Source organism: Rhinocladiella mackenziei (assembly GCF_000835555.1).
Source record: "Rhinocladiella mackenziei CBS 650.93 unplaced genomic scaffold supercont1.7, whole genome shotgun sequence".
NCBI lineage: Eukaryota > Fungi > Ascomycota > Eurotiomycetes > Chaetothyriales > Herpotrichiellaceae > Rhinocladiella > Rhinocladiella mackenziei.
Window position 1 is genome coordinate 725,056 of NW_013550598.1, and position 269,159 is coordinate 994,214.

Genomic DNA, 269,159 nt, shown 5'->3' on the forward strand with positions numbered 1-269,159 from the left:
CGGCCCCCGGACTTCGTCTCAAGATCAACCATGTCGATCGGGGTTACATGATTTTCCATGGGGATGCATACAATCTGGACGGGTCCCTGCATCCAGCTGCTCTGGGTGTTCCGCTCGACAGCAACGTTCTCTACGATCTTCCTCACAAGTATGGCGGTCAGGATGGAAGCTTCATGTTCCAGAAGGTGAATGGGGATTGCAAAGGACTCATTACTCTGGCCAACGGTTCTGATGTCCCTACAAATGACGAGGGAGATCTGGCCTGGTACTTCCCTTGTACAGCTTTCAACCAGGATGGTTCCTCGCCCGTCAACCTTACCGTGCCGTATTATTTGGGGTATGCGTGCCATACCACGGCCAAAGCGCGAAACACCTTCTACAATTTGAGAAAGGCCGGAGAAGTCTTTTTCACCTGGGACGACGTCAAAAACCAAAGTCGAAACCTGGTTGTCTACTCAGGTTCGGTGGTCGATTTGGATCTTTTGAGATGGTTCAATGACAGTCAAGTCGCGTGGCCCAAGCAATTTGACGATTTACGGACGAATGATCAAATTCGGGGCATGGACATCACACATGTGCTGCAGTCATCCACCGACAAGAAGGTTGGCCAATGTCTCACCCAAATCGCCAAAGTCGGCTCCATTGATACCGAGACTGTCGGGTGCATCGCCTCCAAGGTCGTCCTATACGTCTCGTTGGCCTTCATTCTCGCCATCGTGTTTGCCAAATTTTTCCTCGCATTGGCTTTCCAATGGTTTCTGGCACGCAAATTCGCCGCTGCCACAACTTCCCAAACCTCGGATCCAAAGAAGAGGGCCAAACAGATTGAAGATTGGACCGACGATATTTACAAGCCGGCTCCAAAGATAACAGATCCCGCGAGCACCGTCTCAGGCTCGGATGGACGTACCAGCAAGCGGGGAAGCATGTTGTTCCCACAAACGTCTCGTTTTACCAGTCCCTACGCGGTCGAACGTGTGCCCAAGGGTAATCGAGCTCCACCGACCACGATGACCAGTCAATCATCCAGCGCCAAGCTGATCCAACCAGGAAGTGGCTTATACAAGACCGGTTACAATGGCAGTCAGAATACCTTGGACCTCCCCTCCCGCATGAGCGTTGGTGCGAGCAGGGCCAGTCTCCTCCTTTCTGGTCAGGACACGCGCTACTCAGCGGTCCTAGATGGTATGGAACCTAATGGCCCTGTCGGGTTCATTCACGAAAATGTTGTTCCTCAACCACCGCCTGAATGGCAACCATTCGGATACCCCCTCGCACATGTTATTTGCTTGGTTACGGCCTACTCCGAAGGCGAAGATGGTATTCGTACGACGTTGGACTCGATCGCTACAACCGACTACCCCAACAGTCACAAGGCAATTCTTGTCATTTGTGATGGATTGATCAAAGGAAAAGGCGAGAATATGTCCACTCCCGACATCGTTCTCGGGATGATGGGAGATTTTGTCGTCCTTCCCGAAGATGTTCAGGCCTTTTCTTATGTGGCTGTATCCAGCGGCTCCAAGCGACACAACATGGCCAAAGTCTATGCCGGTTTCTATGATTATGGCCCCAAGTCGAGAATTGATCCGACCAAGCAACAGCGAGTCCCAATGATGGTGGTGGTCAAATGCGGAACGCCGGATGAAGCCACCAAGGCCAAACCTGGAAATCGAGGCAAACGTGACAGTCAGATCGTTCTCATGTCCTTCCTGCAAAAGGTCATGTTCGACGAAAGAATGACCGAACTGGAATATGAAATGTTCAACGGCCTGTGGAAAGTCACCGGCATGTCCCCCGACTTTTACGAAATGGTTCTCATGGTGGACGCCGATACCAAAGTCTTCCCGGACAGCTTGACGCATATGATTTCGGCCATGGTGAAAGATCCCGAAATCATGGGTCTTTGCGGTGAAACCAAGATCGCAAACAAGAATCAATCTTGGGTGTCACGGATTCAAGTGTTCGAATACTTCATCTCCCACCATCTGTCCAAGTCTTTCGAATCGGTCTTTGGCGGTGTGACTTGTCTTCCGGGATGTTTCTGCATGTACCGGATCAAATCACCTAAAGGTAGTCAAAACTACTGGGTCCCGATCTTGGCCAATCCGGACATTGTCGAACATTACTCCGAAAATGTGGTGGACACTCTTCACAAGAAAAACCTCTTGCTGCTTGGTGAGGACCGATATCTATCGACACTGATGTTGAAAACCTTTCCGAAACGAAAGCAAGTCTTTGTGCCCCAGGCCGTTTGCAAAACTACGGTACCCGATGAATTCAAAGTCTTGCTCTCACAACGTCGACGATGGATTAACAGTACCGTCCACAATCTTATGGAACTGGTCCTAGTTCGAGATCTTTGTGGCACATTCTGCTTCAGTATGCAGTTTGTGGTTTTTATCGAACTTATCGGTACACTCGTCCTCCCGGCCGCTATTGCTTTCACCTTTTACCTGATCATCATCTCAATTGTGAAGAAGCCAGTTCCAGTCATTCCGCTCATTCTCTTGGCTCTCATTCTAGGTCTCCCTGGGGTCCTTATCGTCTTGACCGCTCACCGTTTGTCATATATCCTGTGGATGTTGATCTACCTCCTTTCATTGCCCATTTGGAATTTCGTCCTACCAACATATGCATATTGGAAGTTCGACGATTTCAGTTGGGGTGAGACCAGGAAAACGGCTGGCGAAAAGACCAAGAAGGCTGGTCTCGAATATGAAGGAGAATTTGACAGCACTAAGATCACCATGAAACGGTGGGGTGATTTTGAAAGAGGTAAGCATGATTCATGGCTTCGGCATATTCCTCAACGAGTGCTTACTCATATCTAAACAGAGCGACGAGCGCAAGCCAATGGAAGTAGTTGGGCACAACATTTCACCAGACCTCCGAGTGGTTATGCTTCGACCCAAAACTTCGATCCATATCATGACTATTGATTTTGATTGAAGAAATGTTTCTTGTTCACGCCTGACGACATCATACTAGACAATAATGTTGCATTGATTTTTGCTCTTTTCCGAAAAAAAATAAAAATAAAAAAAAAAAAAAAAAAAGAAAAGAAGGAGGGGGGAGGGGGGAAGGGAATATGCCTAGCATTACGGGATGCGGGATTCAAATTACACTGGGAGCTATCGTGCTGTATAAGTGTGGATAGGTTTGTTAACTGATGGAACTGGGAATGGTGGCAAGTCACGGCACGGCATGGAATGGAATATCACACGGGAGGTATGCTCTTGGATCTTTTGTTTGGTAACCATCATCAACCCTAATTGTGCTATCGTACCATCGCCTTATTCATCTGGAGTGTTATGGTGCCAGTACCGGTGTATAGCATTTGGACGGAAGTCGAGGGGTATGGTATGACACGGACGTCACCGCGTGTGGAATCGGTATGGGCCTCAAAAGTAGCCGCCTTGGCAAATTAGCTGTCCTGCTACAAGAATAGAGTTTAATGATGTCGTTGTCGGCATTTACCTCAGTGGAAGCATGCCATATGTGAGAAAAATTGATAGAAAGGAGCTAAATGGGGACACAGCCTGACACGTGACCGACCGGCTCCACGGTTTGCCGAACGAAAAGCACGTAGATTAGGAGTGTGTGGTTGATTGCTGACGAACGACCAATTCTTCCGACTCTGACTGTGGCTCTATTGTGAGCGACTCAGAGTGTTGGACTCGGCCTGGGGTGTGATGCGTGACAGATACGTGACAATATATTACAGTTCTCGTAGGCAGGTGGCCACCACATCTGGGGACAGAAGGGCGTAAGCTTCGGAAAATACATCGCGGCAAGCTGGTGGAAGCTTAACGGAGTCCAACAGAATTTTGATCGTTGTCTTTGAAGCTTTTGGTGACCAGATTGTCAATATCATCGACGTCCACTAATTCTTTCTCAACTTCTTTCAATTTCAATAGAGTCATTTTGGTTAATTCGCGTTGGTTGGGCTGTTGATAATACTGTACGCAAATGTTTCTTGTCAAATGAACTGGGTAATGCCGGTGCAGTGCTCTCACGTGGCGTTGACAACTTATGGAATTTCCTGCGGCGTGGGGTCTTTGTGGTCAAGGAATCGTGTCGACTGGTGGATCCACATTATAGAATTCCAGAGGGATGTTTTTCGAGCTTCTCTCTCTGCAACTGACCCAGGCCGAAAGCCGGAGTCTGGTGTTCAGTGTGGTCGTGCCCCGGAACCAGATTGTGGACAAAATCTTCCATGTCTTCAACATCTTTGGTTCGGTGAGCAGAATTTGTTCACCACGATAAATGGTGGGACCCATCATAACACAAAGGCTCTCTCAGATCTAGAAGTATAACGTGGGGATTGCCGAAAGCGACCATTTACTTCATGCCTAGCTTGCCGCCATGCACCTCAACATCGCTATGATAGCACCTAGGATGACTGCCGGGCAGGATGCGCACAAACATTTTGGGGACCGCCATTTCCACGTTGAGTCAGTACTTGTCTCAACCAAATTGCCATGCTGGTTTGTCCTGATCAAATGCGATTTGATTCCGGCGTCGATGGTAGTAAAGGAGTACCCTTGAGAATGTGCTATGGGAAGACTGACATTCATATAGATATCTTATGACGAGATCGAAAGTCTCGACTCTCATCACTGGAATACGCGGCGATGACTTGAACCACTTCAAAGACGATTCAGTGCTGACGGATCTGGCGTCTGGCTGTATCGAATTCTTCAACTGAGATTTGCTGGCCATTCTTCCTGCATGAACTGACGATAGGGAGACGGGATTCTGGGCACTGGAGGATGAAGGACCGGTTTGGCGTGTATCCACGTCGAATGATCGTCTGATATACCCTTCGATACTTCCAGATTCTTCGAGGGAAATGGTTGCCCGCCTTCCGGAGGGGGTTTGGGCTCTCATATACTCATCGAAATTGGTCTCGACACCATCAAACTTCTTGAGAGGGGGTCAACGGTCAAGAGATGCAGAAGCAGCCGAGCCAGACGTCTCCTCGATTCAGAAAGTTCCCAGAAGCCTGGTCATGCGTGGCCGACCCGCACCTGATCTTTGAGAAGCTCTTGAGTCTCACACTCCTTTTTACTACATCGTCGCTCTCTTTCCCCTCCTCGCCTCTGATTGGAAGATATGCAAGCGTATATTGCATCTAGGAAGATCTTGACTAGAGAGTTGGCACGGCACTTGGCGAGTTCGGAAGAGATGGACTGTGTCGTCTGAATATGGGTTCTCATTATGGACTCCTGGCGACCGAAGAGTAGAAAGTTAAGACCAGCAGGTTGGATCCCGTTGGACTGCTGGGAACTTCGTTTCTAGACCTTCATAACTGGAACGAAGTGCGGTACATTATAACAACATTCTTCTGGAGTGAAAGGCGGAACGAGAGCTGCTGTAATTACTGGCAGAATAGCTATCCTGAGGTTCTTTGAAGGGTGGGTCATGAATGGGCCAGAAAGCCATGGGGCCGACTAGTCTTGAAATGCAGCAAGTGTTCGGAAACCAGGCTGTGGACTGGCAGGCCATATTCAAATCGATGCAATGGTTGAATCGCGCACGTTCACATGCAACCGACTTTTCGGCAGAATCGGCCAGGTCTTGATGCCGAACATTTTCATGAGATTTCCTGCTGTACTGGTTTCGGCGCGACGGGAGACCATGGAGCTGCACCGTGCAAGTCTTGTGTGGCCGCCTCTGTCCCGGCCCCCTCTCTGGCATTGATAAATTTAGCAGAACGAGTGTTGAGGCATGAAAGACGCAAATCCAGAGTGTGCGAGTATTGTCAGTTCTTGTATTCATCGTCTGTCTCCATGCTGAATATAGCCAGAACATTTTCATGTTCTCTCAGTCCGTTCCTGTCCAGTGGGCTCCCGCCACCATGTGTCCCATCACCTCGAATCTGTAGAAATGTAGAATAAGACCAAGAATTCCAGTCTATGCAGGAGGAATGCCCTGGGCCTCCTTAGCAAGCTTCTCAGCCTCCTCCTTTTCGCCCAGCTCTTCACGGCCGTCGGCAAAGACTTTGTCGAAGTCGTACTCGCCCCATCTGATGTCAGGGTTGAGGCCGGCAAATTTCCACACCCCATCGACCTTCTTGTACCAGTGCATGTTGTAGCTGTGGGCGTGTCCCTTGACCAGGATTTTGGTGCGGGTGGCGTCCGCGTACCTCTGGTGAGGCACACGCAGTTGGTGGTGGCCAATAATCTCGGTATCAGAGACCTTCTCCCACTTGGAAGCGCCACAGAAGTGTTGGGTCATAAGGAGGGGGTCACCGAGGACTTTGGGGTCGGAGATCATGGCAATGAAATCGTCGGCTGGCATGGCTTCCCAGAGCTTGTTCAAAAAGGAGCGGTAGTCAATGCGGACGGTGGGAGCGACGATTTTGCGCAGACGAGCCCAGTCCTGGAGAGAGAAGGGAGTCAGCATGTATTTCGAAAGCGAGAACAGCTGAGCAAAACCTTGGAATCATAGCTTTCGGCCCATTCAAAGTAGGCAGTGAGGCAGCCTTGGTAGTCTATTCAATGGTGGATATGCAGTCAGTTCAATTGTCCGGTCAATTGAGGGGTAAGCCCCCGGGGGAAGAAGAAAGGAAGGGGGGGGGGAGGGACTCACCTTCCCAAGAAATCAACTTGTCCGTGGACGCCATCACGGAAGACAGAGACAGTACAGCAAGTGAAATAGCAAGAGAAAGAAAAGAGGAAGATATGAAGAAAAAAGAGGGGGAAGAGCAGTCAATCTAAATAATTCGACGCCGTGTTTGTGGCACACCGCCATCTGGTTTCTATCCAAAGGGTCCCTCCGTACTATGGCATTGGCACAGCGTCCTACTATTCGCGGAGTATGCACATTGAAACTAGTACCTGGTCCGGTTCCTTAGCGACATGCAAAGACACGGGCGCTAAAGCGGGATACGCGATGCGCGGGGGGTCTGACTCCCTGGATCAGCAGCAGCCCGCACACCATCTCGGGGGTATTTTTGGGATATTTTGGGAATTGACACTTCCGGGTCCAAAAAAATCACTGCCGAATAAGATAACAACGATTGTGGAGGGTACAAATAATACTGCCCCTCTCTTGCGATACTAACAAAACCCCCAGGCCCCAAAACCAAATAATGGCACCCCCTATTTTGCAAGGCTGAGATTCACCTTGGGCTTGAACTATTAACGAGGTTGTGCTTACGCCTTTGCGTGTCTCGTTTGTTAGTTCTCCGGTAACGATCAAATTCCAGATTGACGTCTCACTCGGACTCTGACTGCCGCCTTCATTGTCCTCGGTATGCTCTTGATATTAGTCATGGGCCTCATGAAACCACTGGCAAGACCAGTCCGTGGATCTCTCTGCAGGCTCCCACATCTCAAATGTCCGTTTCTGTCCGCTGGCAATTGACTGAGACTCTGTACTACTCGCCAGTAGTTGCCGAAAAATGCATGCATTCGAACATCGTTTTGGTCTCCGATCACTCCATGGCCCAAAGTCACAGCAGTCTGTCCGCCAATTTCAATCGCGTGCCCGTCGGGATGTCGGTAAGGCCCCAGCATGACGGAGTAGACGGGGCCTTCGAAGTCCGCGATGTCTTCTGCAATGTGCCTCGGGAAAACCCAACATCCTTGGTGCTTAATGGGATGCCACGGCGTCACCCAAAGCTTCCCGACACGACAAAGTTGCCCCGTGTGACCCATCATCCGGGTCTTCACCACTGCTACCACGGGGCGAGGTCCCACGGGAGTCCAAATCGACACACCGGCCTTGAGCGCCTTGATGGGGATTCTAGATCCGTCAGCCATGGTGATCTTGGAATTTCCCCCAAAGCACGGGGCGCTGGATGAGTTGTAACGGCTCATCCGCACTCGGGGCGGCGAAATCACTCGGGTGCCAGTCACTTCTCCCTTTGAGCCATAGGTAGTCACCACCTTGGGAGGAAGACTGGGCTTGGGCGCTGGAAGATTGTCGAATGCTGCATCCAGTTCGTCTCGGCATTTGATGAAAAGAGGACTCTCTTTGCCGTACAACAACGGCCCAGGATCCTTAAACGTGTTACACATTTGACGTTGATGAGCATGAAGCAGGCTGGGGAGGTAGTGGCGACCCCATTTCAACCAATAATTTTGCTTCTCGGACCAAAGCAATGCCTTGGAGATTTGCCCTGCCGGTTCTTCCCCGGCCAAGTCTTCAGCGAGTGACTTCACATACGCGGCGTCCTTGCAGGGGGAGGATTGGATGGCCGTGATGACAGCATCCAGACGTGTTCGTGCCTGATCCACAGCGGCTTTGTCGGAGATCGCAGCGTGTTCACCGTTGTCCTTCGTGGGGAAGAGGGATGACAGGAAATCACATATCGCCGCACGGTATTGGTGATATTCAGCTATGGCAGGGCTCCACGTTGTTTTCTCCGAATACACCATGCGGCCCTGAGAGCCTTGTGATTCGCCATTCGCCAATCGGTATTTGAGAATCGCCGTAATTACGGCATTGGGCGGCATGCCTGGACACTTGACAAGAATATCCCGAGATTGACCAAATAGAATATTGCCCAAATTCAGACTGAGCCGTTTTCCACTCTCGTTAGCGCACATCATTCCTGCGCTGAGATTCATTGTAGTCCCCTTCGAATCGCTCAGTTCGAGGATCGCCGATGTCCCCATCGTGGTATACAAATTGGCGACCGCGTGGACGAACACCGTCCCGATCATGCCAGCGTCCGGGATAAAGGAGTAGTTGCCGTTACCCACCTCCGCGATGGACTGCATCAATTCCGATCGGATGTGGTAACCGAACCCAAACGTATGAATCGTGGGGAGAGAAGCTCGTGGGTGCGCTGCCTCCACGAGCATGGGCCTGAGTTTGGCGACGTATCCTTGTTGCGGACACATGTGATTGGGCATCCCGTCCGTCAAAATATACATGCCTGCCACGTTGCCGATCAGACGGGCTTCCTCGAACAGATTTAAGCCGGATCGGATACCCGCCCAGAGATTCGTGCAGGACTCCGTGCGGAGTTGGTCCACTCGCTGCCACGTTGCTTTCTTCTCTTCATTAGTCATGCGGGTGAGCTTTTGCACGACCTGCCGTACAACCCGTTAGTGCACGATCCAATGTCTCCCGGATCTGCCCACCATCTTACCTTGGCATCATCTGAGAAGGTGACAATTCCAAGTCGGTCATTTTCACCGAGGGTCTCGAGTATGGTTCGGGCCGCATGTTTCGTCAGGTCAAGAACACTGAGACCAGCGGCCTCCTTGTCATTACAATCTTCCACATCGGGGAGTGGTGCAGCCGCGTTCATGCTTCCAGAAACATCAATCACCAGCACAATGTCACACGAGGCTCGCTTGAGGCCATCTTCCGGAACTTTGGGCGGTCGAACCGAGACAATGAAAGCATCGTCATTTTGAAGCGGATGAAGCTCGACACGTAGGTGTTGTTTCTCGGGATTTGTTGAGCGCGGCCGCAGGGGAAGATCGTGAGATCCATCCACCATGACGAAGTCTTCTGGCGAGGTATCGAACCGAGTGGTTCCGCTATCGGCCATGGTGATGGAGGAGCAGGGTGTTTAGAGCGGCGAATAATTGAAATGGAAAGCGCGGGACCGTTTGTATGGCACCGTCTTTGTATCAAGCACCTGCCGAGAGGAATTTGGACTCTATGCTTTTGTATTTCTCCTCCAGAGATAGATCTCTTCCTCTTGTTGCTCCGTACGTTGACTACCTCCTAGGCTAGTATATTGTCGCTATTGGGACGTGTTTGATTGCTATTTGGGAAGAGAAATTTAGTATCGTGTGGGCACAAAGAAGGGGAATTCGAAAATGAATGTCACCACGTGCGAGAAGATGTTAGATTTGATCGGGAAGCACTCATCTTCAAATAGTCCGCTAATGAGGCAGTGACTCTTTCTGCAGTGACTCTTTCGGCAATGACTCTTTCGTCGTGTCTGCCTGTTCGCAGAAGATTCGAGCTGGGAAGATCCCGACCTCCCCTTCAGATGGAGTATTGGCCCAATGCACAAATGCATAAAGGCTACTCTGCCCACTTTGGCGAAGTAACTAGGTCCCTGTGATTTCCCTGCTCACAGCCTTATACCCCATTGCTCCAGAAGATGCCCTTCCAGGCAGTGACAGTATTTCTCTGAAAATCCTTTTCGGCACAGTGTTGTCAAGACGCCTGAGGCAGTCATAGAGCGGGCTTGGTTGGAGGCGTTGATGTAAACAATAGCAGCGAAGGCGGAATCTAGAGTTCGGTAATGCTCCCATTTCCTTGCTGAGAAGGGTGAATTATGAGCCTTCGAGCTTCCTGTCTGCCTTGAAAATGCCATGACTAGCGAACGGAAATTGACGCCCAGTGTGTCAGCCTGATCGGGTTGATAATTTCCTGCCCCACAGATGGGGGGCCAGAACTTCGGTCCCGTTGGTTGAGAGGAGCCAACTTGAAGAGCATTTAGAGGGAAGAGAGATGTGCTAACTACAAAGACTTGCAAACCAGCTTCCTCCCCAAAGACATTTACAAAATTTCTCTGTCCTGGAGAGGAGCACCGCCGGATCCACTTCTCACCAAAATCGAATCAAGTCTGGTCAGGTCGCGGCCAAGGTTGCAAGCCTTGCTTGTCCTGACAAAACCTTCCCTTGCAGAGATTTGGGCAGTTTGTACTGTAATATGTCCCTATGACTGCAACGCATCCGTCGTGTGAGTGCGATTGCGAAGGCAGAATTTTTCCGAAGCCTAAGAAGTCGCCAGTCAGGCCAGGGCATATAATTCTGCTGAAAAACATACATTGGATCTCCCGACTTTCGAGCGCAGCCCACGACTTGCGGCAGTCAATGCCAAAACTTCGTTTCATGCGCAGGCGCGGTCCACTGCAGGCGCATTATCACAAGAAATTAGCTGTTCCTGCTTGAAAGCTGACAGAGGAGAAGTTCCGTGCCTTCGGTTTGATAGGATGATTTGATGGCACCCTCGAGCCGTTCACAACGTTCGTGAGACGAACAAAGAACTTTCTGGAGTCCAACCAACGCTCGTTGGCACATCTTCATCGCTTCTTCTAGTCCGTCCAAAAGAATCTGCAGCCGACCAAGATTCTCACCGGTGTTGAGTATTGGAACATACGCGCTCATCAGGTTCGGCCCAAGAGCATTCCCACAGCCTTGTAGAGCCCGCCGATACATCTCTCCGCCTTGTCCAGCTTCCCTTGATTGGCATAGAGGAGGCGCGATTGTTGACCGCATTCTCTCGAATAGCGTCTACAACATCGCCTCAGGCCATAGAATTGATCACACTGGTAAGATCATCTCATCAGCCGTGCCTTTAGCATTTGGGTTGGTATCCGTCTCACGCAACAGTTGCGTTATCTTTTTCAAACCTTACCGTGACGCTGGTAGCGCATTGGGAACTGCAATATGTTGGAGCAATGCCTGGGCAATGGTGTACCGTTTCCTGAGACATGCCACTTGCAGGAATGTACCATATTTTCCACGTTGTGTATTCACATCTTACGCAGTAAGATGTGCTCTATCTTCTCATGGCCATACCTGGATGCCGCTAGAAGAGCAGTGCCATATTTCCCACCTTGTATATTCACATCCGCTCCTCTGTCTAGCAGCATCTGCACCACCTCCGAGTGGCCATCAAACGATGCTGCCTGCAGGGCATTGCCATAGTGTCCGCCCTGAGCATTCATATCCGCTCCCCTATCTAGTAGCATCTCCACCACCTCCGAGTGTCCTTCGACTGATGCTACCTGTAGGGCATTGTCAAACCCTCCACCCTCAGCATTCACATCCGCTCCTCTGTCTAGCAGCATCTTCACCACCTCCGGGTGACCTCTGGATGATGCTGCCTGTAGGGCATTCCCAAAGTATTCAACTGGCTCATTGATTCCAGTATAGAGGTTTGACTCCCTACAAGCGGTCAATTGATTGCTATGGCCAGAACTGAGAGACTCAAGTACTTGTTCCACAACTCGAACGAGACCGAACGTACTTGCAATAACCAAACATGTCGCCGGGGGTCGCTCGTGCCACATTTCCGAATACCAATAAATAGGAAACCATGTCTGGCAATAGGTCCGTTGGACATCACAAATCGACAACACAAGGCCGATTTCTTCATCCTTACTCAGATGCTGTGACATTTGATAATGTTCGGCCCACCTTGTGGATGCATATTGCAAAAAAGGATATTTGGATATGAGACGTCCATACCCCCTTTCCCAGTCGAATCGTGTTCCATAAAAATCTGCCCAGGGCGCATTACCCTTAAAAAAGTGGAACAGGAGCAGTGTAATGCAGACCTGGGCTACCGTGTGCTCGGCGTCCACGATATCTAATGAATGATACCACCTCATGCTGGAACCCAGTGCCGCGCCATCCTTGTCTTTGTCTCCCGTCGATCGGAGAAGAAATTCGCGTGCTGTCTGGTGTATCAGGGATACCTTTGATTTATTGATGCTGATAAAGAATCCGCAGATATTTCGAAGGCTAGATTCGCGAACCTTCTCGGGCTCGAGATCAAGTTCTTGGTATGATCGTGGCTCCTTCGTCCTTGTTATGGCTATCGCAACGGTCATCTCTTCGACCGTTAGATCACGCTTCGCGGCGATGATGATCTTCAAAATAGTGCGGGCGACCTGCTGATCAGAGCTCTGATTGAGAATAGTTTCGTATGCTTTAGTGACAGAGGTTGGCAACTGCCCAATCAAAGTCTCAATTTTCCTCACTGTTGCATGACTTGGGAATTTGCGCTGAATCTCCTGTAGCACAAGATACAGCCACAGATAAGTCCGATGTTCCATCGGTTTCAAATATCCTGCGATGAGTGAATGAGATGCTTTGTCAAGTCTGGGGACCACTTCTGGTATCCGCTAGTCAATGACAAGGTTGATCTCCTGGCTGATAAGAGGGGAGCTATCGTCACCAGCAAATTCAATAAAGTTGACGGTAGCATCCAAACGACGGAACTTGCTGTCGATATCGTCGTTAGGACGACTTGTGATGAGAAATTTGATACGTGGCCCTGCAGGGCCAACCACATTTGCATTACTATAAAACTCTGCGAGCTGATCCAATAGCTGCTCTCTGGCATCGGGCTGACATTCGTCCAATGCGTCCAGAAGACAGATAATCTCTCCCGCAGCTTGATGTCGTGAAGTTGTCATGAGTAGCTCCCAGAGCGGATAGAACATAGAGCGGAGACTTTGCCCATTAGTCTTGAAAGGTTGATACGCATGGGAAATCAAGTTAGAAGCCAAATTCCGAGAATATATCTGATGAAGAATAGCGCTGAGGGCATCCTCCCCTCGCTGTCGTCGCTCGAGGCCATCCTTGAAAAAGAAATAGCAAACGTTCGCTGTCATCATTCGGGAGCTGAGAAGTCTTTCATCAATCAAGGTCCGGGACAAGACCGACTTGCCACAACCAGGGCCAGTTGAGAGCCACAGCACGCCAGATGTCGTAGAATCTCGCCACTTATGGAACCGGTCATCATCAAGGAACCATCGACAGGTATTCGGTACACGTTTGGGGTTAAAGTTTTTCTGTCCGGAATAATCAGCAGCAAGACACTGAAGAATTTCTGTTCGAAGATCGTCTTCTCTGTCAGCGGCGCGAGTGGTAAGAACATGGCGTAGAGCGTCGAGGATTTGTTCCTGGGTCTCATTAGCTTGCTCTATTTGCTTCGTTTGCCGCTCCCACTGCTCTTGTTCTGCCTGTTTGTCTATTAGTGCTTCATGCTCCTGGCAATATTGATCCGCCTCGTCAATCGTCTGTACCATGGTTTTCCACTGGCCAGATCGACTAATACTGTGGATACCACGTATCACCGAATTGTCAGAGAGATGACAAGCCATCCGCGCTTGATATTCGAGAACGTGAGAATAAAGCTCGACAATAGCGCTGCGATATCCATCACTCGTGTTGCCATGGCATAGTGTAGTTCGAATGTCGTACAATCTTAATAATGCAGCGATATGATCAAGGCCTTGTATCATGGCATCACTCTCTTGACTAGGGTTCAAGGCCAACTATACAAGTTAGTGAGGCACAATAATGGCACACCACTTACCGGTAATTGCATTGTGATACCCGACCATGCCAGCACCATATGCGGCTGGCTACTGAGGGCACTTGACACAAGATCCTTGCTCCACAATACAAATTTGATCAGACGTTCTCCACTTTCCCGAATCTTGACAGGTTGGGCAGCAAGTGTGATAATCCACTGACGTTCATCTCGCATGTCTAGTCGTGCTTTCACCAGAGACTTTATCTGTTCTTGTGAGATAAAGCTGGCGCCTGAGACGATTTCAAATGATTGTACTAAATCAGGCTCTTTCTGTTTTAATTTCTCGTATGTGTTGTTCCACAAAGCCTGCGGCGACCAAGGAGGAGCAGAAGGACTCGACGAAGGAGCAGCAGTCGATGTAGAGGGGATGGGTGCAGGAGGATCGGCTTTTGGTGTTCTGCCACTCTGGCTAGAGGCAACAGCACCCACACTCTGCTGGGCTTGTCTCGAGGGATCATTCTGCGACTATGTTCTGAGAAGAAGCACTTTCGAGTTTGTTAGTGTACTTACTTGGAGAGAGGGGGAGATTGCGGCGCTGACAGTAGGGCTGTTCTCTTTCCTAGTCTTCCCTCTCCGCCTCTTTAGCAGACCCGTCAACTTCATAGTTTCGTCGACGAATCCATCAAAGGTAGAGAGGGCTCTGGGCGACCCCAAGAGTCAACAAAGAGAAGAAGACGGACCGTAGACACACGTATTATGAAAGTTCTGGCCAGGCCCGGTCAGATGAATTCCTCCTTCTCATTTGCCTTCCTGCGCGCGCAAGACCTCTTCCCCGCTTACCTAGGCTTCAGTGGCAACGTCCTCCGCAGAGACAGAGTCTGAGAGATCTGAGGCAACAGCGACAGCGTTCTGCTTCGCCAGTAAGAGAAGGGCCAGGCTCTACAAGGGGCACAACAGGCGCAGGAAGAGGTGGAAGAGCTCTACAACAGGCGCAAGAAGAGGAGGCATTCCAGGCACGTTTACGTGGCAATTATGACACCAGAAGACGCCAGGAGGGCATTTATATCGACAAATACCACGGCGACGATGTCAGAGGCATTTATTGGGTGCCAAACCTAAATGTGGCCGCTCGCTTTGTCAGGCGCTGTCACGTGGCTGAACCTCCTGTACCGATACAGCAGATCGGCTAACTTGCCTGTTTCATTCATCTCCGGTACACGTACAGGGGCCGGAGACGGCGAAGGCTCTGGCTCTTCCAATGAGTGCAGGATAGAGCCCATCTATATACCTTAGTGTTGTTGCCTGTGCTTGCGGCCTAGCAGGCAGCCATCTCATAGGTAAACAGCTCGGCCCACTTCCTGCAATATTATTGGCCCACATATGCCTTAACCACGTGATTACACAAGCTCTAATCACGTGATTAGCCACCGAAAATTAAGGTTTATTCTTTATTCGGCCAAATTTCCCCTCAACTTTGACACCAAATCGTGGTTGACCTATCAAGGACGAAACTAGGGAACAGTCCATGTTTCAGTCGAACCGATAGAATTGAGGGACCTCATTAGTGTTCGATCATAGGTGAGGCAAGAGGGTTGTCCGGCCTAGTTTCTAGGTGCCCGAGATGGGTAAACGTAATGCTCCAGCCAGTGATTGTCGATGTCGCACTTGATCTCTGTGGGAGGTGATTCTCTTCTGGTTGAACTGCTCTGACTGAAAACTTTCGCTGGCTGTGGCGCCCCATCTATAAGTGAGTTATACACTGGCTATAGGAGGGGTGTTGCGTTTCTTTTTGTTTTTTGGATTTTTGCCAAGTCCAAATCACACACTTAATGCGCCAAGCCAAGCTTTTGCGCCAAGTCGTGCGGTCCGCCACTCCTCCATTAGTATCCCGCGGTTCTCACAGTTAACCCCCTCGTCAACGGGCTTGCCTTGCTTCCCATCACGGCCTGAACGTGAAGTCCTCCCTACCCCTGCTTCGAATCTCGTCTCCACCGATTGGCAATACCATGTAGTATGGACAAGAAGAGAGATTTTCAAGAAGAGAAAGATCGGGTCGCGACTCCTGGGACGGTTGGTCCGATGAAGAGAATGAGGGCGAGGTAAATTCGGACATACAAGAGGACATGGATTTAGACGAAGAGGACAACGAGATGGACTCGAACCTGCAAGAAGATGTGGATTTACACGAAGACATCCTGGAGAATTCTGACAATACTAAACCCGGGAGATGAAAACCGCGCACGGTTGAGGAGAAATGCGCAGCGATCCTACACAATATGACCCGGGCACATGAAATCACATTATCAACATTCTTGGAATACATCCTCGATCACCGCAAAGAGGAGGCAGTAATGGGACAGTTTGGTCAACTCGAGAAATTTATTGCTAGGCTCGCGAGCCGATGTACGAACCAAGAGCTCGAGCTGGATCAGGAGCTTTTAACAACCAAGGAGTGGAAGACCATATTTGAATCTGGTTTGTGGAAGGCGGCACATATACTTCTACACCAGGAGATTCTTCGGATTGCCAAACTTGATGAGCTCTCGGGTGATGTTGAGGTGACAGATAATACGAATTCGACGCTGAGCGACCCGGTTATCCCGACGAGTGCCATTCAAGAACGGGCGCCACAGACGGTACAATTACTACGTGAGATTTGCTAGCCGAAGGAACGTCCGCAACGAAGAAGATCGGTCCCGCTTCTTCGAATATCATATACTCTCGCACACATCTGTCAATTACAACAAAACGGGGCCTGTGAGACTGCCGCGGTAGCAATGGGCTGCTTTCTCCAGGCCAATGGGTTATCCCGCAAGGGGATAGACATCTTGAGTCGGTTTGGGTCACCTGCTCGTATCAACGAGTGTGGAAGGCACGCAAGGCCCAAATGCGTCGAACACGGGCAGAGATTCGTAATTGAAAGGACGATCCAACCCTTAATATCACCATCGATAACTGTGATATGGCAGACGGTGTGAACGACGAAAGAATGGGCGACCATAAATCCCATATCTCCGCGGCGACAGACTTGATAAGCTATGGCATCGACATGCCGGTGGGCGGCCTCATGCAAATATAGATCCCTCTCTCCCACTCGATTTCACAGATCCACATACGAAGGATCTGCAAAGCCCGATAGCCAGGACGGATATTAACATACCCACTAGCTATGGCGCTTCTACACCTTCTCCGCGATACACGAGACGTTTCACGACGCCGCTGCGAAGATACTGCCTCGACAGAGGACATGCCTCGACACCGGCAAGGTATTTTATACTCGTCCAGCTAAACAGTCAATCCCACTCGATATCGAACGTCGCGACGACCAATTTCCTCGCAGATCTACCCCACTTGAACCTGTCATGATCAACGAGTCTACCAACGAATGGATGTTTCAGACCCTAAACGAGATCATTACCAAAGAGCTCGGGCACGATGAAGACAGTAGAAGCTGCCAGCGTCTTCGTGCGGATGATTCGTGGCCATATGACTCTACGGAATGGTTCCTCCCTTGCCTTGGATAGTGGCATACAAAGTTCAACTGGTCCATGAGGCTCACTGGCCGCCAACAACCTCTCAGGATGACTCCATCCTTCAAGCCAACGCGGCATTCTGGGGCCGGAAGAATCTTCACGAACCGAAATCATGTCGTGCATTGGAGGTTTCATAGCTTTCAAGCTAGAATCGCCGCATTATTTATGCGGAATATGCTGGAGGGAGATCTACGACCACGGACGGCCGAAGACGCGCCGTGAAATAACATCGGAAGGGGGCTTTCCCATCCAGTCGATCTGATGCTGCCTATCGGGAACCGATTCAGTGGCCCTTTGTGCGTATCCCCGTCGTTTCTGCCCCTATCCTGTCTTTCCCGCCTCGGTTGCTTCCTGTTCTGTATTCTGTTGCGCTCTCTTCTGTAATTCCCCTTTGCGCGTTCTTGTCTGCTTTCTCCTTCTCTGCCTTCTCTTGGGCTTCCTGGTACTTGGCCCAGAGTTCCCTGTTGAGATCACCAAAATTGACAACACACTCTTTGTGTGCAGGCCGTCCACGTTGTTGATAATCGTTTCCCAGAATACCGGCTGCAATACTCAATACGAAGATCTTTTATTATCTTTTCAATAAGCTTCCTTCTCTGACGGGTATGCTCTGGTCTTTTTGCTGGCGGAACAAAGGATGGATCGTTGTAGCTAGCAGCGCTGTCGGTGTCATAGTCGTGGTCGTAATCGTTCTCTTCTTTATCGTCGTCATCAGCGCGGTCTTTTTGTTTTTGTGCCTGATATCTTCTTTTCGACGGCTTGCTAGTGGGTGATTCCGGTGCGACAGATTCATCATCCCTCTTCCTCTTGTCCTTTGGAGATAGAGTGGCCGTCCTCAGGACTTCGTCCCGATAACGCGTAAGCGTTAGACTGGGTCCGGGGAGGATGCCACACTCTTTACGGAAGAAATCGTAACTGGTGTCCAAAAAGACTTCACCGCAGATCCCCGCGCCGTCGAAGCTATTCAGGTCGTCACCTTGGAAGATGAGGGAATTTCTTTGCTGGATCCACTGAAGCACCGTTTGCCTATCCCACATTTTCATCTCCTCGACAATGGGGATTTCAGGTAGGACCTGAGTCCTCGGCCTAGTTCGCCGAAATTTCGGTGAGATGGGCATCGCGGCTGGCAGGCGAAGTGTCAAATGAATCGATGAAGGGAAGAAGATGTAATGCGACGATCTAGCCGCGTAAGGACGTGGAAGAGCTTTGAAGTGATCGTAACGAATGCGTGAAAACTCTTATGGAACAATCTTTAACCTCAAGGGGACTTGTGGCCAATAATGGAATGGAATAGGAGAAGGTGGCTGTCGAACTACTGCCTAATATCTATGACTCCATGAACAAGCATATATAGATACCAGTTAGCAGACTCTTACGAGGAGACAGAGGAATCAATGGAACAATCAACGTAATGTCAAACTTCTTGTGCAACTTGAGATGAAGGAGCGCTCTGATTACTTATCTACTTGTCGAGGTCCTGAGGCTCCTTTTATAGGCATGCGAATGCTACATCGTTGCACAGAGCAACCATCTGTAACGTCGTCGTCTGTGGAAACCTCTCGTCTAATACAAAAAGCTACATTTTTACCCCTCCGTGGAATGTCGTATCTGTGACTATAGGTGGCCCACGTGACCCTTTCGAAGGTCTGCCAAGGTTTGTAATGACCAGGGGTCTTCGAAGCACGCTAGTAACCCTCAGATACTATATAGTCAGACGGTCCCTCGGACCTCTTCGAATGCCAACTAAGTCCTCCGTGAAATCACATCTGGTAGCAACGCTCTGGACAGCCCTCTACCGTGGGCTGAGGCCTGCAAAGGCCTCTGTCTGGCCTCAAAGGAGGAGCAGACAGTCCTCGATCCAACTGATTGACCCTCGACAATCAATTCGAAGTACGCACTACGAGAAACCTCTCTACAACATCTCGACAACGACAAAGAGAGTCTTCCCCTGCAAGACGACCTCACCTTCTACGATGAGAGAGTCTCCTATCTCTCTTCGGAGGTCTACGAAGGCAGGCGAGCCATCTGAACGGTGCGTGGCAAAGAAGACCCCCTTTGAGAAATTCCCTCGTGTCGACGCCACATACCCCTGAACCCCGAAGCCTAGCCAAGACCTTCGTGAGTCGCAAACTTTCGTATCCTGCGTGATTGAACGCCATCACCACGGGATGAAAGTCTTACGAGCAAGAGTCTATCACCTCCCACGGTTTCAAGGAGGTTCAGGAGGCCGTCGTCGACCCGTCTAGAACGCAACAGACCCCTTTATTGGGCCCCTGAGGCGATTTCGAACCATCGAAGGATGCATTTCGGCGTCCGAGGAATTCTCAGGAGGTGTTGATGGAGGAAGGAAAAGGAGTCGAGGAGGGTCGGAAAAGATGGCATGGCCACTCAGTAAGGTTCTGTTCGAATTAGTGGGGTCCCCCTGAGCGTACGAAGGGGTGGACTGTCCAAGAAGCGCCCTCGCTGGACGAGGTAGACAGCTCCTATAAGAAGACATTACCCTCGAGGTCGTCCTTTCCCTCTCCAAATCGTTTCTTTTATCCTATTCTCTATCGTGTTTGTACTTCGAAACCAACCAAAAGAACTTCGTTCATCTTGCTTTACCCCATGTATAATGTCAGACAACGTACCGCATCTTCCTGCCCCCGAGGGCAGCCACCATCGCACCACCAGCCCACAGCGAGGTGCCAGCCCGCACCGTCGGGCTACCGGCGAGGAAGTCGAAAGAGCCATTACCGACCTCCTCCAACGGACCCAAGTTTTGGAGGCGCGTGCCCAGGAAACTGCTTCGACCCCTTCCTACAGTACCGGGGACCCTTCTACTGCCAGTACTTTACCCTTTGGACTCAAGGAATACCCCCTTGGTGGTCTCAAGGACCCCCCTCGCTATGGTGGGCAGCGCGAAGGCGATGCGGCCCGTGTCTGGCTCATCCAAATGGAGCGCTGGTTGACAGCCAAGGCTGTCCTAGTCCATCGAACCGTCACGGACGAAGAACGGATCGTCCTGGCCACTTCGTATCTGGAAAAGGCAGCCGGAAGCTGGTGGAACCTCACGTACCAGTCCCTCTACCTCCAATCCGAAGAGGTCCGCATCGACAAGCATTGGAAACTATGGAAGGCCGCCCTCCTTGCCCAGTTCGGCGACGTGAGAACCCAAGAGCAACGTCGGGACGAATTCGACTCGCTCAGGCAAACCGACACGGTCCAAGCCTTTCGCCAGGCCATCGACGCCCGACGCCTCTACCTCGACCCGCTTCCGTCTGATGCCGATTGTCTCCTCACGTTCAAGCGAGGTCTGAAAGGACATATCCGGCAAAGAGTCGAGCTGGTACCGGACGCCCTCATCCCGAACACCTATGAGGCGTATGTCCTCTTCGCCGACAAATGCGAACGAGAGCTTAACAGCACCCGGAACCGCAAGGATTTCTTCGCTGGCCGCCATCGAACCAAGATTACTCCTTCGGCTTTCACCCCCGCTTCTCGCCCTAGCCAAAGCAAACCTAAGAAGGATGCCGATGGGGACGTCGAGATGGGTTTGTTTGCCTTCGACGCGAAGCGGAAGGGCCGAGGAGAAGGACGACCCTTCGATCCTTCTTCCAAGCCTCCCTCCGACCGAAAGGGGTTTATGGCCAATGCAAAGGAAAAGAATCTCTGTTATGGATGCGGCAAGGAAGGCCATCATAAGCGAGATTGTCCCAACCTAAAGCAGCCCGAGAGGCGAGGCTGGCGGGGAAAAGGGAACCGTCGCTAGACGTCGAGGAGTCTAGCGACGAAGACATAGAAGAGGCCTCGAAGGAAGACGAAGAGCCAGGCCCCGCTCCAGCGATACCGCCACATCCCTTCGACGTATCGCTCAATGCCACTTCGACTTCAAGCGAGGAGTTCCAACCATCCGGTGGATACAATCTCACCAACGGAACGATAGGGTGGACCCAAAATCCCCTCCCTATCACGGTCCTTATCGACACCGGATCCGACCTCTCCTATGTATCCAGGAAGGCGTTTGGACGTCTTCAAGGGGATTCAAAGGTTCAAGAGACCAACCCCGTGCGGGTACGCCTCGCAAATGGCGACGTATCTCGCACTACGCAACAATTGGTGACAGGTTTGACGCTGGGAGAGTTTCGAGCACGCTCGGTCTTGCGCATCCTCGATTGGGATGCATATGATGTGATCCTCGGGATGGATTGGCTAGAGCGTCATGAAGCCCGCTGGGACTTCCGACTAGCCCGGTTGGTAGTCAGGAATGGGAGTGGCAAGACCTCGCCAATAGCCATCAGACCCTTTCGAACTATCGATCATAGTGGAATTCAGGAAGCTGGGTTGAACCTCCTTGGATACCGCAAGGCTGCGAAAGATATCCAAAAGTCCCGAACGCACGACAAAGACGACATTCGACCAACACTTATGATCCTTCGTGACAAAGACCCCGAGGCTCGAACTTCTTCCCCTATGCCTCCCTGTACCAACAAACGGTTCCTACCTATTCTCCAACGGAATGCTTCGGTCTTTCGAGATGAGATCGTACCCAAGGAGCCGCGCAAAAGAGACATCAAGCACGACATCGACACTGGCGACGCTAAACCCATCAACCTTCCGTATTATCCTCTTTCGAAAGAACATCGAGACGAACAAGATAGGCAAATCCGTGAGCTCCTTGAGAAGGACCTCATCAGACCGTCCTCGAGTCCTTGGGGCTTCCCTGTCCTCTTTGTACCTAAGCCGGGGGGGAAGTGGAGGATGTGCATTGACTATCGCCTTCTGAACAACGTTACTAAGAAGGATGCATACCCTCTGCCTCGGATCCAAGACTGCTTAGACACCATCGGAGATGCTCGATGCCTTTCGAAGGTCGACCTGACTTCGGGCTACTACCAAATCGAGATGGGAGAATTATCCATTCCCAAGACAGCCTTTAACACTCGATCTGGCAAGTATGAATTCATTGCGATGCCCTTCGGGTTGACTAATGCTCCTTCGACATTCCAACGCATCATGAATGACGCTTTGAGGGAATTCATTGGCAAGTTCGTCATCGTGTACCTCGATGATATTGTCATCTTCTCGAACTCGGAGGAGGAGCACGAAGGACACCTGCAACAGGTCCTTGAGACCTTGAAGAGGAATGAACTGTATGCGAAACCGTCCAAGTGCACTATCGGAATGCCAGAACTGGAGTTTTGTGGGCATATTGTCGGCAGTGGACAGTGCAAGCCTACCCCTGCCAAGGTCCAAGCTATCACTGAATGGCCTCAGCCTCGAAATGTCCACGAAGTTCGCCAGTTTTTGGGACTTACCTCGTACTATCGGCGATATGTACGGGACTTCGCGAAGATCGCTGCTCCTCTCTCGGACCTACTTATCGAAGCTGATGAAGACCTTCGAAGGAAGAAGTTCCGACCAATTCGGTGGAATGCTCGATGCGAACATGCGTTCCGAATGCTGAAGCAAGCCCTTGCGTCGGAGCCAGTGCTGCAGCAAGTGGACGAAGCTCAACCCTTTCGAGTTGAAACGGACTGCTCGGAATGGGCATTAGGGGCCGTGTTGCTGCAGCTGGGGAAGGATGGGAAATGGCATCCCGTGGCCTATGATGGACGCAAGCTTCGAGGGGCAGAGCTCAACTATCCGATACATGAAAAGGAGCTCCTAGCCATCAAGCATGCTCTTCGAACTTGGATCGCATACATCCAGAACGGCCATCGAACCACGGTCGTCACCGACCACGAGAGCCTAAAGTATCTCTCAACCACCCGAACACCCTCGAAGAGGTTGGCTCGGTGGATCGATGAATTCTCGGAATTCAAGCTGGACATTCGATACCGTAGAGGGTCGGAGGCGGTGGTTCCAGATGCCATCTCGCGCCGCCCAGACTTCCTCGGAACGGGCGCAGCCAACCAGGCTTGGGTTCCAACCCCAGACGAGGCTTTGGTCGCCCTGAATGTTCACGCCAGTGCCGAAGAAAGCCCACAGATGCTCGATGAGGGGCACAAATGGGAGCAAACCCTCATCGACCGCCTCTCAAGTCCCGCAGGCACGAACTTAACTGAGGAACAAATCGAGATCCTAAAGTCAGTGCCCGACCTAGACAAATTCATGGCTGAAGATGGGCGTTTGTACCGCCGAATCGATCAGTACTACGTCCCCTTCATCGCCGCTCCCTTTCGAAAGGATTTCATCGAGTACTATCACCGCCACTATGGACACTATAGTGCTCCGGCGCTCGATGGAGTCGTCAAGATGAGAGGTTGGTGGCCAAATATGCACCGCGATATGATGGCTTTTGCAAAGCAGTGCTCGCAATGCCAACTCTCTCAACGCCCCAAAACTCGCAGAGAAGAGCCGTACACGCAGGTTCGACTGGCCTCGAGGCCGTTCGAGAAATGGGCCATCGACTTCGTTGGGCCCTTGCCAATGACCCCGAACGGTAACCAGTGGATCCTTACGGCCATCGACTTCTCAACGGGATGGCCCATCGCGAAAGCCGTTCCGGAAGCGACAGATGAGATTGTCGCAGACTTCCTCTTCGAGATCTATTGTCAATATGGGGCTTTCCACGAGCTCCTTTCGGATAACGGCGCCAACCTGAACTCGAAGATCGTCGAATACTATCTGCGCCGGGTCAAAGTCAAGCATCGAACCACTACCCCCTATCACCCACAGACTAATGGGAAGGTCGAAAGGTTCAACGGAATGCTCGGGGAGATCCTTACCAAGCAGTTGATCAACGAACACATCATCCTTTGGGACGAATATCTCACCTCGGCCCTCTTCGCTTGCCGTGTTCGAGCCCATTCAGTCACCGGAATGAGCCCCTACAAACTTGTCTACGGTATCGAACCAAGGCTGACGGGTGATCAAAAGGATTTCGACCTGAAAAACTTCGATGCCGACTTTGCCATCCGAATGGAGAACCTACACACGGCCCGCCACGAGGCCAATAAGCTTCTTGTCGAACGTGGGGTATATGCCAAACACTTACGGTCCACGAGGCTATCCCAGTCCGACATGACGCTGAAGGAAGGAGATTTAGTACTCCTGAGGAATGAAACACGTCAAAAGTTCGAAGCAACGTACTTCGGACCGTTTCGAATCTTGAAAAAGCTCTGGTTTGGAGCTTATATCCTCGAAGCAAGCGGAGAGCGAGTGCTTCGAAAGCCTGTGAATGGCTCCAGGCTGCAGAAATACGTCTCAGCAGACACCAATGAGGAGCTGCACACGATAATGACACAAGCGTGGCAAGCTCAGATGAGGAAGGCCAAGGAAAGCATGCTCAACCCTTCGGCAGAAATCCTCGAGGTGCTGGAAAAGGAAGAAGCACCTCCAACCTACCACGAACTCTCTATGTTGACGAAGCAGGAATGGCTTCAGCGAGAGCGATCCGGGGATCGTTCAGTCAAGATAGGGGAGGGGCTAGGTGCGCAGAAAACGCTTTCGAAGCGGCGACAACGCGCAAGAAAGGGGAATAAGACGGAAGGCGAGCCACGAGCGGCCGCGAGGCCGGCTGCTGACGCCCATCCACCCCTTCAGGAGCGACAAGAAGCTCCGCCCACTGCAATGGAAGACGGTATCCGAGAGAAGGCGGAACCTAGACCACGGCAGGAGGCCCTAACTGCAGGAAACCCAACCACCATGAATACGGCTTTTGAGGGTTTCCAGAATGCATACCCAGGTTCCCCAGCGCCCATCGAAGGACCATCGATGGCGTGCGAACCATCAACAGCACACCATAAACCTGCATATGAGGGCAACGGACCAACATCGAAGGCTAACGGAACTGTAAGAAGCCCCTCGAATAGGGTTCGCGCTAGTGAGGATAAGGTTCGCGTTAATGAACCTTATCCGCAATCGCCCCTGATTGGCCCCTCCGAGATGCTTCCCCACCGCACTGAGAGCATCTCGAACCCCCTGCGATCCCCTCGCGTTTCCTCGAAGACCTTTATGGCTCCCGCTCTGCTCCCTCCTGTTTCCTACGAAACCGCAGAGAAGGGAACGGTGCCCTTGCTTAGGCCCGACCACACTAGGGAAATCGAGAAGGATGCGGCGGAGCTGCAGACACCACAGTACGCAGCCACCAAAGGCCAACCAGGTGAGCAAAACCCCGAGATAAAGGTGCGGGGACCGACCAAGCGGGCCGCAAGGCCTAAACCGCGGGCTGCGCAGACTCTGAATCATGGTCCAGCACCTTCGCAATCGCCTGAGGAAGAGCTTGCGAGACCCATCGCAAGGGATCGACAGGCAGGAGGACGTTCACTGAGGCCAAATCCTAGGCCAAAGAGGAATCAATGGTAATCTAACAGCTTTGTGGATTTTCTATCTACCCGATCTGTTTTGGGAGATTTCGTGCGCAAAAGTCACCTTCGAGACGCGTTGGGAGGCTCACCCCTCAACTCCAAGCTTCATCGAGGTGTCCTGTTCCGCGTGCTGCGGTTCGTGTGAACGCCAAAACGCCAAATTCCAGAAGCACAAGTCATCCCATGTCCTCCCATATCTCGTCGAGTCCCCAAATCCTCCAACCATCATCCCGAGAGCAGAAGAAAGACCATCGAAACCATCCACCCATTAACGACCACCTTTCGACCGCTTCGACGCGCCCGATTTACGCGAAGGCGCCGACCGACGAGACCTCGAAGAATGCTGAGTGTGCTGTGAGGATTGCAAGTTCTCGTCCTCATCATCTTCCCTCGCAACATCGTCACCAACGTCTATGCCGAGGTCGAGTCCATCATCTGCGAATTCATCCTCGATAGACTGCAACGCGCCACGTCCACCCTGCGAACCACGTCGACTGGTTTGCCCGAATCCTCCGAGCTGCGGTGGAAGCCCTGCGCTGGACTCTCGAGACGCGGAACGACGAACCAAAGACCGATGTCGATTCCCTGACACCGAGGGAGGTAGGCCAGTGCTCGAGCCCCCGGGACTACCCTCGTGCTCGACGCCCTTCATGCTGACATTCGAAACCGACCGAGGCATCTGCGCCGCCGGTGGAACACGGCCGGACTGGCTTCGAGGCGGTGGCACATCGTACGGATACGCCGTGGGCGTCGCAGGAGTCGGCTCGTAGTTAGGATCATGCCAGACGGTATACCCAGCCTGCAGAGCAAGCTCTTGCGCTCGGATCGCCTGCTGTGGACGAGCGGCACCTTGGCGAAAGACCCCACGAGGGTCGGAGACAGATTGGGGTGCACGCGAAGGAGTCGATGGTGGAACTTCGTGCCTGACACGCGAAGCGTGAGGAGCCGCTGCGGAACGCGATCGAGGTGGACTGATTCGACGGTACTGGATCTGGCCGGGCGTGTAGTCAGGATCATTGAGCGCTCGAGCAGCCTCCGCAACCACACGCGCATAGAATTGGGTGCGCTCATCGTTGGTTCGAAAGGCTGGGGCACGAAATTCGAGCCGCTCCCCCTCCACATCACCGGCAAAAGCCAACACGCCAGGACCTGATGTTTGACCTTGACGGTCAGGTGTGAACAAGGCAGAGGTGTCTTCACCCTGGACGGTTCGACGAATCTGGATGGCACCTCGAGCATCATCATCGGGCGACACAGCCGGCGACATGACACGCTTTCTCTGCGAGCGACGCTGTGGTGTGGGAGCCGAAGCAGGCTGGACATTAGGATTGGGTGACGAGATCGGCTCATCATACCCTCGACGACCAGCTGAAAGACTGCATGTTGTGCCCTTCAAGTAACAAGTGGCACAACCACCTCGAAGCAAGAATTCAGGATTCGGCTCATCTCGATCAGGATATCGAAGGGCAGAAACACACTCGGGAAACACCGGTTCCTTCTGCGAAGTCATGTTGGCCGAATCGCGACAATGGTCACACGGCTTGTCCTCGATGTAGCCAGTGGTGTATCCCATCGCGCCCCCGAGATGATTGTGATTGTTTTTGAAGTTTCGATCACCCCAATACTCGAGTTCGCGAGCAATTGGACGGCTGAGGAGAGATCGGACTTGACGGTCACGATACGAGGTTGGTGTCTCTCGATACAATCTACGCCATTGTTTGGCCGAGAGGGGAGGATCACTCTGCTGAGGAGTGTGTGACCAACGAGTCTTCGAAGTGTCAGTTTCATATCAACACGAAGTCCATATGGGCTTCAACTCACTGTCGAACATGGCTTGCCAGGCTTCGACTGGGTCAATTCTTTCATCTTCTCCAGCAACTTCTGGTGAAGAGTGGTCGTGGGCACATAGTGCTCGTTGGGCGGATTCCAAGGGTTGCGTGGATCGTTGGGATCATTCGGAGGCTTCCCACCCATGCCCGAGCCGGTCATTGCTCCAGGCGGGACAGGTTGAAAGGTTCCCATCGTCGCAGCACCGCGTCCCTTTGACATCCTGACAACAAGGAAGAAGGAGAGAGAAGTAGAGACGGTTGAAGAAAGACTTCGGAAGCGTGTTGAAGTTGTTAAACAAGTTTCGAAGCGAAGGCAAGAGGTGCGGGGAGAAGTGATTGTTGGAATGAGAGAGAGAACAGACGCGAAGAGGTAAACAAGGCCTTCTTTTGTTGATGAGAGACTTCACTGCCATCTGTCACTCCGCCGACGTTCACCCGATTCTCCCGACAGCGACGTCACGCGGATCGATCACGACAAAAATCCCATGCGTGCGGTGAATACCCTCGCCGTTACGTCACGCTCTCTCTCGACGTTCAAGTGAGGCGGCAACGAGGTCGTCTGGCTCTCGCGGACAACGTCCGGGAGCCCTCTCCAACATCAGTCTGTCTACTCTACTTCCTCTGAAGGCATTCGAAGGGTTTCTGAAGGCCTGAACTTGTGGATCGAAGGAGGGCCTTCGAATCTAGATAGGGGAGGCTGTGACTATAGGTGGCCCACGTGACCCTTTCGAAGGTCTGCCAAGGTTTGTAATGACCAGGGGTCTTCGAAGCACGCTAGTAACCCTCAGATACTATATAGTCAGACGGTCCCTCGGACCTCTTCGAATGCCAACTAAGTCCTCCGTGAAATCACATATCTGCGGCCCGGTTATCACGTGAGGAAGTTGGCTTGGCAATGTCGCAACTTGCACCCTTTTCCATTTTATTCAGTCTTGCCTAACAAAGCTTTTCTTCTCTCCACACCTCGAAGTCGTGACCCTAATATCGTCCATTTGTTGGCCGTTGAATCTTTTATCTTTCTGCCTCCACTCCTACGCCTCCTTCCTAAGCCTGCGGCTGCTCGTTTCACTCCGCTTGATACGCCGTCCTACCAACCGCCATGGACGACCCCAAGCAAGCCAGCCACAGCAAGCTCGCAATCGACGAGATAAACGAATGGGATGCAGACGACCTACTCAAATGGATCGACCAAGAGCGACCGGGACTGCTCAAAGGCGAAGGTCTTGAGAGATTTAAAACCGCAAATATCAACAAGAATATCTTTGTTAATTCTGCTGGCGACATGGGGTTCTTTAGAAATGAATGCGAGCTGTCAGTTGGGATTAGCAAGAGTCTCGCGATGCTGGCGAGCGAGGTCGCGAAAGGGAAGACTACTGGTATGTCCACTGACCACGCCTCTTTACCGTTCTCTTTACACTAATCCATCTCCCATCTCATTGCAGGCCCCGAGACGAGGAAGAGAAAGCATACGCCCGAGATGGCTCCTTCGCCAAAGAGAACCCGAGTTGACAATGGTAGCCTAATAATCAACGGCGAACTAGAGTACTTCCGATCCGGAGCAAAGGATTTTCCCAATCTTCTACAGAGAGAGGGCCAGGCTTACTTCGATCGTACCGGCTACATCTCCAAGTTGGGCAAACTCGACGAGTTCATGCTTTTCTGCCGCCCACGTCGGTTCGGCAAAACACTAACAATAAGGATGCTGGAACATTTCCACGGCCTTCAGTATGCAGATGAACATCGATGGATGTACAAGGTACGCAACTGTATCCTTAATTACCTTGATGTGAGAAATTACATCTTTTTCCAATCATTCTAGGGTCTCGATGTGCAAAAAGACATCGATGAAAGAAAAGTGAGCCCCGGAAAGTACTTCGTCTTGACATTCGACTTTTCCAGAATTAACGCCAGCCCGGACCTTACGGAGGCGAATAAGGCACTCGTAAACTTCTTGAACGATGCTATCGAGAACTTCTATAGACGATATGCTGCATACTTGGGCGGAAACTTTACTGCTCTGTGTCAACATATTAACAGTGAAGCACCTAACACCAGTCTTGTGAGATGTGCCAAGGTAGTTGGAGATGCGATTGAGCAGGACGACCGACTTGCCGGTATTGAAAGGATCTACGTGCTCGTTGATGAGTACGATGCTTTTCCCAACAACTACATCAAACCACCCAAGACCGTCCGAGAACCCGGGGTCGATTGGGATGATACAAAAGTCGGACATACTTTCAAATCTTTCTGGTCTACGATGAAGTCATTGTGCGCAGAGGGGGACATCCGAAGGATTTTCATCACAGGGATCTCACCGCTCTCCTTATCCAGTCTGGGCAGTGCGTTCAATGTGACAAATAATGTGTCATTCAATAAGAACCTGGCCGGGCTTTGTGGTTTGACATCTTCGGACTTGAAAGACGCACTAGGGGAAATCTACAAAGACCGTGAAGATCACAGCGGTTTTCTTTCGGAAATGACCGAATTTTTCAACGGATATCATTTCTGTCAGGATAAAGAGGTCGAAACCGTTTACAACACGGAGACGTGTTTGTCATATCTTCAGAGTCGTATCGAAGGAGAGACACCCAGAACTCGAGACCCGCAAAACTCCGAAATATCTGAACAGTTTCTTAGGTTATCCGCTGGCTCAGCGTCAGTGATAAAAGATTTGCAAAACGCGCTAAAATGTGACGAAGAAGGGAACTTTACGCCTCTCAAATACCTCAATTTCAAACTCGAATTCACGCTTCGAAACTTGGTAAGCCAATATCTTAGCCCAGTTTTCCTTTATACTAACTTACATCTCTTTTAGAGTGAGGTTGGAGATGGTTCCTCATGGCGTTCACTACTTGTCTATTTCGGCGGCCTTACGTTTCACCCTGAAAATCCGACAACGCAGCTCAAGATACCGAATAGAGTCGCGGCGGATCGTATCGCTCTCGCGATTCTCGAAAAGTATGATCTGCGCAACTCTCTCGAAGAAGCACTGCTGCACCTCGTTGAACACGGAGAACTTGAACCAACGTTGGGTTGTTATCGAGAGTTGATGATGCAACGGAACATCACCGCCGATGATCTTACCAAAAAGACTGAAGAACACCATCGGGATAGCATCTACTTCTGCCTCCTAAGAAACCGTTTTCTTGTTCCATGGCCAGAGTTCAAAGTGACAAAGGTAAATTCATTACTCACTCCTAGCTAGACAATATCTAACGTCTCGTGTAGCAAGACGGAACAAACGGCCGTATCGATCTTCTCGTTCAGGTTCCCGGACGGCTGATAGTTACCGAATGGAAATTCTATCGAATCAACTACCTGAATGTAACAGGTTGCGACAGCATCGCTAAAGCAAAAGAGCTTCGCCAGTACAAGCTCAACAGAATCCTTGCGCTTGAATTCATGCATTGGGACAAGCACCACCACGGAACGACTAAGTCTCAGGTTACGGAAAAGGACGGCCCGCAGCTAAGGGGTTATATTAAGAGCGCTGACGTGCGGCGACGGGTGAATGAAGAAAGCCTTGAGTTGCAGGCACACCTTGTCATCGTTGTCGGGTCACGTCATATCTTGTTGTGGGATATGGACAAGGATGGAAACTTGGCTGCCGAGCCTCGTCTCGTACATATGCCTAGCAGATCGAAGGTGTAGGATGGTCGATGGCCGCGGGCGGTGATGAGGGGAGAGAGGAGTCGCGGCAGGTGGGAGTGGAATGGAGACGGACCTGGGGAGCGTGTGAAGGGGGTCTCGATTAAGCGGTGCGAGAAAGACGGGAGGAGGAGTTGGAAATAAAACAGGTGGGAGTGGAAAGGTCTCTGAATGGGAGGTCAAGCCGAGGCGGAAAACCCATCGAAGGGGTTGATGGGCCAATGAGAGCGGGAGGAGATTACTCAAGAGGGCAACGGCTGGAAACTGAGGTTCAGTTGCCGTTGGAATTTTTACCCGATATCGATGTCGATATTTAAATCCCGATCCCCCTGCACGTGTCCCCTCCGTGGGCGAAAAATAAATCACGTGCTTTCCTGGTAGAACCTCGGACGACGCGTTGGCCCCCGCGCGCGTTGTTTTGACCTAGAATGGCCTCGAAATGTTGCTCGAGGTGCGCTCGTACATTTCCTCTCTCTTCCTTCCTTACAGATCCCTCTCATCTAGCGAGCAGAACTCTTTCGAGCTGTATTAAATGCCGCACTAGAGATAGTGCGAGGAGGAAGAAGAGGAGGGCTCTCGCGCTCCTCGACCTCCAATTAGCCGTCCCAAGCTTACGGAGGCTCCTTCGAGCCCTCCTCTATATGTACGGCCCGAAATCCGCCCGGAATCATCTATACGCCCTCTCCCTCTGGAACTCTTACGAACACAGATTGCAAATGACCTGTCCCCCACGGAGGTGAAGGAGATGAATGGGAAGAAGCTGTCCGGTGTCGGTCAGCCCGTGAAGAAGGTTCTAGCCTGGCATAAGGGCCGAAATGCCGCCAAGGCATCGGAGGGGAGGGCCGACAACCTCTGCCCGGAACTTCAGCTTTGTATTCAGGCCCTTGGAAATCAAACTGACGATTAATAGGAAAGATCGGGACGACTCCTGGGTCACATTGGGGGAAATTGGTGCCGGTATAACTGTCAAACTTGACGAGTAAGAATGGGATCGAAGAAAGATCCTGGCCTTCCTGCCAGGCAATATCTTGGATGCAACCCATCGATCCATTCACCAGTCCTAATTCGGTCCAGAGATTTGTCGTGAGCATCACGCGGGATACCATGCTCCCGTACTCAGCTTCCCGTCTGGTTATCCTATGCGATGACGGTTCATAAAAGCCAGGGCCTAACCCTACCGAGGGTAGTTCTAGACTTAAGTCAAACAGAGCACTGCCTGGGCCTGTCGTATGTAGCGGTATCACGGGTGAAGACCTTAGACAGGTTGTTGTTTGAGGGGCCTTTTGATTTGGATCACTTCAAGAGGGCAAATACTGTTATGTCCCAAGACCGAGACTTAGACTATATATGGAGAACGAATCAGTCTTTATAGCAGATACCGATCTCATCGCCGATGTCTAAGCCCCATGTATCGATATTTGCTAGATATATCGCCGATATCGTTGTCGGCTAATTGGGTATACCGACGTCTACTTCATGGTCCATGGACTGGATCCGATGGAGGATGTCGTACGGCACAGGACACCGTGATCAATATCGTCTATATATGATCCATGGACTGGATCCGATCAGGGGGTCTGGCAGACAAAGGCCCCCATTCCTAGGTGGCCGTGGATTGGATCCGATGGGGGCAGCCAGCTAGAGCACGTGATTGGATGTCGGATTATAGATTTTCCGGACTACGGCGGCATCCCACCCCCTCCTGGATGGTGCCGGCCAATCAGAGCGCAGGATTACGTAATACTCGTATTATAGATTTTCCGGATCCCGCGAGGCGCCAATCACATGAATCGTGGTAGGGCCGCATGTGTGCGCCGCCAAGAATCGCCAAGACCACCGTGGCCGGCTCAATCACGTGATGTCTCGAGTGCAGCGAGCCTGGGGACTTGCCCCAAAATACAAAAGCTACGGTGTTACATTCCCTTGCCGCGTCACGAGAGTACTTCTCTTACGGTGCCACCCTATACCTTAACAGAGACCCTTCTCAATTCGAGCAATATACCAACAACGTAGAAGGACTCACGAAAGACTTGCTCAATTTCAATGCGAATGCTACGATGGTGGTCGGTAACACCATAATCTGGAATGGCAGACGGTTAGCGTTCTTGGCATCTCGGGAAAAACGCCTCCAAAAGCGGCGGCATCGGGCGCCAAATTCAGCGGGAAATTTCCCTGCAACTTGCGTTGAGCCGGAGAGACGAAACTACGCAACATGACAGATGCATGGCTTTTACCAAGGAACTCAATGAGTATTGCAACATTTCAACTTGGACACTAATCGCTGCTGCAAGGTCGCCAAATAAATCATGCGAGAGAGTGGTATGGAGGAAGCAGCAGCGTGGAGAGGGCAGGATCATACTCGGTGTCTTGAGCTTGTGCTGCACCGTCTCAATTATTGTTTACCATATGCCACAGCAGCGCCTGCCAATTAGCAGTGCAGTCAACACTCTTTGAAATCACGTATTGACCAGAGATATGTTGTGATTTGTGATTTTTCGTATTTGGTACTATGGAGCCAATTTCTGCAAGAGGCCGTGATGGTACTGTACAGTCCGCGATCGGAGTTTTTACGATGGCGTGAAAAAAGGTCAGGACAGCGGGAGTGTGTAATGGCTCATAGTCTGAGACGTGGCGCACAAGCATGATTGGTCATTTGAGCGGCCGTTGCTTAGCTGGGTTTGCAGCTCTCTGTTCAGTCTGGTGAAGAGTCGACGACATTGTGGGAACCTTTACATGTTTCTTAGCCCCATCGCCGGCACATGGCATATACGAGTCGTGGGCTTTAGAACTGATGGATTCTGAGCCGTGGAGTTTTGTTCAACGTTGGCATCGAGAATGAGTTGTTTGATGTAAGGTGATCGTGTCTCATCACCGATGGTAGAGTCATCCGATACACTGATTCGTATTCCTGAGTAAGCCGCAAGTTTGACTTTTATTCTATTCCGCCGTCGCTCATGTCGGGGAATGGGCGAAGGCTGTTTTCATGCACGCTGACAACAGGTAACGGTTATATAATTGCAGAATGGTTGCGGCCATGATAGCCGTGTCTGGGCGTTAGTCATCGAAAATTTTGGAGATGAATACGGGCCTTGGCTCCGTGAGGATTTCTGGTGAGGCGCCAGTTCCTGGATTTTTGCTCTTTCTAACCCCTTTTAGAAATGGTTGTATATAAATTATCTGGGGGATCAATGTTGGACATCCCCTAGCTTGATGGGCAGATTGAATACACAACGCTTCTGCAAGAACTTGCGAGCTGCGAAAAGCTGTTTCTTCTTGTGGAGTCCGGTTGCAATATAAGTCTTCCATCTTCCTATTGCATCTCATCAGCCGTTCGATCAAACATCAAAACTTACTGGATAATTGCAGAGAAAGTCCCTCTTCTCGTTCAGCTCTTGATCAATTGCCAAATTGGTATTTTCTTTCAACATGGGACTACCACCTCCAACGGAACAAACCCTCCTCCTCACCGGTGTCTCTGGCTTCGTGGCTTCACACATTACTCGCGCTTTTCTGGAGGCAGGCTACAAAATCCGGGGAACTGTTCGATCGGAAAAATCAATTCCCGGGATCCAGAAAGCCCATGCGCCGCATGTCGATCAACTTTCGTTTGTCGTTGTACCCGACATGGCGGCTCCCCAGGCTCTCCATGATGCGGCACAAGGTGTCACGGGCGTTATCCACACAGCGAATCCCTTCATCCTCCAGCCAAAAGACAATGAGAGTGAGCTCTTGAAGCCTTCTATTGGAGGTGTCTTGAACGCACTTGAAGCCGCTGCAGCTCAGGGTTCGGAGATCCGCCGTGTTGTGCTGACAGCGTAAAGACCTCCGCCCCGGGTACACCTATACGGAAGCCGATTGGAACCCGGCCACGTATGAAGAAGCCAAAAATTCGTCGAATGGCGCCTTTTCTTACTGTGCAGCAAAAGCTCTCGCCGAGAAGGCTGCATGGGAATGGATGGAGTCCCATAAACCATCCTTTAATTTGACCAGCATCTGTCCGCCTTGGATTTTTGGCCCATCCATCAACGGAATCAAGTCTCTTGATCATCTAAACGAGTCCACCGAAACAATCTGGCCCCTGGTTGATGGGTCGAGGAAAGAGGTCCCCCCGGTGGAATTTGGAGGCTTTGCAGATGTGAGGGATGTCGCGCTGGCTCACTTAAGAGCATACGAGAGCGAGGAAGCTGGCGGACAAAGATTCCTGGTGGGTAATCACTTTGACTATCAGACCGCTGTCGATTTGCTCAGAGTTGATTTCCCCGAAATCCTGGATCGCATTCCCGAAGGTACTCCAGGGCTTGGGTTGAAGACACCGATGTATGAGGTGAACGGTAGCAAGGCGCGCAAGGTCTTGGGTATTGAATATACGCCACTCAATACGACCCTCAAGGACACCGTCGCGGATCTTCTGATGGCAGAGAAGATATTGAAAGTATAGGGAGACGTGAGGAACTCCCACAAAAAAAAGGGTCGAGACCACGTATTTTGTCCTTTTAGGCGAAGTTCTGAACCCATGGCTAACTGCAAAACGAGGATCCAAGGGTGATCTGTGCATGACGTGCTTCGATCTCTTCCAAAGTTTCGTGGTGGTGAAACTATTAAGTCACGGAGAGATCAGAAGTAAATGCTCTATTGTTTGCGCGGCCAAATTGATGAAACGGCCAATCCAGGCCGATGATAGAGAGCATCCTTCCTCGATGTCGTTTCATAGTACCAGACCAAATTATATACGTAGGACAATGCCTATCTCGGGATATCGAGCCGTCCAATTCTACGTATTGGTCAGGACATGTTGGTGGACACGATTCAGATGCTGTGCTGCTCGTGTTTGGGCGTCATGGAAACCCCCAAGAGCGTGGGGATGTTGGAGCAAAGTTATCCGAGCATGTTCGGATAGGCTGGTGGGTTGACGGATGCCGGGAGATGTCAAGCCAAAAGTGTTTGGCTGTGGGGAGAAGTCGCCCTGTTGATCTTGATTCACTTTGTGTTGAACGTCGACTTGGTGGATGTGTCAGTTTGAGTAAGAATTGAACAGTACAGCGATATGGCGTTCCAACCGTGCCTAGAGACATTATTCCTGTAGATGACGGTGACCCTTAAAAAGCACGACAAAGCTGCCGCTGCCACGTTTCGACCAACCTTGCGGGCAATGGCTAGCTCTGGTTTGATGGTGATGGACGCTATGAACTTTGAGGCACAGGCCACGACGAGGGAAAATTGTCTTGGTGCTCGTGTTTTCGACGTCATTGATGGCGCACGGTCCCATGGTGCCCACCCAAGCAAAGTTGGGGTTGAATTGATCAGAACTGAAAACCAATTGTTGTGAACGAGATTTTGGAAAGATATCTTTCTCTGCAATCTCTCAGGTCGGTCAGGTGTCGACCGTGGAGGGCATTTAACAATGCGCCAGGTCTGGTCCTCTCCCTTCCTAGCAAAAGCAAGTGATGTTGATAGTTGCCACATACAGAGAAACCTTGGGTTTGTAAAAGGCAAAGATCATCGTCAGGGAGAGAAATCAGGCGCGGTCGTACAGAGTCGCAGGGAACTCTTGGACGACGCCATCAATAGCTTCGCCGCGGGCACAGCCTAGCAAATCTTGGGCAGACAAAGAACCAGGATTCCCTAGCACATGGCTAGGCCGGCCTAACGAGCTTTGGTCCTTGGCCGTTCAGGGGGTGGCCGTTCAAAGTCTGAGATGGGTCACCACCCAGATGTGTAGGGAATACCAGAAGAGATGCATCCTAGGTATGTTCTGATCCCTTCTGAGAAACGAGAATGGCTGAATTTGCCGTAAAGTTCCTCGGGATGTTCTACAGGAAGCAGAATGATCAACCGATGGCAAATCGCACACGAGGTTGCCACGAGTCAAATCGAGTTGAGGGTCGAGGATCAGCAGGGTGTTTGATTCATTGACTATCACGGCCCGCCGCAATGCAATACGCGCACGTGGGTGGCACGGCACTGCAGTAACTAGTGTTTCTTCGGATGCTCAGTCACGACATACGGACGAGATGGCAGGTTGTCAGAGAAGATGGTTGAGGATGCCGAAAACCGTGAATGTAGGTAAAAGGTGCTCCGGTATGTATGGCACAGTTGTTGATACGGGCCACCAGCATCAACACCAGATGTCCAATAAGTTCTCTGGGCTCGGGACTCATCCCTCCGTATTTCACGCTCTCCTCTCTGCTGTTGTACAAGTATCAATTCGGAGTCGTGGCCGGTGACTGGCAAATTTACGTACATACATCCAGTTGGGAAGTCAATTGAATCGCCAGGTATCCCTAGTCTGCCACCGGAAGCTCCCCTGCTCTGGTCCTTGAACCTTGGAAGTTGATGGGGATGCTTCTCTTTCAATCACAGTCCATCATCTGCCGGGGATCTCGCTGGCGTGCGCCTGGGGCTGGATTTGAGGCTTGAGGCTTGTGGAAAGGCCAAAACTGGAGACGGTCATCCCCTATAAGCCCCTGGACTCTGGAGACTTTGAGGCCTCAATGGACTTGCCTATCTGCCCTTTGAACTGAAAAACCTTCTTTTTCAATTCGATTTGAGCTGGTGAAGCTATATCCATTCGCACTGGCCAATCCAGCCACCCAGCCATCCCATCCGTTCATCCATTCACTTGCGCACTCCCCATCTGCATACATCTCCATCTTCGTTCTCCATCTTTCATCCTCGTCTCGGTCGGATTGATTGATTGACTGACAGCTTGAGCGAGTCTCAATCCCCTCCTCTTTTCTCTTTTGTCAAACCATTTTTTATTTTGTCTTTCGTCGTTCGTCGTTCCTTTCTTCCCCCCCCTGCGATCTACCTTTTCTTTTTCCAGAGTGCATCCTTTGCTGGAAAGGTCCTTTGAAAAACAAGATCCCAATAACTCGAGAACTTTCCTGGGGTCCCACCCTCTTACGTCCTTCTCCCCTGCGCTTCACGTTTTCTCCATCCCTTACTCTCAAATCGATATACTCAACCTTTTCCCGCCGCGCCGCCCTGGCTCGAACACCCCATACCGAACCAACTTTCTCTCAATCACTGCAACCCGTTGGGCAACGACAGAGTCGCCCAACCTCTTTCGCGCATTTTCCAGACCTCGTTGAGACGGACCTGACCGTGGCTAGGTCAAATCCTTTCCCTGCGTTCTACCGCACCTGCGTATGACAACTGACTCGTACCCTTCAAATCCTCGAAAAATTTGCTCGACGCCCTGGCAAGCTGCATTGCCTCGATCTTTGGTCCACAGCATCTCCCGCGCCACGTTTTCCAGGGTCATCCCAGCAGCTGTGGAAAGAGAACGAAGCGACCCTAAGATCTGCTTGGAAAGTAGCCCCTCCGCATTGGAACATTCTTCCTGGCTACTTTTTGAATGTTGGACGGAGAACCTTTGACATCTTGCCCCATTGCTGCTCCATTAAGGATATCCTTGGAAGGGCAAAATCAGACACTTCTCGGCTTGGTTTTATTTTTCCTTGACCGCGGCAGGGCATTGCGCTGAACATCCCTCACTCTGCGTTCGGACTCCGTACCTCTCCTTCCAAGAGATTGTATCACTGATCGCTGCTGTGCCAGCCTCCTTGGATCACCTCTTTCTCTTTACGTATCATTTTCCTAGTTCGTGCTGGCCAATACATTTGGACATTGCGGGCTCGTCAAGCGACGAGCCAGGGACATTACAAAGCTTGTTGGAGAGCCGTATGCGCAACAACGACAACTCTGGTCGCTGTCTGAGCTAGTCATATTCGACAGGGCCAGCGACCACAAGTCGACAGGTATATTTACAAGATGGAGACGACAAGCCACCGCCCCTGGGAGACCAACCCTCCACCGTCTCTCCCGCAAACGACGCAGACTTTACCTTCGATAGCTTCTTTGACGGCGAAGCTCCCAGCTCAGCCCATTGATAGGGCTCCTTCAGATCTTTCCATTCACCCACCTCAGAGGGACTCCGGAAGCTGGATGACTCCTGGAGCTCGTGAGTCCTCTGCGCCCCCCGGCAGGTCATGACTGCTGACCGTCGCTAACCAAGTCTCAGGTTCTTCCGCCCATTCGGCCAATTCTATGCCATATTTGAATTCTGCTCATTCTCCGACTGGACCGGGACCGTCGCCTTACACTCCTGAAAACACCTCTGCCCCCCCGGCGCCCTTCAATGGTGGATTGCAGCACACCCCCAACGGTTTGCCTGCGCCCACGTCCGACCCGAATCCGAACAGAGGAAGTGGCGATTTTGATGATTCCAGGAGGAGCAGTGTGTCAAACAGCATTCACTCCGGCATGAATAATCTCGGTTTGGGGCCTACCTCCCCGTATACCAGCAACAATGCCTCCCAAACCTCGCTGGTGTCCGGTCTCCAAAGGGAAAGAGGAATCCAGACAAATGGCTACTCAGGAAGTCGATACTCAACCATGAGTGGACCCATCTCGTCCTTCGGGTCCAACCGTGGTGGACGAGGAGGATTTGCTGCTGGACGAGTAGCTCCTCCAATATTGGAAAACCCCAAACAAGAAGTCTACAGCGCCGAAGCTCCCACTCGAGGTCAAGCCTACGCCTTTCCCGATCCCGATGCCCCTCGACCACAAGGCGCACCACACTCGACGTTTTCGCGAAGAAACAGCTTTGCCGAGTCATTCACCAGCAGCATCCTGACGACGGAATCCTCCCGGTTGCCATTAGGCCAACAAGGTCAGTTTAAGAAGTCCCTGTTTTTGGTCTTGACCAATCTGACAGCTATAGAACTTCCGGAAGCTCATCACCACAGTCTACAACATAAACAAATCGATAGCCTTCGGAGTGACCCGGACTCACCCAACGGAACCACACCCTATAGCCGCACACCGGAACTCCGAATAACACACAAGCTCGCTGAACGCAAGAGACGAAGCGAGATGAAAGATTGTTTCGAACAGCTGCGAACCAGGTTGCCGGCAAGTCAAAATAATAAATCCAGCAAATGGGAAACCTTGTCACGAGGTACGTTCACCTTGCAACGTTCCATCTGCGATGAGGCATTGCAAGAGCACTGGCTGATAACTTCTAGCCATCGATTATATCTCGCAGCTCGAAAATCAAAACAAGGCACAACGGGTTGAATTCGAAAGCCAACGCCTTAAAATGGCTGAACTAGAAGCAAAACTACACGAAATGAGCCAACAGATGCGGGCCTTACAGCAGCCCCAAGGTTCATTTCCTCCTCCACCCACAGCCATGCCACAGAGTCCACTCGGGTATGGATCGCATTTCAATAACCACATAGATGGCCCAACTGAGCCAGCAAGGACACTTCCGCCGATAATGAACAGCGGGTCTATGCAAGGGATACAATATTCCTCAGAAGACCGGCGGTAATGTCGAATTCCTCGAAGGAGGAGAACTGTGTGTCCCGTGTCTGGTAATATTTTCTGAGTTGCTTTGTTATCATTTGAACTTCAAGGCTGACATATTGTCGTCTTTGGTTTTGGATCTCCCTTTTGTCGGTCCAAAAAGCCAGGCACAGTGAATGGCTTCCAGGCGTGGAAGTTTGGGTGGGGTGATCATCTTTTTTTTTTTTTTTTTTCATGATACCATGGTCACACGGGTGGATGGATTTATGAGCAGGACGGGAGTGAACAGTATCGGAGCATCCTCGTTCTGTTTGATGATTGCGGGAAAGCCGTTGAAGCTAGAGTCTGCTTCTGAAATTAGGAGAAGATGGACCATGCCCAAGTCACGATGGCTCCGAATTGTACATGGAATCTCTAAATTAATTATGGAGAACTGCTTTCCCCAGCCTTGTGAAACAACTTGTCGGATAATCTCACGTGACCTGACTCTCGTTGGCGGCGAGCTTTCCAACGTTAAAACACCCTCCGCGCGTATCTTCGCTACCTTTCTTGTTTCCTCCAATCGTTTTCTTCGTTCTCCAGCTGAAAGGTCGTCTTTGAGGACTAGCATTACCGCTGGCCCGGATACGCGCGAGGCTCTGGCGTGCAAGCTATGTTTGGAAATCCTTCCCAGCCGCAATGTTGAGCTCACAGAAGCGCGCTGCAGCTTCAAACAACAAACGCCAGGACTCTGGTGTAGGTGGACAGACCTTGTCTGAGACTGCTGGAACAACTCCATGGCTTGGTCAAACCATGTTTCTCAAATGTTATCAGCTCCCGGGTTGCCGCAATATTTCTACCGCACTCTCTCTATCCATGGCAATGATATTCCTTGACTAATGAATGAGCAGAAATTCTCACTATTTCCTATTGTTTCCTCGTTCGATCCCAATCCTTCTGTTCTCGAGTTATTGTTATTGGTACCTAATTCATCAAAAGACAGTTTGGAAAAACATTACGTTTCGGCAGGCTCACAACTGCCTGGACGTCCCTCATATACGCCTCTGATTTAATTGCAGATATTGAATACTCTCCGTCACATCTGATCCCATCGCAGCCAGTCAATTTGCAACCACAGCATACACGGCTATGCCACTCTCTGTGAAGCCAGCCTCAGCCTACAAGGGACGATCCACTGTTTCCACCTCGAAATAATGGTCACCAGTTTTGAGCCCTCGGGGATTAGGGCTCTTACACCAAGAGAGCTGGACCTGCAACATGGCCAAGCAAATCGAGCTCCTGCTTTTCCATTGTCATCTCCTCCGGCTGAAACTCTCACGAGCTTCAAGCCTGGTAATGGCACGGCAGCGCTCGCCACGAATAATCCCTTTTTGTCTTCAGATCCATTCACCTCCAGCCCTTCTGATGATGACAGTGGATCATCCAGCGGGCAAGATGAGTTTCATCTAGAAAGATACAGCCAGGACACAGACGGAATGGCCCAGATCTCGAAATCGAACCGCAACAAAGCTGTTCGGCGACCTCAGCAGAATACATCGATGCCTAAACCTGAAAAAAAGTCACGACCCGGTTTGAACATTGTTACCGACTTCTCCAAACAAACAAAACGATCCCAAACTGATGACCTAGTGATTGAGCAAGTGCAGTCACGAAAACCTCGATTAGGCCAAAGACACGCCACGTCGATCGCGTCTGCAAGGGCTGAACATGTGGTCCCCTCCCTGGCATATGGGATCTCAGAAGATCAATCCGCCTTTGGCCATGGCCAAAAATATGCAATCGCTGGCGACGGATTACAGAGCGTGGAAAGATCAAAGAGGAGGATCGGTCGAGAAGTATTGTCGAGGCTCCAGGAGTTACGGGCTGCTCGAATGAAAGCAGGGGATTCTGATAACAGACAAGAAAACATGAATCCTCCTGGACAAAGTCATACTTTCACCAATCAGTCCCGGCCTCATAACAAGTCTGCTAGGACAAATGGATATTCTCCCGGTGATCGGTCAATCGTCATTGGACTCAGTGTGCCCGAAAATGAAGCAGAAGCCCACAGACCGACTAGTGGAGGAGACAGTGCGTTGTCGTTGCATACACCCGACACACCGGCGATCGTGGTGACACCAGCTGAAGAAACAGGTTCCTGGGAGCCTCCATTCTCTGGCAGAGCACGACCTGTGTCGAGCATCTATTCTGCACTTCCATGGAATGAGAAGCAGTTTCAGCACAATGACACTCCACCGGTGCCGAAGATTCCACCGGCCCATACCGGTCACGAGAGAAGTGGTGCGCCAGCTGTGGGTGCGAGCATTATTCGAGAAAGTCCAGATGATCCCCGACTATACGCGAAGGATCTGGAAATTGACGACGGGAATGAAATTGATGATGCGGAAAACGCACGGAGAGCATCGTCCGAGAGTCAGGAACAAATCTTAACATCGGAAACTGAGACCCGTCGACACAAATCTCAAGGCTGGTGGAATCTTGTGCTCTCGCCTACGTTGTCAAGAAAGGGCACTCTGGCAGACAAATCCGGTACCAAGAGCACGGAAACACCTCTTCTACCGTCAGTTCCACCAGTGGCGGATCCTTCAATGACCAAATTAACTTCCCCAGAACTGGGAAAGTCTCCGGGAACCTTACGGCGATTTGGTTTAGCTAGTGCTAGAGCTAGCGTTTGGTCTCGATGGACTTTATGGGAAAAGGACCGGGACGAGAATTCTCCACCAAACCAGAGGGATGACTCTTCTCCCGATCCGAAAGAGGAAGAGAAAGCCTTCAAGGATTCGAACGGAACGTCGTTTGCCTCTTCAGACAGTCATCTCGGGAATGGTCTCGCAGCAGAATACTATCATGCCTGCGCCGTGGAACAACTGAGGGGCAGCAAATATTTTGAGTGCCAGAACCATTCTTGCGCCGAAAGACTACCACAGTTACATTCTATTTTTGACTCTAAGTCATTGACCGAGCCTTTCGCAGAGCCGAGGAACGTCAACCGACCTGTCGAGACGGTTCTTCGCGAGAGTAATATCCTTCGACCACCGGGCCGGCAAGTCCAAAGTGGTGTCACGATCCAATCTGAACCAGAAGAACTTTCCCCGAATGTTCGACAGGCGGACACCGCAACGGTGGTGAAGGCGAGATCGATTGATACCCCAGAACCAGCGGAAGAGACACGGCGAGGAGCGACAGTCGAAGTGCCAGCAACATCTCAAACTAATTTAGATCAGCTCTCCTCTAAAGTAGAGCCCCCTCCTGCCGATCGTCAACATCCTAATATTGCGACGGGAGTCCCATCGCATCGTGTTCAGCCGGCCGTACTCTCACCAGGTCCTGTTTCGCCAGCAATGCAACGAGTAATGACATCCCAGGGTGCCGTTCCCATGGCCGAAATGAGCCAGCCACCGAGTCAAGTTCGTTCGTTAGACCAAACACATATGCAGAGTCAGTTACCAGCCCGGTATCAAGCGCAGCCGTCCTCGATCACAGTACATAATCAACCGCTATACTCCGGCAGTGCCGCGTTTGGTAGCGTTCCTGTGACGAAAGAAGCACGGAAGGAGACTGTGCAATCCCAGTCCCAACCCATGAATAGCACCCGAGATGCCAGTCAAGCACCATCATCAAGAGAGGAGATGGCCAAAGGAAAGGATCTCGAAGACGGAAAGAAGCAGGGGTTCCTTTCAAAAGTGAAAGGCCTTCTCAGCAAGATCAAATCCAAGAAAAATGAAGAACCCCAAACCATAACCCGTCGATGGACGTTCATTATCAGCATGGTCTTGCTCCTAATGGTGATCGCATGCATTCTGCTGGCGACTCTGATTACTCGCACCGGAGATGGAACACCGGTTCAAAGCCAGTGGCTCAATCTGACTGGCTACCCTCCCATTCCTACAGGAATTTCCACGATTGCAAGGCCAGATGCTGTCAAACAAGAATCCCAATGTGTGGCGCCTACTACTCTCTGGAGTTGTGCACTCCCCAAAGAAAGTCAGGCCGAAATTGCACCCAACAATCCAAACCAACCAAACTTCCGGTTTGAAATCACGTTTCGAAATGGTACCGTGCCGGCAAACATGACGATACCGGTAGACACGTTGTCCAGAAGGTCAACAATTCTCAAGGAGCGCGCGAATGACCCATTTACCAATGATCTCTTCGAGCCCAACCCGGACCCTCCCAGCCGAGGAGATCAGATATTCATGGGAAACACCACCGACAATATCACGCAACCATTTGAGGGAGAGCAAACCCCTTTCTTCATCACCTTCATCCCTGTCTTCCCGGTTGATCCTTCAAGTATCACCGAGTCCGAGTCAAACGCTTCAGCTCTGGTCAGGCGACAAGCCACGAACTCTTCGGACGTGATACCTGCCCCAGACGTTCTCGCCGATGGCAGCGCTGCTCCAGCGAATCTTCTGCCAACGGCGCCGTACCCGACCTCACAGCCCATCAAGCTGTACAACCGAGGTCAGGTAGATGAACATTATGGGTTCTACATGTATTACGATAAGGCTATCTTCCTTCATTCGACGGCGCCCATCAATACGTCGGAGTTCTCCAACAATGCCGGAATAGATCCAGAAGACGAGAACGGTGGATCGACCCGAGACGAGTCCAGATTGCGATGCACTTTCAGTCAAACCCGGTTTCTGGTGAGAATGTGGACGAATTCGGCATTTGGAGCGACGCTTCTCGCTCCCACCGGTGATGTCAACAGCACGAGTTCAGATCCCAATTCGGCAACAGACTTCAACCGACCGGGATCATTCCCATATCCTACTACACTTAGCCTGGATCGACATGGTGGGAACATCAACAAGAAGGCAGTGTACTGTTATGGGGTGGATGATTTGCAAGTGATTCAAGAAGACGTGAAAAGTATTGTCCCCGAGGCTCGGGGATTGGGTGGACAATTGATAAATCCTGCGCCTCCGTTGGTGAATGGATCTTTCGACAGTGGCAGTGACAGTTTTGAGCAAGATGCTGGAGGAATTGACGGCGGCACTGGGGGCTGCGAGTGTGCATGGCAAAATTGGAATTGATAACGGGATTTGCAGGCCGACCCAAAGTACAAGTTATTTGCGTTATGGAGCATTTAGGGTCGGATCTTCAAGAAGGGAGTTGAAATTGAATGCATATTGATATTTCGCTTGTAACAAGAATCAAGGCCCACCACTTGCCCGTGAAACTGACGAGGTTTGTTCGTGACGTAGGTATGTCGCCAGAGTTTTCAAGTGACATAGCGACTACGTATATCCGACCATTACGCAAAGCCCCCATAAAAAGTTCACATATCCGACATTCCTCCACTTGATGGTTCGACTAGCTACTCCTTTGCTCGTAAGACATCTCCCCAGGATGAAACACGAGGCCAACATTCCGGCCGATCACCATTTCCATAGGTCGGTCCTCCACCTCGGTTGGTTCCAACTACAAATATCCGGCTGACTTTGAGACGACAGAATCGGCGAATGGCTGCCACACGACCACCGAGCTCACCAAGACTGGCTGGTCGGTGTCATCAATCACGTCGACCAAAATCGCAAAGATCTCCACCCGGTGCTAAGAGAGTTTCAGGACCTCATCGAGCAGAATACTCGAATATGGCTGCTCTTCGAGTCCATGTTTCAGCAGATCCCGGACAAATACAAAACCGACCCTCGAGGTAGCGGGCACCCCCAAGTTCGCAATCATGTCCACATGCTTCAAGTCATCAACCATTTGTTGACCACCGCTCCGTCCTGGAACGATAAGTCGGAGCGTGTTGGATTGGTAGGGTTGCCCTTCAATGCCCTCTTTGACTGGCCGATGGGGACGCAGAGCGGGTTTGCCGTGTTTCTCGATCCCGACGTGAACGCCATGTTGAAAAAAGTTCTCAACGCGTGGGGTGATTTCCTTCGCTCTCCCGAGTCGGCCAGGGTGCTGGAAAAGAATGCCCACGGAAGCTGGTTCAGTCCTCATGGTCGTGACGAGCTCACCTTCACGGCAAATGTGGGGAGGTCGAATTACACCTTCGAGGAGATGTACCAATGTGATCCTTCGGCCCCGCATTACGGGTACAAGTCATGGGATGATTTCTTCACGCGTCTGTTCAAAGAAGGCGTCAGACCTGTGGCAAGTCCGGATGATGATTCCGTGATCGCCAATGCATGCGAGTCCAAGACCTTCAAGGTCGCCCACAACGTCAACGCGCGAGATCATTTCTGGCTCAAGGGCCAGCCGTACTCGGTGATTGACATGTTGGCTCAAGATGCGTTCGCAGAGCCATTTGTAGGAGGGACTGTATACCAGGCATTTTTGAACGCACTCAGTTATCACAGATGGCACGCGCCCGTGTCAGGAACACTGGTTAAAGCGTACGTGGTGGATGGATCGTATTATTCGGAACCTCCATTTGAGGAGTTCACGGCCCAACATGCGGCGGATCCGGCGGGCCCGGTCAACAGCCAGGGCTACTTGACGGCCACATCGACGAGAGCTATTATGTTCTTCCACGCAGACCATCCCGCGATTGGACTCATGGCGTTCTTGGGCATTGGGATGTGTGAAGTGTCAACTTGCGAGATCACGGTGAAGGAAGGCCAGCATGTCAGGAAAGGCGATGAGATTGGGATGTTCCATTTCGGCGGTTCAACTCATTGTCTCATGTTCAGAAAAGGAGTGGAAATGGAAGGATTTCCTGAGCCGCAGACAGAGCATAATATTCCAGTGAGAAGTGAATTGGCGAGAGTGAAGTCGAGATAATGAAGGAGCAAGGCTCTGGGAATCACCGAGACAACGATGAATGAGACCGACGAGGGTTCTTCCCGGTAACGAAGATTTCATAACTGGCGACGAACCGAAGAGGATGAGAAAATCAGAGGCGCCTCGGCCGGAAAATCTCGAAATCCGGACCAATCACAGACAAACGAACCGAATTACAGTAGTCACGTGCTCGATGCACATCACCACATTCTGTACACCGGCTACAACACCCCACAGAACGCCACGAACACTGCGTAAAAGACTCGTATTTTTGCTCTATCGTGTGTATAAATGCTCATCTAGTAAGCCAACCTCTTTTCAGCTTTCAAAATCGCTCATATATGCTTGCAGAGTGGAGGTAAAATAAGTGCTATTCTGGCGTAATGGTCCACCCTTTTGGAATTTGTACGTCGTACCATTTAGCTCACGAAACGCAACTTTTCTCCAACACTCTACTTACACATACGAAGACGTAGAAAAGCTCGAAGTTTTTTGGTTGATCCAATTTTAAAGGCTCATAGCAGCTATATTAAGAGTTACAGTATTCTTGGAGCACTCGTTGTGGAGATTTTGGCGATTCAAATGTTGCGAAAAGAGTGTACAGAAGATCACGTGGTTTATGTCACGTGCATTTGGTGCATGTGATGTGGAAATATTTGTTTTCACTATGGCACGTTTTTCTTATTCGAATTTGCAAAAGCCACCGGACGACTGCAAACGAAACTCATGAAAGAGATGGCTGCCCCAAAGGAGAGAGCGAGAGCCGGCACCGGTAATTGCTGCACCGTTGAATGACCAGTAACACTCAGGAAAGCGCTCTTGATGACCGGGTTGATGGCTCGAAAGGGGCAACAGTCTAACAGCCGGGGCTTAAAATGAACCGGTGGATAACGGAGGTAGCGCGTAGCAATTACCTAGTCCCCTATGGGCTTAGCCCGTACAGGGTGTATGAATATCGTATCCTATCGTATCGTTTTTCTTACTCACAGAACGCCACCGTCAGGGCCTCATCGACCAAATCCGGAATCCGTCGCCCACTGCTTCTCCTAATGACGACCAGAATCGCACCGGCCTCAACGTCCAATTCCTGCCTATAACGTGCCTTGTTATTCAGCAGCTTGAACCCTTTTATACCTAGGTGATAGACTGTGGAGTCTAGAGAAGGAATGTGTTGTAGAGAGCAAGACGAAAAGAAGGAAGGGTTCAAGTTGCCAAGCCAAACATCCTCACGTGATGTTGCCAAGGCAACGCGTCACGTGACTGGCCAACACTAGAAGTCTCGACCGGACCAAAAGAGAAACACCAACTATTGTTCAACACCGAGTCTTCTTGTACCACGGATTTGAGTCTCCACCCGCGCCGCTTTTTCACTCCGAGCCCCCAGTCCAATGATCTCACAAATAGTCTCTATGCCGTTTCTGTCCTCTCCCCCCGGATTTGCCTATAGCTTCTTTTCGGAAAAGGCATGGTACCTGGATCGGACCATTTTTCTTTGCTACATCTATTCCCCGCTGGCCACTCACTGCATTTCTCTCGCGTAACTCGTCTGCTTGTTATTTGCACAAAACGATGGCCTCGGTCCGGAGAATTCTGTCACCAAACTCGTGCTTCGTCTAGCAAGGTGGGTACGCGTCTGCCTTGCTGCTTTTCCATGACTTTTTCTATGGCAGATTCGAGATGCAGCGGAGATGTCTGGATGCCTCAGTACAATATTACGGCATAGTTTCTCAACGGCTGCTACCTTGCCCTTGATTTACGTTCTCGATCCCTGACCTCTGAATTGGACTATGACTGGGCTTCAACCTAGACGTCCCGATCGAAACTTTACTTGTACTTTTCTTGCCGCAGTTTCACATCTTTTTCTCTTATTTTCAAACTGGCAACCGCACAGGTCAAATGGCCAAATCACTTAACCGAATCCGTTTGAGTTGAATACTTTATTCGTCCTGGACTTCTATAATTTTGATTTCTTCATTCAGCCGTTTGGATGTGGTGGTGTCCTTCCAAGCTCAACCAAGTCGAATTTTACCAAGTCAGCCTCGCCTCATGTCACCACAACCACCCAATCATGGTACTAAACTTGAAGCTCAACCCCTACCCAAACCACCTTTTGATATCGACATCTATCTCAATCCTTTCATCCCCCACAATCCTATGCAACACCTGCCCTTATGGATATCACACTTCTTCGGCTATCGTCCACCACGCAAACTCTTTTCATCACCCCATCCTTACCATCGATTTCACACATTAACAATCTACATCTCCGTCCTGATCGGCTCTTTCTGCGGCGTCGCCATCATTGAAAATGTCTTCCGCGCTCTACCCACTCTGTCAGGTCAGAAGGTGCCTCTCGTCATTGCTTCCTTTGGTGCCGCTGCCATCCTCGAATACAACGCCATTGAATCACCCCTCGCACAACCGAGAAATCTTATCTGTGGTCACTTTCTCTCAGCTGCCGTCGGTGTAGGCATCACCAAGCTCTTCGAACGTCTCCCACCCGACCGCTTCAACGATCTGCAATGGCTCGCGGGAGCTCTCTCTGTCGGCGCCGCAAGCGTCATCATGAGCTTCACCAAAAGCGTCCATCCTCCCGCCGGTGCCACGGCTTTGTTAGCAGCAACGGCCCTCGAGATCCAGCTGCTCGGCTGGTGGCTCTTGCCTCTGGTCTTGCTTGCATCAATGCTCATGCTCGCCAGCGCCTTGTTGTTGAATAACATTGCGGGCCGCCGCTTCCCTGTCTATTGGTGGACACCCGTCGATTTAAAGGCCCTCAGGGAAGAAAGACGAAGGAAGAGGAAAGCCAGACGCGGCGGCGCAGGCGTGGGGGAGGGTACGATTCCTGACGAAACACAAAAAGAAAAAGACGCCGATATCATCTCCGACGACGAAGCGGAGACCGACTCACAATTCCCCGACCTTCGCACGTCCCTTGCTCGATCCCTCCGTCTCGCGCGATCTGTCTCGTACTCGTCAGCTAGCAGAATTCCCCACCCCTTGCCTCCAGCGGAGGAAGCCGAGCTGCAAAACCAGTTGAGTCTACACGAAACGTTACGCGGCACTACCACTACACCGACGCGCGGTGGCCACCAAATACAAACACAAACGGGCCCGGTGGAGGCACATACAGAGGAGAAAATCATCATTTCCAGACACAGTATTGTCGTCCCGGAGTGGTTGCAGCTGAGTGATTGGGAGGACGAGGTGCTGAGAATTCTCATGGAGAGATTAAGGGATGGATAAGCTTGTATCTTATGTTTTCTCCTCTTCATCCATCAATTCGGCGTTCGTGCATGTGTGACTGGTTTGGCTGGGTCTGCTACTTGCACTTCAAGCCTCGCGATTGGACAAACGGCCATGATAGGACATACGACTCACACTACAATTCTTTCGCAATTCTTTCACAAGCAGGGATTAGTATCAATCATGTTATCCCCCATCCATTTGGAATGGGGCGGGGTGGATAGCCTTTGACTCATTGCTACTTGATCTCAAAGGCTTGTTTACCAAGGGATCCCAAACTCATCAAGCTCCATGCTTCGAATGGTCGCAAGCAGGCTCGACACTAACGGCACCGGTGACCTGCCTAGTGGCGGCTCTTCCCTCCAGTCGGATCTCCACATGGATGGAAACGTTGTACATTGGGATAACCCCGAGAAATTGGTCGGACGCTTTAACACATCTACATCTGAGCCCCGTCCGTGCTACAAACTCACAGCTGCTCAATCCAATAAGAAGAACTTGGAAATCTATCAGGGCATCCAGTATGGGCCCGTTTGTTCCACGCGCGGATCCCTCTCCGCTATCCTAGAGGCTTTGGATGAGAGCCAAAGTTTGTCAGTTTCTTGTCTAAATCATGACCGCCGGATAATCGTTGGCGTCCAACGTCGCAAAGACAATGGCATGATATCACAGGGCAGAGGTCTTGCTCAAGTCGGTCACAGAACATACCATTATCTTACGACAACTTCCCAATGGATCCAATGTTCCATTCAGGTCCATTGGCTCTGATGTCCTTGATTAGGTCACTGAACGGACCACAGGGAATCGTGTACAATAGCCGCTACGAGGCGCCGGAATATCAGCTGTTGAAAGAACATAAGGAGCTGATCGAGCTCTATCCTGGGAGTCGTAATATGACAATGGGTCTTTGGTTAGATGCCCTTTGGTCTCTCTGAATCCGTCCTACAAGGAGGCAGCCTGCTTGAGGCCGTCTGCCTGAAGCTGACCTCCAGTGATCTTCCAGGACCCATTCAAGATCTTCCCGCCTGCCCCGAAGTTGCTAGCATCACAGCCGACTGCTGGAGTCAAGATCCAATGTTACAACCGACCGCTACAGCCATTGCAGAGAAACTCCTCAGCTGCTCCGTCAAGTTCATCGTGCGAATCCAACAGAATACGGACGCCGGGTTTCCACCTGATACTTCGAATCCACAATTATCGAGCTTGGCAAGTATTAAAGATGCCACCGTCAGCACTGTCTAAGAGGTACGGAGATTAAACAGGATATCCGCCTTCAATAAGCAGTCATCCAGACGCCTTGGGGACGGCGACTTCAAGACCCTTCCGGATCGAGACGCAAATTTCAATCCCGTTGACTCATTCTTCCTTGGTGGCGTGTTACTCTGGAATCTCATGGATGTGAGCAGCGCCGGAGGCGGAGGCACAGCTCAGCCCAAACACAGAGGTCTCCTCTGCGATGATGAAGGTGAGTGCAACCTAGAGATATATATGTATGAGATCCCCTCCGGCACTGAGGAGACCTACGAAGACTCAAGGTGATGCTAATCAATACGGAATAGAAGAGAGAATTCTCGAAGCCATGTCTCACCTCGAGCATGCCGTGAGAGGCGGATACCTCGACGCTTATCACGAACTATACAACGCCCATGCGACGCTGGCGCGGAAGCACATCGCGAAAGCTAATAACCCTCCACGACGTAATGTGGATTGATCATTGATACCCCCTGAGCGCTACACGAGTCAGCATAGTCAGCGAAGCAACTTCAGCCAGGGCCTCGATTAGGATGTTGACCAATCTAGTCATCACGCATTCTAGCGCGGAAGACTACCGAAATGGGCGAGTGCAATATCTGGAACTCGCTTTTATTGGGCGACTAATCACATCGCAACTGTGGATTTTTGGAATCATCGAGCGCCAAATGTTCTCTGCTCCGTCTCCCAGGGAATGCCCCTGCGATCCGAGCAAGTCGAGTTCAAAGTTAACAAAGACGTCAACCGGACCAATTTTGATCTCAAGTTTCACCTCAGCCCTCACCACCTTCTGATTTACTTCGTTCCAAACAAATCCTTTGCCACCAAAGCCCGACAAATCGGATGATAAAAGTCTTTATTCTTCTCAAACGTCTGCACAGCCAGTTCATAGTCAAGTTTCATCAACCCCCTAAACAGTGGCCGTACGAACTTCATCCTCCCCACCTCGCCTAGCAACTTGGTCACGAAGCCCTTGATGGAGAAGTCCCCACTCTGCATCGCGACCTGGTAGTAGCGCGACGAGACTTCGACGTTCCGCGTTTCTTTCAGGTCATAAATAAAACCCATGTAATTCACATGCGGGACGGGGAGGGGTCTCTCGAACGCGAGCAAACACTCGAGAAATACGACCAGTTGATTCGCGGTCCAGCCATCCACGTCGAATTTGGAAGGCCCAAAGTCCGGATTTGGATTTCGCGTGAATTTCTCCCATTGTTCAGCGAGTTTGTACGCGACGTCGACCAGGCTGGTGTCAAAGTCTGGCTTGGGCGGGTGTCCAGGCTTGTAGAACCACGTGTCCCAGTCAATTTCGGCCAACTTGGTTGAAACTTTGTCGTCGTCCTTGAAGAAATTCAGAAGAGTCGCTTTGAATTCGTAGCTATCGAGGGATTTTCCACGCCATGTCTCGAAGTAATGGGGGATGAACTTGTCGAATTCTTCTTTGGAAATGAGTTTCTCGATGTAATAGAGGAAATTAAACCCCTTTTCGTACGGGATGCTGGAGAATGCGTCGTCGGGATCTTTGCCTTTGAGGTCGATAACGAGTTTGGTAAATTCGTGGTCGGGCCCGTATTGCTCGATCGAGTCCGACATGGCTTTCCAGCCGATGATGGCGGAGAAATCGCGCCATCGATCGCCGCCATGCACGATGGATTGGATGCGCCGTTCGAGGTATGTGGTCCAGCCTTCATTGAGCCAGAAGTGTTCCCAGGAGGCATTAGTGACGAGGTTGCCGGACCAGGAATGCGAGAGTTCATGTGCGATCACGTCGACGTTTTGCCGGTCGCCGGAGATCATGGTCGGCGTGGCGAAGGTGTAGATCGGGTTTTCCATGCCGCCATAGGGGAAGGAGGGAGGGAGGACAAGCACGTCATATTCGCCCCATACGTAGGGAAAGACGAGGGATTCTGCGGCTTTCAGAAATTTCTCCGTGTCTTTTTCGAGTTCCCATTGGCAGTCGTGAAGTTCTTCGGGCCCAGTGGCGACGATGCTTCGAGGGCCGATTTTGGCGGTGGCGATGTCGCCGCTGGCAAGGGCGAAGAGATACGAGGGAATGGGGACTCCTTGATGGAATTTGAACAGTTGTGCTGAACCGTCTGACGAAGGCGAGGTTGGGTTGTCTTTGGCGCCAACACCAGACGCGATGACGGGGAGGGGGGATCTGATTTCAAAGTCGAATGTTGCTTTGACATCTGGTGTGTCTTGACAGGGGAAAATGGATCGGGCGTGAATGGCTTCACATTGGGAAAACATGTATGGGTGTTTCTTGTTCGAAGTCTGAGCTGGTGTCAGCCATTGTAGAGCAGTACAGGAGGGAGTTGTTTCCAGATCGATTTCAATGTTGACTCTCTCGTCCAGTCCGACTTTTCGGTTGAGTTGAATTTTCAACGGACTACCATATGGTTCTGCTCGAGGGAGGAATTCCCATTTGACTGCTTTGCCATCAGCTTTGACGTTGTGGATTTGTACATGGCTTGAATCAAGTAGAATCTCGTCAGTTTCGCCACCCGTGATTGATTTAATGCTGTGGATGACACTGCCTTGTAGCTTCTGCTGGTCAAACACGATCTCAAACTTGGTGAAGGTATGAACTGTGCGCCAATAGTTATAGTTTGCAAGAGTGTTAGGGTCACGAGGGGTGTTGATCTTGGTGGCCATGGTGCGGAAATAGGTACCACAAGATAGCCTTCCGAAAAATATGTTGGAGCTCCGATGGGATGCCGGAGACGATAAAGCTCTGAATGCTTCTCGGGTAGTTGAGATAACAGAAAAGACCGGGCTGTTCACCATGCAGCTGTGGGGTGATCGATGATCTTCCTTTTCCCACCCCCTTGTTTGCTTTCGAATATATATTGACCTGATATGATCAGGTGTGACGACTCAATGAATGACAGGAGGAACTTGAACGTCTAGCCGTCCGTTGTCGTTGTCAAATGTCGATATCGACGGTTGAGGTCCCAGTGCGGTGAAGAACACGTCTTGGCATCGGTACCGGAATTACTTTCCACCGGTACCGGCACCAGGCATCTGATGGTGACCTTCGACATCCAACCATCATACTTCCAGTCTTCAGTGAAGGAACCTCCTCTACTGAAGATTCCATTGCGAGCCTAGACAGATCTTCCAAGATCGAGACGGCTTGTATCAACCCTTGTATCTGCCCTTCGGAACTATTTCCATGGGAGGTCGGCTAGAAGGGTAGACCCTGTTCTCGGCCCACCGTCCAACCCCAGTAACAAACAACGAGCACGCCACTACCGAGTCAGCTCGTTGGGATCTTTTGAGTTAAGTTAAGGGGCCCTGTTTCATCTGTGGTAAGTTGAGCCAAAGCCCAGTGGGCACTCCGTCGGGGCCCCCTGAGCTTTCGGACGAGGGGAAATTTGGGAGCCCAAACCTTACCTGCTCTGGGGGACTCCACGACCCATTGGGGTTGTCTGTTGTGACTAGGATGCTCGAAGACCCAAAAAAGGACAGAGTCGTGTCACCGTCACCACTGGTCGTTAATAGTTAAGAAGGCTATACAACATACTATTGACCTACAGAAGGCTAGAACAAAGTCAAAACGTCCCTGATTTTTCCGGTGTCGCTTCTCACCGTCTTTTACGTGCCAGTTGCACAGCCTTGTCCGACAACTTCGGGATTGGAGCTATTCCCGGGCCCCCGTTGATCCCCTGCAAAGCTAGTCTGACGGAAAATCATGCCTCGAGAAAGAATTCTGTCCGTGGTCGCACAGTCAAGAGAAACAATTGTCGCATTCGATGATTAGAGGGATATTTTTCCAAGAGCAATTGTGACAAACAACAGCTAGCCAAGCATGACTATGGCAATGCTGGAATAACACCCGCACCGGCGGCTGCGCTGTGAGGTGCTCCTAATATCCGCAACTCTTTTGTCCATTCCACTCCATCCTCATCCTCTCACATAACACTTTTGATCTCGTTTCGTTGTCTTACAAACTTCGCAAGCAAATCCCACCATCTCATCTCTCCCACGCCGCCTTGACCACCGAAACCTCTTGCCACTTATTCGCCCTTGGCTCTCTCACTGGCACCCTTGATGAATCGGCTCAAATCACCAACAGGAAGGTTGAGAGGGAAGTCCACTGCTGCCAGCAATTGCACAAAGAAGAGATACCATCCCAACAGACAAGTCACAAAGGTGATGCCTCCGGCAGCGTGCTGAAGTCCGGTATTGGCAACGCCTTCACCGACTTGGAAGAAGAATGCAGCGAGAACACCAAAAGCAGCGACCAGAGTGGCGAAAATGAGGACGAAAATGATGTTGGTGCGGATCGCCACCACCATGTAGATGAAGCACAACACGGCCATGTAGACATGGAAGTAGGCAAATGTAGCGGCGAAGACGGGATCTGATGATGACTGAGCGGGATGCGCGGGATCATAGGCGATCGATGCGTTGAAATAAGGAGTCAAGGTCGCTCCAAACGACAGCCAGAAGGCACCGAATGAGCCAAACACAACGAATGGGAAAGTGTTGCCTAAAATGAATTCGAGAAGCCCGCCCAGCACCATGAGAAGACCGCCGAAAAAGTAGTAAACACCACTAGAGAAAGGCATCAGCGTCGAACTCGTCGGTAGGTTGTCTTGATTTCACTCACACTTCGGCTGCACCGAGGCCTCCAGCACCTCGCCATCCGAGCAGGATATTGGAAAGAGGAGTCAAAGAGAGTAGAAAACCGACAAGCGCACTGTTTTGGATCAGTAGAAGAAACCTGGGGATGCTTGGGGTCGACATACAGAGGAGTGGGATTCCCAAAGGTGGATCGAATGTTGTTGGAAACCTGATTCTTGGGGGAAAGGTAAATCTTCTCAAAGAGCTCCGGAGTGATAGAGATGCTTCCGGCCGTCCGGATTCTCTTGAGGGCAGTGTCATTGTCGTGATGATCATGATGAAGGTCATATCGACCATTGACCGAATCGCTGCCGGCATGGTCCTTCTCAACATCGGGCACATTCGACATCTTTGCAGTTGCAGAGGTGTTGATGGCAAGTCTTTCAAGGTATAGAACAAAGTATCAGGTTACCAAGAGAAAGCAATATGCAAACCCAAAAACGTGAGGCAAGGTGACAATGAACACCGGGGCTTGGAAGAACGAGGTGAGGAACACCAAAACACAAGCACAGCCAACTCACTAAGGGATGACTGGGGAGACAACGTAAAATAAATATATTCGACAGCAGCTTTTCATGGGCAGATCGACTGATTTTCTCCTCTCGGTGGAGGGGAGACCCCCTAACCCGCTCAGCCGAATGACCATACCCGGCTATTCTGGGTGGAGACCCAAGCAAGCCGCAAAATTGGTTGATTGTTGGACAGCAGGGGAAAGGTTTGGGTCCAGGGATGGAAATTGGCCAGTTGAGGCTGCAGACAGAGTCCACCACGGCAGGAGAGCCCTTCATCCATTGATTCAGTCAAAGCTCAAAATGCATCTCAAGCGATCGGTCTTCTGACCAATGGTCAGTGGCGACGTGGGCTCAAGCTCCAAGCTAACATGGGAACTAAAAAGCACACATTACAATCTGGCTGCGGGGAAATACTGGGGTACGAAAAAGTCAGAGAGGTTAATTGTGGTGATATCCTCTCGTTTCGAGCGAAACTTGCAATATGATCTTTGGGGCCAACTCATTGACACTGGTTTTGCAATATCATGCTTTTCCAATGTCCTCATCCCCAGAGATCTGAATCTTCTGTCGTTGACACTAGACTGGGGAAATGTGTCCAAGTCTCGATCTCCAGGACCTGGCGGTCTTGACGATTCCTCAACTTGGGTTTGGCATACGCAAACACTTTTTGGTTGCGGCCTTCTCGGAAGGGCTATGTTTGCGGGGTTGGCGCCAATACAATTTGCTGACTCGATCTCGGGACATGAGTCTTTACATTGGCACTCACGATGTCCGGTTGTTGGGTATGCCGATCGACCCATTTACGTCCCATCGAGGCCAGGGGAGATGCAGAGCATGTTACCAGTATTGGGAGGAGGCAGACGGCAAACGATCAATCACCACCCCTTGTGACTTTGGGTTGTTCCTTTTTGGATCCTACTTTGGGCAGCTTGGCCCGGATTTTGTCCGGGGGGACTGTCGTTTGTTCTCATTAGTGACCAGCATTGCTTTGGAGGGGGGAGCGATCCAAAAGCCTGAAGGGTGCTGGAGTCTTTGATGCTCGAACGGGGGTTTGCGGCCTGCAACAGTGACTTAGAAGCGATGCTTTGAGGACGAATAGTATTGATTGATCTGCATTCCTAGGTGGCCATCGTCATCGACAAGTGCCACCAGTGGTCCAAGTAGAAGCTGGAATTTCTACGCCTTTGTCACAACCCTAGGCGTTGATTTTCCGGAACCCCGGTTTGTTTGGTCGATAAGATCCCCAGGGACAAGCAGGGAGGAATGTGGAGGTGACCTAACCTTGTGGTATCTGATATATCCCATTTTGTAGCATTCTGTTGAGCATCAGGGCGGTCGATAGGTGAGAATTCTTGGGGCGATGGCTAGAAGCGACCGGACAGATGGGAATTGCGGTTCCGCTGGCCCAGGGTCGGGAATTGGTACCTGGAGCTGTCCGTTTCCTAAATAGCGCCGGAGAATACGTGGACCTCACGTGATTGGTTTTCAGACTGCGATCCACCAAATGCCCTTGCACAGCTGTCCAGCATTTGCAAACTAATGCAACCCAGTCATAATTCAAAGCCAGAAAGGTATGTGCCGATATCGTTCACTAGTTGACGACGACGGTTTTCGGAACAATTCTTTTGCGAAGATGCCTCACAAATCCTGGCCGTTATTCCCGTGGGGATGACATGGATTTTTGCTACTCATGATTGTGCTCTAACGATCTTTCCGTAAGAAGGTTCGAGGGCACAATTAATTCCTTCATATGAAATTTGTCCATGGGGAAAGAATATACGGGAAAAAATGCGTGAGTCTTGACAAACTCCGGGTTCTCCAAAAGATATCCAGCTGGGAGAACCACGATGGCACTCGTCGCCGGTCGTCAATGCAAGAGCCTTTATTGAACACTCGGAGCTGTGAATGAAAGACACCTGATTCTCCGATCAATCTATCTCTCGCCTCTATCTGTTCGCTGTAGATCCGACACTGGTACAGTCAATCAGAATCGAAACGAGAATATCCCATCCTCGCATTGCATGTCAAATTGATCATGATTTTACAGGCACAATCTGCCACATAGGTGTATGTACAAGCTGGTTATGGGTTGTCCATTTCTCTTTTTTTTTTTTTTTTTTTTCCCTCTTTTCGCTCAATCACAGCACAGCGCCATCATTGAGACCAAACCGCTGGGTATCAATTCAGATGAATGCCATGTCTACTGTATCCATCTCCGTTGATGCTGTGTCCTGCGCTTTCTCGATAAGATTCGGAATTATCTTCGCTGGCTCATTCTTCAACTCTCAGCCGAAAGCTTTGTCAGGTATGCCTCGAGATCGAAATTTTTATCTTCAGGATCCGTTATGACTACCATCCATGTCAGTCTTGTGCCTTGAGCATTTTCGCAGCGAATGCCGTCGCATCACATACTGTCACCACTTGCTGTCTTCGACTGGGGGGGTAACGTCTTCTTAGCCCATTCCAGTTTGGCCTTTTGTATTAAATCAAGCTTGTGTTGGTATTCCGCTTGGGCATGGGCAGCTGCGTTACTTGCCGTGATCGCCCTTTGGTGTGTGAATCCGTAAAATATGCCAGCGATAAGAGCTGAATACCGGAGTACCTGCCAATAGTCAATTCCAAGCTTCAGATGTTAAACTGCAAAACATCGGAAAGGGACCGAGGTGACGGCGTTCATACATTGACACCCTGAGACGTGGACATTGTGAATGAACGGCGCACGCGAAGGGCAGATGTTCGCACGCGAGGGGAAGAGGCTGTTGTGAGAGGCTGGTCGTTGTAAAAGCTCGAAACGAGAACATTTTTGGTTTCTTTCCGGAGCTCATCCCTGCCCCCCCCCCAGCCAACCACGTGACCTCGCGAATTCCACCGTCACATTTCGCGAACCGACTTGCGAGGCCGTCGTGTTTTTCTCAGATGCATTCAATTTTCCAGGCCAATCACCATTGGCAGTTCCGATCATGTCGTCACGGAAAGACGAGCTTTTGGCCAAAAAGGCTCGCCTTGAGGAGCTTAAGCGACAGAGAGTACTACGCCAGGAGCAGTACGCCTCCAGCAGACAGAGTATTGGAGAGGTAGGACCGTCAGCATTTTGTCCAACGAGAAGTCATGCTGACTTTGGCAAGACCCCTTCGCCGGGGAAGACAGCGGAGGAGCGAAGATCTGAAATTGACAACCTCGTTTCCAGCCTAATCGATCGCCAGAGAGACTCCACGGCGTCCCCGAGCAGAAGAGGAAGCAGACCGAATTCAATTCAAGGCACCGGACAAATCACTCCTCAAAATGACGCTGAACCATCTCCGAAAAGGCTCATGCAATCGACGTCGACGCAGACTGAGATTGCCGCTACGTCGCTCCCCGTTTACGAAGGCGCTGTTGCTCACGAACCGGCAGCGCACAAAAAGGAGTACATCACATACAGCAAAGGCGTACAAACCGAGCCATACACCGAAGAGGCCACCCCCACACAAGACCATTCTGACGATGAATTATCATTGGGCTCGAGACGACGGCTTTCCAGGCGCGATCAAGAAAGAGATGAAGAGATTCGACAGAGTCTCCGAAAAGAGATCGAAGAGGAGGTCAGGGCCACCCTGAATCGGGACTCAATTGCATCAATGTCCACAAATTCCCAACAGCGCTTTCCTTTAAGGACCCTCACCGCCAATGAGCTGAATGCTGTTGTCGCTTCTTCTGAATTTGTGTCTTTTGTTGAGCGATCTTCCAAGGTCATTGAGCGTGCCCTCGACATGGACGATAATTACGACCTGCTTGCAGATTATACTCGAGCTTCCACATTCGACGACGACGACGACGACACGCCTTATCCACGGACCAGCAAAAAGTCCCATTCTTTACGCGAGTCTCTTCAATTGTTTTCTGATCGATATACCAGAAGACGTATTGTCTCCGACATTCAATTCTCACCGCACTTTAATGAACTGCTTTTGTCTTCCTACACCAAAAATCCCTCCGCCCCTCATGAACCCGCCGGGCTGGTCCTTCTCTGGAACTCTCATGCCCCATCCCGGCCGGAATACACTTTTATGGCGTCGTCAGACGTCCTTTCCGCCCGGTTCTCTCCGTTCCATCCCAATCTTGTAATCGGTGGCTGCTACTCCGGGCAGGTCTGTCTCTGGGACACACGAACTTCCGGACGGACCGGTCAACCAGTCCAGAAAACACCACAGTCTGGGTCTCATCTCGGTCATACTCATCCCGTCTACAGCATCAGTGTGGTAGGCACACCGAATGCGCACAACATTCTCACCGCTTCCATGGACGGCGTTGTCTGTTCCTGGTCTGTCGATATGCTTACTCAAGCACAGGAGTATTTGGTTCTCAACACTCCAGCTCCAGCCAAGATAGATGACCTAGCCCCTACGAGCATGAGTTTCCCGGCATCCGATCCGACATTTTTCCTGGTCGGTACCGAAGAAGGCAGTATCTATCCTTGCCATCGATACGACCGTGCCGGTGCGCAAGCGGGAGTCGACACTCGCCTCGCATATCGTGGTCATACCGCACCGGTCATGAGCTCTCAATTTCATCCCGCCCGAGGCCCAGTGGATCTAGGCGATCTCCTTCTCAGCTCTAGCTCCGACTGGTCGGTAAAGTTATGGCGCATCCGGCCAGCGGCAAGCTCCGGCTCAGCCGTCGCAATGACGACCTCGGCAACTGGGCCAGCGCCGACAGTTGTCAGTCCCGTTCTCAATCTTGCTCGCGAAGATCTCGTCTATGACGCAAAGTGGGCGCCTCATAAACCATCAGTATTCGCCTGTGTCACAGGTTCTGGTGACCTGGAGGTGTTTGACTTGAGTTATGATTTGGAGGTGCCCATCACCAAAGCCAGTCCGACAAGAGGCCGGAATGGAATCGTTCCATTCAAAGGTTTGAATAAGCTGGCCTGGGAAGAAAGACGTGGCAGTCATATTGCTGTGGGCGGATTGGACGGCGTGGTCACCGTCTTTGATGTCGGAAAGGGATTACAGTGTGGTAATGGTGAGGCAGGTATGGATGAGTGGGTGGCCATGAAGAGACTGGTCACTAAACTTGAAGGTGGAAAATCGTAGGTTGAGTCGATTTCCCTTTGGGCTGACTCAGGGGCATGAACCTCTGTATGAGCTAGTCTTGATTTGGCTTGTCGTTGGCCATTTGCGCTTTGAATATGATACCCCCTTCCGCATATGGGCGTGGACCAGGCGTTTGCCCCCTCCCCGAAAAGTGTTGCGAACCTAAACATGGGATTCGGCTCGAGAACAGACGACGGAATGTCATTTGATTCTCATGTCAACCGACCACCATGTGTTTGCTCCGGACCTTTTACGCAGATTGATCTTTACAACTTCGCTTTTAATTCCCAACCAAGCGTCCCTATATCCACGCCCAACGCGTTGTCACCCAGCAACACTTCTTGACAATCATCGTCCGGCACGCCATTGGCAAACTGCGTCACCACAAAATCCACCCTCCGCTGACCCACTACGACCATCGGTGCATGCCACATGCCCGGTCCATACGTGACTGCCTGATCGCCTCGCGCCACAAATGCCTTTAATTGCGAGAGATCTGGGGGATTGGATATCCCAACGGTCCGGCCCGTAGCCGTTGTCGCTGTGGCCGGGGAGGAGAGTGACGGGGCCACGATGATGAGAAATGCCGTCGACCTATCTGAGGCGGAGAGGCCCAGCGGACTAAATGTCTGCGTGGTATACGGGTGCCGTTCGAGAATTGAGACCTTGAACACCATCTTTCCGGTGTCGGTCCTCTCGATCCCCACGCCGCTGATATTCCGGGGAAAGCAAGAAAACATGCTCATCTGGGGGGTTGAGGCCGCATGATCACCTGGTTTGGCCGGCGGGTAATTGTTGGCGAACTGCGAGATCGGCGAGGTTTTCAGGGCGGAATTTTGGTTCGCGAAAACCGCGGTGGGTTGATGTGGTGAGTGTATTGGCTGCGGAATCGACTTGGGTACGTTGTTCAATGAGGCGGAGAATGGGGCGGAGATGGCGGTGCCGAAGGCGGAGAAAGATGACGGTGTCAGGGGCCCAGGTGAGATGAGCTGGGGATTTTGAGAGGATGAGGACCGGGATGGTGTGAGAGTAGGCGGTGTCATTTTGAAGGACTTGGGAAGAGGTCTTTAGCAACGTGGGACAGGTATTCTATCATTTGCCGGGTTGATTTTAACCAAGATGATTAATCTCCAGTTCTTCTTTGATCCAGAGAATGTATCTTAGATGAGTGAATAATTAGTGGAGCGTACCCAACGTTCGAAGACTCTACTGATCTTGATGAATCCTGGGTAGAGCATCTGGCAGGGTTCATCCGGACGTCTCTGATACGGCTGTAACTTCGTCTCGACAGTGGGCCACGTACTTTGTGAAGGAAACGTTTCAGTTCAGCGTAGCAACTAGATAAGACTCTCCAATCATCGAACTTCGAGGACAAATCAAGCGCTCCACCGTCGATAGAGTCGAAATCCTGTTCCAAGATGAGCATTTGCAGTTGGATCGGACAGTTGAGCAAACAAACAAACTGGTGTGGCGTCAGGATAGGGTATTCTTGGCTTCCGGGTGGTTAGATCCATTAGAGTTTTACGCTAATTAGTTAGTCCCAATGTCATGTCGGCGAAGCATCCGAACAGTTCACAACGCGACCATCTTCTATCAACATCGCGTCGACGCGTCGAAAATCAACCTCGGAACCTCACGAAACACCAAATATCACAGCCACAGTACGTGAGAGGGAGTTGCGCCATCTCATATACGCCCCACGATGGAAAACGGATTTGGGTGCTCCGTTTTCTTGCCCGACAACAGTTTACGGTATTGGAAATTGACAAGTACGCGATGGAGAGGCGAAAGAGAAGGGAAGGATATGGTCACATCGGTGCCTCGAATCCTATGCAGACATACAGAACCAGAGAAGGGCTCGGAACGGCCTAACAAATACTTGCACAGACAAGAGTCACAGGACAGATATTTCATGTATTTGAGGATGCATATTGGTATACAGAAGCAGAGGAGGGCCAGGAAAGGCCTGACAAGTGCACAGATACAGAAAAGACATAAGATCTATAAATGCAGGAGCCATAAGGAAGCGGCTGGGACAGTCTATGAATTCCATCCACCCATCCAAGCCCCCAGTTCGATACCACCCTCATCAAAGTTGTAAAATAGAGCAGTGGAAGTGTGTGTTTTTTTTTTTTTTTTTTGATTCATCTATTCTAAGGGCAGAGACGAGATGCATATACTTTCGATTCCATCTAATTACCAAGCAACAGAATATTTCCATGATTGATTTATCAGCCAGGCTCTCATGTCACAACAATCAAAACCAACATTCGTAATCACCAACTGAATGCCCCCGCCGTCACCGCGCGACTCCTTTGAGGATGATATGACAGAGCGGTTGCGCCGCTTTAACTCGTCAACTCCGCGGGTTGCTCTTTGCAGAAATATTCCCGCGATTTCTATGGGGAGCGAATATGTAATTTCCCTTGCCGGTTTAACATGTTAAGTCAGCTTCGACATGCGGGGAAAGTGGGGGGGTGTCGACCCACGTATGGAAATTCCCTAGATCGTAGCTACGCACCTCGTACAACGACATGGATATATTTCCCAATGTCCAGCTGCTCTCAAAGTTCTTCGTCTCAGTTGTCAGTATCAAGCGGTCAACTCGAACTCAAGAACCAAAATGGAAACTTACCTCCAATACCGCCGGATAGGGCGTGAACTTCAAAGACAACTTGAATCCGACGTTGTGGCTGTTCGAAAACTGCCATGCCTATCTCGCCAAGAGACCCGTGTCGTCAATGGGCGGCCAATCCTTGTCGTCGAATGGGACGGACCCGACGATGATTTGAACCCGCGCAATTGGCCGTTCTTCAAACGTTTTTACGCGACAATAATCATATCACTCATTGCATTTATGGTGGGCGCCGCCGCACCCATCGATAGTGCGGTGCTACCTCAAGCCGCCAAAGATCTGGGGGTCAGCGACATTGTCGAAACACTGGCAGTTGGAATATTCTTGGTCGGCTTTGGATTCGGAGCATTGATTTGCGGCCCGTTCAGCGAGGTCATCGGGAGAAACATGACATATATAGGGTCTCTTGCCTTCATGTGCATCTGGTTGATGGCGTCGGCTCTGGCCCCAAATATCGGTGCTCAACTGGTCTTTCGATTCCTTGCCGGCTTCAGCGGTGCTTCCCCTCTCGTCTGTGCCGGAGGTTCCATTTCTGACATGTTTACACCTCTCGAGAAAACATACATGTTTCCGCTCTTCTCGTTTCCGGGCTTTCTGGGCCCTGCCTTGGGCCCGGTGATGGGAGCGTGGATTCCAGAATCACCATATCTCCATACCTGGCGCTGGGCGGAATGGGTTGCTCTTCTGACTGCTGGCGTCGTATTCTTCTTGACGTTCTTCTTCCAGCCAGAGACATATTCACCCTTGCTGTTAAGCTGGAAGGCAACACAATTGCGGAAGATCACCGGAGACGATCGATACTACGCCGAACACGAGATTGAGCGCATCCCGCTATCGACACGTTTGAGGATCGCCCTGCCTCGTCCCTTCATCATGGCCTTTTACGAACCTGTCATCTTCTTGATCACTCTTTACATGTCCGTCCTCTACGTCGTTCTATTCACCTTCTTTGATGGTTACGAGTACATCTTCCGCCGGACATACAATCTCTCACAGGGCTTGTCCAACACAATCTTTGTCGGCATCGCCGTCGGTGTTTGTTTGGGAAGCGTAGTGATCCCGTGGATCTACCAAAGAACATTGCGAGCACAGCAAAGGGCGGAAGCCCAGGGCAAAAAGCAATTCGATCCTGAAGTCCGACTGTGGTTTGCCATGCTGGGTGGCGCCCCTGCCATCCCCATTTCCCTCCTGTGGATGGGTTGGACTGCATATCCAAACGTGTCCATCTGGTCGCCCATCCTGGCGTCCGTGTTGTTCGGTTATGGCGTGATCACCATCTTCATCAGCTCATACATGTATCTGATCGACAGCTACGAGACATACGCTGCGAGTGCCCTCACTTTCGCAACACTCGTCCGATACTGCTGTGCCGGCGGCATGACCGTTGTTGGAATTCCATTCTACCAGAATATTGGTCACCATTGGACGCTCACAATTCTGGCATGCATAAGCGCTCTGCTGGCACCAATTCCGTATGTGTTCTACAGATACGGCTACATTATCAGGAGGAAGAGTCAATTCGCCGTCTCGAGGTCCGTTGAGGATGCCACACCCTCGAATTCTGTGGAATCAGGGTCTTCGGGCTCTTCGTCCTTGAGTATTCCAATTGAGCAAGGGAAAACGGAAGAAGGGGAGGAGCAACCGGAACAACGAAGGGACTCATGATCCACAGATGCGACGCTTTTGGAGGACGCAAACAGGCAATTACACTGTTTTTTATTTTGTCTCCTGATGCAAGCAGGCGTTTATAGATAGGGACTGGTCACGGAAGAGTGGGCCTGAGACTATGGGACCCAGATCCGAGCGAGACAGCCCAATGAAGATGCTGCGCCATTGACGGTGGCCAGATACGTCGGCGAGGGCGATGTATTTGTTATCCTGTGAGAAAAAAGAAATTAGAACAGCATCAAGTCTAGTTCGAAGCGGTTGTTGGGGAGGACGCCTCACACTATTGCCGAGCAAGTCGTCCTTGGTCCGTTGACAAGTGCGCAAATCTAGAGATCCAAGACACAGCAGCGATGCTTAAATAAGGAGAAGGTAACGCAGTAGCGAATGGTATGAGAATATAAACGTAGATCGTAGCCAATAGTGCCATGCGGAAACTTTGCAGAAGGGCCCATTGCTCAATGATATTGGGGACGACGAGTATTTGGGCAGCGATAGCTGCAACGGCTTGCGAGAGGAGCATGTTGCTGGTGCCTTGGGTCTGAGGCCGAGTCCACCGGCCATCTGGAGAGAACGGGTGGACTATCTGCCTACCAATGGGTTCGATGGCATTCCTAGGAAGATAGGCACAGTCGTGAGAGTGGCGATTTTGACGTATCCCTGTATTGGTGATGAAAAGAATCTGTAGACAGTCCTAACTGGTGAAGATATGCCGGCTAGCGTGGTGCGGTTCGTCTTTTGGCCGATATCCCACTCGCTCTCGTCCGCGTCGGTGACGATGTCGTCAAGTTCGGTGGTATTTCAGGCGTGTTGATCAACACGTACGTCCCTTTGTCTTGGTTCTTCCTGCCGCCCCATGCTTTGTCTTTCAGGAGGTTTCCAATGCCCATCGATATCCGACGGCCTATATCAGTCCGACTTCGTAGTTCGACGTGCACTTCCTCCAGGAGCAAAAAGCAGAGAATACGGCTGGTCGTGAGAAACATGACCACCACGAAATTTAACGACAGACGCGAGAACCTATCCCATCCTAAATTCGGACGGAACAGAAAAGGGTAGGTTTTGACTTATTCTGTAAGGTATCCCCCAATGATCGGGCCCCCAACTTTTCTGTAACCCAGAAGGCGTCAACCCATTACTGGCTTGTTTTCAAAAGGGAGAAGTACTTACCCGAGCCCTCGTAGGAAAGGAATGACAGAGAAACATTTCACTGGTCCCCGGGTAATTTTTGATATCATGAATATCTCGGACACTTTACTTTGGTGCTCCTTCTCTACTAGCTCCCACGAATATCTGCACAACACCCAAATTAGGATTTACCAGACCTGCCAATGACCTCGCAGCTACAGGGACAAGGAGTTTGAAAAGCCAATGGCAGTCGCAGAAATGATGGCACTTGGCGATCCGATAAGAAGAGTCAGCTTTCTTCCAATTCGATCACTTGTGTGCGCCCAATGATGCGCCATGATGAATTCTCCAAATGTGAAGACGGAGACCATGAGACCGGCGTGTATTGTCGTATTTGCGTCGGTCGTTTTTCTCGGTGCCGATGAATCAGAACTGGATGAGGATGGGAAGTGAATGATTCGACCATGTGGTAAATGTATGGAAATATGCTCGCTGAGTGGAAACAAGCCCGGTCCTGTGCTTAACTAATGGAGTTGAATCATTGCTTCCAGGGCTTACCGAGCACAAGGAGTTAATTGCGTGCTTGCGAATATGGTCGATGTTGTGTGATGGATCCGATGTCATCATCAAGAGCGCCTCCGTATCACCGTCGTCGTGGTCAACTTCCTGTAAAGACATGCTGAAGACTTCCAGACATCCGGCAATGAATTCTCAATCGAAAGTCTTAGACAAGTGCCTATTGGGCGAGTAGTGATCCAGCTCTCAGGTGATACTTCAATGGACGTCTCTGATGCAATCGTGGACTGTCGAATAAGCCAACGTCACCTGTTCAGAAAACTCAATAACGAAGCGCAATCGTATGAGAAGCCGAGGAACGACTTGGACCTTGGTGAGGTACTCGATGTGTTCAAATTCTGGCCATGGTTCACTCTTTTCACTATCAAGATCCAGTAGATGCCCAGCAATCGCCAATATTTCTTCCCACGCATCATTCTGCCTGTCGTTACGCTGTAGAATTGGGCCAGCCATGGTATTCATGCGAAAGCCGAGCTCACCGCTGGGCTAGACAGAGTTTCAGCAAAGCTTCTCGCCAGGCTGCCACGTATGCTGTAGGGTGGTTGTATTCTAGGCTACAACACCATTGACAGGCTGCAGCACAGACAACAACGTTGACAGACACTACTTAGATAGGTATGTAGATGGGCTCTATCCTGCATTCATTAGAGCACTCTTTCAATTCAGGTTGCATAAGAAGTTTTGACAGCATGTATAAGGTGTTCAACCTACCAGATACGTCTATACGTCACACTCCTTTACCACTTCCATCGATAGTAACTTCGTATTCAGCGATGTTTATAACCTGCTCTATACATACGCGTAGAGAATATATTACCTGGTCAATACTAGCAACTTATTCCCTATCTGCTTGCTGACCGTGACATAGACAACGGTATTTCTGTGTCCTGTGCTTTTGACCCTGTCAAAGTCTCATTCCAAATTTTTTATCCACTGAGCGAGAGCACGGACTGGATGTCCTAAGAATGACACGAACAACTTGGAGTCCCCTCCTTAATAGTGAGCCACTCTGTCAGCCTTAGGATCAAGGACAACGCGAGGGTCTTTGAAATCCACCCATCCCAGCATCGGCTGCATTTCCCACGTAAGCAACAGGTCACGACCACGGATTGGGAAAGTAAATCCAATACTCACATCACTAATGGCGTAGCCCATCAATTTTTGAATCCTCAACGGCAGTGTCTTAGCCACTTGGAGCGGGACGGCCAGGTACTGATTTTCCTCTTGACGCAACCATCCTCTGGTCATGAAACAGCTGAAGACAAGGCGTTCTTCGTCTTTGGTTGTGTTCTTGCTGCCGCCGTGGTAGCAGCTAGACAACATGATGAAGCCATCTCCGGGGTTCAACTCGGCATAGACGGCGTCTGCCTCATTGGGAGGCTGCGTGGTGTCCTCCAGGTGGCTTCCAGGAATGAATCTTGTCGCTCCGTTGGCGCGTGTCGTTTTGGTACCGGCGACAAAGAATCCAATGCCATATTCGCGCGAGTTGGGCGGCTCAGGATACGACTCGATCCGAGACCGGTTCGGGTAGTGGATGTCATCATCTCGGTGGAGAGGCTGGTCGAAGCTGTTTCCCGGGCGGACAGAGAAGACGATGGTATTATTGACTTGAGGCGGGGAGACGGTCAGTTTATCGCGGTCTCCATACTGCGGGTACGCCTTGGTGGTAAGGAATTTGTCGCAGACGCTCTGGTAAAGCTCGTTGCCGATGAGCTCGAGGGCGGCAGTCCTCGATTTGCCGATCAATCCAAAAGCACGTCGAGTTGACGGCGGGAAGAAATCATTGCTGGCTTCCCATGGAGTGTCGGCCTCCAGGTAAGGTCTCATGTCCTTCTCCATCTGGGCGATGGCCTCCTGCGAGACGATGCCGCGCACAATAACACCCCCCACGCGCTTCAATCCTTCCACAACATCATTAGGATTGGCTTCTGTGCTGTACTCTGGTACCTCGTAGCGCCGGCGAGGGGGCCAGTTCTTGGTGTGGGAATCTATAATCTTCTCATAGGATATGTAAACATCATTGTGTTTGACGGTAGGCGGCTTCATCACATGATTTTTATTAGCCGGGGGGGCTACCTTCCGAGTCGTGGTGACGGTATTGGCGCTAGGACTCATGTTCTCAGCCGTAAATCAAATTCAGCTACCAGCTGCGGGCGAGTCTGAGGAAATTCAGCGCGTAGATAAGAACCGGTGAACCTTGATATACTAAAGTTGGGCGCGGGAAAGGGAGAGTAGTTGACCTGGTCCGAATATCAATATCGAGCCAAGCACTCTTGACGAGGAGCCGGAGGCATATTCATCAAATAGCCCCCCAGCTTGCCTTGCATTTTGCTTGTCTCTCCTTGATATCGCCGTTGAAGGTCCGGAGTGGGGACTGCGATGCCACTCAGTGTTCCGTATGCGGATAGGTCTATCTTGAGGAAAAGATCTATCGTGCGCCCATCACCGCTCCGACGCCGCGATGTCGCCGAGGAAGTCTCCACAAATTCGCGAGTTCTGGGTCCATACACACACCGGTCGAGGCTATTCAGTTAGAATATAAGAGTTCAGCAGAGTCTTTACCAAAGACGAAGGGAGAAAAGGAGCCCACCCCCAAACGGTTACCACATCGACCCCGAAAAGATCTTACGATGAATGTTCAACAGACTCCCATCGACATCAAGGTACCAGCGTCAGAGGATGTGGTCAGTGAGCCAGGGCCCCCCTCAGGCGTCGCAGATCAACACGATGTTATTCAGGACGACGACTTGGACTTGATGGAGCTTACAGGCCACAAGCCTGTTCTGCAGCGGAACTACAGTCGTTTCGCCCTGCTAGCCTTTTCCTTCATGATTGTGGACTCCTGGTCAGGTATCATTGGATCTCTTGCAACTGGGATTTCTAGCGGTGGAACAGTCAGTCGTCCTCCCTTCTTATGATGAGAGAATAAATAACTAATGACGTTTTACAGGTGATGCTCATCTACGGCTCGATTGCGGTGACCATATTCACCATGGCAGTGGCTCTTTCGCTGGCCGAAATCGCCAGCGCGTATCCCACATCGGGTGGCCAATATCATGTAAGTGGCAGCCTGCCTCTGACGTGGCTCTCTTCTTTCTTTTCTTTTTGGGTTCTTGTACTGACACTAGTCATAGTGGACGGCCGTGCTCTCACCCAAGAAGTACAGCGCCATCCTCAGTTGGTTCTGTGGCTATTTCAATGCGGTGGGGTGGTGTGTCGTATGTGCTTCGATCACAGTTATCCTAGGCCAGTTTTTCATGGCCATGATCATTCTGACGCACCCTGACATCACGTACCATCGATGGCAAGGGTTCGTCGTTTACCAGGCCTTCAACCTGCTGTGCTCCGTGGTCAACGCGTATGGACGAAAGGCTCTCCCCTACATCCACGGAACCGGATTCTATATCTGTTTGACGGCTTTCTTCCTTGTCAACATGACCATGCTCGGGACCGCGTTCCCGAAAAACTCGGCCAAATTCGTGTTTGGAACCTTCACCAACAACACGGGCTGGAAGTCCAACGGAATTGCCTTTATTGTTGGCCTCACGAATCCTGCCTTTTCATACGGGGGCTTGGATAGTGCCGTTCACATGGCCGAGGAGATGAAAGGTTAGCATTCTAATCTCCCAACAGAACAATCTTCTGTTGCACAGGATAAAATGAAGGAGAAAGACGGAAAAGCCTAACATTATTGTCTATCCAGATGCAAGAAAAAATCTGCCCTTTGTCCTCATCAGCACCGTCTGTATTGGTTTCGTCACCTTGATCGTCACCGCCATCACAATCTGCTTCTGCATGATTGATCTGGATAAGATCCTCGCCACCAGTACTGGTGTGCCCATCCTTGAGATCTTCTACCAAGCTACTGAGAGTAAAGGCGCTTCAATCTTCTTACTGTCCGTCCTGTTCTATTTGACGACTGCTGCCATCCTGGGCTCGCAGCAAACGGCAAGCCGTCTGATATGGGCTTTTGCGCGCGATGAGGCTCTGCCCTTCAGCAAACAGTACGTCAACAATTTTTCTTCTTCTCGTTCTTTAACGTGGAAGCGATTTGTTGGAATTTTTCCCCCCTCCTGGCTTGTCTTCTTAGCCCACTAACTTGCGCCACCAGGCTGAGCACGATCGATACCCGCCAAAAGGTGCCTGTGAACTCTACAATCTTGTGCTGGGCGATTGTCGCCGTTCTTGGGTGCGTTTATCTGGGGAGTTCTACCGCGTTCAACGCCCTTGTCGGCTGCAACGTACTGCTAGCCAATATTTCCTTCGCGTTCCCTATCGGTCTTCTGCTCTTCGGTCGTCGAAAGTATCTGGAACATGCCACGTTTTCGCTCGGCAATAAGATAGGGCCGGCGGTCAATGCCATCGCTCTTGCTTGGATTGTTTTTATGGTCATCTTCTTTGACTTTCCCTTCACGATGCCAGTCCACGCCGATAACATGAGTAAGCACAATTTAAAAAAAAAAAGGAATCCTAACTGTTTCCAACTATGGATGCCTTGCTGACATGCTGGTATACTGGTGATCTCACAGACTATTCTTCCGTTATAATCGGTGCTGTTGTGCTATTCTCCAGTGCATATTGGCTGTGGAAAGGACATGACAGATACAAGGGCCCTGTACGTCATTCATTTCTCTGGACGATGACATGTGTGAATTTCACTAATAATGTCGTAGAAGATGGAGGTGGGAATCGATGCCGCCTTCAACCTGCAGCTTGCAAAGCAAACCCGGGAGCATAGATCATGAGGGAACGGTCTAGAGTGCCGTAAGAGCAAGTGGACTATACCTAGGGAGGAAATTGATGTGCAAAATGATACCGCCTTCCTTATATTGGTACATGCTGCGAGAAATGCATAGACTGATAGAAGGTAGACAAATGAGTTCCAAAAAACACCTAGGTATCATCTGACAAGTCGAATGAGTGAAAAGTCCAGAGGTCCGCTGACAGCCCGTCGTATCCTTCAAATCCTGGGTACTCCATGTTCTGGAGGTGCCACCGTGACATGTCCGCGTCCCAGGTTGACTCGTGATGATGCATCGGAGTGGCAAGATTCTCTCGCATGACGTTGCCCTCGGCCACTTCCTTCAGGAAGATGAAGCCTTGTTTTGCGGTGGAGCTACGAGTGCTGAGTCGCTCGAGGATGGGTAAGGAGGTCCGCAGATTCTGTAGACCCTGCTCGGCCACATCGGGGTCGTCGTCTCGGGATTCCCGGGCGTGCTGGCACATAGCCAAGTCCAGTTGATGGATCCCGTACACCCAGATCGAGTCGATCAAGTCTTGTTCGCAGAGGTCGACGCAGATCTGGCTGATCGAGACTGCGGCATCGTGGAGCTTGCCTTTGGCATCCGGGTCGCGGGAATAGAATCTCAGCGTGGCGGCGTGGTAACACATGTTGAGCATTCCAGACCAGAGAGAATAGTGTGACCGGCGAGAGTGAGGTGGTCTCATCGCGGGCGACAGGTTGGTGTACCAATTTGACAATTCGGCGCAGCAACGGCGGGTCTGCTCTTCTCGGTTTGGCCGTCCATTGCGCGAGGCGCGTCGCTTGGCGGGACCTCCCGGGCGCAACGAGTCCAGCCAGGTGCTGATGATGAAACACAGATCGATGCTTTGAAGGAAAAACTCGGTGTGCTCGACGCACGAGAGGGCTCCGGGCTCCACGGGCTGAAGGTCTCGCTCGACAAGCTCAGGTACATCGCTGTCGTCCAGGTTGACTGCTCGGGGTCGGCCCCATTCGAACGAACATAGTACATCGTGTAGGAATAACGTCCACCATGTAATCTTCCACTGTCGTCGGTGCTCCGGCAAGGCATTTGCGTTGCCGAGATCCCGATGCATGCCGAGACCAAAAGCCAGACGGATGGCTGTTCCCAGTGAAAGCCACATGTTTTGGTTGGTATCGTCGCAGCTGTCACAGGTGAAGGTGCTGAAGAGCAAGTGTGCAATGACCAGGGCTAGTCTGTCCTGCTCGAATCGTTGCTCGACGAGTGCTTTGGCCCTTACGAACAATCGCCACGAGACCTCATCGGGGGGAAGGTTGAGGTCGGGATGCTTCCAGACGGTAGAGCCAGATAGAATCACGGCCTGTAACAGCAACAACGGCAGCTTGACGGGTTGAGAGGACGAGGTTTCCAAATATGTTCTGTAGAACTCGGCTCGGTTTAAGACCGGCATAGTGGGATGCACTCGATCGAAGAACGCGGCGATGAAGCCGTCCGCAATCTTGGAGCTGGGAATGACGAAGGAGCCGTACTGTCTCAGGACCGCATGTTCTCCGTCGTTGAGGACACGGGGGATGCTACCGTTTTCGCGTTTGATGAAAGGTGCGTCTCGGAAATGGTACACTTGAGGTTGGAAACCTTTGCCAAAGGTCGGCCCCAGCATCCGGACCACGCAAGCATAGTCGTCGACAAAGGTTGCTTGATAATCTCCAATGGAGCCTTCGTCAAAGTCTTGGGACAAAAACTCCAGCAGGATGGAGCCAACCTTTGAAATGTCGCCAGTGCCGATGACCTCCACCTGACGAGGTTCGCAGTCTCCCTCTCCAAGGGTTTGGTATTTGTTCATGGGTGCATGCATGGGAGTTTGTACAACGGTTGCCCTGTGCAAGAAAAACGGCGTTAACTCATGAAATCATTACGATCCTTTCCTTTTCGCGGACGTCAAAAGGGCTTACGATATTGAGGTCGATGTCTCCGCCTGCTCCAGGGCATTAATTCGCCGCTTTTTACGGTGCAACTCGCGACATTGCATGTCGGATTTCCGACATTGGGAGCATGGAATTCCCTTGATGCTGGCGTCGCATCGAATCTTTCGCAGATGACATGTCATACATGCGCGTGGCTTAATATTTCCTGTTCTCAGGCGATCAGAGAGACTCTCAAATCGTCCCAGAAGGAGAAAGAGTTGAGTTACCATTAGAATGTTCCATGTTACCAAAATATTGCAACGTGAGTCCATCTATTTTGTCTAGGAGCACTGTACCCCCATGGGAATGGCGTCTGACGGAGATTTTGGGTCTTTGGTGAACTTGACATCGGTGTTGGAACCAATCGAGGATGATGGCGATGAGAGTTCGTTATCGTAAATTGAGGTCCGGGACACGACATAACCGTTGTACCCGTGATAATCGAAGCGAGCAATGGGTGGCACGCAGTGGGTCATTTAGGCCTGTCCCTTGGTGTAAGTTTCCTAAGTCGGTACTTGTGCAGAGGAGATAAGCGGACGGCGTAGAGGAATACCTCATTGTTGGTCTTGTGTACCAGTATGTAGTACATGATAGGCGGGTCCAGAGTTCGATGCCTCAAGCTTGAACATCCCCCACCATGTGACTCAAAGGGATCCGACTCAATGGATACGGGTAGATAGGGTTTGTCTGCTGGCTGCCAGGAGCCTAGACCCGAGATCGTCCTCTTCCTACGTACCTCTAGGTAGACAATCACGTGCGGTGGAAAAAGGAGGCCAAAAGCGACGCTCAGCACTGCCATTTTCACTGCAAATGCAGAAACCCCAGTCTGACAGCGACCGAACGGCTAATCTGCGCCTAGTTCAAAGATTGCTCTCTTGTCAGACGATTGTTGTCATCGGTACAGGGAACTTCCGTCCGACATCTATAAGTATCCTCAAACCTGGTTGTCTGTACTTTCAATAATTTCAAAGCTCGAGTAACTGATCGGTCTATTGGGCTAGGAGTATCGAAGACGCAATAATCCTAGACTTCCAACCGTATTTGTGACCATCTGACTAGCTCGAGCGCGACCCTCCCAAGGCATTTAAAATGGCCTACGTACCAGGCCTCACTCTCCCGGCCTCCATCTTTTCAAGTGCTCCCGTTTCGATCCTTCTTCCCCTCGGACTAGGCCTTGGATCCGGCCTTGTATCACAACCTGGAAAGATGACCCTAAAGAATTTCTCGGATCCTGCTGCGAAAGAGCGAGGAAAGTTCAGGACCGCACAAGAACAGTACATGGTTTTGAAGCACCCACCTTTCAGACCTCCGCCTTGGGTCTTCGCCCCAGCTTGGGCAACTTTGTACTCGATGATGGGATATACCGCTCACCGAGCTTGGACAATGGGGATGTCCAGCATGAATCCTCAGACGGTCGAGAACACGCGAAGAGGTGCTACCCTATACACTATCCAACTTGGTTTGAACGTCATTTGGATGCCTCTCTTCTTCGGTTTGGGTAGGCCCATTGAAGCTATGTTAGATATTGTCACTTTGACTGGGCTAGTCGGCTATCTGACTTATATCTGGAATAAAGTTGACACAAAGGCCTCCTACTTTATGGCACCATATCTCGCCTGGTTGGGTTTTGCGACATACTTGACCGCTGGAACGGGTTATCTAAACGGCTGGACGAGAAAGAATAAAGAAGAAAACGAAGAGGGCTCCGAAAAGAAAGAATCATGACGAAGAGCCTGGCACCTGTTCAACAAGGGCGTCGATTTCGTCACTCTTGCATCCTCGGTTACAAGGCACTAGGCCAGTCGATGGTTCCTCCTGTTCAAATTTCTCGACGATATATTACTATCAGTGGAAAAAGAACAGGACACAATCCAAGCTTGTCTGCAGGTTTCAATCGTGGTTATCAGGACCATCGAGACTTCAAGAGAAGACCTTTATCTCTTAGGGAGATGCACCCGTGACTCCCTCGAAATTATGCGCAATGCCCTCTACAACACAGAAGCCCCTCCGACCACAACCACTCGCGGAATGCTCGATCAGCGACTTATTATCAGCAAGCCAACAGCCTTGCATGGAGTCCCCCACTATCATACCAAGATGACTTCTCCCTAGCTGCTAGTTACTAGTATGAAATAGCTACGCATTTACAGAGCATCTTGTTCCCACCGTGGGCCCACGGCAGACAATTTCTCAACATTCTCCCCTTCTGTCTCTTTGTGAGTGATTCGGAGAGTCTTTGCCCTTGTACAATCCTGGTGGTCTCATAGATTATCATCCTCCAAGCCCGGTACGGGCTTAACGGTATTGCCGACCGCTGAGTTTTCACATAAACCCCTCCAAACCCCCTCCAAACCCCCCGGTGGGAGGAGGGCAGCTATGGTCCGATGTTGCCCACAATCTTTACCTCTCCCTTTGAATATTACGATATTCTTGTGATGAAGGGACAATGAAATATATGGAACAACAAGCCCGTTCTCATTATCTATTTCCATCTCATTGTGACGAATCGCGTCCTTGGATAATACTATTCACTCACCTGAAATTTCATCTTCGTGGGCGGAGAAGCGATTATCATCATTAGCGCATTGGCCGGTTTTGACTCTATAGCAGCACGTTTGTTAGCACAAAATGGTCATACGTCTACACGGACGTACGCCAATTCGATACCCAACAGCTGGCCGCTGCTCGAAACTTTGCCCAAGAGAACCGGGTCGAGCTTCGTACGGTGCTTCTCGATATTACCGGCACAGGCCCTGTCAATGCGGCTGTCGAAAAGGTCATGGGGGAGTGAGGACGGATCGACATGGTCATACACAACGCTGAACTGGGTGTTATGGACCCAGCAGAGACTTTCACAGAGGATCAGATGATGAAATACCTTGACGTTGGTGCCATTGGCGTACGGAGGCTCAATCGTGCTGTCCTGCCGCATATGCGTAAGGCTGGCGGAGTCGTCACGTGGACATCATCCCTCGAGCACCAAAGGCGGTACACCTCGTTTCATGGGTCCTTTAGCAGTCTCGTATGTGGGCAAGCCGGCAAGGTGGGGCATAGAGACTGCCATCATTTGTTCCCGCGCCTTTCTTGAGTGGAGCCAACTTCTTTGCGAATATGGGCAAACCGGCTGACGAAGGCATTGCCACGGAGTACACGGAAGATCCATACAGAAAGGGTGCTTCCACAGGATGCTTGACCCAACAGAAGTTGCCGAAACCATGGTTCGCATAGTCGAAACGCCCCACGGGAAGCGATCATGTAAAACCCATATCGGCCCTTCTGGAGATGGTCAGTGGGTTGCTAACAGAGTCAGGTCGGAGATGTTGGGAAGAGTAAGATTAAGAGATCTTCTTCGACCTGCTTTACGGGCCGATTCGCATCAATTAAAATTGATACTACATACAAATACGTATTGGTCAAGGCTGCAGTGAGTAAACATGGCACAGCCTGATAACAAGACTATCAATCTACGCAAGACCAACCACAGAGGGTTCTAACCTTGGCGTCGTTTACGATTCTAGGTTGGTCAGCGCTCGATGGCCACAAGTCTGCGCGCGAAGTTATGAATATGCTGTGGAGTTTGGGGATGCGAGACCGAAAGAGGCGGTGGTATATATGGCATGGACGAGTTCGGAGATTGATGACGAGCAGATTGCGCCGGTGAGGGAGGATCAGTTGTATCTCTGTCTTTAATTTCTCACGGATTTCTGAATTGTCCTTTGGACGAAAGCGAGCACGACGAGGCTATGACTATGAATGGTAAGTAGCATTTTTTCCCAAGGACGGCACAATTTAATTGGGAACTTTGAGGAGCCTCAAAATTTTACTGTCGTATTAATCGGCACATTTGGTGTTCGGGGTGTTCTTGTTATATCGCATTCGATCGTTCAAATCATTACCGTCATAACCTCTGGCTATCAACAGCCACCAGAACACATATACAGAGCTGAACCCTAACAACTTCTGACTCGAGTGTGTTTACACCAGACCGATTTTACGAAAATCTTTATCCATTTGAACGAGGGTTGGTGGACGAGGCCTTTTTGGCGGTGAGCCAAGCATATCGATGATCTCGCCGTCCATGAGACCGAGTATGAAGGCTTCACCGACATATTCATACACCGTCTCTCCAGCTGGGAGAAATTTGTCTTTGGCGTCGCCGGTCTCCAGATCCATAGAGCCATAGGTGCAATCCTCTGTAATTTGGAGCGGGCGCAGGATGGCGAGGACCCGGAATCCTTGGAGTAACCATACCTCATCACCTGCTTTTGCATTCCACGGTCCAAGACCTATAAGACCGGGGGATCCATCAGGTGTGGATTCAGTGAGAAAAAGAGTGCGGCCAGTACTCATCCAGTAGACGGCCAGGTCACCAGAGGGATCCACGGCCGGTCGATAGCCCGATCGACCAAGAAGAGGATGCGACCTTGCAGCTTCTTCATCATCCAAATTGCTTTCGTCAATTCGGCTGAATTTCATGACCCCTTCTTTATTGAACCAGACGTGAACATCCGCTCGAGTTGTTCGGTCTAGAACAGACTTCATGTCTCTTCCCGTCAAGGGACATTGGCTTTCTTTATCAATGGTTTCCCAAATTTTGTCCAGTCCAAGGTTCGTTTCTCGCTTTCGTTGTTTTCGATCCACGAGTTTTTCAAGACCTTGGATAGGATCAATTGTCGACACCCTGACCACAGGCACAGAGAGGTGAACGACAAGTCTCTTCGACCCATTTTCAAAATGACACGTGACATGATGGTGACGTCCACAAGCTCTATAGACATGATTCCGCTTTGATATGCCGACATCCGACATTTTGGATAAACTGTTCAAGATCTGGCGCTTGCCATTCATAAACGTCCATGTGGGCACCCAGCTGGGTAAGACCTTGAGATTCTCTTTGGTGGAATTCCGTGCTTCATCTCTTGCTCGACCGCCAATGACAGCCATTGACTTGCCGGCGGCTGGAGCTTCCGTCCTGAGTGAAATCCTATCACCGTTGGAGAACCCAAGAAGATCCAGCTTCTTGTATCCCTTCATATACCACAATGTGCAGTCAACATAAGTCTTGAAGGGCGAGTTGGAGTAATCGGTACGTAATTCATGCTCCGGTCTGTCCGACTCGCGACCAAACGCAATCATGCTATATATCCTATCACGAGGATCGGTCGTATACGTTCTCGTCAAGTGTTCCAAAAGACGAAATAGTTTTGGCTTTTACGCAGCCGCCCAAAAAGCCACAGCGGATGCAGGAATCTGGTGATGGTGTTCAGTTGTCGAACTTGGGGATGGACCTCGTTCGAGCTTCGGTAAACAGTATAGCAGGCCAACCGAAAGGACAAGATGGTATCCAGTGATATCTTTTCATTCCCACACATGATCCATACATGGGTCGGTGGCTTTGCCGTCGCTTCTTGCATAATCCAAGTACGGGTCCACCATGTCCTCTTTCCAAGCTTCTTAACCGAGTCGAGATCGCGCTTCTCAATCTTTACCTCGGGCTCCAAGGTCAAATTCCGCATTTCTGCAACCAAACTGTCGACCACGGCGGTCCAGTCATGGGAAGCTATATACTTCATAGCATGAGCGCTTCCATCCGCCTCTTCTCCTAACCACGCAAAAACTTCCTGCGATCGCTCATATATTTGGGACATCATGGACACTTGCCGCTCCTTGTCGTCTGTGCTGGATTGGTCAATGCATAGTTGGTCGATCCACAAAGTTAAAGGAATTTCTGTCGATCGAAGATGCTCCAAGGCAATCGCAAGACTGCCTGTGATTTCAATCTGGCTATCGAATTGGCCTGAGTTGCTTCTCAGTATCGGTGACGTCTTCCCAAGTGTAAGAGAGTGCCTTGTATTCTTGTCCAGTGTAAGGTTCGGAGAGGTCGACAGGTACGATGTAGCCGCTCAATGGACTCGAGTTTTCTCCTGGGAGAAGGACAAAGAGTCTGATATGGTCCTTCGGGAGCGGGTCGTCTTCAGACATTGTTCCCGGAAGAGTAATTAAAGTCGTCCAAACTCTTGGCGACTCTCAAGTCGACGGGTCACATACACGGTGGTTATGTCTTTACACTGCGAACGGAAATCTCAGACAAAAAGGAAATATCAGCATTCCTATTGGAATCAAATCGAGTTGGGAGGGGGTGGTTTATCCTCGGCGAGTTGTTTCAATGCAGGAGCAGACTCCCCCGTCGAGCGACGACTGAGGACTCAATGGTAAGAGTAACCACAATTGAGGCAAACCACAAGTGGTCGGTGACACACCTTGTCTGATGATGAAAAGGCTGTCCCCTGCGGACTAACTTCTTTCGATGGCTAGCGGCCTGATCGGTACCCTGCACGTGGGCCAGGGCGCAAATGGTTCGTGATTGGTGGATGCTGGTTTCTCCTGGTGACAACAAACAGACCCAAAGTAACAGGTAACCCGTATAGATTTCCTTCACACCTCGTGCATACTGGGCGGCCGTCTTGATCTTCGCATTAGTCCCCGAATTCGAGACTGTCCCCTCAGAAATTCACACCAGTTCTCCATCAATAACAACGTCATATTCTGAGCGAATGGATGGTGAAGGGAATGCCCACGGGGGAATGTGTTCAACGATAAAGCAGGGATGAAGTTGATGCGCTACGACTGGGAGTAGGATAAGCCCAGGGGATGAATACAACCTGTCAGGTGATCAAAAACTGCGCTTCCCGACTCCATGGCCTCCTGTACCACCCGTTGCATCTCCTACCGGGGCCTGGACCCCCGACCGCGCATCGCGCCTTGCCCTGCACATCGGCACGCCTCGCTTCTTGGTGCTCCCCATCCACGCCGGCCGCTCTCTTCATCCGTCTCCTTCTCTCATATCAACCGGCTGGCTTTTGCATCGCCATACCAGCTCGCTCGCTCTCTCCCTCATTCAGAGCGCTCTCATCTCTTATCTTGTAGGTTCATTACCTGAATTCTTCCTGTCTTGGTGCTATCATCACTTGGCTCGCCACCATCCTGCGGCCTTTCACCTGATCTTCTACCGTCGCGATTGCCTTGTCGGACTCATTACCAGAGCCCTCCTCCACTTCCACCTACATCTTCTTGTTCTTGTTTACCATCAATTTCCCCTAGATAGTGGCATCGATGCCCGCGAGCTTTTTCCTTCTTTGAACTCCGAACCGATTCTTATTACGATGCTCTCGTTGAATTACTCCATCTTGAACTCAAGTCTAACCTTTGCCATGTTTACTCTTAGCTCCCAGCCCTCAACCGACCGAGTCCTTGAAGACGGCATTTCCTGACAGAATCTTCTGCCCTCCACGTCTGGCTGACAACCTCCAGATGACGTAGGGCGCCGACTGGATGCCACACGGTCCTTTGACACGGAAAACGGTTGGGACGTTCCCAGTTTGAAGAGCTGGGTCACAATGAATCCCTACGAAGCTTATGGGTCCCCTCCCAATGAGAGGTCGCCATCCAGATATCGCGCGCGAGATGATGAGCCGTATGACCGCAACGACTCATACCGACGGCGGTCGCCTGGTAAGCCAGACTCCCAAGGCCACGCCGGTCCCCGACTGACAATATGGCAACTAGTCAACGATAGACGCCGTCCAGCTCCTCGAAATCGATCGCGTTCACCGGTGGGCATCGATCGCTACCAACCGGAGAGGGAACGGGCCAATCGGGAGGATTACTATGAGCCCTCAAGAGCCGCTGCAAGAGAACGAGAAGACCGCAGAAGGGCTCCTTCACCCACCGCGGCCAACATTGATCGTTACGTTCCTGGTCAAGAACCTAACAAACCGGTGGTCCGCGTCAATCCTCTGGCAAACCCACTGTCACTGGACACCCAGGCCGGATTTAGCTTCTTTGCTGATTGGTGGAGATGTGAACAAAAAATAAAGGAAGAAAAGGAGAGAGCCAAACATGGCGGCAGGAGACCTTCGGATCGCGTCAAAGGTGAACGAGAGGCGAAGGAAGATCGTGAAAAGGAACGAGCTCAGATCCAGCAGGCTTATGACGAGTACAAGCAAGAATTTCAGGTGAAGATGGCCAGACAATTTGTTCAACAACACAAAGGTGAAGAATGGTTCAAGGAGCGATATGTTCCCGAGGTCCGAGACCCGATTCGAAAGCGCATCATGGAATCTCGTGAAGGTGCTTTCGAACAATGGACCAAAGACATGGAGGCGGGAGTTTTTGACGAGTTCACCCTGGAGGGGATCTACAAGAACGACAGTGATGGGGCTGGTGGGATGGTCGAGAAAGAAGAGGGCGAAGCCGTTGGTGGCGGCGAGGTTCTGGGGGTGTTGGATTTGGTTCCGGCCAAAGGCGGCGACCTCCACGACGAATCTGTTCACCAACCGGCATTGCTCATCAAGACACTCGCGCCCAACGTTGGCCGAGAACGGATTGAAGAGTTTTGCCAGGAACATCTGGGTGAAGATTTCAAGGGTTTGTCCTTGAGTGACCCTAATCCGGCCAAAAAGTTTCACCGCATCGGTTGGATCATGCTGCATCCGGCTGCTTCCGAGGATGGTGACGCCATGCAAGAGGTTGAGGTGGAACGAGGGGATGAACGAGATGGCGATGGCGAAGAAGGAGGAGCCAAGCCACCGCCCGAGTCAATCAGTCCGTCTCAGAAAGCTCTGGACCTGATCAATGGAAAGACGATCACCGATCCGGTCAGGGGCGATTTTACCTGTCATGTGGGTGTTCACAACGCACCCAGTGCACCGAGGAAAAAAGCTCTCTGGGATTTGTTTTCGGCGCCGGAACGGATCGAACGAGATTATGAACTGGCTCGACGACTCGTCGCCAAGCTCGATGCGGAATTGGGCAAAGACGACATGTCCGGAGGTCTGGCCAAGATCGATGCCCGGGTGGAACAGATGAGGAACCAAGGACTGTTGCAACCTCCACCCAAACCTCGGAAACCCAACTTCGAAGACAATGACGACGAAATCAAGTTTGAAGACGAGGGCGAGGAGGGTGAAGAAGATGAAGATGATCAGGATGACGAAGAGTTGTTGGTGATTAAGAAGAAGCTGGACTTGATGGTCGAATATCTTCGTCGCGTGTTCAACTTTTGTCTTTTCTGTGTCTTTGAATCTGATTCTGTTCATGAGCTCGTTCGGAAATGTCCTGGTGGTCACCTTCGACGGCCACGAGCCGGATTGAGCAGTGCGGCCAAAGCAGCGGCACGAGCAAGCGCGTTGGGAGAACCCTTCCCCGGCAAAAAGAAAGATGGCCGAGGCGAAAATGGATTCGACGATGAGCCACTCAGTCCAGTCCAAGAGAAACGGGCGCCCAAATTTAGCAAGAATGATCAACAACTGCTGCGGGCCTTCAATTGGGTCAAAACGTTTGAAGAGAAAGTATTGCAGCTTCTTGAACCCGAATATGTGGACTTGAGGAAGATTGGCGGCAAACCAGTCGAAGAGGCATTGGATGAAGAAATGGCCAAGTTCGTCAAGCAGGAAGATGAAGCCAAGTTCCGGTGCAAGGTGCCGGAATGTACCAAATTGTTCAAAGCAGAACATTTTTGGAGAAAGCATGTGGAAAAAAGACACGAGGAATGGTTTGTGGCGCTCAAAAATGATGTGAGTTCGCTTTCGGTGGTCCGGGACTCTTTGCTAACCCTCTCAGCTTCAACTGGTAAACCGATATGTTCTGGATCCCTCGCATATCGCACCTTCACGATCCGATGCCAACTCGAATGGGCATTTCCCTCTTCCCAGCAATCACCACCTCAGCACCGGAACTCCGCGTGGCTTCAGTTTGCAGAATATGGGTATGAACATGATGAACTTTGGTCAGAATACCATGATGGGCATGCAAAACGTGCAGTCCACATTTGTCCCCGGTGTCAACTTCAACACCGACGGGATGAATGGCGGTGGAAGTCACGGTGTCGGTCCCATTCGGCGTGGTGGAGGCAGATATGGAAATCGATCAGGACCATATGATCGAAATCAACGCGGCAGTCAACGAGGGTACAATAACATGGGAGGCATGTTCCGAGGAAGTCTGGTGCCGGGGCTCAATCCCGGGTTCATCGCTCAAGGCGGAGGCGGAGGTGGAGGAAAATGGGGTGATGGTGGAGGAGGTGGTTTGAACGCCGTGGGACCTCGAGAGGCTGTTCAGGGAAGAAGTATCAAGAGCTATGAAGACCTTGATGCTCAACCGAATGGTGGTGGAGGTGGTTCTGGTGCTCGTGCTGCGGCAGACACAGGTGGGGGGGCCGAGCTGGACTATTGATCTCGCATCCCATGGACACAAGATTGTGTCCGTGGGAGAATCTCCTGGTATTCGATGTCGAACAAAATGGACTGCCATTTGCTTCTGAAAAGTCGAATGGATAGGGGCTGAAAGAACGGGATGGCTGAGCTGATCAGTGACCCCCTGACAGATCCCTTGAAACCCGACGCCATAAAACTCAACACAGCATATCAGTCCCATCAGAGGGTGGAGTTGAAAAGGGCGACTACAATACCCTCCTTGAAGTATGTATGTAGATATATCGATGGGAAAATGAAATGGGAAAGAGTTGAAATGAACACAGAACCTGATCGTGATTTCGTACGTGCCCTTGCATGATCGCAGTGGCCCAGAAAAGTAAATTGGTTTAACGACGGTCAGGCGAGAAGAACCAGGGCTGCAAGATAACCAGACTAACTTCGAGAACGTAGGCTGCATTTTTATATGAGTTTTCTTCATTTTTTAATCTGGTCTATTGGCAGACGATTGTTAGAAATGCCCCTTGCTATGCTGTTCTCTCTTCTCTCACATAAACTTGGAAAATCACACTGGACAATGCTAGGTTCCGTATCCAACGACACTGTTATCAGGACGTGTACACCAAGAATGTACAGTGTCTTGCCACTACAGCACACTCGACAGTCGACATTTCCTGACCAGTCTGTACCATGAATTCCTCGCCAGGCCAGCTCCATTTGTTCAAGTTCTCTTCCTTAGAACCCTCCGTCCGGCAGCGGGTTCAGCAACTACCACCTTCTTGTTGGCCGTGGTTGTATTCCTCGTCAAGGTGGTCTTCGCTGCATTCGCAGCTTTCGCCACACCTCTCTTGGCGGTCTTGGGGCTCTTTTGCTCCGCGATCTTCGGTGCAGCGGATGCTGCTGCGGCGCGACCGCGCTTTGGCTTCACCACCGTGGTACGACCCGACGCCGTGGACGCGTCCGTCGAGGCGCTGTGGGTGCTGGCTTGGCTGAAGGCGCGTTGTGGCGAAGATGGTGCGCTGGGTAACGGCCGTGGTGGTGGGAGCATTGGGCCCTGCGTCGTGGTTGTGGTTGGTTTCTCCTTGGACGCCGTGCGAGTCATTTTCGATGCGGTGCCCCGCTTGGCATGCTCGATCATGCCATGGACGGAAGCTGAGATGGCGGAGGTAGCTGCGGTTGCAGCGGTCTTGAGCGGTGAGGCTGGTTTCAGCGGAGAGACGGGTCGGGTAATCACGCTCTTCGCAGGAGAGGTAGAGCCCGCTGCGCGGTCTTTGACAGGAGAACGTGGCAGAGTTCTGGAGTTGTGGGATCTCGGAGATAAGACCGATGTCTGTTTTGCGGTTCTTGGAGCTGCTCGGGCGGGTGCGGCTTTGCCGCGTTTGTTGTTGTTTTTTGCTATGGGAAGGGTGTCTGGAGCTTCGGCTGTTTCATTCTCTTGATCCGCGGCAATTCGTATCCTCGGACTCTGGCGTTTCCGGCTTCTCGTGGCTGTGGGTTGAGACCGCGGTCGGGCGGGCGACGATGGATGGGTTGTTTCTTGTTGAGGCAGCGGTGGCAGCGGTCTTTCCTTGGACACGGCAACGTCAACCGGGACGGCTTGTTTGGAGGGTGATTGTCGAGGAGTGGCCTGGGTCCATTTGGCGGCCTCGTGTTGTTCCATCAATTCCCCCATGGTCATTTTTCGAATTGAGATGGGGATGCGATTGACCCGTCTTTCGATTCTGGCTCGAAGGTCGGCGCATTGAAGCGCATATCCTGCGCGCAGTTGACGGGCACGTTCCGTTACTGCAGCGTGTCAGTAGTATGATTCAAAACGGGAGCGGCCTCTCTCTCACTTTCGAGTTGCAGATTATCGATCAAGGCCTGCTTTTGCGAGTTTGTGATTCTCATCTTCTTCGGTGCAGAACGCCCCGTAGGCGTGGTGGCGCGAGGAGGGTCCTCCATTTCGTCTGATTTGCGTTTGCGGGGGTTTGCCGGGGCCATAGTGAGTGATAAAGCTCAAGAGATGTGAGAAGAGGTCAATCACTTGAGTGAATTCGATCAACGAAGCGTTGCAGATGCTGGAATAGAGGGTGTATGAAGTACTAGAGGGGGTGGTTCTCGGGTGGATGAAAATGGACGTTGGATAAACAAATGAATCGGACTAATGTCTTGGCGGCGATGGGGCCAATGAACGGCAAGCTGACGGTGAAGTGGTAGCCTCGCTGAATCTGATTAAATAAGCTCGTTATTCTCTTGCATGAAGACCCTTCTCGATCTGGTCGACCTCGTCCATCGTTCTCGGCATGGGTTGGCACCATCGCCATCATCATCAGACAACCTGGGTGTCAATGACAATGTCGCCGGAAAACGCCGTACAGATGAACACGATCTCGGTCACCCGAAAGGCGCGAAATGCAACCAAAGATGACGTAAAGCTTTTTGCATCCCGCCGTGATAGGCCGTCACTCTGAATGGCCAGAAAAGCACGGCGTACTCGGTGAAGGGACCTTTTCGATTCGGAGATATAGTATGTGGTACCAACAAGACCTGATATATAATTGATGCCGATTCTTCCAAGCCTGGTCTATATCACACATTCTCGACTGCATCTTGCTCCCTCTCCCCTCCGGAATGACAAGAGGGATTGATTAAACATCATGGATTCCAGAGATAAACACGAATTGTCCACTTTGTCCGCCAGAGCCCAAGCATGCGCCAATCCCGACAAGTTCGACAATCCCATCTGGGACATCATCCTCAATTTATGGCATCCCGAAGAAAATCCAGACGGTTTCGTCAGTGTCGGCGTGGCCGAGAATACCCTCATGCATGCCGAACTGCAAGAGCATGTTATGAACAACGTCAAAATACCCCAGCGCGCGTTTACGTACGGCGACGGTCCTCTGGGATCCACGCGATTGAGGAGGGCTGTGGCCCGATTCCTCAATCGACGGCTCCATCCCGTGGTACCGCTTGAGATGGAACATATTATTGTCACCAACGGCGTCTCCTCCGGCATCGAACACACATCGTGGGCATGTTGCAATCCGGGGGATGCGTTTTTACTCGGCCAGCCGCATTACGGTGCCTTTGTCCCCGATATCGCCTTGCGACCCGGGGTGGAGGTTGTCAAGGTGCAATTCGGCACTATCGATCCCATGAGCGTGGAGGCCGTGGAACAGTACGAGTCGGCGCTCTTGGCTGCCAAAGAGCGCGGAGTTCGAACCCGGGGATTGATGCTGTGTTCGCCACACAATCCTTTAGGCAGATGCTACTCCCGCGAAGCTCTTGTGGCATACATGCGTCTCTGTCAGAAATACCAGATCCACCTTGTTAGCGATGAGATCTACGCCTTTTCCACCTGGAAAAATCGTCACCATACCCACCCCGTGCCCGTTGAATTCACTTCGGTGTTATCTGTCCCCTTGGACGGGATTATCGATCCGGCGCTCGTCCACGTATTATGGGGCATGAGCAAAGATTTTGGCGCCAACGGTCTCCGAGTGGGATATATCATCTCCCAGCACAATCAAGCCTTCCGGCGAGCCTTACTCGACGTCGCCATCTACTCCTACGCCTCTTCCGTATCGGAACATATCGCGGCCAACATTCTCGAAGACGACGTATGGGTGGACCGTTACATGAAGACGAACCAAGCTCGACTGGCCGACTCGTACAACTTCGTCGTGAATTTCCTCGAACAGCATCATATTCCCTTTTGGCCAGGGGGGAATGCGGCGTTTTTCCTCTGGGTCGATCTCGGCATGGCGTACGTGGAAAGAAATCCAGAATGGAAAACATCGGGGAAACCCGACACGGCCCTGACGGCGGAAATCATGCAATTATTACTCAAGAACAAGGTGTTTTTAGCAAGTGGGATCTACTTTGGTGCAGAAACTCCTGGCCTTTTCAGAATTGTTTTCAGCCACCCGAAACCCCTCTTGGAGGAGGCACTGAAGAGGATCATGAAGTCGATTGGGGAAAGTGAGATGAGTGGTCCATGGCCGAGAAGTAAATTATAGTTCCTCACGGCCATTTCTATCATATATGATTCGATAGAATATCTTCCGCCGTTACGATTTGTCAGCTTTTGAGCTAAAAGTCCCTCGCGTGTAGCAGTTGACAAGCGGTTGTCCGGGTATATAATTAGAGATTCTGCTCTCCGATGCGGGATGGTCCTAAAGCTTGTATTCCTTCTGAAATTAGGGTTAGATGTGCAATGCGACTACTACCTTGACTATAATGGATCCTACCGTTAATCTTGAGGCCGACGTCTACCAGATTTGGTACCTGTCCTCCTTGTCGTCTTCTACCAATTTTTCGCCTCCGCACGTCACATGTCAGTCAATTCATACACCTCTGGATTTTTTGAGAGCATAGATTTTCTGGACGAAACCAATCCGGAATCAGCGGCTGGTGAAGAACGGGGGGCCCAGCCGGAATACGAACTCTGGATCAAATTGGGGGATCATCAGAAGTACTTTTCACTCCTAAGCTCCATGAAAATCGAACATGATGTGCGTCAACGCGGAACAATCCCAAAGGTTGATGGAAGATAATCTTCTCCTCTGGAGACAAATGTATTAATGCCCGGAGGAAGGAATGAATGTCTGATTTCTCCTCTGATTTCTCCTTCTTCCCAGGGATGAAGAGAACTTGATGTTCCGCTATCCTTCACGACCGTCGTACTCCCTCCCGCAGAGTCCACCGGTATTGAGAGGATTTGTCAACGTGACAGGGGGTCCAGCAACAGGAATCGATCTGGCACAACATGGTTCGTCAGCTTCGACTTCCAACGTATTATCGTTTTAATGGTGTGATGGAGGTCGCGAATGCGACATTGAGGTGACGGAAATCCGTCTTTCTTTGACTTGAAGATACATACCTGGCAGCAATCACTTGAATCATAGCAGGTCCCTGGACCAGGCGCCCGGCAGTTGGCTGATACGGCATTGATGCTGAGACGGTTTGCAGTTCAATAATGTCATATGGTGCTGGCAGCTTAGAGGAGTTCTATCCAAGACTAAGAAGGCATCAGAGAAGGTTCTACACCGACGATGTCCCCTTGCATTTGGCAGATTGTTCTAGATTTCGTGTCCATCGCTGACCGTCTTTATTCGTGCCTTGGATCCAATAATGTTTTGCTGTGCGTGGAATGGTACCCATTTCTCTGCACTGCTCACGGCTTTCGTGGTTTCAACAGTAAGAGCAGTAAATCTGATCTGATTCTTGAGGGGTATCTGGTGTGTACTCTGACTCTGGTTCTGGTTCTGGTTCTGGTTCTATTCATTTGGTATTTTGAAGAGAATCTTGTCCATCCGAATATTGGGGTCTAAATCTCTCCAGAATCCAGCGGGCCTTAAGGAGAGTGCCATTAAAAGCCATATTATCGTCAAGGCAATACCTTTCGCATGATATGGTGTGTAACTTGCCATTCGTATCAACGCTAGGACTCCGATTTCGGCATCAAGGGCCAAAATCGAATGCGCGGAGAGAAGAAAGGAGTGGATGGAACAAGAATTCTCCAGGGAAAGAGATAATTAAATCTTTCATCCCTTTTCCAATCTCATGCAAAGGCACCCACAATAGCCATGAGAAGCCCACCTAGTCCCACTGCCAAACAGGCCTCAATTCTCCTTCGTCCTTTCAACGTCGCATAACTTCTATGACTGAGAAAATCTTCCGCAACCAATTGCACCAGTCCGGCAAATAATAGTAATCCACTGCTGATCGCATTGGTGATTCCAACCATCAGCAGTCCCACCTTCGAAGCCGGGTCATAGAGCGCGTGCATCCAGATTCCAATCGCTTGGCCGATGGGAGTTGTGGCGCCGTATGCGAAGGCCATGAGCCAGGGTTTGGGGCTGCTAGCTTCAAACAGCGCCGGAATCAATGTTGCGATTCGTGAGCCTAACGCGAATCCTTCAAAAGTCTGGTGAAAGCAGATGGCAATGAGTAAGACGGCGAATGGTGTTCCCGTAGCGACGGAGACGGCCATGCCGATGAATATGCTATGGAACAGAATACCGGCTTCCAGGAGGAGACATTGGAGGAATAGTCTTTGAGGATTTCGTTCGTTGGAGTGGGGACCGTGGTCTTGACGGTCGTGTTGTGATATTTTCCGTCGGTGCGGATGACTTAGAGTAGCCGATTCCTCTGCCATTGGATCCAAGGCATCAAGATCGTCGGTCGAGTCGCTCGATGCGGAATGTCGTGGCTTGGGTGTGCCGTCGGTGTAGGGTTCTGGTGTCACTGGGATATCTAATTGATTCAAAGCGATATGCCCATTGCCGAAACCGGATTCACCTTGTCCGTCTGCTATTGTATCCCATTCGCCGTGAGAATGTCCTGCGCCCTTGCCCGCAAAAAACATTTCAATTGACACCACCACGAATACCGAGATCATGGCAATCAATCCCGGCATCGCCGGGTATTGCTGATTCCAGAAATCCGGTAAACATGGATCGGTCATGGATATAAATGCGGTCGGAAGTAGATGAACGAACGCGGTTGCAATCAGGACGCCCGTTCCAAAATGTCTCGAGAGGAAGAGAAATCGATGAGGGATCGGGAGTTGGGGGAATCGTCGGGCGATGATAGGTAAAGAGCATGCTGGACCCAAGTCAATATTGCACCGTTCAGAGAATCTTCCATTCGTACCGAATGTGCTTAGTGACAGGATGAGGAAGACGGCAAAGACATGGACTCCCATATTGTAGGATCCCTGTCTTCCCTCCGTGCCGCAGGGGGGTTTGGCAGGAGCATCTTGTCGTCGCTGGATTTCGGCGTGTAAGAGGTCGAGCGGCAGCCGACCGAGGATCCCGTCATCGAAGTCTGTCGATGTTAGAATCGGTAGCACGCGCGGAGTGAAGGTCGGCAAACCTCGCGCAACAAGGCCACCAGGCTCTTGATGCATCACTTTCACGCCTTCTTCGCACGGATGCGTAGTGTGTCCATAAACGCGGGACACCAGAAAAGACAGCCGCAAGAAATAATACGATCGACTTACAGAGCTCGGTGCTTTCGGAGAGAGGTTGCTTGAACAGAGTGCGGATAACGTCCTGACGGCCGGATAACTTGCCGTCCAACACCAAGCCTCACTGTTGTCCCCACGTGGCTCTTTAATCACAATAATATATTGAATCCACCAAATATTGAGGAACAATGAGTCCATCGGAACATTGATGACAGTGTTCAAAGCCTCTGATGGTGTAGTTGGTCATCACGTTCGGCTGCAATTGAGAAATTGTTACCGAAAGGTGTAAGTTCAATATCACCATCGTGTTAGAACCAAAAAGCTAATTATGGGACAGCACCAGCAGTCATTTTCTCCATAGGGACCGGAGGAAAGGGCGAAAATCACTGGGCATCAATGGAGCTGGGCCTATATGGGATGTGTTGATGAGAGAACACAAAAAGAATTAGCTAAGCGAGAGAAGGTGGCTGGATACCACGTCATCAACAACTGTTCAATATACACTATATTTGGTTCTGCATGCTAAATCAACAGAATTGATTTCCTCCAGCGCGATATGTCCATGTCTGAGGAACAGTTGGGACATATCCCAAGATTCTGAGCGCATAATCGTTGTTAGATTCAACTGTGTTTCTCTGCTGTCTACACCTATAGGTCACAGAGCGTGAAAGCGGCAAAGAACTTCAAAAAAATTCTGACGCGTCACAGAAATTTTGAGGATTTGGTCGTCTTCGAATTTATCTCGTCTGTAGTCAAATTGTCTATTGCTCACGGTTCCTTTCCGGTTACTAAAGACTTGGGCCTGGGTTTGTCGAAAAGGACAGTCCCCCGTACTGCAGACTCATTCCGAAATATTTCTAGTTTTCCCGACTGCTTTCAAGAAGCATCAGATTGCAAAGATGAGAAAGATACTTCAATCCCAGATTCAGACAGCGAAGGCAGCGAGCGCCCTTACCTCTCAACGTGGGGAAAGATCATGTGCAAAGAGATCCGAGAGCCCGGGGAGCTGGGGGATCGTCGGCGATCCTTTTCTTCGTGATGATGACCTGTATCGCATTTATCAGTAACGCATTCTCGAACGGAATTTGTGGGTTGAGCTTGAGAAACTCCACTTCACAGACAGATTGATCTCTCCTAGAGCTCATCACATTCAATGGAATCCTTCATGAAGGTGAATATCAATCGTCAACTTGTCAAGTCCAGAACTGGACGCAGCATGGGAAGCACGGGGGTAAATTGTGAGCAAGTAAACACTGCGAGTGGCGGTGACAATTTCGCTGAGCATATCCCCTTCATCGCTGGCCTGGTTTATCTGTGTCCAGGACGGAGAAGATATTGCTGACAAACACCCACAGAATTTGCTCCATCGAGGATTATGGCATAACTTTGAGTATCACCATGCACTGGGGAAAGGTGTATTCAAGAACGGGGATCACATTGTTCAATTGCAGGTGTGTAAGTGTACAATTCACCGCAGAAACGGTAGGTTTCCGACTGGTCACATTGTGTGGATATCCTCCGACCGCGATTAATGTACAAGCCAGCCTTGGGATCTCAAGGACAAGTCTGGTACAACACAAATTTTCCTTCGGCATTTGTGAATTTGAACACGCAGCATAGATGGCGGAATCATGAATCTCTTCGTCTGCGGGGGGGTGTACAACAGCTGTCTGAAAAATGGGCCTCCAGACTTTTTGCAGCCTCCTGAAGAGGGAGATATGAGATGTACCAATAGAACTTTAGAGTTCATCCTATTGAAGGATTCGTAGGACAGAGGCCGATGGCAGGAGATTTCGTTACCGATACTAAAGAGACGTTGAAGTCAGTAGCACCTGTCTCTCCAAATCATGCACCCCTCTTTGGGAAAGGAATCTCGCCTCCTCGTTATTGGTCAATATGGGTTCTTAACAGGGTGATCAGTCAATGGGGAGGGCCTCGGGGGAGGCCTAAGGCCGCGAAGACGGAAAATCAGGTATGATTTGTGGAGCCGGCTGGGCAGTTGGAGGAGCGCTTTTTCATTGAGCGCCGTGGTAGAGCAGTAGCGGCGATACGAATGCTTATCAACTCTATCACACTCCCCTCCAGCCAATCCGTTTGCGCCGTCGTCCCTTGCTTGACGGTCTCTTGTTCCTCACCCTGTGAGTACCCTGCTCATTGGTGGTGTTCTCATTCGCTCTCAGTTTTTGTAAGCGCCCTGCGAGAAGTAAGCACAAATGCGCCCAACTGCTGGTGCTGCCACCCTAAAGCTGTCCCATTTTCGCAATCTTCTCCTCCCTTCTCATGCCATGACTTGATCGCCCCGAGTCCTTTGCAGGTCTCCAGGGCAGACATCGCAACACAGCGACCTCCAGATTGAACATGCTGCGATACCACTGACTGAATTGCCGACGACGTTCACCATGTTCTTCCTCTCCCGACGCTGGAAGCCCAACAAGTGGCCCTTCTACGTTCTGTTGGCTCTGGAATTGCCACTGACCATTGCCCTGTTGGCATTGTTCGGCATCGCTTCCCCCAATACATATCGGACCAAGCTGTGGCAGGATGGCGCCGATAATGGCTTCAATTCAAGCCCGACCACGGGATTGTATGCTGCGGCGAACTATAGACCATATACAACTCCCAGAGTTTGGTCGCAATTGTAAGGGGAAGATCCTGTCTGTTGGACGATCAAGACTGATTCCAGACGATAGTATAACCGACTACAATGTTGTGATTTCGGTCTTCTCCATGTTCGTTATGCTGGTCAAATCCGTTATGTATATGCTTCATGTCTTTCCTCCTGTTCTCTCCGCTTTCGTCCACGCCGTCCTCATTGCCCTGTACACCGTTTCTGTCGATTATCAAGCCGGCAGCGACACCACTGATCCCGACCATCCTCAAAATGGCCCTCCTTGGTATATCACCAAATCCTGCAGTGTGGCTCATGATAAGAGCTTGGTTGGTTATTGCACACAAGCCAAAGCCAGCTTTGCTTGCACTTGCACCATGCTGGGGATTTTTGCCATCTATTTTGGCTTTGCAGTCTGGTCGTGCTTTCCCTCGAAGCAACAACGGGAGGAATACGCGGAGAAAAAGAGACTCGAGGCTGAGAGATGGGCTAAATTCGAGGCCATTGAAGATCCTGCTACTGGCGAGGAGAGGGTGGCATACCCTACCCCTGAAACTCCGGGTCTCCAGGCGGGATTGAATCCCATGACTCCTCGAACGCTTGCGTTCAACACACTTGGAGGTACCAAGGATTTGCCGCTCCGAAATCATTTCAGCTCACCAAATGCTCCGACATCACCCTCCTATGCCATCAGAAGCCCCGACTTACCCCGAAGTCCAATGAGTCCGGGTTTCATTGAACGAGCGGGCACGGAACCTCAAAATGGAAAAGCGGTCGCGACCGATCCCAGCCCCAGCACGAATCCACCTAACCTATATTTCCCTCCTCCTCCAAAGACATCGAAGAAGTGAAGGGAAGTTGGACGATCAAACTACCCAAATAGTCTACGATAGGATGATCGTCAGGTGCTCACGCACTTCATGACGTGATTGATGAATCTACATCCATGCACTAGCCGGGTCTAAGGGCATTACAAGGAAGACGTTGAGAGATATCCCGGTAAGATCGCTGGAGAACGTAACGAGGGTGTGGATCTGAATGACAAGGAAAGGAATTCTTATGTATGTACAAGTTGGAACAGGAGAGACCTACAGAGTTGTCTACGAGGCGGGCATAATATCGCTTGACGAACCAGTTCGTCGTGTTTCCAAGAAGTCGTTTCGAATGCATGTTGATGTCAAAATTCCGCACGATCTGGGGTATGATTTTCAATAGACCGATTAGTTTTGCCAATACGTGCTTGGGGAACCCCTTCCAAACTCAGAACCACCAAGTCATGACTTCGGTTTTGCTTTTTTTTTTTTTTTTTTTGAACTTCGGCATTTGACTTCACCGCAAATTGATTGATGGCGCTGGTAGCCGTTCCGATCAAGTTCACTCTATATATCGGTTTCATATACATCCGTATTGCAGTTGAGGTCCTTGGGCGTTGATGCTCGCCTTGGTTTGCACGTTTGCAACTTACTATTTGCTTGGAGCAGGTAACGGGTTGATGGTACCTGCACAAGATAACAGAATGGAATGAGTCACACATCGGGAGCCGCATACCCCTTGTGGAAAAAAAAAAATTGGATCTGAGCACCACCCTCTGGAATGACATGAGCCAGCGAGACTCCCACGGCTGGATGGATACGCAGAGCTTCCTTTAAGACATTTTCTGCGCTTCTTGGAATTGGTTGGATCTGACATTTTACCTTCCCATGCAGAACTATCAATGTCATCGCGGAGTTGTTCCAAGACCTTTGGGTTGATATAGATGTGTTACAGCGCAGAATTTAGACCGACCGCTGCCGTGTCTGATCCTGCAATAAACACCATTCACGTACACACTCTGCGTGTCCCAGCTGCTTTTCTTTCGTTGCCTCTCAAGCTCGAGCATTTTGATGGTTAATGTCTTAACTTGGATCGTCGTGGCCGACCCTATGATCACCACTTTGATATCGGCTGACGTAGCGATTTGCGATTTTGTACAGGATCCCCGGAGAAAGCTTCAGGAATGGCTACCAGCCGGTGCTAAGGTTCTGGAAGAATATCTAGCCGAAAGATAAAATCATACTTGCCTGGGGCAATCAATCCAACCCCTCCAGATTGGTCCATGTCATTTTCCATGAAGTGAAAAGATTTGCTAAACTAGAAACGACCTGTCAACAGAACAAATCTATCACCGGGGAACTCTGAGCAGCTCAACACCATGCTTTAGGCACCTACTATGATCTCGCCGATAACGTCAAAAGCATAATATTGCGGGAAATCAGGCAGCGATACCATCAACAGAAGGTTCGTACAATATCATTGTGCTCGTCGAGTACAGAGAAGCTTGTGTTCTACGCAGCCTAGCGTGTTCTTGGGGTCTCCGCTGTTGGAAAGCGCCTTTGGAGTCGGTCAGCAAATGCGTGGTAATAACCAGATTTGGAAATACTCAGGTCATCGAATAAATGATCTTCATAGCTTCTACTGAATCGAAGTCGTATTTATTGGGTGCAAGACGTATGACTGGGCCTGTGACGAGGAAAGAAGTAAATATCAAGTCCGAAGCAAGATCTCAAATTTGTTTATTCGAGCTGACCATGTTTCTCGTGCAAACGAATCATGTTACAATAGTACCCCCCTTTCTCCTTTTCTCCTCGCTGCGTACAACTCCTATAGTCGGGTGGTTCTGGCGAGGAAGGGTCCGGGAGACCCCGCAAAGAGGTGAGAGGAAGAGGATAAAATGCCGCCGAATTTTCATGAGTTGTACGTTTGTATCGTTCTTGAAAGGTATCCAGACAGGAGAACCATCAGATGGATCTTCATGACGCTAGCCCGTTGTCATCTTCATTTCCCTTCACGATTGGCGCCAGATGTGGGAAGTGGCTCGACAAGTCCCCGGCCGTTGAAGATGCTAGTTCTCAGAAGGTATTCGCGTAATATGGAATGTTATGGCCACTGACACTGCAATGGTAACTCCTGCAAGCATAGTCAATTCACAACTTATGGGAGAATGTCGTTAGCGCAGCTCACAAGTGTGGTGAGGAGAATGGATTAAGCAGGGATTTGGCGTGCCTGGCGATATTTGCTTTTTCAGAAACATGAATCCTTCCATCGATCGACTAGGTAGAACTAGTGGATGATTCAACAGCATTTAAAGCTCACTGACAGTGATTCCCATACCTGACCGATTGCTTGTAAATCATGGAAGATCGGATTTTCCGAAGTCCCCTGCTGAAAGTCATGTGCTATTTGTTGCACGTGACCTTCTCCTGATCTGGCCCCCTCTTTTTCCTTTTCGAAAGCATCACCAGCTCGTCGTCGTCGATCACTCTCGTCCTCCAACCTGCGCATTGTAATGTCTGCTATCGTCTTGCTGTGTGAGAAGAGTATCACATTGTTTCTCCAGACATCTTGTGACGACAAATATGCAAGTCATAATGTCAAATTCTGACAAGCGAACCGTCTCAAGGTTCCAAAGCTGAATGGCTCTCTGTCAAGGTTTCAACACTTTTTGCGATCGGCAACCGGAAAGCCTGGACGGCTGCGAGACACTTGGACCAGAGTTTGTGCTCCAGACTGGCATCAAAGCCAGGATCAAGCCCTGACGCACCCCCATCTTGCCCCCAGCCTGGTGTTTTACCCAGGACCGAGTTTTTCCTCTTTGGGTCATCCGAAACGCCTCGCTCCTTGTGCCACACTCAACGCGCCCGCGAGCCTCCCTTTCTCTTCCTCTCCCCAGACGCCTGCCCACTCGCTCGCAAAGATCTTTTGGGATTCTGTGCTGGTCGCAGACTCATGAAAACCAAACGGTTTTTCATATTCCTAAATCCTTCAATATTCTTGGGAGTCACTATTAATGCGGACAGAATACTGACCTGCACGCTGCCGCTCTTCCCATATCCAATTTCCCACCCCAGACCGATGGTCTCACGCTAACCTTTTTGCCCCGATGATCTCTCATTTCCTATCGAGGCCACCGACGCTATAGTTGGATCGTACCCGCTAGCAAAAAGGAGCTCTTGCTGCGACGGCCAGCTGCGAGCGCACCACCTCATCGTTGTGTCCTTCACCCTCAACTTCACGTCACGACTGTACATTTTTGCCCAACTGTAATGAGGCAAGATGTTCCTTCACGCTCTCAGACTACACAAACGAGAGCCTCAAAGGCAAGATGGAACCGATAATCTGCCTTCGAGCATTCCGAACCCCACGGCCACTTTACCACAATCAATCGTTCCAACCGATGTCACCGCAGACCCTTCTGCAACGGCTCAAATCGCCACGGCCCAACAATTGTCCGGGCTCACAACCATCACAGACACTCAGACGTTGGTGGAAAGCATAACAAGTCTCAACATTATGTCAACCGTGACCAGCGAAAGAGTCAAAACGATTACCGACCCGGCCGAATACTCCTCCCTCACAGCAGCAGCAGCACTATCTTCCTCGACGACGGCACAGTCTACCAGTTCCAAGATCTCCGCTGCTGCCACGAGCAGTGCTGCCGCCCAAAAATCGTCTTCGAACCTCAGTACCCTCATCCCGGCGATTGTCGTCCCCATAGCTGTCGTCCTCTTGGCATCGCTGGGCCTCTTTTGGTTCTTTATGCGACGAAGACATAAGAGAGAGTTGGAGAGGCAGCCGGAGTTTGTCATGGCTGGTAAAGGAGAAAAACTGAGCAGCCGCTCGAACAGTAGCAGATCAGCCACATCAGACACATGGACTGCGGAGAGGAAGTCACCTGCGGTGAACCAAACAGAATTGACATCGACGAAATCTCCTCCGACAACCACGTCCGAATGGCCATCTCCACAGATTGGTGTTGCTCGACCACTAACACCGCAAGAATCGGAGTCTGCTGGGCAACATCGACCATTTGACCCACCAAGGCTTGGAACTGCAAATTCAGAACCCAAGCCATACAGGAATTTCAGCGGACCAGGAGCCGGGCCAGGACCCAGACCTGCTACATCTGGACGACCTGGACCACCATCAAGCAGAGACCAGGGACAGCATCGAAACAGAAACAACAGCACCCCCGGCCAGAGAGGACCACCATCGTCAAGATCGGGCCCCAGTCCAACACCGAGAACAACTCCAAGTCCTGTCCTTCGGAATGGACCAAGCCCTGGACCACCTCGTTTGGGTCCCATTAAATCTCCCCAAGGATTACCAGGGAACCCGCGGCCAAATGCGACTACACCATCCGCGGCTTTCCGTCTACGAGATCCTTCTCCGAGTATGAATCACAACGTACGGGCACAAGCGCCATCACGACTTGAGGCTCCCCCACCAGGTGCTTACAATGGCGCTTCATCAATCTCTCAATATTCGCCCATAGTCAAAGAGACTCCTAATATACCAAAAGGCCCCGGCGCAAAACGAAATCCACTCCCACCGCTGAATACCTCGAATATGTCAGAGTCTCGGCCCAAGCCACCTAACTCCGCCAGCCCACGAGGCAATATTTTAACCGAGGAGAATCTTCGAATTGCCCGATTGGCCAATTCTTCTCGTCTCGGCTATACCCCTGGAGAGCCGAGCCCATCACCCAAATTACCTCCTCCTGCCACTCGTTCACAATTAATACCTCTCGAGAGTCCCAAGGATCAGCAGGACCATTTCTTTTCAGGAAGCGGAAATGGCAACTCTTTACCACAAAGCCGCGCGGCCTCATCCCGAGATGACTACCACGGGAACGCAGAACGAGTCAGCATTGTGTCAGAGCCCGACGAATACGAAGACATCGCCGCCAAGTCAGACGTTAGCAGTCTGAATGAATTTGAACGCTTTGACTTCAGCACCGATGCTGGTAGTCGAGGTGGCAGTGCTGCAGGTGGATCATTGAACTATTTCGCCTCGCAAAATAATCCGGCTAGCGAGAGAGGAAGTCCTTTTGGAAGTGTCGGGACTCATGAACGTTGGTAGTGATGGCTCGGTCTCCACGGAAGACCATGCTGACGCTCACTATATCGTGTTTGCACTTTTATCAGCCGTTACATGACTTATGCTAACCATTTGTTTTTCTCATTGTTTGCTTTTGTTTGTCGATGCATGCTGGCATCAAGGCCAAATTATGGGCCGATGCTATGCGAGCACACTTGGATGATACCCATGCTGAAATATGCTGCAAAAGCAGGTTGAAAGCAACCAGTATTAAAATATATGTGTAGAATGTCAAGAGGGGAAGGAGAATGCAGGTAATTCGAACGATGAGAATGAAGAGCAGGGAGAAACTGCAAAATTGGATGGCTGAATCAGAAAGCAAGATATGTCGAGACGGCCTGAAAGCACCGAGGTGTCAAGATGAAGATAAAAATCATTCACACCAAAATCATGTTCTTTATATCCTCATCTCCCAGAGTTCATTCTTACCGCATAATGCTTCCATACTAATTTTCCCTCCCTTCAGGAATGTTCCCTCGCTAATTAGAGTTCCTACAGTTTTGGTGTCTTTGGTCCAACACCCGTTGGATCATCCGCCACCGTCCATGTGATGGTCAGATGGACTCTTTCGATCTTCCATCGGCCATCTGGCTCCTTCCGCAAGATCCAGTTATAAAATCCTCCCTCGTCAAAGTGGCCATCCTAGATCTCTCTGCGCTTCATCCACTGCGCGATGCAGTTCGTCCTGACGTATGCCCTCTTCCGATTTGGACTGAACTCAATGTCGAAATTGCTGCTGAGAAGCTGACAGCGTTCGAAATATGACACTCCTCCAAATGCCCCGGCTCCTTTCCCTTGTCGACCATGGTGTTGACCATACGGGTAGATGGCGATACCGTCTTCCGCAAACAAAATTCTCCCACTCCTGGCTTTTTTCCGGGCCAAAACAAGCGTCGTCATGAAGAGCGGTGTAACGGTTGAAGAGCTATTGAACGGCTTGAATGTCTTTGACTTCGGAGAGTGATTTCTGCAGAGACTGGACCATGGCACGGAGGCAATTTCTGCCATCAAGGTTTCCGTGTCGGCCATGGTACTAAGAGATCGTCCAACACGCTGATTTGGAGGCACAGGAATGATGGCGATGTCTGAAGCAGACGTTAACAGTGCGAGACCGTTTTCCGGATATGTTCAACACATCTTATCGGTAACGGGGTCAATTTATTTCAGAGTGTTCAGGGCTCCTCCCCACAGTCGAAAAGAGAGGCAGCCATCGTCCCTTACAGTCCTATTGGGCGGAAGTTATCTTCCAAGATTTGTCCTTCTCCCCACAATCTACTCGCCGGTGGAAGGATTGGTCGTAAAGACTGTTTTCTATGGCTACCAACTCCCGCATTGCAGGGGAGCCGCTCCGGCCCTCCGCAATGTACCCCCCAAAGCACCAGTGATTAGCGACCCACAGAGACCTTTATGACGGTGGGGATATATTACATGGTCCAGTCCATCAAAGTCGAGCAGCAAAGCCGATCGGCATTTTCACAATCAGCCAAATCTAACTATGTCTCCTCCAGGAAAACCGTTTTGGGGCTTAAAAGGCACTACACTCTCATGGGCGATCAGTTTGTGCTCTGCTCGCGCTTTCCTCCTATTCGGTAAGTATCAAAAATGAGAGAGCAAGAGCGTCGTAGACTGAGAATTATCCAGGCTACGATCAAGGAATCATGGGCAGTATTATCTCAACTCCCTGCTTCCTCGAAGCAATCAATGTGAAGGTAGGCGATCATCCAGACGTTGTTTGGTGTGTTATTTTTGGGCTCTGACAAGCACATCAAGGCAAGCAATGCAGATACTATCTCCACAGTCGTGGCGATATACGACGTGGGCTGTATGGTCGGATGTCTCGTTGCGGCGATCTGGGGTTCTTTACTCGGTCGTAAACGCACAATTGCCATGGAGATGATCATCATGATTGCCGGTAAGCCAACCCAGTGAGGACAACTGATCGCAATTGACCTTGACTCAGGGGCCGTGCTGCAAACCGCATCCTTATTGTGTGGCTCAGATGGTCGTTGGAAGAGTCGTCTCGGGTATAGGCAATGGGATGAATACTGGAGCAGTACCTACCTGGGTCTCCCAAACCTCGGGAGCAGAACATCGAAGTCAATTGGTCGCTACTCAATTGCCCATCGCGGCTTTCGGGATAGTCATCGCGTACCGGATGAAGTGAGTTCCTCATCGTTTAGCTCACTTTTGACTTCCGGCCTTGGAACGCTCCATTGCTAATGCTGATCGACCCCAGTTATGGTTTCTTCCACCTCACGGGACAAATTGTCTGGCGATTCCCGATTGGCATCCTTTTTCCCTTCCCCATTAGTTTGGACCAATTCTAATGCATGGTCAGCATTTCAGATTATTTTCGCTCTCGCGATCCTCGTTGCCCTGATATGGCTTTCAGAAAGCCCACGATACTTATATTCCAGCTCTGTATTCGTACAGCTAGGGATATCTGCAAATCTGGCTTTGGTTCTTTTGGGGGGGTCGCATCTCTGAGTTTCTGGGTTGGCTCCCTTTTCGGCATTGATTCATTTGATCCATGCTTGTCAGGTCAAGGATACCGCAGCCAGCCCTGTCACTGCAATTCATGAATTCTTCCCCCCGAGCTTTATCGATAACCAATACTGGATTATCTGTCCAAGGTGAAGTGTTCATTGTCCAGATCCCCCAATACTTTTAGCAGAGGAGAAGTTTCATTCATGCCATACAGTATGGGGCTCCTGTCGACAGATAAACTCAAAATAGGGAAAAGAGGTAACCTCGGCTTTTGGAGGTTAGTGTCAAGTCTACCGTCGATGTAAGAATCACTGGCTGATTGCCTGTGAATAGATCATATCCATCGAAATGTCGAACCATACTTTTGCATATCAGACGAGTTTGCTGGGAACTTTTTCAATTCTTTGCACATTTTCGGGACTGGCTTGAGCACATGAGTACCGCGGACACCGCTCAATGGAATCAATCATTGCGCATGTTCCCTGGTTTTTTGAAATCTATCATGATCAGCGACTACTTTCAGAGAGTAAGTCGCACTTTGATCTTCATATCCGACATATCCGAGACTCTCACGTAAGTCTCACGACGGCCCAGATGACCGCCCGTACGAAGAAAGGCAAGATGAATGCGAAGAGTTGGCCTGTCCTTTGCGCAACACTCTACCGGAGAAGTTCGCAGTTCTGGACTCCCAAAGGCAAATGGAAGAGTGCCCGCGTTCGGTAGTTGCTTCGGAGTTTCCTATGTCTGGGAAGCCAGACCTAGCAGGATAGTACTGAAGAAAATTCTTCAGACGTTCTAGATGAATCAATGGACAACCAGAATCAGACGACACCTTGTCCCACCAGCGACAAGGTGGATTGGGATGATGACTATTATGATTATTATTATGATGATACGAAGGATTTAATTCGCGCATCGAAATTCAAGCGGGACAATGATGATAACGAGGAACCGGAGAGTTCTCATTATGGTTTCATGACTTATATCGAGGCACATTCGAATGATGATGAAGAAAATGGCGATGGGACGAGAATCCACTTGCTGCGGCGCGAGAGATAGCGTTAATGAACGAAGAGGGAGAAAGAATAGAAGGGTAGCGTTCTGGGTACCGGGACAGGGCTGGAAAGGAAGATAATGGCACTAGTCGCAGGTAGAGTTCTTACAGTAAGACCACTGTTGGAAAAACTGACCGTCTTCAGGTTTTATTGATGATGGACTCTGGTGTCGAACAATGAGCAGTACCCCTTATAGGGGAAGAATAGGAGTAGAACAGGGGTCAACCAAGCATGTGTTTGATGTCTGGGGAGCAGAAAACACGAAGCTTGGTACGTCCTAATCCAACGGGTATTCGATTCCATCTGGCCTGCACAATTTGCCGATGATGGAAACCCTCGCTCTTGAGCATGACTTGAATGATCCGGATATTGATACGGAACCAACAACATCCAATTTTTGTCCTCGTGGAAGGTCAGACGCGAAATGCCGGGACTACTTCCCTCGCCCATTCCTTTTCTGCGTCTGTCATCTTGGCCTATTTCTACTTATCTATCTGTCTATCCGTCCCATCGATGCCTTATTCCACCGTCGTAACCCCACTCTCATCTGCCCACTCCCTCCTCTGTTCGCTCTAAAATAATACGGCACAAAATTCAATTCCTCAATAGTTCTCACATCGCGTTGCAGCTTTTCATCCAGTCCTGTCACCTCTACGCTCGGAGATGCGTGAACATCTTGCGGTTTCATCACGCTGGCGCCACCATTGATGACCGTGAGAGAAACATAAGTATCTCCTGTTTTTGGATCTGTGACGGTTTTCTCAACTACTTGGCAGTGAGGGTCGAGTTGGACGCTTTTAAAGTGATCTTGAACCCAGGTGTTGTCGGTGTCTTCAACGCAATATATGATCGGGCCACGGCTGAGGGCCAGGATGGGTTGGTTAGTGTATGGATGCGGCGAGACAAGGCGAGGAGCGATGGGGATATCGAGCGTAAATGACGGGTGGGACGAGAGGTATGTCGGTGGTAGAATCAGGTAGCCGTTCCGTAAGGTGGTGGTGGGCGGTGATGGGGTCATCTGGCAAAGGTAAGGAGAGAAGAGGATATATTTGTTGAATAGGGGGAGCTTACTTTCCACGATGTAGTCCATCCAGGTATGCGAAGTGCCAGACTGACCTGATCTGACTTCGTACAGAGATTGAACTCGACTTGTCCGCTCCATGGCCAATTGGTCTTCTGGGTCAAGACCACCTGCTGACCATGACCAGTCTCAAATTCGCATCGACTGGAGACGTATAGGTGCACATTGACCTGCGTTGATGGTGGCCCTTCTGGACCGGACTTTTGCTGCGTGCATATATACCCTCCCACCTGACCCAGCAATCTCAGCATATTCGGCGGACAGCAAGCGCAAGTGAACCATTCCTCACGCTTAGAAAGGTCCGAATCGCTGGACGCGAGTTGATTGACGTAGGTGAATTTCGTGCCGTTGTGCGACATGGCTGTCAACACGGCGTTATATAGACACAATTCCATGACATCGCTAAATCGTCGGTCGAGGTCGTACTGTAGGATTCTCTCGGCTAACATCATGACGCCGATGGCCGCACAGGTCTCTGCATAACAACCTCCTTCATCCGTTCCTTGGGGCAGAAAATAATCCAAGCCAAACCCTTCCCACTGCTTCATGGCCCCAATTCCTCCTGTCAGATACATTTTGCAGTCTACCATGTTGTCCCAGAGTCGGGATACCCCGCTCTTTAAGCGTGCATCAGGAGACTTGCCAGATCTAACTAGATCCGCGGCGGCGGTGAGCAGGTACATTGCTCGTACCGAGTGGCCTTGGATGGTCTGCTGTTCCACCAGCGGCTCCTGAGACTGGTAGTACCACAGAGCGTCCGAATCGGCCCAGTATCTTGGTCTTGTATATGGGGATTCATTTCGCCGCTCCGCCTCCGCCACATAGTAATGTTTCCCGTGGTCGCCAGAGGGATTGCCTCTCTCTGTGATGAAATACGTCGCCAGATCTAGATGTTTGCGGTCCTTCGTCCGGTGATACAGTCGGAGAAGAGCCAGCTCAATCTCAGGATGGCCGGGGTATCCATGGACTTGGTTCTCGCCGGGTCCGAATATTCGACACAGGAGATCCACGTATTTCAACATCGGGCCAAGCAGATCATCATTATGGTAGAGGTGGTTGTGAGCCAGAGCGGCTTCGATCAAGTGTCCGGCATTGTACAGTTCGTGGAAATCTCGAAGGTTGGTGAAACGTTTGCCGGGTTCGACCACTGTATAGTGGATGTTAATATATCCATCTGGTTGCTGGGCAGACTGTATCATTTGAACCAACTCTTTTACCGCCACGTGGATCTTGGGGTCCGGTTGTTCACGTAAGAAATAGCATGCTCCTTCGATCCATTTGGCAACGTCCGAGTCCCTACATAGAGAGGACATAAGCGGGGCAGGTTCTTGTTCCCAGAAAATCAACATACCAGAAGAGATGATTCGGAATGGGCCAGACATCTGGAGGATCAGAATATGAAGGATGCCATTGCAATTTGAACGCGTCATATCTGCCTGTCTTTTTCAATACGTCAAGCTGATAGAGCAGGGTGTTTGATGAGACAACCTCGCGTCTTCGAGCCAGCAGAGACCCTGATATTAGTGAAGTTCGAAAGAATGTTTCTTGAGGGTACGACATTGTGTGCCCTATGAGTAGTGAATAGCAAACGTGCCCTCAAGTTGACCTGGAATCGACGTTTATGGCCCGGTTCCTCCCATCTCGACGACTCTTTGTGTTATCCCTCCTAGAACACGGCCAGGATCGGACTCCAAGCGCGCAACAATCCTTGCGATGCAGATCACTTACGATGTTTGATCCTCGGCAATTCTGGAAATGAATCAAAAGATGCCGACGGGAGGGGGAATGGGGCAAAGGCCCCCGATACACACTCGGTATATTCACTTGTTTGAATAAGACCCGGTGGTCAATTTTGCCATTGGAACAGCTAATGGGTGTTTCTCCACCCTGTGGGGGTTCGCCTGGGCATATGGCGCCCAACATACGTAAAGATAACGCAAGGCTGAATCCACTTTCCGACTGAGCAAATGCGGGGTTGGAGGCATGACCGCGCTCCCTCGTTGTGTTGATACGCGGCACATTCTGTCGCTCGGAAGTGACCACCACAGCCCATATAAATTCAAGATATATTCACCAGTGGCTCTCTATTGGCAATTCCCGGTGGTCATTAACCACTAGTAGCGAGGCGAAGAGGAAGGGTTTGGTCTGGTGGGTATTGAGAGATACCCCATGGGGCTTGGTCCTGAGACCAGACCGTTCTTGTTCGTAACGTGCAATCATCTATATGTCAATAATTGCTCGCACCCAGCACTCTTCAGTGCTTCTTTCCATCAGCCCACGCATCGTTTGGTTTATTTCTTTAATCTCCTTCCCTAGTTGATATCCCGATCCGTTTTCTATACCCGAAATCAACTACACTTCAATCCAAAATGGCGACAACAACGACAGAAAAAATCGTTCCGACCGAGCGTGAGCTCAAGAGCATCGAACTGAGCAACCTAGAAACAATTGAGCTCATCCGCTATGCACAAGAGAGCGACGCTGCAGACCGATTGTTGACAATTGGTCAAGCTTTGAAAAAATACAAAAAGGCCGTCTTTTGGGCCATGTTTTTGTCCACTAGTCTCATCATGGAAGGCTATGATTTGGTCATTGTCAGCGCTTATTCCACCACTCTTGCGGAGGGCATGGCTCTTGCTGACAACTTGGTCCTGGGCCATCCATAGATCACCTCTTTCTACGGCCAAACGCAATTTCAAAACAGATTTGGAGTCTACGACCAAGCGTCAGGACATAAACTCATTCCTCCGTCGTGGCAATCTGGCTTGTCCAATTCGGCATTGGTCGGGCAGTTGGCAGGGCTTCTGGTCAATGCATACGCACAGGATCGATTTGGTTGTCGACCGACCATGATGTTTTTCATGACTTGGATGGCGGTCACGATTTTCATCCCGGTTTTTGCCCCATCCTTGTCTGTTTTGGCGTGGGGAGAGGCAATGTGTGGTATCTCCTGGGGCGTTTTTCAAGTACGCAGCATCCCCTCTAACATCCATTGCGGTACGGTATCCATGCTGATGGACCTATCTTTCTCTAACGCTAGACTCTCTCGACGACCTACGCTTCTGAAGTCGTCCCTACCGTCCTCAGGCCATATGTCACCGCCTATGTCTGCATGTGTTGGGGTGCCGGGATTCTCCTTTCCTCTGGTGTAGTCCGAGCCGTGGCAGGTCTTGATGGGGATCTTGGCTGGCGACTGCCCTTTGTTCTGCAATGGGTCTGGCCGGTTCCTCTCTTCATCGGTGCTTACTTCGCCCCTGAATCACCCTGGAATGCCGTCAGGCGGAACAAGTTTGAACAAGCGAGAAAGAGTTTAATCCGCCTGCATCAAGACACCTCGGACAAGGAGAGAGAAGTGGATGCAAGCCTCGCGTATATCAGGTATACCACCGAGCTTGAAAAGGCTGAGACAGCTAATGCAAGTTTTTTCGAGTGTTTTCGCGGGACGAATTTGCGACGGACCGAGATCGTGAGTATATAATACCCATTGTTGTGCTCCTTTTTAACCCCTGTCGACATAGAACTGCGTTGTCTGGGCCGCTCAAATCCTCTGCGGCAACGCCATTCTTGGGTACTCCGTTGTCTTTCTCGAAGCAGCGGGCTTCTCGGAACTTCAAGCGTTTGACGTCAACATCTCCCTTTCGGCTTGCTACATTATTGGCGGCATCATTTGTTGGTTTTTGTTCCCCCATGTCGGCCGAGTGACCATCTACATGGGAGGCTTGACGTTCATGTTCGTCTGCCTGGTGGTGATAGGTGGCCTTGGTTGGGCGCACGGGAAGGGCGCCCAGATGGCCATTGGGATTTTGTTGGTCATATCGACGCTGTGTAATATGATCACCATCGGACCAGCCTGTTACCCTATTGTCGCAGAGACACCGTCGGGCAGATTAAGGTACAAGACCATCGTCATCGGGAGATTTGTGTACAATCTTACCGGAATATTTTCGAATTCTGTGACGCCTCGCATGCTTTCTTCTCTCTGTGAGTATCCTCTCCCGTTCTAGCTTTTTGACAATCCCACGCAAAATTGAAGGCCTAAGCTGATAGAATGCAAGCATGGAACTGGGGAGCTAAAGCTGGTCTCTTCTACGCCGGAACCAATCTTCTCTGCAATATTTGGTGCTGGTTCCGTCTCCCAGAGACCAAAGACAGGACGTTTGGCGAAATCGATCTACTTTTTGACCATCATATTCCAGCACGAAAATTCAAGCATACCAAGGTTGACCGTAAGTGTTAATCAATATCTTGTGATTGGAAAGATGGAAAGGGCTAACCCCAAACGAATAGAATTCGCACATCAGGGCGATCATGAGGCTAAGGTCGACGTGGAGGGGAAACCTATGACCGAGCACCTGGTAAACATTGTCTGAAGATCCAGACAGGCCCATTCAGACTTGATGTCCATGGCAAATAATAACAGCGGGTTACGCTCTATATAGCGCGAAAGGTATCATGGCCGGCAGAAGTATCTGATTCTCATTCCTTTCCATTTATCGTTTCCATCGTGGCATCGGAATTTTGTCTATCTATTTATCTAACGGTTTCGAAACCGTAAATTTGAGCATAAATCCAATCGCCGTGCCGTTGCCTTGTTCTTGCCTTGCGCAAGACATGTTCCGGAGCTCCTATGTCCATACACTTCCATTTCCGTGCTCAATGGGCACCACTCCCATATTCCACTCCTTTAGTCCCTTCAGAAGGCTTCTGTCTGCAACCGATTCAATCGCAAACATCAGATCCTGAACCTGTCAGACCTATCTTGCGTGTTTTAAATCGATCAAGACATATGGGAGAGGAGGTAAGGCATAAAGAGACTTCATTTTGTTTTTTTGAGACACTCAAGAACTAAAAGGGGGAGGGGGGAGAAGGGAGCAAAATCCAAGGCCGTCCGCAAAGCGGGCGATGAGTTCACTTTTTTTGGGCACAGGTGTTGTTTCGGCAAGGCTGGGAATAGGTAGGTCTTGTTTCATTCCTTCTTCATACCGACGCCATGCTTGAATAAATGCCGATGTACATGCGCGTGTCGGTGAGTGGGAAGATGGATTGCCTCATCCAGTGCAAGCTCGCGTTTTTTCTTGGGAAAGTCGTCAAAGCTAAGTGCGCTGACTGTCACATATTTGAAATTCGGGTCTGCATTTGTCGATTCCACAGGCTCATCGGCAGCGGCCGCAGGGGTGATATCAGGAGGCGAGGCGGAGGCGGAGGGGATGGATGGTACTGCCTCCGTTACCGAGCCGTCGGACTCAACAGCCATGGCAGCAGCAGGCGAATCAGTTGCGCTCGCGGCCACGGAGGAGTCACTGGGCAAAGCGACGAAGTTCGCTGCTGCGCCCCATGACTTGGTTTGTCGGCCATTGCCTTCGCGACTGAATCCTGTCGTGCGGATGTGACTCGCTGCGGGCGTTGACGGAGGAGGAATTCCTTGTGATACAGACGAGGTAGGACCCTGCGAAGCGACGGAATAGGTACCACTTCCGCTGTCGGTGCTCTGGTACACTTTCAAAAAATTGACAGTCCAATAAGCATCAGCAAAGGCAGAGGGGTTGTTCTGCACAAAGCTCTGACATGTTGCGGCCTTCGAGGAGCATGTGGAATCAGTGTTCCACACATTACCCGCCCAGTCGCCACAGAAAGTCGTGTCGAAAACGATCTGGTGGTTGTTGAAATATTGATCGATCTCGCAGCCTCCGGAGAAGGAAGCGGTTGGACTTCCCCAATTTGAAGGGTCTGGATTGCCGGACGAGATATCAGAGGGAATTGCAGAGCGTGGGAAGAACCAAATGCTGATGGCCTCGCTAGTCCATTCGGTCGCGTATGCGCCGCCCTGTCCCTGATTAAAACCTGTGCCGTAGCTGGCCTCGTTCGGAGTGACGATTTGACAACCTGCGTTGGTCGATTGGTCGGGGGCATTGACGAAGCAGTTCGGTGTGGTTATCGAGCCCGAGAACAGTCCGTTATTCGCGATACTGCATCCGGCGCTGGTATGAAGAGCCATGGAGTTTGAAACCTGCGAATTCACTCCTTCAATGATATCGATCTCTCCTGAGTTTGGCCAGTTCGGACCGACTGTCCAGAAAGCAGGCCATGTTCCGCAAATTCCTCCGGGCATGTGTGAGAGATCGAGAATTATGAGGCCGTGGGTGTAAGATTTTTTACTCGTTAGGCGGACACTCTGCCGACCCGAACCGGTGGCGATATTTGTGTGGTCGACTCCCATGTATACGGCGCCGTTGTTGGTGCTGATGAGGCCGCCATTCTGCGCGGTATTTTGATCCACATACTTCACATAGCCGTTCGTAGGGTCGGCAGCCTATTTTTACACGATTAACATCCTTGTGGCGATCCAGAATGAAACTAAAGGCATACCGTGAAGAAGTCAAACATGGAAAAGAATTTATCCACGCTATAGTCATCTTCGAGCACATATCCAGCTGTGCTGAGGGATACAATCCCTGCCAAAGCGAGTAGAATAGAAACCAGCATATTTGCCTGCGTGTTACAGTAGGGGGTATAGAAAGGAGTGACGAAAAGGAGCGACAATTGCAAAACGCCAGAATAAAGGAGCGGATGCAAATATGCTGGGTATCGATGTGAGTAGGATCGACATCTAATCAAGGAAGAAAAAAAAAAGAACAGGTTGAGCGAGAGCCGGAAATATGTATATAGAAATGGTTACCGCGTCCGTAGGATAGGGGCCCGCCATGGCCCAGATCCAATCTAGGCTTCGTGAGGCAGGCCTCGACTGAATGTCTATTCATGTGAGATGTACAACTAGTTCGTAGAATAAACTTCATGCATTGGTATGTTCAATGGCACTGCAGTGAAGGAGTAAGGGGTGAGCTTGTTCAAGTTGACGTGGAAAAGGCCTTGGTGATGGGGCTCAAGGTCCTTGGAGAATTGGGCATTCAGAAGAGTAGTATTTTGCATGCCCTGAGTGGTTGCAGAAGACTTGATTAAGGACACAAAAGCACATCTTCCGTCATTTTCTTGGTGGGTAGAAGTCGTGGCAAGCAAACGTAAAAGCATCGATGTGATAGTTAGCTGACATGAAACGATGGTAGCTGGTGTGCCATTGCGCGTACTCCACATATATGAAACGCGGGAGGGACTGATAACCTTGACAGGTTGACTGCATTGGCCTTGGAATTCGAGAAAACGTAAAGAAAGGGGAAAAAAGAGGGGCGCCAAGGGGGGGCTGCAAGGTAGGTTCGTAGCCAATGAGAGGTGACAGCTTCCAAGTCACGTGCAAGGCTAGGTCATCTCCTCTGAGCCCAAAGTGTTTCGGGTTACAGAGGGGGTCATGGGAGTAGAGAACTCTACCAGAGGAAAATTCATCATTATTTTCTCCAGCTATACACAAGCCGAACAGACCATCTGGGGTGATCCATCCCCAACACGTCCCTCCCCCAGGCATTTCTGATGGTATAAGTGCCGACAAGAAAAGACCACAATCGGTCCAGGGTTCTCTCCCACTGGCGCTGCTCCACTCGAGCCATCATCTTCAAGTGGCTCGTGCGAGCTTGCGCCTATGGTGGCTTTCCCCTTACCTCTCGTGCCATCATCTTCCTCTATCGGCTCAACGTACTGAACACGACGCTGACGGGCGAGTCTAGCTTCTTCCCTCTTTTGCCACTCTTCCCACACTTTATCTCCGATCCCGGGCCCCCATACGCGACGTCGGCAGGCTTCGCATACTTGCCCTCGAGGCCTCCAACCTCGTTGTCTAAGAGCCGTCACTTCATCAAGGTGGACAAACACATCCTTGTCTAGCATTGCATTTGACAGGGAAAGAAGTGACTCCTCATATGTGTATGCCGAAAATATGGAAGCAATTACGTTGCGTAGTTCGGTCAACGAAGGACTAGCTTCAGCAGCATGCGTGAGAAACGCTCGTAAGATGCGGAGGAATGCCATGTCCTGGCCACCAGAGCCTTCCCGCATCGATGTGGTACTAGCCAATAGAGCAGAAAATACTTGTTGGATGGTATATCGCAAGGATGTGGTAATCTCGACCTGTGATTCATTTCCGGGTTCATTGGCAGAGGTTGATGACCCCAGGGAGATCTCTCGGGCAATTGACACGACGCAGAGAATGAGATCGAGCCACAGTGTCTCTTCAAAGGATAAAGCCCGAGTTGCACTGGCCGACCTTCTTGGTGATTTGGAGACTGTGGTTGATTTGGGGCCATTCTTCATCTGTCCTTGACATAACCAAATGCCCACTCTTGCGTACTTATCTACCGATTCAAGCACCGGTTCGCGGGGACATTTGACAGACGCGTCATTGGAGTGCATTGGAATCTCCGCGTTCAACCCCTTCAAGGTCGATCCGAGGAAGGAAAGATGTTTGGTCAACCGATCCATGGCCTCCTTGACTTGTCCTTGACGGACTTGCAAGATCACAATGGCGTCGATTATCCCACTGTCTTCCATTGTCGGCAAGACTTCCCCAAGTCGTAAGTCGCTTTCTTTCACATTTTCGACATAGTCTCTCACATGGGAGGGGTTGAATTGACATAAGAGTCGAACATAAGATTCCATAATCTGGTGGTCATAGTTGCCTCCGGGATGATGATCGTCTTCGGGTTCTAGCAGTGTTTTGAGGTACTCATACTGACCAAATTCGTCATCTCTCAACACCTGTAAGAATATATGATGCATATCTGGGGCAACTGTGTCAATTGTGCTTGCAGTCCTCTGAATGTCCAGGCCCACAAGGCCCGAGGCATGTTCTTGTACGGTTTTTCTGACCTCAGTCTTCTGTTGGCTGATGAGAGGTGATTCTGGACGGAGACATTCAATAATTGAAGAAAACACGCCTTCTTGATCTTCATCGTCAAGGAAATACGTGTCTATCATCTCGGGATAGTGGTTTTCCTGTTTAAAGACGGACTTGAGAACCCGGTAGAACTTTGCTTCTCGGAGCGCAGGGACAAAGTCGAGTATGTTGGGTGGCTGATAGATGGATAACAGGTATTCGATACTCAACTGGGCGTCTTCCCGCATTTCGTTGTCGGGGTATCGGCAGAGACGGCGAAAAATTTCCTGCAAGATTGAACCCGAAAGGACCATATATTGAGGATATTTAGCCAGATTTCTCGCAATGAACATGTCTAGATAGATTGTGTCTTCCGGGTCAAAACCGGATGACATGACTTCCAGCATGACGCGCACAATGTATTGACGCGTGTAGGTTCGCGTCATCGTTTGGGTCGTTCCTGGGATGTTAAGAGGGTCGTCGTCGCTCGCGTTGAGAAAATTGTCCTCGAATGCCTCATTCAAGGCTGAGATGAAGCTGGCGGGGTCAAAATGTAGGATTCGAGAAAGTCCTTCAAATGAGCCTGCTGATTTCGTGTTCCCACTTGCAGGAGCGTCCTTGTTCGACTTTTCATTTGACGGTGAAGTGCCGGAAAAGAGAAAATCATAGATTTGACCCTTTGCTGGAATGGAATCGTCGTCATCCATAGGCTTTCCAGTCGGATATATTCGGCTCGTCAGGATGAATGACATGTACGGAAACATCTTTTGCGCAATGCTAAATTTATCGGAGATGTTGGCAATCTGCTGCGGGGTTGGCTCCTCATTATCAGCAAGGTCAAGAAGCAGCGTCAACGGTGCCGTAAAGTCGCGTAGCGCCATCGTCCAGACATAAATGTAGGCATCATACAAGTTGTATCGCTTGCATAAAGTCGTTACTTGATCGATATCCATGGTAGAAGTGTCCAACATGCAGATGATTTCTTCAAGTGTTGATGGAGCGTGAGTCATGGCAAAATGATTGATCAAGGTCTTCAAAGCCGGCGGAGGTAGAGAGACTATCCTTTGGTCCAAGATATATGGTTCAAGGACATCCACAAACAAAGGGCCATTTTCGTGATCATCGTACCAGGCGAACACTTCCTCAAACAGAAAATCTTGATCTTCCATTACGAGACAAGCCTGGATACAAGCATCTGCTAGTTCGACCATTTGTGGCTTCTCAATCGGTTCGTTGCCTGCTTGTTGATTTTTTCCAAATGCATATTTCAGAGAAGCGCTCATCATTTCAAACAGTTTCTCTCGAACAAGGCCGGCTCGAATGCTGTCATCTTCTGGTAGACCAATGGTGGCCTTTTCGCCTTCTCCTTTGTAATATTTGGTGGCTAGTCGAATAGCGCCGATAAAATCGCCGACGTTGATCAACGCCAAAAGACGATCGGCCCAGTTTGTCAACGCGCCTGTCCAGATGTCGTTGAAACTAAGCAGGAACAACCTGCCTTTATAGGCTCGAAAACTCATATGAAATGCGTCGGCGACTATACCATGCATGGAGGTGTCTTCTTCATCAAGCTGCTCGATAATTGCGCGCAGTTGCTGGGAATAAAGATCTGCATGGTAGATATTCTTCTTCAACAGGTCAAAAGAATCAGTCACATGCATCGTAAGGTCTTCAATGATGAGAAGCTGTTGAGTAATGGTCAAAACAGCCAGGACCGACTTGTTCAGCCATTGAACTGCAACGATCGCCTCCTCTGCCTGGTACCGACTTCGCGCTAGAAATTGCAACTCCGGAGGCTTGTCTTTCTCGGCTTCATCTTCGACCTGCGCTTCATGCACTTCCAAGACAGTGAGGATGTTTGACCAGGCATAGACAAGCTTGGTCTTGGAAACTTCTGAATCGTGTGACTTCAGCTTGATGGCCGGGAACCAAGCCAGTGCTGCGGTCATGGCACTATGCGCCGCAACCTCCTTTGGTCGAGCAGCCTTATGCTGTGTCTGTGCCACCGGGGTCGTTGAGACTATGACCAGGAGATACGGCGTCAACATTGCCACCAGTCCCATGCCATCAGTCCGCTGCTCTATGTTGCCTAATGGTAAGGGCGAAAAGGCAAGAACAGAGCTTTTCTTCAATGGCTTCGTCGAGCGTGAAACGACTTCCGGGTATCTGCCTAGAATTCGAGTGGTGCGGACAACACGACCGACAGCGCCCATCCCTCGAGTAGCCAGATGAGAGAATGCCATGCCTTTGTCATCAGCCGAGACGAGGGCGGTATGGCGGTAACCAAGAAATCCGACATGAAGAACGGCGCTACCAACAATGTGCCCATCTCCATGTCTGGCTTGAGGTTGAGAGTTATCAACGGGCTGAATGTGCAGAAATGGCCGCGTAGGTCTAGGCAACTCCCATGTGAAGACATGGCCGGTTGCATGTCCCACGGCCATGGTAGTGTGGTCGGCAGAAATGGCGAGCGAGGTTACGGCACCACTTTCTGCCGCTTTCGTGCCACTGCCGACGATAGCCTTGTGGGTTTGTTGGTGGTCAAACACCAGCACCACCCCTTTGGACGTCCCCACGGCCAGGTGATCCGCGACAGCCAGACATGTTGGACTTCCAAAATTCCTTCTCCCAATTTCTGAAAAAACTTGAGCAGTGATCTTTTTGAACTTGTTCCACCTTATGACGTCCCACGGACTGGTGAATTCATCCGGCTCTGATGGGGTCTGTAGTCCCAGGCTGGCAACGGAGGAGTGACGAGAATGGCCCACAAGGTATGCCGGCGAGCTTGATCGTAGAGGAGAAAATTGCGCGCTTGATAGACGGGATTGAAATCGGGCATCAAAGGGTCGGTGGACGGTGGAAGGACTCCCTCTGCGAGCTGGACCGCGGAGGGACTCGGTTTCACTCCGAGGGGACGAGAGAACGGAGTCCTGGACAGAGGGCGTATCATCTGGTATCGACGCAGAATCATCCAAGCTATGGGCATTCTCTTCTCGATTCAGGGACACAGCATTGCTGACTCCATTGGTTCCCGGGAGGAGAGATTCTGTTTCACTCCCAATCAAGTCATTGTCATCCTGTTCAGCATTCAGTGCACCCGAGATGTCTGCGACCGTAGCTTCTGAATGTTTTTGCGGGGATGATACTATCTCAAGCACATCTCTATCATTCTCGTTGGCAAACTCTTGTTCGAAATCGTCTCTTCGCCCATCTTCACTCCCATCGCGAAGAAAGTTCTCGCCCTCATCCGGGGTCGAGTTCATCGAGGTATCTTGGACGCGATCATTGCTTCTTAAACCCTCAACATACCCGATGAGAAGCGCCGATGGAATTGTGATGTGCGGCTTGTTGGTGGGGTGTATTGGGTGTGGTAGGCTGGTAATTGTTCAGATGGTGATGGTAGCGGTTGTGGAGCAGCGAAGTTACGCAGGGTGGCTATGGGAAAATTACAGGGAATATGAGGCAAGGGTGCAGAGCAAGAAACAGGTAGCACGGGATTGATGACCCGTTCTGAGTCCAGCACAAGGCGAGGATGTGTTGATATTTGAACGAATTTCGTGCACTGAGTTGCCTGGCTTGCAGTAGCAACTCGACCGGCACTGCTGCATAAAAACGGCCTATGCAATCATGTGACTCCAGATGTGGAATAAATTTTTTCCGAGCCGAGACGGCGTACCTAGGTTAGGGTACGTCGTTCAAATTCCCGATATGAACCATAAATCCTCTGGCCTCCCTCCTCTAAAGCTTGTCAACGCTGCTGGCGTACAAGAAAACAATGTTATCACCACTTCCTTGTGCACCGTGAAGCAGAGCAGGTCTCCAATGCATGATCAGGCACAAACCTACGTACGGAAATCAGCTAAGAGGCGACCATTTACTCTCTGCCGGATGTTGACCGATATTGATCTGTTCAAACTAAGCCCCTCCGGCTACCCAGATGTCAGGCGGCAGCATTAATCCCGCAATCAGTACAAGTCAATGACCCAGGCGAGATTGATAGTCTCGGCGATATCAGTCGGCTCAGCACTTCAGAGTGTATCTCATCCACTGTCTACGACTCAGAAGCCTTTAACGTCGCCCGATCTCTCCGCTCGAGCTCCCTTCGAAGTAGTCTAGTGGGAAGACATTCGCCATGGCGACGGAATCGTCCAAACTCTTAAGGACACCTGATGATCTGATTGCATACTCTACTCAATGCCGAACTTATAGCCGGTCCGCGCAAGACATCCATTTCCAACAAACCAGAGTTCGGTCTGTGTGGATCCGGTCCCGTGTTTTGCAGCCTTGGAGAGAAGCCTCATGAGGAGTCAGAGAGGCGACATGTCTTCACAAGGCCCCCTCTCCGCAAATCGACTGTGACAATGAGGTGTGTAATTTTTGGGATATCAGAAGGCAGTCATGGCAAATGCGATACGGGGACTGGCATGCATTAAGCTCTGACATTGTCCATTCATCACTGGCGCGAGACTTCATGCGAGACGAAAGATGAAGGAAAATTCCAAACATGCTGAGAGAGACGCACTCAAATTGACTTAATCGGGACGGAATTTGAGATTTGACTTTCGGATTGGGACGGACTTTGCAATATCAGGCGCTCTCTGGGGAGAGCGCGCACACCACAATCTTATTGGTACTCGCTTGACGGGCCCTGATTGGGCTTCATGAGTAAGTCAGTGTGGGTACTACCCACACGTGTCTGGCGCGTTACTACCTTCCATCCATCACGAAACACCACTTTCTTGTTCAATTGAACTGGGATCTTTTCTATCATGCTCTCCTACGGCTATTATGGCTGGCTATACTGAAGACGACATAGAAGACACACCGCAAGGTGTCCTACATGGCCAGTCTTTCAAGGCCGCGTTCCGGATCCATGGCATACCACGCACTACTCTTCGACGACGGTCTCTTGGAGCGCAGCCAGCTAATGCAGCCCACGAAACCAACAGAGACTCTCAGCAGTGCAAGAAGAAGCTCTTGTTACATGGATTCTGCGACAAGAGGGCCCTGAATATATTCCAACACACGCTCAAATCCGTTCCATCGCGTTGAAGATCCCCAGATCGCAAAGCGACCACCGTCCACTTGGAAAGAGGCGGTCTACTGCCTTCGTACAACGCCACCCATCGATCAAAACCAAGCTTGGCCGTCGAACCGACTGGCAGCGAGTTAATGCAACGAGCCCAGCGAATATCAAGCTTTTCGACCTCTACGAGACCATGAACTGGATCCCTCCAAGCCGACGGTTTAACGCCGATGAGGGGGGAATTGTGAAGGGCCAGGGCGTCGACGGCTTGGTTGTCGGTAGCTCGCAGGTTTGGCCAGACCAGGTGCCTATTAAAACGAATCTTTCACGGTCTTGGACCTCTTTTCAGCCACTGGGGTCGCCCTCAGCCCGCTCGTTATCTTCAAGGCGAAAAGTATTCAAAGACCGAATTCTCAGAAAAGCACCCTACCTGGCAAGTAGCCTTCTCAGAAAATGGCTAGACAAGTAACGATATAGCTCTTAAGTGGCCAGAAAAAAAAAAAATCTTCTTGCTCGAGATAGAACCTCAAGATCTATCCCAGCCACGGTTGTTAATCGTCGACGGCCACGGTTCTCATACTACCGACGAATTTATGACAGAATGCCTTCTCAACAATGTCTATTTGCTCTTCTTACCGGCGCATACTTCCCATGTCACACAGCCTTTGGATTTAGGTTACTTTTCGAGCTTAAAGGCAACATATCGACGTTTATGTGGCTCTGACCGATGAAACTAAGCTTGTCAAGGCAAGATTCCTCGAATTTATGCAGAAGCTCATGAAATTGCTTTTTGCAAGGCGAACATTTAGTCTGGATAAAAAGCAACTGGTCTATATCCGAAGAACCGGTTAAAAGCGCTGTCAAACGGCCGGATAGTGGCCCAGAACGCCAAGATCCGATTGAAAGATTCGTGAGCCTTGCGGAAGTGGCTCTACAACGTAACCAAACGCCGGAACAGCGTACAGTTCGAGAGGGCAGTTGTATAGTAGTAGCAGAAGAAGAGGAGGATGAGAGTGAGGAGGAACCTGCACAGTGCCAGTCAACGAGGGCAAAACGGCCCTCGCAACGTATCTAGATCAAGATCTACACTCGGAAGAAGACGACGAGTAGAATTGTATTTGCCCTGTATTTTTAGCTTGCCAATTGACGGAGTTGCGGTGTTGAAAGCTCTTTGTGCAGTTGGCGTGATGGACGGTGGCCGTTACTGCCTGCAGTACACTGATTTAATTCTCCGGTTGAGGCCGCCTAGCACCTTGGCATTTTGAGTCTTGCGGATGGAACGCCTAATCTGACGGTCGTATTGGATTACCTATTTATTGTCAGTAGACATGTGAACCTGGATGTTCATGCTCGCGTGGAACGCTTTTCCTATACGTTTGGTTCTTAAAAGACCGTGACTTGTGCCCGATCCTGCGAGAGCGTGTTGGTCATTCTCTAAATATGGCACCCCAGCCTTCAATCGTCATCGTTCCTGGTTCTTTTTCCTTTGCTTCAATGTATTATGGCTTGGTCAACAAGATCCAAGAACATGGCTACGAAGTATTCGTGAACAACCTGCCATCAGCCAGCCGCAATCCACCCGAAGAACCGGCCAGTATGAACGATGATGCCGTCTTCTTCCGAGGCATTATTGAGAATCTTGCAAATCAAGGCAAAGATGTTCTCGTGATGACGCACTCGTACGGAGGATTGGTAGGGACAGAAGCAGTCAAGGGAGTCGGCAAGGCTGAGAGGCAGGCAAAAGGACACGATGGAGGGGTCGTCCGACTTGTATACCTGACTTCCTCCGTGCTAGCAGAAGGGGCCTCAACAAAGACTGAACGTGGAGATCCTCCGCCCGAATTGGTAGAAATGGGCAAGGTATGTGCTCTGTATGCCCCGTATTCTTGCAACATATCAAATGAGTTTTCGTTTTTTCGTACAGGACGGCTTCATGAAGATTGTGGGCGTAGAGGCTGTCGCCCAAGGAACATTTCCGGACCTGGAGCTCGACAAGGCCGTTGAAATTGTGAAAATGATGCCCAAACATTCAGCGCTCAGTTTCGAAGGGCAGTTGACCTACCCGGCTTACAAATACATTCCGGCTTCATATATTTTCTGCGAGAACGACTTTATCATTCCCCCAGATAAACAACGAGAGTATATCGAACGGATCAAAAGAGAGAGTGGAAAGGATGTTGATGTTCACACACTGAGTACGGGGCACGGTCCTAACGTTACAGCTCCGGGGGTTCTGGCAAATGTCATTGTCGATATAGCAGCTAAATCTTCCGCGCAAGCAGCTTGCAATATTGAACAAGGCTAAATATGACTTGCTTCCTAGCATTTGTTGTTGAGGAACAAATAAAAATTGAACGCTGGGTTCTTGATTGATATAGCCTCGATCCTACGTACTAGGTCAGAGTGGCAAGCTAAAATGTAAAATAATTACCTCGAAGACATCGTTGAGCATCTATCCTTATCATTTCACGCTCATTCCGTCCCTCTTGATCCCCAGTTTCCCTTCCAACGCCGTCAACCCTTCAAGCCGCTTGACGGTGTTATACCCAATTCATGGGCCACCCCCCCCTTTTTCGGACTAGATGACCATCTTCGCATCATATCCGTCGTCGTAAGCGAGGTATTCTTTCATTGAGAGAGCGCTCTGACTGGATTCGGTCAGAGGGTGGCGTAGAGCCTATCCGTATATCTATCCAAGGAGAGTACGTCATCGTTGTTGCCTGTCAATAGTGATACAGCCGAGTGAGCGAGTGCTGCAAAATAACCCAGTCATTCGTGAACGATAGGTCACAGGATGTACGCGGGCATCAAACTCGGCACCAAATTAAAGGGGCACCAGCTTCGGATATTATGTAAGATTCCAAGATTTTGTTAGTGCTGGCCATAAATTGCAGAAAGAACTTGCCATAGAAGAATCCGTTGACCTTGTCGTTGCTCACCTTGTCGCCGCCTTCTTGATATAGAAAGTCTTGGTCTTGCAAGCCTCAATTTGCTCCAATGTCGTCCATCCAACCCCCGTGTCTCTCTGGATGGGTCCATAAACTGGATCCGATCAGGGGGTCTGGCAGACAAAGGCGGCATTTCTACCATCCCTGGATGGTCCGTAGACTGGATCCGATGAGCTGTACGGGATTTCAGCCAATGAGAGCAAAGGATTTGGGAATTGTCGGATTATAGATTTTCCGGATTCAGGACTAACAGGACTACTAGTCCTGCCATCACCAGAGTTCCTATGATCTTCTTAAGTGTTCGGGCACAATGGCTGTTCCCAACGCGGAGCGGTCACTCGCGACACTTCGTATCGCCGGTAACTGGCAACTTTTATCTACAGTCGAAAAGATTTATCTGCTAACACCGTGATGCAGGCTGCCCAGGATCGGTGGCAGACCGCCGCTACGCGATGAAGGATATCGCAGCAGGTTATTCACATGATCCCGTGCATGTCACAATAGGGGACTGGATGTCGGAAGGGAACATGACAACCCTTGCAGCCCAGAAGTCAATGGTACCGCTACGATTGCAGGGTTGAGATGGTTCAAAAACGGGATAGCTAATCATTCTATTAGGGGCTGGTGGTACCTACGAGCCGTCATTTCTCGAAGCGCTTGAGCCTGCCATTTCAGATATTGCGCGCTACAAATTCCGCGTCGCCGTCAATGCCGGCGTAACCAACACAAAAGCGCTATATGATGCGGTCGTCGGTATGGTCCAAAAGAACAGGTTGGATCCAAATGTAGCTTGAATCTCCGGCGATGAAGTTTCCCCTGCGGTTCAAGGGGCGCTGACATCGGGTTCGTCGGCTTTGGGAACCTTATTACAGGTGAAGCACCGCACGGCTGGAAGTCCAAGCCCATTTACGCCCAAGCCGCAACAGCGTTGGACAGAGGGGCAGATATCGTCGTCTGCGGGCGAGTGTTCGACGCATCGATGGTGATCGGCAGTGCATACTGGTTCCACCCCCTGGGAGCGGTCTGACCTGGAGAAACTCGCCAACGCCCTCGTCGCGGATCGTCTCATCGAGTACTCGATGTACGTCACGGGTGGCAACTATAGCGGCTTCAAGAGCCTCGAGAGCAAGAGGTTGGGGGTGGAACGCTTTAGGTTGGCCAATCGCCGAAATTGCATACAGTGGTGAAATTGTGGTCACGAAGACAAAGAAGCTTGGCCGGCGAAGTGAGCGCGGGCACTCGTACATCCCCACTAGTCTACGAGATTCAGGGGGGCCTAGTACTTCAACTCCAACGTTACAGCCATCTTAAACGGGATTCACTTCGAACAGTTGGACACCGATCGGGTTTTGGTCACGGGCGTCAAGGCCGATCTCCCTCCTCCAACGACGAAAGTCGGTATTACGGCGCACGGCGGCTATCAAGTTGAGGTCCACTGGTTCATGGTCGGCTTGGACATCAATGCCATAGCACGAATGCTAGAAGCACAGATCCGCAATGAGCTCGCTCTACACAGGAGTAAGTTCCTCCAAACTAGAGTTCACGAAGAACGGCAGCTCGCCAGAGAACCCGACAAATCAGAACAGCGCAACGGTCGATGTCAGGGTCTCCGTCCCATCGTCGCCAGCCGCTGACATAGCTCCAGCTATCTTCCTCCAAGCATGCATCGATCCATCATGGAGATCCACCCAGGTGCACAGCCGCATATGGACTTCCGTCAAGGTTTTCCGAAGGAGGTGTTCGAGTACTGGGTAGCACTGCTCCCTCAATCGGTGACCTCTCATAAAGTTCATCTTCACGCAGGGAGTGAGCTGGACATCCCTCCCCCATCGGGGATGAAGGTCTACCCTAAAGACCCACCTTCACAGGCCGTGACAAGCAATCCAATCGACATGGCGCAATTGGGCGGCACTGTGAGAGGTCCACAAGGATGGATCGTTCATGCTCGCAGCGGGGACAAAGCTAGCGATGCTAATGTTGGTTTCTGGGTTCGGCATGCTGACGAATGGGATTAGTTGAGGAGCCTTTTGAGCATCGAGAAGATCAAAGAGTTACTGGCCGAGGAGTATAAGGAAGGCAAACGCATTGTGAGTGGTTCTCCGGAGACATGGGCGAAGAGATGTTAGATAACTAACGACTGCTGCAGGATCGGTTTGAGCTCTCTAATGCACTCGCCGTGCATTTCATGCTGATTACTTTCAGGCGAGTAGCTACCGAATTTAAAGATAGGTCATAATAAAGTCCTGGTCTAGGATAATGTATTACCTTTACCGGGATGTCAAGCTTTCGCCGAGTACGTTTCACTAAAATGGTTCGGGGAAAAGAACTAATTGGCGAGCAGAGTCATGTGTGGCGGCTGCGACGGCAGCGGCATACATGAATGTCGGTCATCCCGCCTGAGGATGTGGCTAAGGTGTCGCCGGCTGCTGGTGTGGTGCAGATTCCAAGTGCTCACCGAGCAGCCTTAAATTCGTGTGCTAATGATCGCTGAAGCCATTTACGGCGATATTCACGCGTGATTCTTTCGTCACTTAAGCGCGGCTAATTGTTTTACGAGAATATGAACGATGTCAACCTTTTCAATGCTCCGGACATGGCGGACCGTCTCTTCATCGGCCGCATCGTAGAAATCCAGCAGATAGAGGGGATTCTCAGACTCTTCTCCTCAGAAAGTACTCGTGTTAGAGGGGATTGGTGAGACCCATCAGTGTGTTGGGCGGATGTGATTAGGGCCTTGGCACGCTAAAGGCCTCCAACAAAACGGCCTGTTTTTACGTACATTTTAGTTAGTTCCTCAACACACCTTTCACAGGTGGACGCCTCCGTAAAGGCAGACGGTATGATCGACCGACCAACCCCCTCCAATGTGTTGCAGTTCTTAAGTATGCTTCCGTCAGCCCCAATCGACACATTCATCATCCTCCTCTCTGATAGTTCTCCGTCATGAGGGACGAGGTCATCATCACACAAATCAAGGAGTCGCTGGCAAAAGACAGCCGCGATGTTGCCGATCTCTGGAACGATGCCCTCCGCAAGTACAAGGGCATCACGGGCGTAGACCTCTCACCCAACTTCACAAGTGTCGACGCGATGATCGCGTTCGGCACCAACCAGATGAACAACTTCCACCAATTCCGCCACAATCAGAAGAAGGTCGATAAGCTGCGTGGCCTGTTCATAGCCAATTTAGGGTACATCCAGCAAGGCGCGCAGCAACTTATCGCTGCTGCCACGCCGGCTTTCCCACCGGCAGCGGCGATTGGGACAGCGTTGACCTATATGCTCAGCGTTTGTAGCCATCTAACGGAGAAGATAGGCTTGCAAACAAGTGTCGGCAGACTATGATGTGATCACGGCGTTCTTTGAGGATATGAATGCTTTCCTCCAGCGCATTACCATCCTCGAATCGCGGTTGCCCAAGTATCCAGCTTACCGCAACTGCCTGATGGATGTCTTCACTTCCGTCTTGGAGATGTGTGGCTTTGCTACTAAGTATATTGAGCTGGGTCGTTTTAGTGCGTGTTTCATTCTCCAAACGCGGATACCACCTGCAGGTAAATCATTCCCTAACCTTTACACAGAAAAATAGATCTTGAATATGATTCGGGGTGAGGACAGCGATCTTGGAGGAGCCCGGAAGAAAATGGATACATCGTTGTCCCGCCTCCATTCGGCCACCGAGTACGCGATCCTTGGTAACACCGAAGAGCTGCAACGGATGAACTCCGACCTTCAGCAGAATCAGAATATGCAGACCAAGTTACTGGAGACAGTCCTCGAGAGTCAGGATAGCGTCCATAGCGACCTGAAGAATATCTAGAAACTTCTGATGACATTGGAAGAGCGTCGACGACAGGATCCATCCACGCAGGGGAGTGGTAAAGCTGCTGGCCAGAATAAGCGTCCAACCTCGAACCGGGTCCGCAGCTTCTTTGGCGACACCATGAACCCGGCACACGAATACAATAGCATTAAAGACAACTTTATTGACGAGACATGTACCTGGATCTTTGACGAGCCGATTTGGGATCCCTGGCTTGTCCAAGGGAAAGGCAAAGCTGCACCGCGGATTCTCACCATCGAGGGACCACCTGGTGCCGGGAAAAGTTATCTTGCGGTGTCCGCTTATGATCAACTTATTAAGTTGGCAGACAGCAACACTTGTGTTACGAAATTCTACTTCCGCGAGAGTCCTAAGGATCTCGGCCAATTTTGCAACGCCATCAATTGGGTTGTCATCCAAATTGCGGAGCAAAATGCTGTTTTGTGTGAGAAGATCAATATCGAAATTGGGCGGGAAGACCTGGATTTGGATACGTGGGTTTGGGAGGATATCTGGACTGACCTTGTTAAGCCCTTGTTCAGCGGCTCGTCTCAGGCTCGGCTGCAGATTGTCTGGGACGGCCTAGACGAATTGCAGGGCGAAGAACGAGAAAAGTTATTGCAATTCTTCTCGGAATTTAAAGATACGACAGATCTAAACATTACTTTCCTATGCACGACCAGACCCGATTTAAGCCTACAGTTGAAGAAGATCGGCTCCGAATCCATTGCTGTCACGAAAGAAAAGCAGCTCTCTGATATGAAGTTGCTAATTTGGAGCCACCTGAACAACGACAGCGGGCTCCGCAAGTTTAGCAGATACGTGAAGCAGAGAATATCCAGCACGATTGAGGAGAAAGCGGACGGTAAGCGAGCTTGTCGCAAGTGAAGGTGGCTCGTATTAATATCCATTAGGGATGCTCTATGTCGAGCATATACTCCGCCAATTGAGCATCCTTGGGCGGGAGCACCTCGTCCTCAAGCAAACTGGACCAGCTTCCAGAAAGTTTGCAGGGGCTATACGATTCTATGCTCGAGGACCTGCAGCATCATGTCAGATCTAATGAGCTGCGAGCAATGAAAAGTCTCCTATGGTGGCTCGCGTTCTCATACCAACCTCTTTCGCTCGATGAATGCCTCGCTCTACTCGAGCTGACCCCGGGAAACTCCTTTGACCTCGAACGAGAACTCCAGGGGAGACAACTGGCAAGATTTCTGAAGATCGGAGACCCTGAGGAACGTGTGGGAGCCGCCTCGCCCCAGCCGTCAATGCCGTTGACACTGATCAAGAACAATCCCGACGCAGCTTACCATGACGGCGACTTGCCGCTAAAATTCCAGGAACGGGCCATGAGAGACTTCTTCCGCCATGGACAGTCCGGAGATTCAGGATTGAGAACATCGGCGGCAGAAGCGCACCGTGAGATATTTGTCATTTGTTCAAAGATCCTTTGCGACCCAGCGATTAACGTCCCTCATGGGTTACGCAAGTATGCTGCTGAGAAGTGGGCGGTGCACCTCAGCGAGACCAGGATGGCCCAAGGTTCAGAAACCGACAGGATTACAGGCGTAGAAGCTCTGGGGGCTATTATGACAAACGAGGCTAATGCTGCAATGAGGCTCGAATCTCTTGGAGTGGATTATGATAAAATCAACAAGAACTTTCCCAAATTTCCTTTGCTTAGCCATGTGGCTAGCTTTGCACAGATGGCAGATTCTCTGGACGACAAAGTGACTGCATCTACGTCGGTCTGGGTGAAGAGTGTGGTATCAGACGAGATGGCAGCTTTTGTGCCTCTCGCGAAAGGCCACCTTGAAAACTGGCTCCAGACTGCGGACCTGAAATCTGCCCTGCGCTCATACAAATTTGCCCGAAGCGCCATCAAATTGGTCCGTACATCCGTTTCATTTTCTCGTCGGTTGGATTGAGGTCATTTGCAGGATGACAACTATCGTCGCGGATAAATTCATCGTCCACGCTCTTACACTTCCAAGCTTCTATTGAATATCTTCTTTGGAAATTGACTAACGATGGCTTGCAGACAGGGCATCGGAATCCCATAGTTCAAGGGGAGGAGGACGATACGGACTCTTCTAGCGTCGAAGACGATGAAGGTGAAATGTCGTGGTACAGAGAGGAGGAAATTATTGCCATCTCCCAGTCTTTCGAAAACATTGTCAGAGGAAGCAACACACCCTGGGCGGTCGCTTTGCTGCTTGAGCACTCGCGACATCATGACGCAGCACTCTCTTACGCACAAGATGCACTTAGTGAATGCAAAGAACCCATCAGACACTTTCAAATTTTGGACTTGGTGGCTAACATCTACCTCCGCAAAAAAGACTACAACGCGGCAAATAAGGCTATCAACGATGCTTTGTCTAACAGAGAGGTATCTCCCAAGCTCCTCCGTAACGGTCTTGTGACACGTGCAAAGACAGAAGTAGCCCTTGGGAAGGTTGATGACGCCATGGCATCGTACGCAGAGGCAAGATACTCTGACCAAGAACCGATGCCGGGCGATATCCTCCAAGCCGAGTTCAAGTTATACGTTGACAAACACGCCGACGCCAAGTTGATCGGGCTGGTCAAAGAGTGGAAGAAAACCGAGAGACTTGACTGGATGACCTGGAGATACGAAGAGGATTATGAAAGGGACATTTATCACCCCCAATTTCAAAGAGCTGCGGGTAAAGCAGGAGAACATCAATTTCTGGTTGAGGCATACGAGGAAGCCATCACCCTTCTTGATCGTCTTAACGCGGCCCCACCGATCCGGTTTCAACTTGCTCTGGTACACCGGTACATCCGTGGTGACATCGATGCGGCCAAAGCTCTTATGGATGAGAATCTTGACGCCAGTTCGACTGGGGAACCATACAGGTTTACAAATGAGGATCCAGCGATGACACTGGTCCGTACGGTCATCCTCATGACCGATCTCATCTATGAACAATTTCGCTCCACTGGAGATCCCGTGAGGAAGATGCAGCTGTTCGCAGAGATAAAGGGCCTGACCAACAGAAATCTGGCACAGTCGATTTCAACTCTGAAATCAAGCCTAGTGCATCACACAATCACCGTTGCGAAGATGGCTCGCAAGATGGGGCCAGCACAGGATTTCCAGGCTGCGTTGGAGAACGCATTCAGTGTTTGTTATGAATCACTTACGGACGACGTGGAATGGAATGACTGGCTCAACCTGACGAATCTTTCCGCGGTTCTCTCTAATATGAGTGGTCTCGATAGGGAAGCTCGCATCTTGGTCTCCGCGCAGTTCTCGCGGCTCGCTCTTGCTGTTACTGGCGGCCAAGAAGAGAGTGAAAAGGACTACAATGGCACGGACGAAGAGTCTGAAGAGGATGACGATAACAGTAATGACGTGGACTCGCTGTCAGAAGAGGATGGTGATATCAACGACTGGGACCCGCTACCAGACGACGAGGGAGACCTCGTCGAGGTTTTGTGTTTGTGCAGCGGCGAATGCGATCCTATTGTCTCATGGCGCGCTTGGAAGGGCAGGCCGATGTACCGATGCGGCAATACCATTCTCTGCGAGCCTTGCTACCAGAAGCGACAAGCGTACAACAAAGGTGCTCACTGTGAAATTGGTCGCACGTATTGTGGTCGCGATCACCAGTATATCAAGGGTCCGATTGAGGGGTGGAAGGGAATCAAGAATGGGGTTATGAAGATAGATAACCAGGAGCCAGTGAAGTTTAAGGATTGGTTAGAGGACTTGAAGAATAATAAATGGAAAGAAGCTTGGGAAAGATTTTGGATGGTCGAGGGTTGAGTTTTTTGCTTTATTCCATGGCCTTACCAGTTCGTCCATACGCCAGTCGCCATTCGGGCCCCCTTTCTCTCCGGGGCCTGGTGCAGTAGCGGGGCGGAGGTTTGCTGTCTAGTCACGTGACATATTGCTTGGCATTATCACGTGAGGCCGTTAGCTTGGCATATTGCAACTTGCACCGAGCCAGCCTCCCGGTCGGGCCACCCCAAACACGCCAAAAAACTTGCTTTTTTGGATCTGAATATCTCAACCACAACGCAATGGAATCTTGAGAGACTTGGGATGTGGCTCTCATTAGGTGTAATGAAATGATACTTCGACGCCAATACAAAAGTTATGCAAAGAACGTCCCAAAAATTCGCGCATCATCATTATGGGGGGGCAGCCGATTTTTACCCAGGGGGGCCCCTAATGATGGACTGTCCAGTGCTGGATTCCGGGCAGGTGGCCCGGCTGGGTTCAAGACTACGCCGAGGACGTTGCCTAGAGCAACAAAATTCCCTACCAAAAAAGAAAGGCCCCCTCCTATAGTCCATCTCTGACGAACTCATAGATGAGGCGCCACAACCAGTGAAAGTTTTCGGTCATACAAGTTCAACTGAAGGAGAGTTTGAATCAGTGACCTCCCAGTGATTACTCAGTTTGACATCAACAATCACTGGCTGGAGCATTACGTTTACCCATCGGGCACCTAGAAAGCTCAGTGGAGTCTAGGCCGGACAACCCTCTTACCTACACCTATGATCAAACACTAGTGAGGCCCCTCAATTCTATCAGTTCGACTGCAACCCGGGTGTTTTACCACTCGGTTACGTCCTTGATAGGTCAACCACGATTTGGTGTCAATTTTGAAGCAGTTTCTGGCAGAATAAGGTATAAACCTTAATTTTTCAGGTTGTGGCTTGGCGTTGTGTGGCGACGCCAAGACGGTCCTGTTATGAATCACGTGATAAAATGACTTGGCATTGGATCGTGAGGACGGGGACACTCTCCCTTGCCATCGTCATGAGAGTCCTCCCTTTACAGCGCCAGCCTCGATATACCACCGCCATCGGATCCAGTCCGTGGACCATATGGCCAGGTGGGACTGGGGACCAGTGGTCTCGTTCTTTCGGCAGCGTGTACGGCGCCGGCCTCGATATCGAGATGGTCCATTGATCGGATCCCATGAAAGGCCACCGTCATCGGATCCAATCCGTGGACCATGTGGCCGAGTAGGACCGGGGGCAAGTGGTCTCGTTCCTTCGGCAGCGTGTACGGCGCCGCCTCCCCAGCCTGATCGGATCCAGTCCATGGCCCATCTAGAGATAGGGCAGACGATATCGTCGCTGTAGGGGCCATCCCGCACCATCTAATCGTTTGGAGAAGGTGCGTACGGGCTTCATTCGTTCAACAACATCCCTAACGCATTCCCAGCAGGGATATCGCACAGATGGAAGCCCAAAACAGAGCCATACGGGGTTGTCGTTTGGCCCCCCCGGCCATAGACTAGTGCCTCTTCGTCTTTATCCTGTCTGGCATTAATTCTAGTGAGCCGTTTGTGCATCAAGTTAAGTGCTTTCAACGCTCGATAAGCTGTAGACACACAGACATTGACGTGAAACTCCTCGCAAAGAAAATCACAGCATTCGTTTAAACGCGCGGTCGGCCATTCCTCAATAAATTCGCGAAGGCCTTGCATTCCAGCATCACGAATAGCCTCAGGTCGGCCTTGAGCAGGATAGAACTCGTCGAAGCCAACGATTCTATCGACCAATTGGTGTTTAGCCTTGGTACGTAACTCGAGGATACTCTGTGTTGGTGCTTGTCGAGTTCGGACTACGGTAGCTAGCCCACCTACCTGGAATCCACTTGGCTACTTCCTCTCTTCATAATAGTTGATTGGATCGCCAAAGTAGCGGAATATCTGCTGTGTGATCGTTTATTATTGACCATTCTCGGCGGTTGCTGAGGGGCGTCCTTGAACAGAGTATGCAGTCTCTCGCAATCTGCCGTTTTTATGCGGGTTCAATCTACTAGAGGCAGCGCTGAAGTTCGTGTACGTGTACACGAAAGAGCGCTCGAAGCCGGTGTATGAACATGATTTGCAGCACCAAAGTACCGTGCTCCACGAGAATGCGACCTGCAGAAGGGCCCATGATGGCGTGTGTAACACAAAGCACTTGGAGACCAGAAAGTGGGTGGCGAGGATGCCTTGGAAGGAATAATGACGGGAGGGGGATGCTGTAGCAGTTCCAGAGATTTGGGAGGAGAATCTTACTATGGGGACTGATGGGAGTTTTGTAAGCACAGCTACCCAGTCCGACACCAAGATCAATCACACGCTTTGCGAACCAGAAAATGATCTTGTCTATCTACCGGGCCACGAACCCCTTCCCACGATGACGCTGCTCCGAGGCGGCTCTCGTGCAAAAATGGAGCCGTGAAAGGTAAGGGAGACGCGAGTGATGTTGGAGGTAACACCAACGATGAAGTCGTTGCGTCCCCGTCCATAGAGGCCGGCCCAGTCTGTGGCAGCATGATTCTGAGACCTAATTTCCTCACATACAAAGTTGTATCAAGTCGCCAGTGTCAAGTTAGTCAACTCTGTTCTCCTCTGGCATAAGACTCTCCGGAGTGTGTCGCGCTAGTGCGTTAGAATCGATCCATCGCATCTCATCACAGCCCTTTGTTTCCTGTAGGTAATCATCGATCTCCTTCATGCATTCCCGGAACAGAGTCTCCTTCATCGGATCAGCATCTTTCGTCGCTTTGTTGTCCTTTCCTTTGAGCCTGTTAAACAGGAATGTGTTGAAGTCAGACGTGTCACTCGGGTACAGGATTTCGCGTAGCTTAAGTACGCACGTGAGAAACTCCATATCTTCGCGATATGGGCGTTCAAAGTAATCAGTTACCCACTCCATAAAGTCTTCCCGACGCTTGAACCAATTTCCCTTAGCATTTACAATATCCATCGGAGTTTTCTTGTTGTCGAGCATCACAACAGCCAGAGGCTTGGCCCGAAAAGCGGCCTCATTGAGAAAATTGAACGTTGCTATCCAGATTATGACTGCAAAGAATGATTCCATATCGTGGCCCAAGGTTCGTCGAGGGATTTGCTTGTCATTTAGGAGAACTGGCGCCATGAAGGCAGGAGTACCGCTTTCAAAAGCTCTGTTAGATGATGCTCCGTGAGCGTTAAAGCATAAGTTCCAGTCAATTAGTGTGCCGCACCGATCCTCACACGTAAGGCCACCGGTGAGTACACAACCTTCTATGAGAACTAAGATGTTCTCAATGGAGATATCTATTTAATTGATTAGCACTTGGCACACAAACATTCATACAGTGCTCACCGCCGTGGATGAAACCAAACTTTGGAAGTTTGTAAGCCTCATAATATGTGATCATGGCATCGCGTATGATTCGCATGAGTGATTTCGGGCCGCGAGTGCGCATGTTGTCCCTGCATGACGAATATAAGTCCAATCCTCTTCTTTTTCGACTGTCGGATCCCTTCCACGGCACCTCGGATTTGCTATGAACCATGTAAGAAAGTCCACCAGAAATTGAATGTTCGTCGCGAAATAGAGAGGTTCGGAGTACACGGCGCAGCCGTGATCAGCGTAGCAGACATAGGCACGAGGTCGTATAAACATGATCCCATAGAGGTGACGGCGGAAAGGTTGATGGTGGAAAACACTCCAGGCACCACGCAGCCACTGCGAGAATTTCTTGGTGACCGCTTCTTGGCTTCGTGTATGCTCGAACAGAAGATCGACATCCGCCCATGTAGGAGAGTCTTCACCAACGTGGAGGACGAAGTCGGGTTTAGAAGGCACCTCCTTACCCTTGTTAGCATCAGGTAGAGTCTTCGTACCGCCATAAAATAGCTTGAGGTCACAAAGAGTCTGGTCACTAAGTCAGCGGAGGACTGAGAGACGTATGAAAGTGCACCTAGAATAGCGCACCCAGAATAACGAACCTCGTCGGAAAGCAACTGGCGCAGTCGACCCCAGAACAGTTGCTTTTCCCAATTACCTTTGCCAACCTTCCGCACGGAATTGACAGCTAGCTCCTGTTGAGGTTTTGCACCGAAATCAGAAAGATATGTCGAACGGAATATGTCCCATGGAATATTCTCCCTCATTACTCCAAGAGCTTCAGCTGCAATTTCTGCTTTCATGTCAGTAGCGTATACCATGGTCCCTTGGTTATCATGCTGGCATGAGAGGCCATGCGCTCAGTGATGGGTGTCGTGTTGAATAATGGGCTAACATTTTCAGCATCCTTACCTTGTGGCGAGGGTTTCCTCTTGCGGGCTTTCTTCGCGGTGCTGGAGGGTTCGTGAGCTGATGCTCTTCGCCTTTTTGGTACCCGAGTTCACGACGCTGCCGGTGTCGGTCGAGTCGATAGCTTTCCCTTTTGCCGTTCGGGGCCGGAGATGCCTGCGTTCATCATCCATCGAAAGAGCAGCCTGTTCTAGAGCGGATTAGTGGTACCTGGACACGAGAGAAACACTTGCTTATAGGTCGAATTGTCATCGAAGAACGGTTGCTGTTGCCAAGAGTGTGATTAAAGAATTTTGGCTTGCAGTTGCGAGATTAGAAAACGCGTATCACTCTGAATTTGCAAAGTGTTTATATTCCCGTCAAAGCGGAGGAAGGCAGCCAGAACTCACAGAAAGGCCTATTTTCACATGGCGGCTGTTATTCTGTACGCCGGGTGCAATACCCCCCAGAACGCCACCACCACCCCGTAAAGGACTAAAACTTTTGCTGGATCGCGTGCAGACATACAAAGCTAGTAAACATACGCCTTTTCAGCTTTCAAATCGCTCGAATACGCCTGCATAATGGCGGTAAAATAAGTGCTATTCTGACGTAGTGATCCACCTTTTGAAAGTGGTACGTCGTACCTTTAGTGCACGAAACGCTACTTTTCCCAACTACTTCTTTTACCCTCTAACGGCGTAGAATAACTCGAAGTTTTAGGGTTGATCCGATTTCAGAGGATATGTAGTAGCTATGTTAAGAGTTACAGTATTCTCAGAACACTCATTGCTGAGATTTTGGCGATTCAAAGTTGCGAAAATAGTGTACAGAATAACAAAAGGTGGTGTACAGACCCCTTTTCACATCATACGGCGGATGAGGCTAGCACGTGGTCTGTGAGGCATAACACAGCCCATCCTGGAAGCGAATAGAATCAAAATTTACTAAGCCTCAGCAAGGAGAAACGCGCTTCGCCTCGGTGTAAGCTTTGGAACCGACCTCTACTCGTCGAATTCTTGGGGACGCCAAGATTTACCGAGACCCGCGTGATTGGCCAATCACGGGGGTTTATGGCTTGGCATTATCACGTGATTGTGCGACTGGACACCGTCGCAATTTATCCTAATGCTCTGCGTTAGGTGGGATACCTAATCGGGAATACCGAGTGATTACTCGTGAGTCCTTTAGTAGACACTACTCGAGTATTCGGAACGCCGTGCCTCAATATAGGAGTAATAATAGAGTTCTTGCCCATTCGATTTCTGTAACCTATCTGGCCACGGGAAGAGCAACGATGCCTGAGATGCTGGGACACGCTCTGGTTTTCTGATCGTGGTGGAAAACTTTGGGGATGGTCTGCCGCCCGTCGTTCGACGTGGGACCCGCGAGAATCCACTTTGGATTGGCTTCCTGATAAGCAAGCCGAGTCCACAGCTATACCGTAGTTCGGGCGCATATAATTACGACATTTCATTCGCCCGTCGCCAAGGCCTTCCATGTTACCACTTCGTCATTCCTATCGTCAAACATCACCCACATCCAGAACGCGCCTCTAGCACAATCCGGAATCTATGATTGAGAGTCGACAATCTACAAGGAAAGCAAGGTCAAGGACATTTACCGGATGTCTTACTTGCCGGTCTCGGAAGGTCAAATGCGACCTTTCCAAGCCATCTTGCAACAATTGTGTTCGACTGAGTCTTCAGTGCCAAGGATATCAGATTCAGCTGCAGTGGCTGCCTCTTTGGGAACCAGACCATCCTGATGGCAGTGTAACCAGAGAATCTCCATGCCAGGATCATGACGGACGTCGCGCGCGAACAGAAATATTTTCGGGTGCGTCTATCTGGTTATTGGACTTTTGACTCTTGCCCATAATAATGCTAAGCGGATGAATAGCCCGGTCGAGGTCTGAATTTTCGAAAGATCTAGTTCACCAACTTTCATCGGCTGGATCAACGCTGGAGATTGAAGAGCTCCTGAAACAACTCGACGAACAGGTTCTTGATTCCAGAGGCGACACGGCGGATGTGAAAAATTGGCATGTAGCACGGGGTCCATTTGCAGTCTTCCCACTCGAAAGCGAGGGAAGATTGAATGGTTCAGAGCCCCCTATGTCTTCTCCGACCACCTCATACTCACCAAAGTTTGATCTTTCATGGGGAGGAACTCACAGAACGGCATTTCCTTTGACTCTTTCAAACGGCTCCAGCGAGAACCAAACGTATTTGCTCAGCTCTCCTGCCAAAGATGGAGGTATGTCTTTCCTGCATGCGGATGGTGCTTCCATTGTCGGGGACGATCAGACCATTCACGAAACCTGTGAAGCTCTCTATACTGAAGATGGTTTAGGAGCAGAATTGTCGACAATTGGCCAAACATGTGGTCAAACGAAAGCCCGACAATCACAGTCCCCCTCCAACTTCAGCTACGGCCACCCCTCAGCATGCTCTTTACCAAATGGGTCCCCCTACTTGCCTTCCAACGTACGATTCTTATTGTCGCATTACACTGGTCACGTCATTGATTCACTCTCACCACTGCCTCAAATCAAGGCACCATGGCGAGGTATACATTTGCCATGCGCTTTAATCGCATATGGGGAATTGGACATTGTTAGGCAGTCATGTTTCAGCAGAGTGTCCCTTTTGTACAGCCTCCTTTCTCTGACTTGCTATCATCTGGGCTCCCTTCACGAAACGACATCCTTGAGTTTCAGTACCATCGATGATGTCGTGCCGCCGCAAGAGAAAGGTTCGAATGCGCATTACTGGAAAAGTCAAGCTCAGAAATTCAGAGGCATCGCTCGGACTGCATTTCGCAAATCACTGCGATCGATACCAACCAGGTCGGCAGATAAAGTAAAATATAAAGAGCTTTTTGTGAGCGCGATGAGTCTGATATGCGCCGGTGTATGTCTTACCCCATGCCGGCAGTTGAACATGTTTTACTGACGCTGATGCAGATTATCAGTGGGGATGCATGGGATTCTCGGCTTTTCATTCTCCAATGCGAAGAAATTATCAATAAGATAGGCCGCACTAAACGACGTTTCTCTGATAAGGCTTTGCAACTTCACCGGATATTTTCATATATCAGAATCATCGCACAAACCACGTACTGTCAGACAAGAGATCAATATCTTGATGCCCTGGATAAAAACCAAGATAAGGATGCGATTACGGAAGAACTACTCGAACAAGTGAAGAATATTCCGGAACAAGAAAGTCTCCCGCATCTACGGTCCATTGGGCTCCCATCGAAGAATTCCCAATACCAGACAATGTCAGACCTTGGGTTGACCGGGCCAGCAGAAGAAGAAATATTTTTCGACCTCTATGCCATCCCTAGCTCGTTACTGACGCTCATTTCACGAACAAACCAGATGGTCGCAGAACTCGATGAGATAGGGACATGCCTACCTATCTTGCCGACGGCGCTAGTAGCAGATGCTGCAGAACTTGAAAAGGATATCTGCAAATGGAAGTTCCAAGGAACAAACAACACCAACACGACAGCCATAGCTCCGGGACCGTTTGACCTTGAAGCTAACCGCAATAGCAGCGGCGGTATTATCAGCGAGACTCAGAATCCCGAACAAGTCATGAGATCCAACATCGCAACCGCCATTCACCATGCTCTTTTGATATATTTCTTTCGTTTTCTGCGCTTTACCAACCCCGTCATTCTACAACACTACGTTGAAAGCGTGCTTAGCAACCTCGAAGGGCATCGAGACATCAAGGCCCAATTCTATCCCGGGGCCCGCATCGGGACGATTGTATGGCCCAGCTTCATTGCGGCTTGCGAAGCGCTGGGCGACAACTTGCGCCGCCGCGCCCTCGAATGCATGAGACATGCTGCATGGACGGGATTCAAGAATGCAGAGCCCGCCGAAATGGTCGCAAAAGAGGTCTGGAAAAGACGCGACGCTGGCGATGTGTATGTCTCGTGGGCCAATGTCCTGAGGGAATTGAGCCCTGGGACAATTTTGCTCCTAACCTGACGTGAAATGAGTTGAGCTTCAATGAGACGGAAAAGGGAAAAAAAATGGATCAACACAGATATATACTATTGAATCATAAATTTTATGTATTGTTATCGGGATTCAGCAGACAACTTCTTTAGACCATAAAGATGTCGGTGGCGCGACTGCTGTCGTTGGCACTGATCAGAAAGTGAATCGGCAACTATGAATCCCCCATTCTTGTAACCGGGGCCTGTTACGTCTGTTAGTTGAATTATAGCATTCTATGAGATTGAGGACCCATAACACTTCTCCCATTTGCTCTTAGTATTTTGCTCGGCTGGCCGCATCGAATTTGTGCCTCCAGATTAGGCCTATCAGTGTGTCAATCGTTGTAACTGTCGGGTAGTTGATAGAGGCAAAACCTCGGGTATGATAACCGTCGAGCCTTGGTGGCCTTATCTGGCCATCCATGTAACGTGACTGGTTGGCTCAGCACGAACTGCAGAATATCAGCGGAGATCAACGCCTGAGAGACTTGGAGTATATCTCTTGGATATGAAGCCTTCGAAGAGTTTTGGATTCCCCCACCTTGCATGGAGCTCACACCATGTTCGTATAGCATCCCCAATGATTGGCCTGAAATGCCCAGGTATCTGGCCTTTCCCGGTCTCAGCATCTAGTCAAGGGGCCCTCCAACTATGGCGATCGAGGGCACAAGGCTCAGGTACAAAAGAATTCTCGAGAACGTGGCGCCACAGTAGCTTTCTTAATCAACAAGTGCAGAGCATTTGTTGATGCTCAGACCATCGAAGATCCAGATTTCTTGAACATATCTGATTGAAGGTAACACGTGCTGTAGGTATTGTATTCGGAAGAAACAATTTGAAGAGATAGGTTCTTTTGTCGAGATTTGTTTGTTAATGTCACCCGCCCCTATATCAAGAATTGTGAAAGTGAACTTTTAGATTGCGGCCATCCTATATTCCAAGCAGCCTTTAAACGTTTCGTACTCCTTTAGACGCCATCTTTGTCTCCTCAATAACAGCCTCGACGGGTTCACCGTGGGAGCTTGCGCTATCCATTTCAGCCACGATAGCCGATATCTCGGGATATTGGAACGGAAAGATCTGGTGCAGAAGCCAGGCGATGATGGCCGCTATAATTTTGGGGAAAAGTTAGCAAATGAAGGAAAGAGACTTTTATGCAGTCAAAACCAAACATGATATCTGGTCAGGACTTACAAAGAACAAATCCCAGGACGAAACTTAGGCTGAAGATGCGGCTGGCACCAATCCCGACGTGGAGTGAAGGGTTCACCGAATGAACGAAACCAGGCATGCTGGGAATGACGGCGCACACCCAAGCGACGACGGTCCGCCAATTGGTGCCGTAGTAGTACCAGTAGAGCGACTTTTTGGAACCAATGTATAAGTCGGGCACGTGGAAACGTCTCTTTTGGATGATATAGAAGTGGACGCAGAGCAAACCGATCATAGGTCCCAAGAAAACGGCATAAGCCGAAAGAACGGAGAGAAATCTAGGCGAAGAAAGACGATGAGTCGATACCAGAATGAAAGGGGAACATGGTCACTCACGTTGATCCTGAGGAGAGTTGCTGCCATGGATTTGGTGTTACTGAGAGAGCTGCAAGGACATATGCTCCGCGTCGGAGGTTGATGTACTTGGGAAAGACGCTGGCAACATCGAGTCCACCAGCCAGCACGTTTCCGACAACATTAATTGACAACTGCGAAACGATGAAGACGATTCCTAGAAAGAATGTCGCCGCTCGACCCCCGGAGCCATCCTGGTCCTGGATGGCCATGAACAAGGTACTGGGGTCCCATAGTGCAGTGCCGTGGCCGTATTCTGGCGGACCGTCATGTTAATGGGGAAATGCAAGAGCAGTCTATTGTAACTTACGTTCTTGGGTGGCGGCAGTGACCACAACGCCGACGATAGCATTCATGGAACTGGACGTGAAGAAGGAAATTCCTTGCGTCCAGGTGACATGGCTCGGGCGCTTTGCAAATCTTGTAAAGTCGTTTTGATTCAATATGCCAGAGGCGATGCTCCCGATGACAGACATGATGCCTGCGCTCATTTGCCAACCCAGTTCCGATGAGGGAATGGTGGTTTTGGCATTGAAGACCGATCCATACCCGTCGCTAGTCCCCACGGCCCAACCCAAAAGGCAGATTAAAGTGATCCCGACGACCACAGATGCACCGTGAAAGTAAGGACGGAGCTGTTGAGGCCTGAACCATATGAAGATGCAGCAGAGGAAGTTGAAGAGCACATATCCCATGAATTGCGCAGTGGTGATCCCAATGCCTTCGGGCAGGGTGTTGGGAATGCGCTCGTCTAAATCCATCCAGATTGAGCGAAGGCAGATATAGATCATCTTACCCCCAATGACTGCCTGCACACCGTACCAGACAATTGACGTCAAGATTCGGTTCAGGATCGGGAAATACGCACCCCACATGCCTATGAGATGTTGAAAGGCTTCAGTACAAGCATGTTAGCTTCGGGTGGAAAAGAATGATCACTCACCCCAAACACTTCGGCAAACGATCGGAAAGCCCAGATGACTTTGGGCCCCGGATACTGAGTTGAGCACGGCGAAGCCACTCGCAAGAGCGTTACCGACGAGGATGACAATAATGGCTTGCCAATATGTCATCCCCGAAGCCAACAGAGATGAACCAGTTTGATAACTGCTCACGTTCAGGTTGATGAGAAACCAGAGTTCCACAAATTGAATTGGACCTGTATCGCATGGTCCGTTTTTCAGTTCTGACTTCTCGCCAGGGGGGGAAATAAATGATTTCATGAGAGCCAACTTACCCCATGTTTGGCGCTCCGGAGGAACAGGTTGAATGTCCTCATTGCTCCAACGATTACCTTGTTCGTTCTCTGGAAGTTCGATCTTGTGCAACGCTCTTTTGACAACAGATGTCATGGTTCCTGGGTGCAGACACAGAGTCTTGGAAGTTCAAATTTGGTCCCTGACTTCAGTGAGGTCTTTGTTGAAGATATTCCTTCAGAGTGCATTGTCTTTATGAACGCTCTTATGCCTGGGATGTGGCTGATAACAGAAGCCTAGATAAGTTGAGAAGACTGGTCTCGAAATATCAGCCGATATCTAGCGACCACGGCAAGTCGTCTGACAGATAGCCTGGGAATAGGAATCCCTCGCCGACGGGACACAAGGTATCCACATCTCTTTGTTGTTAGGTTCCTGGGTTAGACATCGCGCTTCTCCATTATCGTAAATGATGGCCCCCGGGTCGAGTCCAGAAGGCGTCGCCGATGCGGATCTTGGGTGTGGGTCAATTATCTGCTGATCATGGTTTATCGCTATCTGCCGCGGGTGAAGATCGACCAATTTCATGTTCAGATGGAAAAGCAGACTTCATGTCTGTTGAGGCTTCAAATAAAACCATGACATCTTTATTGGGATTGATTCGTACACGTACGCTTGCTCCTCTTACTATAGACACAGTTCGGACCGAGAATGGCTATTCAAAAAGCTTACAGAATTGGCGTTGACGTTGGTATGTATATCGATAACTCAAATACCAATCAGAGAGTTTTACAACAGCTGAGCTAACTACCATCAGGGGGGACCAACACTGATTGTGTAATTCTACGTATGACCCTTGCTCACCTTCTATGTCTCGTACGGAGGCTTGAATACTGGGCCACGAAGCTAAGCAGAATACCACACAGATCCTGGTGAAGCCGACACACCAGAAAGAGGCATTCGTAGCGCTTGCAAAACACCGACGACAACAAATGTGACGGAAGGTATTTCCAAAGCCATTGAGGGAGCGATCTCAAAATGTGGAGTCTCTCTGGCTGCTGTGTCGGCGGTGATGATCGGAACGACTGTGAGTCTCCCAAGACCATGTAGAATCAAAACAGATCCGACTCTGAACTTTTCAGCACTTTATCAACGCTGTCGTTCAAGCAGATGATCGCAATTTGAGAAAGGTTGCCGTATTTAGGGTTTGTGGACCCTATACAAAGGAAAATCCTGCATTTTTAGATTTCCCACCAATCCTTGCCCGGATCATGAATGGTCATGTCGCCTATGTGGACGGCGGGCTCGAATGTGAGAATCTTCTCTCTCCCTTGATCATGTATTGAGGAAGGGTGGGGAATACGGTTAACCAGAACTAGTTGATACCCGAGAAATCATGCCCTTGAACGAAGGACAAATCCGAAAGGAGTGCCAGATTGTCAAGGAGAAAGGTATCACCGACATTGCTGTCGTGGGTGTATTCTCCCCTCTCGACATTGCTGGGAAGCAGGAAGCGAGAGTCAAACAAATCATCCTGGAGGAAATCCCCGGTGCTGATGTTGTTTTATCGCGAGAGAGTAAGTCTTCTGCAAATGGTACAAATGAAGATCAAATGTTGACGCCTCCTTTTCACAGTTGGCCAACTGGGATATCTCGAAAGAGAAAACGCGACTATTCTCAACACCTCTATTCTGAAGTTTGCGCGGAGAACCATCAGAGGGTTTAAATTGGCTACGCGATCACTCGGCCTTTCGTGCCCATTGTTTCTAACACAGAACGACGGAACCATCATTGACGCCGACTCAGCCGAGAAATGTCCCATCAAGACATTTTCAAGCGGCCCGACCAATTCCATGTCCGGGGCTGCTTACCTCGCTGGCCTTGATACTCAGAAAGGACGAATAGAAAACGCTCAGGTTATTGTGGCAGATGTGGGTGGTACAACAACAGATGTTTGTGCGCTGTGAGCCTCAGTAAAGGAAATACTTTGGATTTCTACGCTGATACTTACCTCTCTCAGCTTACCATCAGGATTCCCGCGTCAAGCAGGGACGTGGGTAGACATTGGAGGTGTTCGCAGTGCATTCCCTATGCCTGAAGTTCTCTCTATCGCCCTCGGGGGTGGCACAAAGGTCGAGGAACGAGGTGGAAAAGTGACTGTTGGCCCCGAGTCAGTGGGGCATCGGCTCATCACGGAGGGACTTGTTTTTGGCGGCAACACTCTGACTACCACTGGTAAGCCTTGTTCGCACGGCATCCAATATTGAGGTTGGCTACTGAGGAATGCTTCTCTTTTGTTCTTAGACATCGTCGTCGCCAGCGGTCACGCAACCGTGGGCGAAGCTGCAAAGGTCAAGGATGTTCCGAAAGACATCGTTACAAAGGCACGACATCGAATAAAGAGAATGTTAGAGAATGCTGTCGACGCCATGAAATTAAGTGCAGATGATGCTGTCGTGATTCTCGTGGGTGGGGGCAGCATTGTGCATATGGATGACCTGGAGGGAGTTGGACAAATAATCCGCCCACCGTACGTATAACGAAACTGTGTCATGCTTGCCTCTCACCAACCGTTGACAGACATCATGACTGCGCCAATGCCGTTGGTGCAGCAATCGCAAAGATTTCTGGACAGATAGACGTCGTCAAGGTCCTTGAAGGTCTTGATGAGGAGAAGGTGGTTGAAGACGTGTGCTCTGAGGCCAAAAAGCTGGCAATTGATGCTGGTGCCGATCCAGAGTCCGTCAAGATCGTTACGATCGAGAATATGCCTCTACAATATGTTCAGATGCGTGCCACTCGGCTCATAATCAGAGCGGTAACTTGGAGCTTTTCATCCCCATCCACCGGAGGTTTCTAACGGGTGGCCCGACAGGCTGGGACTCTGAATCAAAAAGCACTTCTACATCATACCCCTTCGGAGAGCACTGAGGAGCTAGAAGCGATCCAGGAAGCCGAGGAACGGGTGCCGAAAACGACCAACGCAGAGAAAGATCCACGAGATTTCCTTGTCAGTCCCTCGGCACTAGTTGATATTCGGGTCTACAAACCCGAAGTGGACGGAAATGGCACATGGTGGGTATCAGAAATTGATTGTGAATTCATGGCCACTGGCTGCAGTATCCTCGCTTGTGGTGGCGGTGGACCTGGTTATATGTGCTATATGGCCGCAAGGGCTGCCATCAAAGCCGGACATCGACTGCCGATTGTCGACATCGAGACTCTTCCTGAAGATGGTTACGTGCTTGGTAGTATCTCTTACGGGTAAGCCGATTTGTCCATGTTTCTCTTCCGAGTTTGACCTAACCAAACGAAAACGGCAGCGCACCAACGGTCACCCTGGAGCGGATTCCAAGTGGCACAGAGTCTGTTGACGCCACGGATGCTCTCTTGTCGTGTCATCCAGGAGTCAAGATGGCCGCGCAGATAGCGGTATGACTAAGTTTCTGGCCTAAAAGCAGCAAGAAACGCTGACGGCGTGTATAGATTGAAATTGGAGGAATGAATGGAATCCGACCTCTGTTAGTAGGAAACAGTTACAATGTACCAACAATCGACGGAGACTTCATGGGCAGAGCCTATCCGAGAATTTATATCATGACCCCATCTCGTGAGTACTCCAGTACCGCATCATGAAAAGTATTGACTGGTTTGGAACAGTTTTTGGCGTCCCTCTCACTCCATGTACCCAAAGTGATGGCAACGGGAATGTGGTAACAGTCCATAAGGCTTCAGACCCACGTAAACTTGAAAAGATTCATCGCAAGGCTGGTCAAGAGCTGGGCCTGTTCAGTGAGATGGTCCTCCCTCCCATATCCATCAAGGAAACTAAGCGAATTGGCACTTTGGGAACCACTTCCCTTGCATGGTATATTGGGCGAGCCGTGTACTTGGCCAAGCAAGAGAAGACAGACATTATGAAAGCCATCGTAAGTGGTTCTTTATGGGTGCAAAAAAATTGCTGTTGGTAATATGATTTCTCCAGGTGGAAGCAAATCCTTCAGGTCGCGTGCTATACACAGGCAAAATCGTCTCTGTAACGCGCTACATCTCAGCTGGTGGCTATACTGAGGGCATGGTACGCCTCAAGCCGATTGGCAGCGATGAGCAGGAGTATGGCGACATTGCAATGACTGAAACCAGAGACATGATACTCCCTTTCCAGAACGAGTATCTATACGCCGAGCTGGTGGACCCCAATGCCGAGAAGGGAAGTAAGGGAGAGATCCTCTGCACCGTTCCTGACTTGATATCCCTGGTTGGAACAGACGGGTATGCGTTGGGGACGCAGGATTTGAGATATGGGGTCAGGGTCAGTGTTGTGGCATTTGTCGCGCATCCACATTGGTGAGTCATCAACAAAACACCTTAAAACGTGGCATATTTGCTCAAACTTCCATAGGTACACTCCTCAAGGTATCGCGACAGGGGGGCCTAAGGAGTTTGGGTACGAGGATTTGGACTTCATCCCGCTGGGTTCCCCGTATTATGAACCCAAGCGGGTTACCAAGGAATTTCGGCCCAGCATACCGTGAAGGAGTGCCTTAGATCAAAGACGTCAGATATTAGATTCATCAAGTCAATCGATACATAAGACCAAAAGGCCGACAAGGAATGAGTCCGGGGAATTACTTTTCGTGACGTAAAAGCGGCCATGGATTTCGTGGTCATTGTGTGGCCCTCGGTGGGGGGTTGGCTAAGGCGGCATCGCCATCGTCCGAATCGGGATTTCTCGGGATTTTCATTTTCTCCTCAACATCCTCGGCATCTTTTTTTCGACACTCAACACCAGCCTCTCTCTGTATGTCAGCCCATTCTCTACGGCCGATTCCCAATATCTCTGCTCTATACAGCCCTTTCCATCGCCTCTCGCCCAAGTCAACCACGATACCTTAATCACCTCATCGATATACACGGTATTCTCGCCATCCTCGCACCTCACAGCCACGATAGAGAAATGTGCAGATAAACATGACGACAGTTTCGCCGCCTAAACCTTGGGAGCGCGCTGGTCCAACCGGTAACTTAATCCAATGTCTTCAATGAAAAACATCATACTGACATCCTATCTCCAGCTCCCTCAGGAACAGCCACTCCCATAACATCTACTGCCGTGACCCCCCCCCAAACCACCACCTCATCGACAAACGCCTCCACCTCTGCTCCAGCCCTTCCCGACAGACCTTCCACTCTCAACAATGTCGTAAACCAAACTGCTTCAAATTACACAAATCAGAATCGATTCGGTGTTGGCACAACACCTTACTCTTCTCCATACTCATCCTATTCATCTCCATATTCTCGTTTCGGCGGAGGCATGTATGGCGGAGGCATGTACGGCACCGGATACGGGTATGGAGGTGGCATGTATGGCAGCGGCATGTATGGAGGAGGATATGGAAATTATCCGGGCATGCCTGGCGATCCGAACAATCAAAGTTTGACCCAGACATGGAATCAGAGCACTGCCGCGACATTCCAAATCATGGAAAGCATTGTAGGCGCATTTGGTGGATTTGCTCAGATGCTTGAGAGCGCGTATATGACGACTCATTCTTCCTTTTTCGGTGAGTGCGCCCGAAAGACTGAATCGATTATTGACAATATTGTGACTCACATCGATACAAGCTATGGTCTCGATGGCCGAACAACTGGGCAACCTCCGTCAAACTCTCGGTTCCGTACTGGGAATCTACACCCTCATGCGATGGTTGCGCACATTGTTAGCGAAATTAACAGGTCGCCCGCCCCCTGCGGATGCCACCTCGCTCACACCAGCAAACTTCTCTTCATTCCTTTCGGGTGGTCGGACCCCTGCTACTCTCCCCGACGGTAGCCCAGCCCCTCCCCGACCTTCCAAAAAGCCATTCATAATGTTCGCACTGGCCGTTTTCGGTCTGCCTTATCTAATGGGCAAAATCATCCGCGCAATGGCCAAATCGCAGGAAGAAGAACACCGACGCCAACAAGAGCAGATGTCCCTGACCTATACAAATCAGAACGGCGAGCGAGTCCCCATTGATCCGCGCAAACTTGACTTCTGCCGCGTTATGTACGATTACACTCCGGCACCCAACTCTGGAGGAATGGATCTGGAAGTGAAAACGGGTGATTTCGTCGCCGTCCTTTCCAAGACCGATCCTATGGGCAATGCGTCCGAGTGGTGGCGTTGCCGTGCCCGGGATGGCAAACAAGGCTATCTACCCAGTCCGTACCTCGAACCGATTCAGCGACCGGCCCAACGACCTGCCCCTCAGATCACCGAAGGAGCAGCTGCGTCGGCACCAGGAAGTCGTAGCGCAACCATGAAAGGCGCCGAACCCGCGACCACGGCGAGAAAACTGCTCGAAGAAGGCGATCGGACGAAGAGCTTGAATGCTATTTATGGCGGCACGAGCGGCATGCACGGCATGCACGGCAATGTCAATGCCACCGCTCCAAATCCTGTTGCTGTCCCTGTCAAGGCTCCCGAAGTGAAAGGGAAACCGGGTGACATTTCGGCCGAGAGTTTCCAGAAGAGTGCTTTCTATTCTTGATTTATGGCTTTCTCTGGCTAATGGGATGTCTCTCTGTTGAGCTGCGTACATATTCTAAGTCAATCGAGCGATATTTTGCTTTTTCAAGTGAAGCTACGAAGCGGGAGAAGGCTTCTTTAGGCTGGCAGTTTCATCTAAGCGCCAGGTCGACTTGGGCCGAGTGGATTTGACTTGAACTAGGTCTCGTGCTATGTTGTAAATAGCATGATGGCTTTGAGTCGGGGTCGGATGTGATCACTGCACAGACGGGATTGCCATGCTATAAGACCTTGTAGCTGTGGGCTGACGGTCAAAGTCTAGTTTCCGGGTCTGCCTGGCAGGCAAACCATGACCATACCATTCTCCGCCTGACCTGTCTGACTGAACTGTTGGCATACGCAGGAAATCGAAATAAATGCTAAAGATGGCCCGTTGGATGGACATGCGAGGCAGGCGAGAGGAGCCAAAAGCAATGAGACGCCATGACAACCTCAATCAGGTACCTGTCTCTATACCATTACCTATAATCGGATGCTAAGTGCTTCTTCCTGCATTAATAACTCGACTTGCAAAGAATGATTCCGAGAACCCAAAGGGAAAAGAATGTTCTTTCCTACTAGCATTCTGCCCTTCAGCCTGTCCTTTTCTTTTCCATCCTCCTTCTCTGCTTTATTCCATTCTGCAAATTGCAATCTGTATTGTGGTGTCATGTAGAGCCTTTTTATCGTGTGATTTGTTCTGCTCCATGGTCCAGATTCTATCTCACTTCCACGCAATCGAAACCGAAACAATGGAAAGTCCCATTTTGGAGTGATGTTGAGAGCAAGAGTTGTCCGAGTCGAGTGGTCGGATGTGTGAAACTTCAAGCCGAAAGTACGTAAAGCCGCCATTCTTGGTAGAGAGGGGGAAAGGCTCGACATGGCGTACCTCCAGGCGAAGAAAAAGATGTATAGCAAGCTCGGTCGCTTCATGGTCTTCCTCGTCGACCCGGGGCGAAGATCCGGGTGGCTGCACGTACAGAATATAACATGACAACGTCAGCAACTTACTTTTCGACTCAACATGAGGTTAACGGAAAAATGCACAAGGCAGAGAAAGAGCCAGAAAACGTACCTCGTCCATGCTCATTTTGGTCCCCACTATCATCTTCATCCGACGAGCTCTCATCGGAAGAAGACTCCTTTGTCTCGTCCTGAGAACTGTCCCCGTCGTTATGGCCGGCAGCGCACTTTCTCTCATCTCGACTTCTATTTCCTCGACGGCTTCTACTACCTGTCGCGCCGTTGACGACGAGAGGTCGGCTTGTGGACGATCTCGCGCCGCCCGTACTGGTCGTGGCGCTAGTCCTGCCATTTTTGTTGACTCGATCGTGGTCCTTTGCAAGTTGTTTGCTTGTTGCTGCCGGTGCTGCCGTTGCCGATGATGGTGGACGTGTAGAACTACGAGTGAGAGCAGGATCCTTCGGTTCTTTGGTTATGGTTACCTTCTTTTGTTTTAGAGCGGCTGCTGCTTTAGATTCATAGATTTGTCTCTTGGTCTCATTTGAAACAGAAGGGGGCTTCGTCAATGTCGTAGTAGAGCTGAGTTCGGTTAGACCGGAGTTGATTGTACTTTGCCGGGTTTTGGATGGCCATCTGTTGCTGGATTGACATGGAATTGAAGTCGAAGATGCGTATGTTGCAGCCACGGTCGGTGCAGGGTATGTTGAAGTCTGATATGGAGGTGGAATACCACAGGCATCGGGAGGATACAATGGAGGCACACTTCTGGCCGAAGTGGGTGAAGGCAATCCAGGACGTGTAGGGCACGAAGCCATCGGATTGAAATGGGGATGGTAACTCGCTGTGTCTGACGGGTGATGGGTGGTATACAGTGGATGTAGATGGCTTGAGCACGTTAGTGTCAACTTTTCCTTCTATTGAAGGGTCAAAAGGCTCAGACACACTGTGTTGGACCGGGATGAGTGGAGGGTGTTTGAGCACAGGCATAAGCAGACGTTCCGGTACCGAGACTATCCCTAGGACCTTCGAGAGTTCTCAAAACCCCTGGTTTCTCAAGGGCCACCAGAGAGACACAAACGCGCTGACCGTTCCAACCCTGCTTGCAGAACTTTTCTATTTGTCGTCAAGTCCATACCACCACAGGCTTTGTATGACATACCATAGACTTGATTTGCAGCATTTCTTCCCTTGATGGTACAATGTCCCATTTGACTTCCATCGCAAAGTTCGAAAACTTCAGCCTTCAGACTTTGTTCACCTCCCAGATTTCGAGTCATATCCTTGAGTTCTTGCCAACGGCAATGACGAGGGATCTGCCACGAGATAGTTAATCTCGAGGTCTAGACTCTGCCAGAAGAAGACCTTTTTGACCATACATCCTTGACAAGAATAATATACTGATCTTCGTCTTTGCTCGATTCACGAGCTCGATGGCGATCTGAAGGCATTTTCGAGTCAACGAACGTAGAATTTGAGTACGATAGAAGCTAGTGCGAGCCTCGGTCAATCGTCTCTCTTTCAACCACGTGGCTAGAAAGAGGCCATAGAATTTGACACCACTCCTGCTGGCAACCTCCTTTACCGCAATGATGTGGAAGATAAAACGTGGAGGTCTGCCTTTATTTGATGCATAGGGGAGCAGTTCTGGCGGAACAGGAGATCTCTTACTCACGGGAAAGCGGGAGTGATCTTGACTTGCATCAACCATCCTGCAGGCAAGGCTATCAAGGTGAAAAGCGAGGTCCTCTTGCAGAGAGACAGGGATTGAGAATCGGAATAACCGATCCATTAAACCACTCGGTAATGCTGCAGTCTGCTAAGTCCGGGGTCCAAGTTGGTAGTTTTGAAAGAGCCGAATTCGAGAGCCCTTGAAAGATCTTGACCAAGAGATCGGGGGTTTCCGCCCCCCCCCCCCACCGGGATAAAATGAATGCTGGAGTGAATTGATTTATAGATATGACCTACCTCCTCCTTCTCATCTTCCTCCCCCATTAATACGATACACAATGGTGTTGAATATGATGCCGTAGATCTCTGCAGTAAATGAGAGTCCCATGGTAAGATGTGATTTTCAGATTTGCCATCGTGAAGACTTCGTCTGAGGGGTTTCCCCGATAGTACTCGTTCCCCAAAGCATTGAGAGGGTCGCGACGCACATGAGATCAATCGAGAGAATCTGATGTCACTCGCATATTGAAGATGCCTATACCTTCGATTGTGATTCGTAGGTATTGCTGAGATGAAGCCGTATCGTTAAATGCGGCTTCGTAGTCACTTTTGATCACGAAGGAGAAGCGTCAACTCCGGGCCATGCCTAGGATAGACCCTTGTCCTACGCTGCATCAAGTCATATGAAGCGTTTGCTCGAAAACCTGGAGGTACTCCATAGGGTCGGCATGTGAGATAGGCTGATTTGGTTAGACCTATGCATCGAGTCAATAAGTGAATGGGTTTGCCAGCCTTTGGATGGGTCGATTGAAGCCTCATTGGATTGGGAAAAGTTCCAGGGGAGCAGAACGGTTCCGAGTCACACCTAGTAGGATTTGGCGAATTTGAGAGGCTCGACCAGCTGCATGGCGCAGGGGGAGAATTCTTTGGTTCGACGTGGACAAGGAGCTTGATACCAGCAACATGATCTGCAAGACGCTGAAAGTGGAACGATGGCCACAATCCCAAATCCATGGGCCCGGAAATCCCAGATCTACCACTGTGGTCCGAACCGACTTTCCAGACTCTGCGGAGAAATAGTCGGGTTGCTGTCGTTGATTCAGCATTTCTCCTCGGGGCGAGTGCGACGGCTAAGCTCACACCATGGCAAGACACAGACTTCAGAACAAAGCAACAAGATCGGAAGCTTCTGGAGATGACAGAGTGAAGCCATGGTACCTCGTGCTTGGGCGTCAGACGCATCTCCAGGAGAAAATGATCTGTCCCAACTGGGATTAAGGTGGCTTTCCACAAAGGGGGGCCAGGAGGCCGGCTGAAAAGGGACTTTGTTCAGCTCCCTGCTATGCTAGGGCTTTCCAACTTCGGGTCAGACTTATGGCAACCGAGTTTGATGCTAGACACGACTAGACCTGAACGCCGGCCTGCAATGAGTCCACCAGGCGGAAGAGGGGAGGTAACTCTTGGAACTCTGAAGTCGGGGATACTTCATAACTGGCAGGACTTCAGGCTCTTGAGCAAAAGTCTTTAAATGTGTGAAGGGCCATAGGCGCCAGAAGAGAGATCCCATGTTCACGCGCACCGGAGGATGGTGACACCCGTCGTCCCTTGCGGGAGCCAGCATAATAACGGATCTCGGAGGAGTAAAACTTCGCATAGAGATACGATTTGTTCGGGGATACTCGAGGTCTTGACGAGAACAGAGATGGTCGTAGGATCTAGGCGGGATGGGATGGGAGTCCTTGGTTGCAATGTTGCTGTCGCATAACAAGGAGGGAGGAGGTGGCCTTTGTGAGGCCGCGAGAGGCTAAGTGTTCGGTTACCGATCGGTCGCCCTGCACTAGTTTCCAATACCTTTTGTCTCTGGCAGCCAGACCCCAGCCGAAAAGTCGTCCCAGTATCGCCGCCTAATCATTCGTCCAGGTCGCCTCTCAAGATCGTCGATCTCGTTGCCGAGCTAACCATACAGTCTGGCTTGCAAGAGGTGGGGTCAACTTATGAGGAAGAAGGATGATTTGTCTTCCACCTTCCAAGAAAGATATTCTCCGATTGTAACAAATAGGTTGGTTGAGAACATCTGACGCGTGGGCGCTAACGTGGTCTTGAGAGGGACGCAGCGTTGAGTTTCGAAGTGATTGGTATCATTGTGAGAGCCTCCAGAGAGGACTACCGAGTATACCAGTGGAAAGATAATATCCATGCCCCCTTTTCCAATATACATCCATGTGTCTGCACCGCAAGTTGAGAAAATATGCAATCAAACGTACATATTGTGCTACTCCTCATCTTGTCAATCCCCAATCGGAACAAAGTGTAAAATATTCCCCATAGCCCATTTGCGAAGTTGAAGACCATATTAGTGTAGTTCGGAGAGATTGTCGTCCTGACAGGCGCTCTCTGGTCCTCTCATCCATTCTCGTGGTGCCTCGTTGTGCTGTTCGTGTACCATTCCCACCGTCAAAGTCATAAATTCATTCGCATCTTCCTGAATCATGGCCAATAAAACTGCTTTCTGAGTCATCGGTGTTGTACAACGATTGTCCTTTGCACTTTTGTGTAATCTGCTTCTCTGGCTCGCCAATCGTAGATCCCGGACCGTGCAATTGTTTGGTCCCCAAGCTTCTATTTCCAACAGGAGTGATTGTAATCTGGACCAAGGCGTGTTGCTGAATGACGCCGATATGACGAAGCTTATTTGACGAAACCGACCACGTTGGCACATCTCGTGCAGTAGTATGAGTTCATGCCGAATCTGACTGCGCCGCTCCGGCTCGCAGGAAGGGTGGTGTCAATGCTCAAGGATCGTTGACATCGAGAGCAGCGCACAATGTCTAGGGAGGTCTTGGGGGATGCGGAAGCGATGGATGATGTGGTGCTGATGCTATCGTGGCTTCGACTGGGTCCAGAGGACTGAGTTATTTTGATTGGTTTGGATCCAGTAGTACCCTGCGTTTGTAGTTGAAGAATGGAGGGCGAGGAAGACATTGTGTATGTTATTTGAGTGTGTCCGTACCCAGGATGGCTGGGAGAGATGAGGAAGGGAAGGAAGGGAAAGGGCGCCGTAAGGGGGAATATAACAGCAGGGGCCAGAAACCGGGAACGCGGTGCAGTGCCTTGGTTGTCCGGAGGTATGATCCGGTGCCAGGAAAAAATACGCGTAGGAGGATGCATACAAGAGCAGCTGATGAGGGTTTTTGCTGGAAGTTTCGGCGGCGCTATGTTATGGAATGTTGCAACAGAAAGCAGACCGGGGGGAGAAAATGGAGTACGACGACAATTGGCGGAAAAAAGATGGTATTCCTTCAAGTGCCTCATGGCCTTTTTTGCTTCAAATGACCCAACTGCATCCTTCGATCTCCAACTCCACGTCTTACTCGCAACACTTCCCGGATTTCGTCTTCAATACTCCCTCCAATCATTGCAAATCTTCGCGCCTCTTACCCTCTTGTAGTTTGGTTCCCCATTTTCACAGGGCTTCTCCCCCCAGCGTTCCACTGGGAGTGCGCCATATCCTACTGGACGGTCCTCATTTGATCCTTTCGAGCCCTTTCGTCATCTCGTTCCGATCTAAGATGCTCTCTGTTCCTTGCTCCAGGCCACCCTCCCTTCCACCCGTCAGTGCCAACGAGCCGATAGAACTGCCATATTGACCCAGAGCCGATCACAATGCAATTTCTACCGACGCTGGAGCTCGCCCTGACGAAAACAACCAAGTGGTCCACAGTGGCGATTGAACAGGGTCCAGACAACGGCCCTGGCATATGACACACGGGATTTCCTGACATTCTGAGTCAGCTGGTCACGTTCTGCTGTCCTCTAAAATGGCTCCTTCTATTGTATCTTCTACGCATTGACGCCCTTCACGGATCTTAGCGGAAGGACTAATCGCTTGGCCCAAAAAGACTTGGTGTTCCCTCGGGGAGTGCGGAAATGAATACGAATAAAGTATGAGATTGAGCAAAGTTTTTTGTCGTACATCCTAAAGTCCGTGTTGCCGGTGATTTCCGAAGCACCGATCCCACCCTTACTTCCTCGGTCTGGTTGTTTTCTATAACACAGGGCAATGGATGTGGAGCTCCAAGGCTTGTGAAGGTGCCGAGAAGGATATAGGCCAACAGGTGCTGTGCAGGTTCGGTCCAAGGGGTCCCGGACCTATATTATATGGGACTTTATCAGCTAACACGTCTGATCTGACCATTGACATGGAACATCTAGAAGACTACAAAGCTTTGCTCAGGGACCGATTTGAAAGCTGAATTTGTGCCACAACAGATGGGTCGTGAATCGTAACAAGGAGGGAAACGAGATTTCCATGCATGGCAGACCTCGCAGGATGGAATGTCTTTTGATTCCTGTTGGTGCCAGATCACCACTCGGTAACAGTCTCCATTCGGGTGCCTCATTTGTGTTGACCTTTGAATCACGCGATTCCCATTTTCTATGTGCTGAGCACCGACCTCCAAATTTCCATAACGATGCGTAATTTTGGGGGGGTATGCCGTAAAGAATCAATCGCTTGGTAGACATGAGATATATCAATGTCCAAATCACCCAGACACACTCACAAGATTATGGGTAAGTTATTTACGATTCGGGAGTCTATGATCTGGGGGACTCATCCCCGAATCTTTGACTTCTCCAAAATCCATTTCTGTTTCCAGATCTGAGTCCCTGCTATTTGATCTTGAACCTTGAGTAAGCAGTCTGGAGCCGCGGTTGCATGATCCTACGCTCGGATCGACAAGTCCGAGTATGTCGAGAGTAGCTTCGCCACAGCTTATGGTGCCGCTGAGCTTCTGTCCAAGGAGGGATGAGGTATGAGATACCCAAAGGGGGGTGACAGGGTTGCCACAGACCGCTAAACACAACGACACAACCGTTCAAATATCCGTGTAGCGCTTCATCTCAAGCGAAAACTCGTCCCGAAACGATATGTGCAAGCGCTCAACCATGCATAGCAAAAGGACGGAATACTGGGGGGGAAGAGTTCAAGAGCGTTGAATATTGGAGCATCCTTACCATCGCCATGCCGATTCGGGAGTTGAATGCATACAGGACCTCATGGATCTTCCCGGTCAATAATCTCTGACTCTCGTCTTCGGGACATGCTTCCCTCAACATCTGGGCAGCGGTATGGTTGCCAACATTGTCTTTGTGCATGGTAACCAAAATGATCGGCGCAAAAGAAGAACGCGTCCTTCGCTGATATCTCCATTGTCCTCGAGGTGAAGGAAATCTAGGAGATAGCGAAGCATAAGAAAATGGCCACTCTATGAGAATCCGAGATCGGATGGACTGCGAAGAATCGACTGGCAACGCTCACTTGTGGCAAACTCTTTCATTGTTTGATGAGCAAATTGAGCCTTAACGGTACGATGGCCCAGGGTCACGGTCTCCAGAAGACCACAGGATCTGCTATTGATGCGTTGATTCATCCGTGCCCTGGAAAGCCGAGGTACCAGAGATCTCCGATCCCCAGCGAGGAACAGAGCTGCTTGGAGGAACCGGGGAAGTTCGAGAGGGTTGTTGACGGATGACGTGGTAGCATCACATACGTCCCATATTTTTGTTTCGCAAGCATCTGAGTTGAACCGCTCCTGGTTTGATTCAGAGTTCTCACGTACAGATCTTCCGGTTCCGAGGGCATGGTGGCAAGGAGATCTCGGAGCTCCTCTAGCAGGTAACCGTCAGATATCCCGGCGAGCAACTCTTCTACGAGTCGAGCCCATAGAAACACCTCTTGTGCCTTCTCAACAACGTCGGTGATGAGGACATCCAGCATCGGACTCTGCTCGGCTAGGTCTTGGCCTATTTCCGGCCTCAGCCGATCCGCCGTGAATGCTCGGATGTCACTGTCGCAATAATGATGGATAGCGAACCCTGGGCAACCAGAAAACGCATGCGGCCCGTCAGACAGAGGCGTAGACGGAAGATTGGATACCCATTTTGCCGTCCTCTTTCACAAGTTGAGTTCTGATATTGGGAGGGACCAATTCGACAGCAGATTTGTCCTGTTTCAAAATCTGACAGAGAACCTCACAAAGAAATCCTTGGACTAACTTTTGAATAGAGGAACCGCGGTCGTGAAAGAAGAAACCGGCGATGACCCACGTCGACGGCCGACATTCTCGTAGAAACTTTTTCGCTCTCTCGGAATTCATTGCGTACTTCATCATGGTCGATTATCCCGAAGCGGGATTCCCTCGAATCCAGTAGATTTCAGTCTTGGAACCCGATAGGAGCGGTGAATAACCAGTTGTAGGTGTCGCCTAAATGAGCTCCCACTTGAGACATGCGAGCTCTCGATTCCGGCATGTTCAGATTTGATAAAGATTGCCGGTCTTTTTCATATGGAGGCAGTCTTCGATCCTCGATGCGGGGTCCTCATGAACAGAGCTCCGATCGTAGCTGGCAAGATCTTATGGAGATGGCTCGTTTCGAACCTGGACAGATTCAAGGCATCTTTGACAACGATCCCGTCCAGGCTGTGCGCCACCAATATCAGAGGGATCTTCTCGATTTGTTTGCCCTTGAGGAGTGGGAGGTCACGAGGCCGATAGGTCTCGGTGCCATCAACGCCCATATGAGTCCCTGTGTTCTAAGGATGGCCGAAGAGGCCATGTACGAAGACTATACTGTGATCTGCGTAAGTACGAGCGGTTGACAAGAGCTTGACGGACAAAGGCAAGGGGCAAGTCTAATGGATAGCGAGCTCTTCACACTCGGTTGGTTTGGGCCGCGAGGAGGTCGTTGGGACTAACCTCCCGAAATTGATCGGTCAGGGACAAGAAGACTTCTTGATCAATCGAGCCTGGTCCTTGAGATGGTGCCATTCATTTGGTCCATCAGTTTGACCGATAGGAATTATCAGCTACGCAGGAAGGACAAGAGTTGAAGTGTCGGAAACCACTCACTCAACAACGGATGTGTCTTGGGACGATACCACTCTGCCAACCCAAAACGATTCACTGAGGTTTCCATGGTACATGACGAGAGTGCGATGGAGGATGAAGAGGGACAAGAATCTTCCAGAAAGGAAGACTTGGGTAGACTATGAGTCTGGGGCTTATACGTAGAATTCCCACAGAGTTAAGAGCGGCGGGGATTCCTGATCGGACCAACCGAGATAGGAAAGCATGTGTAGATATCCACTTTAGCCCCTCACTAAAAGTCTGGTACGTTTGATCGACTGTGTCTGCAACCAGAAGACACGGGAATCAAATCACATCTCTCACAATCGATTATTCCTTCCCTCCTTCATTCATCTTTTCCCTGCTACACTCCTTGATTCCGTCATACTATTACCGATTTCAATTCCCTCCTATCATCCTGTGGTCATCCCATATCCGTGCTTGACGCACGTCATCAATTGCCCGGCCCGAAGATAGGCTCCGCGGCTTTTCTTCTAGTATTCCGCGATACGAATTTATCCATTCCCAAGTTTCCCTCTTTTCTAACTCCCATATCTATCGACTCGAGAACTACCCCTTCCGACAGCGGCTAGATCCTATTCAAACAGCAGAAGAGGAAGGAAGAAAAAGACAATACGGGCATACCCCCTCCATCCCACCCGCCAAAATGGGCAGGCAACCGAATCTGTTCAGTTACCCCACCGTCGACGAAGTTGCAGCCCATCTGCGAACCTACATTCTCTTGTGCCAAAAGTCCGCCCTCCAACGTCACGGTGCCTTCAAAATCGCCGTTTCAGGCGGCAGCCTCCCCGGGACATTGGCCAAAGCCCTACTCGTCGCGGGCGCGGATGAAGACCCTGCCTCCGTACCGCAATTTTCCAAATGGCAAATCTTCTTCGCTGACGAGCGCGCCGTGCCCTTCGACCATGAAGACAGTAACTACGGACTCTTGAAGAAAGAACTGTTGGATAAAATCCCCGCGGAGCAAGGAACACCGACCGTCCACCCGATTGACGTCCAATATCTCGAAGATACTCAAGAGCTCGCCGACCAATATCAAGATGTTCTTATGTCGAGTTTCGCAAACAAGGATTCTGTCCGAATGCCCATTTTCGATTTGATCCTCCTCGGCTGCGGACCCGATGGGCACACCTGCAGTTTATTCCCAGGCCACGAATTACTACGTGAGGCAGATGCTTGGGTGGCCAGCATTGAAGACAGTCCGAAACCTCCACCGCGACGGATCACGCTGACGCTGCCGGTTGTGACACATGCGCATAAGATCGTATTCGTGGCCACGGGCGGAGGTAAGAAGGAAATTCTGAAGAAAATCCTCGAGGCGGACGATGAAGGGCGCAGTCTGCCTTGTGGGCTTGTCAATGAAGCCGGGGGGGAGAAGGTCAGTTGGTTCACCGATAACGCGGCAGTAGAGGGCGTGGCATTTCCCAGGAGAGGAAGCTTGTAAGGAACGAGTTCAGATTGAAGGGGAAAGAAAAGCAAAAGAAAAAAACTTCCTCCAAAGACTATCGCCAGCGCTTTGTGTTGCAGAGGATTGAGTTACCTGTTGGAGGAAGGAGGCCTCGAGCAGCTTGCAGCACGGAACAGAGGTGTCCATGGCTTTTGAGTAGTCACGACACGACATTTCACACCCCGTCCCTCCTTTTTGACATGCACGATACTTAGAGCGGGAGTTTGAATTTGAGTTGGGTGCCATCGTTGTATATTGCTAGGACGAGGGGCTGTCTTCGCAAAAGAGATAGATATCTGGACACGGCCGTTTTCAATTCCCCATTATCCTGTATCCCGTTCCGACACTGACATTGACATTGAGGCTTAGCTTTGCTTCCATCCATGTCCTCTCTGGGCCTTGCAATGGCAAATATGTATGGTAACTCCGAGGTAGCTAATCTGCCTTCCAGTTGGTTTGATATGGGATTGGGTGGGATATCAATAGAAACCAATGAATATGGAGAGAGGCATTGTCTTTTCGAGATAGATCTGCTCCATTCACTCATCCATATTGTTCATCTATCCAAGTTGAATAAAAATTTTCAACAGGCTCCCCGGGCGGATGCCAACGGTTCAAGTGGTAAAGGCATGTTGTTCGTCTCCTTTTCATCCCACCTCTGAGTCACCCCGTGCAAGACAATGATCAGGACGGTATACCTGTGGTCCTCCCTATATGAATTTCCGGCTAGGGTGATTGGTTGGTGGATCGTGCCATTGTCACAAAAAAACCTTTCGGATGCTTACAGCGCATAACTTATCACTCGGCTCTTTCCAACCGGTCGCAATCGCTCTTCCGCTGCCAAACATAGCAACAAGAGATTTCCATTTGCTTCCCGCATCTCAAGGTAGAGTACATCAATATCTCTTTCCCTGCCTCCCGATCCTCGAAATCCCTTGCGCCATCCCTTGACTTCGTCCCATACGAACATTTCCATGTGTGCTAGGCCAAATAGGCCGAAGCACAGAGCCACAATACGCTACCAAGGCCAGAATATTTGCACCCAGACTACATTTCCATACGTGCAAGAGGCATATCCCATGCCATGAGAAGCGTAAATGATGCCCTGCGAGGCCAAAATATTGGCGGCGAATGCGAAAGACACAGTTGATGTCCCGGTGTCATAACCGTTTGAAGCAATGGAATCGGCCGACACCGCCAAAAGGTGCGCTCTGGCGGCAATGTCATTTGGCCAAGATACCAGGTCATTTTCATCTACAACCATGGTGTTGGCCTGCTCCCTCATCTTCCTTCCTAAACGGTGAAGACACCAAACAAAGATCCTACAACCGGGCCGAAGAATTGAAGGAGAAAAGTCCAAAGGGTTTGCTGTTTGAGGGGCGGCTTGAGAGACGTCTTCAGGTACTCGTCGGGCAATTTCTTTGACCTCCCGTAGTTCTTTGACCATGAGAGACTGTGGTTTTGATGAGAAAGATGGCGCATCAAGCCCTAAGCCCGAGCCTTTGTCATTTCGAATCGATTAGGACATTTCGCACAATTCAGTCGGATGTCAGGCATGGCAATGGGCGTGGCCGAATGGTTGTGAAAGGTGTTACCAAAGCCTAGAATATAATCTTAAGCGCAACGTGGAAAATAGGGGCAATAGTCTCTGAAATAGATGAAGAGCAATAAGACAACACCCCAGCTCTCTGGGCTCGCACGGCTTTCTTACTTCTCATCGAACACGAGAGACAAATACAAAATAACACCTTGTTTCGAAGATGGGGCTGGAAAGATGCATAGATATAGAGTATATCGGATCGAGGGACAACCAAGTGCGGATGGGCCCGGGCAAGGCCCCTGGATTTTTCCAGCCTGATGTATTGTCGCGCGCGGGGGGGGAGGTGCTGGTTCTGGGGAGACAAGAGAGTCAGAATGTCGTCCGTTGGGGTGTAGGAGAGCCAAACATTCGGCCGAAAGCAAGAAAGCTCATCTTTATAACAGTGAACAGATGGTTCTGGATGAATATTTGAGTCATGCTTTGCTTGACAGCCGAATGAGTTATCCACACGCTCGAGCCAGCATTCCTATCGGGCTACTAGGTCGGCTTTAATAGACACGGATAAGGTGGTCGTAGATGTCTCGCTGTCATTGTCATCCTCTTGTACGTATGATGGATGAAGAAATAATATGTTTGCCACGACAGTTCAACGATAGTTGGACTGGTAGTGGACCTGAAACTTGAGAGGAAGGGACAGTAAAGCCTCGAATGTTACAAGACACGCACTGAGTTGTCCAAATGCCAGATTATATCAGCTAGAAATGTTTCTATTTCAAGTCATTGATCTACCTCTGAGACGCCACGCTAATTTCCACGCTTGGTATCATCGTTTTGTCCATACAGTACAGTGCGCGTAGTCGCCCTTCAAATGCTGCACGCGTCAAATATCCGAATATCTTAATAAAATGCTAACCATAGTCCTACCAGCAACACAATGACTGATGAAGCACTCGGGAATAATGATGCTCCAACATTGGGTGAGCTTATTGATCCCACTTCGACGTTGGTTGCAGCAAAGTTCGTCCCACATGTGGCATCGACCTGACTTGCACAGGGTATGTACGTCTTTGCCAGAGGCTGGCCAGAAATCTCTGCATATCCGGCAAATATGTCCATCGTATCTTTGAGGCACTGACTGCATGTGGGGTGCGCTGCTGTAGGCATCTGCATCCCCAAAGCCGTATAATAAGGATAGGGATCTGCGGGATTCGATGTATTGGTGATTGCCTCAATAAAGCAATAGCTGCCCGTATCTGCATCTCTTAAACATGTTGCTCGGTATATCGGTTCATAAGCAGTCAGTCCTGCATATGCCTGTGTTACAAGAGGATTCTGCTGTCTAAAATCTTCTCCACAGTTTGAGTCATCGATCAGATCCGAGGCGATACTAGCGAGAAGAGGAGAGCAAATCGCCAGAGGTGCATTGCAAGCCGCATCAAAAGTTTGAGCAAGTAGAGTCGTTGATCGTTCTGCTCGAAAGAACGAGTTGGAGTTTTGTAGCATTAGAGAAATAGGGACACAGGATTGAAATGTTGAGTTGCCGAGAAACGTTGAGAAGTATTGAGGGCAAGATGGACTGGTAAAGTTGCTGCCCAAGGACGTATCAAAAGGTGAAGGAAGAGGTGTCGTAACCACCGTAACAGAAGGTGTGGTTGCGGTAGAGACTGCTGTGGCAGGTTGAGGTGCTTCTGTTTCGATGGTAGACGAGGATGGGGAGTCTATGGAAGTGGAGGATATGGAGGTTGGTTCAGCGACAATCGTAGGCACAGCACTGTTATCTTCTTGCCGCCGCTCGAAATATACGTCCCGTCGGGTGGGCGGCGATGGTGGTGGTCGAGCATCGACATGTATTTCTCCTCGTTCAGCCAGTTCCCTGAAAAAGGATGATTCATAAATTAGAGCATCAAACTCCATATCGTGAGCATAGGTTGTGGCCACCATGGATGTCAAGATTATCATTAATGAAAGCATCAGAGGTCGTAATGTCCCGAGGGTACTAGTATTCCACCGTCTACCGGTACGTGGTCTCTGTGAATTGGGAGGAGGCATAGTCGGCGTGAATGACCTGCTCTGGACGTAGGAGGACTTGGTGGACTTTATGTTGGGGGTTTGTAACGAATGGACGCCCACGAGTTGCTCTCAGGGCTGGCACCAAGGGCAGGTGTCGTCGAAGTTGATGGTATTCGTTCACATCGACGCCTGTGGTCAATGGTAGTAGCCAGTATGAGGCTCCCCCCGTCGTCACAACCACACACTTTGGAGACCACTTGATGTCAGAGTGTTGTCGAGAAGGCTTTTTGAATGATTTGCAGTCGATCCTACTCGAATTGGGACCCCCCGATGTAGATACGGCACGTGTCGAACCCCGGTTGTTGATCCTGTTGATCTGCCGCGCACGAGGGTTCTTTTCCGGGATGGACGTTTCACAGTGAACAATTTGTTCGAGAGTGCTTCATTCTTTATTAGTTCTGCTGACAGAGTTAGAGATTGGGTATTTTGTATACAATTTCTTGACGAGGATTGAGTTCTTCCAGGTAGACAGCGCCGTTGAAGAGATGCATCCGTCTCGGTGCAAGTGTAAGTGAACCATTGTCAGCGAACGCTAAATGCCAGACTACCGAAATATTTGAGCGGCAGCTATACCAGTCAGCGTTAGGCGAAGCAGACAAAGGAATGTGGGCGGTTCTTAGTTCTCAACAAGATGCTCCACAGGGCGTCGAATTCATCAAGGGGATAAATCCGAAAGACTCCTGGTAATCTGGCGAACTCGGTGCCGCTTGCGGCACTTTGGCGGCGCTCTTGTAGCGTTCTGTTCCAAGAAGTTCAAACCACGAGCTGTCAAATGGGGAGTCTCATGCCCCAGATCGTCACCCCAGAGTTGCCAATTTGGTACATGCCAAATTGCCGATCGCCGGCTTTATTCAGCCGACATTAAGCTGTCAAAAAGCTCGAGCTTCAACAATGAAGATGAAAGAACGACACCTAAGGACTCGCTTCGATAGGAATGCGTGCGTCTGAGAAGGACATCCTTGGCCGGAAGGTAGGGCTGGCGGGAGGCCGTTGGTGCTAGGCTGAAAACGGCCATGTTCCTCGCAACAATCAAAGATGCAGCCTCGAAAAGGCAACGATAAAGGTGCCGGGATGGCTGCCCATTGAGAGATGATCTCGCGTAGAATGGCCTGAGTCGAATGGGGGCTTGTCGGGGGGATGGAGTCAAGCTGGTTTTTACAGACGACGAATGGCTTTGAGGTGCCAAAAAGGACGCCAAGATTCAATAGCGCCGGGAGCCAAAGATAAACTCAGAATCAGGGGAAGGAGCCTTCTCGTTCTAGACCTGAAACAGTTGCCTCTATCCTTCCCTCCTGCGCCTCAGTTTGTGATGAATGCTGACCGTTACAGGAATAACAACGGTGCCCACGGACTCCACAAAATCAAAATTTGTCGAAGTCGACCTTTCCCTTCCATCCAGGGTAATATTCCTTCGTCCTCCCATTGGTCATCTACCTTGATTGACCATTTCCCTCGCTCGACGATTATTCTCTACCCAAGTCCTCCATTCGTTCACGATGGAAGATTGGAATTACCTACCCTCGCCGACGCTTTGACATTGTCTAGAACAATCTTTCGTCTGTTGCCACGCTCTTTAGGACCCCGATGTGGGTGATCTCCCGTCGATGGTCCCCAAAAAGGGAGAAATGCGACGGGCAAGAGACAGACTAACTCCACCTACTGTCAGAATCGACGACTAGTCCGGCCCGGCGTGGACTCCGCATTAGAGATTCACAAACGAGGACTGTGAGGACGTCGAAAAGAGGATTCTTCATAGAAATCTGCTCACTGCTCATAGGGAAAATTGATTCTCCCAAGACCGCCAAAAACACCGCCACTTTTGAAATCCTGTGCAAATCAGAAATGATTGCTCATCAACTGCGTCGACTGTCTCCGTCAAAGGTGAGTGGAGCGAGTAAATCATCCAGATCCTGTTGCTGCCCACGTAGTTTTACTTCTTTTTCTTGTGAACATCTGATAAAGCCCATCTTTGCCCACCCTCCCAGTCGGCTAAAGAAGACTCGTCCAGCTGGATGGGCCCGAACCCGGTCCAGCAAAGTAGCCACCGCTCCCCGAACTCTCGAGTCTTCGTGCCAAAGTCCGAGACCGACGTAAAAGAGTCCCGATTCCGACATTGGCGCCATTTCCAACAGCTCAAGAATACTGTCATAATCCGTACAGTACGCTTCGAGAGCGAGGTAAATTGCCCCGGCTTCCGTCGAGGTCAGCCGCAGGGTTCTGAGCTTGGACAACGAATGATAGAGATCAACATAGGGTTTGCTTGGTGCTCGTGAAAGCATGTTGGTCATGCTGACGGGCGAAGTCGGTGAAGTGGGGTCCTGAGAGTGTGCCGCCAAATCCGAGATGAATGCATAGTAGGATCGAGTGTTTCTCCAGCCTTCAATTCTGGCCGCTGAAGCTGCTAGTTCACGAGTTTTAGCCTCGTCGCTTGGCCAGACATACCCATGACCTTTCAAATTCCTGCTTGAAGTTTTCAAAGACATTGGTCGAGGCGGAATGGTGGTGGCCGCTGGTGTCTCAACCTCATCCACCTCTGTTGGAGGAATCACGGTGAGGCTGCTGGCTCCATACACGGTTTCCTCGAAAGCGGCTGCGATGCGGGTGAATTTCGTGATATATGCTCGAAATTTGGCCCGAATAATGGATTCCCCATGGCGTGATGCGATACTTCGGCTGATGTCCTCCATGAAATGAACATCCCCTGTAGCGTCCGCGTGGCCCGAATCCTTCTGATTGAGCACTGCATGGCCATGTTGTTGGAAATACGTGGTCCCCTCGGTGACTTGAGCGGGCTCAATGCAGGACGACACTTTCATTCTTCCAGATGGCAAGTCACACAACAAATCCCACCATTCTGGGTGGTATGAGAATGCCGGATTAGTGACTCCCGCGATGAAACCCGGGACTTTCAGTAGTTCATCAATCTTGGTGAGATCGGTATAGGGAAATGCGTGCCGCGTGAATCCACGAAGGACACCGCCAGATGCCAATGCACATGCCGCAAGGACCGCTTCCGCCACTTCTCCCGAAGGTCGGTTGTGTCCGAGGAAGATCACTCGTTTCTGCGTGAGCATGGCATTGATGAGAACAATGATCGGATGAGTAAAAGCTCCTGAGGTTGTGAGATGGGGATGTAATGCAAACGGCTGGGGCTGTGACGTATGTGGATTGCCAAAGGTTTGAACCAGTTTGATGAGGGAGAAGTCACCCACTGTTTCGGGGGACAGAGCCGTGGGGATTTTGACCGGGATCGGGATCCCATTGTATACAATCTTGGACTCAAATTCGTGAGTGTCACGAGGAACTGTGTATTTGGGTTCCGACTTGATCGGGGATTCTGGAGCCTCCGGCGCTTTCCCGAGAGCCTCGTCCGCCAATCGTTGTGAAATCATTTGTTCAAACTTCTCAACAAATAAGTCCTTTGAGTCGCTTGCCTGTAGTATATGTCGCTCGAGATGCGAGAGTCGCGGCATAAGCGACAAGTCCATCGCGTTAAGAGCGCTGTATAACAACTCTAGGGTATCCGGGGTGGGGGATTTAAAGTAATCTTCAAGAGCGAGCAGCAATAGCGGCTTGTATATGTGCAGAAATGAATGCCTCGTACATATGGCCATGGCTTTAACAACAGCTCCTCTTTTGACGGTGCTGTCTTGCTTGGTGTTGACCAGATTCAAGACATACATCAAAGGTGGACTCTCCAAGCCAGCTGCATCGCTTTCATCACTGCTGGTTTCTTCACCGTACTCATCCATTTCAACGCCGGCAGCGTCGCCGGCTTCTCTCGCGCGACGTCGAGCGGCTCGACGTTCTCTTCGGGCCTCTCGTTCTGCTGCTGCTTCTTCCTCACTGTTGCCGGCATCCTTGTGGAGGAAAAATATTGTCCAATCCTGTTGCCGCACATGTGTTTGATCGGGAAGCATCAATTCAGCCAACATATTTTCGTCAGGACTGATTGCACCAGGGAATTGATGCTCCATAATAGGGCCTCGATCAATGTCAAAGGAGGCGACAAGAATGTATTCCACATGTGGTTCAGTCGAGTGCAGAGGGTACTGGGATTTGAGACGTTTCGTGGGACGATAGGGTCCATCCTCTGGGACAGTAGATATCCTCTGCGAAGATCGATGAGACCCTCTAGGGGACGGGGGAACTAAAGAGCTTTGCGAGGAGACTTTATAGTGCGAAGGAGTGTGGGAGAGGGAGGATTGATGGGAACCCGAATTGGAGGAGAGAGACCTCGGTCGCCCATGATGGGCATTGCCAGGATGAGGTCGATAGGCAATCGTCTCAGCCATCGGTTTCGTCAAGGCAGTCGAATAATATCGATAGAGGTTTTAAGTCATAAAGAGTTGTATGTGAGCAATCAAGATGTTACCAGGCCTCTGAAGCCTGAGGTATTGCAGGATGCCCGGACTGACATTCCAAGGCGTCGATGTCACCCGACACACAGGTGCCCAAATTTGCCTGCGGCAGCCAGCAAAAACCCCTGCCATTGACCCCTGGATTTGTAGTGTAAAACCTTCGTGGTCGGTATACCTTCCATCCGGAGATTGGTGAAGCAGGTATCCCTGCCAACCGGCGGGCTTTTGTTTACGCCCGTGACAAGCCCCACAAATCATGTCGCAGGCATGTGCCATTCCGTCCATGGCTAACAACCACAAAAAGCAACTGAATAAGTGCACTTTGACCCGATTGCTGCTTCAATCAATTGAATATCGGCCTCCTCTGCGACTCTCAGTAAAACGAAACTGTGTCTAAGCTGGACGTCCTCGCCTCCTTTGACGGACTGCTCAGTCGTCCACTTGATTGCAATTAAAGGGCACAGATCTACCTGCGTTCATTGATCAGACCGCGACAGCAATAATGGCGAGTACCGCCGTTGGCACAGCATATATTGTTACTTGGTCGGGGAGCTAATACATCTCCCACAGACATCATACAGGTCCTCTTTCAATTCACCGCGCTCATCCCCCTTCCGTCGTCCTGCCTCACCGAGTTCTCCCACCCTCGTCAGCGGGAGACCTGCCACTCCTCCAACAAACAGAAGCGGTACATCACCGATGACCTCTCCTTCTAAGCTCAAACACGCATATACAGTGTCAGAAGAGGAGGAGGAGGAGGAGGAGGAGGAAGTTGTGATATCTACTCCATCAAAGCCCACCTCAGAGCCGCCTTTCAAGAGAGCACAAACAGAACCACCACCATCACCAACAACCCACCGTCAGCCTTTCCAATCCCAATATGACAATAGCTCTCTATCAGTCTCCAACACCTCCAGAGGACCTCGTAGACTTGTGTCCAACGGCCTCTCCCAAAACGACAATCTATCCAAACTCCCGCCACAGCTCCTGCATAATATGCGCGAGTCTTTCTCAGTCCTCGACTCGAACTCCAACGGTACGATCGACGCCGCATCCGTTGCGGAGACACTTCAGTCCCTGGGTCTCCATGAGAGTAACCTAGGTCAATTCTTCCCCCTGGGACAACCCCAGCAACTATCTCTCCCACAATACCTCGGACAACTGGCCAATATTCTGGTGGGCCTATCTCCACAACAGGAGCTGCTCAACGCCTTCTCAGCGTTCGACGATGATGATAGCGGCCAAATAGATATTGCAGAACTGCGCAGTGCGCTCCTTAACACGGCACCCAATCCGGGTGAGCGGCCGCTGACGCAGAAAGACATTGACCGCGCAATGGAAGGCTTCACCGGCCGAAGAATCCTAGGGAAGAATGTAATTGGCATCGCAGGTGTGCGAGGCTTGAACAATCCCGTTCCAAAGAAAAGCGGTGATGTATTCCGATATCAGGAATTTGTGGCGAATTTGACGGGCGGACCTGCAATGGAGTCTGCACAAAGTCAGGGCGTATCGGCACGATAGTGGATTTTATATTGACCGATGGATTTCATGTACGAAGCAAATGATGCCCACAATGTTTGACCAACCATCTTCATGACGTCGGTAATATACGAATGTGAATGCATTGGATCCTGTCCGCCCATAAAAAGGCTTTGAAAGATATTATTGCGATTTATGTACGGTAAAGATAACTATGTACCGGCGGAAGCGAGTGGCCATTCTCTCGCGCGTCAAACTCCGAGCACGAAACCCAACTCATCCCTTCTATCATCCGTCAGACGTGCCCACTCCAGCAACAGCCGGAAGAAGTACAACTCCATGTCTTCTTTCCGAAGGACTTCCCCGGCCCACTCACGGCCAGCCTCGGCAATCATCTCGCCCTCCTTGAGATGCGGTTCCCACCAAATATTCTTGCCAAACATGGTCCCGTTGATGCCGGCGAAGTACGCGAGCGTGCTCCATACACCGTGCAGACGGACGTCTTGGGGTACGAAATGCAGCCAGGCGGTGAGGCGGGAGTCGTACCACTCACGGAATAAGGCGGTTTTGAACGGCAGCGAGCGAGATTGGAGGAATGGTAAGAAACGGCCTGAAAACCCTGCGCCGTCCAAGTCGAATAGGAACCGATAGCGCCAGTGGGCTTGGAAATCAGAGGGGCCGACCAGGCTGAATTCGGCTTCTTGGTCGGAACAGTCTTGCAGTCCGATCCCGCCACAGCGGGCGATGCGGTCAACGATGGCAATGTCGGTGTTTAAACCTAATTCCTTGGCTGCCGGGCCGGGAAGAATCTGGTACTTGTATTTCGAGTGGTCGGCAGGATTCGGGAGGAGGATGGCGAAGGAGTCGTGTTGCGCGGTGGTCAGGTTATTGGCCATGTGGACGAGACGCTGACGTGTCATTCCACGCCAGGCATGGTCTCCTGAGGATACGCCTTCCGAAGTGGCACCTCGCCAGAATAGGACGTTTTCTTTTTGCTCGAAAGGAAGGTCAGGAAAGCCCGGGTGGTAGTCGTCTTGACCCGGTGTGCCTCTCTCCTTGGTGGGTGCGTAGATGACCTTGTCCATGTAGTTCCAGGCGGAAGGGTAGAGAATGTCGTTGTATCCGTGAGGTTTGGACTGCGAGAAGACTGGCATCAATTGATACGACGTTTTGAAGGCGGCTGGTGATAAGTAGAATCCATGGAGGTAGGCCACATCGGGTTGATGGCATATATCTGCCGCCTCGGACCAGCTGGACACAAACTGTCCTAGAGAATGGGGCGCCACACAGCTACCACATATATGTGATTGAGATGAGATATGAGGAAAGCGTCGTGCGAGAGAAGAAGGCTCACAGCCTACTGAGCCGTATTTTCGAAAGGTATTACGGAAGGACATGTCGCGGAAGATCGTCTCTGTGATGGGTTGTTCGGGAATGGGTAGCCAGCCTGCAGCACGGCCGCCGGACCAGCTCGCGCTACCCGACTTGTCTTGCACCCGGCCTTGTTCCCTCAGGAACTCGATGCTGTCGTATGGTACGGCGACTCTGGACTCGTCGTTCAAATTGAAAGCCAAATCCATGTCGGGCAAGTACCGCGCAAAACTGTTGATGAGAACGGCGACGCCCTCCAGCATCCATCGATGGGTTGGAAGAACATTTTCCTGCACCGCCGCGTTTCCATCCCGGATGGTGATTCCAGATATTTCGTTCCATGGATTAGAAACCATTTCCCAGGTCTGTTTCCTGAGGACCGCCGGCGGGATCGTGCGAAAGGGAAGCAAATCTTCATAAATTTGATCGAATTCATCCACGATCAGCGCAGATCTATTTTTGGCATATTCGAACCAAATATCAAACCCAGGAGGGGGATTGCGGTTGTACCTTTGCTGGTACCGGGCAACCGTCTCCTCAAGTGAGGATACACTGCCTATCGTGTCAAGGTAGTTGTCGTGATGAACTTTGGCATCATAAATTAGCATGTCGATGGGGTGGAAATGCACGTAATCTTTCTTCAACCAGGTTGGGGATATGAGAATGCATAACAACGTGAACAGCATTGCCGAACGAGAAAGGCGCATCGGACCCTTCGTGCCTAATGCTTGTTGAATTCGACGATACGTCCACACCCCCACGATGATGAGAAGGAAGGAGACGGTTGTTGCAGATGTCGGTGCAGGAGGAAATGGATTTTTATGTGACCAAATAAACTCGAATCCGGGTATCATGGTCACTAAAGCTGTAAGGTACGTGGACATGTCCAGGGTGCCACCAATCATGGTCTATACTCCTTAGCACCAGCAGTTTGGTTGAAGTTACAACGAGACTTACCCAATGTAAAGTTGATATGCACAGAAAGCAGAACAGTACAACATGCCCCGCTATCGCAAATAAAGTGCCCACTTCCAAAGAGGGTTGGAAGAACAACAGCCAGGCTCTATCCTCGGGTCGGAAAATGTAGACAATCAGTCCCACCATCGACCATACCACTGATGTGGCAATCATCACAGAGCTCCATAGTATCACGCATCTTCGCCCGGACAGGCCCCGACCATCACTCTTTGGTGATGTCTCGTAGATGATGAGAGCAAGACCAAGATCCAAGAAAAGGGCTAAAACTTGCATGGCTGGTATTGTCTTCGACTCCCCAACAACGAGAGGGCAGATGTATGTCGAGTTCGAGGAGCTCCAGAGGCCCTGGGTCAGATAACAACCGTAGCATACCAGGAACGTCGACAATAGAAATCGTGTGCGTGGCCTTAGGATGTATGAAGCCACTGCTACTCGTAACGAATCGTATACACTGCTGTCGGGCCTTTCTTCGTTCTTGAGAGCGAGCGCGCGTTGCGATCGGACTGCGTCATAGAAAGCTAGCATAAATGGCAGGAATACTTCAACGCTGTCGATCGTGCACTCGGTGGCATTTGATATTCGTCGGTAGAGCTCAATGCGCAGCGACAAAGCGCATACTGCTACCGCCAGTATTGAAATGCGAACCTTGCCATTCTGGTGAGGCTGCGTCGAAGATGGACTTGCATGTTCCACTCCTCCAGTTGCCTGTCCAAGATCCTCCAGAGGCAATGCGGTGTAGAGTCCTTGCTTGGTGTCGGGGGTTTGGAATAGTCTCGGTAGAACCCTGCTGGCGCTAGGTAGCGCAAACGAGCATGCCAGTAACGCGAGGACGACGAGATGGACAGGCCGGTCTAGACGAAGTCAGCGAGACTCGCAAAGAGACTTTCCTTTTACTTACCATGAGCAGTCGATATGGGGAACAGGTGTGCAAGGCATGCCGCCGTCACCATTGAAATCCTGACAGGGTCAGTGCCTGCGCATTGAGAAACAGACTCACACATATGACTCACCAGGAGCAGAGCGTGTCAAATTTCGCCATTGTCACAAAGTTCGTGCGACCGGGGCAGTTTCGTCAGGAAGAGGAGTGACGCGTGTAGACCAGGATTGAATGTCGCATGTCCAGCTTCCTTCGATTGGGAGGCATCACGAATGTCAGGATGCGGGACCTTTCATTGAATAAAGTGCTCCATCAAAGATGCGCAAAGGTTGACCGGTTGTCGCATGCACAATCGTTCTCAAGGTTTGTGGAACATGGAGATAGCGGGCAGTGGGCCATCGATCCGACTCCCCTCGCTGCCACGAGGCTGGGGAAAAATTCTCCACCCTCGTCCCGGCGAGGAAACTGCGCCGAGCGAATTTTTGGGAGAATGTTTCTCACTTTTCGGGCAAATATTCATTTTCACAATACATCTCTCCATTATTGGTTGTTGCCTGGGGCGGAGGGTGGCCGGGGATTTCTCAGATGCCTCGGAAAGCCATTGACTCGCGCATTCCCGCGCTCATTCGGAATGGCATCCAGGAGAAAAAGCGCAGTTTCATGGTCGTTGTGGGCGACAGAGCCAAAGATGTCATTGTCCATTTGCACTATATCATGTCCTCCGTCGATGTCAAGCAGAATAAATCCGTCCTATGGGCCTACAAGAAAGATCTCCTCGGATTCACAAGTCACCGGAAGAAGCGAGAAGCAAAGATCAAGAAAGAGGTTAAGCGGGGAATTCGAGATCCCAATACTGAAGACCCGTTCGAACTCTTTGTGACCTTGCACAACATTCGCTATGTCTATTACAAAGAGACGGAGAAGATTCTTGGTAACACATATGGCATGTGTATCTTGCAGGATTTTGAGGCCATAACCCCCAATCTGCTTGCCAGAACCGTCGAAACTGTGGAAGGTGGAGGACTGGTTCTACTTCTGCTAAAAGGCATGAAAAGCTTGAAGCAACTTTACACAATGTCTATGGATGTCCACTCAAGATATCGAACCGAGGCACATGATGATGTCGTGGCCCGATTCAATGAACGATTCATTCTCTCGCTGGGGAACTGTGAGTCTTGTTTGGTCGTGGATGACGAGCTTAATGTCCTACCCATCTCTGGGGGAAAGAATGTTCAAGCTCTACCGCCACCGACGACCGAGGCGGACAGTTCATTACCCAACAAAAGAGAATTGAAGGAGATCAAAGCTAGCTTAGCTGACAGCCAGCCAGTGGGATCTCTCATCACTTTGGCAAAGACCGTGGATCAAGCCCAGGCACTGCTGACTTTTGTCGATGCCATTTCCGAAAAAACTCTGCGGAGCACTGTCACCTTAACAGCTGCTCGAGGAAGAGGAAAATCTGCCGCTCTTGGTATTGCTGTCGCGGCCGCAATCGCTCACGGTTATAGCAATATTTTCATCACATCTCCCAGTCCTGAAAACCTGAAAACCTTATTTGAATTTGTGATCAAAGGATTCGATGCACTCGAATACATGGACCATGTCGACTACACCATACTGCAATCAACCAATCCAGATTACAATAAAGCTATCGTACGGATAAATGTCCACAGGCAACACCGACAGACCATCCAATACGTCCAACCCCAGGATGCACATGTCCTCGGTCAGGCCGAATTGGTGGTGATAGATGAGGCAGCAGCAATTCCGTTGCCGTTGGTGCGCAAGTGGATCGGTCCGTATTTGGTCTTCATGGCTTCAACCATCAATGGCTATGAAGGAACCGGACGATCTTTGTCGCTAAAACTCATCCAACAACTGCGGGACCAATCTAGAGGCGGTGCCCGGGCGAATGGGGAAGACCTTGAAATCGCCGACAAAGCAACGGGGAGAGCAGCCAAAGACGGCCCAAAAGTCTACTCGGGAGGACGATCACTGCGGGAAATTACCTTATCGGAGCCTATTCGATATGCCCCCGGAGATGGCGTTGAGAGGTGGTTAAATCGACTATTATGTCTCGATGCGACACTGCCGAAATCGAAAATGAATACCCAGGGAACACCACACCCGTCGACGTGCGAACTGGTCCATGTCAACCGAGACACTCTGTTCTCATTCCATCCTGTTTCAGAAAAATTCCTTCAGCAAATGATGGCACTTTACGTCGCTTCCCACTACAAGAATTCTCCTAATGACCTCCAATTAATGTCTGATGCTCCAGCACACCAGCTCTTTGTCCTCATCCCACCGATTCCTGACGACGCCAATAAACTTCCGGAGCCTCTCTGTGTCATTCAAGTCGCGCTCGAAGGACGTATTAGCAAAAAGTCTGTCTTGAACAGTCTCTCGCGTGGCCAGAGAGCTGGTGGTGACCTTATTCCTTGGCTCGTCAGTCAACAATTCCAAGACTCGGAATTTGCTGGATTGTCCGGCAGTCGAATCGTACGAATCGCCACAAATCCCGAATATTTGAGCATGGGATACGGTTCACGGGCTCTCCAACTCTTGATAGATTTCTACGAAGGAAAATTCACCTCACTGTCCGAGACTGGTGAGTCTACCATGGAAGAGATGGAACATATGCCTCGTGTCACGGATGCTGAACTCGAGGAATCAAACCTTCTTGACGACAACATCAAAGTGCGAGACATCCAACAAATGCCACCGCTCTTCAGCAAACTTTCAGAACGACGACCAGGTCACCTAGACTATCTCGGCGTGTCCTTCGGTCTGACACAACCACTTCACAAATTCTGGAAACGAGCATCTTTTGCCCCAGTCTATCTTCGCCAAACAGCCAACGAATTGACAGGGGAGCATTCCTGTGTCATGCTCCGACCCCTATCAACAAGTACCACCGCCGATAATTCTTGGCTCAGTGCCTACGCTCAAGACTTCCACAAACGATTCCTCACACTTCTATCCTACCAATTCCGCACATTCGCATCTGTCCAAGCCCTCTCCATTTCCGAATCTGCGTCACGAGCAACCAAATTCTCCTCTTCGCCTTCGGAAGATCCCACAAGCCTAACTCATCTCCGTCCCATTACCAAATCCGACTTGGACTCTTTATTCTCACCCTTCGATCTCGCCCGCCTTGAATCCTACGCGAACAACATGCTCGACTACCACGTCATTCTTGACATGATGCCTTCCATCGCACACCTCTATTTCACAGGCCGTCTAAAGCTGCATCCTTGTAACGTCAATCTCTCCGGCGTGCAGCAAAGTATTCTCCTCGCTATAGGTCTACAGCGCAAAGATCTAAGCGACGTGGAGAAAGAGTTGAACCTGCCTAGCAACCAACTACTGGCAATGTTTGTCAAGATCGTGAGGAAAATAAGCACCGCGTTCCGAACTGTGGTTTCCGGCGCCGTAGAGGCTAGTTTGCCGGAGAAGAGGCACGCGGATCTCAACGGCGCCTTGGATACAAGAATCGCCAACCGTGCACAACCCCGATCGGGAACAGTGGATGATGACGACAACGAAGAGGCTGAGGACGTCGATCCGGCGCAGAGAGAGAAGCAGCGCGCATTGATTGACGCGCTGCCGCTTGACAAGTAAGTGAAACCCTTGTCTTACCTTTATCAAAGCCTCCCTTGGCTTCTCTCTTCCTCTCCGTTCAAAATATATATCGGGGGTTTGATCAGTTCGACTAATCAAACCTTTCTGCCTGCGTCTAGATACGAAATCCACAACTCCACAGCTGACGATAAAGCCTGGGAAGAAGCAGAACGACAAGTCCGCGAGGCCGAGGCAGGTTTGGGCAAGAGCACGGTTGTCAGTGTCAAGAGCCATCAACAGAATCCGAGCCAGAAGAAACGGAACGTCGATGACGATGGTAATGTCGATGATGGAAATGACGAGGATGGAGTATTAAAGGAGAAGACAGACAAAAAGAACAGAGGCCGAGACCGGGAAAGGGGTGACCAGAGAAAGAAGAGGAAACATAACCACAGATAATAGCGAGGGGCCGCAAGAGAACTAGCCCAAGTCAAACAAATCACTTTTGATCGACTGAAGAGAGCAAAAACTGAGCCCGGGAACATGCTCGTCCCAGCTATGTACTATCTGGCACGGGCCTCGTCCACTTGAAGTGGTCCCTTGTCGTAGTTGCATGCCGTTGCTTTCTTTGCTTGATACGCACTTCCCACCACGCCGCGAAAGAGTTCAATTCAGTGTCCACTGCCATTCCGTCCTGATATCAAATCAAATGAATATCAATGCAAAACCAGCTCACGCCTTCAAAAAGTCGGGCTGGTGAACAAAGAGTCGAAAAGCTAAAATAAACCAAAAATTCATGGACAGCACGTAGGGGGTTTCCAGTTGATTTCCGCGGAACCGCGCTGTGCTGCCGTATTTGGCATGATTGTCTTCATTGGAGTTGAATCAGAGTCCTGAGAAACGGTTATCGGACTGAGGAGAGTTGGACGTTAGATATTATATCAACATCTGCAGCCCCGTGTTCGATGATGGGATCTTGTCTCATGATGTTTTCTCCCATCCATAGCAAAAGCTGATTGCTTTCATGCCCCTAGAACCTCAGGTCGTATGTCCTTGCCGACCAGCAACACTGTTCTGATCACCGTCATCCCAACGATCCACCAGGTGTTTTTAAAGATACGAGATCAATCAGAGGGATAATATTCGTCATCGTCGTCATCGTCCAAGTCAGGATATCTCTTTTGTGCCCCTCTTTGTTTCGGTCTTCCAGCTAAGCCTGTCTCTGCATTGAGATTGTCGCGCACAGGATGGGTCGCTGGAATCTGTATGCGGCGAACTTTCTTCTGGTCGTTTCTCACCCTGTCATCGTTGTTCCTCTTTTGGGTGCTATGGTCGACTGTCCAATGGGAGCTGTTGCGTCATAACCGAAGAACGTTTTTATGGACGAGAGACTGCTTCCGTGAACTCGATACGCCTTCATTTTTATGCGGCGATTCCATGACGGTATTTTGATTCATCTCTCGATTACCGTCGTAGAACCATTCGGCTCCAGGAACTCTACTACCGTCTCTCAGATCCCAGATCCCAGATCCCATGGATGATACCTGGCCGCTCGGGATCGTCGGGATGTGTGAGTACTTCATACCTGCCGTACCAAGCCGACGTCTTAGACCAGTCGCGAATGTATGTGTCGAGTGGCTCGTCCATAGATCGTCTCTGTGCAAGAGTCGAGTTGCGGGTGTATCGGTATTTAAAGCCTCTTTGGTGGGAAAAGAGAGTGTCACTGGAAAGTTCGGCAGGATTGAACGTTGGCGACGCTCGAAGGGCAACAATGAGTGATCGACCATTTAGTTGTATTGACCGGTTTGTTTTGATCGTGGGAGCCATGCTCGCCTCTGTGAGCATTCTATTGGCTTTAGGCAGAATGTAGCCTTGAGCGTAGCGGATTTTCTTATTGCTGGACTCGTCCCATGACGATGGCGCTGACTGTAGGCGCGATGTTGGATGGTTTTGAGTCGCAGACATAGACCGACTTTCCACATGGTCAAATACATCGTGTATAGCTACGGGAGGCTGCGCCCTTGTGACCTGGTCTTGAAACAGAGCTTTCTGTTTCTTATCCTGAGGAATTACCAGTCCCGTCAGCGTTTGGGTTCATCGGTGATGTTTTCTCAAGCACCGAAGGTATCGTCCTCATATCAACATCATCGATGGCATTCGTTGCTACATCATTTCCCTTCCCGTCTCCTGCATCGTGTTCGGGTATCAGAAGGGGCAGAATGTCCCTTAGTGTTTTCTTTTTTTGTCGAACGTGCTCTTCAAAGTCTCGAATCTGATCACACAATTTTGGTCGAACTCCAAGACCTGATCTGTCTTCTGCATTAATATCCGTAGTTCTCTTGCCTTGACCAGCAGTTCACTCAGGGCGTGTTTGCCTCGGTCAAAATTATTCGATGGGTCTTCCAGGAGGTCATTATTGACCAGGTTATCGCTAGGAAACCCAGAAGCCTCAAACACTGCAACTAAGCTTCCGGGATCTGTTTCATTGAGCAACATTTCCACCATGTGGATAAATTCCCCGAGGAGATTCTTCGGCTGGTTTGAGTTTTGTAGGTCCGCAGCAGGAATGTTTCCCACACAAACGGCGCGGTGGTCGTTGCTTGTAGACACTGAGGAGGAATCCATTTCATCGAGTTCCAACGCCAAAGCCATAAACAAATCGTGGCGTCCCTTTTCATCATCGATTCTTCTCTGGGTATTCAATTTTTGAGTTACTTGATTGAACCCTCGATATAGAAACTCTAGATGGGCAAGGCTCTGTCGTGACATCTGAACTTCGTATAGAGAGTATAGAAACAGATTTCTCCCTCTGGGATTCAGTTTGGTGGCGTCCATGACACGGTACCAATCGCGCCGGGATATCTCTCGCTCCAAAACTTCCCCAACTTCGTTCAAGACTTCTTCACCGCGGCTCAGATCCCCCCGACTCTGCTCTCTTACGAATCTTTTTCTCGGACACACTGGCTTCTTGCAGTTCTCCCGCCGTGACTGCCCAACGTTGGGAGTCTTTGTAACTCTTCGATATCAAGACCGGCATGCTTGATGGACTCATTTCTCTCTTGTGGCGTTGTCTTGGCGGTGGGATTGTATAAACCCGAGAAGGGGTGATTGACTTTTTCCCACGATCAGCAGGTGCTCGCTTGCTCGTACGGGGCAGTTCTTTGTCACCGGCACCGGAATCATATCCGAGACGTAAAGCTTCGAACCAAACCTGCTTCAAAGTCTCGAAGACACGATCCAGAACCTCGTTCCGTCTCTGATCATTCGTAATCATCGAGCCTAATTCAGCCCAATCCGTGACATGTTCCATAATCTGAGCATTAAAAGGAGTATTTCGGTCTGGGCGAAGCATAGATCGGTCGAAGCGTTCTCGATATCTTGGGCGGATATTTCGAGGAATGGCTGAGGAGATTTGATCTGAGCCAGGACGGGGTGGGCCGCCCCCACCATCGTCCTGTACATTATATTCGGGCATGTCAAGCTTTCCAGGCCGCCGGTCTTGTTTGATCCCCGCCCTAATTCCATCTAGAGCTGTTGTTGGCGTGGCAGAAGTCATCCCCGAGGGCTGCGGAATCTTGGGAGCGAGGTCCGCATCCGCCTGCTCCGTACTCGACAGCGATGGAGATTTCGTGGAAAAGTGCAGTGCTCGTGAGTCATTCAGCGGCGCTGAGAGCGACGCTTGTACGATGTCATCCATCGAGCCTACATTTGACGTTATGCGTGCCGATGTGATGTGTCCGACTTTTGGGTCCTGGTTGAGTTTCGCGAACCCATGATCCGATCTTGGTGCAACAACGAAAGTCAAAGAGAGCTGTCCAGATCAACGACGAGGGAGGAGAGGTCCAGGCGTGCGTATCTAGCGACTTGTGGCGATGACGTGCAAAACTGAGGTGCAGGTAAAGGATCCGATGATAGAAGATCGGCATAGAAGGAGGGATAAAGCCCGGCTACAGAAGATCATCGAAGCGGCTGTGAAGAGAGATTAACGAACAAACTTTATAAAGTGAGAAAGAAACAAACCGAAAAAGAAAAAATGTGACAAATATCGGTGAGAAGGAATGGTACTTGAAAGAATAAATATTCTCAGGGAACAGTAGTGATCGACTGTTGGTTTAGCCGTGGAAAGAAGCGGAGTGGCCGATATTGGTCACAGTTCATCATGCTCTGGAACCGCTACCGTAGTCTCAGAATCCGGTTCGTCATCATTAGCCACGGTTTCGGTGGTGTCAGATTCTGAGCTCTCCGATGCTGTCGTCGCTCCAAAGTCTGCAGGCAACTTTGACTTCGTACCTTCGCCGAGCTTGATGGCATCGATGAAGCTTTCCAAGGCGACAACATCGTAGGATTCACTCGCGTATCGTCTCCACCATCCTCTCTTCATATTGAGTGCAATGATTTCCATGTTTCCTTCTGAATTCAGGCTCAAATCTTGTGAAATTCTACTCGCAGCTTGATTTTCGCGGGGGACAGCATACGTCGGGATCATTCTGGCGTGACGTCGGCCGTACCTGTTGGCAATCTCGGCCAATCCTGCCAATGCTGATAATGCGGTTTCCGGAAGCATTGCGTCCGAATCAGACAAGGAGGGAAGCAGGACTAAGATACAATTACCACTCGTGGGCGTGAGGCAGGCATCTTCGACTTCAGCAGGCGTGGCAAGCGTGGGGATCGGAGGAATGGCCTCGGGGACGACCATGGGTTTCTCTTCCTGTTCCACAATAGGAAGAGGTGATTCGCTAGGTGCATCTTCGTCCAGAACTATGGTTCCAGAGCCCGCAATATCGTCGTCGAAATCGGAAGACTGGTGAGCGTCAGAAGCGCTGGAAAATGCAGCGGAAGCTGACGAAGCCGGTGCTGGTTGGGCTGTCTTGGAGGACGATTTGGACGGTCTCGCACTCTTGGGGGCTGGGTCGGGATTAGGCGGTGCCACCTGACTGAAGAAGCTCACCAAGGAGTCCCGATTGATTTCTCCCACGTAGGAAATGGGAGATTCCCCGAATGCCGGAATCAGCTGGATCAAGGGAAACTCGGTGACCTGGTACTTCTCCGCCGTCGCGCGGTCTCTGACTTGTGCGAAAGCAATGCTACCGAGGAAGTCGATCGCCAGACTCTTAATTAAGGGACTGGTGGTACCTTTGTCCGTGAAGACAATCGCCTTGGCTGGAGCGGCTTGATCGCTCAACCACGTGTCGAAAGCATCACCCTGTAATCTCTTGACATGATTTGGGATCTTGTCCTTGACAGCGTCCACAATAGCTTTGGTCGATCTCGCGCCGTTGTAGTCCTCCACGACCGGTCGACCAGGCTTGGGACCTGGTTTGACAATCTTCAGGGTAGGGAAGCCTTGAATACCCATTTGTCCGCAGAAAGGTTTGTTTGCATCATCGTCACAGTTAATGGCGGCGACTTTGGCCAGGCCGGCCAAGTTCTTAGCCGCTTTCTCGTAAGCCGGTTTGAGGTTCTGGCAATGCCCGCACCAAGGGGCGTAGAACTCGACTATCTGCGGCAACGGGATTAGTCTCGACAGGGAGAACACCAAAATTCCCAGATGACATACCGAGATGTGGTTGGATTGAGCAATCAGAGAGTCATATGTCTTTGCCGTAACTTGAAGCACAGGGGAGTTCTTGGTGTACAAGGCATCCGAAGTGCGCAGACACGTCAACGCCAGGACGAGCAACGCACACAGCATTGAACGAGCCATTCGGAGGATGACGCGAGATAACAGATCGTGGAGGAGAGGGTTTCAAGGTACAAGATGATGGTGGAGGAATGAATGTGCCATGGATGAGGACGTGGACGATGGTTGTCACACAGTGGCGAGTTGAATGTTCAATGTCCAAAGGAACACTCTGGCATGATGCGGTTTCGGTCTGAGGGTCTCGAAGTCAAGGTGCGTCGTAGGGCTGGATGATGGAATCTGGGGAAAACCCGGCCAGGTCCCTGATCAGTGCCCGCCGTAGAGTTTCCCTCAGGCGGTCCCCGGCCTTAAAAGTCGCTGGGGTTTGCCTGGCTCATTACCGAGGTTACGTGCTCTGGTTCTGATTTAGGCCGAACTCGCTTATGGCAGCATACGGAGAGGCGGTTGCATACTTCACAAATGAGGTATTTCTTACCAGCGAACTGCCTAACAGATACCATCAGGATGCCCTGTAGGGCAGGTAGTCTAAGGGTACCTCGATGGGCGGCCCAGCGGTCGTCCTCTGGTACAGTGATACAGGGAGACAAAGTTCTCGTCCACTCCCCAGGGCCCTCTACCAGGCTCTTGGAAATCGATAGTCATGGGGGGGTTTTTTTCCCTGGTGGGAATCCTTCGCTGGGCTCGTATCCAATTTAAGATTTCAGCCCAGCCCAGCCCTGTCAGCGACGAGCATGAACACGAGCAAAATAAAAAGAGAAATCAAAATACCCCTTGTCCGTCCTTCCGGCCTTCCCCCCCTCTGCAGAGAGGTACGCATAAGCATGCATGACCTGGGACACACCGCATGCTCGTCTGCGCCCATACCCATACCCTTGGCCTTATCCTTGGCCACGGCCGAAGACGATCGAGGATGAAATGCTCAAGCTCAACATTATTATCTGGGGGATGTAACAATGGACGAAATCGAATGTTGCGCTCGTCGCCGTCGTAGCAGTGCTAATAGAGACGTCACTTGCAGTTCGCACCCGATTAGGGTTAGTTTCGCTGCTTAGGGTATGTAAACTAGCACTGGCGGTAGATTCAACACCTAATAAAACGCCACACACACCTTTCTCTTGTCACATACGACTCTCTCAAGCCCCCATTCCCTGGCGATTCACCATCTTCCCGTTATCTGCACCATATACCCCTATCCCATCTTCCAGGCTGAGTTTCGGATTACTATGGCAAAATGGCCCATGGCCGGGCCAAAAGACCTCATCAAAAGGTCAAGACTGGTTGCATGACTTGCAGGTAATCCGATATTTCTGGCTGGCCGTTCTTCCCGCTGAATAGCCCCTCTGACCCATCACTCCCCAGAAAACGGCGCATTAAATGTGATGAAGCGAAACCGGCGTGTCGACAATGCACCGATTCTCTTCGAAAATGTGAAGGCTATCAACCTCCTCAAACATGGCTGTTCAAACCTCATCGAAGTCTCGACCAATCCGACCACAACACCCTCATTCAAATCATCTCTCCCCTGGGCCCCATGGGCACTGCCAGCGACAAACGATCATTCCAGCTCTGGATCGAGCAGACCGCACCCGTTTTCTCTTGCTACTTCGGTAGGTTGGCAACGAGTCTCGAGCGTCGCGCTTCCTTCTCGTGACTCACGCTTTGCAACAGGACATTCCTTCTGGACCAAACTCTTGCCTCAAATTAGCGTGGTCCAGCCGGCCGTCAAGCACCTGCTCCTTGCGACATCGTCTCTGGTCGAAACCACGACCCTCGATGGTGTTTCTCTGGATGAGAACGCGGTTTACCAATCGCACTATACCAAGGCCATTCAGGCAACATGTTCGTCTCCGCAAATAGAGATCGTTTTGACGGCTTGCTTGTTATTCGCCTGCTGCGAATTCATGCAGGGTACCATCGCCCGTGGTTTACATCACATCCATTCCGGCTTGAATATCATCGATGAATGGTCCAAGTCGACTCGAGACCCCGCGGTAAAGACCTCTCAGACCGCACGATTGATCATAGAGGCCATTGGACCGATCTTTTTCTCCTATATCGACAAGGCCCCGACGTACGGCATGGGAGACGTCACCATCAGGGACCGTGCATGTACCACCCTAATCGGTCCCAGCTGCGAACTCCCGTGTGTTGGCCAATTTACCGAATTTCACCAAGCACATCACGCCTTGGATGGTATTGCTCATCACATTGCCAGGATGATGGATTGGAGAAGAACGCCCTGGGCGGCTTCACCACCGCTCAAGATACACCTGTTGTTGGAAACATGGCACATGTCCTTTGAATCCCTTCAAGCCAATATGATGGAAAGTCGAAAACAACGGCTCGCACAAGCGTTGCAACTGCTGCGAGTCTACTACACCATGCTCTCGGTCATGCTTCGGGCTTCGTCCAGTGACACCGAACGGGTCTTCGAGCAGTATGAGGAGGAATTCAAATGGATGGTGGATAAATACGACGATTTCTCAGCAGCCTGGGCCCAAGATGAATCTTCAAAGTTCATCGCTGGGGTTGGAAATCTCGGCTACAATATGGGATACATTCCTCCGTTGTTCTTTACCGCGATCAAATGCCGCGATCCAGATACACGAGTGGCCGCTTTGAGACATCTCGGTTCTCTCCAGGTGCTCGAGAACAACTGGACCAGTTGTACGGCATACTTGATCGCCCAAAAGATCATCGAGGTGGAAAACACGAGATCTTTCAACAACAAACGTGCTTCATCAGGAGACGAGCGGAATCTCATCCGACCGGTTGAAGCATTCATCACCGACGATCGAACCGCTCAAGCGGGACTTGACTATGCGACGTTTCCATATTCAAGGGAATCGACGCCTTTACTTCACGAGACTATTGATTTGAGGGAGTCTTCTTCTTGTGCGTCAGCGGGGCAATGGGTACGTTTGGTGGTATCCCTCTCCCTGCTGAATTCTGCATACTGACAGCCAGGAGCCACTCAGTCGAATCATCCGTATTGGGGGCTATCAAGGCGGAATGGTGAAATCCATTCCTACTAAGTGCAATTGCACCTCCCGCTCGACACACGAAACAATGCTCCTTCGCCCCAAGTCGCAGATATGACCAGCAACACTGGACAAGGGCCATCTTTGACCAGGTTATCCAAGGTGAGGTCTAAGCAGCATCACACAAACCACAACCCTCGACGGCGAACTCACGTCCACCTCGAAGCGAGAACCCAACTCCACGATGCATACCACGGCCCGGCCGACGACCGGAGTAGCAAATCTGAGGAAAGAAGGAATCAACTGCCTTGCTTTGGGAGGTCCTCTTCAATCGCTATCTGTCGAAAAGGTCCCCAACAAACTTCCTGAAACGATTGTGGTGACTTATTTGGACGACTCCTTCAACTTCTTGACAGCAAAAGTCCTTTTATCTCAAAAGCTCGACAGTCGTTAGAGCACTTGAAATATGTGTATTGATATTTAGCCAATGTATTTGCCCGGACAATTATCTAATCAGAAATCAACAAAGGAGCAGCAATCAGCATTACAACGTGGACAACCCCTCTTCCGGTCCTACCTGTGTTTTGGCGAAGGGGGCCCGCCTCCCCTCTTTCCACCATCCTGAAGTCGGGGGGACAGAGGGCCTTAGATCCGGACATCAGGGCAATTAGAGCAGTCGGTGATGGACATGACAAATACGAGGTCCGCGCGGGGGGGGGGGGGGGGAGGAAGAGAGCAAGAAAATCATGATCCACCTATTGCAAACAAAACAGGCTGATAGTAAGAGAGGCGCAAGAACGCCAGCAAGGAAAAGGGGGACGAGGACTGTTTGGTTGGAAGATGACTGCGCCCAGTCGAGAGTACCAGTCAAAATTCCTGGTTTGGGGCGTCACTTAACTTTTGCTTTGATGGTATAAAAGTTAATGATGGCCGACCGAGATATCCTGGTTCTGGAAGGGTCGACTAATCACTGGATTGTCTATCTCCCAAGACAGCAGGTCGGCAGATTGATTCTGTGTGGCCGCTGACCACTGACGAGTCACCGCCCGGGGGAAAGTGAGATGACGTTTTGAATGGAGGAAAGCTTCAGTCACTTCGAATCGGCCCCCAGCTTCGGCTGACATATACTCTTAGTCTCTTACGTACTGGAGGATTGTGGCGGTGGACTCGTAGGGCGGAATAGGGCAGAACAAGATGAGGTGGAGGATGATGATGAGGCAATCATGCTCTGTATATCCCCCCCCCCCCCCCCCCCCCCCCCCCCCCCCCCCCCTGGTTTGGTAATTGTTAGTTCAACCGAAGAAAATCACTGGTGTGAAAAGACGGGAGGGGAGAATAGCGTGGAACACATTGATTCTAAGCTCTGTTCCAGAAACATTTGAAGACGTGCGTCCCGGACACCCCCGGGCCCCCTTGGCTTGCATCAGAATTGCGGCCGTCTGAACATCCTGGGTCCATTATTGGATCCCCGTCGCGAATCCATCAGCCCGGTCGTCGAAGGCGTAGAAGGTATGGACTTACATCTGTCGCGCACAGCGGGACGAGGACATGGAGTGAACTAGTAAAAGGGGTCTGGTCTTGGCCGGGGTTTGAGGTACTGAGTAGAGTGGTTTGGTAAGTCGATGGCGATGACGAGGCGGAGTGTAGTAGAGCGTGGTAATTGAGCACCGCCGGATGGTGTGGTTCTAATTTCAAGCTCAAGCTGGCGACGGGCTCAGCCAAGGTTCGAGTGACTGGGGACTTTGTCGTTGATCCGTGATCCGCGCGGAGTGTGCCCGGTGGACCCGGGTCGAATGCTTTGCCTGTTGCGGGCTCCCCGGAACTTTCTTGGATTTTGGTTTGCGAGATTCATGGATTGTCAGAACAACGGATTGACTGCTGATTTGGAGGGCACAAGCGGTGAGGAAGTTTGAAGTCGGAGAGAAGGGCTTCAATGGTCCTCGATTGGGGACCTGAAAGGTATCGTATAACATAAGCAGGAGGTCGCGTGTCAGTTTTGGTGGAGAGTTAGGGCCCTCTGAGTTGTGTGATCGATTGAATCGGATTGGTGGTTGTCGGTGCTCACAAACGTGCGTATTGCGTATTGTGGATATACGAACACAAAAGGATTTGAGAATTGGGGCTTGGAAGAACCTTTGAATCGATTGCGGCGTCGAATTTAACTTTTCCGTGATTCCACCACACGAGGGAATGGATGAGGAGCTTTTTTCTCTTCATTGCGTATCTGTTTTTGGAATTCCCATGATTTGCCTTCGTGTCCATGGCGTGGCACTAGAGACTGCTGTTGTCCTCGATCCTTCATCTTTCACTCTTTTTTCCCCCTAACTTTGGCGTCGTGCGATCGCCGGTCGCCAATGGCGCATCCAAACTTCGGCGGCAATCCCTAAGCCCGATCCCTCACGATTTAGAATCATAGATACCTTGCCGCACCAAATCGTGACGAAAAGTCGGCCGCTTTTTTGACCATGTCCCTACGCTGCGTGGCAGTAATTGTTGCTCCGCCGGCGATATCCTTTTCCCGGTCGAAGGCACGGGCACTGGGGTCATCATCTTGGGCCACCTTTGAATCCGAATTCGAGCTTCTGGCCTGGTGGGAGGCATAGAGAGACGGTCCTCGGTGACTTTCCTGGGAAGAGGTCAACAGGGTCCCAGAAAGACTGACAGACGGAAGGTATCAAGCGCCCGGTTGGGAAGGATCCAGACTTACGCTGTATTCTTTCAATCGCCTTGCTGTAACCTCGTCATGAATATCATCTTCCGACCCCGTATTGGATTTTCCAGACGTGGATTTATCCTTGATGCCCATGACTTCTCTTTTTAATCTAGCTTGCTTTTCTTCTGGAGTCTCGTGCCATGAAGCCCCGGCTGGTCCTCCACCGGGCTGAGAAGGTCCCTTGGCCCCTCGACCAGTATTGAATTTGCGATTTTTCAATTTGGTCGGATCGACTCGCGGTGACCAGTCGCCCCCTGCGGGAGCGAGCGTCATCCATTCATCTCGCTTGGCAGGCTCAGCAGGGAGTGTAGGACCGGGAATTTGCGGCCCTATACACTTTGAAGCCGAAGAATTTGCAGCTGCATCGGCTGCAGAAGGCAGACTAGGACCAAAGTCGTCTTCATTGCTGCTCTCTTCCACCTCTTGATCAGGTTGTGGGGGGCTTGAAGGCGGCCGGTCGTCCAAAGGTACAGGTGGTAACGTTGGACCTATTATGCGTGTTCTTTTGGCAGAGGGAGGAGATTTTTCCTTTTCGGGATTCCCCCCAGGCAAAGGACCAGGGCTTGGACTTGTGACGGAATCCGAAGAGTCATTTTCGTCCTCATTGTCACTTCGCTTGCGCTTTCGGAGTTCTGGCGGAAGTTGCGGGCCAACGGGGGACATTCTCGGGGGGCCGTGGTGTTGAACCGGGATCGCTTGAGCAAAGGGAAAATGTATGGAGATTAGGAGCATTGACAGGTCACCAGGCTGAGCGTCGTTGTGCAACTGTGAGAAGTCCGGAGAGCGTCGAACTGCCAAAGTGTTTTGTGGCTGGTGGCCCATACGTTGGAGACCGGAAGCGGGGTTCTGCCTGCGCCTCATTATTTGTTCTTCGTCCTCAACCTATTGCTTATCGTCTCTCCTCTCACTGGTCGATAATTCGATGATTCTCTCAAATCCTCTTCAAGGACGCCCAATGCCACGCCCGACTGTATGCATATTTCCGCTCGCCCCGTCTACAGCATATTCAATAGGACTCCTACTCTGCAAGCGCCCGGAACCTGCGCCCCAGCCGCCTGGCTGGTAATCTTCTACCAGTCATGTAGCAGGGCCCGGTGGACTTTTCCTAGCTCACGGCAGTTCCCCTCCTCAATGAACCTAAAACGGTATGCACTTGTTTCTCGACATTGGGAAACAATCCTGCAGTTCCTATTCGAAGCTTTGGTCAAGCACGATGCAGAGTTTCCTTGCTCCAAAGCACAACTATATGATTAGTCTTGCTCCGAGGACGTCCCTTCATGACGCCTTCCTCACTTTTCGGATCCTCACAGGGCGAGACGTGTATCTTTTATTGGTGGGCGCTGACATATGATAAAGCTCCGAACCTCTTCGACTGATTGTTCGAGCATTCATTATCTCGTTCACCAATTTTTTTTTTTTTTTTTTTTTTTTTTCTATTTTTCCCCCTTGTCGAGAAGGCCATGTCACATATGAGCTAAGAACAGCTCTCCAAGGCGCCGAACAAGCATCACGATGGGTGGCATCGATGTCGCTTCGGTGGTAGCGTCCATCCTTTCAGCCTTCGGTAGTGGGATGGATGTCTTTCGCCGTTTGGGAGGGAAAAAAAGAAAGTCCCATGCAAGGCTACCTCGACCGTCAGAAGAAGAAGAATGGTTACGACATTCACTGAAGAACCGACCACTGGAGATCAAAAATGAATATGATCAAAATGTCGCCCAATTTGGCCGTCGATTTGAAGTGGGTGATGGAGAGGCCCAATCTAGTTTGGCACATACTCTTCTTGTTCTCAACACCGGCTTGATCAATCTGATAAATCATGCACTGTCTGGAGATTCCAAAACCAAGTCCACGTCTCGAAATGTTTTATTCAATCTCTCCGAAACTGCAGCCGTGGATACCATGACCGCATTGGGACAGCTCAATTCACGTCTCAGTCTTTCTTCACAACTCCGGTACCCTGGAGCCAAGGAGAATCCAAGTCCGAGTGAAAAGCATGGTCCGCAGAAGAAACGCAAAAGAAATTTTTCCTCCACGACAAAGCAAGTCAAAAGACCACCTCCCGCGCCATTATTGGTTCGGGGCGGCTGGGTTCGATCCAAGAGTGGTTCTTCAGTTGTCTCAGGGGCTGCTGCAAGAAAAGCGAGAGAAGGCATCTCTGAGAAGCGTCACAGGAGCAAATCCGACACAGACATGTGGAAAAAGGCCGCTTCACAGTCCCACCTACCCGCACCGAAACGGTCGAACGGAACCAGTGAGTGTTCAAGCTGCACTGGCAAAAGCGGCAGTTCTCGACCGGAAGCAGCCAAACTTTCCGACAGACATCGGTCAAATGAACACTCTGAATCTCATAGGCAACCAAGCCTGTTACTAGTTCCCTCGGATTTCTTTGACGCTCCTGCAGAACCGACCGATAGCGTCCCTCCCCGACCTCCAAAGATCCCACCTCACTCACGGCCTAGCCCGAGGACGAACCAGCTGCGTCCAACATCTACCATGACATTTATGACGACCAGCACCAAGATCGGCGAGATTCCCGAATCCCGATGGCCGGAGAGGATATTATCTGCCGAAGAGGAAGAGTCGAAGAGAATGCCATATACGATACCTCCCCCGGAACCGGAGGAACCAAGGAGGAAGAAAGGCTTTAAATTCTGGAAGAAGGACGAGAAGAGACGAGACGTCATGGCGGATTAGGGACTCCAGTCCAGATCGAGTTTGACCTCTGAATAAATCGTGAGGGTAGGCGCTGATGGGATGGGAGAAATTATTGTAGTAACGATGTCATGAGTATGTTCTTCTGTGACACAATTCAATTCAGCCCGTAGCGTCCCAAATTGAAATAATTTTAGTTCATGACCTGCTTTGGCTTGCCATTTGGAAGTTTTCAGATCGCTCAGCCTCGTGACACTTCCCCACCAGGCTGAGGTTCAACATCAAAAATTCTAATTCTACGCGTCACAACCTCACGCCCTTACCTTTCGCCTTTCCGCTTCACCTTTCCTCCTCGCCATCACTACACTACTGACCAAAAATTTATAGTGCCCAAACTTCAAATGACGGCACCGAGAATGGCGACAGACAAAATTCCCGTACCCAAGCCGGGCGAAGGTGAACCGATTGTCTTCTTTGATATCACGCTTGGTGGTGAGTTCGAATTCCGGCCTTTGCTTTTGAAATGTTGTTATGCTCGACTTCCCTGTCCATATGAGAATGGGTTGAAAGGGTGAAAGTTTTCGTTTTGGAGAATCATTCCTTTGGAAACCCGTCCAGATCCATGCTGAGAGGATCTCGATGATGCTCTCCCAGCTCCCAGAGCGCGCCTTGTCCCCATTACTCAATTTATCTCAAACATTCAACCGCTCTGTCCCCCGTCTCCCATTCACTCTCCATGCCGTACAGTCCAACATTGAACTCAGCATATCCCATGAACAAATCCACGTCGTCTCTAGTCCCAGCTACAATACTAACTGGTACGAAAAATTCAGGCGAACCGCTAGGCCGCATGAAAATGCACCTATTCTCCAACACCGTTCCCAAAACCGCCGAGAATTTCCGCCAATTCTGCACGGGCGAACATAAGGGTCCCGACGGTCGACCGCAGGGGTATAAGGGGAGTAAATTCCATAGAGTGGTGGGTTTGACCACACATCTCCTTTGTCCGCACGGCTTGACTCGATCCCTGGCTGGACACAGAGCTGCCGGGCTTGCTGTCCGTCTCAACGGATCGTTACGTGGATCGTTTGATGATCATATTCGCAAAATCTAATCAGCCTGACAAAATACTAACTTCATTTTCATCGTGTTATCCAGATAAAAAACTTCATGATCCAAGGCGGCGACTTCCTTCACTCCGACGGCACCGGCAGCACAAGTATCTACCACAACCAGCCTTTTGCCGACGAATCGTTCGCCATCAAACATTCTAGTGCTGGACTCCTGTCCATGGCCAACTCGGGCCCGAACACGAATGGATGTCAATTCTTCATTACGTGTGCCCCGACCCCTTTTTTAGACGGTAAACACGTGGTTTTTGGCCAGGTCGCAGATGCAGAGAGTATGGGAGTCGTGCGCATGATTGAGAATACGAGGACGGCGGGGCCCGGAGGGAGAGGGCAGGGGGAGAAGCCCGTGTTGGATGTGAGGATTGCCCAGTGTGGAGAGATGTAAAATAGGACCAAATTGGGAAACATATATCAAATGGAATGGGATGGGACGGGATAGGTCTGAGGGAAGGAGGCCCATGCAGAGCTGTGATTGTGTAGGTGTTAGGTCTTGAGAGACGAGGATCTCACCGAATTGACGGCAGCATTCGACGAGATCAGACGCAGGAGTCTGTCGCTGGATAGGCGGCCTTCTCGAGGTCCATCGCTGAATGAGAACTTCAGTCAGCAATTCCAGCGAGGTGGCCAGTTCTGGAGCGAGAGCCGGGTCAGAAAGGATAGGTGGTGACGGTCGGTGTGGACGCCCTAAAGGGCGCTGGTGACAGGATTGTGTAGCGTCCATCGATCCAAAGGCGCTGGTGGCCCGTAGGTAGTCATAGCCTATCCTATAATCATGTACAGCTTTCCAACTGATGCATCTGTTAGCTCCGGTGTGATAAATGCGTGGGATATACATGCCTGCTGAGTCGATTCTCTACGATGTACCGAAATGTACCGTTCCGCGATTGTGCGAAAGGCCTCCAAGTGTGTGACCAGCGCTGCAGGCTCGCTCGACATGTACTAATGATGATCGTGTCAGCAAGATTATAGCTGAAGAAGGATGGTTGAAGTCAAGACGGACAGCAATACTTATCATTCTTCCAATTGTGAAGATGATGGCCTCTTGAGATTCTGGCGTTTCCAAAGCGACACGCTGTCGCAACCTAGTCATGGCTAGACCTCGATGGTATAACATGAACTGGTCTTCGGACGGGGTATTTCCTTGGGATAGAACCAACGCTACCCGACTGACCGCAATAGGCTAACATAGGTCCAATTGTGTGTTGTATCCCATGAATTCGTCGAAATGGCCAGCCTTGTGAGGGCCCCGGACACGAATATCTAAGAACGCTGTCAGCATGCTTCCCCGTGGGAAATAGAGAGCCACTCACGGTAATCGACCATGTACATGACCGTTCGAGAATTCGAAGATGGAAAAGAGCTGAATGGATGGTACAGCCGATCTGTTCATCTTGGTCTTGCTGTCTTTCTTGTTCGGGTTCCGCAGGTGTCATGGTCGCCGGTGAGACCGTCCTCCGGCCTTCTGTTGAAGGAGTCGAGGAAGTCGACATCCATCCTACCAGACTTCGCGCATAAACTGCCTCTTGTCGAGCCGACTCTTTGTTGTCGACGTTTCCCCGCACTTTGAAATCGTCGTGCCTGACTGGCGACCACTCTGGACTGGTCCACTTGAAACGAGTCCGGCCTTTGGTCGATAAATACATGGATTGGAATGTTGGTCGGTGGATTATCGTCCTTCTTCTCCTCGGGCATACGTGGATTTGCTCTGGCCGATCCATATAACGAATTCTCACTCTGGTTTAGATAGACTCGATCGTAGATGAGAACTCGTGGTTGATAAGAACCTTGACAAAAGTGCCAGCACGATGCCTCAATCAGCAATGTCAAGACAACAAGGTTAAGGTTGGGAGGGGGGACGATCGCCTATTCTGTTCGCCCAACAGTCTTGATTGGGGGCTGAGTCATCAGCCATCGACCCCAGAGAGTAGGCCACGCTAGATCAAACACCGCAGGCGTCCAGGATCCAGACTCTATTGGAATCGGTGTACAAAACAAGCGTTTTGCGTCAGTCGCCTGAAAGATGCGGACAAAATCTTTGAAGTGAGCTGCGAAGTTTCATCGTTCCAGCAAGATGAATAATTCTCTCGGTCGGAATATTTTCTCATACAAGGCTTCATTGCCGAGTATTCCCCACTCTTGTCAAGTCTCGGATTCACATTGAATTCGCCGATCTTCAGTGCAAACCCCACCGGACTTTGTAAGGAGGCTCATAAGGCTGTGCTTGCAACTCAGGGCTTAAGTAATTCCGACATAGACATTACCACCGTGGGCATATAAATTCACGGAGAAGACAACGTTCCGCTGCAATAATCATGGTATAAACGTCAGCTTCGCTTTATGTTACCCGACGTGGGTATTAGTCGCCACAGTTGAGTCAGTTTTGGACTTTTGAGGACGATAAGGGTAGAAATTACTCGAAGGTGCCCACAGAAAATTCAGGTGCCCTGAGGCTCCTCCGGGACAAATTTTGAAGCGAGGTGACAAAGAGTTCAATTGGCAAAATAACGTCACAGGAGTCATGCCATGTAACATCATGCCCCCGTTTTGATCTGTTAAACATACGGTCCCCGATGATCCCTGGCCCATGAGTTACGGGGATGCCGCATCAGAATGAATCGCCGAGGCGTGTATGTATATAACCTGCACTTTATTCATCCAGTAGCTGCAAATCACGGACTGTGTTTCTGCATATTTCGCTTTGGCACAGCAAGGGATCCCGCGGTGCTGGGATCGAGCAGGAAGCGATACAAGGGACGCAACACTTCCAATGAACTTGGTGTCATTGTAGAAGATGTGAGACATCTGACCCATTGGACTCAACTTGAATCCCACCCTTCCTTCCGTCGTGCGATCGGATAAGACTGCTGGTTCGGGATTGGTCAGCGAATCAGAGGTTACCCGGCCCCCTAACCCTTTCGCGGAGAAGTTCTGCATGTCGTAATTGGTTGTTTTCTCCTATGTCGAGGCAAATAATCTTATGAGCCTGGAGTTCTGCGACATTTCGACCGGAGTTGGAAGTCGCGTCGAGGTTGAAAATTAATAAGCGATCTGCGTTATGACACTGCTGTATACACTCCCTTGAGATCACAAATAAGGCCTGAAGGATGCATTTAAACCGCGTCAGCATGTCCGCATTGACCAGTCTTGCAAGATCGAGAAAGCAGGCAGAAGTTCTTTTGTAATCAAATCACATCTTTTCAATCCATGAGCTCATCAACAACAGGGTTGGCAATCCCAGAGGGGGTGCCTCGTTGTCGTCACGGGTGCAAATGGCTTTATCGCAAGTCATGTAGTGAACTTACTGCTGCACCTGGGATATCGTGTTCGAGGACCTGTCCGCAACGTGAAAAATTCAGCCTGGATGCTTGACTTTTTCAACGGCAAATGTGGGACTGAAAAGTTCGACCTCATAGAAGTACCCGACATGGCGGCGCCGATGAGGCAGTAAGGGGGGCGTCAGGACTAGTCCACACTGCCACACCAGTCATGGTCTCTTATGATCCCAATGAAGCGGTTCCCATGGTGGTCAATGGAGCGATCAACGCGCTGAAGGCTGCCGCCCAAGAACCTTCTATCAAGCGGGTTGTGATGACATCGTCTTCAACCGCTGCAGCCAGTCCACAACCGAATGTCGAGTTCAGTATGGATGAATCAACCTGGAACGAAGAAGCCGTCGAGGCCGCTTGGAAGTGGATGCAGGAGAATAAGCCGGGATTTATCTTCAACACTGTCTTGCCAAACGCCAACATGGGTGCGGTCCTTTCACCAGAGCATCAAGGAACGCCAAGTACCGCTGGAAGGGTCAAGGCGCTCTGGGATGAGTTCAAGGGGCAAGAAAAACTGGCCTTCAACCCTCCTCAGTATTTTGTGAACGTTCAGGATACTGTACGGGTTCATGTTGGGGCACTCATTTACCCAGATGTGAATGGTGAACGGCTGTTTGATTTTGCCTATCCATGCACCTGGAATGATATTCTGGCAATATTCAGGAAGCTGTATCCGGATCACCACTTTATGGCAAACATTCCTAATCTCGGTAAAGATCCCAGCAAGGTTGCGAATGAGCTTGGAAGAGACGTAAGAGAGCTTGTGCACGTGCTCAATCTACGGTAGCAGAACCGATCATGTGATCTCATGTGCTCAGTCCACCAGTTCTGAAACCAACCCGATTTCTTCCTAGTGATTTCTTGTCATTCCTTGTCCTCATTATCACCGGATTGGATAGAGTAGATTCGGATGTGGTCCTCGGGGCCTTTGGTGAGAAGTCTATAAAAATACCCCTTGGGACCCGCTAATGACTCCGGGTGCATAGCCTTCGTCTTCTTCCGCCGCGTTCTTTCCTGTCGCACACTCCAGTCATTCATTTCTTCACCATCTCTCGCTGTGCTTTTTGTGCTGTAAGCAGCCAGCCTTCTTGTGGTCGCAACCATGAGATACCAAACACTTCGATTTACCATGTTTTACAAGGAGCCGAAAAATGAGACGAGGTATTTGCACCATGCGCAATCCTCTAGCGCTTCATCGTCTTCAGCCTCGAGTCTGCGATCTCCTACGTCGGGTGCCTCTCTGCTGTCAAGATACTCCATATCCTCTATGTCCGATGTGCAGACAAGAAGCGATGGAGGGATGAGAAGGACATCATAAAAACGACAAATGAGAACCTATACGATACCATTCAACGTTTAAAACTCATGAAAACGATCTTCAACATATGAAGTCGAAGTACAGGTCTGCCACCATGGAGATATATCGGATGTCTCAAAAGTCGGAAAGTCCGTATGCGTTTTGGATGTACCTACAATATCGCTGGTGCGTATACCTTGGGCAGCCCCAGTCAGGAGCGCACTCAAGGGAAAGACTGGGACTGAAGTGGGTGTATGGGTAAATGGCTGAAGCAGAGAGTTATCGTCTTCCCTTGGAATGGTGCTCCGGAGGTGAATGGCTTTCGGACACTGAATATCGGCAACTCTCCCGAAGGAGTCATGCTCCAAGAACCAACATTGTTGCAGTCATGACGATGATGATAGATGAGCACCGTGAAGTGATCAGGGAGTTATGTCTAGAGATGTCAGGGTCATAGCACAGGTGTTGGGGGGTAAATGAGGACTAGTAAATCAGCATGATCATTTATATCGCTAGTTATTGGACCAGTAATCTTACTTTTCCTGTCACGGTTTCATGTGGCGAAGAGACCACCATGGATTCCATCTTTTTCACATGTCAAAGCCTTGGACTCGGTACTGACTGAGCCTGACGGACAGCTATTGGGCAAAGGCAGGCAGAGAAGAAACGTATTCCCGGCCCCCCCCCCAAGGTAACGTTTGTTACAGGGGAAGGGGAGAGAATCGAGTGAGCATGTGAAGTGCGCGCCCCTCGGGGGGATTTTGCGTGGGGGGCCTTCGTGGGCGAACTGGGGCAGAGGACTTGGATCTGGCTCCTCGGTGGAGAGAAGAGCGAAGTCATTGGCTCTTCTGGAAGCTGGAATGGGAAATTTGCCCCGATGGGAAAGCAGAGGAATGAGAGAATACCGGTCCACTGGGTAGAGCGGTGAATATATAGGCCGAGACAACAAAATGAATATAATACTCTAGGTAGAACGTCTTCTCTCGAGTTGAAAGAAGCGGCTGGAAGAGCGACTGTGTGGGCACCAGTCAGGTGAAGGATAAAAAACAGTTCGTAACTTTTTACTACGGAGGAATCCCTGGCCACTGCACCAACTTCCATCGGTGCCGAGGTTCAGCTGAGTCGATGTGCCCGTGGGATTACCATTTACCTGTGCTCCGCTGGTCGACCTTTGCTTTATCGTCAAGGACATCAAACCTCGACCTCCTCGATATACTTGGTCCGGTCCTGCCGAAAAGCCCATTCTTCTTTCTCTCGCCTGCGACAAGTTTTCATTCCTTCTCTCATTCTCATCCTGATCCATCCTCTCTACCAAGATGACGTCCCCTCGTGTTATTGTCGTTGGCGGAGGCCGTAAGGATCTCTCCCTTTCCCACGTCGCAGAATCAGTTGACTGACAATCTATTCCAGTGTCGGGTCTCAGCGCGGCTCATACTGTCTACCTCAACGGTGGCAATGTTCTCGTTCTCGACAAGAACAGTCTGTTCATGCGTCCCAACCTTCCCCATACTCTCGATGCTAACCCGCCGACAGACTTCTTTGGTGGCAACTCCACCAAGGCCACCTCTGGTATCAATGGTGCTCTGACTCGAACCCAAGTCGACCTGGGCATTGGCGACAGCGTCAAACAGTTCTACGAGGATACCCTCAAGTCGGCCCGTGATAAGGCGCGACCGGATCTCATCCGGGTTCTGACATACCAATCCGCCGCCGCAGTCGAATGGCTCCAGGATGTGTTCAATCTTGATCTCACACTCGTTTCCCGACTGGGGTACGTTCGGATCGCACGTTTCCTTGAATCAAGCTAACGAGCCGAATAGTGGTCACTCTTTCCCTCGAACGCACCGCGGGCACGATGCTAAATTCCCGGGGATGGCCATTACATATGCTTTGATGCAAAGATTGGAAGAACTCTGCGAATCGGATCCCAAAAGAGTCCAAGTCATCAAGAAGGCCAGAGTCACATCCTTGAACAAAGAGGGCAATGTCATTACCGGGGTCACATATGAGTGCGGTGGCGAAACGCATTCCGCGGACGGCGTTGTGATATTGGCCACCGGCGGTTACGCTGCCGACTTTACAGAGACCTCTCTTCTCAAGAAACACAGACCGGATACCTTCCATCTATCGTCGACCAACGGTACCCACGCTACTGGTGATGGCCATAAGATGTTGATGGCCATCGGTGCCAATGACATCGATATGGACAAAGTTCAAGTCCACCCCACCGGTCTGGTCGATCCGAAAGATCCCAATTCCAAATGGAAATTCTTGGCCGCCGAAGCTCTTCGAGGTGAAGGGGGTATCCTGCTCAACCGCGATGGTCAACGGTTCTGTGATGATCTAGGCCATCGCGACTATGTTTCGGGCAAGATGTGGGAAGAGAAGGAGAAGGGCAAATGGCCCATCCGACTGGTTCTCAACTCCAAGGCATCTAATGTGTTGGACTTCCATACCCGACACTACTCTGGTCGAGGTTTGATGAAGAAGATGACTGGTCGAGGGTTGGCCAAAGAGATGGGCTGTGGTGAGGCTGCCCTCGACAAGCAATTCAAGGAATACAATGCCATCGCCAAGGGCGAGAAGAAGGATCCCTGGGGCAAGAAGTATTTCCACAACATGCCCATGGATATCAACGATACGTTCCACGTTGCATTGATGGAACCAGTCCTGCATTTCACCATGGGTGGGATGGAAATCAACGACAAGGCTCAAGTCTTGAACTCCGAACAGAAGCCATTCGAGGCTCTATTCGCTTGTGGTGAACTTGCTGGTGGTGTTCATGGTGCAAACCGACTTGGTGGTTCCTCACTCCTTGGTTGTGTGGTGTATGGTCGTGTCGCTGGCGCATCCGCATCGCAGTACTTGTTCCAGAAACTCACAGCCGGTGGTGCCGGTGGTGCTGCACAACGTCTCGGTCAAATCTCGCTCCATATCGATCCTAGCACGCCAGGCAAGATTTCAGTTGAATGGGGAAGTGGCGCTTCTGGCGAGAGCAAGACGGTCTCTCAACAGTCTCCAAAGAGTGCGGCTCCTGTGACGGACGGCCGGAAGGCCGAGGATTCTGGAAAGAAGAAGGATACCAGTGATTTGAGCTCCTTCAAGGTGCCCGAGAAGGAGTACAGCTTGGAGGAGGTTGCCCGACACAACAAGAAGGATGATCTGTGGATCGCCGTGAAGGGTGTTGTCATGGATGTTACCAACTGGCTCGATGAACACCCCGGTGGTCCTCAAGCCTTATTCAGCCATATGGGCAAGGATGCGACAGAAGGTGAGATTGAATCCTGACTTCGATATTGACTCCTTCAGCTCACACGGTCTTCTAGAATTCGAAATGCTTCACGATGATGAAGTCATTCCCAAATATGCCGCCGACATTGTGATCGGCCGTGTCAAGGGACAAGAAGTCCGGCTAGAGTATTAGGTCGCGTGCTCCGGAGAGTGGTCTGGCGATGGATGATTGGGGAAGAAGCCGGAAAGAATGGTGTGGATTACTGTATCATGAGCAGCTACCTCTGTTGGAGATAAAATAAAATTATATTGCATACCGATATCTTGAATGAGCAGCCTTGTGGCACCCTGCTCTTTGGTGCAGATGGGCCGCGTTGATAGTTGAAATGACACAAATGACAGTGAATTGCTCGCCCTCCACCGACGGCTCTAAGTGCGTACGATCCCTCCAGCGCATGCGACTCGTCTCCCTCCTGCCACTGTCTTCCACGTCCTGTGTCCTTGAACATCTGTACCATCACGAAGCCGCGACGCCATACCCGAACCCGGCGCCAACATATTCCACAGGTAAGGTGGACTCAATCTGCATTCTGCCCCTGCCTGCTCATTGTCCACGACGACCACGTGCATGCTCAACGGCGTGTCTCCAGCTCCCAAATCGGTGTACTCAACACAATGCGGAGTCTATCAATTCATGCCCAGTCTCAGCAGCAAGCGCAGGGAGGCAGGAAAGCAGCTTCTGTGAAGGGTGCTGTCGGTGGTGTGGCGGTGGTTATCGTTTGAGATTCCTGCTTGAAATTCGACCAGATCAGGCTGACTCGCTAATCATGCTCGAAGGATCCAGAATAATAGCTCTTGCCTCCAACCGTCCTGCATCTTCACATTTCTGCCCTTGCGGCTCTTCGCGCCAGTCACTGGACTCCCAGATTCCTTTACCAGCATGGATGCACGAGAAATCAAATCCAAAGGCAATGCCTTACTCAAGGCCATCGCGGCAAAAGAACCCGCCCAAAACGTAATGACCATCTTGCGCGACCTGAAAGCAAATGTCCGACCTAGCGAGGAATTACTCAGAGCAACGGGAATTGGCAAAACTGTGAACAAAGTCAAAGGCGTCCCAAATCTTGACTCCCAAGTCACACAACTCGCCTCCGAGATTATCAGTCGATGGAGACATTTGGTCAACGAACAGAAACTGGCTAGTGGCACTTCTACACCGAATGGAATGAGATCCAATGGGACCAGTTCGCCAGCACCAAAGGCCATGACGCCCGTCCCCAAAGCCGCAAGCCCGGGCATTGCGCCGGACAAGCGGAATTGGAAAGTCGACAAAGTGCCTCGCGACGAACTCACCAACGACACCGCACGCAACAACTGTATGGGACTAATCTACGACGGCCTGTGCCTCGGCTCCGAACTGCCCATGAAACAAATTCTGGATCTGTCCAAACAAATTGAATCCGCCGCCCTCAACCTGCCCGAGGCCAGAGGGTCTTCCAACTCTCCTGTCTACAAAGACAAGATCCGCTCCCTGTACCAGAACCTCAAGAACAAGTCAAACCCAGGTCTCCGCAAACGAATACTCAGCGGCGAGGTGACGCCCGTGCACTTCGTGACCATGACCCACGAGGAGATGAAATCCAAACAGCAGCGCGAAGAGGACTTGAAGATCGCCAAGGAGAACATGAACAACGCCATGGTTGCGCAGGAAGAGAAATCGGTCAGCACCAGTCTGGAATGCGGCAAGTGTCATCAGAAGAAAGTCAGCTATTCACAGGCCCAGACGAGAAGTGCGGATGAACCGATGACGACGTTCTGTGAGTGTTTGAATTGCGGGAATCGGTGGAAGTTTTCCTGAGCAGAAGAAATAAAGACGACAAACCCAGAACCGACGGACAGACCGAGTGAGAGTAAGAATGAAAAGGTTTGATGGCATGGCATTACTAGCACTGGGTGACCCAATATTTGGGAAGATCCAGTAAACGTGAACATTCGAGTTTGGGATAGCAATGAGCAATGCTCGAAACCGTAATCATTCGACGTTGAGCCAACATGGAATGGGTGTCAAGCCCAGCATTTTGAAATCAGGTCTTCGGCTTAGTCAACACCACCATTTTCGTCCGTCTGTCATCGATGACGGTTACAGAACCCAGGAAAGGGGGAAAAGGGAATGGAAGGATGAGAAAAATATCCTATCCACGAGTTATTTGTCCATCAGCATCATCGTGGATGGGGGATATCCCAACCTGAGCCCACTACCCTTTTCTTCTCTTTCATGATGTATCAAGATTCAACACACAACGCAAATGAGATTATGAGTTCCAGTCTGTACTTGTCCGGCGTGTACTCGTCTGACATCCATTTCATATCTCTTTCCCCCTTTCCCATCTACTAGTCGTAGTCTGTATCGAATATCGGGGCCGGAAACATCCAAAGGCCATTCAAAGTAAATGCAACCCAATGGTAAGGGGCCTCCCAATTTCGCTCTGTCTGGGTTATCCCGCAGACTTATATGTCGCTCAAATACTCCGTAAGATTTGTTTGAGGAATTTTGCCTAGTCCAGGCTCAAATATCAATTTGCAGCCTTCAGCGGATAACAAGTCCTGACTCCACTGGAGACCAGCCCATCAGAGCATGAGTCGAATCAAGTTCGTTCCCCATGCGGCTAAAGCTTTGGCAGTGACAAATATGTATTGCTGTAAAGCGTCCTTCTTACCGAAAGGCCAAAATTCGGCGTCGGCCAGCATAACTTTCAGCAATACGCGCACAGAATTGAGAGTCCTGTCCTGAGGAGCAAGACTCTCAAGGGCCAGTTTCAATAATTTGATCGGCTCTGTTTCTAGACGTTGATTGATGAGTATGTCAGCATGTTGAAGTACTAGTACCGGTACCGTATGGTTTGGAGGCAGCTGCGATTGGAAATCTCGTCTGCCTCACGATGTCGTCCGCGGTGACTAGAGCGAGCGGCATTCTCCAGGGCAATACGCTGATTCTTCTGCTGTAGGTTGGGAATGAGCGAAGGATACCAATCCAGGTGCCCACAGGTTGCCTTGGTAGCTCTGCCATGTTGATGAATCAAACAAATATTTGAATGAAGACACATTGACGGCGGAAATCGCCAAATGATAGAACTTCAGCGCAACAAGGCTGAAGAAGGGAAGGCAGGCTATATAGGGAACAGATCAGCTGAGCATATCACATTGGAATGCGGTCCATTTGCTAATGGATAGATTTAGTAATGGCTTTTCACCATCAATTGTAGACGCGGAGCATGCGGGTGATATTGTGGTGGCGCTCACTGCCCTGTATGGCTCAGCCTAGCCGTCAATCGCGTCCATACCTACGAGGTGTGATCCCTTATCTCACAAACGACTGCCTTGCCAGCCTAACATCACCTTGCCATTGTCCCAGAAAAGTGTCTAAAATCAAGCATTTTAGGGCGGGTTAATGAGAAGCGATGAGGGAGAGCCAAATTATCAGGTCTGCTTGGCTGTTGGTCCCCTGATATGCCAGGACATTATTTCGCAGCCTCGGACGAAGTTCAGGAACGCGAAGCAAGACTCGAAGTGCCTCTGAGGGCCGTCGTTGAAGCTATGGCAGCCAGTCAGGGAAGTCCCATCTCAATTGGCGGCATTGGCAACTGAGTGATAAGGTCCCAAAGGCAACATATGACCCTCGAAGGAATGGGAGGAGCGGAGGAAGCAAATATTAGATTTAGAGAAAGAACTCCGTATCATTCGACAAAGTTACTTTGTACACGTGGAAGTCCGCTCCGTCAACACGTAAAGCCAGTGACTCGACCATATTATTCTTGTGTCTGCTTCTCTCATCATCCTTCCCACATACATCCCCCATTCCCTACCCTCAAATCCATCCTCCATCACAACCCCAAACAATGCTCCGCCGCAAACCCACCGCGCTAACAATAACGAGCGAGGACATCGCGGCGTTCGAAGAATCCAACCTCCGCAAACTCGCCTACGCCAAGTACCTCAAGACTGGCGAGGACCCAGAGGGATACTTCCGCAACGGAGGCAGCCTCGAACAACCTGATACACAGATGGGAGGCGACCGAGATGCGACGGGGGGTGGTGCTATTGATCCGAATGACGAGTTGAAACCGCTGCCGGGGGACAAGGCTAGGATTGTGAGGAGTCGCGAGGAGAGAATCGTGGGGCCTGCAAGCTCGAGGTGATGTCCACTTGATATCTACTCTTGGACGGAGGGATAAACGTACCTACCTTGCATATTGACCCGATGGTCGAAGAACAACAATGGAGATGATTCCTCACCGTGTCGCGTCGAATGACCGAGGCGTTTTCTGCGGACTGGCAACACGATTGAGAGATGCCGCTGCTCATACAGGAGCGAGGAGAATGATATGGGAAGAGCTTTGCGAGGATCTGGAGACCAAAATAAGCAGAAGACTTGATTCCAAAGGATCAGATTGGAAAACCCATGGAACTTCTTCTAAGTGCTTCCCTTGAGCTGGACATATTACAGACCTATCCACTTTTGATACAGATAAAGCAGACGAATCTCATTCCTGCTTGTCATCCTCCACCCGTGGCTGCTGTGAAGCATTGCTGTCTTGGCCTTCTCCGTTGGTCGGCTGTTGTCCCTGGCCTTCTTCAGTGATGGTCTCCATTCTTTCAGCATTTTGTCTTTCTTCCTCCTCCCGCCGTCTGCGCTCTCTCTCCAGTCGGTTCTGTTCCTCTTCCATACTCATTCGCAAAGCCATGACAAGTTCTGGGTCCGACGTTGGATCAATTCCAAATTCAAACCCCGTTCCTGAGCCACCAGCACCACTTTCAACCCCCTCCATACCGCTTCCTCCTTGTCCCACATCTCCACCCATGTTGACAATCGGGGTGGTAATGAGACTGTCACTGAGCAAGCCCGGTCCGGGAGGGATGACTGCAAGATAGTTTCCTTCTCCAGATGATCCACCCACCGCTTCGACAAATTTCTCCAATATCGACTTGGTGGTCGATTCGATGGCATCACCAAAGGCAACAAAGTCGACCGACACATTGTTTTTCTTGCACTTTTTGGCCAATTTGACCAATTCTTTCTCGGTATCGTTCTTATCCCCAAACTTCTGATCCAATTCACTGCATATCAAGACCACGATTCGTTGTCGTTGACTCTTGTTCGCTCTGTGTTTGAGGGCAAGCATGGCCACACTGATGGCCGTTCCTAATCTCACTTGGCCTTTGATTTTGGTTTCATGTAGACCTGCTAGGATGGCGCCGAAATTTGTGGTGGGGGTATTGAGGACGGTAGGACCTGTTCCTGCCATGGACATTAAGCCGACCGCAGATTCGGGATTTGAGGATGTCTTTGCGTTGAAGATGAGTGATACAGCTTCAGATTGTGCTGAGAATCGGTTCGGTCTGGGTATGAATGAGTAAATTGAAGTAGGACTATCAGGAGTTCCTTACAAATAGTCGCCATTCCTGCTCGTTTCGCTGTTGTCCACCAAGATCATCGTAGCCTCGAGCACCATGATGGCGGGAGGGTTCCGGTTAGAAAGAAATTAAAAAAGGGGAAAGGGGAGATTTGCGACCTCCGAGCCAGGTAGGGAGTTTCAAATATGGAAAATAACGGTGGACTTGTCGATGTCGAGTGATCGGTTAAGAAGCTCATTGCAGTTTCCAGGCACTCGAACCAAACGCGTTCAACGGCGATGGAGCCTTGGCGGCCTCTTCCGCCTCGAAAAATGCTGTGCAAGTGTGTAATTTCTTCAGCGCCTGCGAACCCTCACGTCTTTATCAAACCTCCGCCTTGATTGCAGTTAGCATCTGCATTGGAGGTGTCCAGTACTGACCAGGCCGACATGAAAGAGCTCTAACCTCCTTCTCAACAGCCGCTCTGCGGCTCCCATTCTCCCTCAAAATGTGAGTTCTCTAGCGTTAGACCAAATGTTGCAGCCCGGTCTGACCGTTCCTCTGTCCAGGCCTGTCTTCGCCCTTCTCATCATCTCCAAAGCCGGTTCCCTCATATACCACCGTACCTTTCCCACCACTACGCCGGGCACCACCGCAGCGAACCCAGCACAACCCCAAGGCCAAACTGTTGGTACACTGGGTCTACCCGGCACGAGCACGTTGACCACGAATGACTACCTTGTCCTGGCGGGAACATTTCATGGCGTCCACGCCATTACCCGATCTCTGACTCCGAAAATCCCCACCACATCTTCGGCGAGCTCATCAGGGCGAAATTGGACGTACCCCGACCCATCAGTGGCGCCCACTGGTATTGAATCGCTCGAGTCGTCGTTCTTTCGGTTGACAGTATTCCAAACTCTAAGCGGGACCAAGTTTCTACTGTTCACCGACCCAAGTATGCCGAACACGGATGTTCTTATGAAAGGAGTCTACGAACGGTACGCCGATTTTGTGTGCAAGAATCCGTTCTGGCAAATGGAAATGCCCATTCGCATTGATGCTTGGGAACGAAGTTTGACTCAGTGGTTGATGCGGCGGTGACCGTCCTTGGAAGATTCATTCCGAGGCAGAGTGAAAGACCAATGACGAAGCAGTCTCGAAGTCGACACCACTTTCACCAAAACTAACGATCTTTTGACCTGGTTTCGTGCAAAAGAAATGTTAATATCCGGTCAACATAATCATTCATCGTCCTTTCTAATTGATCAGCCGGATTCATGTGGACCATGACATGGAGGGGTTCAGAGAGAGAGGATAAAATTACGAGGAATGGAAGTAGAATCATACATTTGATCCTGATTGAATTCATGGAAACGAAAGAAAGAAAATGGGCTTCGTTCTCATTCCTTGCATCCTACCTGCCTGATCATTTTTCTTGACATAAGATCTATCTGAGTACACTCTCATATTGTTTTCATGTAAACTCATGTATAAATCGGTGCTGGGTCTTACGTCAAACAACGCTTCGCTCCTCGCCTTTATGTAAACATGCACGGGTATAAAGCAAACTTGGGGAATTTTACGTCAAACAAATCGGTTCCCATGACCAAAAATGGGGCCGTTTTAGGTACATGCTCAGTCTTGCTTACTTTGCTTTACATAATCGTGGCCTGGCCAAATGAAACAGGGACTACCACGTCTTTGGTTAAATTCAGCCTCGTCAACCAGCAGGAGCAAGGTGGGCAGATCTGTAGTCAACATCATTGCTTCAATGTTTGTAACCTTTTTCAATATTCGGTAATTGGTCATCAAATCATAGAATTCATCCTTGATCAATTCGTTCCATGACAATGGCGTTCCAATGGAGCATTGGAGGCCCATTTGATTCGCATCGAATGTCCCGTTTCCGTCACTTTATCATCCGTCATTATCTTGATTTCATTGCATATCATGACATTCTCATATTATATGCATTGCACACTTCAATTCTCCATTCCATTCAACTTGTTGAATTGGTCGATCCCCATAATACCATGATTTCGTTCATCCGATTCATTCGAGCAACAGCGTTGTGTAACCATACACAACTAAATGCGTTCCTTTTGTCAGATTCCCAAGACCGCACTTTGTGCCTTTCTGTTTTGAGTCTCCCTCGGCCCAAGCCTATAGGCTTGAGTCCCCATCACGCCTGTAGGTTTCCTGAGGCCGACTTTTAAATGTCACGACCAATTGCGATTGCCGTTATTATTATTGACCGTAGTCCCATCTTCTCTTCGAGCCACCTGGGTCAATCACATTCGCCACACTCTGTTGCCATTGACGTGGGGTTACGAACATGGTCGAGCCAGTTCCCGGGCCTTGGGTCGCGTGACCGGTTGGCGCTGAATTCGCCGCAACGGGGGGAGACGCATCGTGGAATGGCTGCGATTGCTGCACGAAATAGTGTTGTTGTTGAGAATAACCTTGAGATGTGGTGGTATAAGTAGGCGAAGATGTGTTGGTGAAGTTCGGATGTACGTTTCCTGGAGGTGAAGAACCGGTGCTAGCATACAATGACGGTGGAGGAGCAAGTTCAGAAGGAGGAATGGCAAAAGCGGTGTCGAATTGGTTGATGATTGGGGTGGGGTTCCATTGAAGTTCTGGCGCGGATGTTGGTTGGTGATAATATCCATCGGCAGATGTTGGCATGCTGGCGTATGGAGCCTGATCAGGCTCGAAGTTCTGTGCAAATGGGGGAGTTTGAGACTTCGAGTCACTGGAATATGCGGACACAGGTGGCGTGGCAAGGTAGGGTGTCGGACCTCGGATCTGGGTCATGTGCTGGGGTATGTAAAGACCTGGTTGAGGCTGTGATTGTGGTTGTTGAGGGTCGACAAGCTTTTGTGGTTGCTTTTCGTACGACGTTTGAGATACAGGTGATGGCCGGGAGTGATCTGAAGGAGATCCCAGCGGAAATGATTCCTTGAGTTCAAAAGGCTTGTTGAGGTCTGCTGAAAAGGCCGCCCGAAGAGAATTGATTTGCTCTTCGGTTTCCGGCATGGGCCAGGCTGAAACACAGCGTTCCAGAATTCTCATGTGGCGGACAAAATAATCCCTCGCTTCGGCATTCAAGTCCTGGTCGGGAGAGGAGAGCGCGATCAGATGTAACATGATGCAGGTCAAGATGGCATAAATGGTGAAATTGATACCCCGTTGCATGCATAACAATCCCGTCAAGTCAAAATTGGTTAGAATTGCTTCTTGGAGGCGACAGAGAACTTTGGCCGAATTGTAACACACAGTCATATGATGTTTCCATCGACTGTCGGCCGCAAAAGACTGTGAAGCTGACAATTGTGGGCGATGCAACATGACAATTCCGAGATGGTAATGGGAGTGCATATTCCCCACGAAATGAGAATTCAGGGATGGTATCCCACCGGCGGACGGTAAGACGACTTGTAGATCCGTTGGCAGGTCCTCGGGCCATTTTTTAAATGTGGTATTGTACGCCACCAAATCCTGATCTAACCCCCAGTCTTTCTTTTTCTTCAACCTGTGCGAAACATCGGTGATGAGACGAATGTTGCGAACATTGCGGAGAAAATATGCGAACTGTCGGGAGATGGAATTTTCGAATTCGTCAATGTCAGAACATGGGGGATTGATGCTAATGTCAACGGAATTCGGATCTACGCCCAAGTCGGTGCGGCCTAAAGAAAAAATCAGCATACCAAGCAGGCGGAGGCAATATATATCTAACTCACCTTGTGGCGCTCCAACCATGGTCTCGCATACAAGAAGGGTCTGCCATACTCGAGTTTTGGATAGACACTCGATAGGATCGGAACCACAGGGTTCTCCCGCAGAATGAATTTCATGGTGCTCATGTAATTCCAAGTCCTTGGCCATCGAGACTGCAGTTTTGCAGGTCATCCATGATCGATAGTAATATCCCCTTTTGGGAGCACTTTCTCGAGCCTTTAACAGGAGAAGCAATGCTTGCAACGTGCTCAGTCGTGGGCTATCCAAAAAATATGCTTCATGCTCTGCCGCTTATTAGTAGTCTGTCGTCACCGGAGACGTCTTTCATCTTACTGTTGGCCAGAGCTAACCATTGTGCGCCTTGAGCAGGATCGTCCGACAACCGACCCGCATTAGCGAAAACAGCTTCTAGGACAAGAGGAGAAATGGATTTGCTGTCGTCGCGCCACTGACTGTAGAATTGGTCCCTGTTCAGCACGGGTACATAGGGATGGACATCTCTGAAGAAAATTTGGAACGCTTCCATGGCTTCCTCCTCGGATGGCATCAAAGCAGGGGGTATTCGGATTTGAGAACCAGCTTCAGTACTGAAGGCGGCAGCCACTTTGAGTTCCGGTTCTGGGTCCTGTACAGGCACCCCAGAGTCCGCGCTGTTGCCCTTTTCGGACCTCAGGTAATCGGCAACGCCATTTTCCCCAATCTTCAACGATCCCAGATGCTCCATGAGATCTTCTGCCGTGAGTGGGTCGGTTGGTGAGGAACCAGCGCGGACTTGTTCATAGGTTTGGGGTACAGACTGATATGGATCACTCAGTGTTCGGGAAACCTGATGAGGACTCGGATAATATGCCCCATACGGTTTATCCATGACGGTCGGGTCGATAGCCGGGTCAAAGGGCGGCTTTTGGTAGTTCGCGACATAGGCTTCATAAGGAAAAGCATAGTCTGGACCGAGTTGATATCCCGGAGCCGTCGGCGCATAGTTTTGCGCTGGCTGGACGTTGACGACAGGTGTTGGCGCATAGTCTTGCGACACAACCGTCTCTTCCGCAGCGCTTCCAGATCCACCATCTCCCGCATCTCCTTCTAATCCTCCTGCTGGCGGAACGCAATGCAGTTTGAGTCGAACACAGGCTGCGCAAGGCCACGTGTTGGTGGTGGCACTATCACATTTGATCTTTCGGCGGCGACAACCCTCACATGCTCTCATCACCTTGAGGCGCTTATGTCGGTTATGTTCATCGACAAAGACGTAGTTCTTGGGGCCTGGGGGAGGCACGGATGACAATGAATAACTTGGCATGGTGGCATCTCATCTGAGTCGGAATGACACCACATCGGGTAATTGCAGGACGGCGACGCCTCAATCTAGCAGCCGCGTCCGAGGTCGGAAGAGCCAAATATCAATCCAATTCTTGATCGGCGTTGCGAAGATGACAACGACGGACGAATGCCGATGCGAATGGATTGTCGACACCCCTCAAGTACAAGAATGATGTGATAGCCAAAGTCCACCCTCTCTCTCTCTCGCGGAGTACGTGGCTGATCAAGAAATGTTTTTTTTGGGTGGTGGCGCAATCTCAAAACCTCCAACCTCGGCACGTGAAAGCAAGCAGATGACTCTCCCAAACAACAAGGGAAATGAGATATCCCAAGGGCGGTTGGTCCGACACTGGTCATGAACACATAAAGGTTCAAGAGATTCAAAGGCAGACGAAGCGGCGATGCCCAGTGATGACCGTTCCAGTAGAAAGTGGTCGGGAAGGCTAGACACCAAGACCGTTCCGCTTATGCGAGCGAAGCACCACGGAACAACTCAGATTCTGCAGCACAGACGCCCTCCTGTTATGGGTTCGGTGCGCGTCAATTTACAAGCGCGAGAAACGTTGAAAGGGTGTCTCCAAGAAGGACCGCGACGCCCACATGAGGCGTTCAACGGCAGATTGAGATGTTGTCCCTTCAGAATAGGAGTCGTATCGGAGTGGATCGCGGCGTTGTATGGAAAAGTCTCAGGTTGGATGTTTCACGGAAAAAGTGGTGCTTTTGATTTTCGTCCTGGCTTTTCGGTGGACAATGGTGTACAAGGGTTGCTCAGTAATGGCTAGATCAAGGAACTGCCCCTTGTAAAATGCAACGGTAAGAGATTCCGGTTAGTTCGATCTGGTTTCCACCAGGTGAAATTTGACGCCAAGTTGTTTGTAGTAAAACAAGCTGAGAGAAAAGCAAAAGCGGGTTGCGCCTGCATGTACCGTTGGCAGCGAGTCCCTAGATTGCTTTCCAAGCAACTTCCTTCTTTCCTCTTTCCAAGGAGAGTTTATGGAACAATTCTACCGGTTCTACGGAAAAGGGGGAGAAGTATGTTCGGTAGACAGGCGTGGCTGTGACTCTGCCTTCTGCTTCACCATGGTTGGGTATATTCTAATCGAATCGGGGGGAAGGTCGTACGCCTTAGCGGCCACCTCCAGGTCACGACGTGATAGAAGCACAGACTATTGCGATGCAGAGATTCGTGGCTCCCAAAAGTCTGAACGAGCTTTTTGGCGGGGCGCAAGGGGCTTCTACCTAGAGATACGCGCGAATTAGGTGCCACTGAAGGCTCCACCCAGGCTGTTCCTTGGGTGTCAGTGGCCTCGAATCAGTGCCCACAATAATGGAGACCGCCACCATTCAAATGTTGCTTTTTTGGTTCCCTCGTTCCTCACCCTGGGCTGTTTCTCGGTACTTGGGCTCGTTGTGGGCTTCTATTGCATGTCTTAACTGATCTTTGGGTGCTATAAGCTTCAATATGCCTCGTCATTGGGCTGCCTGAACAGGACCCTGCGGGGGTGTCAGGGGGATGATCCCTTCTACCAGACCACACTGTGAAGTATGATGTAGACCAGCATTTTCAGGTGTTGTGCGACGTATCACTTTGCCGCCTGATGGATTTCATCTTCGGCAACTCCGCTGCCAATACTGATGATCTCTTTCAGAAGCTGCTGACAAAGTCAGATACCGCCACAGAACGTTCGGGGACATAAACCAACCTCAGTGTCTCGCCGACATTCAGGCCGATCCAAAGTTGTATCGACCGAGTTTGTTCAGCCAGACAGGGAACTTCTGGCGATCAAATGGAGGCACCTCCCGAAGGGATATGTTTTTTTTTTTTTTTTAATGGGCTGTTGAGGGCCCTACTACATATGTAGGAGAGTTGCCAGAATATGGCGCGGAGTCAGGACCGAACGAGGCAAATTTCAGACATTTTGTATTTTGCCTCCCCGCAAAAGGACTCTCTCGGGATCCACTAGCGACCACGCCGATCTCAAACCTTGAATCTCAAACCTTCGGTCGGGTGCAATTTGAGCGAAACCTTTGAGATCGTCATCGAATTTTGGTATGACGACAAGTATGTAGTCGGCGCGCATGAATGAGGTTCGATGAATAGCTGTCGACCGTATTGGATGTCAGGACTGGGAAAATTCCCGACGGATGAGCAGTGAGACGCGGCATATGATCACCTAGGCACAGGTATGAACTCAAGAAGCCGTTTCCAGTATGGATGCCAGACATATGTCAAAAGAACTTACACAGCGGCATTTGTCGACTACACCGCGTAATGCCATGCGAATGTGGTCAAATTTTCCTTGCCACCTACCGCTAGTACGCAAAATGACTTTTTCATTATAGTCGGGCCTGGAGGCAAAAGGAGAATCCGCAAACAGACCAAAACTGCCAAGGAATAAAAATGCCAAGCCCTGGTTTTTGAGTCGCTCAGTTCGTCTTTGCCACTGGCTGTCGACATTGAACACCAGCTCATACCTTTTCCCCCCACCACATACTGGATGCAGAATCCATTTGCCGACTCTGCTCCCAACCATCAGCTCGACAAGTTGGCGCTGGCCATGGAGGACGGAAAAAATGCCAACCCACTCATCCTCAATCCTTCAGATTTGCCCACCCGACGGCGGCGAACATCAGAGCGACCGGAACACGGTCATGGCGACGCGATCTTCGCCTATCCAGCACCCTCCTTCAGCAATGATCCTTTCATGCAATCATGGAGTCCATCATCACCAGAGGAGAGTGACAGTGATGCAGACAAGGAACCAATTGATACCCAAGAGATTTATGACCTAATTGCTACCATGTCCGATCCCGAACATCCCATCACTCTGGGTTCCTTAGCGGTCGTGTCGCTACCGGACATATCCATCAAACCTACCATTCCGAGTCGTCCGAACTTGAATCTCCAGACCGTGACGGTTTTGATTACTCCCACCATTCAACATTGCAGTTTGGCCACGGTCATTGGGTTGGGGGTACGAGTCAGACTAGAGGAGTCATTGCCTCCCAGATTTCGAGTGGACGTGAGAATCAAAGAGGGAACACATTCAACGGCGGACGAGGTCAACAAGCAATTGGCAGACAAGGAGAGAGTTGCTGCCGCTCTCTGGAATCCTACCTTACAAAGTTTCATCAAGAAAATGCTCGAGACTTGTGAGTAAAATGAAAACAAACAAGATGAGAGGCAATAATAGAGCAAGGCGATACCATGATTCTTTGCGGGACGTGCCCCTTGCGCCCGAGACATTGGCTCCGTTGAGGCGAACCAGGCAGAAGGAATGCTGCTACGACCTCTCTGTGGTGGACACGGAACGACGAAAGTGGGTGGACCAAATACACGTGGGCAGGAAGGAAATCTCCTGTTTCCAGACAGGGCCGGAAGTTCATCTCCCGGTCAGGCTACGTTGTTGTTGATCAACTATAGCTGATGACTGAGTAGAGTCTTGCTACCATGTCAAGGGACACTACCTCTCGCCTAGGCGTACCGGTCGAGACCGTAACTATGGATCACCGCAAATGAGGAGAGTCACGTAACCCTGCAGATACCCTCACGCTCAGCCTCGCACGTGATGACTCCAGAGGACATTCTCTGACGATTCCGTGATGTGGCAGACGGGAGACAAAGTTTCGAATCGAAGTCTGATGGCGAAACACGAATAGCATTGGCCGGGTCACGCGACAATTGGGGTCAATACCTAAGACATTACGGTGGACAAGGTCTGCTCTTGATGCTGGGCAAACGTGCTGAAGCCATTTGGGAAGTGGGTTTGATACAGTAGAATGGTCTGATGATGGCGGCAGGGTCTGAGGGATCAAGTACTAGTCGTACTAGTCGTGACCAAGGCCGTGAGCACACTCATCATTTAGGATATATATGTGTAATATGGCTCACGGTGTCCCCGAAAGTCCGGTCAGGCTAACACTGATACTTGGGAGATAACTGTTAATATAATGCTTGGCTGTCTGGCGTTCATATCCAAATGGAGGGCTTCGGATATCTGTTCTTTATGAAGCTGTCTGGGCAGATGCTATCTAAGCCTTTCTCTGACGCGATATTATTCCTCTCTGCGGTGGTGAACGTTTTCAGGCACGTGCCCACGCCGGTCATTGGCTGACCATTTGAATGTCGTTGATTCACAGCCAATGAAGAGTGCACGTGGGTGGGGCACAGATGATCAAACCGAAGCTTATCCTCCGAAGGAGCAAGCAACCATTGGAGGATACTGACATAACGGTGTCCACTCGGCAGCCTAGCGAGACTAGCGGGCACTAGGGAAGGCATGTACTTATCCTCGAGGTTCACGGAGCTGATAGGCACTTCACTCAAGTATTTGCCAGTAGGCATCCAACCACCAGCTTCGACCCAAGATCACGATTCGCGCGATTCCCTGCTTATGTCTCTCCCTCCCACCTGCTCAGGCCCCAACTCGGTTGGATCGTTGTGCTATCTCCGGCAGAAGAAAGTTTTCCCACTGACCCAGTCTCCCGCCTGGCACGTTAGAATTCTCCACCTTTTTACGCGAACGCGACCAGTGATGCTTGTTGCAATGAAGATTTGACCATGCCGCTGACTCGCGCGCGATTCCCGGATCGCCACAATAAGCTTTGAGTCTTGACGCTACACTAAATCCGACCTTAAAGTTCCATCCGACTCGTGGACCTCGCATGAGCATCATGGATCCATAGATGAGATGGGATGGATGCCGAGTTTACTTACTATCAAGTAACTGTAGCCGGGGGTAGGACGCACGAAGAGTCGGCATGAGAAAGAGCAGGGAACAGGTGCAGAAGCCCAGGCCGACACCTTTGCAGGATATCACAGCACGAGGGGCCATTCTTCTGGTAAGTTCGCATCCAAACCCAGAAGGAGACGGGAGGGACCTTTTGGAGTTTTCCAGACCCCCCCCCCTTCCGCGTCGAAAATTACATTCACCTTGGGGAACGGGGACAGCCCATATCACACGATTTATTGCACACAGTAAAGCAATTTTCTGTGTCTCTCATAATCCTCCTCGTCATTATGACCTCGCAGTCGCCGCCGCTCTCATCATCTTTACCTCTCAGTTACATTCTCAGCATCTTTGTTTCTTCACCCCCCTCCAGGGCACTTCGGCTTCCCCTACCTCCATTAGCTTTAAATCTCATCTTTCTCCATTCTTCTATTTGCCCGCTTAAGCGACACCTAGGAGCTGACGAGTTCCATCTCTCCACTCGTCACCCTACCGGACCACAATCAATAAGCAAGGCCCCAAACCGTCATCAGGTCAATCAGCACCTCGCAGCCTGTCGCCTTTTGTTCCCGATGAAGCAGCTTCAGGTATCCTATCCGTCCGAATACCAATAACGCTGGCACGCTCCATCCTTCCCAGGGGTCTTGGTCGTCGCTTGAATCACGAATCAGCACCCCTTCTCCAAACTCGTGTCGACACCCAAGCTTTGTTTGGCATCTTTTAGAAAATACCACTCTGCGTGGCTGATCCAACCGAGTCTTTGTTGAAGTTCCAGCCCTGCAAACCATCCGTCACTTCCGAGTATCAAGCCTTTTTATACTTTTGCTCGGTCTGTGCTTAGCCGCTCTACCGTTCAACCTCAGCATCAGCCAATCGAATCGTTCGCCTTAGGTGTCGTCAAGATTGGTCTTATTTTTTCTCCCATCTCAATCCCTGCTTGGGCAAAATGCATTGCTTCCCTAAAAGGGCCCTTGATTCCGCTCTCTCTCTCTCTCTCTCTTCCTGTCCTCCTCTTCATCAAGACCGTCCTTTCTCTTCTTTTGTCCTGCCTTTGTTCTGTTCCTAAAGTCAATCACATTTCACCATGGCCGAATCTGGTCCCGTCATCGACTATGGTCCCAACCCTCACGGTCCAGATGTCACGGGCACCCACGATACTCTGGAGAGCCTTCACTACGAAATGACCCAGAACGAGAGGGAGGTCTTCAACTACCTGCTCAAACCCGATGACAACTACGATGAGAACGGTGTCTACTGGGCCGACCTTCCCATCATGAAGCGAATCAAGTTCGTGAACAAGGTCAACCACGCCGAGACCAAGCGCGAATTCCTAGCCTTCTGGAACATGTTTAAGAAAGACCCTCTTGCTCCCGTTGGTTTCTACCTGCGGAACATGGTTCTTCCCGGTGCTGGTCTCGGTCTTGAAGGGTATGTCCTCTTCTCCATCGGCAACTTGAAGCCTCTTTTCCAAAAAGGTTTCCCTGAATGCTGGGACGACCACACCATCTGCAGCAAGACCTGGATCAACGCGGTCGAATACCTCGAAATCTGTGGCATCATCGTCGGTCAAATTCTCGTCGGTGTCATTGGTGACTGGATTGGCCGTCGTTGGGGTTTGATTCAGGATGCCTCCATCATGTTTATCGGTCTGATCATGCTTACTGCTTCCTGGGGTGTTACCCAAAACGGCTGGGTTATCTGCTATACCTGGTCCCTGTTCTTCTACGGCATTGGGGTCGGTGGTGAATACCCCATGACGGCCACTTCCGGTATGGAGAACGCTGTGGGCTCTGGAAAAGTTTCCACGCGCGAAGATCGTCTTCACCGTGGCCGCAAAGTCACCGGCGCTTTCTTGATGCAAGGTTGGGGTCAATTCTTCAACCAAGTTCTGCTGATCTTGCTGCTGCTTATTTTCCACCACGGGAGCGGAAATGCCCCGTACTCGCAAGTCGCTGTCCAATGGACCTTCCGTATTTCTTTCGCCATTCCCGCCGTTGGTACTTTGTGGCTGGTCTACTGGCGTACGTTCAAGGTCAAGCAAAACGCCAATAAGCAATTGAGAATTGCCAAGAAAAAGTCCAGGGTCACTGGCTACGATGTCGAATCTCTGTCGTTGACTATTCGCTACTTTGGCGGTCGTGTTATTGCTACCGCGGGTACTTGGTACATGAACGACGTCTTTTTCTACGGCAACAAGTTGTTCCAGAGCGAATTCATCAAAGTCATCATGCCTGACTCCAACTCCATCATGCCCGGATGGTTGTACAACTTGATCAACGTCGGCGTTTCGCTTTGCGGTTATTACTTGGCCAGTTTCCTTATCGACAACAAACTCTATGGCCGAAAGCACATGCAATCCCTCGGTTTCTTGATGGACTTCATTTTGTTCATCGTTCCCGCCTTCAACTTCGAGCATTACACCAGCATTCAACACATCCAGGAATTCCAGACCATGTATTTCCTGTCGTCTTTCTTCAACCAATTCGGTCCCAACAGCGTCACCTTCATCTGTGCCGCCGAAGTGTACCCCGTTGCCGTCCGTGCCACTGCTCACGGGTTCTCGGCCGCCGTTGGTAAGCTTGGAGCTTTGACTGCATCAGTCCTTTACAGCTACATCGACACTCAAACCAAATTCTATGTCGTTCCTTGGTTCGGTTTGGCCGGTCTGTTTCTTAACGTCCTTTTCATGCCCGATACCACCGGCCTCGATCTGAAGGAGCAAGAGCGTCGCTGGGCTTATATCCGCGCTGGTCGCGAGCAGGATTATCACGGAATTGCCATTCACCCCAAGCACCTCAGCTTGTGGGAGCGTCTCCGAGGCGTGAACAAGTACTATGATCCCGAACTTGACTTCAAGCAACGCATTGAGGAGATGCGTGGTGAATGGGAATTGCGTATGCAACATAAGGTCGATGAAAAGGGCGAGGCTGCTGAGGAATTTGAAGATGACTTACATTCGGAAGTCAGCTCATACTTCAAACGTTCCACTAAATCTCCTAACCTTATGGGTGCCGAAAATGAGAAGATTCCTCCTCATGACAGTCTGAATGGTTCTAATGGTAATGGCATTTAAATGAATGCCATGTTGATTGGATGTGGGACTTGTTGAAATGATTCGACGATATTGAAAGCGGTTCAACAAATTCATCAACAGCATGGAAGAGCAGTTAGAGAAAAAAGAAAGTCTTTCTTTTGGGGCCCTTGATTGGTTTGTTCTCAAGTCAAGAATGGTGCACACAAACGAAAAACCCTCGAGGCAAAAAGGTATCTTAGACTGCGAAAGTGCTGGAAAGGCCGGTGGTGGAAAGGGGGTTAAACTCCATATGATATCTACACACGATCATAATTGACACGGATATACATTACACTACACTCTGTTCAACTGTACCCACACCGTTAGGTGTTTATTCTATCACTTCCACCAGCATCCACAGTCACATTTGAATTTCTCTTATCACAAATCTCTCGCCACAGTCCGATGCTTACGTGACCTGACCCGTATACACCAGAACAGGACTTCTGAATAGATACTGGATGGCTTACTAGAGCACGCCTTCGATGAAAGGAGAAATTGAACCCTGAAGGATCCAAGATGCGTACGGTATGAAGGGTAGAGTAAGGGAGTGTCTAGTAATGCCCTTGGAGTTCGGGATCCAGCCGTGTCCATCCATGTACCATGACCACGGAGGAAGACAAGAGTGTACAGTGTCAACCAAGCAAGTTCCATCTCAGTCATCAACAACCCATATGGTCTCATTATCCTTTTTCAACACGGACTAGTTTTTCGCGCGCAACTTTACTGGCGAGAAACTCCTTGCGATCAACATAAAAGATATCACGTCCACCTGGCGCGTCGACGAGGTAGAAGAACGGCGCCATCGACGAGTATAACAGGAGACGAATACGATCACAACAATGAAGATTGAAGTATTGAAAACAAGGAGAATTCCGTTTCCATTCGTTATCTATGGGACTACTTGGAGCTTTCCCCGGCTCCCAAGCAAGGAGTAAACACTGGTCCACACCCTACTCCTCATCTATCCACTCATTCTCCCTCCTCTCCCTCCTCTCCAGACCGCCCACGACCTCCCTCGCCGCGTTCAAAGCCCCTTGCATCCCCTCCAGCAACCGGGTGAGTTCGGCCTCGACGTCGTCGTTTGACGCGCCAGCCCCCATTGCCCGGTCACTGGGTGGGGATACAGAAGGGACTTCGACGACGGCGACAGAGCCAGAGCGGCTTGGTATCGCTGTTGCCGTGGAAGTCCAAGAAAGAACGGACGAACCGGAGGCACGCATCCTCGAAGAAGACGCAGCAAGACTTGGGTTTCGCGACGCCGAAGGTCCGGGAAATCCGTCTTCGTCAATCCGCGCAGGTCGATCGAGACTGTAGGGTGCCGGTCCTGATGCTGTGAGCGGGGTCGATGTGGTGAATGAGTTGTAATAAGGTTTTTCGACGCGGTCGCCCAGCATGGTCCGTCCTCTACCTGAGTAAAAGTCCCCCATGCCTCCAGCCACGTCTTCTTCGAGTGTTGCCGGACCTGGGTGGTCGTCTTCGTCACGCTCAAGGCCAAAAGGATCAACGTCCGTGGATGTCGCACTGATATCGCTGTATGCTTCAGACAGTGCCGTTGATGGGCGTGGGATTTCTCGCTCTTCAGCTTGTGCAAAGTCACCAATCGTCACGGGCATAGTCATCTGACGCGTGAGTGGAGCGGGACGGGTAGGTGGTGGTCGTGTGTATTGTGTGGGAGGGGATGGATCTATGACTTGATCAGAAGGCATATGGGCATTGGCTTCGGCCATCGCGCTGGAAAAAGACCAATCCATCGTTGCGTGTTTTTGGGCTTTCTGTTCAAATTCCGCGCTCTCAGATGGTGCCAGCGTGCTGGTCGGTTCTTCAGGTTTATTGATTGGCGGTATCGCTGCTTCTGACATGGCATTTGCAAATGACCAGTCCATGGTCGCATGGCCCGGATGGCGAGATGCGATTTCTGCCGGCTCTTGTAACTCGGGTGCTTTGGTTCTGCTCTTCACCGTCCAATCCTCCTGAGATATTCCAAAATCATGCACGGACGTACTGCGGGGGACACCTTCAGCCGATGAGGCCCGTCTGGCGGTTAGGGATTGTGCAATCGGTTCTCGGGGTCCTTTGGAATTCGCCCGTTTTTCACGAAGTGTAGATGCGTCGGCCAGTCTGATAGTTTCTTCTCTCAGAGGTGTTGCCGCGTATGTGGTTTGAATTTTATCATCTGTTCTTGGTGCGGCGGCGACTGCGTAGTCGGCTTCGTCAAAATCTCCTAGATCGATGACATTTGACGCAATTGAGCTTGGTCGGTCTTCCGCCATGGCTCTGAAGGGAAGGTCTGAAATTCGACGTTGTTCAGGAATCGGAACGAAGTCGGTTTTGGTTTTGTATTCATAGGCGGGCTTGCTTTGATCGAAAATGTTTGACAGATCAGCTCCTCGTTTAACTCGAGCTTCGAAATTTGCCTTTTGTATAGCGGTCATTTCTTTCGAAGGTGAGACTCCACTGGGTCGTGTCAATCCCTTTGGTGTTTCTTCTCCTTCCATTGTTTCATTTGCTGAGAGACCCGAAAGGTCGGGTATTTCGAGAATGGCCGAGACTCGTCTTTCGAAATCTTGAGTCATACTAAAATTCCATTCATCGGCGGGATCGATGTCGGCATCAGGATCTTCGGAAGCAGCCGCAGCGCCGCCAGGCATGAATAAGGAGATTCTTTGGCCACCGCCGAATAACCAGGCATAATATGTTTGAACGAGTTCGGTGAGAATGTTTGTAGGGTGGGATTCTTCGGTGTTTTGGAGGAAGTCATGCTGCAAAATATCTTTCATCGAGGGTCGTGAGGACACATCAGGGTTGAGGGTATAGGAAATCAGGGATCGCAGTCCGTCGCTGAAGTTCTCATTTTCTGGTAGAGTAATTGATTGTTTGAGCCGTCTCATTCTCATTTTGAGTTGTTGTCGTTCCCGCAGATCACTGTTGGGAGGTCGCCCAACAGCACATTCGTATAGGGTACAGCCGTATTCCCAGACGTCAACCTATAGAACGGGTTAGTTCAATCACCGAGACGATGCGACGCCGTTGCTTCATTCCTTGTGACCTGAGATCTACCAGAACTTCACACGCTCTCTTTTCAGTACGAGGAAATAACTTACCTCATCTGAGTATTCTGGGTTTTCAGTCCACAACTCTGGTGGCATCCAGTGCAGAGTCCCTATGAATGTCTTTCTTTTGTCTGTACGGGTGTCAAGAACAGTGGCAACACCGAAATCACACAGTTCGAGATGTCCTTCTTGATGAATGAGGACGTTGGCAGCTGCAGCGGTGACAAAGTCAGTCTCAGGTCCGTGGATCCAAAGACAAACTATCGGATCTCAGGATCAAAACATACCTTTCACATCTCTATGCATGATGCCAGCTTCGTGTAAACCTTTGAGAGCCTTTGCCAATTCTCGTGCTACGACGACGATATATCTTTCGGAGAGGCGGTCGTTAGTAGCCCTCATCTGCGGAGGAAAGAGAATCAGCCAACTTTGTGACAAAGGGAGGAAAAGCTCGACAGACAGATCGTTCGGGGCATGTCTTTCCAGTCCTTCTCACCCGGGGAGATCAGGGACTTACCAGGGTCTTTACACTACCACCAGGACAGTATTCGCAGATTAGCCACAGCTGGCTGTGGACTGGCAACGCCTCGATCATTTGATTAAGGTTTTCGGCACCGCTCTCTTGTGCTTGACGCAATATTCGGATTTCTCGATTGAAATCTCGGATTTGTTCATCTTTATGCTCCCCATATGCACGAAAATCGGCCTCGTCAATATCGAGAACCTTGATGGCAACAACCTTGTTGGTGGATAGTTGACGGCTAATAAGGAAAATCAGAAAGAGTCAAGGAAGCCCCCAAGGCAGAAAATGCACCGTCACAGGGGCTACCTACCCTTTGTACACTCTGCCAAAGCTACCTTTGCCTATCAGCTCATCAAACGCATAGTCAGGCTCGGGTTGTTTGGATCTTTTGCATCTCTCCAGCACGGCACGTTGTTGCACTTCTGCAAGGCGAACCGCCTCACGACGGTGTGCAGTCATGCCAGTGGCCGCAGCCGAGTCAGGGTGAAGATGGTCCATACTGAACGCAGCTCGACGTCTCTGCCTTTCGAATTTCGATATTTGTGGTCCGGGGTTCGGGTCAACTACCTCTGGAGATGATTCGAGAATTTCGAGTGCCCTTTGTCGCTGTGCGATAACAGTGGGACTTAATGGTGGATCAGTTTTTGGAGCTTCTGGATTAGCGGTCGCCGGCTTTGGCTGAGCCCCTGGGCTGGTTGCAGCCCTGGTCTTCCGGGCGACAAGGGGAGGCGGCGAGAGCTTTTCCCAAAGAACTCTGTCTTCAAGAGACTCCGAATCTTGAGTCTCTTGTGTGGGTGACTCTGCAGTTGGAGAACCAGCTGGGGTTGAAACTGATAGTAGAAATCGTAGAGGTGATTTCGGGACTACTGGCGGCGGAAGATAATGATCGAGACCGTTGGGTGACTGTTTTCGGTCCTTTTGCCAGAAATTATCTGGCCGGATTACACGTCTTGGTGCTCGAGAGAGGGAACGATTCGAACCCTTCTGGGGGGGAGGTGACGGAGAAAACGGTTGTGTGGGTCGTCGAGAGAGGTGTTTGCTTTTGCCTTCTGCTTTACTTGCAAGAGGTGAAGAGGGAAACTTGGCAAAAGATGAGGTAAGGGCTTCTGGTGTGCTTGGGGGAGGGACCTTTTCAGGAGAGGTTGTTGCTGCACCGCCTTGACGGGAAAAGGTAGAAGCTCCTCGTGGACGACAATCTGACCGAGAGCTAGCAAAGAAAGGGGAGGAGCCTGGTTGGAGTCTTTGAATATAATTCCCAGATGTCGAACTCGGTGGTGAGAAGGAAGAAGGCAGTATCTGGGATGGGAGATGTCGCTCTTCGATGGATTTCTGGTGGAAAAGGAGAGCTGTCTCCTGTCAGTAGGACTTATCCCTTTGATGGATGGGTTCGTCCATTCGTCAGATGGACGTCATGTCGACAGCCTTGCAGTAGCGGCGGCGTCGTTCGTCGACATCGGGAAGAGACTGGAAATCACTTACAAAGGGGTTCGGGAGCCCTACCTTCTAGGGACTTTCTCTCTCTGTCACCTGGAGACATTTTGGTTAGTTGTTTCTGAGAGTGTGGGTGGTGGTGGCGCGGGGGCAGAGAGAAAGGTATAAGGCAGTGTGAGCCGTCGCAGCACACGCGTGCACTGTGTCGACGGTCTTCGCTGGAGGACAAGACTTACTGTACTAAGACGCGCGCAAGAACTGCAGCGCTCACCCTTTTTCTGCAGGGTAGAATCAACACAATTCAACTCAGAGCGGTCTTGTCCTGCCACCCACGTCCGCGGCGCTAGGTATAAAGACCAACTGGACAGGTAGCCGAATTACTGTGCCATGGTGTTTACAAACAATTCAATATTGATATTGGGCGAGTAGCTGTTGAGGGCTCCACCATTCACAGAGAAGCCCTGATCAACAGATCTTGCCTTCAGTCTGGACAAGAAGACTGTCAGCATCTTTCGTGGGACGATCAGGCTGATGATGCGACCAGGATAGATCGGTGCAGGATGTGTGCAAAGAGGGAGGATGAGATGTGACGGATAGACAAGCCTGAAAGGGGAAAGAACAGAACGCGATGAAATAGAAGTATTTCTTGGCATTTCATCAGTCTATGCTGATAGGGGTTTAGCGCAGAATATCAGCCTCGCTTCAATCGCTGAAGCTAAGAAATGGAAAGGACAAAAAACCAGACGTTCACCCGATACACTCACACGCTATGCCTCTTTGATGAAATTTCGAACACGCGCGCTCGAAATTTAGTGAAACGGGTATAGCGTTTGGTGGTCACTTCCTGTGCCTGTCAATATGTGGAGCGCGCCCGAAACGGTCTTCTGAACCACCTTCATTTTTCATTCTTCTTGGTCTGCACTAGCGCACAACAGGCCCGCTATCAATGGCCTCCCCGGTCCTAGCGCCTGGTCAAACCAGACGTCCATGCGACACACAAGGCTGCCGAACTACCAATCGAAGGATCATCCCATCACCACGTCCTCAGATCGATTGCTACATGTATCTAGAACCCCATGCGTCTCCTGGGGACTATCGGCTTCTTGACTACTCCATTGCTTCCCATCTTCTTCATCACCACTCCGCTACTTTTCGTCCTTCCAGCCAGCAACCGCTCCTTCTCCTCGTCCTCCTTGCGCCTCCTCTCCTCCCTCGCTCGATCCTCTGCCATTTGTCTTTCGATCTCCATTTTGCGGTTGAACTCGCTCTCGATGACCCGCTTCTCCTTTCCGCTGTACTCTTTTGACTTCAGACTATAGAACACACCACCGAGGTCTGCCAGCCAGTGCGGATCCACCGCCGTCACACAGCTCATGTATTCCTTGCTGGTCAGGATCAGCTCGTGATAGACAACGTAGTCGGGGGGATCTCCGAGCCCATACAGAGCGGAGGTAGGATGAAGCTGGACGGTGACACTTGTCCGGAGATTGATGTATTCACCCACTCCTCTGCGGCGGGCGGCTTGGTGGTAATAGCCTGAGCAGATGCATTTCCTGATGACGTCCCAGTCCGTTCCGCACGACACGAGCTCCATCTTTTGTTGCCCAACCAGGATATCGTGCAATTGTTCTCGAATTTCTTTCGCCCGACGCAACGCTTTGGGATGCAAAAAGTGTCGAATACACCATCCGTCGGCATAGCCATTTCCTTTCCACTGCGTGTAGACGTGCAATAGCGTGAGATGATCCGATTCATGGACAAAGAATTTTTCCCTCGCAGCATCGGATTCTTCTTGCCTTTCCTTGGGTCTGTAGAACACCGATGGAACGGAAAGCATGCTGACAATCGTCAGCATTTCCTCGCTGCAACCGTATTCGGTGGCAGAAGTGATCAGCATTTTAGCAAGAGAAGGGTCCATGGGAAAAGCTGCCATGGTTCGACCAATAGCTGTCAAATCTCCAACATGATCCAGTGCACCGAGAGCCCAAAGATCGAAGAGCGAAGTGGTGATGGTGTCTTGCGGTGGAGGGTCCATAAAGTCAAAGTCGAGTAAGTCTTTGACTCCGAGAGATTTGAGTAGCAAAACCGTGTTGGCCAGATTCGTTCGTTGAATCTCCGGAATAGTCTGGATGTACAATTCATTCTTGAAAGCCTGTTCTGTGTACAGATGGAAAGCTTTGCCGGGCCCGGTGCGTCCGGCTCGTCCGGCTCGCTGCGAGGCATTGGCTTGTGAGATCGGAGTGATTTGTAGCGTGTCCATCCCCATTCTGGGATTATAGACTTTCAACTTCGAAAAACCGGCATCCACCACATACATTATGCCGTCCACCGTCAAAGAAGTTTCCGCAATGTTGGTCGCCACGATGACTTTCCGGACGCCTGCAGGCGCGGGGTCGAATATCTTTGCCTGGAGATCTGCCGGCATTTGAGAATAAATAGGGAGCACCAATAATTTCGGTGGGTTGACCAAAAGACGTAATCTCTCCTCAATCAATTCGCAGGTAACTTCAATGTCTTCTTGACCCGTCATAAAGACGAGAATGTCGCCGGCTCCTTGCGAAACATGAATGGCAAGGACTTGCTTGACGGCACTATCGACATAATCCTCACAGGGCGAGCGAGAATATTGGATATCAACCGGGAACGTGCGGCCGGGTATGATGAATTCTGGTGCACCTCCATAGAACCGGGAAAACCGTTCCGAATTCATGGTTGCAGAGGTCACGATCAATTTCAGGTCTCTGCGACGAGCGAGAACCTTCTTGATCAGGCCCATGAGGACATCCGTATTGAGGGCACGTTCATGAGCTTCATCCATAATGATGCATGAATATTTGTCTAGATCACGTTGAGTCAAGGATTCTCTAAGCAAGACACCATCAGTCATATCTGTTGGGCAAATTAGTCCCGGGGTTCGTAGCGAAAGAGGCAAATAGACTCACATTTGATGGCTGTTTCGTCACTGGTACAATCCTCAAATCGGATAGCATATCCTACCAGCCCACCCAACTCAACCTCCATCTCCTCACTCACTCGCTTAGCGACGCTCATCGCAGCCACCCTTCGAGGTTGAGTACATCCAATCAAGCCATTGCGGGCGTAACCTTCCTCGTACAGAAACTGAGTAAGCTGTGTGGTTTTTCCTGAACCGGTCTGGCCCACCACGATAACGACCTGATTGTCTCGAATCACTCGCATGAGCTCTTCTCGGACTGCGAATGCCGGCAAATACTCCCGTTGCTCTTTCAAAGTCTTGCTTTTGCTGAAAGCTGAGCCACCACTATGTTTCTTGAGATGGGTGGCAAATTTGCTCTTGCCCGTATCCTCCCCAGGGACCGCTGCCGCACTATCCCCTTCATCTTCTTTTACACCCATGATATTTCCTAGGGCAGTTCCAGCCACATGGGTCGCCTCGTGTGCTTGCCTCTGTCGTTCCTTCTGTTGCCTTTTTTCTCGCACGACCTTGCTTCCTTTGCGGCTGAAGACGGCCATGTCACTCTGAGAATCCCGAACCGCGGGCACTGGCTCTAATTGTTTGGTAAAGACAGTCTTCCCATCCAAAAATGGGGGCTTGAGATCGTGAACCAACAAGTGAACTCGGACAGAGTCTTCGTCGTCAAAGTCCTGAACTTGGTCACGTCTTTGAGCCACTCCTGATGTGAGCATTCGGTTCGCCTCCCAGGCATCCACCTCTTTTTGTTTCTGTGCTGCTTTCGCCGTCATGCGTTTCCCCAGTTTCTTATTAGCCAGTGCTTGTTCACGTTGTGTATCGGCCCACATCACATCGGCGCCACCAAACGGGTTGTGAGTCTCATCACCGAATGTATGCCCAAATTCGTCTCCTGCATACCAATCTCGATCCAGGGCTGCTGTATCCTCATCATTGAAGAATGGTTCGGGTCCGTCGAACTCTTCCTGGTGGGGCTTTGCATTCTGAGCACGGCCATGATTTCGGTCGGATGATCTGGCAAAACGGGCTTTCGAGGGATGCTGCGGCTTCATGGATGGTCTCAAGTCTTCGGTGGATTCATCCTGTATAGAATGGAAGCCACCAGCGAGTTTGCGTCTTTTCGGACTGTGATTGTGTTCCATAATGGAATAGGCGAAACTCCAGATATCAATACCTAGGCATGGAGAGTAGATGTTGTTTTGGAGAGTTGACTGCGAGAGAGAAATTTGTGCAAAGTTGAACATCACCAGAAAAAGTTTACCCGCAGTTTATGCGGAAAATCCGCCTCCGGTTGGGCGGGTCTCAAATCAACTCTCTGACTGCCGCCTGTTTCTCTCCACAATGCGTAAGCGACCGTTCATCTCCTTATAACGTATCCTGATAATTTCCGTGACGCATCACAGGAGCTTAATTGTAAGTGCAAGTCAAGTGGGTCTGAAAGCGCGGTAGAGTCACGTGAACAACACGTCAGTAGACAATCCCAAGCTCCTTTGGCGAGGAGTTATGGCGCCAACAACTCCCTCATACTTACGCCTGACGGAAGCCAGTCAACGCAGGAACGGGGCTCGCTTGAATAAGCCACGTTCTCCAGTGGAAAGACGGTCCGACTGATGACGGTCCGGCAGCCTCTTTCACAGGAGGCACCTCTACGCCAGCACCCACCAGACGGCAGGCCGTCAAAAATGCCGCAGTCCGAGACGTCGACTTCGAAGAGACTCAGTTGATTCCGCGCGGAGTTGAGATATACAGAACGGTGAATCAGAACCATGTCTCTGTAGCAGGAGCTTATGCCTATTTTGGCTCTGAAACACCTCCCGACTCGGTCAACTCGCGCGAATTTTACAGATCTGTCGTCCAGAAGAGCCTTACAGGAAGAGTTGAACGCGATATCGACGATTCGATATTCCTGTCGATGGACTGCGTCTTTGTCGAGTACGTGTGCACGGTGTATCGTAGCCTGGGAGAGGCGGACGTCCCAGAATCTGAATTCAAGATATGCGCCTTTCAGAATCTATTCATAGGGGAGTACACCCTCTTAGCAAATGACGCAACAAGACCGCTTTGTGCTATTCGCTCTGCGGAATGGTCACTCAAGCCCTGCCGAAGTCCTCAGCAGAGCGAGTGGCTTGCACCTCCACTCTCTCCGGACCACTCTTCTCTCAAACCCTTAGGCTTCGACATATACTCTGGCTGTCAATTCTGGCTTTGCCACAAGATCCTAAATGCCAGTTATCGAACAAAGGCCGGTCTTTTCGTGCATTGCAAGCGCAAAGGCACATTCTGTCCCTATTTCTCGATTGAATTCAAAGCCACAACTGACGATATGCGAACCATGGTGAACCAGCTAGCTGCTGTGGGCTTGATTTCCTTGTTCAATCGATACCACCTGAAGCTCAAAGCTCATCCTCCCCGGCTCGCTCTAGAGCAATTGGAACATGTTCGTCATGGATTGACGATGGAGCGACAAAATTGGATGGTGGACCTCTTTGAGTCCAAAATAGCATCTGGGGCGTGGGCTGGCTTCGGATGTGAAGAGGACATCAGATTCTGAGCAAAATCTCCCGTCAACATGAGAGTGTCGGCCATAGAATCTCAAAGGAAATCGAAACGATGAAGGGAGCCCCAAATGCTGAAGGAGCACAGAGTCATGACCGGAGTTCAGGGTGGTGAAGGAGGCTCAAAAGAAGAACAGAGCCCAAAGTGGCAAAAGGGGGTCCGAAATGGTCTAGAACTCGGTTATCAGTTAGACTTTCAAAAAATCTCACAAGTCATGCATCCATACAGCATGATGACTGAACTAGATAGCGCCTTGAAATCGCGGGCACCACCCGCTACATTCTGCGACAGAATTTATCAGTAAAGACCGCAGCCTGGCAGTTGTCGAGATGTACGCTGAACTATAAACCTAGAACCAGCGATGGTGAGGTGGTGGCTCGGCATCGTGGGAATAATGCCGCCAAAAGCGGCGGCGCAGCCCTCCCAAATTCGGCGGCAGATTTCCCTTCGACGTGCGTCGTCTTGTAAATCTTTGAAACATTCGACGACAAGATGGCATCAGGTCAGGAAGCCGCTCTCCGAAAACAGCAAGGTACATGAAGGTTCCCACACGGTGTGATATCGCTAATGCGTCGTCAGATCTGCAATCGCAATACACCAACTACAAGAACACTCTGCAATCCCTCGCGCAGAAGGTCGGCGAGATCGAGCAAGAAATCGAAGAACACAAGTGAGCGTTGAGCTGAGCTCTTTGGATCATGATGAGTACTCAGCTGACACATAATGCCAGACTGGTGACGGAGACATTACAGCCACTCCCCGAAGATCGTAAATGCTTTCGACTCATCAACGGCGTGCTCGTTGAGAGAACCGTGAAGGATGTTCTCCCTGCTCTCAAGACCAATTCGGATGGATTGAAACAAGTGTTGGATGAGTTGGTGAAACAATACAAGAGCAAACAGGATGAGATGGACAAGTGGAAGGTGGGCAGAATTTCTCAATCTTGCTGTGGATGCACTAATACCCAAAATGCAGAAGAAGAATAATATCCAAGTGGTCCAGAATCAGTGATGAATGGCGTGTGGTGGCGGAGCACATCGTGATTCAATGTTGTAGTGTCAATGGGTGAGTCTGGTCTTCGAGAGGCCGTGAAAATAATAGGAAAAGGCTCGACTACGTAAGACTGAGCGTGTCCCTGGCAAAAGATCGAGTGTGAAGCAGAATCCTCTCCCACTGAAAATGACCACAATATTGGCTCATCTGTCCTTGGGTTTTGGTCGTTTGGGCCAGTGGCAACACTTGTGAGTGGTCGTGCGCGGCAGGTTCAACCTGTGTATGTCAGTTCGTCAACTTCCTGCAGATCACCTTGCAAGAGCTGATCCCCATGGTATTTGTTCATCAGCAGGCTCATATTTGAGAAACATTCAACTGATTGGAGACTTTAGATGCACTGACAGATGCACCGCAATCCGATCGTGAAATACTTATTCCAAGGGGACCGGGTACTCGAGGTTTCGTTTGGACAGTACATCTCTCACCAGAACCTCAGCATTTCGACAACCTGACCGGGTCCCTCTCCACCTCCATCACCTCGCATCCCAAATATGGCTCCTCCAGGTGTCGGGTCGCCCTCCAGTGGAAACAATAAGAGTCATCGCATGGTCAAATCTCGCAATACGTTCGCCGCTCCACCATTAGCTTGCCGACCCAAACTCTTCTGCTGTCCTGTCGCCGAAAGGAATCCGGCTCACTTGCCACGATGCTTCGTCAATCCAGGTCGTCATTTGATGAACAACCAATTGCGATCATTCCTCGAATGCGCCGATGACGCCGAATATACTTTTCCGAAATGTGAAGTATCACACATTGTCGAAGTGACCACCAGAGTGCTCCATAATGATATGTTCTCACCATCTCACGGCCGTCTCAAACAACAACAATGGAACATTCCAACGAGTATCCTTCCGGGCGATCCGATGACCACTACCACGCCACCACTGGACCACGATGACGATGAGGGCAATGGAATGGCTCTTGATGAAGAAGTCTCGCAATGTTCAATGATTCTATACAGTACATACCAGAGCATGTCCACGAGATACTTCATTACACAAAACAGCAACAATGTCTGGCAGGCTCCTCCACATTCTCGACACTACCGTGAGACCCACCCAGAGCCGAACCAAATCAAGACTGGAATTGAAAGATATATGGAAATACCACCGTTCAAGACCATGCCGTACACCTCGGAAAGTACTTCGGGATCATCCAACGGGGGAATAGGTGGTGCTCGACCATGGATCCCGTCATGCAGCATTCTGTTGTGGTGCACCAAGCACAACAATTTCTACGAGGTGCATGTGCTGTCCTAATGGGAAGAGGTGTAGCACACATATGTATTGCGGAAGGAGGCTCGAAGAGGGGACTGGGAAGTGCACATGTCGCAGAAATAGCCCCATGGCGTACTCCATGGCGAACGGTGATTGATCATCCAAGGCAGCCTGTCAGCTGTCAAACCCGACGGGGACAAACACAGGTAGCTAGCTAGTTACAAGACAGCTTCAATTGAGCACGGAGCCTTTTCGCTCAGATGATAATCGTTTCTCTGGACGCGACACTGGGTTTGAAATGGCGTGGATTCTAATGCATAGGACTCCCAGACACCCTAAGCGTGGTCGGTCGATAAGCAGTAGTCAGCTACTAGTAACGGCCTTGTAGTCCGACGTGAGACTAGGCCCATTGTGCAAGTTCTCCCGACAAAAGTCGATGAGTTATGAGCAGCTCTACCTCAGGAGGCCTGGAGAGGGAGTGAGGAACAGTCGCTATCTCTCCTAGCAATCCCATCTCTTTCGGACTGGTTATCCGTAGCACAGGCGTCGGAGAAAATAGACAACTTTCACCGCTTAGGATGCAGAAACTGGGTTTTTTGGGTTTGCGCCAGACGACCTTGGCTTTCTTTGGCGAACTCCGGCTCGGGCTTTGCGGAGAAACAATTGCGCCAGGAGCGGCTGTGCCAATCGATTAGGCACACGGTTGAGGTAAGGCCTTGGAAAAAGGTCATCGTCACGGAAGCAGTATCTCAACGACAACGACCTGAGTACCGAGGATGATGATGAGGATCGTGTTGAGCTGGGATCCTCGGGAGCACATGTTGTAGGCTGCATTTCAACCCATGATAGAATAAACGCCAGCTAGGTCCGGATGCTTTGCGGAAGATCAATAGTTGAGCCGATGTGTTCCAAGGAAGCATGCGGTCTCAGCTGTCACATAGCGCGATCCAGAAAAGCTCGTACCATACCGTACATTTTCGGTGGGACAGGTACAATCTGGTACCTATTCTAGTCCCCCACCTGGCAGAGGGCGGCAGTTCCTCCTGAATCTTCTGATTTATTTTTTTTCTCTGCTTCGGCACATCCAACATGGACCATCCTCCATTACAATTACGGCCTGACTTGAACAGTCTTGTTCGCTTCTTGGTCATGTCGCTTTTTTTATTTGGGCAAGCTTCAGTACTCACCGTCCTCTGAATGAATCCTGCGAGCCAACTGGTCAAATTCCCAGCCCCCGCGCCCCCCCCCAGCCCACCTCGATGGGCCTGGGCTTCTTCCGCGCCACGTTTCTCAAGGATTTTGTCTAGTCGGGCATGATGAACCCATCACGTTCCAGATCAAGGATTCATATCCATACTTCTGCAGGGGTTTCAGGACCCAATGCAAATCGGCTGCTGCCCCTACGCCGAGCAAACCGTTACCGACCTTCGTCATCCTCCATGTCTCATATCTAAGATCTTCGTTGACCAGCAACAAACCGCATCCCGATTATCATGTACAAGTCCCCAATCTTTGGATATGTATGGCCGGGTGAGCCCGCATGAACTATTCCCTGAACCCGTTGCTCGATACTACCATCTTCTTCGCACCATTCGTCATCCTGTTAGTACCCTCGACCCCTCGACGCCACCGGTCATTGGCTTCGTTTTTAGCCCGTTCAAACTTCAACCTTTGGACTTGGTTTTCTCTCGGCCCTTCAGACGCCTTGAATATCAGTCTGGCTTTGGCCGCTTTGCCTTCCGCTTTCCTTGTTCTACTATCCTCACGATCGTTACTCCAACCCCCCCAGACACCAGCATGATTGATTCTCAGACTCGTTGAGACTTCAATCCGTCAAAATCCCTGGCGTTCTACTTGTCTCAACCTGTTATTCATTTGTGGGGTCTCCAACAACGGTTCACGACTACTGGGGGAAGGCAGAGCTGTTACACAAACAACGGAAATCTTTCACGGTGCAAGCACCATATTAGCCCGTATAATCTCCCAGGGTTCTCCCGTTTGTGAAGTAAACCAGCGCGTCACCGGCTATTCAGGGTTAATTTGGTCATCCTGGTGTGAGACAACAAAATCTGAAATCGCGAAGATCAATCTGGTGACTGAGACCTTGGAATTTGGTAGTAAAGGTCGTAAAAGTTTTCCTTTTCATCAGCGTAAGTTCTTCCTCACGTGAATTTAATTCAATTCATCCAAGCTAATGCACGGTACAGCCCTCAAAATGTACTACATCACCTTATTTTCTATCTGGCTCGTCTCATTTTTTGCTATTGTCCCAGCAAATCCAATCGTTCGGAAATCACCCAATCCCAAAATGTTGAGAGTTCGGTCTCCTGTCAGCAATGAAGCCTTCTCAGATGACTGGCCCACCAATGTTGTCATGGTCGGAGCATCTCAAACCTATGGCATGTGGGTTCCGCCGGATGGTACCACGTACGACTTGGGGAACATCGAGTGTCTCGGATTACCAGCCTATGCCATTGGCGATTGCAACGACATCACTATTGATAAAATCGGTATTGTCACAGGATATGGACCTTGCAAATTCACGGGAAACGCGGGATATAGTGCCATTCTCCCGGGGAACGCGGGTGATGGGTATTCGACAGTCGGACCACCGCAAAATATCTTGACTGCTGCATGCGGACTTTGATAAGCAAACCAAAAAGGTTCAAACGAAATGGAAGAAACGAATTTTTTGGAGCGAGGGTTGATGCCGTGAACGAGAAAGCATATGCGAAAGACCTGTCGTTACTTCCTCTAGCCAACTTCTTCGAGAACACAAGCAAGCATCCAACCCATACTGACACAGATTCTGTTCTTCTCTCGATTCTCTTGTCGCCTACAATGGACCAGACACCATCATCTTTCGATTTCACAAAATCTCGGACAGGGAGGTCCTGTGAAGTCATGGAGCAACTCAAGCACCCACCCACGAATCTTTCTGTTCCAAACCATTTCTACGGCCCAGTTCATTCAGCCTATATATGTGCTTGGGAAATGTAAGACCCAGATGGATATATGCGCCTTACTACCCCACACAAGCTATGACGATCTCTGAACAGGATCACAAGGCTACAGTATACGCATGCAAAGGAAAGCAAAAGTTTCGAGTCTTAACCGAACAGAGCAGCAACATAGATACCGCAAATAAATGCTTGCCCTTTTTATCCCTTTCACTTCCCTACCTTTTGTTGACCCATTTTTCTTTCCCTTTCTTTTTTTGGCTTTGGATTCGAGTGCCGCCATTTCGACAGTCTGTCGAAACCACGCTCTCTAGAGTCGATGGGCAATTCAAGTAATTCAATTTCAGTTTGATCTTTTATAATATTCCACGGCCTCGATGCCTTGCTTCCGAGCGCAGTACCATTTAATGGGTTAGCCTCCAACCTGGCCATGCCCTTCTTTTCTGTTTTCTGTGAACGTCTTTAGCGTTGTATCAGCTACTAGTAGCTTAGAAGAACGGGACTGGGATTTTCGTTCCTCCTCCCTCACAGCTTCGCCCACGACAATTCGACAAAGCCACATCGCCAACTGCTCTACGGACCAACCCCAGTGAATTCCCTTTCTATCCTCTTCATCTTCGCCTTCATCATCACCCTGCCCGCCTACTCCAATCCCAACCCATTTCCCCTTCCACCACCCATGACTCAGCTCAACTTCCTGCATAAACCGCTCAAGCACCTCACATTCGCCATCACTGACTTTCCAAGTGAACACACCTCTGTCTATGCCATTCTCGCTCTCGTCGATTTCCATCTCTACGCCTCTGAGCGCGAGGATTTCGTCTCGAATCGTATCTCGCGCCGGTGCATGGAACTTGGGACGCAGAGATTTTCGGTATATGATGTTGAGAGTGCGGAAGTGGGTGTTGGTGAAGTTTCCGTCTAGCGCCAGGGGCGATGTTGATGGTCGGAGAGGATCGGACGGACAGGATGGCGGGAGGAGGTAGGAAGGCAGTTTGATGCGGTTGAAAGCACTCTTGCCACGCGGTTTGTGGGAGGAAACGGAAGAAGGTACCGTGGCTTTGGCTTTCTCCCAGGCTGATTCGAGAGGTTGGCTTTTGTTCTCAAGGGAGACAAGGTTGGAGGGCCTTGTTGACTTGGAGAAAAGCTTCTGCTTCTGTGTCTTTTGCTCGGTGTCTGATTGCTCTGGTGTTGACGACGTAGGTTTGGTTGTCCGATTTGATCCCCAGAACCAATTTTTCCAGTCCCTGCAGGCGGTTGCAGGTCGAGTTTGCATTTCTTCTGCAGTCGACATGGCCACTTCGGCCTGAGCTTGAGGTTCTTCATCTTCCGCCTCAAGTTCACGTTGGACTTCAACATCGTGTAAATCTTCCTGCTCTTGCTCATGAGACAGCAATTCTCGATTCAATTGCATTCCGGCTTCACCACCCATGGAATCGTCACTCGATGTCCTTATGCTGAAACTCCCTTCCAGGCCGTGAATATCCACACCGCGTGATCTTTCACTGAAGACCACCTTTCTGATCATTATTGGTGTATCGGTTCTCTGTGTCCCGAGCGTTTGCTCAAAAATTTGACGAGAGCCTTTCATGGCTGAGCGAGGAGTGGGTGGTCGTTGAGGAGATGATATTGAGGTGGTATCAGCGAAAGGCGGCTGAAGTTGAGAATGTCCGATCTGAGCTGGTGATGTTCCAATGGATATGGACGAATCGTTGAAATTCACAGAGACTTTCACTGGAGCTTCAGGAGACGTGGCTCCCTCTAAATTATCGTTCGTCTCGTCGAGAGTACCATCTTCCGCTTGCTTCGTCGGTAGTGTTTCACGCACACCGTCAGTTGCAGTTGAATTGTATGAATGTCTCGGCCGTTCATTATCCTCTTCAGCAAAGCTTGACCCTTCCAGAGAGACAGGTTCATCCTCGACGGCTTCCTTTCTCGGTGTCCCCGCCATTAGATCAATATCGAATCTTCCACTGCCACTTCTGTGCCTCCATTGTTGTCTCTTAATTTCACCGGCGCCGAATTTGATCTGGCTTTCTGGTTCTTTCCAATATATCAGACCGCTCATGTCATCTGTGTAGGTGGATAAGAGAGTGTTTTGTTCTTGCGGAGGAGAAATATCATCACCTCTCTTCCAAGGGCTTGGTATTAGACATCCTCTAGGCTTACTCACGACCTCCTTTGCTCGTTCGCGTTGCTCGAGTTGCTCTGTGCGGGTAAAGAGATCGTTTCCAGTGGGTTGAGAAGCGTGTAGGAGAGAGGGATCTGAGCTGGAAGAATTCTTCGCCTCTGCAAGCCAAACATCCTCTTCCTCCTCGCCTTCGACTTGTTCGTCTGGAACGGCGGTTTGTGTTTCCGCAGCTGCCATATCTTCACTCCCATTTGCCGGAACATCATCTCCATCATCACTGTCGATCACGATGACTTGGCTTTCGCTTGCATTTTGAATTTGTCTCGATACTGCTTCTCTCTCGAGTTGCCATTCTCGTTCACGTCGAGCTTGTGTATCGAGAATTGTTTCATCTCTCTTTTTCGGGGATGGGATTTGAGGCGTCTCTATTATAGGTCTGCCCAGCTCTACCACCTTGGATCTGGAATTTGCGGAGCTCTGGAGTGGTGTTCGTTGAACGGTGGTTTCCCCACGCCAGACTTGTGTCGATGTCGGATATCCGGTCGTCAGATCAGACCTGGATTGTGTCTGCGAAGAGGTAGATGGAGGAGCTGCCTCCATCGGCGGACTTGGCGACTGTCTTTTCGCAAGTTCCTCTCCGAACCTGAGGCCAGCTCTCAATTCGCGTTTGGTACCTGAATCGAAGCCTTTAAACACGACATCATCGTCATCCAAATCCTGAGATGGTGCGGAGGCTGATCCCTCCGTCGACGAAGGTTTATCACTAACATGTTCCGGCGATACCACTTCTTGCAATGCAATACCCGCAAATATAGCGCTGGCCGATCCACGATGTTGATGCCGAGGAGTTTTTCGTACAATCTGTTTGGGGGGGGATGGCAATTTAGGAGAAGAGTATGGTTGAGGTGTCACCTTTCGCGCCAGTCCTGCTGATGATGAAGACGGCACCTGAAGAAGACCTTTTTCCCGCTCCACGAGTGGTGGTGACGATGGGACAGTGCTTGATATTTCACTTTCGTCAAGGTTCAGAGCAGGGCAGGCGACGGTGTGTTTGTCGGTTGAAGGCTGGAGAGCTTCGGGAGAAATCTCCGCCTTCCCTTGTAATGCTGCTGATGATCCTTGGCTTGTTGAAGAAGCTTCCTCAGCGGAGTTTGGATAATGGTTTCCTGCCTCGGTTTCAGAGGTGCTCAAATATCGTCTGGCGGAGGGGAGCGTATCCAAATCGATCATGGTGAATCCCTCACTCTCTGAGACTGAGTCAACCCCTTCATTTTCGTCAACCCGAACAGGCTCAGCATCAGGAACTTTTCCAATATCATCCGAATCTCTATGATAGGAGGAAGTCGGAGAAGGAGTTGGATAGCTCATCGCGCTGTTAACGGACACTCTTCGAACTTCCGCAGGTTTGTATGTGGAGGCGATTTCTGAGTTATTGTGGTCGTTTGAATCCATGTGTTCGAGTTCTTCATCTGCTCGGAGTTTTGTGGGCAGTGTTCGAGGCCGGACAGACACGCGATTCATGTCAATCTTGCGCAATCCTGGAGACTCAGCCTCCGATATAGCATCATGACGACGAAGAATTCCAACGTCGCCTTCAGCATCTGTATCTTGTCGGATTTCAAATTCTGAAACAGTTGATTTCTTCCTTGTTGATCTTCCAGAAGACGAGGAAACCTGTGAACCGGTCTCTGGCACTGGAGTACTCTTCCGGCTTCGAGACGCTCGCCTCTTGCGTGGTGAGACCTGCGACTTGAGCCAATCATCCTCTTCCTCATCGTCTCCTAGTGGTCTTATGTCCAAATCGGTCACGCTTGGTCTTCGACGTCGGCTTCGATTTGTCCCTCCTCGTACCGGTGTCGCGCTTCTCTTATTCTTGGTAACCGCTGATTGAGACTTCCTCCCCCTCGTAGACGTTTTCGCGTTGTTCTCCCGGGGGGAGTCTGGCCGTAGTGGTATCTTCATCGTCCTAGTCATTGTTGTCTGCGATGCGTCTCCCGTTTCCGAATCATCGGGCTCTGCTTCGACCGTGACCCTAATCTTCCATGGGCTGAGATTTTGCTCTGAGACAGCGCGAAAAGGAGATGATGATATGGCTGCAGAATCGTGGGAGATTGATTTTGACGCTCTTTTTGGACTCTTGTTTACAGGAGCGGTCTGCTTCTTGGGTGATTGCGATCGATTAGTGACCGCGACATGTCCAGTCGTGTTCTCGCCGCTAGAGGAGGTGGCAAGAGGGTCAGGGGAGCTGACTTCATTGTCGTAGGAGGAAACGGCGGTGGATCGGGGCATTGTGACGTGAGGGAACGGACGGATGGTGGAATGCTCGGGCTATTTTTGCATTTCATCACAGGGCGAGGACATGAGGATTCGACATGATAGTCTGGAGGATTTATTTACAAATGATAAGCTGAGTCTCGAATCTCTCAGATTCGATAGCAGAGAATCACTCAGAGCTCTTGATGCTCCCAAAAAATTTGTTTGTTTACCATGACGTTATTTTGCGACTTTTGATTGGCTGCTCAACGCGCTTCATCGTGTTGGCCACCATCCGGCAAACCCTCTTTTCATACTCCCCCTTAAAAGACCCCTCAAAATGTCGAGAAATCGTAAGTCGCATAATTCATCGCTGGGCCAGTGGTAGGAGAAAAGAGCTCATAGTCACTAATTCCCCACTCAGGATGATTGATACCATCAATCCACGCCTGCGTCTCAATTACCAGGCATCCCCATTTGTTGACAAATCTAGCTGCGGTTCGGGTACCATCGTTTCTTTCCTGCTGACTCTGCTTGACTGGAATGGTTCCATTCTGACCGTTGCAGCTATAGATTTGAACTCCTTGCTGATTCGTGGACACGTCCATTTGAATGCCCGTGGTTTCTGACCAAAGTGAGAGCACTGGGAAGTTGGGTGATGTCGAACCTGCATTGGCGGGCCTGTCGAGAATGAATGCGTTATCGATTCCTTGACAGCCTGCGCCACAAGTACCGGTGGCATTATTAACCGCTGTTCCTAGCAACTTGGGTGAGGTAAAGTCAAGAGTCTGGTAATTCGAGACCGATCCTAAAGCACCGGTTGGGATCAAAATAGGATCAACCACGATGTACCGGTCAGAATAAGGCATCCACAGGGTGGTGTCGTTCAATATGGTTGCTTGCTTGAAGGCATTCAAGTTCCAATAGATGTGATTCGCAAGCATGATGGGCGTCTCTTGGTCGAGAGCTTGAGAAATCATAGTACTCGTCAATCTCGGACGCACTTCTCCTTGAGCACCACTGGGAAAGGTCCCGAGACTGTAGGTTGCCGTCGTCAACACCGTGCCTGGAAATCCTTGGAAGCCCGTATCAAGGAGACTAAAGGTAATGCTTGACCTTGAAGCAGCCACCACTGTCCAATTTCTTTGATCGTATCCGATCGTGCCTCCGTGGAGAGTGTCGGCGCCGGCGTGGTCATTGGCCGGTATATGATAGGTTTGGCCGTTCAAAGTAAAAGTGCTATTCTTGATACGATTGGCATAGCGACCTACAATTGGGCCAAAATATGTGTGATTTGTCTCCGTGTCTGCCAGATATTGGGATGCGTTGTCATAGCCCACCACCACGTCTTGTTCATTGCCATCACGATCCTGGACTAGGAGAGAAGTAAGGCGGGCACCGTAGGGAATAAATTTAGCCGTGATATTTTCCGCTGTCAAGGTATACAGGGCGAAAGGGTTGACGGTGCCAGTCGCACTAGCGGGTCTGGTGCTGGTTTGGCCTAGGACAGGCAGAACAACGGTTGGGGTCAGGAGGACATTGATGAGTGTTGACCACATTTTTGCAAGGAAATCCGGTCTATCACTACCTGAACGAATATGAAGAACGCACAGAGTAAAGGAACCAAGTGCTGTTGCGGCGGGACGTGGAGGGGAGACTTATACCTGAACCTACTAGCACTTTGTAAAGTTGACTACAGGTTACATTCAACACTGCAGCTCTGTCACCAGTAGTCATTGAGAGAAGTCATCTGGATGGTGACATGATGCGATGGTGGAGAAAGAGGGATTTGACCTTGACCAGGGCACGGACGGACAGGGTGCCATGATCAACACGCTTGTGGATGCTTTCAGCATTGGAAAAACGTGCGGGGAGGAAAAAGACCGGGGAATATGGAGAAGAAAATGCCGTCAATGACACCATCACTATCGTTCGGAGCATCTTGCATTGCCAACAAAGTAGAGTTCTGTACCTGAATCGGAGAAACACCACTGCCTATGGATATCGCACAAGCCATCGGCGACACCGGCATCTTTCCGGCTTCAGCAAATTCCTACCCCATTGCGGCGAATCTTTCAATATTTTCCCCCCTGGTCCAAATCCATTCCGTTTCCAAATCAGTAATATTCCATCCCATCCATCTCGTTCTAGTTGTAAGGCTGCACTTCGTTTCTAATGTCGTGGCAAGTCGTTCATCGTAGGACATCCCACTCCGAGTAAATCTAGCCTCAAGAAAGCCCTGCTGTCTTTCTTGGATCCACATCCACCAAATGCACGTCTAGATAGACTGGCCAATCCGGTGCCAGGTTGCTTCGTGATTCTGCCAAAGGTTTGAGTGCTTCCTCAATGGCCCTCTTGTCTACTTGACCCTTGGGCCGGGTCTCGATTTGAGTCAACTTCAACAAATCCTCTTCTAGCTCTTCGGCCAATAACCGACTCGGCTGCGGAAGGAATGTTCCTTGTCTTCCTTGATGTGTATGTAGCGTAGCGTACGGTAATGCTGGACGTGTTGCAGCTTTCTCCGCCAAGTCGCTGAGCGTATTCAATCCACCCAAGCCACCGATTGTCCGTGTCGACCTCGTCACATGCACATTTTGACTGGCGGACCGATCCATCCCAGGTGCTTCGAGCTCTTCATCTTCCTCAGATGCCGAATCGTCAGATCTAGTGCGTTTGTCATCCACATCTTTTCCGCGTTTTCTTGTGTTGCCAGTTTCACCTTCCTTTCGTGATGTTGCAAAGAAGTGTCGCGCTGCGATTTGTGCTTGGTGGGATTGGAAGTTGAGTTCTTTGTCCGTGAACAGGGAGTGGATCGAATAGAGAGGGGCAGTCTGGTTGGCCAAAGCGGCGCGGTTTCGGTCTGCCGGAGTCGAGAAGCCGTTTCGAGATGGTGAGCCCACATCGTCCTCCGGGAGCTTCCGTTTCCTCTTGTTTGTGACTTCGCCCACTCCATTCATGTCTTCCTGCTCTCGATGTCTGGTGAAGCGCGTTTTGCGACTGGTGTGATTGCCACCCGGGCTAGCGGGATTGGTGATGCTGAATTGGCTGGGGTGAAGGAGGAGGGCGTTGGTGTCTGCAATGTCAAGTTGTTCCTTCTCTTTCATCAGTCGTTGTCTTTTGTTGGACAGTGCTTGAAAGAGCCGCTCCCGCAGGGTGGAGGTCATGTGTTCGCACTCCTCAGCGGCAAGATGCAGACGATAATCACACTCGTATTTAACTCTCTCCAGTCGAGCATTGTGATTGTTCTACGGCTATCAGTCAGAAACGTTGAAAGATGCCAACGTCGTTATTCAAGGGCCCACCGTACCATGAGTTGTATGAGAGCTAGCTCTTTTGCTTCCTTCGCGTCGTTGACATCATGAACAAATTCGGCATACCATTTCCCAGCGAGGGAAGACATTTGGGACTGGTATGGTGTACCAGATGCAGCCAACTCTGCAATTCTAGCCACCTCTTCCGGTGAATCATCTAGAGGTTCGGGATCGTAGGGGTCTGCTTGTGAAATAAGATTCATGTCGGTTTGGAGGGCTATGAGCTGTTCTCGATAATGCTGTTCTCGGTTCGATGACAGCTCATTGTAAAGCTCTTGTTGGTGGGCAGCGTGTTGGTTTCTTCTTTTATCTCTTTTCGACATTGGCTGTGCAGGAGGACTCGGTGAGCGTCGATGAGGGTAGTTGGCATTGTCAGGGCCTGGTAGGGGAGAAGCAGGAGATGGGGAGTAAGCCATCTTTGCAGGCAGGGTTGGAGAGTCCTGTGACGCTGATTGACATACAAAGACGACTTCAAACAGTGGGTGGAAATGGAAGTGCAAATGCTCTCGATGCGAACCGCGAAATCGACGAGCTGGGGTCCATTGCCTATTGCAGTAATTTTTCAGATGGCAATTTTGCCGAATAATGAGATAAAGTCACGTGCAGCACCCGCGAAACGGGTCGTCTTACAAAGTACTTGTGTGGAGGCAGCTGGCTTACACCAACGATCTGAGCACTATTCCAGGCTCTTTGACCGCTTTCTGATAGAGGCCCATCCAAGGGGGGGGGGGAATCAACAGTGTGCCACAATGCGAACAGAACCCAGAACCTAGTGCCATGTCAGCCCTAAGGGGAATTGTTAAAGTTTGTGCGTTGGCTCATGACCCAATGTTTCCCATATGCAGGTGATGGCAATGATCAGAGGACGTACCTCCTTCAAATCATTTCTCTCGCACTTCTGAGCCACTTCGAACAACGCTTGGTAGGGATCTTCATCCGGGCGAGCGAGTTCGCTGTTGAACTGGATATCAGCAACGCCATAACCTTCTGAGATTGTGGGAGCATGCAATGCCAAATCCTCATCGGCCTTGTCATAGGCTGATGAAGGCCTTTTTCGCTGCTCTTTCGTCAGGCTATGCGATGCAGAAAGATCTTTGAGGGCGTCGAATACGATGGAGGGCGAGAACCACAAGTGATAATCACCCTCGCCAGCGCCTTGCCACGATGAGATCCAAGGTGCCTGGTACGGCCAAGATGGCTTAGAGGGATAGCTTGAAATCTGCGGTTATGCTTTCCACCACCTGACCAAGGCCTTTCCCGTATATGTGGCCGCAGGAGGCCATGGTGAAGGTATGCGCATAATAACTGGCATCCTTTTCGGCTTTCGCCATCCCCAGGTGCCGCTTTATCGTAAAAAGCAAGACCCCTCCCGAGCAGCAGTTTTTGAATCTCGGGATCGAACCAATCTCGATCCCGCGCTATAGGAGGTGTCTGACCTCTGCCCGATTCCTGTATGGAGTTTAAGTAAGCAATGCTTTGTACTACTTGCCTGAGCTGAAAAGGGGACAAAGCTCTGGGCGAAAGCATTCACGACTTGATGTGCTTCACAATATCCCGAGGAACTTGTTGTGCGATCACGTAGTTATCCCTCTCGTATGTGACGGCATGGACTGTATGAGCGTACATTCGTCCCAACCCGGCCTGGATATGGAGATCTTCAAGACCAGAACGATCCCCAAGTCCGTAGAAAGTGTTGCGTATAATGATTGAACTGCGCCAGGACGTTGTATCCAACTAAGTCGACTGGCGTTCCCTAGGACTCAAAGCTTAGTCAAGTCAACTATCCAAGTATCAATATCAGAATGCGCGTACACGCAAGGAGCGGAAGCAAACAGTCATCTCAAGATTCATACTGTCGCCTTCGAATTGTCTCCTGAAATTGGTGTAATGATAGACAATTGTGATGGCTTTCAAGAGCTCATAGATTACAAATTGTGCTACCAGTGTACAAATTGCACCATCGAGGAGGCACATTTGTCCCGGTCATCTCAGCACTTAACCATCCCCATGTTCGAAAGACCAACCTTTTTAGTATACCATTCGTAACGCGTACGCGCAAAGCTCGGCTTGCGAAATCGAGAATGTATTTCAAGCGTCAAGTCGGAAATTCGCACCAACTGTCGAATTCATGGCATGGGATCCCATCTGTTAGCTGGCGAGTCAGATGACTGATTGCAATTCCAGCGGTGAAAGGCCGCTACTTTGTGCATGGACGTGACGAGCTCTCAATGAGCTCGGTCCCGCCCCCCATATTGGGTAAGGCTCTAGCGGGGTCCGTCAACAAGGCTCACCAACAAGCCCTTAACCCTGGTCCCTGCGAAGTGCAGGCCGTAGACAGCTGGTGGGCCCAGTTACTGGAATAACTCGGAGCTTCATAGGATCCCCGGATTCCGGACTGCCTCATCCCGGAGTTCATGGCAGGGGAAACAAGGGCGTCAGGACTATATTCCTAGCTGTCTTTCCACTTCCTTAGGACCATTCACCATCATGATTATCTCACGAAGGAAGGCCTGACAGAAAGCCGCCCCATGCGTCCCTAGACTCGTTCGGTGATTTCGGCGTTTCAACACCACCTCCTTTTCAGAGGTGAGGCTTATTCGATGCTTCAGGGACAAGGTGTTAATGTTTTCTCTTATGAATCCAGTTCATGAGATGGCCTGATGAACAGAAGAAACTCTACCAAGGGCATACGCAGATCATGGCTACCATGTCGACAGGCAATCAAGGACCAGTCTTATCTCATACCTCGTTATCCGGAGGCAGACACCCCCAAGCATATCGGAATAGACATCCATCCACGAGCAGAAAGGCAGCCAGCAACAGTGTAGTAGATAGCCATAGACCCAGCCGGAGTCTTTTCTTTTCCTGACAGGAAATACAAACTTAGATCAGCCTGGGTAGTAAAGAATACCGACTTGAAACAGCGCTTCAACAGAGTGATGTTGGTCGTCCGTTGCACAAGCTAGTGAGGTATACTATGAGAGCAGCTCTCAACGACCAACGCTTCTTGAGACATTGACTGCCTTCGACTTCGACTCCCGTGGAACCTCAGGGCTGATTCGCCAGTCTCAGTTCCTATGGCAGTCTCACTAACTATTGCCCCAGGCACCTTGAGGTTCGTCGTGGAAGGCAATGCCACCAATATGGACAAGGTGTGCACGAAACTGACCGTCTGCACTCGATATGACAGACTAAGAACGTAGAAGGCTCGATGTAAGTCATTGCAATTCTCCAGTCAGACACCAGCCTTCGAACACATGTGGGATATTTTGCGGGACCTTTCCTCTAGGGTCCCCCACGTACTAGTGAGGATGTCAGGCTATCAGGCTCCCCATTATATTCTCTCACCCCTCTTTTCAAATGCTATTTACCCCCAGTCGATCCCCCAGTCGATTTCTGTTTTTGAACTTACTCTACACCACCAAAATAGGCGAAAAGTTAGCTTCTCAATTGAAAAGATCCGTGCTACGGGATAACCTTGGTGTCAATCTTGTCAAATCTGGCTTCTGTGCGGATAAAGGTACATATCCCCTTCCAGAAATGGACACCTCATATGCGGCTTTTGGTAGACCTAGGCTGATCGTACGCAATACTCACGAAGAATTCGTAAAAGGCAGCCATTGAAATAACGATAGACATTGATTAGCTCTGGACTATTCCGACCTCGTCGTCTTTCCCTCTCAACGATCCTAGCCAAAGACCCTCCAGTCCAGCATCCAGCACGAACTGTTTGGGTTATTCCAACTTTCAATCTTCGCAATGAGCCCAACAATCATTCACTCCGTAGTCCTCTTCGACGGCCATGCGACACATCCCAATGCAACCGTGACATTTGACGGAGACAGTGGCACAATCACCTCCGTGTCTACTGCTCCAAGCTCAGTACAGTACCCTGCCGGAGCCACAGTCATTGATGGGAAAGGCCACACGTTGCTCCCCGGGCTCATTGAATCCCACATGCATGTTCACGGCTTACATCTACCACCAGGATCCGATGAGTCTGGTATCCTACGATCACCTCTGAGAAGCGGCGTCACCACCGTCTGCGACATGCACTCTGACCCAGACTCGGTAAAGAAATGGCGAGGCAGAATTACCGATGAACTCGCCCACGCCAAAAGTTCTGGCGGCACAGTGTCGCTGTCTGATCTCAAGAGTTCACTCTACGGCGCGACCATTGAGGGCGGGTGGCCTAAGCCAATTGTGCTTGGTCATGATCCAACAGATGAGGTGAACGGCCCTAAACCCGAACGTCGCCCTCCTTTGCCCGAGATTCTCACTCACTCATATTGTACTGCTGCTGTGTGTCCAAACTTCTGACCTGATACTCTAGCTCAAAGCCTATGTATCTGTCTGGCCCAACGTGACCGTCGAAAATGCCCACGAGTTCGTCCAGAGCCACAAAGCCAACGGAGCAGACTACATCAAACTGATGCAAGAAAACTGCTGCTCCCTCGCGATGCCCACAGGCGCCATCCCCGTCGCCACGCTCGAGCTGCAAACCGCAGTCGTGAAAGCCGCTCACGACGCAGGGTTCCCTGTCGTCGGTCATGCTCTGAGCGTCGACATGACCGAGATCGTCCTGAAAGCTGGCGCCGACGGGCTCACACACACCTTCATCGACCAAGCCCCTTCTCAAGGCATTGTCGACCTGTACAAGCAGACAGGCGCCTTTGTGATCCCCACGTTGACCGTGCTCAGCAGCCTGACGTCCGAAATGCAAGAATTGCGCGACAAATTCGCCGAAATCGCGCACAGCAAGGGGATCGTCGACGCCTTCACCAAGCAAAATATGCTTGAGTGCATCGCCATGAAAGATCCCGCAGCGAAACTCGAATATGCATTTCAAACGGTGCGGAAACTGAAAGCCACCGGTATCGATGTCGTTGCCGGCACGGACGCGGTCGCCGGTCTCAAGGGCACAAGTATCGGGCCTAGTTTGTGGATGGAGCTGGAATTGTTCGTCGATAAATGTGGTATGAGCGTCACGGAGGCATTGAATTCCGCCACAGCGCTACCGGCCATGAGATTTGGGTTCAGTGATCGTGGAGTCATAGCAGAAGGCAAAAGGGCCGATCTCGTTCTCGTCAAGGGAAGTGTCACGGAGAAGTTGCAGAGTCTCTGGGAGGGCGAGGGCATTGTGGGTGTGTGGAAGCAGGGAATCAAAGCTGCCTGAAGAATAGGACCCTTGGGGAGGACTATGGAAGTGGAGGACGACATGACTACCATTAATCCCACTACATTTCGATAGCGGAATGGAGTTTCAAATCACGTAATGTGCATTGTTTCTCTCTGGGCTCGCTTCATGCGAGACGGAGAGAGAAGGTGGTCTGTCGTTCGTGCCCACCACAAAACCAATGGATTATGAGAAAGATGAAGGAAGGACGACAATGAGGACAACAAGGGTGAGGACACGCGAGAGCTCGAACCCCCGTTTCGCCCGGATAGATTTGCAAGTTCCAAATCATGCCGACAACGCCAGAGCTCAACATGGCAAGAACATTTCCTTGGCCATGGAGACATACCAGAGCTCGACATGGTTTAGGAAAGTCATGTTTCGTTCTTCACAATTCTTCTTCTGATCCTTCAGCCATCTGTGAGGGACTTGTGACCCAGACAAGTTCTCTTCCTTGAGCTGCAGCCTCTTTTGCCGCCTGCAATCCCTGTGCAAATTCTCTGGTCCAAAACTCAACAGCCTCGCGCTCATCTCTCTCTGTCCAGTTTCTTCTGACAAGGTCTGCAATGTAGTTGGAAGCCACACCAGCTTCTTCGTATGTCTGTGGTACAATCTCAGCAAAGACGCTTCGTGCCCAGTCGTCGTACTGGTGTTCTCTCTGATAATCCGTCATTCCATCTTCTCCGACGATGGCATTATCCAGTTCCTCGAGTCCAGTTTGCCGAGGAGAAGTTGATGCAATCTCTGGGCCGGGAGTGTCTGGAGCCGGCTCATTTCGAGGCTTGACTGGACTGGGGGTTCCCATTTCGAGATTGGGCGCGGTAAAATCGGCATCAGAGCTCGGTGGAGAGGAAGATCGTGATCTTGCCTGTTCGCTAAGCGAAAGTCGAGAGGACTTTGCCGGTTTATATTTCTGCGCATCAGATCTGGCCTTGTTCAGTTTGAACTCCGTTGTCGAGTCGTTCAAGATATTGTTAGTATGACCGGTGAAAGTAGAGAGTTCGGTCGGTGGTGATCGTTGAGGGAGTTCCGCATGCGACATTCGTGGTGTGCCGGGCTGTGGAGGAATTGGCTCTTGTACCATCTCTACCTCCGTCGTAGTGGTGATGCCTTCTTCATCGTCATCTTCATCGAGATCAGGAACGCGGAAGTGGCCGGGGAGAGGATTCGCAAGGCTCGGTCTCCAGTCGTGATCATTGGGGTCAACAACACTCGTGTCGAGCCGGAATCCGGGGTTCACATTGTATCTGGTATTTTGTTGAACCATGGTAGGTGAATGGACGTCTAGGACGTTGATCGCCGAGATCGATGAATCAGACGCGTCTGAAGGGTCTGAAAACATACTGCCGTGATATTCTCCAGAATGGAATTGTCCGTAGATGTTTCTGACCGAGGTGTTTGGATTAATGCGTACGGATTTGGTAGATCGTCCGACCGAACCCAAATGGCCACCGTTCTGTCGCAGTGCGGATCGAAGAGGGGTCTGTGGCGCAGGCCTGGTTGCTGGAGTGGATAGCCGCGCATTTGGGAGCTGCGATTCTTCGATTCCTTCGACTTCGTTGTCTACATCGAGGTAGCTGTCGTCGATTCCGAAACCACCCCGTTTTGGGCCCGGTATCTCGCCATCAACAGAAGTCAGCTTGCGCTTGTGGGACTCCGGTGTTGCAGCAAGGTTGAATTCTGCCGATCCCTCGGCAGCCGCCCGCATAGCTGCTAATTGTTCACGGCCTGCGATGGTATTTCTGGTCCGGCGGCGTTTAAAAAATTCACGGGTGTAGATTCCGCTGTCCAAGATCTCCGGGTCTGGAGTGGGGTGTTCAGATTGGGTGGTTTGGGGCGTAGGACTATCTGGTTCCACGGTTTCCCGCTCCTGATTTGTCGTAGTATCGGTGGATTCACTCGGACTGCTTTGTTGTGGCTGTTCGACGCGTTCTGTCGCACCCTGCGCACCAGTCAGGTAGCCAAAAATCCTCCTCACGCTGCCCAGAAAGCCTTTTTCGGACTGGGCTGGTATTGGGGTTTGTGGCGTGCATGCTCTTTCTTGAGGCACGGGGCTTTTTTCTTCTCTCTTTTCGCGGCTCGTAGGCTTTAGGATACGGTTATAGTAGGGAGACTCGCGCTGGGAGGCGAATTTGGGGGGAGCAGACGTTAATAGACTTCGGTTTCGAGTGGTAGAGAAAAGGAATTTCGGTTGGTTTGGTGTGACGGGCCGTCGTGGGCGTTTGGACGTGTTCTCGGCAGCGAGATCGTCCTCTTCTCGCTTGCGCTTCGCGGCCACTGGCTCTGGACACACCGTTAGATCATTATCCGTCTGGGTTGCCGCGTCCCGAAATTTGGGAAGCAGGTTTAGGCGCAGGGGCAGCGCAAAAAGGGACTCTGGCGGGGGGCAGCCGCTGCTCTTCTCTCACGTTTTTGAGGAATCCATTCAGTAAAGCCCTCGGGCCGGGCGCCTTGTCCACGGGTGTGGACCATTACTGCGGTGGTGTTGATGATGATCGATGGTGAGGAGGATTGAGTATGAACAAAGGAGTGAAAAGAATTACAGACGGGCGAGGCTGAATTGGAATAGCGCTTACCGCCATAGGACTAGTGTCCAAAAATGAATAAGGCTCTGGGGAGGGACGTCCACATGTGCAACCCCTTATTCAACTATTATGTTCCGGGTGACAAACTAGGCACCAAGACTTATCCTGGCACACTTGAATACAGTGGCATACTCCGAATGCTATTACCTCCCAGTACTTCACAACTCAACTCACGCTGCAGAGGAAATCACCTCCCCCCTTTTTCCATTTGCCGTGTACTTCAACAACACTCCAAGGCTAGAGATGGGTTTCTTTCAGGTGATAGAACCGATGACTCCTCGAGCAGTTCCTTCGGGCCAATTTATAGCCTCCGCTCGCGGCGCCTCGAGTACACATGTGAGGAAGTCTCTCCGGACCTCTCTTTACTATCACGGAGAAAGAGAATCTTCATTGCTGTTGAACTTCATTGTGCGCCCCCGTGATTCTACCCGTTATCGCACTCCCTCTACTGCAAGGAGACTTTTCCCAACTCTACCTCGGGCGCCGGACAGGGGGCTAATTGCGCAGGAGCAAGAGGTATAGGCAAAAAGGATTAGAATAGGCGCATGAAACGTCTTTATAAGCCATTCATCCAGTACGATTGGCATAGACAGAGTCGATAATCTCTTCATTTTGACAACAATTGCACTCCATGCTATCCCGGCCATATTACATCGTCACGACTACCATGAGCTTAACAGGTGACAAACGCCCTTCAATATGCCAGGGTGGATATCCTACAGGAGAGCCCTATCGACGCTATGGGCCCATGGAAGACAAATCGAGATTACGTTATTCTGGTATTACAAGACAGAATTAGCGGTGAAATCTAAGTCCTTCAAGAACCAAACCTCATTCATCCTGCTCAAGATTTCTGATAAACTCGATAAAGGGTCCCTGAATTTGGGAGGTGCCCGTACGTAAATGGCCAAGTGATCCCAATATTCGTCCGAGGAGGGATACCATGGAGCCCATACTGTCAACGAAGAACGGCAAATGATTTCCTGCTCGCCTCGTACCAACAATCCAGTCATCGATATCGGCCATAGTCTTGATATGCATTGCCAAGTCTTTGAAACTCACTCCCTTGAAATCACGTCTTTCGGGCTCTTGAATATTGAAGATGACCCATTGCAAGCCCAACAGAGTAAGAAACCCAGCCGGAAAGTATCGATCAGTCAAGCACTACCAATAAAATTGAACAGACCCTGTTTGCTCATTGCTGTCCCTTTAAATGGCTCCATCTGGGGCTCCTAGTCGTGACTGAATCTGTGATATGACCTCCACTCTTAAGCGGTCAATTCAGACCGGGCGGATCAATTAATCTCCATGCTTTCGAAAGCTCAAAACACTTACCGATGATATCATCGGGAACTGGAACGCCATATGGGCTTATGTGCATCAATGGGACCGTGGTTTCTTTTCGTGCGACCGCTGTCAACTTTTTAAACAGCTCGGATAAGCGGAAAGCCCAGGATACCCAAATCCATGGAAGAAGCTCTTTCATTGAGAAGACTGGAATACTGCTCCTGAGTATCCCGATCCACCTATGTGCTTAATCACGGACTGCTAATTGAAGCTCATCAGAGCCCCCTTCGTTGGATAACTTGATTGGTAAAGGAGACCTATGCTTCCCTCCACAAATCGCAAGCCGTTTTGGACGTCATGTCAAGCGTTCTTGCTCATGTGATAGATCTCCTCTCCATATAGGAGAGTCGTATACCGGTCTATGAAGAAAACGATGGGTTCCGAGAATGTCAGTGTGAATGCCCTTGCCGAGGACGATCAAATGATCTCTCATAGTGCGATACGCGGCATTAATTTCAAACTGACTTTTCAACCAGTCGTCTCCGGCCGTTTTCAATCTCTTCGCTCTTTTGAACAGAGTGTCTGCTGCACTGGTCTCGGGGAGGAAGAAAAAACAGCATGACTACCACGAACGCGCACAGCCATGTGAATATCCAAATTGTTCACTGCCAACCCTTGGAGGGGGGCACAAATCCGTCAAGGATTGGACCACCGTCAGGGATTGGCTCGCCAGAAGGCTCCAAAGAGTACACGAAAAAGGACCTATCTATGTATAGAGGTGCAGGGCGACATCGACTTCAACGCTAAGGAAGACAAATAGGGGGGGACCTTGCGCAATGCATGCTATGCACATGAATCATCCTTGGCAGGGGTCACACTTCGCGCCATCCTCGACTCAGCATTGTTAATAGAGCCTCTAGCGGTTGCAGCCCTGGAGGTCGATGCTGCGACAGGTTGCGGGCCTTGAGCATCATCAAACTCATCGTACGTGCCTCACGCTGCTTATCATCATCGTGATGCACATCACATTACTTGGAACAGAATATGCGAATCAATACGACATTCAGACCACCTATAAAGCCGCCTCTACAGTATCAAGTTGGTCATGGAACTTAACATTCTAGAACAACTGTGTGCGTATTTGAAAGGAAGAACCAATTCTGGATTTGATCCAACTTCGATAAGATACCAGGGTAGCACCGTCGTCGCAGGAAGCGATTATCCCACAGCCGTGTTTTCTCCCCAGAGACTGGGCTCCGGCAATGACAAGCCTGTCGAGGGATATTGAGTTGGAAAGAGCAGTGTAGAAGCAATTTGCGAGGTCCTAGCCATGAATATAGGTGGAGAGAGAGAAAGACGACATAGGAGGTGGTAGACTCCCTTGATCGACAAATTTGCTTCGTCTCGCTGTGTCTTGATGTATGAGGGGTCCATATGCGCGGAGGCGTGGTGGCAGCATACAGAGAGGATCAGCAGCGTGCTTGACAATATCACCTTTTGGCGGAAGAAGATGGTTCTTTACTTTTGTGGGTAGAGCTTTACAACATGGATTATCAGTGGTAGAGGTTCGATCCATGGCTGAACCAAAGGGACCTAAAAGGGGCACCTCGTCAACAAAATCGCCCAGAATAATGCCCTATTTAACGTCTCGATAGGAGGTTTCTGCTACTTCTACACCGCAGCTGGCATGTTTATTGTTATCTCGGCAATAGTGTGCCGGTTTGGAATGACAAAGATAACCAGAGGTGAATGGGCCAATATGGCAGTGAGAGTGATTACTAGCACAAGGATTTGGAACATCATATTATAGTCACGAGGTGGTCAGGAGAAAGTCGTGCAGATGCTTCATGGCATGATGACATGTTGCGCACTGAACGCGCTTCTTGTATTGCATGAAGTCTTACGTATTATTGTGTCTCCGCTCTCGTATTTCAGCGAGATCCTCTTGATCTATATACAAAATGGGCTGGATTCTAGAGCATAGCTCAAATACCTCAAAGGAATGCCTGAAACGGGAATCTAAAATTTTCCGCGCAGCCGAATGTCTCAGGAACTGCCTCAAGACCAAGTCTATGAATACCTCAACACATATATATCCGCTAGTGTGACACTGAAAGCCGACAACCATTTGTAACACCTGACGACGTAGAGCCATATGGAATGTAGGCCATTACGAAGTTGTGCCGACAAATACCAAATCCTCGAGCCAGAACATATTACTCATGTCTATGTTCGGACTAATGTGCAGCAGCTCCTCGTCGGAGAACATGGGGTCTGAGATGGACGGTGTGGCCCCTTGCATCTGCATTGGATCCGTGTGTACATTCTCTGAAGGAGACGCTGTCAAGTCCAAGTCCGGAGGCATAAGTCGACTGTTGTTAGTGGTCGGGTCTTGTGTGGGGACGGCGGGCTTATTCTTTTGCCGGAAGAGCCACAAACAATCGTAGACAAGGCTGGCACCCATTCGAGACTTCACACGGAGTCTCAGATCTTGGCTACACATGGTGGTACTACGCTCTCCCGCACGCCAGAATGCCCTCAGCATGTCGGAGCCGCGAAGAGGGAAGTCTCTGTCTTTCTGCCGAACTGATAGTTGTTGCATTGAAAAGGCCGCGGCGTTGAATAACAATTTCCCGTGGTTGTAGTCGAGCCCCATCGCTAAGTTTGAATGGAGAATCCGGAAGATGACCAAGGCCGCATTGAGGATGATGCGCGTGAACCTCAGAGGCGCATGTGGCAAGACGTCGTGCGCGTTGTTGTCAGACAAAATTGCTGATATCAGCGCGGATGCCGTGGCGTAAGCTCTCAACAGTCCAGGCAGCCGAATTTCAATTTGATCATCGTACAAGAAGTAGAAGCATTGGATATGTAATTGAGAGCCGTAGAGCTCGAGCCGGTTGGCAAGAGAGAGCTGATCGTCCAATGAAGAATACAGGTCCTGGAATTGTTGTTCGCAGTGGGCTATCAGGTCGAAACAATTTGGTCCTGCCGGGATGCCGTAGGGCCCGTCGGCGGCTTGTGCAAGGGATCTCAATGCGTCGTGACTGCATCTTTGTATCATGAGACTATGGCGGATCTGGAGTGGCACATTTGCGGCGGAAGAAGAGTCCATGCTGCAGGCACTGCGAATGCTCCAGTCGTCAAAGTCTGAGACGGAGCCATGCCCAAGATCTAGAGACAGACTGTTATCGTTAGCTGGCCCACCATGCTCGACCCACAGGGACTCAAGGCAAGGAAATCTAACCTCTGGCACAAAGCTACCGAAGCGATCCACGTACGGCTTCTTTCGAGGGCATCCCACCGGGTGTTTAGTTGGGCCGAGTCCTTTGAATACTCATGCTCACACCCTGGTCGATGCATGCCCATTATCATGGCCGATTTCATGCCCATGATACTGATTGTCAAAGATTTGTCAGTCCACAACCGGATATCGGGAAGCGGCCAGGATGCGAGTAGGAGCATGGCCTGAACGTGCTGTGTCGAAAACGTGTTCGATGCGACGGTCGCCCAAAGCGTTCGGCTGAGCTCGCTCCCCAGCTGCATGAGGAAGTTATCGTCAAGTTGGAGCTGTCGTGCTGCAACAGCAATGATGGACCAAAACAAGAGTGGCGAGGTCTCGTAGCATGACTCGTTCGTTCGGTAGGGGTCGAGGATCGGTAGGAATGGGTGATACTTGTCGAAATACCTATCGACATTAAAGAATATCAGTATCAGTCATTATCAGTTACATGTAATCATTATTGGCGTCAGTGTCAGTATCGGTATCAATCTTTCTCGACACGACGTGGGAAATCGTTCCAAGGGGCCACGGCCACACCTACGTCGCAAACATAGCTTTGGCCTGTGTTTGGGTGAGTCTTGTCTTCCCAAAGACATAGACAAAAGAGTGCGAGCCATTTGTAGATTCGCGATCAGGGATCTCGGCGGTTTCTGCTGCAGTTCTTGACGACATTGCATGACTGTTGTCGGCATTGTCATTGTCACTGTCACGTATGACAGGCCTGCGATCAAATGAAGGACCTTGTTGAACTCCGGTGATGGGCATCACCACCGGCTTGTCAACCGCCACTGCAGACACAAGGTCAACCGGGGGGGCAGTAATAGGGCCACAGGGCTCATGCTCAAGTGACGGTCGAGTCGGCTGGCTCCCTGGGGGAACCCAGGTGGTGTTGAGTGTCGGCGCCTGTACCTGTGCCGGTGCTGGCGGCGTATCGCATTGTTGACATTCAATGGAATTCTGTAACTGTTCCAGCTGTTGCTGAAGTTCTCGCACTCGGTCCTGACGGTTGGCTCGTCGGTAAGAGGGGTCGACCGTACATTCGAGTCCCATCTTGCGACATCTTGGGCATGGGATTGTTTCTAGCCCGCAGCGGATTTTGGCTTGTCGGCATTCACGACACGCAATGCGCGCTCGTGGTCGTGCTCGTTTGCGACATCCACGTCCAGCATGCCCATCGTTGGAAGAAGGAGAGTGAGACCGCGCCATGTGCTCTAGTCTGTTATCTAGATCATGACCAAAGGAAAGTGAAATGCCCTTTAGAAAAGCCAAAGAGTTGGCTTCCCCAGACAGCTGAGTGGCCGAGGCTAAGGCTGAGAGGAGGGTTTTTATTGGGCTCCCTCGCCTGTCTAAGTTCTACCTAAGCACCCACCTAGATACTTACAGAGTTAGATGCTTATGTACCAAGCAACCAAGTAACCAAGTACTTAGTAGAAGTCTCGCAGGGTCGTCTGAAGGGGTTGAATAAGAAGAATTTGTACCAAGTACTACGTAATATTGCGGGGGATATTAATTGGCAACCCTTTGATTCGCTACATGTACTTTGTAGTCAAACGACCTAGCCTAATCCATGCCTGACTACTGACTTCAGTCGTCGCACATCAAGTACTCAAACACCCTGTACTCCTGTACTTTTCCTGTATCTCATCTGCAAGGCCGACGAGCATGCGGCCTTCTTGCCACCAACAGCTTTCGCTCGCAAAGCAGCCTCCCGACCAGCGATTCGTCCGAACACGGCACCCTTCGTCAGACCTGCGCCGCCGGCGTAATTGTGATAGAAGACGCCGCCTGCTATTTCACCAGTGCAGTATAGTCCTGGCATTGGCCTGCCTTCATTGCTCAACACTCTAGCCCTCTCATCAGTGGCAATGCCACCGTAGGTAAAGGTGATGCCGCAGGTCACACCATACGCCACAAACGGGCCCTGGTCCAGGCGCAACGCCCAGTTCGATTTGGGGATCGCTAGTGATGGAGACGTGCAGAGGCCATCCAGGTGATGCGGTTCAAATTTGCCTGCCTCAGCATCGGGGCACGCGTCATTGAATTCTCGAACTGTCCTCTCCAAGACAGTCGGGTTGATCTTCAGCTTGATCGCCAACTCTCGGATTGTGTCGGCCACGATGGGGGTCCCCGAAGAATATCGTGTCTGGAGAAGGTACAGGGTCTTTTGGTCGAAGATCTGGTAAGCAATGGCGCGAGGCTGATCGCCTATCATCTTCCCAATTTTCGCGTAGGTTAGTGCAAACTCGTCTTCGCCTTCGTCGAAAAATCGCCTCCCCTCGACGTTGACGCTGATCCCGTAGGTATAGGAGTAACGGGGGATTACCGGCGTCTTGGTGATGTCTCCATTCAGAGGGGCATCGATGTCCTGTGGTGAAGCATGAGCCGCTCCCCAATGTCCTACCGGTCGTGCCCCGGCCTCGATGGCCCGGCGGAGCATGGTTCCTGTGTTGTGCTTGGTGCCTCGAACAGGTACCAAGTCCCAGCCCTCACCGAGGTACTGCCGCCTCATGGCTGGATTGGCCGAAAACCCACCGCATGCCAGAATGACCTGCCCGTGGAAGTCGACGTACTTGTCCGCCTGTCGAGTCCTGACACCGTAGACGGTGTCCCCCGACGCGAGGAGCTCATGTGCCGGACAATCGTACTTGACCGTAATGTTCGCCTTTTCCACGGCGTGGTACCAGTCTCGAATCAGCCCCTCCCCATCGCCCACAGCCTTCACTGGAGCGCCGTTCATCAGCTCAATGATGATTCCCTTCTGAGTATCGACGTTGTAGTACTTGCGCAAGGTCGTTTCCCAATGGACTCCTTTGCTTTTCATCCATTCGATCGTTTCCCAGCCGTCCCGGATCATGATCTCAGACATGACCGGATCATTGCGACCGTGCGATGTCGACTGGAGGTCATGCCGGTAGTCTTCGTCCGTGTAGGGGGACATGGAACAGCGCTCAGCATCTTCAAGTGCCTGTTCGCACAGAACAGTCTTGACGTGAGCCAGACCTCGATGGGATGCTCTGAACGCTGTGCCCGCAAAGCGACTGTTGCCGCCACGCTCTTCCCGGGACGCCGCTTCAAGAAGGACAACATGTGCGCCGCTCTCATGAGCTGACAACGCCGCTGCCAACGCAGCATTTCCTCCTCCCACTACAATGACATCGCAAACCTCAGGCTGTGGGGCGTCAAACTGTATAGAACCCATCTTGGCATTCCGCTCGAGTGCAGTGGGCGGTCACTGGGGAGTAGTACTGGATGATTTGGAGGGGAAAGCTAGAAACTTGTAGGTTTGACCTTTTCTAATATGATAGTTGAACTAGGCTGTACCCATAGTCTCTTGATGAGATCACGAGATCTTCTCAATGTAATACGTATAATGGCTCTATCGAAGGTGGTCTGGGGCACCCGGTGAAAACAGGGCCATCTCAGTCGTCTTCCGGACCGTTCTTCTGGCCACAGGAAGTAGCACGGTGCTATCTTTCCGGGGTCGTTAGCTAGATTATGAGGCCATTTAGGCGAAAGTCGGCGGCGCCGTAATGAGGCCTGGATCGAAACCGTAACCGCTTTGCAGAGTGAAGCCGTGCATAGACATTGCCGTGGGAAGGTGACAGCTCGCAGCCTTGCAGCCTCACAACTTGTACCGCACTCGGAACTTGGGTCCAGAGTTGCCGCATGCGGACCGTACACGGCGAGGACAGGAGCAGGTTACGGCCAATCCCATCGCTTGAGCCAGTTGGTGGAGACGACCCTCCGCCTTTTCTCCCCCGGTCGATCGATTACGACTTCCCCTCTACCTCTGGAATCGAGTTCTCCGACCCTTTCTTCCTGGGGTTTTCTACAATCCTAAACCAATAGCAAGGAATGACAAAGGCTCCACTACCATTCATCGAGGCTCAGTCCATAGTGGTGATACCATTACCTTCGTTCTAGACTCCTATGGTTCAAGACTCAAGGTTGCCAATACCGTTGAACGAGTGAAGCGCTCACGGCCCGAGAGTACAAACGCCGAGAGAAATCCGCCGACTGCGCTCCCAGCAACTCGAGATTTGTCAAGTGATGGGAAAAATGAATACTCTATCGATTGTGGGGACTCCCAACGGGACTCGTCCATAGCCGAGATCTGGGGAGGAACATACAGACTTTTCCTAAAATATATGCTGAAGGTTTTCCTGACCCCGTTACGAACGTTCTCTACCATTGTTTACAACGAGCGGTCCCCCGGATTCATCACACACGATCAAACAAGTGAGATAGACTGCTTCAATGGCTGCCGAGACCAAGACCCCAATCTCTTTGGAAGAACACAAAGAAGATGTGGAAGTTCAGTCTGTGCCGATTTATTCGGCGGAGGAGTCCCAAGCACAGAAGAGCCTCCTCTGGAAACTCGACCTTGTTATCTTGCCACTCCTCGCGCTCTCGTACCTTATGGCCTACATGGTGAGAAACTGTACATGTCTGTTATCTTGTTCAAGCTCATGTGTGGTTTCTGGCAGGATCGAAACAATATTGGATACGCCCGTTTGATGGGCTTACAAGAAGGCTTGAATCTTTCAGACCAGCAGTTCTACAATATTATCATGGTATTCTGTGAGTGGACAACATGCCCCTATAATTTTGACCTGTCTCTAATTGGTCCTTAGATTCTGGTTATCTAGCTTGCATCTTTGTTGGCAATCTCTTCATCAGGAAACTGGGTCCAAAAATCATGCTGGGGTTCGCCGTTGTTGCGTTCGGAGTCCTTGTCTGCTGCATGTGCGAGGCTAGAGGCTATGGAGACCTGATTGGGCTTCGCTTTGGCATTGGTGCTGCAGAAGCATTGCTTCAAAGCACCCCGCTCTACATGGCGATTTGGTATGGGAGGGACGAGCTAGGGAAGAGGATTGGTAAGAAACAGAGCAAACAAACATTTTTCCATACCGGGTGTTGATGTTTCCAAGCAATTTTCTATTCTGCAACAACAATTTCCGGCGTCTTCTCAGGCCTCATCTCATATGGCGTCCAGAGTGGTCTCGAAGGCGCAGACGGTAGACCATCGTGGCAATGGCTATTCATTATCGAGGGCGTCATTGCTGTAGCTATTGGTTTGGCAAATGCGGCATTTTTGCCTACCTTCCCCGATCGTAAGCAGACTTCGAGATTCATCAGCGAACTGGAAATCAAGGTGGCCCTGCAAAGAAGCCTAGGTATGCTTATTCGATCTCCCCTGCTTCCGCTCTAATGACAATTCTCCTCTATTTTTGCTAATACTCTCCAGAATACAACTCACAACGTGTCAAGTTCGAGTCGGGTCAAATCATCAAGAGCCTCTTGGACCCGAAGACGTACCTCCTGGCTCTGCTTGCGGCCTGCAACTCTACCTTGCTCGCTTCGACCGGTGCTTTTCTGCCCACCATTGTCAAAGAATTTGGATACAGCAAAGTTCAGGCCCAGCTGTTTACTATCATCCCGTACGCGTGCGCATTCTTCAGCATGCTGGCCATCGGGCACCTCTCAGACTACTACCACAATAAGGCGTGGTTCATTCTCGGATCGTTGACCTCCTGCGCTCTCGGTCTGATCATCTTGATCAGCACTACTGGGAAAGAAGTCAGCATGTTCGGTGCTTCCCTTCTCGTCGCCGGCGCTTATCCCGCCGCTGTGTTACAAATCGCCTGGATCCAGATCACTTTCTGTGGTAACACAAAACGGGCAATCTCCTGGGGTATCGCTATGATCGTTGGGCAGGGACTGAGCATGAGCGGCGCTCAGATCTATACTCACCCACCTCGCTTCTTTATGGGGCACGGCATCCTTCTTGGTTTTGTCGTGATGGGGATGATCTCAACGGTCACAGCGAGGTTCCTAATGGCCCGTGCCAATAAACAAAGAGACCGGGAACTCCGGGAGTATGAAGGGAGAGGAGAAGAGCACCCCGACGTTGGCAAGTCTTTCGAGGAGACTTGCGATGACCACATCAAGTTCCGGTACACGTTGTGATACTAGAAAAAGGGGGGGGGTGGCCTCGCTCTCGGGCACGATAAGAAGTCGAGGGAGTTGAAGACGGTCGAAAGAAGCATTTGAGCCGCAATTGCTAATGGCTAGGAGTGCTCGTCTCGATATTGATATACTTTTAAGATGAGATCCTAAATCCTAAATGGAGAGGCGATTTTAACAGGACGCTTGAGAATATCGAACTCGTTGAACCTTGCTACTGTTACCTCGAGTAGCCGGGTGCATACATGCGGAAGATATGTATTCATTGGAGGAGAAGTAATAGTAAGGAGATGACATGATTAGACACATTGTGAATGATGTCCCTAATGAATTGTTGCACAATATCTCCAAGATTCTCATGTATCACCCTATTTCAGCAGCCCCGTTGCGGCGTGGTCAAACTTGAGCAATTCCTGCAGGCCACAGGCGTCAAAAAACGAATGTGGAGTGGTTTCAGGGCCGTATTTTTCACAGTCTCCTTGCTCTTTCAGCGTTTTCAACGCCTTAGACACGGACAAAAACGTCGGGGCCAGACAAAGCGCCGCGTACACGATGATCTTGAAGCCCATCTCTTTCGCCTCTGTAGGGGTCAGCTTGTACGCCTTGCTTCCCTGGACCATTCCGTACATGACGGGGACGCCTTGGCTCTTGAAAGCACGGCACACTGCTTCGGCCTCCTCCCGCGTCGATATTGCTTCGAGCATCGCGACATCGGCACCTGCATTGACAGCGGCTTGGAGCCTGGCGATTGCTTCGTCCAGCCCGAGCGACTGCAGAGCATCGGTCCGTGCGATGATGACGATGTCCGACTGCATACGTCTCCTCATCTCGACAGCCGCACGGATGCGAGTCAGGAACTCGTCCGTAGACACCAGCTGCTTCCCGGTCATATGGCCGCATTTTTTGTGGACGACTTGATCTTCGAGATGGAAGGCCGCAACACCGGCTGTGATGTATGTGGCGACCGTCCTGCCCACGTTGATGGGTGCCCCGTACCCAGTGTCTGCGTCTGCGATGACAGGCACAGACCGGTCGAGGTTGGAGATCATCTCAGCATTGTCTTTCATCTCGGTCATCGTGGCCAAACCCAAGTCGGCCATGCCGAGACGAGACATGCTCGTGCCGGCACCAGTCATGTATAGAGCGTCGAACCCAGCATTCAGCGCCAGACGGGCAGTGATGCCGTCGTAGACTCCAGGGCATACGATAATCTTGTCGGGGTCCGCGAGCATTTTGCGTAATTGCGTAGAAGGAGAGAGAGGGGCTGCCATTGGTATTGGTTCAATTATGGCTCTTTGAGAGATCGTTCCGGCGCGCCTTTATTGCAACCTGAAGGTTTCTTGACGGCGGTAGATGATTTCATATCTAGAACGATTGACAATGTACGCGAAATCAGAATGGCTAGATCCTACCAATTCTTGTTGGACAGCACACGTTTCGTAGTCGGGACCGGCCCTGTTGCGGTCCTGTTTAGTACCAAGGGTCTCAGTGGGAGGAGTTCGCCACAAAACCGTAGCGGGTTCATTGGGGGTCTCGTCAACGAAACTCTGCCCTGCCGCTCACGGCCCGACAACGGCATGGTGGCGACCATGTTCAATGCTGGCCCCTACACCGGTGACCTAATCCAGGTCATCTTTACCGATTAAGATTTGGTAAAAATGATCTGAAAATTTCCCGTGCAAGTCGTAATGGGGCTGACATACTTATGAATGGCAGCAGAGCCATTTCGGTTCGAGAGGAGACCGCAAAATTTACCAAATTTCAACAGTAAAAATGCTGGACACGACAAAAGCATCGACAGTTATTGTCCCCCTCCCTGATCGAGACCTTTCCCCGTCAGAATCGAAGTGTATTTCGCTGATCGAAGAAGCATCGACCGTCACGCTCTCTATTACACGCGACAGCCTTATTTCCCCCGACCAAGGGAATTTGTTGTCGTTCATACGTCGCGTGTCGAGTAGTCTGCAGGATGCAGGCACCGTCAACGTCGCCGAAGCACTTGAAGAAGGCTTACAGCGTTGCACTGCCGAGACTGATTTTGGCGGGTATGGGTTGAACGAACAAGAAACCTTGCGTCCGTCGGACGAAGCAGACGTTATATTCCTGTGCTCGGCTTTCCTTGAAGCCCTCAAGAGTGCTGCTCGAGCGCGATCAAGGCCGCAGTTGTTCTCCGAGAGGCCCAAAGGAAGGCGTGGAATGACCATGGCGGAGAAGATTTTCGCGATGCACGACGTATCGCGCCGTGGCTATGTCAAGCCTGGAGACATCATCCAAGTCGACGTCGACTGGGTCCTGGCGTCCGAGCTCTCCTGGCAGGTGAGCAACTCCTATCAACCCGGAGAAAGACCACTGACCGACGGAAATTTGGTAAAAGGGTATGGAAACTGTGTATGATTCGGTGGGGAGACCGGGCATCTTTAGAAACGATCGCTTTTGGCTCGCTGGTGATCATCGAGTCGAGCCTCCGTTGTACGATCAACCCAAGGTGAAAAAACTCATGGACACCAGTCTCCGGGCCAAGCAGGATTTCAAGATGACCGATTTTCAAGGATTCAATGTGAGTAGCAAGCGTTGGTCTTTCCCCGTGACGCCCGTCGCCAATCTGACAACCATACTACTAGTATACGATCATGCACACCGAGTTCGTTCGGGAGCGTGCACAACCTGGAATGCTGTGTATAGGAGCCGATTCGCACTCCTGCTCGGCTGGGGCTGTTAGCTGTCTATCTATCGGCATGGGTGCCACGGATGTCTGTATGCCTCTGGTGACTGGACAGACTTGGTTCAGCGTGCCAAAGACGGTCAATCTTCATCTGATCAACCAGCCACCGCGAGGGATTGGCGGAAAGGACACGATCTTGTACATCTTGAAAGAGTTTAAGAGAAACACGATCGCCGCGGATCGCGTTGTTGAGTTCACCGGACCTGGCCTGCAACATTTATCGTGTGATGCGAGATTTGCAATCGCCAACATGTGCACGGTAAGTGGTCTCCGGTCTCCAGTATCCTTGGATTGTTTCCCCTTTCTGACTTCAATTTGGAATAGGAATTCGGCGCGGTAACTGGCATCTTCGAAGCAGACGAAAGAACCACGGAGTTTATCGGAGGCCGACGACGCGCAAAGAAACACAAAAGCGACGCCGTGTATTTCAAGGCAGATCCGGACGCCGAATACGCCGAAACTTTTGAGGTGGACCTATCCAAAGTCGAGCCCTTTGTCGCTGTAGCGCCATCTCCAGACAATGTGGTGCCCGTTAGTGAAGTTGCAGGGACTCGACTGGATGGCACCTTCATTGGAGCTTGCACCACAGCCGAGGAAGATCTGATCATAGGTGCGTTGGTGTTGAAAGCTGGCCTCGAGCGTGGGCGGAAGCCTGCCGACCACGGACGGCGAATAGTGGTGCCTGGATCCAAACCGATCCGACACAAGCTCGAAAAGATCGGCCTCCTCGACATTTACAAACGAGCTGGTTTCAAGGTCAGAGTTCCAGGTTGCAGCATGTGCATTGGTCAGGGCGTCGACCAGGCTGCACCTGGAGAGGTGTGGATGTCATCGCAAAACCGCAATTTTCCGAACCGAATGGGCCCCGGTAGGTATTCAGCAATTTTGAAGACCTTCAGAGTTTGGCGAGGCTGACAGATTGAAAAAGATTCATTGGCAAATCTCGGATCCGCGGCCACAGTCGCTGCCTCGTCTTTCTCCATGACCATCACCGATCCCAAGCCCCTTTTGGAGGTCATCGACCCGGCATATCTGCAGGAATGCCTTGGCGATCAGCCATTCTCTATGACAGAAGGGCCTGAAACTAAGCAGCAGCCCATCTCCTACTCAGAGCCGTACGGTGTCGACAATGACAAGCAGGTCAAAAGCCAGAAACCTTCCGTTTCAGAGAATTCCGACCCAACTACTGCAGGTTCTGGCCAACCGCACTCGGCAGGAGATGTGATCGATGGGAAAGTGCTGCTTCTGGGTGATTTCATAGACACAGATGCCGTGAGTAAAATTCGCCTCAAACCTAGAGGGGTGGCCATCTTCTTTATTCCCCTTCTTCAAACACCTCCAGTTTTCTTCCAACGAAGCAGGTTTCTCTGACAATCTGAGTGAAAGATCATCCCATCCAAGTTTCTCGCAGGCAACACCACGAGTGAGTCCCTCGGCGTGCACTGCATGGAGTTCTTCATGCCCGAATTCCGACAAATGGTCAAGGACGGCCTGAACATTGTCGTGGGAGGTGAAGGGTTCGGATGTGGCTCGTCACGAGATGTTGCGGTCAACGCCCTGCTCGGCGCCGGTGTCAAATGTGTCATCGCAAAATCGTTCGCTTTCATTTACGCCCGCAACCAGCCCAACATCGGACTCCTAGGGATCACCATCGCGGAGGACGAATTTCATCGTCTAGCCGTGCAGGGGGAAGAGATCAGTATCGACTTGAGCAAAAGTCAGGTCCGATGCGGAGGCAGGTCTTTTAGTTTTCAGCTCAGTGACATGGAGAAGTCCCTCATTGCGGCTGGCGGCTTGACGGAAGCGTTCAAGAAATTTGGCACTCAGGTCTTCGATGCACTATGTCGGCATAAGAAATCGGCGAGACGTCCACCGCAAAAGGGGACTGATATCGAAAGTATCGGGTACTGAAAAGCTGATTGTGAACACCCTTCCACTGGAATCCCACCATCTTTTGCCGTTTTTATCTCATTTGCACATGGCCAATATTTTGGCAGTACTTCTATATCTATACCCTCGACAAACACTAGACATGGCTCGAGGATCAAAGGACTTGGGACTCAGGACTCTGAACGCCGACCATCGGAGCTCTGTCAGCCTCTCAACGGTCACACAGAACCTGTAGATCGTGATACCGGGTGAGGAGGATACAATGGATGTCACCGAAGTGTGAAATCGTGCATTAGTCGAAAGGTCGGCGGCGACGGTCCTTTCAAAAGACTAAGCACAGGATGCTTTTTCTTAAGCTAAAGCTGCTGCCCTCTAACCTCTGGATACTTGTTAGCTATAATTTCATGTCACAATCGACCATAGGTATGGAAACAGAGCTTCCCGACTGCTTATTTTTCGGGAGGTGTGCAAACCTCCGCGCATTTCGCCCCCGACCCGCCAAGAGAAGGGAAATTCACGGCCAGCTCACCCCGTTTCGAGACGATGGTGATGCCGCCCTGTGCTTCACCCCCGGCTCGCGCGCCAGCTGGGTGATGACTCACCCCGTCTTGAGGGGCTGAAAGCGTAGCTTTCTGTATTTTGGGGGCTTGACCCCAAACCCCCAAGGCCTCGCTTGCGGTCGAGACATCACGTGATTGAGTCGGCAATATTGGCCTTGGCAATTCTTGGCGACGCACATGCGGCCCTAAACCGATTTACGTGATCCGAAAAATCTATAATTCGGCAACTACCAAATACTTTGCTCTGATTGGCCGCCCCCATCGGATCCAATCCACGGCCCGCTCAGGAATAGGTAGAGTGCCGCCTTTGTCTGCCCGAATCCCCCTGATCGGATCCAGTCCATGGCCCATGAAGTAGACGACGGTATACACCAAATTAGGAAAGCCGACGACATCGACGATATATCTAGCAAATACCGATACATTACAAATGATAACCTATCGTTCATGGCAGACCCACTCATTTTATAACACTCACTTACTAGCCTGTAACACCATTGACAGGCAACAGCACCAAAGTACACTACGTAGATAGATATATGGATGGGCTCTATCCCGCACTCGTTGGAAGAGCCAGAGCGCTCTTTCGTATCTTAGAGCATTCAATACATCTAAAGTTCCACAAAGTTCCACAATTGGGCTCAGATATCGGCGATGAGAATAGAGCCCATCTAGATAGCTAGCGATTTCGAATATCGGAAATCAGCCCAACTGCGACATTTCAGAAGGAGTGCAGAAGATGTGTCGCAGAAGAGAGGGAAGAGTGTTGCAGGAAGAATGCTGCAGGCAGATGATGTCTATCTATTGGTTATCTAGACGCTGGCCCTTGGGTCACAGATAGCCTTCAGGACATGGTTCCCTGCGGGGAATAGTAGCTTTTAGGATATAGTTACATGTGGGACATGGAGGCCTTCAGAGTCAGCATCCCTTAGGACCGCTATTCCTTAAGGACCACTATTTCGTAAGGACCGCCATTCCTCAAGGACATGATTTCCTTCAGGACATGGTTACCTGCGGGGAATGATTTCCTGCGGGACATGGTAGCCATTGTGACCTTCAAGATATGTTCCGATGAGGCTGACCTGTATTAGAAACTGATAATATAAATTCGCCGTCCTGGTCGACCGAGAAGCTGAGAGTTGGTCCGCTGAAGTAAGTCTGGGCATCACGTAATGAAACACCCTCGTAATGGAACACGCCCTTTCGACGTTCTCTTCCATCAACCCCTCTACTTTACCACCCCATTACTCAACCAATTTTCACTCAATTAGGCCCAAATGGCATCCAATCAAGAGCTCCGTCTTCAACAAGCCGTGCATGACTACCACTCTCGCCGATACTCCTCTATTCAAGCTGCCGCGGCTGCAAACGACGTTCCTCATGTTACGCTACGGCGCAGATTGAATGGCGGCATTTCACGACGTGCTGCTCGCAAACGCCAACAGCTACTCTCAAATGAGCAAGAGAAGCTGTTAAAGAGATGGATCATCGACCTGGAGGCGCAAGGACATGCGCCTACCTTTACTACTGTTCGAGAACTTGCTGTTGTCGTTAGTAAGGCCTGTGGTGGGCCGGAAAAGATTGGGCAAAACTGGATATCGCGCTTTATTCAACGCCATCCCGAGATTAATTCGAAGGTAGGCAGAAAGATTCATGCTAAACGTGTCAATTCAACTCTTCCTGAAACCCTTAAGGCGTGGTTTCAAAAATTCAAGGCCATGCACGAGCGATACAAGATTCAATGGAAGAATAGCTATAACATGGACGAGACAGGAATTGCGGTAGGCGTGTGCAGCAATCAAAGAGTGCTAGGCACATCGAAGACAAAGTCCTGCTCGAAAAAGACGCCTGAATCTCGCGAATGGGTGTCGATAATCGAGACTATCTCTACCATTGGCCAGCGTCTTCAAGCCCTAGTTATCTTCAAGGGACAAAGTCTTCAAACAGATTGGTTTATCAACGAGAACACTCCAGATTATCGATATACGACCTCACCGAATGGCTGGACCTCGAATGACATTGGATTGCGCTGGCTAGAGCAAATCTTTCTACCCCAAACGGCTGTGGAAGACAACGAATATCGACTTCTTTTAGTGGATGGCCATAAGAGTCACGCTACCGTCGAATTTATGTGAAAATGTTATCAGAATAAAGTGGTGGTATTCTATCTACCACCCCATTCGAGTCACGTTTTGCAGCCCCTTGATCTTACCTGCTTTTCGCCAGTTAAAGGTCGATATCGAGACCAAATTGCTAACTTGGCTAGATTCGACGATGCCTCCGCCGTCAAGAAGGCTAGGTTCCTCGAATGCTATCAGCACGCAAGTCAAGAAGGTTTGAATGATAGAAATATTAAATCTGGCTGGAAAGCCGCCGGCATACACCCTTGGAATCCACAGAAAGCTATTCGCTCTCGTCAAGTTCTACCCGATGCTCAGAATAGTATTCAGAGTGCTCCTCAAACGCCCCATTCTCGCAAGCGAGCACGCTCCGTCGACGATGTCTATCATACGCCTCAGAATAGGCGTGATTATAGCGACTCAATTCACATGATTTTACGACAGGAATCGATATCTCGTCCCGTTCGAAGCTTTCTATTCAAGACAGGCAAGGCATTGTGTCAGGGTGGGGGCGTACGAGGGAATGAGAGTGGAGGTCCGACAATGATATTACTATCCAATGCACTATAAAGTACAAGACGAGAGACAAAGAGCATGAAAGCAATGCAAACCTATCCCAGATACTTATAGCCAGCGGTACAGTCATGCCGCAAGGCTACCAGGTAGGCACACGAGGCTACTCGACAGCCACAGTGGGTCTGCCAAGACCGTTCGAGGAGATTCCAGGTTGTGCCATGACACATTGGATCGAATAGAGTGGGAATCAACGCAGAAGGATTTACGCCTAGTATCCCAGAGCTCTCAGCTAGAGCAACTAAGCGGCAGGACACAGAAAAAACAGGCAATTGACTGCAATGAGATATTCGCTAGCATTGAGACCATCAAGCAAGCCAAAGATGCATTGGCCACGTTATCGAGGACGACAGCGACCCCAAGAGCGTCTAGCGAGTCAACAACTGCCAGGACTAGGAGCGTGAATAGGCCAATAGATGCATACTTGCATGTATTTAGCATAGATGAGGCGAGTAGTTGAGCAATCGAGTGTTGATATCGGCGAGTTGCTAGTAAATTGAGTGTTCCATTACGGAGGTGTTTCATTACGTGGTGCCCAGACTTACTGCTGCTATCCACCGTGTCGACAGTCGTGGTGACGTATCCCATGGTCGCCAACACATCGCCGTTCCAGCGTCTCCCGTTATTTCTCAACAGCACGCGTATCCTAAGTCACAGTTACCCCTTTTTCACATCCTCTTGATCCGACGACGTTTTGATCTTCTGCGATGATACTTTCCGGTGGCGGTGCGATAAGAGGAAGCGGACCCATTTTTTGACGGGATAAGCTTAATATTGACACAAATTAGTAAGTTCTGAGGAGATTGGCTGAAGACATCGATATACCTGTTCTTGACGAGGAAACGAGACTCCCCAGTCTTCATTCTCTACTTTCCATCTCTTCACCGTCGAATGAACATATTCCTCAACTTTCGTAGGGATGTTGAAACGTTTCATACGCCTAATGTGATTTCACGGAGGACTTAGTTGGCATTCGAAGAGGTCCGAGGGACCGTCTGACTATATAGTATCTGAGGGTTACTAGCGTGTTTCGAAGACCCCTGGTCATTACAAATCTTGGCAGACCGTCAAAAGGGTCACGTGGGCCACCCATAGTCACAGTTGCCCCGCCAAATTGTTTGTTTTCCCGACCAAATCTGACACTCTCGATAACCCTTTCAAAACAAGGTATGTCTTCGACTTAACCCGTCAGGGATGCAATCAAGCATACATTGCAAACACAGTACCCAATTTGCTGTTGATGACCCTTCTCTCGAACAGATGAACTCATGACCTCGCGACGCGTTCAACAACAACCAACACAAAACACAAGTAGGAAAAAATCGCGTCGACAGTTTTCGAACCGATTAGTATCACCTGGAGTGAAGCTTGCTGCTCACGGAAACCAATCTATTGAAGTTCCTCGACCTCCGCCACGATATACCTCCTCTCGTCGCCTCAGCATTTACACGAACCATCCTCCAGGACCCTCCTCACCCGTCGCAGGTCAACCGTCCAAACAGCTTACACTCCCTCCACCCGACATTGAAATTCCCATCCCAGACACAAGCCCACGACGAATTCATGTTCTTTGGCAGCTCGTCATACCACCTAAGAAGGGCCAACTTCCCAGTAACATACCTACGAGGGCCTTACCTCAGAGAAGCAGGGCAGAGCGCAGGAAAGCTAGCCAAACAACTGAAGTCGAAACAGCAACCGATTCCCAAAGTATTCAGGATGACGCTCTAACGGCTATTACTAAGGATACAACTGTCTCGAAGATCACCGCGGTAGAGAAATGGCGGCTAAATGTACTCGTTCCTCGAGGCATTCAAATTGTCAAGAAGCCAGTTCGCCAGCTCGCGCTCGACCATTTTCAATATTTCGGAACCGATGAAACGCAATGCCGAGAATGGACACTCAAACGTGTTGAATCTGAGAAAGATGAGGATACGGTCTTCTTACGTGGAGGGCCCCATTTTAACATGAACATCGCCCGACAATACACAGAAATGGTTGCTATTCAGCTGTGTGAAGAAGAATTCGCCACGGTTGCCAAAGCAGAGTTGTTGAAATCACCGCATTTCCTTCCGATCGAAGAAAAAGACAAGACATGGAAAGCGCAAAGGTTGATTCAGCTCTATACGCAGACTGATGCCGATTCATTTTGGGCCACACCACCATTGCTTAGTGGAGAGGAATATAGAGGCAAAGATTTCAATCTGAGGCCAGACTGCGCTTACTGGCTCTCCATTCAGTCCTTCTCGGAGTCCCACAGAGAGCTAGTCGACATGGCCACCTTCACCGTCCGGAATAGGTACACCGCCCCCTACTTGACCATCGAATTCAAGAAAAGCGAAAACACCATTGAACAGGCGACCAATCAGGCGATTGCCGCGTCATCGTTGGCGCTCTTCAATCGTTTTCGACTGAAAGAGGATCGTTTGAGCACTTCCAAGAAGCCGTGGAACCGGAAGCATTTTGATCAAATACGACATTATATGATGACCTTCACTGGACCCATGGCTATGATTTGGGTTGTAAAGCTCAAATCCTCGGCTGCATCTGACGAAAGCTACTCTCAAGTGACCTGGGATGGTTGCGAGGCGGTTCAGATTTGGAAGTGCAACTGCACTAAGGCTGGAGCTGTTGGTGATCTGGTTGACTACATTAATGCGATTCATCGATGGGGTCTAATACATGGCGCATACTGCAGACGAGATGTCAAGGCCGTTCTGTTGGCAGAGGGAGGAGGAGTTGCGAGACGTGTCTCCGATCTGTATGTCTCTGGTGATCCGATTGAGGACGATGAGAATGAGGTTTCGAAGGAGTGAGCTGCTTGTGGAGAATAGTTTCAGAACGGCGACCGTGCTGTCTATTGACTCGTACAGGGGGACAAGTATGGACTAGAAGCGCAGACTCGGCCTTCGCCGAGCTTTTAGCCAAAGTGGATATCATGTGGCCGCTGGCGAGCCATATTTAACAAAAATAGGTGCAATCCGCCGCTGAATGCCTGTTAAAGCCTAGGCCGTCTAACAGCTACGAACGGTAATGCTACCGACTGAAGTTATACGATCCCAAGCACTCCTGTGGAGTCACTTCAGCATCGAGACACGAATGAATCTTCTACCGCGCCTTTTCAGTTCAAGACCTGTAGGGCTTGGACTGGGAAATCTGCTTCCGCCTGCAACCTTCGGGCGTGCTTGGCACTGAGGAAAAAGGTCGCCAAAAGCGGCGGTACCACCCTCCAAATTTGGCGGCAGATTTCCTTTTTTGCCGTTGTAAGGAGCGTTTTTATTCCTTCCGGGCCTGCATGTTGCTGATTCCGGTTCTGATGGGGGTTTTCTCCTGAAGTCGTCCCTTCGGGTTCTGGAGACAGCCCTGCTGCCTCCTTTGCAGCTGAGTCCGCGGCTTCGTTGCCTGGTATTCCTCTGCGGGCTGGAATCCATCGAAATTCCGCCTTCGTTCCTTGGGTTACCATGTCCTCTAGGAGTTTAAACAGTTCCCCCAGAATATATTGTCCCTATGTGTTTCCGGGTTTGCGTAGAGTTTGCAGAGCACTTTGATTATCGGTAAAGATGGTAGCCCTCTGGCGGTCTCGGTTGGGGTCGGTTTTCAGGATTTGAAGAGCGAGGAGGATACCCTTTAGTTCCGCTGCATACACCGTACTCTCAGTGTCCCTTCCCATATAGCAGATGCGTTTATGGAGTAGTGGACTATTTGGTGAGTCCGGTGTAAACAAGATTACTGCTGCTGCCCCTGTGTGTTCGTTTGTTCCACTGCCGTCTGTATATACGCAAATCGTGTCCTCCCTTGCAGGTGGCCTCTTCCGGTTGTGTTATCTATAATGACTTGTGGCGGCTTCCACCAGGGCGTGATAATGTGCGGGTGTCGGCGCTCCAGATTAGCCATCTCGATTTTGTAGTGCCTCTGTATCATCTTGGTGTGGTGGGAGAGTGGGCTCCCTCCACCTCTTTCTTGGTCGGATTTGAGGGAGTTGTATATCGAAGACGAGATAGATTAGTGACCCCAACGAGAAAGGGAAACCCCCGGCCCTCGAGGGCGGGCAAAGGAAGAAGGAGAAGGAGTCTCTTACAGAACATAGCGATGAAGGGTCG

At 50.5% G+C, this 269,159-nt stretch overlaps 95 protein-coding genes and 1 non-coding gene across 96 annotated transcripts in view; 48 read left to right on the top strand and 48 right to left on the bottom strand.

Moving 5' to 3' along the window:
• Z518_09085 (uncharacterized protein) overlaps positions 1 to 2,942 on the top strand; it is a gene marked incomplete at both ends in the record, with an annotated part of 3,681 nt that extends 739 nt beyond the window's left edge. The window contains 2 exons of the mRNA XM_013413042.1: positions 1 to 2,778; positions 2,839 to 2,942. The exon at positions 1 to 2,778 is cut by the window's left edge and continues 739 nt beyond it. Coding sequence (XP_013268496.1) covers positions 1 to 2,778; positions 2,839 to 2,942 — 2,882 coding nt within the window. The remainder of the gene's footprint in view (positions 2,779 to 2,838) is intronic.
• Positions 2,943 to 5,919: 2,977 nt separating this feature from the next.
• On the bottom strand, positions 5,920 to 6,631 carry Z518_09086 (scytalone dehydratase; the record flags this gene model as incomplete). Its single annotated transcript, XM_013413043.1, has 3 exons — positions 5,920 to 6,387; positions 6,444 to 6,499; positions 6,598 to 6,631. 3 exons carry the CDS (start codon positions 6,629 to 6,631, stop codon positions 5,920 to 5,922), a joined length of 558 nt encoding a protein of 185 aa, XP_013268497.1.
• Positions 6,632 to 7,205: 574 nt separating this feature from the next.
• On the bottom strand, positions 7,206 to 9,517 carry Z518_09087 (uncharacterized protein; the record flags this gene model as incomplete). Its single annotated transcript, XM_013413044.1, has 2 exons — positions 7,206 to 9,050; positions 9,110 to 9,517. The coding sequence occupies 2 exons, from the start codon at positions 9,515 to 9,517 to the stop codon at positions 7,206 to 7,208; spliced, it is 2,253 nt and encodes a 750-aa protein (XP_013268498.1).
• Positions 9,518 to 11,461: 1,944 nt separating this feature from the next.
• On the bottom strand, positions 11,462 to 14,640 carry Z518_09088 (uncharacterized protein; the record flags this gene model as incomplete). The annotated part of the gene is made up of 4 exons (XM_013413045.1): positions 11,462 to 12,828; positions 12,892 to 13,996; positions 14,038 to 14,496; positions 14,548 to 14,640. The coding sequence occupies 4 exons, from the start codon at positions 14,638 to 14,640 to the stop codon at positions 11,462 to 11,464; spliced, it is 3,024 nt and encodes a 1,007-aa protein (XP_013268499.1).
• A 1,613-nt stretch (positions 14,641 to 16,253) lies between these two features.
• Positions 16,254 to 16,640, top strand: Z518_09089 (uncharacterized protein; the record flags this gene model as incomplete). Its single annotated transcript, XM_013413046.1, has 1 exon — positions 16,254 to 16,640. One exon carries the CDS (start codon positions 16,254 to 16,256, stop codon positions 16,638 to 16,640), a length of 387 nt encoding a protein of 128 aa, XP_013268500.1.
• A 1,153-nt stretch (positions 16,641 to 17,793) lies between these two features.
• On the bottom strand, positions 17,794 to 18,628 carry Z518_09090 (uncharacterized protein; the record flags this gene model as incomplete). Its single annotated transcript, XM_013413047.1, has 2 exons — positions 17,794 to 18,053; positions 18,112 to 18,628. 2 exons carry the CDS (start codon positions 18,626 to 18,628, stop codon positions 17,794 to 17,796), a joined length of 777 nt encoding a protein of 258 aa, XP_013268501.1.
• Positions 18,629 to 26,069: 7,441 nt separating this feature from the next.
• Positions 26,070 to 27,850, bottom strand: Z518_09091 (uncharacterized protein; the record flags this gene model as incomplete). The annotated part of the gene is made up of 2 exons (XM_013413048.1): positions 26,070 to 27,569; positions 27,623 to 27,850. 2 exons carry the CDS (start codon positions 27,848 to 27,850, stop codon positions 26,070 to 26,072), a joined length of 1,728 nt encoding a protein of 575 aa, XP_013268502.1.
• Positions 27,851 to 28,729: 879 nt separating this feature from the next.
• Positions 28,730 to 31,281, top strand: Z518_09092 (uncharacterized protein; the record flags this gene model as incomplete). Its single annotated transcript, XM_013413049.1, has 5 exons — positions 28,730 to 29,006; positions 29,073 to 29,386; positions 29,450 to 30,391; positions 30,446 to 30,808; positions 30,859 to 31,281. 5 exons carry the CDS (start codon positions 28,730 to 28,732, stop codon positions 31,279 to 31,281), a joined length of 2,319 nt encoding a protein of 772 aa, XP_013268503.1.
• Positions 31,282 to 34,704: 3,423 nt separating this feature from the next.
• Z518_09093 (uncharacterized protein) lies at positions 34,705 to 35,716 on the top strand (the record flags this gene model as incomplete). The annotated part of the gene is made up of 2 exons (XM_013413050.1): positions 34,705 to 35,062; positions 35,100 to 35,716. The coding sequence occupies 2 exons, from the start codon at positions 34,705 to 34,707 to the stop codon at positions 35,714 to 35,716; spliced, it is 975 nt and encodes a 324-aa protein (XP_013268504.1).
• A 3,335-nt stretch (positions 35,717 to 39,051) lies between these two features.
• Z518_09094 (uncharacterized protein) lies at positions 39,052 to 40,615 on the top strand (the record flags this gene model as incomplete). Its single annotated transcript, XM_013413051.1, has 4 exons — positions 39,052 to 39,241; positions 39,296 to 39,952; positions 40,004 to 40,240; positions 40,308 to 40,615. 4 exons carry the CDS (start codon positions 39,052 to 39,054, stop codon positions 40,613 to 40,615), a joined length of 1,392 nt encoding a protein of 463 aa, XP_013268505.1.
• Positions 40,616 to 41,783: 1,168 nt separating this feature from the next.
• On the top strand, positions 41,784 to 45,629 carry Z518_09095 (uncharacterized protein; the record flags this gene model as incomplete). The annotated part of the gene is made up of 1 exon (XM_013413052.1): positions 41,784 to 45,629. One exon carries the CDS (start codon positions 41,784 to 41,786, stop codon positions 45,627 to 45,629), a length of 3,846 nt encoding a protein of 1,281 aa, XP_013268506.1.
• A 316-nt stretch (positions 45,630 to 45,945) lies between these two features.
• On the top strand, positions 45,946 to 47,331 carry Z518_09096 (uncharacterized protein; the record flags this gene model as incomplete). Its single annotated transcript, XM_013413053.1, has 2 exons — positions 45,946 to 45,989; positions 46,050 to 47,331. The coding sequence occupies 2 exons, from the start codon at positions 45,946 to 45,948 to the stop codon at positions 47,329 to 47,331; spliced, it is 1,326 nt and encodes a 441-aa protein (XP_013268507.1).
• Positions 47,332 to 49,377: 2,046 nt separating this feature from the next.
• Z518_09097 (uncharacterized protein) lies at positions 49,378 to 50,574 on the top strand (the record flags this gene model as incomplete). Its single annotated transcript, XM_013413054.1, has 1 exon — positions 49,378 to 50,574. One exon carries the CDS (start codon positions 49,378 to 49,380, stop codon positions 50,572 to 50,574), a length of 1,197 nt encoding a protein of 398 aa, XP_013268508.1.
• Positions 50,575 to 51,489: 915 nt separating this feature from the next.
• Z518_09098 (uncharacterized protein) lies at positions 51,490 to 52,285 on the top strand (the record flags this gene model as incomplete). The annotated part of the gene is made up of 3 exons (XM_013413055.1): positions 51,490 to 51,801; positions 51,859 to 52,039; positions 52,134 to 52,285. 3 exons carry the CDS (start codon positions 51,490 to 51,492, stop codon positions 52,283 to 52,285), a joined length of 645 nt encoding a protein of 214 aa, XP_013268509.1.
• Positions 52,286 to 52,620: 335 nt separating this feature from the next.
• On the bottom strand, positions 52,621 to 54,483 carry Z518_09099 (leukotriene A-4 hydrolase/aminopeptidase; the record flags this gene model as incomplete). The annotated part of the gene is made up of 1 exon (XM_013413056.1): positions 52,621 to 54,483. The coding sequence occupies one exon, from the start codon at positions 54,481 to 54,483 to the stop codon at positions 52,621 to 52,623; it is 1,863 nt and encodes a 620-aa protein (XP_013268510.1).
• Positions 54,484 to 55,847: 1,364 nt separating this feature from the next.
• On the bottom strand, positions 55,848 to 56,806 carry Z518_09100 (uncharacterized protein; the record flags this gene model as incomplete). The annotated part of the gene is made up of 3 exons (XM_013413057.1): positions 55,848 to 56,388; positions 56,444 to 56,533; positions 56,583 to 56,806. 3 exons carry the CDS (start codon positions 56,804 to 56,806, stop codon positions 55,848 to 55,850), a joined length of 855 nt encoding a protein of 284 aa, XP_013268511.1.
• Positions 56,807 to 59,373: 2,567 nt separating this feature from the next.
• Z518_09101 (uncharacterized protein) lies at positions 59,374 to 59,672 on the bottom strand (the record flags this gene model as incomplete). The annotated part of the gene is made up of 2 exons (XM_013413058.1): positions 59,374 to 59,571; positions 59,649 to 59,672. The coding sequence occupies 2 exons, from the start codon at positions 59,670 to 59,672 to the stop codon at positions 59,374 to 59,376; spliced, it is 222 nt and encodes a 73-aa protein (XP_013268512.1).
• Positions 59,673 to 59,929: 257 nt separating this feature from the next.
• Z518_09102 (uncharacterized protein) lies at positions 59,930 to 62,041 on the top strand (the record flags this gene model as incomplete). The annotated part of the gene is made up of 1 exon (XM_013413059.1): positions 59,930 to 62,041. One exon carries the CDS (start codon positions 59,930 to 59,932, stop codon positions 62,039 to 62,041), a length of 2,112 nt encoding a protein of 703 aa, XP_013268513.1.
• Positions 62,042 to 62,307: 266 nt separating this feature from the next.
• Z518_09103 (uncharacterized protein) lies at positions 62,308 to 63,084 on the bottom strand (the record flags this gene model as incomplete). Its single annotated transcript, XM_013413060.1, has 1 exon — positions 62,308 to 63,084. One exon carries the CDS (start codon positions 63,082 to 63,084, stop codon positions 62,308 to 62,310), a length of 777 nt encoding a protein of 258 aa, XP_013268514.1.
• Positions 63,085 to 64,664: 1,580 nt separating this feature from the next.
• On the top strand, positions 64,665 to 66,341 carry Z518_09104 (uncharacterized protein; the record flags this gene model as incomplete). Its single annotated transcript, XM_013413061.1, has 1 exon — positions 64,665 to 66,341. One exon carries the CDS (start codon positions 64,665 to 64,667, stop codon positions 66,339 to 66,341), a length of 1,677 nt encoding a protein of 558 aa, XP_013268515.1.
• A 2,697-nt stretch (positions 66,342 to 69,038) lies between these two features.
• Z518_09105 (uncharacterized protein) lies at positions 69,039 to 70,160 on the bottom strand (the record flags this gene model as incomplete). The annotated part of the gene is made up of 2 exons (XM_013413062.1): positions 69,039 to 69,116; positions 69,180 to 70,160. 2 exons carry the CDS (start codon positions 70,158 to 70,160, stop codon positions 69,039 to 69,041), a joined length of 1,059 nt encoding a protein of 352 aa, XP_013268516.1.
• Positions 70,161 to 70,675: 515 nt separating this feature from the next.
• Z518_09106 (uncharacterized protein) lies at positions 70,676 to 72,790 on the top strand (the record flags this gene model as incomplete). Its single annotated transcript, XM_013413063.1, has 7 exons — positions 70,676 to 70,939; positions 70,996 to 71,103; positions 71,180 to 71,654; positions 71,749 to 72,049; positions 72,157 to 72,485; positions 72,575 to 72,660; positions 72,719 to 72,790. 7 exons carry the CDS (start codon positions 70,676 to 70,678, stop codon positions 72,788 to 72,790), a joined length of 1,635 nt encoding a protein of 544 aa, XP_013268517.1.
• Positions 72,791 to 72,938: 148 nt separating this feature from the next.
• Z518_09107 (uncharacterized protein) lies at positions 72,939 to 74,612 on the bottom strand (the record flags this gene model as incomplete). The annotated part of the gene is made up of 1 exon (XM_013413064.1): positions 72,939 to 74,612. One exon carries the CDS (start codon positions 74,610 to 74,612, stop codon positions 72,939 to 72,941), a length of 1,674 nt encoding a protein of 557 aa, XP_013268518.1.
• A 1,210-nt stretch (positions 74,613 to 75,822) lies between these two features.
• On the top strand, positions 75,823 to 76,458 carry Z518_09108 (uncharacterized protein; the record flags this gene model as incomplete). The annotated part of the gene is made up of 1 exon (XM_013413065.1): positions 75,823 to 76,458. One exon carries the CDS (start codon positions 75,823 to 75,825, stop codon positions 76,456 to 76,458), a length of 636 nt encoding a protein of 211 aa, XP_013268519.1.
• Positions 76,459 to 77,261: 803 nt separating this feature from the next.
• On the bottom strand, positions 77,262 to 77,665 carry Z518_09109 (uncharacterized protein; the record flags this gene model as incomplete). Its single annotated transcript, XM_013413066.1, has 2 exons — positions 77,262 to 77,334; positions 77,388 to 77,665. The coding sequence occupies 2 exons, from the start codon at positions 77,663 to 77,665 to the stop codon at positions 77,262 to 77,264; spliced, it is 351 nt and encodes a 116-aa protein (XP_013268520.1).
• A 1,043-nt stretch (positions 77,666 to 78,708) lies between these two features.
• Z518_09110 (uncharacterized protein) lies at positions 78,709 to 79,869 on the bottom strand (the record flags this gene model as incomplete). Its single annotated transcript, XM_013413067.1, has 1 exon — positions 78,709 to 79,869. The coding sequence occupies one exon, from the start codon at positions 79,867 to 79,869 to the stop codon at positions 78,709 to 78,711; it is 1,161 nt and encodes a 386-aa protein (XP_013268521.1).
• Positions 79,870 to 79,910: 41 nt separating this feature from the next.
• On the bottom strand, positions 79,911 to 80,381 carry Z518_09111 (uncharacterized protein; the record flags this gene model as incomplete). Its single annotated transcript, XM_013413068.1, has 1 exon — positions 79,911 to 80,381. One exon carries the CDS (start codon positions 80,379 to 80,381, stop codon positions 79,911 to 79,913), a length of 471 nt encoding a protein of 156 aa, XP_013268522.1.
• Positions 80,382 to 80,517: 136 nt separating this feature from the next.
• Z518_09112 (uncharacterized protein) lies at positions 80,518 to 80,715 on the bottom strand (the record flags this gene model as incomplete). The annotated part of the gene is made up of 1 exon (XM_013413069.1): positions 80,518 to 80,715. The coding sequence occupies one exon, from the start codon at positions 80,713 to 80,715 to the stop codon at positions 80,518 to 80,520; it is 198 nt and encodes a 65-aa protein (XP_013268523.1).
• Positions 80,716 to 82,130: 1,415 nt separating this feature from the next.
• Z518_09113 (uncharacterized protein) lies at positions 82,131 to 84,966 on the top strand (the record flags this gene model as incomplete). Its single annotated transcript, XM_013413070.1, has 3 exons — positions 82,131 to 82,245; positions 82,300 to 84,308; positions 84,355 to 84,966. The coding sequence occupies 3 exons, from the start codon at positions 82,131 to 82,133 to the stop codon at positions 84,964 to 84,966; spliced, it is 2,736 nt and encodes a 911-aa protein (XP_013268524.1).
• A 699-nt stretch (positions 84,967 to 85,665) lies between these two features.
• Positions 85,666 to 86,927, bottom strand: Z518_09114 (uncharacterized protein; the record flags this gene model as incomplete). The annotated part of the gene is made up of 2 exons (XM_013413071.1): positions 85,666 to 86,729; positions 86,780 to 86,927. 2 exons carry the CDS (start codon positions 86,925 to 86,927, stop codon positions 85,666 to 85,668), a joined length of 1,212 nt encoding a protein of 403 aa, XP_013268525.1.
• Positions 86,928 to 87,583: 656 nt separating this feature from the next.
• On the top strand, positions 87,584 to 88,948 carry Z518_09115 (uncharacterized protein; the record flags this gene model as incomplete). Its single annotated transcript, XM_013413072.1, has 1 exon — positions 87,584 to 88,948. The coding sequence occupies one exon, from the start codon at positions 87,584 to 87,586 to the stop codon at positions 88,946 to 88,948; it is 1,365 nt and encodes a 454-aa protein (XP_013268526.1).
• Positions 88,949 to 90,492: 1,544 nt separating this feature from the next.
• On the bottom strand, positions 90,493 to 91,842 carry Z518_09116 (uncharacterized protein; the record flags this gene model as incomplete). Its single annotated transcript, XM_013413073.1, has 2 exons — positions 90,493 to 91,538; positions 91,587 to 91,842. 2 exons carry the CDS (start codon positions 91,840 to 91,842, stop codon positions 90,493 to 90,495), a joined length of 1,302 nt encoding a protein of 433 aa, XP_013268527.1.
• A 283-nt stretch (positions 91,843 to 92,125) lies between these two features.
• On the top strand, positions 92,126 to 92,219 carry Z518_09117. The gene has a single exon. It is a non-coding gene; the product is annotated as a tRNA-Cys (tRNA).
• Positions 92,220 to 94,301: 2,082 nt separating this feature from the next.
• Z518_09118 (uncharacterized protein) lies at positions 94,302 to 95,361 on the top strand (the record flags this gene model as incomplete). The annotated part of the gene is made up of 2 exons (XM_013413074.1): positions 94,302 to 94,540; positions 94,593 to 95,361. 2 exons carry the CDS (start codon positions 94,302 to 94,304, stop codon positions 95,359 to 95,361), a joined length of 1,008 nt encoding a protein of 335 aa, XP_013268528.1.
• Positions 95,362 to 98,602: 3,241 nt separating this feature from the next.
• Z518_09119 (uncharacterized protein) lies at positions 98,603 to 100,408 on the top strand (the record flags this gene model as incomplete). The annotated part of the gene is made up of 1 exon (XM_013413075.1): positions 98,603 to 100,408. The coding sequence occupies one exon, from the start codon at positions 98,603 to 98,605 to the stop codon at positions 100,406 to 100,408; it is 1,806 nt and encodes a 601-aa protein (XP_013268529.1).
• Positions 100,409 to 101,068: 660 nt separating this feature from the next.
• Positions 101,069 to 101,455, bottom strand: Z518_09120 (uncharacterized protein; the record flags this gene model as incomplete). The annotated part of the gene is made up of 1 exon (XM_013413076.1): positions 101,069 to 101,455. One exon carries the CDS (start codon positions 101,453 to 101,455, stop codon positions 101,069 to 101,071), a length of 387 nt encoding a protein of 128 aa, XP_013268530.1.
• A 466-nt stretch (positions 101,456 to 101,921) lies between these two features.
• Z518_09121 (uncharacterized protein) lies at positions 101,922 to 102,737 on the top strand (the record flags this gene model as incomplete). Its single annotated transcript, XM_013413077.1, has 5 exons — positions 101,922 to 102,015; positions 102,068 to 102,153; positions 102,197 to 102,338; positions 102,387 to 102,586; positions 102,663 to 102,737. 5 exons carry the CDS (start codon positions 101,922 to 101,924, stop codon positions 102,735 to 102,737), a joined length of 597 nt encoding a protein of 198 aa, XP_013268531.1.
• Positions 102,738 to 103,720: 983 nt separating this feature from the next.
• Positions 103,721 to 103,972, top strand: Z518_09122 (uncharacterized protein; the record flags this gene model as incomplete). The annotated part of the gene is made up of 1 exon (XM_013413078.1): positions 103,721 to 103,972. The coding sequence occupies one exon, from the start codon at positions 103,721 to 103,723 to the stop codon at positions 103,970 to 103,972; it is 252 nt and encodes an 83-aa protein (XP_013268532.1).
• Positions 103,973 to 104,458: 486 nt separating this feature from the next.
• Z518_09123 (uncharacterized protein) lies at positions 104,459 to 106,609 on the bottom strand (the record flags this gene model as incomplete). Its single annotated transcript, XM_013413079.1, has 3 exons — positions 104,459 to 104,986; positions 105,040 to 106,345; positions 106,401 to 106,609. The coding sequence occupies 3 exons, from the start codon at positions 106,607 to 106,609 to the stop codon at positions 104,459 to 104,461; spliced, it is 2,043 nt and encodes a 680-aa protein (XP_013268533.1).
• Positions 106,610 to 107,418: 809 nt separating this feature from the next.
• Positions 107,419 to 109,419, top strand: Z518_09124 (uncharacterized protein; the record flags this gene model as incomplete). The annotated part of the gene is made up of 6 exons (XM_013413080.1): positions 107,419 to 107,643; positions 107,716 to 108,015; positions 108,090 to 108,515; positions 108,568 to 109,030; positions 109,105 to 109,275; positions 109,337 to 109,419. The coding sequence occupies 6 exons, from the start codon at positions 107,419 to 107,421 to the stop codon at positions 109,417 to 109,419; spliced, it is 1,668 nt and encodes a 555-aa protein (XP_013268534.1).
• A 596-nt stretch (positions 109,420 to 110,015) lies between these two features.
• Z518_09125 (uncharacterized protein) lies at positions 110,016 to 111,532 on the bottom strand (the record flags this gene model as incomplete). Its single annotated transcript, XM_013413081.1, has 2 exons — positions 110,016 to 111,359; positions 111,416 to 111,532. The coding sequence occupies 2 exons, from the start codon at positions 111,530 to 111,532 to the stop codon at positions 110,016 to 110,018; spliced, it is 1,461 nt and encodes a 486-aa protein (XP_013268535.1).
• Positions 111,533 to 112,399: 867 nt separating this feature from the next.
• On the bottom strand, positions 112,400 to 117,070 carry Z518_09126 (uncharacterized protein; the record flags this gene model as incomplete). The annotated part of the gene is made up of 1 exon (XM_013413082.1): positions 112,400 to 117,070. One exon carries the CDS (start codon positions 117,068 to 117,070, stop codon positions 112,400 to 112,402), a length of 4,671 nt encoding a protein of 1,556 aa, XP_013268536.1.
• A 3,203-nt stretch (positions 117,071 to 120,273) lies between these two features.
• Positions 120,274 to 121,138, top strand: Z518_09127 (uncharacterized protein; the record flags this gene model as incomplete). The annotated part of the gene is made up of 2 exons (XM_013413083.1): positions 120,274 to 120,693; positions 120,758 to 121,138. 2 exons carry the CDS (start codon positions 120,274 to 120,276, stop codon positions 121,136 to 121,138), a joined length of 801 nt encoding a protein of 266 aa, XP_013268537.1.
• Positions 121,139 to 122,091: 953 nt separating this feature from the next.
• Z518_09128 (uncharacterized protein) lies at positions 122,092 to 123,415 on the top strand (the record flags this gene model as incomplete). Its single annotated transcript, XM_013413084.1, has 6 exons — positions 122,092 to 122,140; positions 122,199 to 122,357; positions 122,400 to 122,534; positions 122,775 to 122,913; positions 122,963 to 123,006; positions 123,084 to 123,415. The coding sequence occupies 6 exons, from the start codon at positions 122,092 to 122,094 to the stop codon at positions 123,413 to 123,415; spliced, it is 858 nt and encodes a 285-aa protein (XP_013268538.1).
• A 42-nt stretch (positions 123,416 to 123,457) lies between these two features.
• Z518_09129 (uncharacterized protein) lies at positions 123,458 to 123,907 on the top strand (the record flags this gene model as incomplete). The annotated part of the gene is made up of 2 exons (XM_013413085.1): positions 123,458 to 123,757; positions 123,797 to 123,907. The coding sequence occupies 2 exons, from the start codon at positions 123,458 to 123,460 to the stop codon at positions 123,905 to 123,907; spliced, it is 411 nt and encodes a 136-aa protein (XP_013268539.1).
• Positions 123,908 to 124,724: 817 nt separating this feature from the next.
• On the top strand, positions 124,725 to 129,400 carry Z518_09130 (uncharacterized protein; the record flags this gene model as incomplete). Its single annotated transcript, XM_013413086.1, has 6 exons — positions 124,725 to 125,069; positions 125,098 to 125,296; positions 125,624 to 126,469; positions 126,519 to 126,609; positions 126,662 to 127,493; positions 127,646 to 129,400. The coding sequence occupies 6 exons, from the start codon at positions 124,725 to 124,727 to the stop codon at positions 129,398 to 129,400; spliced, it is 4,068 nt and encodes a 1,355-aa protein (XP_013268540.1).
• A 1,017-nt stretch (positions 129,401 to 130,417) lies between these two features.
• On the bottom strand, positions 130,418 to 131,269 carry Z518_09131 (uncharacterized protein; the record flags this gene model as incomplete). Its single annotated transcript, XM_013413087.1, has 3 exons — positions 130,418 to 130,748; positions 130,804 to 131,142; positions 131,238 to 131,269. 3 exons carry the CDS (start codon positions 131,267 to 131,269, stop codon positions 130,418 to 130,420), a joined length of 702 nt encoding a protein of 233 aa, XP_013268541.1.
• Positions 131,270 to 131,973: 704 nt separating this feature from the next.
• On the bottom strand, positions 131,974 to 133,580 carry Z518_09132 (uncharacterized protein; the record flags this gene model as incomplete). Its single annotated transcript, XM_013413088.1, has 4 exons — positions 131,974 to 132,683; positions 132,733 to 132,842; positions 132,905 to 133,287; positions 133,362 to 133,580. 4 exons carry the CDS (start codon positions 133,578 to 133,580, stop codon positions 131,974 to 131,976), a joined length of 1,422 nt encoding a protein of 473 aa, XP_013268542.1.
• A 2,184-nt stretch (positions 133,581 to 135,764) lies between these two features.
• On the top strand, positions 135,765 to 137,656 carry Z518_09133 (uncharacterized protein; the record flags this gene model as incomplete). The annotated part of the gene is made up of 2 exons (XM_013413089.1): positions 135,765 to 136,562; positions 136,616 to 137,656. 2 exons carry the CDS (start codon positions 135,765 to 135,767, stop codon positions 137,654 to 137,656), a joined length of 1,839 nt encoding a protein of 612 aa, XP_013268543.1.
• A 959-nt stretch (positions 137,657 to 138,615) lies between these two features.
• Z518_09134 (uncharacterized protein) lies at positions 138,616 to 140,585 on the bottom strand (the record flags this gene model as incomplete). Its single annotated transcript, XM_013413090.1, has 6 exons — positions 138,616 to 138,776; positions 138,862 to 139,157; positions 139,216 to 139,489; positions 139,544 to 140,110; positions 140,177 to 140,392; positions 140,471 to 140,585. The coding sequence occupies 6 exons, from the start codon at positions 140,583 to 140,585 to the stop codon at positions 138,616 to 138,618; spliced, it is 1,629 nt and encodes a 542-aa protein (XP_013268544.1).
• Positions 140,586 to 141,140: 555 nt separating this feature from the next.
• Positions 141,141 to 144,964, top strand: Z518_09135 (uncharacterized protein; the record flags this gene model as incomplete). The annotated part of the gene is made up of 15 exons (XM_013413091.1): positions 141,141 to 141,180; positions 141,247 to 141,276; positions 141,356 to 141,516; positions 141,572 to 141,740; positions 141,809 to 142,006; positions 142,065 to 142,392; positions 142,450 to 142,664; positions 142,734 to 142,959; positions 143,010 to 143,247; positions 143,305 to 143,693; positions 143,753 to 143,861; positions 143,916 to 144,039; positions 144,090 to 144,358; positions 144,415 to 144,776; positions 144,832 to 144,964. 15 exons carry the CDS (start codon positions 141,141 to 141,143, stop codon positions 144,962 to 144,964), a joined length of 2,991 nt encoding a protein of 996 aa, XP_013268545.1.
• A 436-nt stretch (positions 144,965 to 145,400) lies between these two features.
• Z518_09136 (uncharacterized protein) lies at positions 145,401 to 146,965 on the top strand (the record flags this gene model as incomplete). Its single annotated transcript, XM_013413092.1, has 3 exons — positions 145,401 to 145,449; positions 145,505 to 145,996; positions 146,058 to 146,965. 3 exons carry the CDS (start codon positions 145,401 to 145,403, stop codon positions 146,963 to 146,965), a joined length of 1,449 nt encoding a protein of 482 aa, XP_013268546.1.
• A 1,024-nt stretch (positions 146,966 to 147,989) lies between these two features.
• Positions 147,990 to 149,393, bottom strand: Z518_09137 (uncharacterized protein; the record flags this gene model as incomplete). The annotated part of the gene is made up of 5 exons (XM_013413093.1): positions 147,990 to 148,000; positions 148,058 to 148,830; positions 148,890 to 149,058; positions 149,105 to 149,258; positions 149,322 to 149,393. The coding sequence occupies 5 exons, from the start codon at positions 149,391 to 149,393 to the stop codon at positions 147,990 to 147,992; spliced, it is 1,179 nt and encodes a 392-aa protein (XP_013268547.1).
• Positions 149,394 to 155,041: 5,648 nt separating this feature from the next.
• On the bottom strand, positions 155,042 to 155,771 carry Z518_09138 (uncharacterized protein; the record flags this gene model as incomplete). Its single annotated transcript, XM_013413094.1, has 2 exons — positions 155,042 to 155,490; positions 155,552 to 155,771. 2 exons carry the CDS (start codon positions 155,769 to 155,771, stop codon positions 155,042 to 155,044), a joined length of 669 nt encoding a protein of 222 aa, XP_013268548.1.
• Positions 155,772 to 157,188: 1,417 nt separating this feature from the next.
• Z518_09139 (6-phosphogluconolactonase) lies at positions 157,189 to 157,986 on the top strand (the record flags this gene model as incomplete). Its single annotated transcript, XM_013413095.1, has 1 exon — positions 157,189 to 157,986. The coding sequence occupies one exon, from the start codon at positions 157,189 to 157,191 to the stop codon at positions 157,984 to 157,986; it is 798 nt and encodes a 265-aa protein (XP_013268549.1).
• Positions 157,987 to 160,426: 2,440 nt separating this feature from the next.
• Z518_09140 (uncharacterized protein) lies at positions 160,427 to 161,578 on the bottom strand (the record flags this gene model as incomplete). Its single annotated transcript, XM_013413096.1, has 1 exon — positions 160,427 to 161,578. The coding sequence occupies one exon, from the start codon at positions 161,576 to 161,578 to the stop codon at positions 160,427 to 160,429; it is 1,152 nt and encodes a 383-aa protein (XP_013268550.1).
• A 1,874-nt stretch (positions 161,579 to 163,452) lies between these two features.
• Positions 163,453 to 165,894, bottom strand: Z518_09141 (uncharacterized protein; the record flags this gene model as incomplete). Its single annotated transcript, XM_013413097.1, has 1 exon — positions 163,453 to 165,894. One exon carries the CDS (start codon positions 165,892 to 165,894, stop codon positions 163,453 to 163,455), a length of 2,442 nt encoding a protein of 813 aa, XP_013268551.1.
• Positions 165,895 to 166,462: 568 nt separating this feature from the next.
• Z518_09142 (uncharacterized protein) lies at positions 166,463 to 167,481 on the top strand (the record flags this gene model as incomplete). The annotated part of the gene is made up of 2 exons (XM_013413098.1): positions 166,463 to 166,477; positions 166,531 to 167,481. 2 exons carry the CDS (start codon positions 166,463 to 166,465, stop codon positions 167,479 to 167,481), a joined length of 966 nt encoding a protein of 321 aa, XP_013268552.1.
• A 209-nt stretch (positions 167,482 to 167,690) lies between these two features.
• Positions 167,691 to 170,827, bottom strand: Z518_09143 (uncharacterized protein; the record flags this gene model as incomplete). Its single annotated transcript, XM_013413099.1, has 4 exons — positions 167,691 to 169,718; positions 169,768 to 170,639; positions 170,687 to 170,745; positions 170,799 to 170,827. 4 exons carry the CDS (start codon positions 170,825 to 170,827, stop codon positions 167,691 to 167,693), a joined length of 2,988 nt encoding a protein of 995 aa, XP_013268553.1.
• A 423-nt stretch (positions 170,828 to 171,250) lies between these two features.
• Z518_09144 (uncharacterized protein) lies at positions 171,251 to 174,688 on the top strand (the record flags this gene model as incomplete). Its single annotated transcript, XM_013413100.1, has 2 exons — positions 171,251 to 174,285; positions 174,409 to 174,688. The coding sequence occupies 2 exons, from the start codon at positions 171,251 to 171,253 to the stop codon at positions 174,686 to 174,688; spliced, it is 3,315 nt and encodes a 1,104-aa protein (XP_013268554.1).
• Positions 174,689 to 175,729: 1,041 nt separating this feature from the next.
• On the bottom strand, positions 175,730 to 176,194 carry Z518_09145 (uncharacterized protein; the record flags this gene model as incomplete). Its single annotated transcript, XM_013413101.1, has 1 exon — positions 175,730 to 176,194. One exon carries the CDS (start codon positions 176,192 to 176,194, stop codon positions 175,730 to 175,732), a length of 465 nt encoding a protein of 154 aa, XP_013268555.1.
• A 261-nt stretch (positions 176,195 to 176,455) lies between these two features.
• On the bottom strand, positions 176,456 to 177,926 carry Z518_09146 (uncharacterized protein; the record flags this gene model as incomplete). Its single annotated transcript, XM_013413102.1, has 2 exons — positions 176,456 to 177,129; positions 177,170 to 177,926. 2 exons carry the CDS (start codon positions 177,924 to 177,926, stop codon positions 176,456 to 176,458), a joined length of 1,431 nt encoding a protein of 476 aa, XP_013268556.1.
• A 450-nt stretch (positions 177,927 to 178,376) lies between these two features.
• Positions 178,377 to 179,933, bottom strand: Z518_09147 (protein disulfide-isomerase domain; the record flags this gene model as incomplete). Its single annotated transcript, XM_013413103.1, has 2 exons — positions 178,377 to 179,729; positions 179,787 to 179,933. 2 exons carry the CDS (start codon positions 179,931 to 179,933, stop codon positions 178,377 to 178,379), a joined length of 1,500 nt encoding a protein of 499 aa, XP_013268557.1.
• Positions 179,934 to 181,101: 1,168 nt separating this feature from the next.
• Z518_09148 (uncharacterized protein) lies at positions 181,102 to 182,830 on the top strand (the record flags this gene model as incomplete). The annotated part of the gene is made up of 3 exons (XM_013413104.1): positions 181,102 to 181,163; positions 181,230 to 181,477; positions 181,539 to 182,830. The coding sequence occupies 3 exons, from the start codon at positions 181,102 to 181,104 to the stop codon at positions 182,828 to 182,830; spliced, it is 1,602 nt and encodes a 533-aa protein (XP_013268558.1).
• A 2,431-nt stretch (positions 182,831 to 185,261) lies between these two features.
• On the bottom strand, positions 185,262 to 186,227 carry Z518_09149 (uncharacterized protein; the record flags this gene model as incomplete). Its single annotated transcript, XM_013413105.1, has 2 exons — positions 185,262 to 185,477; positions 185,559 to 186,227. The coding sequence occupies 2 exons, from the start codon at positions 186,225 to 186,227 to the stop codon at positions 185,262 to 185,264; spliced, it is 885 nt and encodes a 294-aa protein (XP_013268559.1).
• An 849-nt stretch (positions 186,228 to 187,076) lies between these two features.
• On the top strand, positions 187,077 to 188,258 carry Z518_09150 (uncharacterized protein; the record flags this gene model as incomplete). The annotated part of the gene is made up of 1 exon (XM_013413106.1): positions 187,077 to 188,258. The coding sequence occupies one exon, from the start codon at positions 187,077 to 187,079 to the stop codon at positions 188,256 to 188,258; it is 1,182 nt and encodes a 393-aa protein (XP_013268560.1).
• A 1,314-nt stretch (positions 188,259 to 189,572) lies between these two features.
• Z518_09151 (uncharacterized protein) lies at positions 189,573 to 190,989 on the bottom strand (the record flags this gene model as incomplete). The annotated part of the gene is made up of 5 exons (XM_013413107.1): positions 189,573 to 190,134; positions 190,221 to 190,285; positions 190,347 to 190,428; positions 190,518 to 190,606; positions 190,657 to 190,989. The coding sequence occupies 5 exons, from the start codon at positions 190,987 to 190,989 to the stop codon at positions 189,573 to 189,575; spliced, it is 1,131 nt and encodes a 376-aa protein (XP_013268561.1).
• Positions 190,990 to 192,832: 1,843 nt separating this feature from the next.
• On the top strand, positions 192,833 to 193,459 carry Z518_09152 (uncharacterized protein; the record flags this gene model as incomplete). Its single annotated transcript, XM_013413108.1, has 1 exon — positions 192,833 to 193,459. One exon carries the CDS (start codon positions 192,833 to 192,835, stop codon positions 193,457 to 193,459), a length of 627 nt encoding a protein of 208 aa, XP_013268562.1.
• Positions 193,460 to 195,285: 1,826 nt separating this feature from the next.
• Z518_09153 (uncharacterized protein) lies at positions 195,286 to 197,393 on the top strand (the record flags this gene model as incomplete). The annotated part of the gene is made up of 5 exons (XM_013413109.1): positions 195,286 to 195,322; positions 195,380 to 195,448; positions 195,503 to 195,740; positions 195,790 to 197,240; positions 197,296 to 197,393. 5 exons carry the CDS (start codon positions 195,286 to 195,288, stop codon positions 197,391 to 197,393), a joined length of 1,893 nt encoding a protein of 630 aa, XP_013268563.1.
• A 747-nt stretch (positions 197,394 to 198,140) lies between these two features.
• Z518_09154 (transcription elongation factor S-II) lies at positions 198,141 to 199,058 on the top strand (the record flags this gene model as incomplete). Its single annotated transcript, XM_013413110.1, has 1 exon — positions 198,141 to 199,058. One exon carries the CDS (start codon positions 198,141 to 198,143, stop codon positions 199,056 to 199,058), a length of 918 nt encoding a protein of 305 aa, XP_013268564.1.
• A 770-nt stretch (positions 199,059 to 199,828) lies between these two features.
• On the bottom strand, positions 199,829 to 200,267 carry Z518_09155 (uncharacterized protein; the record flags this gene model as incomplete). The annotated part of the gene is made up of 2 exons (XM_013413111.1): positions 199,829 to 200,040; positions 200,093 to 200,267. 2 exons carry the CDS (start codon positions 200,265 to 200,267, stop codon positions 199,829 to 199,831), a joined length of 387 nt encoding a protein of 128 aa, XP_013268565.1.
• Positions 200,268 to 201,096: 829 nt separating this feature from the next.
• Positions 201,097 to 201,396, top strand: Z518_09156 (uncharacterized protein; the record flags this gene model as incomplete). The annotated part of the gene is made up of 1 exon (XM_013413112.1): positions 201,097 to 201,396. The coding sequence occupies one exon, from the start codon at positions 201,097 to 201,099 to the stop codon at positions 201,394 to 201,396; it is 300 nt and encodes a 99-aa protein (XP_013268566.1).
• Positions 201,397 to 201,741: 345 nt separating this feature from the next.
• Positions 201,742 to 202,710, bottom strand: Z518_09157 (uncharacterized protein; the record flags this gene model as incomplete). The annotated part of the gene is made up of 2 exons (XM_013413113.1): positions 201,742 to 202,597; positions 202,646 to 202,710. The coding sequence occupies 2 exons, from the start codon at positions 202,708 to 202,710 to the stop codon at positions 201,742 to 201,744; spliced, it is 921 nt and encodes a 306-aa protein (XP_013268567.1).
• Positions 202,711 to 203,125: 415 nt separating this feature from the next.
• On the top strand, positions 203,126 to 203,695 carry Z518_09158 (uncharacterized protein; the record flags this gene model as incomplete). The annotated part of the gene is made up of 1 exon (XM_013413114.1): positions 203,126 to 203,695. One exon carries the CDS (start codon positions 203,126 to 203,128, stop codon positions 203,693 to 203,695), a length of 570 nt encoding a protein of 189 aa, XP_013268568.1.
• A 1,146-nt stretch (positions 203,696 to 204,841) lies between these two features.
• Positions 204,842 to 207,641, bottom strand: Z518_09159 (uncharacterized protein; the record flags this gene model as incomplete). Its single annotated transcript, XM_013413115.1, has 3 exons — positions 204,842 to 206,286; positions 206,341 to 206,622; positions 206,672 to 207,641. The coding sequence occupies 3 exons, from the start codon at positions 207,639 to 207,641 to the stop codon at positions 204,842 to 204,844; spliced, it is 2,697 nt and encodes an 898-aa protein (XP_013268569.1).
• Positions 207,642 to 210,159: 2,518 nt separating this feature from the next.
• Z518_09160 (uncharacterized protein) lies at positions 210,160 to 210,822 on the top strand (the record flags this gene model as incomplete). Its single annotated transcript, XM_013413116.1, has 1 exon — positions 210,160 to 210,822. The coding sequence occupies one exon, from the start codon at positions 210,160 to 210,162 to the stop codon at positions 210,820 to 210,822; it is 663 nt and encodes a 220-aa protein (XP_013268570.1).
• A 2,653-nt stretch (positions 210,823 to 213,475) lies between these two features.
• Positions 213,476 to 215,464, top strand: Z518_09161 (uncharacterized protein; the record flags this gene model as incomplete). Its single annotated transcript, XM_013413117.1, has 1 exon — positions 213,476 to 215,464. One exon carries the CDS (start codon positions 213,476 to 213,478, stop codon positions 215,462 to 215,464), a length of 1,989 nt encoding a protein of 662 aa, XP_013268571.1.
• A 953-nt stretch (positions 215,465 to 216,417) lies between these two features.
• On the bottom strand, positions 216,418 to 220,577 carry Z518_09162 (uncharacterized protein; the record flags this gene model as incomplete). The annotated part of the gene is made up of 6 exons (XM_013413118.1): positions 216,418 to 218,451; positions 218,569 to 218,729; positions 218,805 to 218,919; positions 219,035 to 219,278; positions 219,351 to 220,386; positions 220,520 to 220,577. The coding sequence occupies 6 exons, from the start codon at positions 220,575 to 220,577 to the stop codon at positions 216,418 to 216,420; spliced, it is 3,648 nt and encodes a 1,215-aa protein (XP_013268572.1).
• A 960-nt stretch (positions 220,578 to 221,537) lies between these two features.
• On the bottom strand, positions 221,538 to 224,563 carry Z518_09163 (uncharacterized protein; the record flags this gene model as incomplete). The annotated part of the gene is made up of 2 exons (XM_013413119.1): positions 221,538 to 223,360; positions 223,414 to 224,563. The coding sequence occupies 2 exons, from the start codon at positions 224,561 to 224,563 to the stop codon at positions 221,538 to 221,540; spliced, it is 2,973 nt and encodes a 990-aa protein (XP_013268573.1).
• A 361-nt stretch (positions 224,564 to 224,924) lies between these two features.
• Positions 224,925 to 225,972, top strand: Z518_09164 (uncharacterized protein; the record flags this gene model as incomplete). Its single annotated transcript, XM_013413120.1, has 2 exons — positions 224,925 to 224,967; positions 225,047 to 225,972. 2 exons carry the CDS (start codon positions 224,925 to 224,927, stop codon positions 225,970 to 225,972), a joined length of 969 nt encoding a protein of 322 aa, XP_013268574.1.
• Positions 225,973 to 226,469: 497 nt separating this feature from the next.
• On the top strand, positions 226,470 to 226,963 carry Z518_09165 (uncharacterized protein; the record flags this gene model as incomplete). Its single annotated transcript, XM_013413121.1, has 3 exons — positions 226,470 to 226,509; positions 226,557 to 226,647; positions 226,708 to 226,963. 3 exons carry the CDS (start codon positions 226,470 to 226,472, stop codon positions 226,961 to 226,963), a joined length of 387 nt encoding a protein of 128 aa, XP_013268575.1.
• Positions 226,964 to 227,521: 558 nt separating this feature from the next.
• Positions 227,522 to 228,289, top strand: Z518_09166 (uncharacterized protein; the record flags this gene model as incomplete). The annotated part of the gene is made up of 1 exon (XM_013413122.1): positions 227,522 to 228,289. One exon carries the CDS (start codon positions 227,522 to 227,524, stop codon positions 228,287 to 228,289), a length of 768 nt encoding a protein of 255 aa, XP_013268576.1.
• Positions 228,290 to 230,462: 2,173 nt separating this feature from the next.
• On the top strand, positions 230,463 to 230,894 carry Z518_09167 (uncharacterized protein; the record flags this gene model as incomplete). The annotated part of the gene is made up of 1 exon (XM_013413123.1): positions 230,463 to 230,894. One exon carries the CDS (start codon positions 230,463 to 230,465, stop codon positions 230,892 to 230,894), a length of 432 nt encoding a protein of 143 aa, XP_013268577.1.
• Positions 230,895 to 231,619: 725 nt separating this feature from the next.
• Positions 231,620 to 235,627, bottom strand: Z518_09168 (uncharacterized protein; the record flags this gene model as incomplete). Its single annotated transcript, XM_013413124.1, has 1 exon — positions 231,620 to 235,627. One exon carries the CDS (start codon positions 235,625 to 235,627, stop codon positions 231,620 to 231,622), a length of 4,008 nt encoding a protein of 1,335 aa, XP_013268578.1.
• A 299-nt stretch (positions 235,628 to 235,926) lies between these two features.
• Positions 235,927 to 237,150, bottom strand: Z518_09169 (uncharacterized protein; the record flags this gene model as incomplete). The annotated part of the gene is made up of 1 exon (XM_013413125.1): positions 235,927 to 237,150. One exon carries the CDS (start codon positions 237,148 to 237,150, stop codon positions 235,927 to 235,929), a length of 1,224 nt encoding a protein of 407 aa, XP_013268579.1.
• A 669-nt stretch (positions 237,151 to 237,819) lies between these two features.
• On the bottom strand, positions 237,820 to 239,318 carry Z518_09170 (uncharacterized protein; the record flags this gene model as incomplete). The annotated part of the gene is made up of 2 exons (XM_013413126.1): positions 237,820 to 238,836; positions 238,899 to 239,318. The coding sequence occupies 2 exons, from the start codon at positions 239,316 to 239,318 to the stop codon at positions 237,820 to 237,822; spliced, it is 1,437 nt and encodes a 478-aa protein (XP_013268580.1).
• A 317-nt stretch (positions 239,319 to 239,635) lies between these two features.
• Z518_09171 (uncharacterized protein) lies at positions 239,636 to 240,233 on the bottom strand (the record flags this gene model as incomplete). Its single annotated transcript, XM_013413127.1, has 3 exons — positions 239,636 to 239,671; positions 239,774 to 240,057; positions 240,149 to 240,233. The coding sequence occupies 3 exons, from the start codon at positions 240,231 to 240,233 to the stop codon at positions 239,636 to 239,638; spliced, it is 405 nt and encodes a 134-aa protein (XP_013268581.1).
• A 2,428-nt stretch (positions 240,234 to 242,661) lies between these two features.
• Z518_09172 (uncharacterized protein) lies at positions 242,662 to 244,078 on the top strand (the record flags this gene model as incomplete). The annotated part of the gene is made up of 2 exons (XM_013413128.1): positions 242,662 to 243,132; positions 243,236 to 244,078. 2 exons carry the CDS (start codon positions 242,662 to 242,664, stop codon positions 244,076 to 244,078), a joined length of 1,314 nt encoding a protein of 437 aa, XP_013268582.1.
• Positions 244,079 to 244,466: 388 nt separating this feature from the next.
• Z518_09173 (uncharacterized protein) lies at positions 244,467 to 246,550 on the bottom strand (the record flags this gene model as incomplete). The annotated part of the gene is made up of 2 exons (XM_013413129.1): positions 244,467 to 246,361; positions 246,487 to 246,550. 2 exons carry the CDS (start codon positions 246,548 to 246,550, stop codon positions 244,467 to 244,469), a joined length of 1,959 nt encoding a protein of 652 aa, XP_013268583.1.
• A 944-nt stretch (positions 246,551 to 247,494) lies between these two features.
• Z518_09174 (uncharacterized protein) lies at positions 247,495 to 248,028 on the bottom strand (the record flags this gene model as incomplete). The annotated part of the gene is made up of 2 exons (XM_013413130.1): positions 247,495 to 247,827; positions 247,999 to 248,028. The coding sequence occupies 2 exons, from the start codon at positions 248,026 to 248,028 to the stop codon at positions 247,495 to 247,497; spliced, it is 363 nt and encodes a 120-aa protein (XP_013268584.1).
• A 2,092-nt stretch (positions 248,029 to 250,120) lies between these two features.
• Positions 250,121 to 252,280, bottom strand: Z518_09175 (uncharacterized protein; the record flags this gene model as incomplete). The annotated part of the gene is made up of 3 exons (XM_013413131.1): positions 250,121 to 251,132; positions 251,195 to 251,635; positions 251,772 to 252,280. 3 exons carry the CDS (start codon positions 252,278 to 252,280, stop codon positions 250,121 to 250,123), a joined length of 1,962 nt encoding a protein of 653 aa, XP_013268585.1.
• Positions 252,281 to 252,836: 556 nt separating this feature from the next.
• Z518_09176 (precorrin 3B synthase CobZ) lies at positions 252,837 to 254,429 on the bottom strand (the record flags this gene model as incomplete). Its single annotated transcript, XM_013413132.1, has 1 exon — positions 252,837 to 254,429. One exon carries the CDS (start codon positions 254,427 to 254,429, stop codon positions 252,837 to 252,839), a length of 1,593 nt encoding a protein of 530 aa, XP_013268586.1.
• Positions 254,430 to 255,487: 1,058 nt separating this feature from the next.
• On the top strand, positions 255,488 to 257,200 carry Z518_09177 (uncharacterized protein; the record flags this gene model as incomplete). The annotated part of the gene is made up of 5 exons (XM_013413133.1): positions 255,488 to 255,661; positions 255,718 to 255,811; positions 255,865 to 256,107; positions 256,162 to 256,407; positions 256,479 to 257,200. 5 exons carry the CDS (start codon positions 255,488 to 255,490, stop codon positions 257,198 to 257,200), a joined length of 1,479 nt encoding a protein of 492 aa, XP_013268587.1.
• Positions 257,201 to 257,565: 365 nt separating this feature from the next.
• Positions 257,566 to 258,468, bottom strand: Z518_09178 (uncharacterized protein; the record flags this gene model as incomplete). The annotated part of the gene is made up of 1 exon (XM_013413134.1): positions 257,566 to 258,468. The coding sequence occupies one exon, from the start codon at positions 258,466 to 258,468 to the stop codon at positions 257,566 to 257,568; it is 903 nt and encodes a 300-aa protein (XP_013268588.1).
• A 502-nt stretch (positions 258,469 to 258,970) lies between these two features.
• Positions 258,971 to 261,830, top strand: Z518_09179 (uncharacterized protein; the record flags this gene model as incomplete). Its single annotated transcript, XM_013413135.1, has 6 exons — positions 258,971 to 259,513; positions 259,572 to 259,754; positions 259,819 to 260,178; positions 260,244 to 260,787; positions 260,848 to 261,191; positions 261,306 to 261,830. The coding sequence occupies 6 exons, from the start codon at positions 258,971 to 258,973 to the stop codon at positions 261,828 to 261,830; spliced, it is 2,499 nt and encodes an 832-aa protein (XP_013268589.1).
• A 4,500-nt stretch (positions 261,831 to 266,330) lies between these two features.
• On the top strand, positions 266,331 to 267,875 carry Z518_09180 (uncharacterized protein; the record flags this gene model as incomplete). Its single annotated transcript, XM_013413136.1, has 1 exon — positions 266,331 to 267,875. The coding sequence occupies one exon, from the start codon at positions 266,331 to 266,333 to the stop codon at positions 267,873 to 267,875; it is 1,545 nt and encodes a 514-aa protein (XP_013268590.1).
• Between the last annotated feature and the right edge of the window lie 1,284 nt (positions 267,876 to 269,159).